We start from the raw sequence: 288,358 nt of genomic DNA on the forward strand, positions 1-288,358 counted from the left end.
TGATATATGGTTGCATTGCGTGCAATAGTTAACTCTGTTTTTGGCACCAACAGTGCAGTAACTCTTTGAAATGCAATTTGTGTGAACAGATACATTTTTTCGACATTCAAGGTGGTGATAAACAGCACTGCGTAAAACTGTAAACTGTGTTTGTCTGCAGTGAAAGTGCACATATAAGCATGTTGTGATCCTGTCAGAACAAAAAGTGACAAATCAACAAATGGCCCAAGGCGCAGCAAAGCAATGACATTGTGAATTGTGTGCTGTGATTTTGAACACACTTTATTTTAGGACACCAAACTACACTAAAATCTAAACATTAGAATTGTACTATTGGCATACGTTTTAAGGAAAAACTGAAAACATATGATATAAATGGACCCTCAATTTTGCATTGTTGGGTGATATTGACTGTTAGGTGAGGTTGAATCTGAAAGTAATACAAATTACAAGTAAAATGGTTATTATAGTAATGTTAATTGATATCATTATATCATAATGTCATCCCATGTGAAAAATACGTACTATTACATGTATTAAAAATGTACTTAAGTACTTTAGTACAATACACATATACTATAGTATAAATATACTACTTGAATTTAAATGTGCATTTTTAATACATTTAAAAGTACATCTTTTTCTGTGTGTAATTTAACCTTTTTAAATGCATTTAATGATTAATTTATCTCTGTATATTACATCTGTACAAGAAATAGATTTTGTATGACACATTTTTTTTAATAAAAACAAAACAACAAAGATACTAAACCAATTTATTTATTGTGCAGTTAATCCCCAACCATATGTGTGACATATTTAGTATTATTGATTATTGGTCAAGATTTATTTCTTTATTGTGATGCTTTACGGTTCCAAAACACTACCACACACTTTCTGGAACATATTCTATTTCATAAGACATAGCAGATGACTTGAGTTTTTATGATTACAGACTGTAAAACCACACTGTACATACGATATGTGTCTCTTGGATTTCTCTATCCAAAGGGCAAAACATCATCTGCGGGGGGCAAGAAAAGGACACCATCTAATCAAGACAGACATGTACATCTACATCTACACACTGCCTCACTAAACAACACAGAGTCAGTGAACAGAAACAGAGGACATGAGGATACTTGATGAACAGGGGTAATTACTTCTCTTTATGAAAGCTGTGATTGGTTATGTAAAGGGGCAATTAGGATTTTTCTCATGTGGTTGTCTCTGTGGCTAATGCTACTTCTTTGAAATGCAGTGAATATTATTAAATAATTATGATGAATTGTTGCTAATGAAGAAAAAAAGATTAATCTGACAAGGATTTAAAGTAAATTTACGACCATGGATTAAATTGTTGGTTATTTAAAAAAATTATATGGTTGTATTACAACAATCAGGCATAACATTGTGACCATTGACAGGTGAAGTGAATAACACTGATTATCTCTTCATCACAGCACCTGATAGTGGGTGAGATATATTAGGCAGCAAGTTAACATTTTGTCCTCAAAGTTGATGTGTTAGAAGCAGGAAAAATGGGCAAGCATAAGGATTTGAGTGAGTTTGACAAAGGCCAAATTGTGATGGCTAGATGACTGGGTCAGAGCATCTCCAAAACTGCAGCTCTTGTGGGGTGTTCCCAGTCTGCAGTGGTCAGTATCTATCAAAAGTGGTCCAGGGAAGGAATAGTGTTGAACCGGCAACAGAGTCATGGGCAGCAAAGGCTCATTGATGCACGTGGGGAGCGAAGGCTGGCCCATGTAGTCCGATCAAACAGACGAGCTACTGTAGCTCAAATTACTCAAGAAGTTAATGCTGGTTCTGATAGAAAGGTGTCTGAATACAAAGTGCATCGTAGTTTGTTGCGTATGGGGCTGCATGCTGCCCATGCTGACCCCTGTCCACCGCCGAAAGCACCAACAGTGTGCACGTGAGCATACAGAGCAAAGGAAGAAGGTGGCTTGGTCTGATGAATTATGTTTTCTTTTACATCACGTGGATGGCCGGGTGCGTGAGCGTTGCTTACCTGAGGAACACATGGCACCAGATGCACTATGGGGAGAAGGCAAGCCGGTGGCGGCAGTGTGATGCTTTGGGCAATGTTCTGCTGGGAAACCTTGGCTCCTGCCATCCATGCGGATGTTACTTTGACATGTACCTTTGACATCTGATCCATGAAGCCCCCACCTCACAACTTACAGGATATAAAGGATCTGCTGCAAACATCTTGGTGCCAGATACCACAGCACACCTTCAGGGGTCTAGTGGAGTCCATGCCTTGACGGATCAGGGCTTTTTTTGGCAGCAAAAGGGGGACCAACACAATATTAGGTCATAACATTATGCCTGATCAGTGTATATCCGAATGACAAACTAATTTAGAAATCTTTCCCACAAGCAAAATGTTATCTATATTATAATAGTTTCATTTTTATATTTTAAGTTACTTGACAACTCTGAAGATCAAAATGTAACATGGGTGTTTTTTTTTCTTCCTGTCAGACGGACAGTCACTGACCATATGAAGACATCAGGTCAGAGAAACCCACAGGGGAGCTGTCGTCCTTTCAGCCCACAAATTACCTGCGTCCATTCATCCAAAATCCATCCTGAAAAGCAGCTCATGGACACAATGTTCATTGGTAAGGGTCACTCGTCTGATATACAGTATGGTTGCATTACTTGCAATTAACTCTCTCTTTTTTTTTGCACCAACAGTGCAGTAACTCTTTTTAAATGCAATTTGTGTGAACAGATACATTCTTTCGACATTCAAGGTAGTGATAAACAGCACTGCGTAAAACTGTAAACTGAAATTTGTCTGCAGTGAAAGTGCACATATAAGCATGTTGTGATCCTGTCAGAACAAAAACCGACAAATCAACAAATGGCCCAAGGCGCAACAAAACAATGACATTGTGAATTCTGGGCTCTGATTTTGTACTCACTTTATTGTAGGATTTCAAACTACACTAGAATCTAAACATTTTGCAGGAATATAATCATGCTATTGGCATACATTTTAAGGAAAAACTGAAAACACATGATATTAATGGACCCTCAATTTACCTGCGTCCATTCATCCAAAATCCCCCATGAAAAGCAGCTCATGGACACAATGTTCATTGGTAAGGGTCACTGTAGATTAATTAAATAATACATCTGCAGAACACGAGGAACTAGGGACAGAAAACATTTTCTCATTTATTTTACATTGTGCCAATAGCCCCTGGCAAACATTCAAGCTCTGTTAATCTATCTACTGTGAAATTCAAAAGTAAGAGCGCATTGGTAATCTGTGACTTAATCAAACTCTGAAATAAACAGGATTTTGAAAATATAAGCACTAAATGTTTTGATGTAAAATGCGTAAAAAATACTGAGTATTCTGCATACTAATCAAATAAGCCATGTGTTGGAACATACTGGTCCATAATACGTCCGTTTGTTACAGTAAATTCATGATGATGTTTGCCGTCATTCACAAACATTGAGATATGAGGGGTAATGCAATGACAAAGCTGTGAGCAAATATATTTTCTGACAGAATCTTTCTCTTGGTTTTTTACAGTTGGTGGTTGGACCCCAACAGTTACGTCATGTGCTGTGGAACGATTTGATCCTGTCTATAATGAATGGAGAACAATGGCACCAATGCTGAAGCGCCGTGGAGATGTAGCTGTCTGCTCATTGGGTGGAATTATCTTTACTATAGGTGGATGTGATGATATCACCAATATGAGCAGTGTGGAGAAGTAAGAACATGATAAAATGCTGTCTTTAAATGCGCATAAAAAGCATGTGCCTAAAAATCCTAGTTATTCAGATTTTAATATACTCTTTCCTTTGATCTGGGCCCACCACCATAACCACACTGTGAAGGGTAAAATAATTATTAACACTGAGATTAGGTAAATAAAGGAGGTTAGTGCATTCCCTAAATATCTCCACTGTACATCATTTTAAAGATGGGAAAAAATGTGGGCTGGTCAGTATGCACTGCAACACAAGGTGTGAAGGTGAGGTATTTTGACTCTTTGATATATCATGACCTATTTTTGGTCAGTCTCATCATAAATCTAATAACCTACTTCAGTGTAATAGTTTGAACTCAAATCAACCTTCAGAAAGTATTGTCACAACTGCTTGGACATGATACGTTTTGTTTTACTCATATGCTGTCAGTGATATATTCCATTCACTTTCCATTAAGGAAACAGTGAAGCATTGCTAAATATGCAAGGTTCACAGTCTTTCGTGTGTGTGTGTGTGTGTGTGTGTGTGTGTGTGTGTGTGTGTGTGTGTGTGTGTGTCCATTTGATTAATATCCATGATTTAAAAATGCTGATTTCTTCAGCAAACATAGACACACAAGACAGATGAAATTTCATTTCCATTGTGCATTTGGCTTGATGAGTGCATGATCAAATTATGTGATAATGATATTGTGCACTTTTCCTTTATATAGTTCCTCTTTCTCACAGCACAGAAGCTTTGAGGACAGATTCATTTGACAGATACAGTTTCTGCTGTCCATTTGTACTATCATTCAGTCTGTATTAAGTTTTTTTTTACTTATGATAAGCTTTTGCTGATTGACCTGTAGCTACTGATATTGTTACAAAACAGTCCCTTCTTTCTTTATGCTCTCTATAGTGACTCATCTCACACTCAGCAGCACCAGAAATATGTTAAAACAGAATGATTTAACCTTCTCATAGCCTTTCAATTCTTCACCAGGTATGATCCAAACACGAATCTGTGGAGCAGCAAGGTGGCATCCCTCAGCAGCCCCCGCAGTGGTGTGTGTGTGGTGGAGATGGATGGCTGCATGTATGCCCTAGGGGGATTTGATGGAACAGTCTGTACCAACATCGTAGAGAGGTACTTTACAGATGCCACATGTAGACATTGCGTCAGGCAACAGTTGTAAATTATTGTTATACAACATAATGTAATAGGGCAGTGTATTATCCATTTTGTAGACAAAAATAAGTTTTATATAATAGCAAAACTGATAATTAGTGTTAAAAAAAAGCACTAGTAATCTATTTTGTCTCATATAATCATATGAAATATGTGACATACTGGTTTCCTCTCTTTTATCTTTTTGGACAAATCTAATTGTTTTATTCAGGTATGATCCTGTGCTGGACACTTGGACAAAAATGGCGCCAATGCTCCACTATCGCTCTGGGGCGTCTGCAGTAGTACTGGATGGGTTCTTATATGTCATGGGAGGAACTGATGGAGACATTCCATTGAATTCAGGTCAGAAGTGAGAAACGATGTTTAGTACAACCCAGGCTCATTGGAAAAACGTGCTTGTGGAGTCATTTCTGCAAAATGAAGTTATGGGCCAGATTTACTATCAGCTTGCGCCAGCGCAAATCCTTTTTTGGCGTTAAAAAAATACTGTCAGGATATACTAAAGACACACTGAACAATTTGCACTAAAAAGGCGTGGACACAGTTATTTTTGCGGCTGACTTTATTGCATGCGTTTGTAGGAGTTTCCTTTTCAGACTTTTCAGACAAATTATTGGGGGGAGAGTGTTTAAAGGGGTGGTAAAACACATTCTTTTGAAGGCTTGATTGTGTTTGTGGGGTGCACTGTAACATGTGTTCATGCTTCGTTTTAAAAAAAATGCCTTATTTTTCATATATTTGACCTTTATTCTACACTGCTTTGTCCCTCCTTGTAAAACGGTCTGATGCTTTCCGGGTTGTATGAAGCCAGTCCCTCAAAAATACGCAGTGGGCTCAGATTGGTTAGCTGGCCCAGTGTGTTGTGATTCGCTAACCGCAGTGCACGTCGGAAACGTCACGCCCCTTACCTTACCGGAGGCTGTTCAGTATTAGAAACAACGCCGTCAATAAAACCATATGAGCTCGAATCAGACCCAGAACATTTGAGTGAAGATGATCGAGCAGAACCTGTTCAGTCCTCGAGAGTAAAGACTGCGGATCTATAATGATCGCTACTGAATGGCACTGTTACTTTTGTATTTTTAGAACGATTATAGCCAAATATCTGTCGCAAGAACTAACCCAAAACAAACACTAAGCACTGGCTTTAACTAGTAAGTTAGCCAAATCACACACAGAACCATGTTTAGCATGCCTGTAGATAAACAATACATAAAAGCTCTAATCAAAGAATCATTTACACTAATGCCAGGTTCGCTGTTGAGATTTTAACGTTAGGTGTTCGTCGGATAACGTTAAGTATGAATGAGCATTTAACAGACTGGTTTGCAGAACAGCGCTGTCATCTGTTTACTTCCTTGCTACAACCTATTACAGGAAAACAAATCGATGAAAAATAAATCAGACTTACAGGTTGTGGCCCGTAAACAGCTTCTGTTTGTAAATCCAGCTTTCAGGACAAGCCGTTGTGCATATCCTGTATTGAACTCGCGAAGTTTGTGGAAGATTGTGTTGTCCTCCGTGAAATGTGCAGCGCGCGCGTCGTGCATCCACGCACCGGCAGTGTTTTTTTCACGCAGCTGACGTTGTGCAAATCTGGTATTGAAATCGCGAAGACGGTGGATGCAGGGAGCCCTGCGCGCACCTGATTCCCCGCTGACTCAAACACACGTGCATATAACATGCTGTATGTTAAACGCTCTGCAACGCACCCCCTTCCCTATGAAGGCTGAACAGAGCAAGTACCCCAGACCTGCAATCCGGATGAAAATAACAGCGTTTCTTCGGCATTGCGGCAAAAACACAGCCTACTAACGCTTCCCCGCGGCGATACAAAATTGCCTCGCCCCCCTTATTTCATATTCCCTGGAGGAGGGGTTTATGTAAATATTGGGCCTGGTGATGTCAGCAAAACCTGGGTGAATGTGTAGTCCCTAGCGGCCGTTTGCTGTAGTCCTTAGAAACTGATTTCTTTAAAAGCAAATATCTCCTTTTGCTTTAAACTTTGAACGTTGTAACTTTGCAGATGTTGTTTATGCTCAAGCAGCAACATTACACGTTAGCTAAAGTTAGAATAGTGAAATCGTGGTTTACCACCCCTTTAAATGAATCAAGGTGATTTACTAAGGTTTACGCTAGTCAATTTACTGACATTTCCGCCATTATTTACCGTCCCAAAAAAGCATGTCTTAAACCAGACGCTAATTTGCGCTCCTCTTGATAGATTGGGTTGGTCATTATGGAAATTATCCGGTTGCATCTGTGTTCTTTAATTTGTGCGTCATAGTTTTTATGGGATTGTGCTATGTTGCCCTATGTTGCTTACTTTCAAAGTGAAATCAAAGTTCAGTTTTATCCAAAACAGATGAACGTAAACCTGGCAAACATTTATTACGTTGGTTGTTGTAGCCTATGTATCACAGCAGTTTGGAAATTAAATTTCCAGTAAGTGGCTCTATAAAGTTACATCTCATTTGAAAATAATGTACCACCTACACTAAACATAACCAATAGTGTTAGCAAAAGAAATCATGAGATGAAATGCATTTTCTAAGCAACTATGCCATATTAGCTTGCTTCTACAAGTCGTAGAGCTCTTTGATCATGACTCAAGTTTCACTGTACTTGTATGCAAGGGCTCTGCATCGCAAGTGAAATGTTGTACCAGGTGAGCTATCGACCAAGTTTACTATGTGAGAAAAGTAATATACTTGTGCACACTGTAAAACCCAACAAGTTAAGCTAACTCATTTAATTTGAGGAAACTAATTACCTCAATTCAATTGAGTTTAACAAACTAACAAAAAAAAAAAACAGCAGTTATGAGTACTCTGAACTTATTTTAATTGAGTCCACTAAACCAAGGATATTTCTTAATATACAATTAAACTCTACACTGCATTCAAATACTTTTTACAGCTAAAACTTCACTATAATAAGTAAAATAACAGAAATTACAAACTTTAAATGAACTCAGAGAGCTTGCAGTTACTGCTAGCTCAAAATAGCACACATAAAGTCAAACCCACTAAGTTAAGCAAACTCATTACATTTGAGGAAACTTATTACCTCAAATAATTTGAGTTTAAAAACCAACAGTTATGAGTACTCTAAGCTCGTTTCAGTTGAGTTTACTATTAGAATTTAGTTTTAAATCATTCTTAAAATATGTTGCAGTTAAGTAATTAAGTGATTAATTAAGTGATGATTTAGCATTAATTATGAACACCTGATGATAACGAGCAGAATCACTGAATGAAAGAGAAACACAAGAACATGTGAAGCGGGTAATGTGATGCAAATGTAAAAAAGTATTAGTTTACAAATCATAGACTACGGTAAAGTTTTTTTTAAAACATAGTATTGTGAAAGGAATCGTGCAATAATAAGTCTTTATTAATTGATAATCTGCCCCTGTAATCATAATATGTGTGTAAAGGAATATAAGTTATTGGTGTTCCCTTTCGAAAGGGAACTCGCGCTGCGTCAGCTTGACGCTACGGGGAACGCCTCCAGCGTGACAGGTGTCTGAGCTACAATCGAATCACATCAGTCCTACTGACCGGCGACAGCCGATGATGTCATCAGGGTGCGACCAGGAAGTATATAAGGGCTCCTCTGCCAACATGACACCGCTTCTTCGTCTTCAGTGACTGTCTTGTCTGGTGTATACATAGAAAGAGAATCACGTTAGTTGAAAGGATGAAGTGCTCACAGAAGACGCGGCACTTTAGGAAGTGCGCGGATCCGTGTCCGAGGTATTTGACGGCTGAAGACACGCATAATCTCTGTGTGTACTGTCTGGGGGAAGAGCACGCGCGGGAGGTTCTCGAGGGAGCCTCTTGCGCGAATTGCGAGCGTTTTCCCATCCGAACGCTCCGCTCTCGCCTGGCCCTCTTCTCGAGGGAAGAGGGGCCAGCGTCTGGGGACGGTCCCGCTCACGCTGAGGCTGAGTGGCGACGTAGGTCCTGGGGTTCCCAGACGGACCTGACTCGTCGTCTGGAGGAGGGTGTGGTCCTCACAGACGATCAGCCAGGGCGCGAGGGGCGGCTGGCGGAGGAGGAGTCGGATCTCTCCTCCTCGTCAGCCGATGCTCTTCCAATCGAGCAGAGGATGGCTGGGCAGGGTGGTGATGAATCGGTTGAGGCCGAACCCTCTCAGCCATCTTGCCCCGTGTATGCGGAGTTGATGGATGTTATGGAGCGCGCCACCAACAGGCTGGAGTTACATTGGCAGCGTGCTAGGAGAGAACCCGAGCGTCCAGGTCGCCTGGATGATCGCTTTCTCTCTGGCCATAACCCATCACCTCTGGGGAGCCTTCCATTCCTCCCCGATCTGCACGGTCAGATCGTGGGGGCATGGAAGAACCCATACTCGGCCAGGTTAATTCGGCATCAGCGTGGAAACTTCGCTGATGTCGAAGGATTGGCCGAGTCTGGGTACGTGTCGATGCCTCCTATCGATGAGACGTTTGCGAACTATCTCGCATCGGGGAGGCCATCGACACTTAGAGCTCTCACCCTGCCGTCTAAAGCGATGAGAAACACCTCGCGCTTGAATGGCAGGGCATACACGTCAGCGGGTCAGGCCGCTGCAGCACTGCACACCACTGCGGTGCTGCAGGCATACCAGGCTGACTTGCTGAAGGATCTTGATCAGGGGGAGGGCCTACCCCCTGACGCGATGGCTGAGCTCCGCCTCACCACAGATCTGGCTCTCCGTGCTTCCAAACAAACGGCGGTCGCCTTTGGGCGTTCAATGGCGGCTATGGTAGCTACGGAGAGGCATCTGTGGCTGAACCTTGCGGACATCGGGGTGAAAGAGAAGGCCTTTCTCCTCGATGCCCCGGTTTCACCCTCTGAACTCTTTGGCACCTCCGTCAAGGCGGTGGTAGAAAGTTTCAGAGAGGCGAAGGCGCGCTCAGCTGCATTTAAATCATGCATTCCGCGGAGATCTGGGGCCGCACCCAGGCAGGCGGGAGGCCCTGGTCCGTCATGGCCCGAGGATCAGCGGCAGGACCAGCGAGCCAGTGTCGCCTCTCGTGCGCCCCCTCAGTGGCGGAGTAGGGCGCAAAAGAGGCGGGACTCCCGCACTAGGAGTCAGAAGGACGCCGGAGAGCAAGGTCTGTTCCAGCGAAGAAGACCACGCTGGGACAGGTCTCCTCCCCCTAGGGCGCACTGAGACTAGGGAGGCGTCCTTCTCCTAGTTCTTTCTCCCCAGGCGCTTCTACACCAGGCCGGGCGGGCCCATGATGAGCGGAGAATCCGTCAGACTCTGACGGCCTGCCTGCTTCGGTGCGTGAGTGCGCCTCCCTCAGCCCTGTGGTAGTACTACACCTAAGCATTCATATGGGAATAAAGCTTGTGGGTCGATATCATGGTGTGCCGCAGGAGAGCGGGTAAGTCCCCTATAAATGGGAAATTATTTCATATATTTCTGACTTATGCTCCCTGCTGAGGGCTTCGGGGATCGCTGGATATGTTCTAAAAGGGCCTGTAGTTCCCCTGTTAGGTTGGCTAGAACGATTACCAGTTGCTTAAGCTCTGTATAATTGAGCTAGTATTGCTAGTGGAGGCCAGCAAATATTATATATGCTACACGCTGTGTGTGCTGTACACCCCTTTGTTATTCCCAGTTCTAAAAAACCAAGAAAATGCGTTAGAATTAACGCTGGGAATGCTGCTTATTCCTGAGGGTTTGTAGCAAAAGCAAAAAAAAAAAAAAAAGAGGGGCTTGTTTTTCTGAGGAAAGGCTTGGCATTTTTTCTCCTAGTATTAAACTACTAACTGGTAGCCGCCTCAGGGTAAGGCGGTCTGTTTGTTCTCTCAGTGTAAATTTCTGGAGAGTGCAGGATCAGACTATGCTAGAACTACAGTTAGATCTAGGGCCAGATCTATGTAATGACTGGCACTTCTACTCGAGTGCCCCTTTTTGCTATGATGCAATAGTAGTGGCCCTGTTCGGGATCTCGGGTATAGATCTAGATTGGCCTAGGCTTTCTAGGGATTACGGAGTCGCGCGCCAAGAAGCGCTAGCGCTCCGGGTAGCTGTTCCTTTTTTGAACTTAGCTTTATTATTTGTCCCTAATGCAGCCTCCTCTTACGCAGAGTAGTCCGGCCAAGGCCCGCCCCCTTGCCTGCGTTCTGGGGCCTTTGCTAGTAATGCAGGTTGGTGCTGTGCAGAATTGATAGCGACTTAGCCAGTAGTCGTGGGGCAGGGTTAAGGCGTTTTTTCATGCAAGTACGAAATTTCCGTATGCATACTCAACCCGGCCCTCCAGAGCTAGTGTTTAGAGGCCGCCAGTTTTTTGGCAGGCGCTGGCCTTTCTAATGTATTTTCATGGCCAGTTGGTCGTACTCCCCTGACAAAGCAGGGTAGATTTGAGTACCTCCACATCCAGCTCTGTATCATTCTGCCTCACCCATGGCTCGGGTTGAGCAGCACTTCACAACCTTTTGGTTTATGTAGGTTTGGTCGTGAGCTCCCTTGTAGCCAGAGCATTGCCATGGCTGACGCCCTCACACGGTATGATAGGCGCTATTAAAGCTAGGACCTTCATGAGGTGGGTGGCGTATGTGGTACTCCCCCCGCTTAGGGGGTACAAGGCGTTTGGTTTGCCGAGTACCCTGCTATGGACAATGTGATTAGGTTCCAGTGTTTGTAGGCGCTGCCGATAAGATTGCACCATTGTACAGTTGGCTCCAGAAGGAATTGGAGGCCTTCGGGATGCGTCACCCAGCTAGGCTGGGATGATTTTTTGGGCTGTGGGTAGCCAGCTGGGGCAGTCTTGGCAGTAGACTCCAGGTCAGGTGGTAGGCCTCAGAGTTAGGCCTCCTTGCGAGTGAGTCCCGACGTTTGGGGAGGTTGGCAAATTACTAGCTGAACATAGGTAGTCAGCCTTGGTAGGCCTCTGCAAAGTTCGGCCCCTTGTGTATTGCTGTATATATTACTCCCCAACGATGTCGGTTTCAAGTAGCAGTTCCCAACTATAACCCTTGTCAGCAGTTGGATGTTTATTTTTGTCAGCCAGCAGAGAAGCTACTGTCAGCCCAAGGTTATAACATTGCAGTTTTTCACTCCTGTCACCAGGAAGCTGTCCCTGCAGGCCTGCTGTGAGGTGGTAGGCCCCATTAGGCCTCCCTGGAAGCAGGCTCCCATTCGCCAGTCGCTGTGTCAGCTAGCATGGGCTGCTAAGCTGTTGTTGGGTGGTAGGCCGCACCAGGCCTCCCTAAGACTGGTCGTAAGGTAGTAGGCCTCACCGGGCCTCCCTAAGGGCATGTTCCTGGGCTCCAGTCACCTGAAAAACAGCTAGCACGAGTCGCTATCAAGTAGTAGGCCTCACTAGGCCTCCCTGAGGCTTGCTATCAGGTAGTAGGCCTCACTAGGCCTCCCTGAGGGCGAGTTCCCGAGTCAGGATACTCGGCTAGCTGGTGTAGCTTGACCTTCAGGTAGTAGGCCTTCACTAGGCCTCCCTGAGAAAACGAGTTTCCGTTTTCCAGCTACTTTGACAGTCGGCTTCAACTGCTATCAGGTAGTAGGCCTCACCAGGCCTCCCTCTAAGCGAGTTCCTGAGCATGACCTCTCAGGCTTCTCTGGCATACACTGGGCCTCACTAGGCCTCCCTAATGGGTCTTTGGATCTCAGTTCAAAGACTATTGACTGGCATGATGCTGACAGCTAGTGGTCACCCTAGCGCGACTGGTGTCGCTTCTGCTACTTGGTCCCCAAGGAGGGGATTTCAGCCTGCAACCTGGTTTACCTACCGGGCAGCCCCCTTTAAGCTCCCCTCCTTTCGGAAGGGTCATATGTGAGCCAAGGCTGCCTGGGCCTGATCGGGTGGTCGTAGGCCCCTAGGGTGGCCTCCCAATTAGATCAGCTTTTAGGCCAGTCTGGCCTCCTGAGTGTTTCTATCTGATAATAGCTCAGTAGATCCTAGGATTGAGCAGATTACTCCCCTCGCTGGCAAGGGTAGAAAGCGCCAAGCTGAGTGCTGCTCTCCAGGATTCCCGTCTCTGAGATCCGGTCCGAGGAGGCCACTGCCATTCTGCAGTCCCTGGGATTGGATGCCTCCTCAGGAGGCGAGTGTCCAGAGGCTCTGTTATCGAACAGACAGGGATGGCCCGGCTGAAGTGCCCGTTGAAAAAAGGCACCAAGCTAGGCCTCCTTGGTGGCGGTAGTGGCTGGCTGGGGCGCCCTAGGGCCCCCTAGCCACATTCCCTTAAAGGAGCCCCCTTCTTTCGAATGGTTTGGATCCGGGCCTTTGAGCGGCCTGGGTAGAACTTCTCTAAGTGTTCGAAGCTTCCTACTCGGGCTTATAGCTTGGGCTATGACCGTAGGGAATGCTGTCACTGACAGCCTTATGTGACCAGAGGGGGAGTGGTTCAGGCATTTCAGTTGAATTTGTTTGTTCTGACAGTTGTCACTGCCAGTAGGCATGCACTCCCCTCGGCATGGCGGCGTTGGTATTTCGTTCCCCGTAGCGTCAAGCTGACGCAGCGCGAGTTCCCTTTCGAAAGGGAACGTCTCCGGTTACGTATGTAACCTAGGTTCCCTGAGAACAGGGAACGAGACGCTGCGTCGTTTTGCCATGCCTCAGGGTTTGCCTGCCGGACAGTCCCTGAAGACGAAGGGCGGTGTCATGTTGGCAGAGGCGCCCTTATATACTTCCTGGTCGCACCCTGATGACATCATCGGCTGTCGGCGGTCAGTAGGACTGATGTGATTCGATTGTAGCTCAGACACCTGTCACGCTGGAGGCGTTCCCCGTAGCGTCAAGCTGACGCAGCGTCTCGTTCCCTGTTCTCAGGGAACCTAGGTTACATACGTAACCGGAGACGTTTTACTGCTACTAGGTCACTGCTACTAGGTAATTTAGGCTGAAAACTGAAGTGAATTTTAGGTATGTTTTTGTAGAAATGTTGGTAGAGGCACATAGAGTTGTCAAAAACAACTGTTGTGTCCCAAATTGCGTACTAAACACTATGCACTTTTAAAATACACTATATGCTCTACCGTCTAATCGGTCCACCACAACATTTTTCTGACTGGTTTAAAAAGCATGCTATTTAATCTGATATTTAGAGGGTGGGCAGTAATTGGCAGGGAGAAGAGGCGAAAATGGAATTGTGAATATTTGAACTTCCACGACCCCCATGGGGACTCATTGTGTTAGAGTGTGTATGTTCGTCTCTAGACCACAGGTCTCACAGTTAATTATTTTCTGAAGGGCTACTTCACACCAATGTTTATAGTAAAAAGTTATTCAGAACATTTTATTTTGATGAAACAGACCGAATAATGCTGTCACTCTTCGCTAAATAATAACAGCAGAGTTTGTTGATGTTTTTAGTAGTGAACCGAATGCCTTTTCTGCCTGCTCGCAGACACACAAACTCAAAAGACTGGTCATAGCTATAAATATAAATATATTTACAGAGAACAAGGGCAAATATAAGTGCTACACTTAAATTTATTAATGCCTATTTTTGTCCGTGAGAAAGTGAGGGTCAAGAGTACTCCCACAACCTTTCTCTGGATATTTACTTATCAGTGCACTAGGAGCAATGCTTACAAGCAGTTCAATGAAGAAGAAGAAGAAGAAGAAGAAGAAGAAGAAGAAGAAGAAGAAGAAGAAGAAGAAGAAGAAGGAGGAAGAAAGAAAGAAAGAAAGAAAGAAACAGACCAGCGCATTTAAATAAAATAAAAGTAAATCCTATACAGAACAGAAATAAAGCTAACAATTTTTAGATAAATATATGGAGGGTAAACATTATGTGCTGCATTATACACTGCATTAAATATGAAGTATTACTATATGCGCCACATTGTATTATTACTAGCAAAAACTAGCAAAAAAACACTTGCTTCATGCCTGGCATCGCATTGTGCCAGGTATATGATAGGACCCATAATTTATCTGAAACATATTAAAAAATAAATGAGGCAGTTAATCCCAAAGTGAATCGGTTTGGTTATCCACCAAATATCACCGATATATATGGAAACAAGCAACTTGGACATTCTGCTAAATTCCTTTTGTTGTGTAAACAGAAAGAAAGTCATAAAGGTTTGGAATAACATGAGGGAGAGTAAAGGCCCTGATATACTTCATTCTTCGCTCTCTAAAACAAAGTTCAAAATAACTGACCAGCAGTAAACTATTATTAGCAAACATACGCTATAAAGCTTCTCTCCAGTGTGCGCATGTTTTTACTTACAGACGTCTGATTTTTTTCAAAATGATGTCATACCAGTTCATGCTATGATTTCGCTTGAAGTATATCAGAGCCTTTAATGGTGACAGAAGTTTGCTTTTTTGATTGAACTTTCCCTTTAACAGTAAAGTATTTAGCACACCTTCAAATGTCAAGTATTTATAACAGAGCAGTGTGTATTTTCCTCACCAGTTGAGCGCTTTAACCCACTGGAAGGAAAATGGATTCCGTGTCCTCCTATGCGCTCTGCCAGAGAGCAGCCAGGCTGTGTGGTATACTTAGGGCGGATCTATGTGGCAGGCGGCAGAGATGAACTACTTTTGGAGCTCAGCACGGCAGAGAACTTTGACCCTGACAACCTCAAGTGGACACCGGTCAGACACATGAGACATAAACGTTTTAAAGTAAGACTATTTTCCTGACACCATCCTGTTTTCTATTCTCCCATGCCTATTGACATTTTAGTACACACCTATTGGCGTACCTATTAACTTTTTTGACTGAAGTACACTGTAGAAAAACTGTCACTCTATTGACAATATTGACTCCTGGCTGACAGAGCTGACAGGTTATGGTTCTAAGTGTTTCATTCCATCTCTTGTCATGTTGGCGTTGTGGAGGTTTCACTGGTAGTGTTTGACGGGACGCTGCTGGCAGTTGGAGGCTCAGATGGGATATCAACTCTTACATCAGTTGAGGCTTATAACCCTGACTCAAACACTTGGAGGTGTGAACTATATTTCTGTTATGAAAACTGTATATTTCTGTAGTGTTTGGCATGGTAATGGATATGACAATGTTGATATGTTTGGTGTTGGCAGAATATATCTGCTACGCTGCTGCTGTTATTGCTGCTGATGTTGGTTATTGCTACTGCAGAGCAAGTACAGGACTTGCTACTGCCAATTACATACACAACATGCTGCTGTGAGCAAGTATTCACCCCCCAACAGAGCAAGTGACAATGAAGACTGAACAATACAAGCCAAGTGTACATCATAGAAAATCCCACAGATAAAGCAGATGACAATACAAACCAGCTGAGGGCTGTCCCTAGAGATCTACCAGTGTGGTGTTAACTACATATGTGCCTACATACCAGTGTATGCATGCCACTAAACTAAGAAGGTTTAACGCTAAAGGCTATGCTATTTGCATGGCTTAACGCTAATCGGCTATCTTATGTGTGCCTGGGCCTGCTTTGCCGAATGGTATGGCTCAAACCTACCTAATTAGAATGCATTACAAACGAAATCATGTTGCAGGCTGATAGAGATGAGAAAAGAAACCTTCGGCATCCACCTGAGTAAATAGTATGGTAATTTAGTATCATTTGAGAATTGTCATTGTCAAAACCCTATATTCGTCGTTAGGAACAATAGACGGAGCGTGACAGACACTGCGTGCAGCTGAAATGCCCATATGCGCTCCCATAAACGATGAAAACATCACTCTTCATTGAAGGTTTGAGCAAAATATGGTGAACCACGGTTGAACATTTCAACTAAATGTATTCTCACAGTAACTATAAAATGGCTTGCTGCTGTATAAATATGATACTGTAATCGCTGCTGCTTATATGCTTTGTAATTTATTACTGCACTGAATGCAAGACTGTAAAACATGATGCTTAGTTTTAACCTTGTGTATGGTTACTTCATAAAGAATTAATAAGTCAGACCATGTAATGCCTAGTGACATAGCATAAGAAAAAAACGTTCACTTAGATGTTGAATTTCAGAGGAATTCTGAAAGCGCACGGCAACTGCTACAGCAAATGCTGACCAAGTATTTGAAGACTGAGCAGTGAGCTCATTGGCTACTGATACAGCAGGAACCAATCAGATGTGCCCTATAGAGAATGATTTGATTGCAGAAAGGATCTAGAGTTTCATGACATAACTTTGTATTCTTACACATCCATCAAGTCTTCTATTCAAAACATAAAGGACTCTATCTCTTTGTTTGGTAATGTTTCTTCTCTTTCTTCTCTTGACAGACACTTTGGATGTATGAAGACTAAGCACACAGGGGCTGGGGTTGTCTTGCTAAAAAGCCACAATAGGGACTTGCTCTAAATTTGTGCTTTTTTTGCTCTCTGAGTACAAATCTATTTGACAGATCTGTAACATCAGTAATATGCGTTATCATTGAGTTTTATGATTGGTGGAGCTAATATGACAGGTTATAAAGGTGAGTAATGAAATGAGTGAGCAGAAAAATCATTTTATATCAACCATGAGAGAAACCATCAATTACATTAGATGGGTCTCTCTGGGAAGATTTTATTTACAGACATAAAGTTTGGCATGGAAAATTAGTGCACACTTATTGAAAGTGCCTTGTTATGGACACTTACTAATGGACAGTCCCTCTGAAGCAATCTGGAGTTACAAGCATCGGTCAACAACACTTTAATGAAAGGAGACATTAGTACTTCTCCATTTCAGTGTATAAACCGCAGGCCTTTGGGCTTCCATCCCAGATCACAATAGTACAATAGGTTCAACATCTCCCTCATGTCAGAACTAGCTAATAAGCTAATATAACTAGTCACAACGTTGGAAAAAGCACAAAGCTTTTAAGCATAAGATTGTGTAAAAAATATATAACGCTGTTCTATTAAAAAAAGTTATCTGACTCATGAAAGTATTTGGAAAATACGTAAGGAGGTTCATACAAATTATGTGAGAACACATTTTCTGTACACATTGTGGTAATTTTGGGATGTCAAAAACTGTATCAGAAAATGAAATTTTCAAAATTGATGCATGTAGTTTGGCATAATCTTTCCTTATTAATTCTTATAATAATAAAAGAAACAAATTAGCATGGTTATCAGTCTTATTCAAAGTCATTGTGAAGTAACTCATATATTCAGGAAGATGTTGTCATGTGACACATTCTGAACCCATTTAAACCCTAAGGAATGTGTGTCAAGGAAGAAAAAAAAAAAAAAAAGATTGGTCACTACTGTTTATACACACACTTGCATTCAAAGTCCAAGAAAGTATTTCTATACTTTTTATTTGATGGTGACACCGATCAGCATTCTTCAAATAAATTTTTGTTATAAACATTGTTCAAACTTATAAAACCAACATCGATACAAAGATTACATTTCTATGAAGTCTTTGAAACTAGATTTTTATAAGATTTCTCTGAATAGCCTTATTTCTTGAACCTTGTAAGGATGCGATTATTGGCTCCTATGTTACCTTAATAGTTTAGTTTTGAAAATAAAGGAATATTGTGTTGTCTTTGAATTTGTATTATTCGTTTTACATACGAACACATTTCCAGCAAATATCTTTTCAATTTCTGAATTAAAAGTAATTTTGATATTTTTGGGACGTCAAAAACTGTCTCAGAGGCTGAAATTCTCAAAATAGAATTCTATAAATCCTATGCAGTTTGGCATGATCTTTCCTTATTAATTTGTATAATAATAAAAGCAACACATTAGCATGGTTATCAATTCAAAGTCAGTGTGAAGTAACTAATATATTCAGGAAGACATTTTGTTGTCACGTGACACGAACCCATTTAACCTTATGACTGTGTGCCAAGGAAGTTCACTACTGTTTATACACACTACTGTTATCTGGGCCTGTCTTTGAAACTAGATTTTTAAAGGATTCCTTTGAATAGCCTTATGTCTTGAACCTTGCAAGGATGCGATTATTGGCTCATTTTTATTACCTTATCAGCTTAGTATTGAAAATAAAGAAATATTGTGTTGTCTCTTAATTACATGAATATATTCTTACTGAATGTTATGAAATGCTTAGTCTTTGGTTCTTAGGATATGGCAAGTTAAATATATTTTACTATGGTTGTTACTAAAATATGCACTTTAATTCTGCTTGAATGATTTTATGGGAAAGAGAATGATTGCCTTTGTAATTAAACCATCTAAAAGTTAATGGCCTAAGCTAGGGATGGATTTTGATTGGTTAGCAGCTCGTTGTAAGAATGCACATAGCATGAAATGATTGACGTCGATGTGAATGTTTGTGGTGCATAGTTAATTTTATTAGGATTGCACGCGCCTAGTTGTCTCTTTAGTCGTGTCTGTGTTGCCGAGGATTTCAGGTGGTCCAGGAGATGGCGATGTACGCTTTGAAGGAGAGAGAAGAGACTGTACGGATGACTTAGTGGCTTAACAGATGCAGAGGTGACAGCGTCTCAAATATTTCCCTGCTGCTCTACATCTCGCCTGACGCGCAGCAGTTGCCGTTTTCTTCTCGTGAATCAAGGCTTTGGGCTCACTGGATGCAGAGAGAATCTGAACACGTGAACTTCTGGATGGTTGTGTGATGTGGACAACATATTATCTTGCTTAAATAATAACCAACAGCATCAGCATCTCATGGACGCAAAGTTGAATCTCAAGCGACAATAAGAAACAGAGATGCTGACGGTATTGGGAATTTCGCCCAGTGGTGATCGTTTGTAAGAGGAGGGTTTAAGCAGGGTCGTTATACGCCCCTTTCATGCAAGTTTCCATGGAGGACGGATCTATCAGGAGGACATTACCATCGGAAGTCCTTCACGGACACTTCACAGTGGCGTTTGTTAAAAATGTGCGGCGTTTGGGTCGCCAGTAACACGGTACAATGATGGGACCGCGCAGCCAGTCTCAGGCAGGTGAGGACATCATGTCATGTCACGGATGACTGATTCGTGTTTTATTGCGGTGTGTTTAGTACTTTTGACATTTATCATATCGTTTTGTGAATATTGCTTTTGTGCATCATTAGTGCTTGTGAAAATAAAACATACATTGCTTTATTATTATTTTTGAAAACCTATTCTGAGGGTAAAAAAGCAGACAACACTATAAAAAGTAAACGTAGCTGTTATAGTAGCCTACAGATAATGATGATGGTGATGATTTTGTGTAGGTGTATGATATGCAAAATCGATTTGTCATTGTTTTCTGTCTTTATATGTTAGTTTAATATATGTTACCTGAAAGGTAGAATTTTTATCATAATAATTTGACCAATAATACCAGTACAGATTATTATTATTGATGATGATGATGATGATACAAATAATATTTGTTTTTGAGTTCATTTATAATTTAATGAGCTATGCCTTTCTCACTTGAGAATAAATGGCTGTTAAATAAAGGTTGAATAACTGTCCAAACAATGCATTAAATCGGTTAACTGTGAACGTCATTGTTGGGTGGTATTCTGTATAGCCCCACCAAATATTTCTAGACTTGATAGTAAACAACCTGTAACCAATTAATTGTGCATATCGCAAAAAATATTGAATTGATTATCGGTCTGTAATTGCTTTAAAGAGCTATTTCTACCTGATTTGACTTTCAAAAGTTAATATATGTGTGATTTGTTATGCACTGTATTCCATTTTTTTCAGTTATTTATTTATACAATCTATTAGTTACAATATAAGTATAAGTACATTTTTCAGTTACCTGTCAAAACTGTGTACTGTGTCTGCAAGGGCACACAGATGCATGTGTGTGTGTGTGTGTGTGTGTGTGTGTGTGTGTGTGTGTGTGTGTGTGTGTGTGTGTGTGTGTGTGTGTGTGTGTGTGTGTGTGTGTGTGTGTGTGTGATTTTTCCCCTTAGGAATACCCATCATTTATACCCTCAGCACAGTCCTTTTTATTAGCGTCTGAGCACTGTATAACCCTTGAGCAAAGGCACATTTTAGTCTGAGTTTTATGCACTGTACTTCATTGTACCCCTTGGCCAACCAAATCACCCTCCACCCACTCATCAGCGATTTGCACACTAATGCAGTCGCTCACTACTGTCATTACACACTCATGTGTGTCCCTGGGAGTGCTAATAGAAACCACACAGGGAACATTCTAGATGATAGTTTTCACAGTGTACAAAATGTGACAAGAATGACATAAAAGGTGAAAATCAGTGCACTGTAGTTCCTCAAGGGTATAATTATGGCCAGGGAGACTGGTAAACTATCTGCGAAAGATGTCTTGTTATTGAATAACTGTTCGATTGAGACTGTTAACGCATTCCAACGTAGAAGTTATTCGTACACAGGACACGTGAAGACTTAAGTAATGTATTTTTGCTGTAACCCTGCATTAGCCTACAACAGCATGGATTAAATGTGTGTGTATGCAAGTGACTATTACATTTAGCAGTAATCCTTCCCATTTCTCTCCATATTGTCAGAGCCAAGCATGACTCCGCCAAGATGCTCATCCTCTGCTGCTGACAGGTAAACATGCGAATTGTGTCCACACTCTTACAAATGCTTAGTTGTAGTCCTGACAGACACTATTATCGAATAAAACATTATGTGTATGCATAATATATGTTGTTGTATTTACAATTTATGTCTGTTTCTTCAGGTTGCCTACGGAGACTGTTCAGAGGAATAACAGCAGTAATACTGGTGTTATTCTGGACATTTCCACCCTGAAAATGGCTGATGTAGACTCTGAGGTTCCTCCTCTACCTCCACGATACCGCTTTAGAGATCTGCTGCTTGGGGATCAATCATTTCAGAATGATGACAGGTAACTTCATACTGTGTCCTCAGCGGGTCTCTCTCAGGAGGTGTACTTTGAGAGTTCATAAAGCATTCATAAGGCCCACAAATACAGTGCATTGGTATTGCTGTCCACTTATATGGTTTAAAAAATAAAATAAAAATAAAGTGAAGAATATTGCACCATTTTAAAATGCAGAACTGGCACTGTTGTTTAGATTCAGCATCACACAGAGGTAAAAGTTTTCAGATACTAATGCCATTGTAGAAATGGACTATTAACAGTCAACCATGTTTCATTTATTCTGCAAGTATGGTCATGTGATCTTAACATGTTGACCCTCATCCCAGCAGGCACAGTATGTAAATGTGACGTCAGGAAGACGTTGGACTAATCCAACGTCAGTCAGACGACATATTTTGGTTGAAAATGAAAATCAGGTTGACGTCTAAATCCAACGTTTGTTTGATGTCAAGCTCCAACGTCAGACAAACGTTTGGTTGGAATTTTGGTTGGAATAAGCACCGCCCTGTAAAAAAAAATCGTAAAAAAGGGTAAAAGATTAGATTCTGGATGGCATCAGTGAAATAGACCATGAGGATCATATCTTTATCATCAAGTAAGACAACATCATCCGGTCACATTTTCCATGGGTTCCCTTTCGAGGGAACTTGCACTGCATCGGAACGACGCTTTGGGGATGCTCCCTTAGCATCAGCGAATCTGAAACCAGAATGCCAACTAGGCCAATCCGATTGGCGTGCGTGATGACGTCATCGTGACGGCATACCCGGAAGTATAAAAGGGGAGCTGGAACGTAATGGCAGTTATTGCTCTTCAGCAAGCGCTATCTGTCAAACTGTCTGTCTATTTACTGTTGTATTGTCAGTGAAAGTGTGTGTGACTGAAAAATGGAAAATGTGAGAGTGTGAGAGAGTTTAAGCAGTGTGTGCATCCTTGCCCTCGCTACATGTCGGGCTCGGATACACACCTGCTTTGTGTGCATTACCTGGGCGTTCAGCATGCTCAAGCGGCTCTCTAGGGAGCCGCTTGTAAGCATTACAAGAAGCTGACGCTCAGGGTGCTCCGCTCTCGGCTGGCCGTGCTCGATGAGGCCGGCCAGCCTCGTGAGCCCCGTGGATCGGTCCCGCATCCGCCGAGGCGGTGCGGTGAGGCTGGTCATGGGGCTTACGGATGGACTGTCAGCGGGACTGGGACTGCTGAGGCATCTTCCCAGTCTTTATCTGACAGTTCAGATGTTCTCCTTCCCCGTGTGGAAGCCCGCGCTGCGGCTTCTTCCCCCGGGGCGGAGGACCCGATGTGTGAGCGGTCTGATTCTGAGGAATTAGACGTGCTCAGCATCGTGGCAGTCAAAGTTATAAGCACTTCTTAAATATGCAAGATTCCATCTCGCGATTGCAGAAAAAAAGGCAGCGCGCAGGTTATGGGTCTGCATTTAAAGTGAACACACGCGATCGGTGTGCATGAGATACTGGTTGGCTTAACGGCAAGTCCGTATAGTACGTTAAATCAGTATTGTCTGATATGGCGGCATTTAAGTCTGAGGATTTAAATGAGATATGATCTGACTCTGAGGAGTTAGATATTCAGTCATTCAGACCATGTTTCACCGTATTGTGTGACACTGTTTGGCTTTTTTCTCGAGGGATGAAAACCAATTGTATTATGACGGCTTGAACCACGTTGCTGAGGCAACGCGGGGTCAATGAGTCCGTATAATACAAATAAAACAGTGTTGTCTGATTAATTACGGCTACATTTAATTCTAAGGAATTAAATAAAATATAATCTGACTTTGAGGAGTTAGATATTTAGCCTATCATTCAGACTATGTTTCACCTTAATTGTGGCTGCATTTAATTCTGAGGAATTAAATTAAAATATTATCTGACTTTGAGGAGTTAGATATATTTTTTATTCAGCCTATTATTCAGATCAGGTTGCACGGGTTTGGTGATTATGATGGCATTTAATTCCGAGGAATTGAGTGTCATGTTATCCGACTTTGATAAGTTGGATACTTTAATTCTGTCACCCAAGCGTGTTTAACTTGTGAACTGGATATTCATCTAAGATGGAGCCCTCCTGAAGTTGATGTCGTTCTCGCCGCCTTGTGGCCTGCGGGACACATCAGTTTCAGGCAATTGCTAATCGCAGTGTCCGCTCTAGTGTTGTGGCCCTGTTGAGCTGCTCCCTTAGATGAGGCCCCTGCTGGCCAGCCCCCTCTCCCGGGTAGGAGCGATCGAGGTCGTCTCCCCTGTGGAGTTTTTCGGGAGTCGATGCTGTGTTCCCGCCGTCTAGTACGCTTCGGGCCACATCGTTTCCCCGTGCACGCGTGCTGCATCAGCCGCCTCTAGCAAGACTTGCGGTGGTCCAGCAAACGCGTACGCACACCGAAAATCTTCCTCGATTTCGCCCTGCCGGTTAGCCGCTTCAGGGGGTCGGGGAGGAGGCTCGGTTGACACCCGAGACCGGCCTCGAGAGGCTGGTTCCCTTAGCAGATTATCTCGGCGCATGGTTATGCCTCCGAATATATCAGCTTGGGGCCTGCGACTGTAGGAAGGGGCCTACAGACTGCAGTCCGGTTACCTTCCCCTGAAGTTCAGTGGGGTGGTCTGGACGGCAGTGGTCCCTGGGCAGGTTCGGGTAATGGAACAGGAAGTTCACTCCCTGTTGGTAAGGAGGCCACAGAATGTGCTCCTCCGCCAGACAGGGAGTCCGGGTTCTACAGCCAGTACTTCATAGTTCCTAAGAGGGATGGCGAGTTGCATCCAACTTTAGACCGGAGGTACTTGAATCGTTCTCTGAGGAGATTCAGATTCAAGATGCTTAGCATTTCCTCCATTGTGATTCAGATCCAGTCTGAGGACTGGTCTGTCACGATGGGTCTGAAGAGGACGCATACTTCCCTGTATCCATCCTTCTGTGTCACAGGAAGTTCCTGAGGTCCGCTTTTTGGGGCAAAGCGTACCAATATCGGGTTCTTCCAGGCGGCCTAGCCCTTTGAGACTCTACACGCAGTAGCGTGTTGACGCCTTCTCAGAGAACTGTGTTCCTGGGAGTCGTATGGGATTCTCTACGTTGTGGGCACAATTGTCTCCCGAACGTATCGAGTCCATACGGGCGATGGTCTCTAAAATGAAGCTAGGCCACAGCATCACTGTGAAGCAGTTTAAGGTCTGCTGGGGCTCATTGCGGCTGCGTCCAACAGAATATCTCTTGGCCTGCTGCATGAGACCCTTACAGTGGTAGCTGGGAATCAAGGGGTTTTCCTCGGGGGGAAAACCATTCTGTATGATCAGGGTAACGCGCAGATGCCTTCGTTCCCTAGTCATATGGAAGAAACCTTGGTTTCTGTCCCAGGGGCCAGTGTTGGGAGCGTTCTGTTGCCGGTAATCCGTTTCAACAGGCGCCTCCCTCACTGGCTGGGACGTGGTTATGGGAAGTAAACCAGGTGGCTTTCCTTAAGGGGAAATCCATTCTGTATGATCAGGGTAACGCGCAGTGGCCTTCGTTCCCTAGTCATATGGAAGAAACCTTGGTTTCTGTCCCAAGGGCCAGTGTTGGGAGCGTTCTGTTGCCGGGAATCCGTTTCAACAGACGCCTCCCTCACTGGCTGGGACGTGGTCATGGCGGCCGCTTTGCGAGAGGTCTGTGGGAGACCAGGCATTTCTCCTGGCACATCTACTGCCTGGAAATGCTGGCGGTCTACAAAGCTCTGAGGAGCTTTTTCCCGGACCTCCGCGGCCACCATGTCCTGATATGGAAGTAAACCAGGTGGCTTTCCTTGAGGGGAAATCCATTCTGTATGATCAGGGTAACGCGCAGTGGCCTTCGTTCCCTAGTCATATGGAAGAAACCTTGGTTTCTGTCCCATGGGCCAGTGTTGGGAGCGTCCTGTTGCCGGAAATCCGTTTCAACAGACGCCTCCCTCACTGGTTGGGGCACGGCAGGGGGGTTTGAGGTTGCGCCCTCTTTGCAGACTGGCGCATCACATCCTCCTGTGGTCCCAAGGGAAACTGTTGTCCATCAGGGCAATGTATGTCCCGGGGGTCCAAAATCAGGGAGCAGATATCCTGCTGAGGCAGGGGCTGAGGCCCGGGGAGTGGCGACTCCACCCAGAGGTGGTGGAGGCCATATGCAAGAGGTTCAGCCCAGTGGAGGTGGATCTGTTTGCGTCTCGAGAGACGTCCCACTGTCCACTGTGGTTTTCCCTCACGCATCCAGCTCCGCTGGGGCTGGATGCCATGGTTCAGACGTGGCCGAGGCTGCGTCTGTATGCATTTCCCCCGATTGCTCTGCTCCCGGGAGTCCTGGAAAGGGTCCGTCGACAGGGGGTCAGTCTACTTCTGGTAGCACCCCGTTGGCCGACTCGAGTTTGGTTCTCGGATATCATAGCTCTGCTAGCAGGTCAGCCGTGGGAGATTCCTCTGAGGAGGGATCTCCTGTCTCAGGCGGCGGGTACGATATTTTACCCCCGCCCGGAGATTTGGAACCTATGGGTCTGGCCCCTGAGGGGACCAGGTACATAGAGGCTGGCCTATCGGCGGAGGTGATAGAGACCTTACTCAGTTCCAGGGCTCCGTCTACGAGGAGACTGTACAGCCTCAAGTGGTATGTATTTTCCACTTGGTGCAGAGAGCGTGAGGTGGACACAGTTAACTGCCCAGTGGCTTCAGTGCTGGAGTTCCTCCAAGATCGCTTCTCTGCAGGGCTTACCCCGTCCACACTCAAGGTGTACGTGGCTGCCATTGCGGCTTTCCACACTCCTATGGGTGATGGGCCTCTGGGTAGGCACCAGCTGGTTGTACAATTCCTCCGTGGGGCTCGGAGGATGAGGCCTGCGGCTCGGTCCAGAGTTCCAACCTGGGACCTGGCAGTGGTTCTCGAAGGATTGGCTGAGGCCCCCTTCGAACCATTGGAGTCGGCTGGACCAAAACAAAAAAAAATCTGACCCTTAAGGTGGCTTTTCTCCTTGCCATTACCTCTCTTAGGAGAGTGGGAGATCTCCAGGCCTTGGCGGTAACGCCGACCTGCCTGGAGTTTGCCCCGGGAGGAGTAAAGGCCATCTTACACCCTAGGCCGGGCTACGTGCCTAAGGTGCCTTCCAGGGTGGTCAGGTCATCGGTCCTGCAGGCATTTCATCCTCCGCCTCATGTGACGGCGGAAGAGGGGAGGCTTCACCTACTCTGCCCGGTTAGGGCTCTGAGAGTTTATCTGGCGAAGTCTGCACAGTGGAGGAGATCACAACAACTGTTGGTGTGTTTTGGTTCACCTAAGAAGGGATTGCCTGCGTCTACCCAGACAATCAGTAACTGGATTGTCCAGGCGATTACCATGGCCTACCAGGTGCGCAGTTTGCCTTCACCTGTGGCCGTGAGGGCTCATTCCACCAGAGGCATGGCCTCTTCGGTGGCCCTTCTTTCTGGGGTCCCCTCGCAGGATATCTGCGAGGCGGCCGGGTGGGCTACCCCACACACTTTTATCAGGTTCTATAGCCTGGATCTCCCTACGACGCCTGGTGCTAGGGTGCTCCAGTCCTAGCTGTGCCCGGTCTCCGGCTTCACACTAGGGCAGGTGCTACCCTTCGGTGTGGCCTAGTGGGTACTTGTTCCCCAAAGCGTCGTTCCGATGCAGTGCGAGTTCCCTCGAAAGGGAACTGCTCGGGTTATGTATATAACCCTTGTTCCCTGAGAAGGGGAACGAGCACTGCATCCCGACGCCACACCTCGGCGCGCCTGGAGCGCATGCTTCAGAGCAATTACTACCGCCATTACGTTCCAGCTCCCCTTTTATACTTCCGGGTATGCCGTCACGATGACGTCATCACGCACGCCAATCGGATTGGCCTAGTTGGCATTCTGGTTTCAGATTCGCTGATGCTAAGGGAGCATCCCCAAAGCGTCGTTCCGATGCAGTGCTCGTTCCCCTTCTCAGGGAACAAGGGTTATATACATAACCCGAGCAGTTTTCTTGCAAATAACAAACACAGTTACAGCCACCAGAGAAAAACTAATGTTAAAAAGTCAAGTCAAACTACCCAACTAAATGAAACACTGATCACCGTAATGGTGACATCAAACTAAACTATTCTTTTCAATAAAATATCAACATCTAAACCTCTGTTAATTCTCAATAAGAGCTTCTGTAGTCGTCTGACAGAAATAAAGTCAATCTGGTTAGTAATGTGAGAAGCTGGTAATGCTGTTTGTGGAGTTGTTTAATCCTCCTCTGCTGAGATATTCAGAGATTTAATGTGCTGCCACACATTTTACCCTTTTTTACTTTTTTTTTTTTTACAGTGCAGTGCTTATTCCAACCAAAATTAAACGTCTGTCTGACGTTGGAGCTTGACGTCAAACAAACGTTGGGTTTAGACGTCAACCCAATTTTCAACCAAAATATGACGTCTGACTGACGTTGGATTAGTTGGAGTCCAACGTCTTTCTGACATCACATTGACATACTGTGCCTGCTGGGATGAGGCAACCCACATTATTTTAAACAATATTTCAAAACAATTATGTCTTTTTTATGTGTATAATGTTTTTAATGAAAGGAAAATAACTAAATGTACCTTTAAATAATAAATGTAATTAAATAATTTGTGGTTTAAATTAAACTAGTGAATGAATTCAAAATAAATACATACATACATACATACACATACATAAATAAAAATGTAGATGTTTCCACATGCAGCACATTTTTATGTTACCTGACAAAATATTTTTGTGTGTGTGTTGAAAAAGAGACTGCATTTCAGATGTTGTTTCATGATTAATTATTTCAATACCACCCAAGCAAGTGTACAATCAAACTATTGGACCGACAAGCCAATGTACTGGATTTAACTGTTATATAATATCAGACATAAAATCCATCTTACCAAATTGTTTATGTACATGTGATGTATATGTTCTATGAATGCTATATGGACTTATATATATAATGCGTGTAAACTGTGCGTTTGTGTGAGAATAACATAAAGTGTGTGTTTGCTTTATGGACTTATATATTATGCGTGTAAACTGTGCGTTTGTGTGAGAATAACATGAAGTGTGTGAGTTGGGTTCTGGGGAGCTGTTCTTCACTCTGGTGCTGAAGTTAAATATTGGCTGAAATGCAGGGCTGAAGAAACGCTGTAAATGTTTCTTCTCCGTCTTGCTCAATGACTCAACGCTTTGTGATGGATTCAAGGCCGTGACATACAGTACAGTCAAGACTGCCTGGGTATAAGAAAGCCATTGCGACTTATTGAAATAGCTGTGAGCTGTTGTTTTTGATCATGCGTACAGAAAAACGCAGAGGTGTAATTCATGGGAAACTTTATCATCCTTGGGCTTTGAGTGGGATTTCTGTTTTTTTTTTTTTTTCTTTCTTTACAATGTTATACTCAAGAAATACATTATTTATGCATAGTTTAGCAAACAACAGACATCATGGCTGCTCTGAGTCTTCTGTGGTTTTATTGGTGTATTCTTCGTTGCCACAGTATCAGTTTTCCCTCTGGTGTGTGAAATTTGTGCTCTATTATCCCGCTGTGGCGCAAGCCACAAATCATTGATCTGTTTATTCGAAATCCATCTGCTCCTGTTCTTATATTACTCCTTACTTCTGTTGCATATCTCAGCTAGTCAAAGCAGGTAGTCACGTTATAAGATTCCCTGGCTTGGTTTAATTGTCTTACAATGCTTATGGCAACAGTTGCACACTATTATTTGTGCCCTCTCTGGCAGGTTGTAAGTGGTCCATATGTCTCAGGGGAGACTGCTGATTTCAAACTTTTCCCTTTCTAAGTTTCTTTTTCAGGGCAGGCCAGGCCAGGCGAATTTAACGAGAACACTACATTATTTATCTTCACACTAAATCTTAACTTTGACTCAAGCCCTTTTAGAAATGAAGCACACAGAAAGCAATATCCTGCCATGTGAGAGCTGTAATCATTCCGCTCATTCCATCACTGATGACTGTATTCTTAGCATTTGTGAAGCGGTTTTACACTGAAAAAATATCCAGGATTGTACGATGTAATATCCTAGAGCCCAGCTGATTTATCGGTCTGCCGATTTTATCGGCGGATATGAGCCTTTCGCAGATATATCGGCATCTGCATATATATGCCGCACACATGCCACCGATATGAACGCGTGCCCACACGTCTCGCAGAACGTGAATATTCACACAAATTAAGTCAAAAGGCCGGTCTTGTCAAGTATCATCGTAAACATAGGTGGTTATGTGTTAAGTGAACCTGAGCATGAAATTTGCCAGTCACCGCCAGCGCTTTTGGTCAAGTTTCATGGCCCACAGAATATCTTGCATATCTGAACATGCAATATATATCAAAAGAAAGAAAACAGCCTCTGTTTTATTCTAGCTTCATGCATTCTTTTTTATAAACACTTGAATGTGGGTACGTTTCATGAAAAAAGCAACATATTGTGGAAAAAAAGCTGAGAAAATCACGTTTTTAACAAAGACTAACTTACATACAGATGGGATTCAAAACACAGATGGAGTAACAGATCGAGTCCATCAACACCCCCAAAGCTTTACAGTCCTGGGTCAACATTTCATTCAATTACATTAGTTTTAAATTGGTTTAATGTTGATGAACGCATTATTTTTTATTTACATATGCATCTGCTTATAAGAGATCGCTCGTTTCTGCTTCTTCGCCTCTGTTTTGATCAGGAGATTCTGTACTCGTTCAGGAGATGTGTAATAGTGCCCCTACCGTATAACAGTGAAAATATGGAAAGCTGCAAAATCTAGTCAATGGGACTTTTTTTTACTCCCTAATATCGGTATCGGCATCGGCCCATAAACAACCATATCGGTCGGTCTCTAATAATATACTATGTATATTCCAAATGTTACAGTCGGATTTAAGCTGAGATTGCTTGTAGTAAAGATCCAAAGGATGATGCGTGATGAATGTAGTAATGTAACTTAAAACATTTAATAATGACTGGCTGACTGTACATTATCCCTTCTCCCAGTCAGTTGCCATTTAATTGTTATGAACTACTATTGTAAGAGTGTTGTGTAGTTGTTCTGGTGCAACTTCACAAGATCAACAAGGTGAGTGGAAGAAAAGCAAAATAAATATTGGAACAGTACCAGCAACATTAGCGAAATGGAGAGATCAAAATGGTCACAAACTGGAGCTGAAAAAGTATCATTCTTTATTTTGCCAATGCGGCACACAGGCCTTCATCAGGGCTAAAAGATTACAGGTGTACACAAGCTCATTTAAATACAAACAAGAACAAAATTCTAATTTACAGATAACCAATGAAAAAGTCAGATGGTATGGCATCCAACAATCACTTGGCATGTCAAGTGAGTGATTCATATCAGGCCAATAGTCTCTGTTGTTATAGTGAATTTCTAAAAACATGTTCAAAAACAAAATAAAAGGTACAATAAAAAAAAAAACTATTTTTACTATAGTAAAAGTGACAGAACTTTAACTAGTAGGCAGGAGTAGGGTAAATTCACACATAAAATGTTCCACACTGTAGTTCAGTTCATGACATGCATGCTGTCTGCGCAACAGAACAGATTACAGTGTGTGTGTGTAAGAGAGAGAGAGAGCGAGAGTGCTTGAGTCAAAGGCTAATGCTTTAACGTGGTGTGAAGTCGGGAATCTCCACATGCTGCTGTCATTTCAATTATGATATTGTTTGCTGGAAAGTGTGTTTGTGTCTGTTCTGAACACAGAAATTAAGGCTGTATGTGTGAGAGTGTGTGCTTGTAAGTCCTGTGATTATCTTTAAGGTTACCCAGAGGTCCTTTCCTCTGACTATTTTGTTTCGCTCTCTTAGTTGCATTACTCGTCCCTCCATTTCAGTTTCTGTCCCTCCCAACACCCATGTATATTATATGCACCTATATATATTGTGTGGGAGTTGAAGAGAACAGAGGATTTTTTCTCATGCCAAAATGACAGTACAAAGCATCAGCAGTAGTTTGTCAGTTTCCTTTCAGACAGTCAAAGGTGACTTTGCTCCAGTCAATCACATCAATCTCCCCTTTGTGTGGTTGTATCAGTGGAAGCAATGGTATCCTTATCAACAGCAGCAATTTACCGCATCATTCTGGTCTAAACAATCTCTATACAAAATAAGGGATGGGTGTTTCTACAGAATGTCCCTGGGGTTGATAATAATAATAATAATAATAATAACAACAACAATACTACTACTACTAATAATAATAAGTCTAAAAGTTCCCGCATTTATGATAGTCACATTAAAACGGTCTTGGTAAATTAGTTTTTGCTACTTTGTGTACCACCATCAATTGTGCATTATACATTTTTTCACTGTCACTTTTGATCAATTAAATGATTAACACCAAACTTTTGAACGTTTGTGTGTTGCACGCACGTGTGTATGTGTGTGTGTGTATGTGTGTGTGGTCCTGGTAAACCCTACGTTGTGAGGACCAAATGTCCCCACATATATAGTGTTTTCTATGAGGGCTGTGTTTATAAAATATACATTTTGTACAGTATATAGCTCATTATGTCAATGTCCCTAAAAAACGTGTGTGTGTTGTTGTATATGTGGTTTATGAGGACACAAATGTGTATAATGATGGGTATTACAACGTAAACATGGTTAATGAGGCCACGTCATGTGTCCTCGTAAACCAAATGGCTTAAAGGGTTAGTTCACCCAAAAGACATTTTTTTTATTAATGACCTCATGTCGTTCCAAACCCGTAAGACCTTTGTTCATCTTCGGAACACAAGTTAATATATTTTTGATGAAATCCGAGAGGTTTCTGAACCACCCATAGGCAGCAACGTCATTGCAGCTTTCAAGGTCCAGAAAGGTAGTAAAGATATCGTTAAAATAGTCCATGTGACCACAGACTTCATAACCTTAATGCTATGAAGCGACAAGAATACTTTTTGTGCACAAAAAAAACTTAAAATAACGACTTTATTCAACAATCTCTTCTCTTCCACGGCATTCTCCTACACTATTCACATAGTAAACACAGTACAGCGCTTCCAGACACTATGTCAGAACACCGACTCATTATTGGCCGACGCCGTTCACGTGATTCAGAAACCTCTTGAATTTCATCAAAAATATCTTCATTTTTGTTTCCGAAGATGAATGAAGGTCTTACGGGTTTTGAACGACATGAGAGCGATTAATTAATGTCAAAAATTTTATTTTTGGGTGAACTAACTCTTTAAAGATCAAACCAAAAGTCCCTGTAAACCATTTATTTGTGTGTGTGTGTGTGTGTGTGTGTGTGTATTCACTTAAGAATTTATTTTCATTCACATAACTGATGTCTAATGGTCTCAACATAGGCTTTTTTGTGAGCATTCTAATGTTTGTTAGTCTAAACTGAACTTTCTGTCTAAACTAGCAGGTCGAAGTACCTTATTGTATAATATTGCATCAAACTAATTCCAAAAAGCCCATGAGCACAACAGCTACCTGTTGGATTTGTTACAATGCAGTGTCTAGGCCTATATCTGTATCAGCTAGTAAAACTGAATATCAAATTATTAAATGACGTCAATCTGACTGCATTAGTGTGGAGGTGTTTTTCCAGTGTACTAATCTGAGCCTGTGCTGGCATGAGTATAAAAGGTGAAGGTGCTTTAGGGCTGTTCTTCAGCTGTTCCTCCTATGATGCAGTCTAGACTAAAGGCCAAAGTAGCCTCTGCATCACAGTGAGTGGGCGACTGTCATTTATTGTTAGAATATCTGTCTTTCACAAAAGCCACTGGCTGCGTTGAACTGCATTCACTGAAGTTCTTCGTCATGTAAATCAACCTTGTATGCCCAGAATGTTCTTGTCAGTGTGGCAAATGTAGGTTTGTTTGCTGACAATAAGCTATGACTAAATGTCAATCTTATTTTATACTACTGCACAGCAACACCCTTGAAACCCCACAGCAACACGTTAGGAACCACTCATAACACCGTAGCAACTGCATAGCAACAACCTGGCAACCCTTGCATGGCATCAACATTTTCTTCAGATAATGCTAAAATATAACTTGTATTATTGTATTATGTTCTCCTGGATTTTGATAGTCAACAGACAAAGCCTTCTAATACTATAAAAAATAAAACACACACACAAAAAAACTTTTGTTATAAATTCAATCGTAAGTGTGTTTTCCAAAGGACACTTCTCCAAATAAACGATTGTGGTAATGCTGGAAATGAGACCTCTGGCTTGAAAATTAAATTAGCTGAAATTGTTGAAGCCCTGGCTGTCGATTGTGATAAGCTTTAATGAAGGCAGTGAAAGAGAGAGCAAAAGCGCGAGAACGTGTGTATGTGTGTGTCACACGGCTCAGCGAGTGTGAAGAGATGTCTCAGAGGTTAGCCAGAAGAGCTGTTCAGTGGAGGGGGAGACATGCTGCTTAGTGGAGGTGGAGATTTCAATCCTCTCATTAGAGCTTGAGTAATGTCCCCAAGACCAGAAAATAAAACCGCATGCATTTAATCTCAATGTTATACTGCTGTCTCATATTACACAGTGCCAACAGATGATTTTATGCTTGTATATAATCTAGTTTATGTCAAACACATTAAATTGGTTCATCAGATTATTTTTCAGTTTTGCAAGAAACAATTAAAGGGGTCATGAACTGTGTTTTTTTTATTGTTTTATGATGTTTCCTGGGGTGCACTTATAATGTAAGAATGCTTTTTACATCAAAAATTGTCATCATTTATAAATAAAATTTATTTAAGCATTTTTCCTACCCTGATTTTAGCCTTCTGCTCGGAACGCTCCATTTTAAAGTGGCGTGTCCGCTGGGAGACTTCAGTATAAACACCCACTGCTGTGATTAGCTAACATCTTTGCATTTGAAACAGTATTACTCCCTCTTTTATCTCGTTTTTACAATTACAGCTCTCATGGTTAACTAATTGTGAAAATTGTTGCATTACATTTAGATCTATGGCATTATATTTAGATCTATTTTATTAGATTAAGATCGTGGCATGAAAGGTTGCAGTGATGAGCGTTGTAGCCGATCACACACATGCTGAGCGCATAAAAAAGCAGTGATCTCGTCATTGCAACTCAGTTTCTGTACACTAACGAATGTTCATCTTCACTAACAGTGCAAACGTGATATAGTTAAGAGATTCGTTGAATAAAACGGGAGTCACTGATAAATGCGTCACTAATAAACTCTCCTGTTTAATTGACAGCTTCAGCGCGCGCTGCTCAAACGATTGCAAAGGGATCGCTTTCTTTGATCGCTTTCTTTATAGAATTTAATCACTGTTAAATAACAGATTATTTTTTAATCCTACTAAGAGAAACAACGCAAATTGATGTTTAGTCACTGGTCTGATTTATTGACACACAGACAAAGAACATCTGACTACATGAATCATTACATTTCAGATCAGGCATTAGAATTAACACCATTACTTACATGTTGCATTACTGTTGAGCCCAGGCACTGCACAATAATTGTAATCCTCAACGGCATGTTTATTGCTTTGTAGCTCCATGCCATTTTTAGCCTGGATGCCATCCGAACTTAGCCCCGCCCACAACATTTGAGGTCGGAAAGTTTGGTCTGGACTTGATCCGTTGTGGAGCAACTATGCTCGAAACAGAGCTGTTCGGACCAATCAAATTGTCAGGGCGGGCTTTATACGATGATGGACAGATGATCAACAGTAACCTCATCCATGTCACTAAAGAGTGCTTGGGTTGAATTTGTAGGCTATTGAATTCGTTTACTAAATGGAGAAGTTGTTTATATATGCATTCACCTTTACTATTTCTCTCCAAAATTATGATTGTGTTGGTAAGTACTCTGTGTATAGAAAAATTATTTTTACAACACTGACAAAGATCGTTTACACTCATCTTCTTCGTCTACTTTTTCCAGCGTGCGTTCAGTTGAGTTTTGTTGACAACTATGCTATTTTTTCTCCATTATACCACCTGTTGCTGCTCAGTTGGGGACAGTTTTCAACTAAATATCCAAATAAATTGAATTACTAAACTAAATTAAATACATCAACTAAATTACTGATCTGCCCACATTGTAACTGTATGATAATTGAAATGAGCTAGATGACATCACCGTTTTCTCCAGAGCGGCTGCATTATTTTCCTGTTTAACACTGTGAAGCTGCTTTGAAACAATCTGCATTGTAAAAAGCGCTCTATAAATAAAGTTGACTTGACTTGACTATGCCACTAGTGTTCATTTCAGCTAGAAACTGCAGTGAATTGTATGTATACTGTAGGTATACTCACAATAAAAGAAAATTCTGTATACACAACAATATATATAAAAAGATACTGTAGGTAGAGGCACGTTTTTTCCAATGAGCCTATATTGCAACCAAAACATTTCTGTGAGACATGTCCCATAGAAGAAAGAAAGTTTACAGGTTTGGTAACGACCTGGTGAGAAAATGATGACAGCATTTTTATTATTGGGTGACTGTTCCTTTAAGGGTGTTATGCACATCACATTTTATGACCTTGAATGAACAATGTTGTGGTCACTGAGTGTGTGTTGTGGCCATGACAACTTGTATCAGTGAGGACTACTATGATACCCGTTATCTCAGTTTAAACAGGCCTTCTGCCTCGTTTGCCATTTGAATTGGATTCAAAGACTGTGATCAATGCAACAGAGAGACTGAGTCCTTCTCTGATTGCGTACATGTGTTAATTTCAAATCACTGTGCAAAGACGACGGTACAATATCACCTCCCCGATTAATTATTCAATCCTCCTTACTGAAGAATGGCAGCCTATTAAGAGATTAGCCAAGAAATCTCATCTGTATTTTTGGAATATTGTGATGATATTATGATGTGCATAGCAATTACATACAGACATTTCCCTGCTAAAATAATATTCAGTCATAACACGGCTGTTTAATATTAATTTTAAAATCAGTTTGTATACATTCATTCTGATTGGTTATGGTTACGAAATTGGTTCTCTGGTTATGGAATTACACTTTTCTACCCATTTTAAATTCTAAATAGCTATAATTAGGACTGGTGTTGAAGTTTGTAAATAATATTTCCTGTTTAAAAGTAAAAAAAAATATTAACAAAATGAATGCTATCCATTTTTTTCAGTTCCTGAAGTATCTATGTCAATGTCTTTTCCTCAACATCCCTTGGCTAGCATTATGGTATACGATCAATTGCCCCACAAGAGCTTATAGATAGTGACAGAGACAGAAACATCACCAAACACACTATTTAAAAGACACAGCTAAAAGTGACATGGATTATAGTAGGGTTATGTTACATTTTTTACAATTAAAAGTTATAATATTTTTAATGTTCTATATTTGCAGTTTAGGCCTGGATTTCAAGTATACTGTAGTGTTGAATGGCTATAATTACAAATTTTATCCCCAGAAAAAAAAAAAAAATCTATTTAATAGAGGAATCAATATGACTATCTGTAATGCTGGCCTTTATTTCATAGTGCTAATTAAAATATGCCTTTAAACAATATTTGAAATATCATAGTCTTTATTTTGTTTTGCACATTAAAGGTCCTGTTCTTCGTGATCCCATTTTTCAAACTTTAGTTAGTGTGTAATGTTGCTGTTAGAGCATAAATAATACCTGTAAAATTATAAAGCTCAAAGTTCAATGCCAAGCGAGATATTTTATTTAACAGAAGTTCCCTTTCAAAGCCTACAGCGAACGGCCGGTTGGGACTATATCTCTGTACATCCTGCTTTAATTATGTCAGTAGAGCAGTTTGTCGACTAACCTCCGCCCACTAGAGTACGCGAAAAAGGGGGCGTGGTCTTGTTGCTCCCACGTGGATAAGAGGAAGTGTTGCGTTCGGTTGCGTTTGTATAGTTTGTTTGTCGCCATGTCGTCGAGACGCTGTTATTTTCATCCCGGAGTCAAGTCACCTTTGTTTGGCTTCCCCAGGGACGCTGTACTTAGAGATCATTGAGCGCATGCATCCCCGTTATGGTGAGAGGCGTGACCTTTCCGGTAACGTGCGCTCTGCGTGCGCTAAGCTGCTGTCGAATCACAACACGGGAACCGCTGGCACAATCAGAACTCGTTACGTGTTTCTGAAGGAGGGACTTCATAGAACAGGGAAATCTTTCAAGCCGTTTTGAGGACAGTGAAAACAGCAGTATACAGATAAGTAAATTGTGTGAAAAATACTGTGTTTTTTTACACGCAAAACATGAACACATGTTATATTGCACACTGTAAACACAATCAAAGCTTCAAAAAAAAAACTCGAAAAACGGGACCTTTAATTTGGTGATTCTATGTGAAAATATATCTGTGAATAATTTGAACGTTTTAATCAATTGACAGCCCTACTAATAATACATAATTTGTTCTTAGTTTCTTTCTTCTGTGAGTGTTTTTGCACATATTTTCTCGTGTTTATTATCTTCTGCACAGCTGTCAATTGTTAAAGGCGGCATGAAATCACATTTTACAATTCGTATTTTTATATTAATATTGTAGTGTTTACTATAACTGATTTATCTGTGCACTTCATTATTTTTTAAAAATTAATTTACCCTTATAATCTTTAATCAAATATGTTAACTTTCCCTCCCCCATCGAAACGACCTCTCTTCTCTCCCGGGCTGCGTCCAAATTCGCCTACTTATACTACGTCCTAAAAGTATGTACTCTTTTTGTGAAGAAAAAGTACATACTTTTGAGTGTGTAGCAGAAGAGTATGCAAGCTTTGGGACATACTACTTCGTCATCTTTAACGGAATCCCCCACTTTCAATTTAATTTCCTACCGTGTTGGAGAGAAATGTAGTCGCTCGTTGATCTGCCTTTCGTGGGTCTTTGTGCAGAGACTCCTCTCGTGTTTGCAAAGTTAATGGCCAAACGTATCATTACAAAAGTTCTCAATGCTGCTGAAGGAGAAATATAATGTGGATAATATTGAATAAATATCTTTTCGTCAGGTTAAATACTGATAATTGCTCACTCAAACCACTTTATATAATCCTCTCCACTTAACCGTCAGACTCGCGTAACTGTCATGTTTGTAGTTTTTTAAACACTTTTTATCCGCGTTCGTAGTTCTAATCGAATCCTCGTCCATCTCGCAATGGGTTGTGGGCAATATCAGCCGTTAGAGTGCGCATCGATCTGCACTTCGGATTCTGACCGGAAATAGTAAACCATCCGGGAATCTTTGGAATACTTTTTTCAACATACTAAGATTTGGGACATACTAAATCTTTTTTCGAATACTATTTAGTACGGATAGTATGCGAATTGGGACGCAGCCCCGGTCATGTGCTATGGCGCGAGGGCGGGGTTATCGTCCCGTCTCGTTTCTGCACCTCCTCTCAGAAACATGTCACTCACTGATCGTGGTTAGGTGCATTTTTCTCGGTATACACAATGCCTTCTTCAAGAAGGACTTGAGGCAAAAAGAGAGAAATATATGAGAAATTAAAGCTTTTTTTAATGTAAAAATTACTCAATATAGTCGGACGAACAGCTTATCGTGACGACGCGCACTGAGGAATGCAGCGTGTGAACGCGCTTACGGCGCGCCCCCTTATAAGGGAGAGCTGAGAAAAAAGCTTTACAGAAATAAAGCCATAAAAAGCTTAAAATAAGTAAAATCTGTAGCATAAACCAGCGAAAAGTGAGGAAATATGCTCAGTAACATTATGTAGAAAAGATTTAGAGAGAAAATACATTTATTTTAGAGATCAAGTTTTTCTCTAGCCTGACGTCGTCATACTCAATTCTAGTCAGAATATGAGTCTGATACTGCTCCGTTGGGCTGTGATTATGGGGCGTGTTTCAACCGAACCAGGAAAGACCTCAATTGGATAGACCTACAACCAATCAGAGCAACGGAGCGACGCATAACGTTAGTTATCAAATGTCAACAGAACTCAACTGCACTGTGTTGCCATGTCCGCGGGTTGAAGCGACCCCAATTATGTGATAGACCAGGAATGCGATTTTTAGCTGCCAGCCATGCCAAAATAACACATATTTTACCCCCAAAATGCCTTTTTTCCCGGAGAACCCCCCCCTGGAAAGCTATCGGGCTTGTTTTTGGCTAGTTTTGAGGAACGTTAGCAATTGGGCGGATTTTGTTGTAAAAACTTGGCAACCCTGTAACCTGCACGCACGCTGGAATAATGCTGCCTTCACGTGCTCTCGGAATTATCGTAAATACGAGTTTCCTGGGTAAACATTGCACATGAACGGCCTCACATTTTGAAACTTGAATGCAATGCGCTCGTAATCACGACTTCAGAAGTCAGAATCATCACATTTCCGATAGCACGTGAAGGCAGCATAAGTAGCCTAACGTTAGAAGAAAAATATGAGTGTAAACGATCTTTGCCGGTTTTGTAAAAAAAAGGATACACAGAGTTTACTTACCAACACGATCATCATTTCTGAGAGAAATAGTAAAGGTGAATGCATATACGAACAAGTTCTCCGTTTAGGATTAGAACAAACTCAACCCAAGCGCCTTTGATGACGTAGATGATTACGTTACTGTTGATCATCTGTCCATCATCGTCTAAAGCCCGCCCTGACAATTTCATTGGTCCGAACAGTTTCTGTTCGGGCATAATTACTTCTCTACCGATCAAGTCCAGACCGAACTGCCCGAGTAAAAATGTTGTGGGCGGGGCTAAGTTCGGCTGGCATCCAGGCTAGTTTTTCTCCACAACTGAGTGCAAACTTCAAATCTGCCTCCATTTTGTTAGCAACGCCCAACTTCCAACGATCCAATCAATTCCTGAAGGACGAAATCAAGCCTCGCCCTACATTTTTTCTAATTTCAGAAGCCGTTTCACTCGGATATACGTCACAATAAGGAGAAAAAGACGATCTCAACTTCCGTTTCATGCCGACTTTAATGCTTTTCCTTTTGTAGTGCTGCTGCCCCCCTCTAGACTGCCCAATTTCCTTGTGAAATGTGCCATGAAATCTTAGAATTACAGACAGCAATGCTTCCTCTCATTTAGATGTCTTTTGAACTGTCTCTGTCTTGGTTTTTATATCTCTGCTTCCTTTTTAATGAAGACCAGTAATGTGGAACTTGTGTAGTGCAAGTGCATAGAGCCATATTCTGAATCATCCATGTAAAATCCACCGGCTTTCTCTGCATGATTCTCCCACCAGACCCCCAGACTGGAGCATCTTACACATGCTGTATCAGGACTGGATAAGGATGTCATATTATGCCAGAAGGCATGAAGAATCCAATACTTGTTGTATATAATATCTGTAGAAGAAGAGCATTAAAAGAATTGCAGCAAGTGTTTTCTCTCACAGGCATGTTTGCTGCTGTTTTCTCTGATGCCGTGAGCTGACTGTGCCCAGTAGGGCTCTCGCACTGATTCAGGCAGCTGCTGTAGAAATCTGGAGCTCTCAGCCTTGTGCTAATGTGTAGTGACAGGAAATCATCTCTATACTCAAGACTTCCATCTGCTGTTCTGAACAGGGAAATGGTTTAGTTATTAGTGGTCTGTTCTGTCAGATGATTTGTTGTGAATTTTCTAACTTTGCTGTGCCTTTTTGAATTTGTGTAACATATGTTTGCTTGCCTTCGGATATTTTGTGATTAACAACAGAAAGGAATAATCCGGGAATAAATAGCTACATAACATATACACTCAAAAAAATTATTTGTTGAATTTACTTAAAAAAGCTGCGTCAAGTGGTTCCACACAACTATATTGAGTCATTTGTACAAATAACAATTTAGTTATATGAACAAAAGAAAGTAAAGCTGACACAATTTCTTTAAGTTAACACAAACCATTTGAATTTGTCACTGTTACATAATATGTGCAGTTTACTTGATAATGTTATGTTCAATTTATAAAAGTGTATTATGTTAGGTGAACACATTTATTGATTTAATTAACTTATTAAATTAACTACTTCCTCTACAAGTGTAAGTGGAAAAACTATTAAATATAACAAAAAGCATATTTTTGTAAACAAAATTAAAAATAACTTAATTAAGAACAGGAAGTCCATCCAATAAATGTGTGTTTGAGTGGCCACAGCCTAAACACAGGCACCACTCTTCTGCATAATGGTAACCACAAAATTACAGAAACTCCTCTAAATGTCCAACATAACTGCACATAACACTAACATAAACTAACAACATCTTTCCCTTTACTGAAAAAAGATAAAATAACACTTTAATCCCTAAATTTACTCTCCAAATGCAGTCCCTTGCAAAGCATGCTGGGAACTACAGATCCACTGCCCAGTTTGTTCGTTTCACTCAGCAATGTTAAGTTGACTGAACAAACACTTATTAAGTAAAGCTGACAATACTCATTTTTAGTAGAAACAACAATCTAAGTAAATTTAGTTACATGGGTTTTTTAAGTAATGTGAACAAGGATGATTTGAGTGCAACTAACAACAGTGAAAGTACATTTTTTTGAGTGTAGCTAATGTGTTTATAATCTACCACACTTATTAGCCAGTCATATATTTTATAATTAAATCTTCAGCATATAAGTTAAAGGAGCATTTTTTTTTTACTTTATCAGACTAGTTTATTCAGTCAAATTATTATTATAATTTTTTTATTTACAGCTTATGTGCATTTGTCAATATACATTTCCAAACCTACTTAGACAGTCAGCACAACAGCTGGACTAAATTGTGGACTAATTTATATTGTTTTATTTTAGATAAATTCAGATACCTCATACATATTCATAAAATTGTTTATACTCAAACTCGGCATTAGCAAAACTGTATCTACATCCTGTTTTTTCTGTTCGAAAACATAACAATTTCATCTTAATTATGCACCAATATGCTTTATAAATATCTAATATATAAATAAAATAAAAAACAATTTGAGCTATCACAGTTGCCAGCAGATTTGCCGTTTCGGCAAAAGACATCTAATTTTATTAATTCCATTACTGGTTTTTTTTATTAATTCCCTTATTCCATTAATTCTGAAACCTTTCTTTCTTTCTTCTTTTGTTTGTTTGTTTTTTTTTGGTTTTGTTTTTTTGGTTACCACCATTTTTCAAAATTCATTTTTGGGTGATCATGTCTTTAATATCAAGAGAATATATCACCAGAGACACACGTAGTGTGAAGTAGATGTGAAGTAGCCAAATGAAAAAGACTGCGCTGACTAGCATGATATTTCTATATGCAGTATGACAATCTCTATGTGTACAGGTAAATATTGGATGGGGAAATGTGTAGACACTTATGTTGTACAGTATTAGAGCATTAAAGGAATTGCAGCAGAGGTTAGAGGTTATTAGAGGGCTTTTATGTTGGAGTTACCATACGAAAAGGTACATAAATAAAATAAACAGTGTAAAATGTGTGATTTAGGCTATACTTTAGTAACATGTACTGCAGTGCATGAAAAACAATAAAGTACTCCATAAAGAGAGAGCCTACTTGTTTTAGTGTTTAATCATGATGTAATGTTGTAAGGTCAATGTTAATTTAAAGAAATAGTTCACCCCCCAAAAAAAGAAGAAAATTCTGTCATAATTTACACAAAAGAAGATATTTTGAAGAATGTTGGTAACCAATCAGTTGACCCCATTGACTTCCATAGTATTTTTTCCCTATATGGAAGTCAATTGGGTCCATCAACTGTTTCCGACATTCTTCACTCTATCTTCTTTTGTGTTCAGCAGAACAAAGAAATTCATACAGGTTTGGAACAACTTGAAGGTGAGTAAATGATAACAGAATTTTTCTTTTTGGGTGAACTATTCCTTTAAGGTCTTTGTACATGTTATGTTAATGGGTGAAAGTTTTCCTTTGTTATGGCAGAAAAAAAGTTAGACATAAGAGAATATATTGCGAATTACATTTTTGCACTGATGGCTAATTGATTTTGATAATTGACATAAAATCAAAAGGTTTTATTGGTGTGAGAAAAACATTTAGAAGTATTTCTGGTCCCACTTTATATTAAGTGTCTGTAACAGTCACCATCTCTGTCATCTCCTCCGCACTACATTTCCCATCATCCTTCCTGCTCACCACCTGCACTCAGTCAGCCATTACCACACCTGTTGCAGATCGTCACCAGAGTTCTATTCACCTGCACCTGCACACCCTCTTCAAGACCCCCTTTATAAACCACCGTTCCCTTCACCTCATGGTCTGGTCTCATTGTTACTACATGCAACAGACTCCAGTGGCTATACCTGCCCAAACTACTCTGTGCCCGAACTACTCTTGTAATTAATTTCTATATTTACACTGTTTACACCACCCTTAAACATACTCTTATCTTATCACCAAACCCGTCACTAATCTTATCCGCATCCCACCTCAATAGTAGCCTGGCTCCGCCCTCATACGTACTTCTGCTCAATTTTCATTTTCCTTCAGTACTCCGTCTTGGACTGCGGTATATTCTTAGGTTTTCTCTGAAAAAATTTCTACCGGTCCAATCAGCGAACCGAGGGAGTGGCTGAGAACGATGACGTTGATGTCGTGCGCTAGTTTGAGTTGTAGTTCAGTAATGGTGGCGGAGAAAGATGCGAGCGAAGCCATTCATTCCGTTCTGGCACCGCTGACGAATATCCAAGAGTTAAAGCCGGAGCAAGAACAATCTTTGCTGAGTTTTGTTGGTGGCCATGATGTAGTGGCCCTCCTCCCCACAGGGTTCAGGAAAAGTTTGATTTTCCAGCTCGCTCCGTTAGTGGTGAAGGAGTTGGCTGAAGCCCTATTCGGACGGTAATTGTTTCTCGTGGGGTCGGAAGGTATTGTCATCATTTACAGGGGCTAGTCAGTGATTTTATTGCCGTCCTAATTACCTACTGTTTTAGACAAACACCAAGGTCGTGTGGTAATTGAATTGCTGTCAGAATCCACATCTCTGAGTTTTCAAGAATATATCACTTCAAAATTCACTGTTTATATCCTTTTTGACCACTGCAGAGCACCATGCGGTTGCGCCTCGCTGTAATTTGGATGCATTTCTAGACCTGTATTTCTTTAAATGCTGGCAAGTATTTACAAGAGCAATATATTTCATCACCGCTCAAAAAATAAAAAGAAGAAAAGCACGTAAACATTTGAATTGGGATGTTATTTACGGGAGCATTTATTCTTATCATACCAAGCATATGACAGAATACAATCATGTTACGGACCACGTGAGCAGCGCGTTCCCGATCATTTTTTTACGGACTTCCATGTGAGAAACAGAGGTGAATGGCGCATGACATATGTCACGACCAAATGTTAGCGATTGGTTAAGGCAGATCCAGAGTGGCACTGGGCAGATCCAATAGTTTTAAGTACCCACCTTCAAGGAAGTAAACGCTTGTCAATGGAGAGAGGCCAGACTCTCTGTACAAATGAAATGTACGAGAGTCTGGTAAGACCAGGCTACCTCAATAGTGTTTTGCAATACAATATGAGCACAATACATTTTTGATGTAAGTAGGCTACATAGTAGTTAAATACATCTAATATAAAGCATGAGCCTATTTCTAAATACAGTAAATTATCTGAAAGGTCTATCAGATTTATCGTTGTCAGGATATTTTGATATTTTTACTGGAAAACAACTTTCTTTTCTTTTTTGCTTGTTTGGTGGTTTGGTCTAGTAGATTCAGTTTCAGTCTAGTAGAGTTCATAAAAATCAATACTTTTCAGTAACAATAAATGTCTCAGGGAGGATTGAGAAAAATGTGTATTGCTCCTTCTCTGACCACAGGGTGTCACTGTGATATTTCATTGGTGGAATCCCCTGTCTACTGTTCTCGTAATCTAGTGTTACATAATCATCATCCTCAGAGCAGAGACTGAACAAGAACAGAGACTCCCACTCAGGCAGTGGGCCGTAAACACCCTTAAAAATAAAGGTGCCAGGAAGATCCAAAAAGGGGTTTTCACGGTGATGCCATAGAAGAACCATTTTTGGTTCCCTAAAGAACCATTTTGTGAAAGGTTCTTTAAAGAACCATTCTTTTATAACCATTTTATAGTCTAAAGAACCTTTCTGCACTACAAAGAACCCTTTGTGCAATGGAAAGGTTCTTTGGATATTAAAGGTTCTTCATGGAACCATACACTCCGCCAAAGAACATTTTTTTTAAGAGTATACTCTCTATTCGTGAAGATTTCATGACTACATGTTTATGTTTGGTTTCCGGTGCATGTGCTGTTATAATTTATATAAAAGGTGTGTGGTATCTGGAGGAACAATATAGATATTTGAATATTAGTAAGCTTATAAACAGTTCCTTAAAGGAAAATGCTATTTTTAGGACAGGACACATAATGAGTGTCGTGATGACAACAAATATGCAGTTCTTCAAATCAGTGTTGAACTGTAATTGGAAAAAAAAGCATATGCTGGTTAGGTATGTTTTGAAGCATGGCAGCTGGTTTGAGCTGGTTTAAGCTGGTCAAGTGCTGTTCCTAAGAAACTAGCTCCAGCTCAGGATCAACTTAGAACCAGCTAGAACCAGCATAAACCAGCTGCCATGCTTCAAAACAACCAACATATGCTGTTTTTTTCAACAGGGTAAAAGGTTAACAACCTTTAATGCGCTACTTATCTAACATGTTTCATTGATTTGGTTTAACAGTGTGATCAGTAAACCCCACAATAATACAAATAAACATAATTTCACTTGACATGTTGAGGATGTGTGATAATTCGGTATACTTCATGGGATAAAACCCTTACAGCGTCCTAGAAACCACCTAGCCACCATAGAAACCACATAGTATCACACTAACAACCACCCAGAACACTGTAGAAACTCCATAGCAACACCCTGACAACCAACTAGAGACCGGAATATCTTGCAACTTGAGGATAGGCTCTATTAACTTTGGCAATAGCAACTGCACAGAACACCACAGCATATGCGCTAACACCATTCAAAACACATTAGCAATTGCATAGCAACACCCTGGAAATCAATAGAGACCAGAATATCTTAGACACTTGGGGATGGGCTCTTGAAGCAACTACACAAAACACCATAACAATACACTAGCATTTACGACACCCTAGCAACATAGCGGAAAGGTGAATTGTCATTTTCTTCAGAAAATTTTATTCTGTGCTCATTCTGTACCTCTTTTGTTATTATCTGAACCTTACATTAACACACAACTGTCCCATTTAAGTTAGCCTATACTTTACTGTAAATCTCAGGTTTGTTAGCCTGCACATTTATATAAAGAATAAATGCAATTTAATTTGAAAATGGCTCATTTAATTCTTCACTAATCTTTTAGTCTGTGTTGCAGTAGCAGACAGTGTAGCTTTCCTGTTTAGTTGAATGAATAGTTGAATAGTCTCACCTAAATAAATATTTCTATGCCGATTATGATGTTCTCTAAAATGCATAACTTATACAGCCCATTATCTTAACCTTTCATCTCGCCATTGGTTTCAAACCGGAAAGGGTATTATTCAGCATCATTAAAATATGTGGCTAAGCTTGATGCCTTGGTTTTGATGTGTTAATGCGATTCGGTACAGATACACTTCTGAGCCGGACCTGCGCAGTTGAGGATGCAGGCTGAAGGGAATCTTGAGACCATATTGAGCACTAAAGACTCCACGCGCCTCTTCAGTTGCCAGTGAGTGTTGCGTGATTACCCTCATCGACGTCGTGAGCGCGGTACGCGCGTCCGGCAGCAGGTGTATTTACGGATGCGACGCGCGGTAAAGTGAAGCATGAACTCGCGCTGACGGTCCCCGTCCATCTCTGCTGGTAGTAACTTGTGAGCCTGAAGAATGGCAGGTGCCAAAAGAACCGAGTCGCCGTCCGAAATCGAGCCGGACGGGAAGACCGAAGCCAGGAAATCCTTCGAGCAAATATGGCTCAATTCTGCGGTGCCGGTTCGGACGATGGGTTCTTTTGAGAGCGATGCTGGCCAAAGGTACCGCAGTCCCGTTTCAAGCAGCATGTGTGTGAACACTGTTTGATAACAAAACTGCAGCATCCTCCAGCACGCGCCACATTCACTGAGAATAATTCTAAACGAATGAGCTAATTACGATTTATGATAGATGAAACGATCAAACAATATGTATTTCGTGTTTGCATGTAAAAGGTGGCGATTTTGTTCCAGGAGTCGTGAGAGAATCACTTCAGTGCGCCTTTATTCGTTTTGATCGTCTTTTAGCCTACAGGAATGTCCTATCTGCCTGATTATGCTGTGGCAATATTAACCTTCCCCAAAGGTTACAAAAGCCACTTAAAACGTTTATAGTTTAATATGACTGGCAGGAGGGTGCTGCATCCAGTAATAGTATTAGCTATTAAGAAATGCAACTTGGAGTTGTAGATATTGATATTGTAGCCTAACAACAATTCAGAAAGCTGGAACTAGAAACCTCTACTAATTTTGTGCATCAAATACTCGTTTGACAGTCAAATGATGCTTTGTGTGAAGCGCATTGTGCCCTTATAGACAAATGATTTACCTGTGGCTTTCAAAGAGCTGGTGAACAAGCAAATGGATGTATTTTCATTGTCACATTTGCTCTGCGTGGCCTTATATTGTATTTATTTCATCAATGCACCCCATCCATTCATTTTGAATGCATGTTCTATTTTACGTCTCATTATTAAATATTTATGTGTTTAAATAATACAACTCTATGGGCATATAATGCTGATATGATTGTTGACTGAAGCTCCTACAGACACCTGTCAAGCACACTATCATTAATATGGAATAAATCAATATCTCAGTCTAGATGCAAATCCCATCTCAATGATGTTTACATTATGGTTTGGTTAAGCAGATTAATCATTCACAATGTTTTTCTTTATTCTCCACACCCAGCTCTCATCTCACTCTACAGCAGTTCTTTCAATGTGAGCTGAAGCTTGATGGACCTAATGCAGCTTTCTGCAGGGCTGGTTTCATATCTGTTCAATGATGTCCTCTAATGTAATCCACTCCAACTACCCATTCAGCCTATTGCCCTATTGTGTACTGCAATAAAGGTGCACTTGTGTTTGCAGTTGAGCTGAATATGAGAGATGGGAGAGCTGTAGGTTTTATAAGGAGCACACAGAGAGAATTTTGTCTTTTTTATGCTTCTTTGAAGTTTCCCAAGATTATTATGTTTTATTTCATGTCAACAATTATGTATATAATGACTTTAATGTAAATACATGTAATAATCACTGGCAATATTGTTTGACAAAGGTCAATTTCAAAGTATTTATGACATTTTACCTGCAGTTTAATCCTCTCTACTAGACCTCGGTTCTCTTGTAATACCTTATTAAAATTCTGTAAATAGTGGAAATTGAGAATTTTAATTTCAAACTTTTGTTGTGAAGTCTAAACTAGGGATGCAACAAAATTTCACTCGCAGAAATTTTCCGTTTTTACCCGAAAGACAAAAACAGCCGAAAAGATATGCTCAGTGCTCAGAATTTTCATTTTGGTCCATCCTAAACCCATAAAACTGTGAACCCCTAAAGGTAAACTGTCCAATGGTTTTTGGTGGTCAGCAGTTTAATTAGCATTTATTGGTTGTATAAAATAAATATGATGTTATTATAACTCCAGGGCGTGAAAAGAAGGAAATATGTCCCTCTGTCTATCTATTGATCCACTCAGTGGATGCCTTAACAACACTGTATAATAAGCAGGTCTTTCTTGGCATTAGTTGCCAAGAGCAGACTATAAATATGGCAGAATCCTACACAAGGTATACATAGCAATGTCAATTAACTGTCTTTCTTAAAAAATGTACAGAATAAAATGGGAAAAAAAGAAGTTGCCTAGTTTTGCTCATAAAATTTAACGACACATTCGAGTCATTCAGTGTCATGTACAGAGCCCCTAAAGGGACAGGGTGAAGGAAAAAAATAGAAAAGATTGTCAATGCTTTTGCGCTCTCTTTCAAATATTTTGCGTTCCCCCAAAAACTTTGAGTTTGCTCTCAAAGTGTTTGCGTTCCCTCAAGAAACTTTGCGTTTGCTCACAAAATGTTTGCGTTCCCTCAAAAAACTTTGCGTTCGCTCGTAAAATGTTTGCGTTCCCTCAAGAAACGTTGCGTTTGCTTGCAAAATGTTTGTGTTCCCTCAAGAAACGTTGCGTTCGCTTGCAAAATGTTTGGGTTCCCTCAAGAAACGGTGCGTTTGCTCGCAAAATGTTTGCGTTCCCTCAAGAAACATTGCGTTTGCTCGCAAAGGACACAAAAGTTTTGTGAGTGAACACAAAGTTTCTCGGGGAGATGCAAAAGTTTTGCGAGGGAACGCAAAGGTTTTGCAAGCGAATGCAAAGTTTCTCAGGGGAACGCATACATTTTGCAAGCGAATACAAAATCATTGAAATACTGTATATTTTTTTCCTCCTATCTCATATTTTTTTCCATTACCATGTTCTTTTAGGGAGGGGCGTAGTTATGCAGTAGTGATGCATGCTTTTTCATATTGTCATTCAAATTCCAACATCAGGGGGAAGGGTTTCACTGAGCTTTTTTTATACCACAGATGACCGCTTCTGCTTCTTCCACTCATGCGTATGTGGGGTAATGCAATGCTGTTTTATCATATTAGATACGTTATTTGTGTGTTGAAAGTTATGTTATGTTATAATGCTTCTCTGTGCATTCGCTCCACAGCTATGCGACACTTGTTGCACACTGCAGTAAGATAGATCGATATTAGGTATGGTAAAACATGGTACTCTCTGTAAATCATGTAAACGATATTTAAACAATAAGACAAACTTTGAGCTATATAACAATGATTCGTTTTCTGTCGATGAATGTATCCAAACAGTTGCTCAATTGTCTAATAAAACACATAATATATTAAAGCGTCTTTGGCGTTTCCATGGTTAGGAAATCGAGGGCATTCTTGGAAACATTTGGGATAATGCAAGTACACTCAAAAAAAAAAAAGGTTGTATATAGCACTAAAAGTGGTTCTTGACTCGTAATCATAGGGGAACCTTTTTAAGTGCTGTATAGCACCAATCTTGGTGCTTCAGTTGTTTTTCAGCGGTTCTTCATCGGTTCTTCCACTGACTAAGGTGCTATAGCACCGCTACCATATACAGAACATGTTAAAGGGGTGGTAAAACACATTCTTTCGAAGGCTTAATTGTGTTTGTGGGGTGCACTGTAACATGTGTTCATGCTTCGTTTTTAAAAAATTGCATTATTTTTCTTATATTTGACCTTTATTCTACACTGGTCTGATGGTTTCCGGGTTGTATGAAGCCAGTCCCTCAAAAATACGCAATGGGCTCAGATTGGTTAGCTGGCCCAGTGTGTTGTGATTCGCTAACCACCTAGTGCACGTTTGTCGGAAAGCCCACGCCCCTTACCTTTACCGGTAGACTGTGCTTTGGGTAGTATTAGAAACAATGGCGTCAATAAAACCATACCAATTTGAGCCCGAATCGGACTCAGACAATTTTAGTGAAGATGATCGAGCAGAACCTGTTCAACCTGTTCAGTCCTCGAGAGTAAAGACTGCAGATCTATAGTGATCGCTACTGAATGGCACTGTTACTTTTGTATTTTTAGAACGATTATAGCCAAATATCTGTCGCAAGAACTATTAACCAAAACGAACATTAAACATTGGCTTTACTATAGTAGCCAAATCAAACACAGAACCATGTTTAGCATGCCTGTAGATAAACAATACATAAAAGCTCTAAACAAAGAATAATTTACACTAATGCCAAGTTCACTGTTGAGATTTAAAAAAAGTTTGTAACATTAGGTGTTTGTCGGATAACGTTAAGTATGAATGAGCATTTAACAAACTGGTTTGCAGAGCCAAACAGCGTTGTCATCTGTGTACTTCCTTAACAATGTACAATTAACAATACGAACTATTACAGGAAAACACATCGGCGAAAAATAAATCATACTTACAGGTTGTGGCCCGTAAATAGCTTCTGTTTTTAAATCCATCTTTCAGGACATGCCGTTGTGCGAATCCTACATTGAACTCGCGAAGATTGTGGAAACTTTCTTCCGTGAAATGTGCAGCGGGAGCCGCGCGCGCCTGTTGTGCATTCACACTGGCAGTGTTTGTCTCGCGCAGCTGAACCGCGGCTCGTGTATTGCAAATACAGACGAATATTGTCCATTATGTCACATTTTCCGGTCTTCTCCTCCGACCCCTGTCTGTCTCGTGCTTTGATTTATGATGGGCAGCATATATCTGCTGCTAATGCGACCTTTTCCCCTCTGTCTCATACACACCTGCATATAACATGTTGTATGTTAAACGTACTGTAACGCACCCCCGTCTCTAGGAAGGCTGAACAAAATGGACCTGCAATCCGGATGAAAATAACAGCGTTTCGTCTGCATTGCGGAAACAACACTCCAGCCTACTAACTATACCACAACAACGCTTCCCCGCAGCGATACAAAATGGCCTTGCCCCCCCCCCCCCCTATTTAATATTCTCGGAGGAGGAGTTTATGTAAATATTGGGGCTGGTGCTGTCAGAGACCCTGGAGGAATGTCTAGTAGTCCCTACCGGCCGTTTGCAGTAGTCCTTAGAAATTGATATCTTTAACCCTCCGGGGGTCTTCGGTCATTTCTGACCCAAATTTTTGTTTTTTTTGTCTGTTTTGCACTCTTGATGTTTTAGAGATTCACCCCTTCACTGTTGAGTCCTTTTTTCTGCATCCTGGCTGATTTGTAGATTGTATGCACAAAAAAAACTCTGTATTTTCATATTTTTGCCAATTTCCCATTAATGTCCTATGGGGGTCATTTTTGACCCGAAGGTCCTGAATGTGACTATTTTTTTTTACGACCACTTTGACTTTTAAAATCCTGTGCCCAATTTTTTGGGGTGTTCATATACCAAGTACAAATAAAGTTAACAAGTTTCGGACCATTCCGATGAAGCTACGATTTTTAACATTTTTTTTATAATAATAATAATTTATAATAATTTAACATAATTATTTCATAAATATTCATTATTAATCATAAAATTATCTCAAAACATTATTATCAAAAATATTATTGAACAAAAATATATTTCATTGATTTTACTCAAACCTTTTTTTATCTTAATCCTGCCCTCTGGGTCATTTTTGACCCGAAGGCCCTAAGTGTGACCCATAAATGAAGACCCCCAGAGGGTTAAAAGCAAATATCTCCCTTTGCTTTAAACTTTGAACGTTGTAACTTTGCAGATGTTGTTTATGCTCAAACAGCAACATTACACACTAGCTAAAGTTAGAAAAGTGAAATCGTGGTTTACCACCCCTTTAAGATATGGTGCTAGATAGCACCAAAAGTGGTTCCCCTATGATTACGGCAAAGAACCACTTTTAGTGCCATATAGAACCTTTTTTTTTAGAGTTTACACAAGTCAACAAAATATATAACATTCTTCTAGTGGTTTCTGGGTATTTAAAGGGATAGTTCACCCAAAAATGAAAATTCTGTCATTTACTCACCCTTAAGTTTCTTTGTTCTGCTGAACACAAAAGAATATATTTTGAAGAATGTTTGTAACAAAGCAGCAACCATTGACTACCATAGTGTGTTTCCCTACTATGGTAGTTAATGGTAGTCATGACTCTCTTTAAAAGATCACTTGGTAGTATAGAGCAGTGTTTGCCCATTATGCTTTTTGATAACACAGATGACACATTTTTGTGCTTCAAATTGGTTTCATAAATTCCAGCAAAGGTGTCAAATGAGAGGCCTATGCTGGTAAAACTCGTTTCATTTATACAAGAACAATACCTGAGCAGTCTGCTTCATTTTAAGTTCGACAATTTGACATTTATCACATTTTTTTCATATTGATTTGTTGAGTCTTTTTTTTTTTTAATGCATGTTACATAAGTGCAGTACACATGTATTATGAGATATTTTTTCCTATGGTAGTCAATGGTTGGTTACAAACATTCTTCAAAATATTTTCTTTTGTGTTCAGCAGAACAAAGAAACTCATACAGGTTTGGAACAACTTGAGGGTGAGTAAATGATGACAGATTTTTCATTTTTGGGTGAACTATCCCTTTAAATCCAAAAATCTTACATATCGTGCCTTTTAAATAAAAATAATTTAATCATAAAATACTAATATTTATGACTTCAAACCAATGATAAACCATTAAACTTTTATTTTGACAGTAAACCGCAGGGAGCCCTTAAATCTTCTGTTTCTGATAAACACTTCTCATTACAAGTATGGGAAGATGGTTTGTGCATGTTGGATTCCCAAATGTGCATGTCACACGTTAAAGTGACCCAAACTCAGAGCAGAGATGGAGTTGGAACCAGGCTGCTCTGAGATGCAAACACCAGTTTTAGTTTGAAATGTTATGTTAGCGCCAATGGTGTCACACTAGATAGTGCTAAGAATGACACCCACATTGTCTATAATCTGACATACTGTGTACCAGAGTTCTGCCTGAATTAGACTGGTCAAAAGCTTCAATAACTGAACCTTTGATATAGTGACTAATGCAAAGTGATGTACCATGTCACAAATAGCCACCTCTAAAATCTCTAAATGACCTCTAAATGATTTAAAGTGACTTCAAAGCTACTTTTAGACCACATCATGACATGTTTTATTATACTTAAGGACATTTCTTTGCCCAGTCAGCTCTTTCCTCTTTCCAAGGAAATTGTTTGAATGACTCTCTCTTTAAAAGATCACTCAGTAGTATAGAGCAGTGTTTGCCCATTATGCTTTTTGATAACACACAGGACACATTTTTGTGCTTCAAATTGGTTTCATAAATTCCTGCCAAGCTGTCAAATGAGAGGCCTATGCTGGTAAAACTCATTTCATTTATACAAAAACAATACCTGAGCAGTCTGCTTGATTTTTAGTCCGACAATTTGACATTTATCATATTTTTTTTTTCATATTGATTTGTTTCACAGAGTCTTTTTTATTTTTAAATGAGTGTTACATAAGCACACAGTGTATTATGAGCCATAATATGAGGGGATGTATACTGGTTTTCAGATAATGACAATGTAAATGAGTCATCTCCAATTGTGCATTAATATGTCAACAACTTACATAGATCAGGTTTGTAAAAGAACTAGAGCTTCAGAGCACCTCACAGTGAGCGGATGTGTCTGAGGCTGCTGTGAAATGCTGTGGTGCAGTGCAGGGTTTGTATTTCTACTGTATGTAGGTGTGTAGCTTTAGACGAGCGTAAAATCATCCTGTCCGACAGCAGGGACTCAACAGTCTGAAACCAAGACTGAGCACACCATGTTCTATTTTATCAGCCAATACATGTTCTTTTTCTGAGTAAGTAGATATAATAAATCAGTGGTTCTTAACCTTTCTGACATGTAGACCTCCCCGTTGTCCAAAACCATATTTCCCCCATAACATTTGATGATGTAATCATAACAAAGCTGCTTCTTTTCAAATAAGTTTTATTAAAACATGAATGTAATCTTATATTAAATGGCTTAGCAGTGATTCATTTTGTGACTCCAGAAATTTCATGAACTCATTAATACACTTATTTCATTAATAAAAACAATACTTATAGAGGAGGAGAAAAGAAATATGATTTTACATTTTAATTTAGATTAGAGTTAGATTGTTTTTATTTATTAAAGTGCCCCTATTTAGCTTAATCGAATATTACTTTTCATGCATTTCAATATAACCTTTCATTTACATGTAGAGAAGACGCTTGTTTTCTGCTGTGCAAAAGCAAATTCTCTTTGTAAACACTTCCAAAGGATGAGGATGTGAAGAGTCAGTAATTAAAATTATCATAGTGAGACAACAGCAGTATAAACTTTTGACGATTGCTTCTCAAATCTCTGAGGTTTAAATAGGATTTACAAAACACTTATCTATTAAAGATGGGACAATACCCACTTTATTTGGACCAACTTCTCAGAATCACAACCTGTAAGTATGATTAATTATTGATATTTTCTACCGGGTTTTCAAAATACATAGTTTTGTGTCTTATATTATGTAGATCTGTGGCTAACTCATGTTATTACTGTCTTACTGAAATACTTCTGCTAAGCAGCTGTGGGCCACTATTACCTAAAACTGTGTCCATTATTGCAGATTGTCTGTTGTTCTTACTACTTTGAGTAATGATAAAGGATGGAACAAGATTTGTTTTACAAACGTTAATACATTAGTCATTCATGTTAGTGCTCGGCTAGCATATGCACCGTTATCGATACAGTTCCCGCATGTGCACCGCAATAAGTTAGACATATACACATCGGTTTGTTGATGGACATACACATGGTGAGGAATTACAGTTGCAACATCTCATAATGTACCTCAAATTGAGTAGCGTATCACTGAGAAAGTCATCCTTGCGATGGTGGTTTGTGTTGAATAATTAATTCATCCAATGTTTCATCATCAGACTCACGCTTGGATTGATATGGTTAAATCGACGTCTTCGTTACTGTCTTTACAGTGTGTACAATCTCTGAGATTTAGGAAGCCTCCGGAACTGAAATTCAGTTATGGTAATGAGCGTTGCATTTTCAACACGCGCTGTAAGTGGTGGACCAATCACAAAAGACTGGGCCATCTGGCCAATTAGAGCAGAGTAGTCTGGCTGAAAGGAGGGATTTAGAGAGACTGAATCTGTTGGTTGAGACGAGTCGGTTGAGAATCATTGAAAAATGTGATGTGCAATGTATATTTAGAGTAAATTTAGAGTAAAAAGTAAATGTGTTTTTTTTACCTTTGATGCGTGTATACATGTTGTAGGAGAACTCCAGAAAAAATTTGGAACCTTTAAAATAGCATAATAGGGGCACTTTAATAATTGTCATTGTACATTTTTCTGCCCGTTACCTTTTATATACTCTCTATAAATGTTGTGATGTTTTGGTTTGGGGGTAGATTTAAGGGATCTAAAATCTCAAATGGTAACTATACAAATTTACTTATCACATAAAAGATTTATAAATATTTTACATTTCTATAACTGAAAATACCTAATAATGTTTGGGGTAAATGTTCAACTAACAGGCTGCTGAGCATGCTCGGTTTGGTCACTGATGATTTACTTAATTTGTGTGAGCATTTGGATTGTGTGAGCTTATGATGACATAAATGCTTGTTATTATAGTTGTTTAGACTTATGTAGTGTTTTTATTATAATTGCTGTAAAAGTTGTTTCAAGTCATCATTAGAGTATAATTTGTGTTCTCTTTGGTGAAGTTTCTTCCATTTCAGTGAGTATATGCAAATTGTTATGGCATATAAAAATAGCTCTATGAAACCTTTTCAGTTTTTTCCACAAACTGATACAAAAATTAGTTAGTAAGTTTTATCTCTCTATTGTATAATATTAATGCTCAGCTTATTGTAAAATTAAAGCTTATTAAACTTGGATCGTCAAGTAAAATCATTATTATTTTTGAGTCGAGAGAGCTGTATGACCAACTTTAATTGTTAAAATGATACAGCAATTTTTCTTAAAAAGTTGCATTCCATTTCGAGGGAGCATCGATGCTGTGTCATGGTGTTGATTCTATGGCAACACCTTTAGCATGCACTGGTGTCTAAAGTACGTGTGAAATCCTGCCAATTCTATTGGCCGATGGAGATCAGGTGACGAAGCGTAGCACGTTATCAAGACTAGAGTTCTTCTTGGGTCCACTTGGATTCATAAACCCGAGGTTTGACCCGAGTGGGTTCAGGTTCAAAACTTTGACGAGTGCCTCGGACACGGGTTGGGTCTGATATTAGTGGCCTCGGGTCTCATTTAATTTTAAATAAATATTTACTGAATGGACCTGAGAAGACCTTTTCTCGTATGTATAAAACTACTGGAGTAACTTTCAGCAAAGTCTAAGCCTGATTCTTAAGTGCTGACTGGAGTGGCTCTTAAGTGTTGTGAACTAAGGACTCCAATGATGTCAACCAAAAATGGCCACCCTCTGAATCACCCAATAGTGAGCCTGCAAGGGTGAAGTCACAGCAACATGACACCAATAATTTAGTGTAATTATAATAAAATAATTTAATTAAGACACTGAAACTTTAATATTTTAATTCTTTTTTTTTAATGCTTTGCATTGTGCAAAATGATCACAAATTTGTATTGACTACAGCGACCTGTCACCACACATTAAAGAGCCACAAAACGGTTGTCTGGCTATCACCAGACCAAGCTCAATTTAAGATTGAACATTGGTCTGGGGAGTCTGCTATGTATTTTCTACTGCACAAGAGTTAAAGCTGCTCGTGAACCGATCATCTCTTCCTACTAGTTAATTTATAGTATCTAATAAACATGAATGAACTTCAAACTGCCGGCGAAGGGTGAATTGTGCAGACATAATTTTTGGCCAGGTTGCTATACAAAGAAATGATGAACAAAGAAAGAAAGAAGAAAGGACCAATTAAATATTAATAACAGATTATGTTGCAGTCAATGTATGCTTTTTTCCTGAGCTTTTTTGTTTTTCTAAAACCTGTAGCTGTAGTTTGCCTTTTTGTCAAATAATTTTGTCAGAAAAATACGTTCACAAAATTTTGTGTTTTGTTCTTCCCCTATATTTTAAAATATTTGAACTTGTAGGGTAATTAAAACAGCTTCCACACATCACTTTTGGCCACTACTGTATGTTTGGTGTGGTTAATGCCACAATAGTGCTTGCTTACGTAGACCCTGCTAACAGTGGACTGATGGGCCCAAGTCATCACTGGTGCACTGCTGTATTTTTCCAGTCACCAAAAATGTTATTATTTCTTTCATTTCTGCAGTTAGAGCATTGATTTGTTGAGTGGTAGAAGTCATAAAATTTCTTACTAGGTCAGTTACAAAAAGAAAACCTTGACGTTCAAGCTTTTATTGTTTTATCAACTCCCTGTCATAATATTTTCACTGTAAAGTGTGTGGTGTCTTCCTCTCTGTTTGCCATCTTGTTACTCTTAACTAGGATACCTCTCCAGCAATCTTATATAATTTAGGAGACCTAGTCTTAACACTTTGGAACCTTTATGAATCACACTTATTCTTAAAGGGCACCTATTATGCAAAATTCACGTTTTATTTTCAACATAAATGTGTGTTGGCAGTGTGTGTACACAACCACCCTATAATGGTAAAATCCACCCAATCCCCTTAATCCCAATTCCCTATAAATCATCCCATAAAGCCGTTTGGAAATTCTGGGCAATGTGACATCACATTTTACAGGCCCCACCCACGATTGTTGATGAACACTGCCGTATTAGCATAGACCCCGGCCTCAGCCAGATCATTTAACAGCAGCATTAAAGTAAGAAATGTGTTCTTAATAAAGCTACTAAAGTTCATTCAGTCAATTTTCTGTTTATCTTTTGTTGTTTGATTCATATAAACAGCATATATATAGCAGTAGGTACTGTATATTACATTGCTTTTACTTTAGTACACAGACCTAATATACACACATGATTTCTATACTTGAAAACAAAGGTGTTTTTGAATTACTGTCATCATTATCACTTTGAGGATCAAAAATCCCCGCTTGATTGGTGAATATCCCTGAAGAAAAGCTAAATACAATGAAATATTTCATTATATTAGATAATTACCTTGAATATTTAGGAAAATATACTTTATATATAGGTAAATAACAAGTATTTTTTAACATTACGCCCAGAGTCATAGGAAGTAATAAGGTTACAGTGTTGAGTGATTGACATTTAATCACTTTATGAACAGACTCAAGGACTTTAGCACATGCTTGCACGTGCGTGTGAAGTGCATTTTTGGGAAATGCACGTAGAAAAGGGTCAAACATTGGTAACCTCGCACACAGAAAACCGCCTTAAAGCTATAAAATCTATCAGGAAACAGCACAGGTCGCTGCTTTACGCTGAGTCTTCATGCAGTGTTTTTCTTTTGCGTGCATAAGCCGTTCACCAGAGATGAGGTCAATAGCGTTGCAGTCAACACTACCGGATTCATGATTTATTTGGCAATCCATTTCTTTTTCATCTAGTTTATTTTTCCAATACACTGCTCACAATTGAAAGCCGAATTCAGAAATCACTTGTGTGCATTATGGCAGGCAATAATGTAAAGTAATAATAAACAAGTAAATAAATGAACAGAGCAGCGGGGCAAATCCGTTGCCAGGCCCAAAGGTCAGTTTGGGCCTGACTGGTGTATGCAGGGCTGCAGGCTGTGCACATGTCGATGCCATTTATATTTCGGTCTAGTCGGGTTTGCATAAAATTGCAGTTGGGTCGACTTGGGTCAAATTTCATCTGGTCTGTCTCGGGTCAGTTTTTCTGTTTAAAAAATGCATTTATGCATGCTGGTTTCGGGTAAGAAGTGATTTGGGTCAATTCCGGTCAGGAACAGATCTTTGGACCCAAGAAGACCTCTAATCAAGACCTTAAAAGGGATCTACATCACAAAATCCGCAGTTTCTTTGTGTTCAGAAGCCGCATGTCTGCTTTTAGTCTGCTTTAAAATTGTACGCCCTGTTCGATTGATTTTGTTTAGATAGGAGTATTATTAGAATGCAAGTAACCATTTTAGGAGATCGTTATGTTACGGGTGATGACTCATACAGTTTCTGTGTTGAAACTCAGTCAGTTCTCGAGTCAGCCCGACTGTGTTCATTGTGAACGTTTACAATAAGGAAACAATAATTTACAATAATTTGCCTTTCAGGCCCTGTAGGATTACATCTGGTCTGGTTGTCAAAACCTATGAAGCAGTGGGTTACGCTGGTGTGTGTATCCTTGCACACTAAAGCAGTGTTACACGTGTACCAGGCTGATCTGTTGAGGGCTATTGCCTTGATGTGGGATAAGAACTTTGCTGAGCTACAGAAAAGCTCTCTTGGAAACTGTGGGTCCTGCCCCTCAGGGGGATTGGTTCATCAATTCTGGTCGTTGAGGATGTTGAGACCATTTTAAATGTTGGATCTCCCTCTACAAGGAAACTGTATGCTCTAAGGTGGCCACTTGGACCTAGTCCACTGCCTGGTTGGTTTAGTGCAGGAGTTCATACAGGAACATCTTTCAGGTCCCTGTTACACTCAAGTTTACATGGCCGCTATTTCGGCCTGCCACGTTTACATTGATGGAGAGGCATTCACATGGTATCTTGTATTTGCACAATGCTAGACGGCTGAGGCCTATCTGCAGACAGCGAGTTCCTTGCTGGGTCCAACATGTGTGTGTGTGTGTGTGTGTGTGTGGTTAGTAGGCTACTCAGCTATGCAGGAAAGTTGAGCTCCGCAGTAAGATTGAGCACCCCTACAGTAAATTATTAAACTTGATCTTGAAATATTATTCTGTTGTTTTATAGAGCTTGGGTTTTGTAAAATATGACAGAAATCATCCAGTATCTAATTTTACCTTTATCAAAGCATACATTTTGTGACACTTTGAATTGTAACAAAGTGTTAGACATGCTATTTGGATAATGGTTGTGTGAAGCTTTATAAAGATGCCCCAGATGTTGCTGGGATTTAGATGATATTGTGGTAACTTTGAACACAAGTGTTTTTAGTGCTAAAAAAAGCTTGAAAATCTGCCACCTGGCCAGACTCACAGCAGTCAGTATAATGGGAATGTATTTGTTAGGATGGGGGTGGGGTTCATCCAATCAGTTTTTGGAAGACTGTTAAAGGGTTAGTTCACCCAAAAATGAAAATTCTGTCATTAATTACTTACCCTCATGTCGTTCGACACCCGTAAGACCTCCGTTCATCTTCAGAACATAAATTAAGATATTTTAGTTGAAATCTGATGGCTCTGAAAGGCCTCCATTGGCACAATGCACGGTACACTCTCAAGACCCTTAAAAGGTACTAAAGACGTTGTTACAAAGTCCATCTCACTACAGTGGTTCTACAATAACTTTATGGAGTGACGAGAATAGTTTTTGTGCGCAAAAAAACCCTAAATAACGACTTGTATAGTGATGACGATTTCAAAACACGGCATCGTGAAGCTTCGAAGCGGTATGAATCAAGTCAAGTCAAGTCAAGTCAACTTTATTTATATAGCGCTTTTAACAATGTAGATTGTTTCAAAGCAGCTTTACAGTGTTAAACAGGAAAATAATGCAGCATAATTTTATTCAGCTGTATAGCCATTCTGGAAAAATTTCAAGTATCATACAGTGACAGTGTGGGCTTTAGATCAATAATTTGATCAGTAATTTAGTTTAAATGGTTAATTTAGTTTATTATTTAGATGTATTTCGATGTTTAGTTGAAAAATTTAGTGTCCCCAACTGAGCACGCCAAGCCAGAGGCAACAGTGGCAAGGAAACCAAAACCCCATTAGATGACCTAATGGAGAAAAATAAACCTTGGGAGAAACCAGGCTCAGTCGAGGTGCCAGTTCTCCTCTGGCCAATTAACAAACAGCGTATTATTATTATTATTCTGGCAGTTTTACAGCTCGGAGGTCATAATAGATCAGAATATTCGAGGGACCGGGGGCAACATGCTGGAGACGGGTTTATTGAGGATGATGTTGATTAAATAATTATTAAAGTGCAATATTCGAATGATCGGAGGCAACACGCTGGAGACGGGTTTATTGAGATGCCGTGTCGATGAGGCAGTTTCAGGGGGAGTCTAATCACGGTCTCCCAGACACTTCGGGGTCCTGTGTTGGTCTTCTCTGGGCGCAGGTCCACCATCTGAACTAGATACGGCCCGGATCCAGCTGACTGCAGTAAACCTCGGGATAAAACAGAGAGACTAACATTAGCGTAGATGCCATTCTTCTGATGATGTAACGAGTACATCAGGTGTTATGGGAAGTGTTCCCGGTTCCGGCTGACCTAGTTAATGCAGCCTAACAATCATTTCATTGAAAAAGTGTTTTATGTGTATGCCACAGTAAAGAGATGTGTTTTTAGTCTAGATTTAAACTGACAGACTGTGTCTGCTTCCCGAACAATGTTAGGAAGACTATTCCAGAGTTTAGGTGCTAAATAGGAAAACGATCGACCGCCTGCAGTTGATTTGGATATTCTCGGTATGATCAACTGGCCAGAATTTTGAGACCGCAGTAGACGTGATGGAGTATAATATGTTAAGAGCTCACTCAAGTATTGGGGAGCTAAACCATTTAGTGCTTTGTAAGTAATAAGTAAGATTTTAAAATTTATGCGATGTTTAATAGGCAGCCAGTGCAGTGTTGACAGAACTGGGCTAATATGGTCATACTTCCTGGTTCTAGTAAGAACTCGAGCTGCTGCGTTTTGGACCAGCTGGAGTTTATTTATTAAGCGAGCAGGGCAACCACCCAGTAGAGCATTACAATAATCTAACCTTGAGGTCATGAACGCATGAACTAACTGTTCAGCATTTTGCATTGAGAGCATGTGCCGTAATTTAGATATATTTTTAAGATGGTAGAAAGCAGTTTTACAGATGCTAGAAACGTGGCTTTCAAACGAAAGATTGGTATCAAAGAGCACACCCAGGTTCCTCACTGACGACGAGGACTTGACAGAACAGCCATCAAGTGTTAGACAGTATTCTAGGTTACTACTTGTGGAGCTTTTTTGTCCAATAATTAAAAATTCAGTTTTTTCTGAATTGAGTTGCAGGAAATTACCAGTCATCCAATGTTTTATATCAGCTATGCATTCCGTTAATCTTGTGAATTGGTAAGTTTCTTTAGGGCGTGAAGAAATATAGAGCTGAGTATCGTCAGCATAACAATGAAAACTAACGCCATGCTTCCTAATGATATCTCCCAGTGGTAGCATGTACAGGGTGAAGAGTAGCGGTCCTAGCACTGAGCCTTGTGGTACTCCATACTGAACTTGCGATCGGTGTGACATATCTTCATTTACTACTACAAACTGATAACGGTCGCATAGGTATGATTTAAACCATGATAATGCAATTCCACTAATACCTACATAATTTTCGAGTCTATTCAAAAGAATGTTGTGGTCGATAGTATCAAATGCAGCGCTAAGATCGAGTAACACTAATAGAGAGATACAGCCACGATCGGATGATAAGAGCAAATCATTTGTAACTCTGACGAGAGCAGTCTCAGTGCTATGATACGGTCTAAATCCTGACTGGAAATCCTCACAGATACCATTTCTTTCTAAAAAGGAACATAATTGTGAAGACACTGCCTTTTCAAGTATTTTTGACAGAAAGGGTAGATTTGAGATTGGTCTATAATTGACTAAATCTGTAGGATCAAGTTGCGTTTTTTTAATAAGTGGTTTAATAATAGCCAACTTAAAAGTTTTCGGTACATATCCTAATGACAAAGATGAATTAATGATATTAAGAAGAGGATCTATGACCTCTGGTAGCATCTCTTTTAATAGCCTAGTTGGTATAGGGTCGAGCATACATGTTGTCGATTTTGATGATTTAACGAGTTTAGCCAATTCTTCTTCTCCTATAGCAGTGAATGAGTGTAATTTTTCCTCAGTGACACTACAATGCTCTGTCTGATGTGATGCTGTATTAGACGGCTGCATGGTTAAAATTTTTTTCCTAATATTATCAATCTTACATGTGAAGAAGTTCATAAAGTCATTACTGCTGTGCTGTTTACAATCATCAGAAGTTGAAGCTTTATTTTTGGTTAATTTAGCCACTGTATCGAATAAATACCTTGGGTTGTGTTTGTTTTCTTCCAAGAGAGTTGAGAAATAAGCAGATCTAGCAGTTTTTACAGCCTTTCTGTATGTGATCATGTGCTCTTTCCACGAATTACGAAATACCTCTAATTTTGTTTTCTTCCAGCTGCGCTCCATTTTTCTGGCTGCTGTTTAAAGGGCCCGGGTGTGCTCGTTGTACCACGGCGTTGGACTATTTTCTTTAATCTTCTTTAAGCGCAGAGGAGCAACTGTGTCTAAAGTACTGCAAAAGAGAGAGTCAATAGTTTCTGTTGCAACATCGAGTTCTTCTATACTATCTGGGATGCTGAGCAGATGATACTGATGAGGGAGATTATTTAAAAAGCAATCTTTAGTAGCGGCAGTGATTGTCCTGCCATTTTTAAAGCGAGGGGGCGGCTTTGCAACCTTAGCTAAATTAAGTATACATGATACTAAGTAATGATCTGAGATGTCATCGCTCTGCTGCAGAATTTCAACGGTATCAACATTTATTCCATGTGACAATATTAGGTCTAAAGTATGATTATGGCGATGAGTGGCTCCTGACACGTGTTGCCTAACTCCAATAGAGTTTAGTGTGTCTTTAAATGCTAATCCCAATACGTCTTTTCCGTTGTCAACATGGATATTAAAATCACCAACAATTAGTACTTTATCTACGGCCAGTACTAACTCTGATAGAAAATCAGCAAATTCTTTGATAAAGTCTGTATTATGCCCAGGTGGCCTGTATACAGTAGCTAACACAAATGTTGAACGGGTTTTATCATGTACACTACATAGCGTTACATAAAGCACCAAAACTTCGAAGGAATTATATTTGAAACTAGACTTCTGAGTAATACTGAAGATATTATTATAAATTACAGCAACCCCTCCCCCTTTACCTTTCAGACGCGGCTCATGTTTATAACAATAATCTTGGGGGGTGGACTCATTTAAGATAATGTAGTTGTCAGGTTTTAGCCAGGTTTCTGTCAAACAGAGCACATCTAGATTATTATCTGTAATAATATCATTAACAATAAGCGCTTTTGGGGAAAGGGATCTAATATTCAGCAACCCAAGCTTTATCAATTGTTCATCTGTATTACATATTTTGTTTATTTGTTGGACGTCAATTAAATTTTTACTGTTGAATGGTTTTGATGTTTTTTTGTATTTACTAATTCGGGGAACAGACACAGTCTCTATATGATAATATCTAGGTGAAAGAGTCTCTATGTGCTGGGATTTATCTGACTCCGGTAACGTGAGACAGCTAGCAGACGGTCGGTTTAGCCAGTTTGTCTGCTTCCTGACCTGGGCCCTAGTGAGTCAAGGTTTAGCTCTAAGACTATGTGCCAGATTACTAGAGAGAAGAGCGGCACCACCCCAAGAGGGATGGATGCCATCCTTCTTCAACAGGTCAGGTCTGCCCCAAAAACTTTTCCAATTGTCTATGAACCCTATGTTATTTTGCAGACACCACTTAGACAACCAGCCATTGAGTGATGATAGTCTGCTAACTATCTCATCACTCCTTTTTGCCGGGAGCGGTCCAGAACAAAAAACAGCCTCAGACATCGTACTAGCGAGTTCACACACCTCTTTAATGTTAATTTTGGTGATCTCCGACTGGCGAAGTCGAACATCATTAGTGCCGACGTGAATAATAATCTTAGAGAATTTACGATTAGCTTTAGCCAGCACTTTTAAATTTGCTTTGATGTCAGGTGCTCTGGCTCCCGGTAAACAAGTGACTATGGTGGCTGGTGTCTCTATCTTCACGTTCCGTGTAATAGAATCGCCAATGACTAGGGCACTTTCAACAGGATACTCAGTGGGTGCTTCACTGAGAGGGGAGAACCTGTTTGATGTTCTAACCGGAACGGAAAAGCGGTTCTTTGGTCTGCGACTATGCTGCCTCACTGTTACCCAGTTTCCCTGCTGCGAGGGCCCTGCAGCCGGAACCGAAGAATGTACAGAGTTCACTAAGCTATTCGCATCCAAATCAGTGTCTAAAGCTGTTACATCCTCACTACTCTCAGATAAAGTATGGATGCGTGTTTCTAATTCTGAAATCTTCTCCGTCAGCCTAACTATCTCCTTACATTTATCACATGTGAAGCCCTGTTCGCCAGCGGAGAAGCCTACACTAAACATGCGACATGCACTGCAGGTGATAATGACAGGAGAAGACATGACTTACCGTGTTTGTTGATTAATCCAATTTACCACTTACCACAATCGTTTGCTGGACACAATTTACTAATCCAAGTTATGAACTCAGAAAAAGGGAGGCCCGGGTGCAGAGATAACAAGCTAACAGGCTAGCAAAATGCTAACGTGTGATGGTGATTTAGATTAAAAGCTAGCGATGTCAAATTTAACGTGATAGGCAATTTTTAAACAATGTATGGTGATGAGTAAGTTATATTTAGCAGTAGAAGAAAGAGGAAATATCAAAATAAAGATTCAAACGTAAGCAAGGCTCTACAGAGCTACAGACTTGAGCTACAGAGCAATAGACACAGCAGGCAGACAGGAGCAATCGATCAGGCAGGAGAGCAATCGATCAGGCAGGAGCAATCACAGACAGAATCCAGACAGGATCCAGACAGGATTCCCTGTCTGGATCCCTGTCTGAATCAGTGAGTCGAATCATGATTCGGATCGCGTGTCAAACGCCAAACTGCTGAAATTTGGCGATCCAAACTGCTGAATCGACTCACTGATTCATAACGCTTCGAAGCTTCATGAGGCCGTGTTTTGAAATCGTCATCACTATGTAAGTCGTTATTTAGGGTTTTTTTGCGCACAAAAACTATTCTCGCCGATTCATAAAGTTATTTTAGAACCACTGTTGTGAGATGGACTTTGTAACGACGTCTTTAGTACCTTTTAAGGGTCTTGAGAGTTAACCGTGCATTGTGCCAATGGAGGCCTTTCAGAGCCATCAGATTTCAACTAAAATATCTTCATTTGTGTTCCGAAGATGAACGGAGGTCTTACGGGTGTCAAACGACATGAGGGTAAGTAATTAATAACAGAATTTTCATTTTTGGGTGAACTAACCCTTTAAAATTATTCCTACACTTTTTGTTATTGTGCACAAGTCCTATTGTATGTGGCTCCCTGTGTCACTTATTTTGATTGGCCGTTTGGTTTATTCCTGATTTTCTGGGGATGTAAGTGGGAACAGTTCCCTGTAGAACAAAGTGGTCGTTTGGTTCTGACAGTTTCTTGGATGGAGCAACAGCAAAGGGTTTTCTAGCCAATTATTTGGTCTCAGGGATCCATACAGCAGAGTCTGCTGCTTTAACTGTCTTTGTTAATTTGCTGCTGTGATGTAGTATGTGAAATTGTACTTTCAGAACAGATGTTACTATGGACACCGTACACTGTAAGAAAAAAAAAAAGGTTCTGTATGGCACTAAAAGTGGTTATTGGCTCTTAATCATAGGGGAACCTTTTTAAGTGCTGTAAAGCACCAATTTTGGTGCTTCAGTGGTTCTTCACCAGTTATTTTGCTAAGGTGCTATATAGCACCTCTACCATATACAGAATTATGTTAAGATATGGTGCTATAGCACCAAAAGTGGTTCCTCTATGATTACGAGTTACGACAAAGAACCACTTTTAGTGCCATTCAGAACCTTTTTTTTTAGAGTGTATGTTTCACTCCATTTTCATCTGATTAAAGGGAGAGAGTAAAATTATCTCGTCATTTACTCACCCTCATGTTGTTCTAATCCTCAAATACTTTCTTTCTGCTGAACACAAAAGGTTACAGAATGCTTTTTTCAATGTTATGATGGGATGGTCAGACTTAAAATGGCAGAAGTCATTATGAAATGCTTGGATTGTAGCAGATAAGTTGTGTAAACCACTTATGACACTTTAATGGTGCCTTTTTCCCCCTTGTCCTTGAAGATACAGCTCTAGACCCTGCTGACTGTAATTCCATGGAAAGGAGCAATCCCAGTACATTATTAAAAAATCCTGTTGTTTTTTTACGGAAAAGAGAAAGTCATACAGGTTGATATACTATTCCACTCATGTCTGTATAAACTGCATCTGGGATTGGATGCCTGTTAATTACGTACAGCAGTTAAGCAGGCATTGTGGAAAATTGACTGATCTGGAATAACAGATTTGAACTGCAGTCACCTGTAAATTACTGTAGATGGCTCTCTGAAACACTCCATTTTAATTGGTAAATAATGGCACTGAGCCTCAAATATATTTTTGTATAAATAATAATGACAACAGTATATTTGAATTTCAGCACCATTTTCACCCTTAATAAAATGTGGGTGTTACAAGTCACCCAACTTTGAAGGGCTTACTCATTTGAAGTGAAAGATGGCAATTGATGACAGTCAATTGTTTTATTGTTTATCAGCTGGAAAAATACTTTCCTCTTTGTTGTTATTGTTATGGCTCTGGTGTAAAACTTTTCTCATTGCATTAGGACGCTTATCAAAACCTAATAGTTATCATCCTTGGTGTAGACGTGAATGACGTGAAGTGTAGAGATGCACTCCTTTTTATTTTTCTGTGAAGTTTTGATGAGTTATGCATGTAAAATCCTTTAAACCAAGATTACATAAAAACACATACAAATATACACACAATTACTTAATAACAATAAATAAATAAATTAAAAATACATAGAAATTAAAAACAATCCAATATATCTCAATGTTTTTTTTTTGTTTTTTTTTTTAAGATTTAAAACACAATTAGGCATACATTTTCAGAGAACCAGCAATGTCTGTTTCTGAAAACACTGGTTCACTCCCCAAGTATAGTTAAAAAGTCTCTAGATCTTTGACCAGGTGATAATAAGTATATTCCACCTTTAACCTTGATTTCATTAGACCCTTTAAAATTGACACTGCAGTTGACCCCACATCACTGACTTTACCTTTGCGTGATTGACAGTTTTTTGCTTGCCCAAACAAAAAATTAAGCAACACAACGATCTGCTTTCTATTTTTGTTATTCTTGGGCCCATAAATAAAACGTATGGGTGATAAAACTTTTAAAATCCTTTGCCATACATAGACAACATAACTTCAAGTCTCCCACAGTGGAAAAAAATGAGTGAAAAACATCTGAGAAAAAAGTGGTTCCTCCATTTCTATGAAGAGAAGTTCCCACAGAACTGTACGCCTCAGAAAAAAGAACTACATCTCCTCCACTCAAGTTAGTCCCATGTGTAAGAACTCACTCATTCCCCCACCACAGTTGCCATTCAACCTCATTAATCACATTACTATGAGTTTTTTGCAAGCAATTCCATCTAGATTTTTTAACCTGATAAATTCTATGACGGTATCTGCCTTCCTCTTATTCCTCATTCCATTAACGTTAAAAGATTAGTTCACTTCAAAATGAAAATTTCCTGATAATTGATTCACCCCCATCTCATCCAAGATGTTCATGTCTTTCATTCTTCAGTAGAAAAGAAATTACGTTTTTTGAGGAAAACATTCCTGGATTTTTCTTCACATAATGATGTTTTACTAACAAAGTTTGGGAGGAGCACGTTCAGATAATTAATACGAGTGGAGAGCACTCAGCAATCAACTATAAGAGGTATATATATTCAGCAGTCTTACCTCCGTTTGTTGACAGTTTATCAGCATCCCTCCACCACCCCTTCTCCACACTTATAGTTCCAACCACTTACATAATCTGGGTTCGAGCCAAATCTGATCTCGGAGCCCTCCCCCCGGACAGCACGCCAAATACGCATTGACTTTACCCCCTCTAAATTATAAGTAAGTGGGAACTCGTGAAATGCATTTCAATTGCAACCAATGGGTTGAAGGTTCAAATCAATGCTGTTTCAAAGGGCTTTGAAGGGCTTTAGAGGGATCTGCACGAGCGTGACCTTTCCGACGTGATGACGACATACGCAGTGAAGAATAACAAAACAGAAGTCACGTGTTTGAGGTTTAAAAGTATATAAATGTTTCTTTTTTTTTAGAAAATGACCAATGGTTTTGCTAGATAAGACCCTATTCCTCTGAGATCGTGCAGAGTAGGGCTGCGCAATATATAGAAATTATTGAAATATCGCAAATGTACATATTGCGATGTGCATATCGCAACGGCACGCAATATCTGAATGATTTTAATAGGCTACTTCAACATTGGGAAAAGTAAAAGTTTCAGGTCGACGCATATAGCAGAGAATAGACTGGGCACACGACTGTTACTTATGTGACTTGCTTGACATTAAAAAGAGTTATTAAATGCAATAACTTGCGAAAAACTCCTTGCAGTCTCGCGCTGTTTGCTGTCTGACACACACACCGAAACGTGCGCACAAGCCACCTCTCTGAAAGCGTGTGATCCCTTCAGTTCTGTTTCATGCCTTGTTACACACTCAAACTTTCAAATACACACACAGTTATGTCAAAATGGCTGTCTTGACGAGTATTCATGTAAACACAGTCGGTTATGCTTTAAGTGAACAATATCAGTTGGGGAAAGAAACCGAATGAGTGTAAATAGGATCCGTGCATTAGGTCTTAAAGTGACAGCCTGCTAATACAGTACTTATTTTTAATAACAAAGATAAATTAAAATAACAAAAATAATCGTCCACCCCTAGTTCAGGTGTCTTTGTTTACCTGGATGTTCTTGATGTTAAGTTTTAGGTTGATATAACTATATATTACCAAGTCAAGCAAAGAGTTTTTGGTATTTAAATATTGGCATTACGTTTTTTGTATGTTTACATTGATTTATATTGTCAGATTTGTGACATTAATTTTTGCTAAAACACTGCTGGTCACTTTCAGAAGTTGTAGCGATGCTTTCTTTTCCCAGAAAGAATGTGAAACATAAATGGTATCATTCTCAGTTTTTAAATTTTTTTTTTTAATATAATTTAAATAGATTTTACACACTTAAAGCAATATCGTATCGCATATCAAATATTGCATTATTTAACAAGGTATTGCATATCGCATTTTTCTTCAATATCGCACAGCCCTAGTGCAGAGCCCTAAGAAGCCCTTTGAAACTGCATCGATTTGGACCTTCAACCCATTGGTTGTCATTGAAAACCATTATGTGAAGAAGAATCTTGGTATGTTTTCCTCAAAAAACATAATGGGCCCTATCTTGCACCCAGCGCAATTGACTTTGTACACCGACGCATGTGTCATTCCTATTTTGCACCCGCGCAAAGCGCGCTTTTCCCTCCACAGAAGCACGTCGCTAAACTAGTGAATGAACTTGCGCTCCCTGGGCGGTTCAGCGCAAAAAAGGAGGCGTGTTCCGGCGCAAACAATCCCTGGTGCTATTTTGCTGTTCCATTAAACAATTGCGCCACTGACCAGAAAAAACCTCCTTTTAGACTTTTCTAAATGAGTGAAAAGTCTAAAGTCAGTGGCGCGTTGCGCGTTGTTCATTATGCTATTTTAAGGGCGCATGCTTGACCATAATGTATAGCGTGCACAACGCGCATACACTTTGCTCATGTAGCCTAATCTACACAGATGCAACAGTTATTTTTGCAAATCATAAATTGTTACACTAAAAAAATATTAACACATGAGATGACGGAAATCATTGTGGTGTGCCACGAAGATGTGAAAAAATAGGCATAAATCTAGCTTACAAATGATTCAGGCTAATTGTAATAATTAAGGATAAGACCTGTTTGCCCAATAGTGGCAAGACATATATGTATATAAGGACATCTGACAAATTGGTTTGTCCGTCAAGAACCAGGAAAAAAAATCGACTGAAAAACTGAAAAAACTGAAAGACTGAAAAAAAAAAAGACTGTGAAATCACCTTTACCATAATGTACAACATTACAACTTCACTTCTCTGTCTTTCACTGCTCTTACAAGAACATCAGTCTCCTCGGCTGTGAACCGCTCCTGGCGTGCGCCTGGTAAATACGCCATAATAATAGCAATCCATAATGGAATTTGCGCACCTGCTTTTAAAGGGAATGTTGGATGACGCTCGGATTGGTTTATTCACGTTACGCCCAAACCACACCTATGAATAATGAAGCTACTTCAGACCAACCCATTTTAGATTTGCGCCGGGCGCAAGAGCCATTTATCCCGCCGGGAAAATAGCAACAGCGCCGAGACCCGCCCACAAAGTTACTTGCGCTTCGCGCTTATTTGACACTTGCGTTTCAGATCGTTTAAATAGGGCCCCATTTCTTTTCGACTGAAGAAAGAAAGACATGAACATCTTGGATGAGATGGAGATGAGTAAATTATCAGGATATTTTCATTTTGAAGTGATCCCAGCCGAGGAATAGGGTCTTATCTAGCGAAACGATCTGTCATTTAAAATATTTTTTTTTAATGTATATACCTTTTAACCTAAATTGCTCATCTTGCGCTGCTCTGTGGTGCGCCAATGATTACGTAATCACGACGGAAAGGTCACGCTAGATGTAGGCAGAAGTACCCCCCCCCCCCCCGTGTTTACAAAGCGCACATGCTAGTCGAAGGCATTATTTGATTACAGATTGTGGATCTATAGTGATCGCTACTGACTGTATTGCATCGTTAGTTTTGTCTTTATAGAACGAGTGTAGCCAAATATCTGTCGCCAGAATGAGACCATTATGAAGACTAACCATGGATTTAACTTTCGAAGTTCGCTAGTGGGATTAAAAAGAACTGTGTAGGTGTTTGTCGGATAAATTTGCAATAATAATTAGCAATTAGGTAACTGGTGGAACCAAACAGCATTTCCCTTTTTTTTTTTGTCCTTGCCACAGCATAAAAATAACGATAGAAACTATTCATGGAAAACACATCAACAAAGAATAAAACACTTAAAGGTTGTGGCCCACAAACAACAGCTTCTGCTTTTAAAGTGGGAACTGCTTTGAGGACAACCCTTACAAAAAAGAAGTATACTTCAAGTTAATTTTATGAAGTATACTTATGTAAAGTTCAAGTATATTTTTGAGTATACTTTATTTAGTAAGTGTACTAATATCAATGTGTAATAGTAGTAAACTTGTAAGTGTGGTAAGTGTAAAAGTAGTAAATTTTAATTGCACAACTAGGTTTCTCATTTGTACTTAATCTGTAGTACAAAAGAACTTATAAGTACACTAGTAGTTTACTATTTCAATACAAGTAGTATTACATTTTTTTTGTTTATGAAAGTACACTTTGAAGTGTATTCTCAGTAAACTACTAGTTGAGTAGTTTAAACTGTAAGTCTACGTTTTCTTTAAGTGAGCATAACATTATACTTATAATTTACTATTTACATATTATTTTTGCACTTTTAGTATACTACTGTGTTCAAATGTAGATATACATTTTTTATACTCAACATATGCCTTTAACTGTACTCTAAACTAATTTAAAAAACATGCATCCTTTTTTTATCAACACTTGAATGTGGGTTTCATAAAGTTTCATAAAGAAAGGCAACATTTTAAACAAAAAGTTGAGGAAATCGCATTTTTGTCAACGACTACGCCTTGATCAGATTCAGAACGATGATCAAAACACAGATGGAGTAGATCGAGTCCATCAACGCCCCCAAAGCTTCACAGTATTTTCCTCTTCATGGGTTCGACATTTCATTTGGTAACATTAGACAGTTTTGATGTACATGCTGTTTAATGCTTGATGATCATGAGCAATCTTCTATCACTTGTTTCAGCTTCTTTTTCTCCTGTATTTTGATCTAGAGATTCTGTACTAGAAGATGTGTCATAGCGCTCCTTATCGTATAACAATGAAAACATGGATAGCTGGAAAATTCAGTCAATGGTAGGGAAAGAGTAAAGTAGATTTTAAGTAAATTCCTATGTACAACACCAGTTACGCAGAATTAGGAATATATCTGTTTTATATCAATATTTTAATCAATATTTTCAAACAATCTAAATTTAATAAGATTATGTAAAACTATGTAAAAAAAACTGTTGTAACTTTGCAGATATTGTTTATGCTCAAACAGCAACATTACAAACTAACTAAAGTTTAAAAAGTTAAATCATAATCAACCACCCCTTTAATACCTGCCGATTATGCATTTAAAAAAATTATAGTTTCAATGCCATGATTGGACATCATAACGCGATTGTGTCAGCTCTTTAATAATGCCGTTGTTTGCGACGAAATGCGATGCATTTGAAATTGTGACTTTAGTTGCCGGATCCGCTAAAGGAGTCACAGGAACAAATTTTTTTTTAATCCAAATTCTGCTCTCTGACAGCTGATTCACTTACTGATCCGTTTGAAAAAAACACACTATAATTGCCTTATTCATTCACGATAGTGAGAGAATGTTATCAAAGGTGACCATTTTTCCCATCCCCATGAATACATCCTCCACACTTACACTGGGCTCAGGTAGCTACATACCTGCACCCATTTTGTACAATGATTACCTGGACAAGGTCAGATGCCATACCTTCAAGCGAAAAAAGCCGCAAGCAGCTTGAAGTACACAATACTTTCTTAGTTTGTATTAAATTTAGCCAAAAGAGGGGAAAAATGAAAACAAAAACAAAAAAATATACAGTTTTTGATAGGGGTGGGAGAAGAGGTCGAAGCTTCGATGCATCGCAATTCGTTATCCAACGATTCAAAAATTCAGAATCGATTCTCAAAAATTCAATTCAGTTATCAGTTATTTAAAAACAAAATTCAGTTATCAATTCAAATGGCCACTTCGCCGCTGTGGGCGCGTGGTCACCGGCCAAACAGAAAAAAACGTTGATAGGCGAACGTTCGTATGCTGGTGAATTGGCTTCGTTAAGATAAAATGGACAAACAACGACCTAACGACCTGCTCAGGGGCATCGCACCCGTGTGGAGACTTTTCTCGGTGAGAGGGTTCAACACCCGCACGTTTTATGCAGTTTTTCCGCAGTTTTGCACAAACGCCTTACAGCAGTCGGTTCTCCGTTTCTCTGGCCGCTCTGGGTCTGCGCTCGCTGCGGCTGCCTCCCCATTTCAGGGGAGGAAGTTTTTAATTTCAAAAGCATTTCTAAATTAAGTACATATTTCCAACAAACAAAATCCTGAGCCAAAATAACGAAGTGGTGCTCAAGTAGGCTATAAGGCGCTTTCCTTGCCATTAATGCTTAACAACACTCCTATGTCTCCGATGCAGTGGCCGGGATAACCTACCAATATCCGTGGCATAATTTTTGGAATGACTTATCGAATATTGCTGAACTACTGCACAATGTTTCAAACGAATGGAAAATTCTGAACAAAGACTTCGTTTTGGTGAGTGATTCGTTAAATGTCTCTAACATGATTTGGCCTCTCAGCGAGCACTAAAGTTGTTTTTCTTCTGCTTTAGCCTATGTTTTAAAGATTTTTTTTGTGACTCTAACCAAAGTAAACTTTTTTTGGCTTGATTGTGTTTGTGGGGTGCACTGTAACATGTGTTCATGCTTCTATTTGACCTTTATTCTACACTGCTCTGTCCCTCCTTGTAAAAACGGTCTGATGGTTTCCGGGTTCTATGAAGCCAGTCCCTCAAAAATACGCAATTGGCTCATATTGGTTAGCTGGCCCAGTGTGTTGTGATTCGCTAACCGCCTAGTGCAAGTTTGTCGGAAACGTCATCCCCCTTACCTTTACCGGAGGCTGTGCTTTGGGTAGTATTAGAAACAATGGCGTCAATAAAACCATACCAATCTGAGCCCGAATCAGACCCAGACAATTTTAGTGAAGATGATCGAGCAGAACCTGTTCAGTCCTAATGAGTAAAGACTGCGGATCTATAGTGATCGCTACTGAATGCCACTGTTACTTTTGTATTTTTAGAACGATTATAGCCAAATATCTGTCGCAAGAACTATTAACCCAAAACGAACACTAAACATTGGCTTTACTTGTAGCCAAATCACACACAGAACCATGTTTAGCATGCCTGTAGATAAACAATATACAAAAGCTCTAATCAAAGAATAATTTACACTAATGCCAAGTTCGCTGTTGAGATTTTAACGTTAGGTGTTTGTAACGTTGGGTGTTCGTCGGATAACGTTAAGTATGAATGATCATTTAACAGACTGGTTTGCAGAACAGCGTTGTCATCTGTGTACTTCCTTGCTACAACGTACAATTAACCTATTACAGGAAAACACATCGATGAAAAATAAATCATACTTACAGGTTGTGGCCCGTAAACAGCGCACGCGTCGTGCATCCACGCACTGGCAGTGTTTGTCTCGCGCAGCTGACGTTGTGCAAATCCTGCATTGAACCCGCGAAGATTGTGGAAGCTTTCCTCCGTGAAATGTGCAGCAGGAGCCGCGCGCCCGTCCTGCATGATTCACACTGGCAGTGTTTGTCTTGCGCAGCTGAACCGCGGCTCATGAATTGCAAATACAGACGAATATTGTCCATTATGTCACATTTTCCAGTCTTCTCCTCCGACCCCTGTCTGTCTCGTGATTTATGATGGGCAGCATATATCTGCGACCTGTTCCCCTCTGTCTCAAACACACATGCATATAACATGTTGTATGTTAAACGCTCTGCAACGCACCCCTGTCCCTAGGAAGGCTGAACAAAGCACGTACCCCAGACCTGCAATCCGGATGAAAATAACAGCGTTTCGTCGGCATTGCAGCAACACCACTCCAGCCTACTAACCACAACAACGCAGCGATACAAAATGGCCTCACCCCCCTTATTTAATATTCTCAGAGGAGGGGTTTATGTAAATATTGGGGCTGTTGATGTCACCAACCCTGGAGGAATGTCTGTAGTCGCCTACCGGCCGTTTGCTGTAGTCCTTAGAAATTGATTTCTTTAAAAGCAAATATCTCCCTTGAGATAACGTTGTATCTTTGCAGATGTTGTTTATGCTCAAGCAGCAACATTACACACTAGCTAAAGTTAGAATAGTGAAATCGTGGTTTACCACCCCTTTAAAAACATTTTTTGTTAAAATGTTCTAAAGAAACTGAAAAATTGTCACACTTAGTTGTAAATTGAGAACTGTTTATACTTAATGATTGTTCTTTGCAATTGTATGGCTTCCTATGTTTCATTAGAGCTTTTTAATCTTGAATCCCACCCCTTGTTTTTCACGGTCCAACACGCTCCACCTGTCCCAATACTCTCTATACTCCGTATACTCAGAGAGAGAAAGAGAGACAGAGACAGAAACAGAGAGAGAACATGCTGGTAATAGAGTAATATATCTAGAGTATGTATGTAATTTCAGTGAAAGGTGTTTCGCAATGTATTTTATCTACTTAAATTTTTGCACTTACACATTATAGGGAGAGAACATAACACTGGTAATATCAGCAGATCACTTACTGTACTTCTGACTAGCCTTTACTGGAATTGAGTGAGTCCATTTATATAGACCAATGTTTGAGTAAATCATGCAGTGATGAAGATGGGTACAATCAGTAATTGAATAAATGTTATGTTAGTGACCCTAACTATGTAGTTAGGTGATAAAGAAATTATTAAGATGATACGTTTTTGAATTTGCAATTAATAAGTATGCACTGTCCCATGAGAAACACATACACATCAGTGTTTTTGAGTTTGGGTTATTTAGGGGGTTATGGCCTCCTGCCTTTGGACTCTTAATATAAATTTCTGCAGGCAAAATTGATCAGCTACACTGCATTGTTTGTGCCAGTGAGATGGTGCTACAGCGTAATGAGGCCTTCACATCCCTGTGGTTGTCCAGCTGAAATACTGCACTGCTCACCACACCACACAGAGGGAATATTTAATGTAATCCATTCACAGAGAATATTTGGCCCATAAATTCAGATGCAGTTCATATGACACGGATGTTCACTCAGCCTATTCCTTCAGGAATGCCTTTGCTTATCAGTATAAGATTTGTTTTTCCATTTTTTTTATTGTTTTGCGATTGTACCTACAGTATTTGACAATTGTACACACCAATATTTGGTGCAATGCTATTGTACATCATTCATTAAAAGCAATATCGCTCTCAATTTATGATCAAGTTGTGTGTGATAATGCAGTCATCATCTAACCTCCATGTGATCCATATCATGATCATCCATTTTTGTGTCGACTAAATAGCCACACAGAGCAACCCTGGGGCTATGACAACTCCATCCTCCTGTGGTTTTCATCCAGATTTTGGTTCCAGCTCAGTGCTCAAAACTTTCAAATGGCACTTCAAAATGTCACAAGCTGAACACATTGTGAAAATGCAGTGTGTCACAGCACAATGACACACATTTGACAAAGATGTGTGTCAGATATTCCTTTGCAGTGCTTTTCACTAAGGACTGTGGCCAACCCAGCCTTTTCCAGCATGTTTTTGCATGTTTATAATTTGCATGTGTCCTTTATTGAAAACTCTCTCTCCCCTCTCTGTGTCACCCATGTCTGCTTTATCTAGGTACACAGAGGAGTACAGTATGGATTCAACCAACGCACAGTAAGTCAGAGCGGAAACGTGGTATCCGTCTAGCCTGAAATCTTTAGTCTTTATTGATGATGTTGTCTCCTCTTTTTGGACTAGAGACTCATGACTCATTTACATTTAGCAGACACTCTTATCCAAAGCAACTTTTAGCTGAAAAAATTAGATAAAGGCAATTAAATGCTACCTGTGCATATAATGAAGTACTAACTAATACAATACTAAACAGCTAGAATAGTAAGAGTACAATAAAACCTAGTGCAGAGGATTTGCGAGCATGCAGATCTCAGCACTCCAGTGTTTTGAACCAAGGGTGTCATGCTTTTAGTATTTTTGAGGGGGCACAATTTAGGGGGGTTGTGGAAGACACTAACCCTTAGGGTTGCCACCTTCAGTGCAGCAAAATAAGGGACACCCATTCACGACACAAAGTGTCTGTGTCTGTCACCGCATGCTACTTTAATATGGAGTTGGCCCACCCTTTGCAGCTATAACAGCTTAAACTCTTCTTGGAAGGCTTTCCACAAGGTTTAGGAGTATGTTTATGGGAACATTTTTCAAGAAGCGCATTTGTGAGGTCAGGCACTGATGTTGGACGAGAAGTCAAGTTCCTCCACACCAAACTTGCTCATTCATGTCTTTATGGACCTTGCTTTGTGCACTGGTGCACAGTCATGTTGGAACAAAGTTGGGAGCATGAAATTGTCCAAAATGTCTTGGTATGCTGAAGCATTAAGAGTTAATTTCACTGGAACTAAGGGGCCAAGCCCAACCCCTGAAAAACAACCCACACCATAATCCCGCTCCACCAAACAACGCCACCACTTGGCACAATGTAGTCAGGCAAGTACCGTTCTCCTGGCAACCGCCAAACTCCTGGCAACTACCAACACTCTTCCATCGGATTGCCAGACAAAGAAGTGTGATTCGTCACTCCAGAGAACACGTCTCCACTGCTCTAGAGTTCAGTGGTGGCATGCTTTATACAACTGTATCCGACGCTTTGCATCGCACTTGGTGATGTAAGGCTTGGATTTAGCTGCTCGGCCATGGAAACCCATTCCATGAAGCTCTCTAAGCACTGTTCTTGAGCTAATATGAAGGCCACACTAAGAGTTACTGTTGTTCCCAATTGCTTCCACTTTGTTATAATACCACTTACAGTTGACTGTGGAATATAGAAGTGAGGAAATTTCATGAAGCTGAGCTCCTGAGAGTGACCCATTCTTTCACAAATGTTTGTAGAAGAGATTTTATACACCTGTGGCCATGGAAGTGATTGGAACTCATGAATTCAATGATTTTTAGGGGTGTCCCAAAACTTTTGGCAACCTTCGAGTTGTCTTAATGATGTGGTTCCTGCTAGACTGTTCAAGGAAGTGATTGGAACTATAAGTCCCATTGTACTGTCTATAGTGAATAGCTCTCTTGTCTCTGGATGTGTTCCTGAGGATCTAAAGATGGCGACAGTACAACCGCTCCTGAAGAAGCCTTCCTTAGATCCTGCAGTTGTAAATAATTATAGACCCATCTCAAAACTACCTTTTATTTCAAAAGTATTAGAAAAGGCAGTAGCCAATCAATTATTGAAGGTTGTAAATGAAAATAATATTTTTGAGAAATTCCAGTCAGGTTTTAGAGCAGGTCACAGTGCCGAAACTGCACTTTTACGAGTTACTAATGATTTATTGATGGCAGAGGATGCTGGTGAATGTTCAGTTTTAGTTCTATTAGATTTGACAGCAGCTTTTGATACAGTGGATCATTCCATTTTAATTAAAACATTAAAAACATGGGTCGGGGTTTCGGGGAGGGCATTGGATTGGTTTGTATCTTATTTGTCAAACAGGACATTTGTAGTGTCAGTAGGAGAGGAAGTTTCCCAACGCTCTGAACTTATATGTGGAGTTCCGCAGGGTTCACTTTTAGGACCAATCTTGTTCTCAATTTACATGCTGCCATTAGGTGCAGTAATCAGGAAACATAATATAAATTTTCATTGTTATGCAGATGACCTACAGTTATACTTTTCATTGAGTTCTAAGGATCTAAAGAGTCTGAATGTCCTCCAAGCTTGCTTAACTGACATAAGAAATTGGATGGCCTTACATTTTCTGCAGTTAAATACAGATAAAACTGAAGTTGTGATAATTGGTCAGAGCTTAAGGAAAAATCAGATTGAGCTTGCTCTAAATGGGGTTTTTCCAAATATTAAGCAGGTAGTTAGAAATGTGGGTGTTTATTTTGATTCTAATCTAAATTTTGAATTTCATGTTAAGAAGCTGATTCAGTCCTGTTTTTATCAAGAAACATTTCCAAGGTGAGGCAGTTTTTACATTTTAATGATACAGAGAAGCTTATTCATGCTTTTATATCCTCCCGCCTTGATTATTGCAATGTTTTGTTTTCGTCTTTGAACAATCGCACTTTATCTAGTTTACAATTGGTGCAAAATGCTGCAGCCAGATTACTGACACGAACAAAGAGATCTCAACATATTACACCTGTTTTAGCGTCTTTACATTGGTTACCTGTTTATTCAAGGGTTGAGTTTAAGATTTTATTGTTGACATACAAAGCATTAAATGGTCTGGCACCTATATATTTAACTGAGCTCCTGAGACCTTATGAAGCAGGGAGATGTCTGAGGTTGTCTGTTAAGAAGCTGCTGGATGTTCCAAGAACTAGATTTAAAACAAAAGGAGATAGAGCATTTGCCGTGAGAGCTCCAAAATTATGGAATAGTTTGCCAATGGATATAAGAACATCTGAATGTGTGTCTGTTTTTAAATGTCGTCTGAAAACTTATTTGTATAGACGTGCTTTTAGTATTCAATGATGTCCTTGTGTAGTTTGGGTTTGATACCTTATATTATATTTTGTTTCATTATGTATAGCTCTTCATTATGTGTTTAAATGATTGTTTTTATTGTTATTACTGTGTAAAGCACTTTGTGCATTGTAGCGTTAAAAGTGCTATATAAATAAAATTTTACTTACTTTACTTACTTACTTACTTAGTGTATTAATGGGAGATATAAAGAGACAACTGACTTTATATGCATTGTATGTAAGTAGTCTGCTATACTATTATAAATATCTCAATGATTTGCATTACAAGCTGTCAAATGGCCATATAAATATCAATAACTGCATCAAATTGAATATTTTTGGGCCTCTGAATAAAATTGATGTTTTTTTCCTCCTTGAGGAATTTTTTTTGTTTATATTTTATATTTATATTCTTTATATATATTCAATACACTTCCATTTAAATAAATTAAAGGGGTGGTAAAACACATTGTTTTGAAGGCTTGATTGTGTTTGTGGGGTGCACTGTAACATGTGTTCATGCTTCGTTTTAAAAAAAAAAATCATTATTTTTCGGATCTATAGTGATCGCTACTGAATGCCACTGTTACTTTTGTATTTTTAGAACGATTATAGCCAAATATCTGTCGCAAGAACTATTAACCCAAAACACTAAACACTGGCTTTACTATAGTAGCCAAATCACACACAGAACCATGTTTAGCATGCCTGTAGATAAATAATACATAAAAGCTCTAATCAAAGAATCATTTACACTAATGCCAAGTTCGCTGTTGAGATTTTAACGTTAGTGTTTGTAACGATAGGTGTTCGTCGGATAACGTTAAGAATGAATAAGCATTTAACAGACTGGTTTGCAGAACAGTGTTGTCATCTGTTTACTTCCTTGCTACAACCTATTACAGGAAAACACATCGATGAAAAATAAATCAGACTTACAGGTTGTGGCCCGTAAACAGCTTCTGTTTGTAAATCCAGCTTTCAGGTCAAGCCGTTGTGCATATCCTGTATTGAACTCGCGAACATTGTGAAAGTTTTCCTCCGTGAAATGTGCTGCGGGAGGGAGCCCCGCGCGCGTCGTGCATTCACACACTGGCCGCGTTTGTCTCACGCAGCTGACGTTGTGCAAATCCGGTGTTGAACTCGCGAACATTGTGAAAGTTTCCCTCCGTGAGATGTGCTGCGGGAGCCCCGCACGCGCCTGTTCCCTTCTGTCTCATACACACGTGCATATAACATGTTGTATGTTAAACGCTCTGCAACGCACCCCTGTCCCTATGAAGGCTGAACAAAGCAAGTACCCCAGACCTGCAATCCGGATGAATATAACAGCGTTTCCTCGGCATCGCGGCAACAACACTCCAGCCTAACTATACCACAACAGCGCCGCGATACAAAATGGCGCCCCCGACCCCCCTATTTAATATTCTCGGAGGAGGGGTTTATGTAAATATTGAGCCTGGTGATGTCACCAAGCCTGGAGGAATGTGTGTAGTCGCCTACTGGCCGTTTGCTGTAGTTCTTAGAAATGGATTTCTTTGAAAGCAAATATCTCCCTTTGCTTTAAACTTTGAACGTTGTAACTTTGCAGATGTTGTTTATGCTAAAGCAGCAACATTACACGCTAGCTAAAGTTAGAATAGTGAAATCGTGGTTTACCACCCCTTTAATAAATAATAGGAGTTGCAGTAGTGAATACTAGTGCAGAATAGCTCCTTTACCTGACTGACAGCAGCCCTGGTGAAACAATTTCTGAGGTGGCGGATGTTGTGCAACTGTATGCGTTGATTGTGGTTGGTATGTAGGCTGCAAACGTCACATTGCTGTCTAGGTTTCGACTTCCTGACTCAAATGGCTTTCAGTTTGCTCTATATTTACTTGCTGAATGTGGACATACTGAAAATTCTCTAGTGAGTGGTGAGTGCTCTTTGACCCATCAAGAGGATGTTCAAACTAGGGCACAGGAGCCCTTATAAAAAACATTTTTTACACAACACATCTTCAGCCTTTGAAAGTCATGTTAGTCTTGGAGCGTGAGTACAACATTCTTTTTTGTGGCTTTATTGTGTTTAATTACTCTTTTTAACCTTTAGCAAAACACTCTCCTTATTTTCTCATTCATGTTTTTTTCACTCTAACATTTAAACAACTTTAAGCAGTCCTGCACTGCATGTATTTACATACTGCAATATGGATGATATAGCAGAATCTCCATCAATATACACTTATATCATCGTCCCAATATATGTTTTCATACCACCCAGCCCTAGTGTACACACAAAACAGTATTTAAAATGTGCACATTGTATATCTCATGCCCATTTAAACATTTCTAAAAAAGTAAACTTGATGTAAATATGGGTACTGTCCACACATTTTACATAATCATTAATACCTATTCTCATGTGCCTTGATTCGAGTTTGAATATGCACAAGTATAATATAAATTTCAGAGTTTTGGACTATGCCTTCCTACTCAAAATGCTATGCTGATGCAGCATTCTAAAGATTTTAAATATATATGCTCACATGTGACCCTGGACCACAAAACCAGTGATAAGTCGCACAGGTATATTTGTGGCAATAGCCAACAATACATTGTATGGGTCAAAATGATCGATTTTTCTTTTATGCCAAAAATCATTAGGATATTAAGTAAAGATCATGTTCCATGAAGATATTTTGTAAATTTCCTATCATAAATATATCAAATTTATTATTAGTAGTAATATGCATTGCTAAGGATTTAATTTAAAGTTAAAAAAACTTTATGACTATTTTTTTCCAGAGGGAATTCTATATCCTTATTTCTATTGTAATATATCGTGTATTATGCTGTGGAATCAAAAGGAATGTCAACTCCTGGATTCACAGTAGCCACGTTCACCATCGGGCCAAATCGTTCTAATTTCTTAACTGTGCCGATCCGACACAGCCGGTATGGATATGGTTTCATTTTCCTCTGTGGCGCCGATAACAGAGCTCTTTGGAATGTAATACAAATGCGTCAGTCAATGTCTTGGTAACGCAAGAGTTTACAGACCATATGAGATGTAAATAGTGATCACGTTATGGATATTTCAATTTTATTATTAACTTGTGTTTACGTCACTCAAATGCACTTCGCAATCTACAGAGAAACTGGTAGCCAAGCAATAGATAAGTGGCCAATCCTGAGTGGCGACATCACTACACGCATTCTAGCTGCACGGCTCAGCGCGTTTAGCCAACCATCCTGAGAATTCCAGACTTAGAACGGTTTGTAATTGTGCCGTGCCGAACCAAGCTGGAAATAGAATGAAACCATTCCTCACCGTTCTTAGAATTGTTGGCCTGACGGTGGAAAAGCAGCTAATATGTACTTTTCTGTTTTTTATGTAGTGTATAGTGTTCAAATTCTGTTACATTTAAATATATTATTTTTATACAAAGTAACAGTCCCAAGTAATCAAGACAGTGGTGAAAGGAGGAAAACAAAACTCCCTTACAACTTACAACACCATAAATGAGAACCACAGAAGCAATGTTGAATTATGTTGTGCAACTATATCATCTACCTAGAGGAGAACAGTTGATGCTCAGTTTTTACAATTACTGTAGTTGTGTATGTCTTACTTCAATGCAGGTTTTGATTTTGTGACTCCAATGCTAAGAAAACGCTTGCTTTAGACAGTGATGTGAATGTCCACATTATAACTTTTAATGTTTGTTTCCATGGAATGCTCTGTAAAGTAGGCTGACATGAGCACACAGGCTCTGAGTCTTCAATATTTATGCTCCTTGCACTATAAATAGAGTATCTGTCTGTTGGAGAGCTAGTGTGGGTGGAGAGATGGTATATTTGGGGCTGCTCAAATCAAAAGAATAACGATTTTTACAGAGACTAAATTACTATCTGTTCAGCTATTATTGACCAGCCCTATTGTTCTATGTTGGCACAAAGTGTTATGGATTCCCTTGCAATTATAATTTCAGCCCTTTCTAATGTGAGAAACAGTTTGACAGTCAGGCAGAGCAATTATTTCTGGCACAGTGAAGACTTGCAGACAAGTTTAGAGTGTGTGTGTGTGTGTGTGTGTGTGTGTGTGTGTGTGTGTGTGTGTGTGTGTGTGTGTGTGTGTGTGTGTGTGTGTGTGTGTGTGTGTGTGTGTGTGTGTGTGTGTGTGTGTGTGTGTGTGTGTGTGTGTGTGTGTGTGTGTGTGTGTGTGTGTGTGTGTGTGTGAGTGTGATTCTGTTGGTCTGTGCTTGTTCACTCACACATATACGTGGGTGCAAATCGCTGATGCACATATCCATACACAATCTGGAAGTGAAATTCAGCCTGGGACTATTTCAAGAAGCTGGTATTGTTTGGTTTTTGCTAATGTGTCACAAAGGCCAACATTTTATGTTTGTGTTTTTTCAACAGACCTTAGTAAATATCTACTGTATATGTGTCAGCACAGCCTGTGTTAAAGGCATCACCATGGAGACAGAGCAGGGTAGGCAGGAAACAATGGCTGTTCTCTAGGATATCTCTCTCTTTCTCTGCAGATTGTGGTGCACATAATTACTGCCTGCAATATACATCATGTCATGCCCTCGACAGATATAAAGGGCTTTCGGAAGCTCTAGCCTACCATTATTATGATCCCTGTGACATCACAAATAGCAAACATACTTAGAATAATGATTCCCATAGTGAACGCATACCACAGTGATTTCAGTTTGTAAGGCCAAATGAAAGTGTTACTGTGAAAATAATGCATTATTCAAGTTTTGATATAATATGCCTTATCACCCATAAATGTAGGTGCAATTACAATAAATATATTGAGAAATACAAACGGGTGAATAGAAAACTAGATCCTATTTTGTCCCAAAATCAAAAGTAAAGGAGAAATTGATTTTAGGGTTGAGCCTGATCAGTACCTGATGGGAGACCTGGGAATACTAGGTTGCTGCTGGTAGAAGTCTTAGTGAGGCCAGCAGGGGGTGCTCACCCTGTGGTCTGTGTGGGTCCTAATGCCCCAGTATAGTGATGGGGACACTATGCTGTAACAAGCACCGTCCTTCAGATGAGATGTTAAACTGAGGTACTGACTCTGTGGTCATTAAAAATCCCAGGATGTCTCTCGGAAAAAGAGTAGGGGTGTAACCCCGGCATTCTGGCCCAATTTTCCCATTGGCCTCTGTCCACCATGGTCTCCTAATCAACCTCATATACTGATTGGCTTCATCACTCCGTCTTCTCTCCACCAATAAGCTGTTGTGTGGTGTGCGTTCTGGCGCAATATGGCTGCACTGTCACATCATCCATGTGAATGCTGTACATTGGTGGTGGTTGAGGAGATTCCCCCCTTCTATATGTAAAGCGCTTTGTGTACCCAGAAAAGCGCTATATGAATGTAACAAATTATTATTATAGTTATTATTTTTAAAATATTTTTTGTGATTATTAAAGGTGCTGTAAATTACTGTGTAAGTGTGCGTTTAACCTAAATTATGAGGACCAATTGTACCCACAAGGATAGTAAAACCGAGGGAAATGTATTAATAAAAATATAAAATTATGCCTATTTGAAAATGTAAAAATGCAAAAAGTTTTCTGTGATGGGTAGGTTTAGGGAGGGTTAGGGAATCGAAAATACAGTTTGTACAGTATAGAAATCATTTTATCTATGGAGATTCCCCAACGTGTGTGTGTGTGTGTGTGTGTGTGTGTGTGTGTGTGTGTGTGTGTGTGTGTGTGTGTGTGTGTGTGTGTGTGTGTGTGTGTGTGTGTGTGTGTGTGTGTGTGTGTGTGTGTGTGTGTGTGTGTGTGTGTGTGTGTGTGTGTGTGTGTGTGTGTGTGTGTGTGTGTGTGTGTGTGTGTGTGTGTGTATGTGTGTGTCTGTGCGTGTGAGTGTGTGTGTGTTTTTAGACCATGCATAAAATATCTCTATACCTGACATTTATCATGGATATACAGGTTAGTGTCCTGGGAAATCGCATGTCGCTGTGACAGTCGTGACTCGTGAGCACTGTATACCAGCAAGGGGAAGCGCTCTCTGCTGAATCATTAGCTGCGTCTGAAATCACATACTGTCAAATGTATAGCATTTGATGGGGAACTAACTTCGTGACCATCAATTACTCTCTATAAGTATGCATGTATGAACATGGTATGCATATTTCAGAATATCTTTAGAGATTCATTACTTTATGTTGGTTTAAAAAAAAAAAAGTATTAGTCTATCTGGACAAAATGCTTTTATTGCTGTATTACAGTAAAGAAAATTACATTTTGTGTCCTTAAATTTGGCTTCATTTTCAAAAAATGTTCTTTTGATTTTGAGTTTTCACCCAAAAGCATCTTATTTGTGATTAATCACAATTTGACAGCATTGTGTGGGTGGTGACTGCAGATTTCATGTAGCAGTGTTTGAGCTAGATTCAGGGATGCTGGATTTTAGATAATGCTTCAATATGATGATAATATATAGAAATTCAAGCATATAGACACTGAATTAATGCTTAGTGAAACATTCATGGATGGGAGAGGCTGACATCTACTGAGAGTTCATCTGAAGCACCAGCGTTGCTAATGTTTCCTGTCAGATGTCCTGATAGATTTGAAACGCTCGCATACATCTTAAAGATGGATCTGGAGATTAAAAGAAGTTGTTTACCCAATAGACAGTTTTCGCTGCTTGAAGTTTTCAGCAGTGCATTATGGGATTTCTTTGTAAATGTTGCACAATGCAGAGACATACTAAATATGTCATTCATTAAAATTATTTTGAATTTGAATCATATTAAATCAGATCATATTAAAATGATTTTGGACAATTAAAAATGTGTGAAGTGTGATTAAGTGTCCTTATATGTTTCTGTGGTAACTTTACCTTACATTTACTAATGTATGTAAACAATGAATTTAAAGAATTGTATTAAAACATCATTTTATTCCCTTTCCACAGGGTGCAGGTGGAATTTTATGTAAATGAAAACACATTCAAGGAGAGGTTGAAGCTCTTCTTCATCAAAAACCAAAGGTCAAGTAAGTAAAATCTTTTGACCCTTTGAGCCATTTACAACCACAAAGAAACCAACAAAGTAAAAATCCATTAATGCAAGCATAAACAATTTGTATGGATCTCAATATCACTATATGTATACATGTTCAAGGCTACTATATATTTGTCTTTTACTTGGCCTATCACAGGCTAAATCATCCTAATAGAGAAGGTGACTTTTAAAAGTTTGTTTGGATTTATGATGGAACTCTAAGCTTGTAGGTTTGCCAAACTGCTGAATTATTTCTAATAAAAAAAAATTCCCAGATGGGTTTTATATGGTATTAAGCGCCGTTTCATAATGTATTGTATTGCAGGTCTCAGAATACGCCTCTTCAACCTCTCCTTGAAGCTGTTAACATGCCTCCTCTATATAATCAGAGTCTCACTAGATGATCCATCCAACCAGGTCACATGTGCACGGTGAGTAAACATGAACTACTTAAAATTATAATTCACTCAAATATGATAGTTCTGTCATCATACTCACATGCGCACACTACCATTCAAATGTTAGATTTAAAAAAAAAAAAATGTTTTGAAAGGAGTCTCTTAAGCTCACCAAGCTGAATTTGTTTAATCAAAATGTCAATTGTATATGCAGTACAAATAATTAATTTTTATTTTAATATATTTAAAATATACAACCCCAAATCAGAAAAAGTTGGGACAGTATGGAAAACGCAAAAAAAAAAGAAAAAAGAAGTGATTTCTAAATTTAGTTTGACTTGTATTTCATTGCAGACAATATGAACACAAAATATTTCATGTTTTGTCTGGTCAACTTCATGTCATTTGTAAATATGCATCCTTTCCTGTCATTCAGACCTGCAATACATTTCAAAAAAAGGTTGGGACATGAAAACTTTTACCACTTTGTAATGTTGCCATTCCTTTTCACAACACTTAAAAGACGTTTAGGGACTGAAGACACAAGTGATGAAGTGTTTCAGGTGTAATTTTGTCCCATTCTTCCTGCAAACAAGTCTTAAGGTGGGCAACAGTACGGGGTCTTCGTTGTCGCATTTTGCGCTTCAAAATGCGCCACACATACTCTATTGGAGACAGGTCGGGACTGCAGGCAGGCCATGGTGCCGATGATCCCGCTTGCTCGGTCTCTGGGGGCCTGGCTAGCGCTCCCCAGCCCGTCTCGCTGGATCATCCGCACCATCAGACTCGGCTATGCGATTCAGTTCGCCCGGCGTCCCCCGAAGTTCAGGGGTGTCCACTTCACATCTATACCGAAGGAGGGCGCCCCGGTGCTTCAGGCGGAGATCGCTGTCCTATTGGCAAAGGACGCGATAGAGCCGGTCCCTCCAGCCGATATGAAGTCCGGGTTCTACAGCCCGTACTTCATTGTACCCAAGAAAGGTGGCGGGTTACGACCGATCCTGGACCTGCGTTACCTGAACCGCTCCCTCCACAGGATGCCGTTCCGAATGCTAACAAAGAAACGCATCTTCAGGTGCATCCGTCCCCAGGATTGGTTTGCAGCGATCAACCTGAAGGACGCGTACTTTCATGTCTCGATTCTCCCTCGACACAGACCGTTTCTACGCTTTGCTTTCGACGGACGGGCATACCAGTACAAAGTCCTGCCCTTCGGGCTGTCCCTGTCGCCCCGTGTCTTCACGAAAGTCGCGGAGGCGGCCATTGCTCCCATGAGAGAGCGTGGTGTTCGCATCCTCAACTATCTCGACGACTGGCTGATTCTTGCCCAGTCGCGGGAGCAGTTGTGCGAACACAGGGACATGGTGCTCCGGCACCTCAGCCAGTTGGGTCTTCGGGTCAACTGGGAGAAGAGCAAACTCTGTCCCGTACAGAGGATCTCTTTTCTCGGGATGGAGATCGACTCGGTCGCCATGACTGCGCGCCTCACAGAGGAGCGCGTTTAGTCGGTGCTGAGCTGCTTGAGTACGCTCAAACGCAGTACAGCGGTTCCACTGAAACATTTTCAGAGGCTCCTGGGGCATATGGCAGCAGCAGCCGCAGTAACGCCGCTAGGGCTGCTCCATATGAGACCGCTTCAGCACTAGCTACATGACCGAGTCCCGAGATGGGCGTGGCACAGCGGGTCCCTCCGTGTCCAAGTGACGCCGAGATGCCGCCAAACCCTCACTCCGTGGTCGGACCCTTCATTTCTACGGGCAGGAGTGCCTCTAGAACAAGTGTCCAGGCATCATGTTGTCTCCACGGATGCCTCACCCACAGGTTGGGGTGCCACGTACAACGGGCTTGCAGTTTCGGGTCTGTGGACGGGGCCCCAACTGCAATGGCGTATCAATTGCCTAGAGTTGCTGGCAGTTCGTCTTGCTCTCAGCCGCCTCAAAGGGTCGCTCAAAGACAGTCTTGCTCTCAGCCGCCTCAAAGGGTCGCTCAAAGACAAGCACGTTCTGGTCCGGACGGACAGCACGACGGCCGTTGCGTACATCAACAAACAAGGTGGTCTACGCTCCCGCCGTTTGTCCCAACTCGCCCGCCATCTCCTCCTGTGGAGTCAGAAGCATCTGAGGTCCCTTCGTGCTATTCACATTCCGGGCCTGCTCAATCGTGCGGCCGACGAGCTGTCACGGTTGCCAGTGCTCCCCGGAGAGTGGCGACTCCACCCCCAGGTGGTCCAGCTGATTTGGAGTCGCTTTGGGGCCGCACAGATCGATCTGTTTGCCGCCCACGACACGACCCACTGCCAGTTGTTCTATTCCCTGTCCGAGGGGACCCTCGGCACGGATGCACTGGCACACAGCTGGCCCCGGGCTCTGCGCAAATATGCGTTTCCCCCAGTGAGCCTTCTTGCACAGACACTGTGCAAGGTCAGGGAGGACGAGGAGCATCTCCTCTTGGTAGCTCCGTACTGGCCCAACAGGACGTGGTTCCCGGAACTAGTGCTCCTCGCGACAGCACCTCCTTGGCCCATTCCTCTGAGGCAGGACCTCCTGTCTCTGAGACGGGGCACCCTATGGCACCCGTGTCCAGACCTCTGGAAACTCCATGTCTGGTCCCTGGACGGGACGCGGAGGTTCTAGGTGACCTACCGCAAGCGGTAGTCGACACCATCGCTTCCGCCAGAGCCCCCTCTACGAGACGGCTATATGCGTTGAAGTGGAACCTGTTCGTCGACCGGGGGTCTTCTCGGCCGTGACTCTGCATGGCCGAGTCACTGGTTCGGCTCCTCAGTGAAAAACGTCAGTGCGTTGCTCTCGCTTCCTGTTTATACACGCGGCGCGGGGCGGAGCGCGAGATGCAAATCTCGCACGCCAATTGTTCATTGGCCAGTTCTTAAGTTCTCGAAGCTGATAGGGGCTCTCTGAAGTGATCCCAATTCGTCGGTATTACCGACGTACGTCTCTGTTCCCTCCTTCAGGGAACGAGGGTTACCATACGTAACCGAGACGTTTTGCATTGTCTTGTTGAAATATGCATGGACGTCCCTGGAAAAGATGTCTTCTTGAAGGCAGCATATTATGCTCCAAAATCTCTATGTACTTTTCAGAATTAATGGTGCCTTCACAGAAGTGCAAGTTACCTTTGCCAAGGGCACTGACACAACCCCATACCATGACAGACCCTGGCTTTTGGACGTGTTGCTGGTAACAGTCTGGATGATCCTTTTCTTCTTTGGTCCGGAGCACACGGCGTCCATTCCTCCCAAAAAATACCTGAAATACTGATTCATCTGACCACAGTACACGTTTCCACTGTGTGATGGTCCATCCCAGATGCCTCCGAGCCCAGAGAAGTCGACGGCGCTTCTGGACACTGTTAACAAAGGGCTTCCTTTTGGCACAGTACAGTTTTAACTGGCATTTGTGGATGTAACTACGTATTGTGGTACTTGACAAAGGTTTGCCAAAGTAGTCCTGAGCCCATGTGGTGATATCGCTTATAGATGAATGACGATTCTTGATGCAGTGCCGCCTGAGGGATCGGAGATCTCGGTTGTTCAGCTTAGGCTTGCGCCCTTGTCCTTTACGCACTGAAATTCCTCCAGATTCCTTGAATCTTTTAATTATGTTGTGCACTGTTGAATGTGAAATATCCAAATCTCTTCCTATCTTTCTTTGAGGAACATTGTTTTTAAACATTTCAATAATTTTCTCACGTATTTGTTGGCAAACTGGCGATCCTCGGCCCACCTTTGCTCCTAAAGGATTAGACCTTTCTTGGATGCTGCTTTTGTACCAAATCATAATTACAATCACCTGTTGACATCACCTGTTTCAAATCACATCATTATTTAACCATTTTACCTCATTACTAGCCCTAAATTGCTCCTGTCCCAACTTTTTTTGAAATGTGTTGCAGGTCTGAATGACAGGAAAGGATGCATATTTACAAATGACATGAAGTTGACCAGACAAAACATGAAATAATTTGTGTTCATATTGTCTGCAATGAAATACAAGTCAAAGTAAATTTAGAAATCACTTCTTTTTTTTTTTATTTGCGTTTTCCATACTGTCCCAACTTTTTCTGATTTGGGTTGTATAATGTATTCCTATGATGGCAAAATCTTGAGTCTTCACTGTCACACGGATCCTAAACAAATCATTCTGATATGCTGATTTGGTGCTCAAGAAACATACTGTCTTGTTATCAGTGTTGAAAACTGCAGCTTAATATTTTTGTGGAAACTTTGATACTTTTTTTCAGGATTCCCCGATGAATAGAAAGTATTAAGATTTTATTTGATATAGATTTTTGGTCACACTTTATATTAGGTGTCTTTAACTACTATCTACTTGCCTCAAAAAAAGTTTGCGTTCATATTGTACTGCAAAACACTTTTGCTGCTATTGAGGTGGGATATGGATATGGTTAGGGACAGGATTGGTGGGATGGGTAGGTTAGGTTTAAGGGTGGGTCAAGATTAGGGATGGAACGATTACCGGTTTCACAATAAACCATGATAAAATTTACTGAGAGTTAATAATATAGTTTAAAATTGTATTATCATTAAAACCTTGTTTGATTATCAAGATTTTGAAAACTCGCGTTAAATCCTGTCCAGCCAGCATCAGTCTGGTGCAGGCACAGCGTGCAATGTTGATTTTTGAAAGAGAAGGAATGGCAGAAGGCAGTGACAGCGCTGGGAGGTTTTTCAACCTGCCAAAATAACACATATTTTACCCCCCAAATGCCATTTTTTCCGGAAAACAAGCCTAGGTGCTGAAGGAAAGTCTTCACAGGGAAGAGATAGTGTGGGGGTGGGCTCCTTGTCATGAGCTGTGATTGGTCCACCCTTCGGACAGACATGGTGCAATTGGTGCTTCCATAGTTTATAACACCTGAGGCGTTTCCCATAGTGGGATATTGAGCAATTGTTTAAAAGAACCCACTCTGTGTGATCCTGGAGCAAGAAAAAACACAGACATTCTGACTTTTAAAAAAATGCCCTTTGTTCAATGCAAAATAAGACAACTCTGTTTCCATTCACACACTGTGGAACCTTGTTAACACAAAACAGCAGAATGATGCAAACAACTAAAATTTGTCACGCAAAATATCAGCAGTCTTTGAACACTGCATGTCTAATCATTTTAGAGAACCTGAACTAACTGTTGTATAATGATTTTTCTTCAAGTCTTCCATGAAACAACAACAGCAGCTCACTGAAACAAAACACAGTAACGTCTCAAAAGCACCGTTTAAATTCCTCTCCGGATTAACCCAGACTCCTCAGTCTGTAGTGTCCATTAGAGTCATTCTCAGAACATCAAAAACATTAAGGGACAAGAGTGAGAGCTGTGTGCTCTTGTGCACAAGCATTCTGGGAGAGGAGAGGGAGCCCTACAAGCAGCAATCAAATAAGAGAGAGACAGCTTTTCAACCCTGATGTCTTTCATTTTTATATCTGTTGTATACTAACTGCCTGTTATCATGATTATAGGAAAAACTGCACAAACATCACAGACGCCCTTTGCAGCAAAGCCTGTGCAAACTACACCACAAACCTGACCGCAGATCCCCCGCAAATAAACTGGTGAGACCTGTCTGGACTTAGATATTATGACGGATCACAATTCAACTTTACTAATTAAAGTGTGTTTGTTCTTGAATACTTTCTCTAATTTTCTCATCTTCTTGTGCTGTATTTCTTGAAGGGAGTTAATATTTTGGGTGAATAGGAGAGTTCCTTTATGGGCAATACAGGTAGATTGAGATTTTTTTTATGATCCACACTCTTAAAAATAAAGGTTACAGTTGGAACCGAAAAATGTGAATTTAAAGAACCCTTTTACATTCATTGTACAACAACCCTTTTATAATATGTTTCTTTAAAATGTGGTTTGGTGGTTTAGAATAAGAATCAAAAAAGTATTTTTGACTTTATGTTCTGTCTCAGACCGAATGCACTACTGTGAGTGTGAAATTGCTTTTATACATCAGTTTAATAAACAATAAGTTAATATTGAGTTACATTTTAGACACAATATTGCCAGGTTCTATGCTTTTGCTCCTCCAACAAAATAGTTCCAAACTAAGCCAGAACAACTGTAGACATTTTTTGATTGAATCAGTGTTTTCGAAAGCATTGTTTGAGTGAATGATTCAATAATACAGATATAAAAACAGTTATTTGTTTCATTCCTGAATGAATCAGGTGCTTTGAATGAATAAACCGAGTGAATGACTGCATAAAAAAATTTAAAATATCCATCACTGCATAGACTGACAGGCTGTCTGGAACACAGAGTGATTGAAACAGTGAAAAATCGTGCACCAATTACCCTCACAGTGGTCCTGTCTGTCCGTTGCAATCTTCTTTTGTCCTGTTTTCTGCCTGAATTAAACCAGACCGTTCTTGAGGACAGACCCCAGGAGGGTTTTGTATTGAGTAACCTTTATTTTTAAGAGTGAACATCAGTATTCATATTTCTTTATGACTATGTCTCCCACTCTGATGGTACTCAGACTCTGATAGCAGTTATTTCCTGCAATCTCTTTATACTCTGTTATTGATACTCTGCTAATAAAAATTATGATTATGTTTCTTGCACCTCAGGTGACAGTGGCCTTAATTAGCTTCTTGCAAGCAATGCTCCTGGTGTATCTCAGCTACAAGGTAATTGTCATTATTATTCTGCCCTTGCGAGCTTTCTATCCACTGATCTAAATTAAATCTGACCATTTCAGCTTCCCTTGGGTTGCTAAAGGGTCCCTTTGTTTCTTTAGTTCCCCTATAATGGGAAGTGTTCCTGACTGTTTTTCTGTTTCTTCATTGATTTATCGAGGGAAAAAAAGGCTATTTTTTTTTTTAGCCTTAAAAGTAATCTTTGTTGTAATTAAAGTCTGCATCCCATTTTGCCAACTTATATTATACTTAGGCAGTATACTCTTTTCTGGGAAGTTAATAACTGTCTGGCGACTTTTACGTAGTTGCCTCTGCACATACAGTAATATTGGGATACAAGACAACTAGTACACACTTCACCTATAAACTGACAAACTTAAAGTATGTTTAAATCCCCACGCAACAAACTATTTACAATACAAGTACATTTTACTCTATTATTACGCTATAATTTGGGATGTACAATTCCAATTTGTCAAATACTGTTTATGGGAGATATGTAGTAGATGTGAATTAGGATGCAGAGCTTTTTTGGTGTTTTTATTTTGTTAATTATTTTTTTATACATGTGCATTTTTAACTTTTTAATGCTTCTGCTGTATAACTTACATTTATTTAATTTCTAGGGGAACATTTGGGAGCAAATTTTCCAAATCTCCTTCATCATTGAGATGATCAATACAGTGCCATTCATAATTACAGTAAGTGATGAAGATTCTGGTGGACACAGAATCACGTATCCAGTTGCTGCCGTCACAAAATCTTTGTTGATAGTAATTGTACTGTTATATTGTTTTGATTGAGTGTAATTATATAAGTAGCCACTGATACATGAAAATCAATTGTGAGAAGGAATGATTATTACTGAAATGTAACAATTAGCCAAGTAACAAATAGCCGTTTTTTGACCTGCAGTCATTGGGAGCAAATTATAGGTTGTTTAACTCTTTTGTGCTAATGGCATTATAGATGTAAAAGCTATGGAGTGACACAACATTTTTTTTTGTAGGTCTTTTGGGCTCCGCTAAGAAACATATTTGTTCCTGTGTTTCTTAATTGTTGGCTTGCTAAATCAGCGCTGGAGAACATGATTGTAAGTAGATTGTGCAGCTGTATAGTGCATTTTACATGCCTACAGAAAATCGTTTTGGGTGTCTTAGCAGAATAACATCTGTGTTGTTTGATGATATTGCTGTGTTGGGAAGCTTTACTTCATTATGCACTTGACAAATGAAAATGCATCATCAATGAGCAAAATCTAAGAGGGTGCCAGCGTTCCCTTCCCTGCCAGATGGTCAGGTCAAATGGCCAGAGAAAAACTAGCAGGGGGAATGTACTTTTACAAATGCTTCAAGCTAAGATACTGGTAAAAGAGAGTGCTAACAATCACTAAAATGTGTCAATGCCTTGAAGATTACTCTTTTACCCCCCATACTTTAAAAAATATATATTTTCCTGAGAGATGATAATTAAGAAAACTAAATAAGGGAGCCATTTAAGGCCTGATCCTTTGGTCATGGGACTGTAATTAAAGGTAGGGTTGACAATTTCAGAGAGGCTAGCAATAGCCAGCTAGCTCTGAAAGTATGAGATCCCAACCTCCCTTTTCAGAGTGCTCTCCAAGGCCACGCCTCCTTCAAAACGCATGAACACAGCCAGAGCAGAGTCTGCAAAGCGCCACGAGACAAGAGAAAATTACATCATGTCTCAAAGCACATAACATCACAATAATAATGAATGTAAACTGCGGAAAGTTAATTTCGGTGTTAATAGTTTTGACATAGAAACACATAAATCTGAGTCTGAGGATGTCACGCTTCACGGATTGCCATCTCATAATTATGTTTACGATGACATGAACATAGCATAAGCCTGTTGTTTTGCTTCAGTAGGAAGTGTAAAAGGCTGTTGTTTGTTTGTTTGTGGCGCTCTGTGACTGTGTTTCTACAACTCTGCATAGCCTTAAGCTGTGTTCACACTACAATTTGGCCACGGTTTGGTCGTTTGAGACAACTTTTGAAAATCCTAAAAGATTCCTCTGATCCTAGGCTAAAATCTGTAGTCCTTGGTTGTTAGTGTGATATGTTCGCCTACAGACGATTAATGACCGCTGCGATCAAATTTTGCCTCAGGCGAAATTCTGTCAGTGTCAGAAGATTTTGAAGGTGATTTTGACTTCTCCTGCGACGACTGTTAAATTGTCTTAGTTTTTCAAAACTATGACCAAAATTAACATTTGAGATTTCTTTGTTAGCCACAATTTCAGTCTTGCGTGTAATGCAGCTCACAGTCACCGAACGTGAATGGGTTGATAATGTAAAACTCTGGACAAGTTTTCAGTCTGACAATGACAGCTGAGATCTCACAGTGTGACATGAGGATCATGTTTGTACAGTCTGACAAGCAACAATCGTAAAGGACTCTTATATATCGTACAGCGTGCGCCCGGGCTTTACGGAACACGCTGATGAATATTCACTCACCTAAAGGATTATTAGGAACACCTGTTCAATTTCTCATTAATGCAATGTTTAAATAAATGTTTTAATATTCAGACCACTTCTATGAATGATTTCTATCAGGATGTGAAGAAAGTTTCAACCAGTATAAGTGTTTATAAGAAAAATTGCCTACCCTACCTTTAACATACATGTATCTCATATATAGCTGAGCAGTACAGTTATGAAAGAGCATTCACATTTCCTCTTTTAAGGTCAGTGGAATAGAAGATTTAGTTGTGTGAAGAGCACTAGACCTTCATTGTAAAATGAATGGAAGATAATGAAGGCTATTAAGTTCTTTTTAAAGCAGGCTTTTAAGTGGGCAGACTTTTATTCAGAGCGGGGCTTTTACATTGTGTGTGTGTTATTCTTATATTCTTGTCTTGGTGTATTCTCTGACAAAAGAGATCTCTCTCACTTATCTCTGTTACTTTCTAGAATGATCTCCATCGTGCCATTCAGCGCACACACTCTGCCATGTTCAACCAGGTCCTCATTCTGATCTGTACACTGCTCTGTCTGGTCTTCACTGGGTAAAGCTCTTTCATCTCTGATATTCCTGATGGGGCTTTAGCCTTTTACAGGCTTGTATCTAATGCTGCTGATCTGAAACAGTCACACTCTGTTGAGATTAATTAACCGTCCTGATCAATAATGTACATCAGTTAATCCAAATTAACTTTTTTCCCATAGTGTCAAAACAAGATGCTACCATTTTTTAGGAATATTGAACAAAATCTACTTATATTTAATAGAGCACAACAGTCACGGCTCCCCTATTTCAGCAGTCTCAGTTCTTGAAGTATTTTCCCATTCATTTTCTCTGTAGGGATTTACAAAGAATCCTTAGTACAGAGATATAAGCCATAAGCCACCCAGCTCTGAGATGAATCACAATATCACAAACTTTGAGAAAAAGACAAAGGTACAAGACTGTGAAATGAACATCTTTTATAATACAATCTAGTTCACCAAGCACATGAAGTATATGAAAATATTTGAAGTTTACTGCAAAATAGTCAGATACAGGTATATATATTTTTAATACATATATAAAACTTGAAAAATGTTGTTGCTTTTCAACAATGTGTCTGTTACAGGTGCTTAATTAACCTCATTTTATTATCCTCATTAGTCCATGTTTTATTCTTTAAAGAATAACACATGGACTAATGAGGATAAATGATTAGCATATATTTGTATATATATTTTACCGATTTAAAGGGGTATGTATTTATATTATTATTAAACGGAGTGTCTATTCACACCAAGTGCAAATAGCGTGCCTTGTTGGCAAGTGCTATTCGCACTAGCTCCGCCTAACAATGCCTGGTTGGGCCAAACAAGATTTAAAAAAGCGCTTGAATTTCTATGTCTTCAGTGGCATAATCAGTAAAGCATATGGCTTATGGATCTTGATTTTGACGCGATTAACATGGGTTCGAATCCGCCTTTTGCAGAGTTTCTCCTTATCTCTTTTCTCATCACAAATCACACAAGAAATGCATTTTCTTTCAATAAAAATTAAGAAAATGTTCTAAATGTGAAATGTGCATAATTAATAATAATAAAAGCTTTTATTGGGTAGGGGTAGGGGTTGGTGTAGGGAGGGCTTTTATTGTCCCATTAAGGCGGCATACATTTAATAATTTTAATAAATATAATCTTTACACTCTGTTATTATTGCATCCTGTTAATGTACAACAATACTGAGGTGCAAATAGTATGTATCTGTCAAAATAAAGTATACTACTATATTACTATTTACACATATTGCAAATAACTGCTACTTTTAAATAAATAGAATATATCAACTTATTATGCTATTTCACTTAGTAAATAGCATCTACAGCTATTTACACTTAGTGTAAATCATCTATCGCTAAGAAAATGTTATTTTCACTTAGTGTAAATAGAATCTATCTCTATTTGCACTTAGTGTAAATATCATCTATCGCTAAGAAAATATGTTATTTTCACTTAGTGTAAATAGAATCTAGTTGCTATTAACACTTGGTGTAAATAGCATCTATCACTATTTGCACTTGGTGTGAATAGCATCTATTGCTATTTGCACTTAGTGTAAATGGCAATTATAATTAAGAAAATATGCAATTTTCACTGAGTGTAAATAGAATCTAGTTGCTATTAACACTTGGTGTAAATAGCATCTATCGCTATGCACTTGGTGTAAATAGCATCTATTGCCGCTGCCTTAATTAAATTAATGTTATAAAGCACACAGTGGTTTTAAAATTCCCTTTTGAGGTATGACTTTGTAATTTATTTTGTAGAACAAAATGGGAAAGTCTCTTGAAATAATGCTAACCACAGACAGACCTTATTTTACACAAATCGAAAACCGCTATTTTAAAAACCCATTCGAAATTCCTGAGGGAGCCCGAGGTGAAATGGCCTTCTGGGCAAGCCTACAAATTGACATCATGACTGAGCAGCTCTACTGAATCCTATTCAATATTATCCTTTCTAATAAAACTATAAAAATCACATGATGCTACATTTCATTTATTTTTGAAATTGTTTCCTGAAATGTTTTGTAATGCTCTTTAGGGCTTGTGGGATTCAGCACCTTGAGCGGGCAGGAAAGAGTCTCACCCTCTTCGACTCTTTATATTTCTGCATCGTCACCTTCTCGACTGTTGGTTATGGAGACGTCACACCAAAAATCTGGCCCTCGCAGCTACTGGTGGTCATCATGATCTGTGTGGCTCTGGTGGTGCTGCCATTACAGGTGTCACGATCAGCCCACAAACAGCAAAACCAGTAGTTTCCGTATTAATGTTCTCCCTATTAACTAACTATTAATTATGATTTTTGTCTAATAATAAACTCCTAATTACTGCTTATTTGTGATTTACATTTACACAGTTGAATGGATGGAGATCCAACCTCACTGAACACTTTTTGCATTTCATTTTTTGGATGATTAAAGCAGAAATGAGTGGTTCTGGTAATAATTACTGCGTTCACACAGTACTTGCTTTCTGTCTCTCATTTCAACACCAGTTTGAGGAGTTGGCGTATCTTTGGATGGAGAGGCAGAAGTCAGGTGGAAACTACAGCAGACACCGTGCTCAGACCGAGAAACATGTGGTTCTCTGTGTTACTTCACTTAAAATAGACTTGCTTATGGATTTCCTCAATGAGTTCTATGCCCACCCAAGACTACAGGTACATACATAAACCCATATAAGGGAGTGTTTATTATTGTTCTGTGTTTTTCTAATATGCTAATCTAGCTCAGTATGTAATGGTGGTATTACAATTTCTCAAATGTCTAGGATTATTATGTGGTGATACTCTGTCCCACGGAGATGGACATCCAGGTGCGACGTATACTGCAGATCCCGCTGTGGTCTCAACGGGTCATCTACCTCCAAGGCTCTGCACTGAAGGACCAAGACCTGATGAGGGCCAAGTAGGTTGTTTATTTGGTCACACTTTAGTTTAAGTTTCAATTCTCACTATTAACTAACTATTAACTATGACTTTTGCCTCAATAAACTCTTAATTACTGCTTGATAACAGTCAGAAAGGTAGTAGCTAAGTTTAATTATTGGGTAGGATTAAGGGTATGTAGAATATGGTCATGCAGAATAAGGCATTAATAAGTGCTTTATTAGCACTAATAAACAGACAATATCTTAGGCATGCTTATAAGCGACTAGTTATCTCTTCCCCCGCCATTGACAGAAATGTCGTTATTTGTAAGACAATGCTTCCGCGCCATTATATATACATATAACCCACCATTTGCGGATCGATTTCAGCAGTGGCATGTAACAGTCACTCCCACTAGCAACTTTGATGGTTTGAATTTAATTGTAGTCTTCTCAAAAGGCATCTGTTATAATAGCGCTGCGCATTATAATCAATCACGCGTGATTCTGTTGAGTTTATGGATGCAATGTCTAATAATCAGAGGCATTCACATAAGTCATCGCAGAAACCAGGGGCGCCGCTAGCAATTTTGGGCCCTATGAAAGAATATGAGGTTGCACCCCCCCCCCCCCCCCCACCCCCCCACCACACCCATTCTGCACCAAACATACAAGCCAAGCTAGCTATCAAAAATGTAATACTGACCTATTACTCGAGCTTGCTCATTCCGCTCAGCGTTGCTCGCTCATCCCAGAATGCACTTTGTGACATGTTGGTATACGAAAATATCCCCTGACTAAAGTTTTTTATACACTAGTAGTTCAGTCAGGTCCACTTAAGTCAAAAACACCATAGACAAACTTTTAGTCAACTTTTTTATTTACAAAAATTTACATTTGGCGATATGGCTCTGTTCTAAATTCCCCGTCCTTTTCATGAGCTTCATGAAAAGCCAAGACAGGGAACAGCAGCAGATTCTGGGGACAACCTCCCATTTTTTAAACTGGGAGGGCAGCGAAATCCCCCATTTAGAACAGAGTATGCATCATTGACAACAGAATGACATTGATTAAGTTAAACAGTTTAAGGAGGAGCTGGGGTGGAGGTGGGTTGCAAAGCTATATTGCTTTTTTTGTATTTTTAATAACATAAATGCAGCCTTGGTGAGCAGAAGAGACTTCTTTCAAAAACAATCAAAATAGTACAGTTTCCAAACTTATAAATACATTTATATTCCAAATATATATATATATATATATATATATATATATATATATATATATATATATATATATATATATATATATATATATATATATATATACACAGCTCAGGACAAAATTAAGAGACCGCTTAACATAGATTTCTCAATGTTAAGTGGTCTATTAATTTTTTCCAGAGTATATATACATTAGTTTAGGGCACTAAGTTAGCCAAGACCACCACTGATATCTTTTAAAAAATTAGCATGGCAAGCCTGGACTTAAAGTATACTTTTTTTTATCTAAGTCACCTTCCAGTTAGTTCAAATTGAGGTTCTGACTCTGCGTTTGAGTCTATGAGAGAGCCATTTAGGCGATACAGAGATCAGTCTAATGTATTTCATCCTTTCAAGTCCTTTTTAAATACATTAATACTATGACTAGATTACTGAGAGCATTTGAGAATTGACCTCAGAATGAGATTAATAGTGTCAGAGACCTGTCGTGCAGCCTGTCAGTGAGAGCTCTTGTGCATTCATCAGTATATTTAGAGTTACATTCGCCAACAATATTTAAGCATAGAAGATGATATTTTGTGCAGTTCTTTAATTAAGCAGTTTTATATTGAGCAAGACGACTTGCAGTCCCACTGCCTGTCAAATGTAAACATCAATCGTACAACTTGCAAGAACGGTCCTTAAAACAATAATTGTGGTGGATGATTTATGTCTCACTATAAAGTGCTCTCCTTTAAGGTTTGGCCTAATGGCAGGCTAAGTAGTTTAGCTAATTAAATTAGCATAATCTCATTATTCTCTGTGAAAGACAACTTGTGTTTCCAGCTTTTCAGAGTCTAAGAGTGAAATAGTTGTAAGTAAACTTGAGTCATAACTATGATGTCATATTTCAACAGGGCTGTGCAGTATATCAATGTGGCATTTCTGTGATTTAAACTAGCATAGGCCTACTGATTAACTGTTTCGAAATGGAAGCTTTGGACAGGCTCCCAATAAAGTAAATTAGCCTGTGTGGAAAATTGAAGAGTAAACCTGCAAGCTTCACCATCAGAGCCAAACCTGACACCAGTCTCAAGCCCATCTGTTCCTTATTAAAGCAGCCTTGAAATTTAAGGAAAATATATGTCCTTTTTCTTACAATGTAACTGCATTTATAACTACTATACTCCTTCATTAAAATGCAGCAAATCTGTCTCAATATGCCCACTTTATATTCCAGTGAATGAATAAAACTCAGTCCTTCTAAAGTTTCCTGGCCAGTTGTGTAATCTCTGTGTGTTATAATTGGAAGGTTGGAATTTAAAGGATTTTAAGGGAATTGCTTTTGTTGTTAAAAGACTCTATGCGGGGGGAAAAATGCTTTCTCATTTTTAAGATGTGTTCGTTGCTGCTGCATATTACTGGATGAATTATGCACGTTGTGAGCGCTTTAATTTTTTTTTTGCCAATAGTTATTCCTCACAGTATATCTTTCGGCTTTAAATGTTTTTGGTTTTTAACAAGCTCTATCGAAAGCGTCTGTGACATGTCAACATGTCAATGTCGATTTGTTTTCTTGCAGTAATTCACTCAATGGAAGTCTATGCAGTCAAGCATTCTCGAGGGTTTAATAGCAGAAATGTGCACTGCAGCTCATATTTTTAAATCAGTTCTATTAAAGTGCCATGAAACTTGCTGTTTCAGCACAGGTCAGTTGTCACCAAGGACTTGTGGTTTTGCTGGTTAGAACTGTATTACAGTTCGCCTCTGCTACAAGAAACTTTAACTGCTGCTTCCCAAAAAACATTTATCTGCTTAGATGGGCATTTAAAATTATATACTGTGTATACTATACCAGGGGTTTTCAAACTTTTTGTGTGTGTGGACCACTATTTGTAATCAAAACATTTTGGGGACCACCTCATAACACACATAATAAAATATGTCTACACACAGACCTACCTGAATGAATCCGCACCTCTAAATAGGCTTACTAGCACTAAAACTTTAACTAGTCATCACATCAGTACAACAGGCTTGTTAAAAGAAAGTTTACTGCACACAACGGCTGCCACATGTTTAATTTATTTATTCTGGCTCATAGATGCTCATAGAATCTGGCTCATAGATGCATCCGACTCACTGTCAATCTCTTAATTTTGTAACTTCTGCCTCTGTCTCTTTTCTCTTCAGAGAACCTGTTGCTATCCACCGATCCATAACAGCACTGAACTTGAACGTCACGGCCGAGCGCCACTAGCCTATTTTAGTAATCGCACAATAACTTGACAATTTAATATAAATGTTATGTCAATATAGGCCTACATGTTCTTTTTATTTTTTATTTTTTTATGGGAATTTCCTGGTAAAATGAAGGTAAAAAAATATTATTTTATTATATTTTGCCTTTCCACGGACCACCTGCAGTACCCTCACGGACCACTAGTGGTCCGCGGACCACAGTTTGGGAATGACTGTACTATACTATATTTAAAGCTGATTATACACCGATCAGGCATAACATTATGACCTAATATTGTGTTGGTCCCCCTTTTTACTGCCAAAACAAAACTCCTCAAACCATTCCTAAACCATTTTTGATTTGTAGCAGGGCGCATTATCCTGCTGAAAGAAGCCACAGTACATGGTTTGCGATGCACTGTGTATTCTGGCTAGCCTGGATGCCAGCCGAACTTAGCCCCGTCCACAACATTTTTACTCGGGCAGTTCGGTCTGGAATTGATTGGTAGAGAAGTAATTATGCCCGAACAGAAACTGTTCGGACCAATGAAATTGTCAGGGCGGGCTTTAGACGATGATGGACAGATGATCAACAGTAACGTAATCATCTACGTCATCAAAGGCGCTTGGGTTGAGTTTGTTCTAATCCTAAACGGAGAACTTGTTCGTATGCATTCACCTTTACTATTTCTCTCAGAAATGATGATCGTGTTGGTAAGTACTCTGTGTATCCTTAAATTATTTTTTTACAACACCGGCAAAGATCGTTTACACTAATCTTGTTCTTCTAACGTTAGGCTACTTATTCCAGCGTGCGTGCAGACAGGGTTGCCAAGCTTTTCCAACAAAACCCGCCCAATTGCTAACGTTCCTCAAAACTATCCAAAAACAAGGCCAATAGCTTTCTAGGGGGGGGGTTCTCCAGGGAAAAAAAAGGCATTTGGGGGGTAAAATATGTGTTATTTTGGCAGGGCTGGCAGCTAAAAATCGCATTCCTGGGTTTGTATATCACATAATTGGGGTCGCTTCAACCCGCGGACATGGCAACACAGTGCAGTTGAGTTCTGTTGACATTTGACAACTAACGTTATGCGTCGCTCCGTTGCTCTGATTGGTTGAAGGTCTATCCAATTGAGGTCTTTCCTGGTTCGGTTGAAACACGCCCCATAATCACAGCCCAACGGAGCGGTCTCAGACTCATATTCTGACTAGAATTGAGTATGACGACGTCAGGCTATATTCTGACACCTTTCTATCGGAACCAGCATTAATTTCTTGGGCAATTTGAGCTACTGTAGCTCGTCTGTTTGATCGGCCCACAAGGGCCAGCCTTCGCTCCCCACGTGCATCAATGAGCCTTGACCGCCCATGACCCTGTCACCGGTTCACCACTGTTCCTTCCTTGGACCACTTTTGATAGATACTGACCGGGAACACCCCACAAGAGCTGCAGTTTTGGAGATGCTCTGACCCAGTCGTCTAGCCATCACAATTTGGCCCTTGTCAAACTCAATCAAATCCTTACGCTTGCCCCTTTTTCCTGCTTCTAATGTTCACTTGCTGCCTAATATATTGCACTCACTAACAGGTGGCGTGATGAAGAGATAATCAGTGTTATTCACTTCACCTGTCATAATGTTATGCCTGATCGGTGTATATCTACACATGGTGTAAATCGCTAATATTTTTATTGAAGCATTGTAGAGTTGTCCTGTGCCTGTTATTTTTTTGTAGGGCTCTTAAATTTAGGACATGGATTTATATTTTTCCGCTCTGCTGCTTCACAATCACTGTTGTCATTATATTATTTCCCTGCAGCTCCAGAGAGATTATACACATCATAGTTTTATTTTGATTTAAAGGAGTTAACAGTATCAAAGATTCTCACAAATGCATGCTGCAATTCATGCAGAAAAATGAAAAAGACATATTTTTGTAATCTCACAATATTGGAACATTCCAAAAATACACACAGGTCATTTTGTAAGTGTAATTTAATGCACCAATAAATTCAGAGCTGTTGCATTTGCACTCTATGTGAATGTGTGATTTTGGATTTTTAATAACTTGTCAGTCTGTTAATCCACAATGTAGATTTACAAATTTAAGTGGTCTGATCTGTTTACACAGTCACAGTAAGGATAGATGGTGTTTTGTGAAGCTGGATTTAGCAGTGTTTTGTGGCTGTTCTTTAGAAGCAGTGTGTATGTTATGACATTTGTCTTATTGCAATGGTGTACACCACAGACTTCCACTGTTGGAGTATTACACACAGTTTTTGCTCATTTTTACAAACTAAGGGAGAAGTCAAAATTATTTACTGTGGTAATTGACAGTATGTCACAGATTCTGTTTACTTGGAACCTTACACACGTCCAGAAAACATTAAGAGTGGGAAAACCAGCAGAATATTAATGGAAACTTTGTCAATGAGAATAATCAACTTACTGCTATAGTGAGGCTAATACTGACCCTCAGGACTCACTGTGAGAAACATGGCAATCATTACCTGTCACCACATTCATACATGCACACATGTACAGGCCTTCTGGAGGAATTCACTTTATGGGTAGAATAGATACAAGATAGCGTAGTGATTTGCAGTAGCATAGTGAGGGATGCTGATGTGTACTGATGCTGATGTGTAATGATGTTGTGTGTTCTGCAGGATGGACGATGCGGAAGCGTGCTTCATCCTCAGCAGCAGAAATGAATTGGACCGCACCGCAGCTGTAAATACAGCCTTGTTATATAGTTCCTTGCCAAAATTAAAAAAGTTATTGCATTAGTGCTGCAACAAGTTAAAGGGGTGGTAAACCACGATTTCACTATTCTAACTTTAGCTAGCGTGTAATGTTGCTGCTTTAGCATAAACAACATCTGCAAAGTTACAACGTTCAAAGTTTAAAGCAAAGGGAGATATTTGCTTTTAAAGAAATCCATTTCTAAGAACTACAGCAAACGGCCAGTAGGCGACTACACACATTCCTCCAGGGTTGGTGACATCACCAGGCTCAATATTTACATAAAACCCTCCTCCGAGAATATTAAATAGGGGGGTCGGGGGCGCCATTTTGTATCGCGGCGCTGTTGTGGTATAGTTAGCCTGGAGTGTTGTTGCCGCGATGCCGAGGAACCGCTGTTATATTCATCCGGATTGCAGGTCTGGGGTACTTACTTTGTTCAGCCTTCATAGGGACAGGGGTGCGTTGCAGAGCGTTTAACATACAACATGTTATATGCACGTGTGTATGAGACAGAAGGGAACAGGCGCGTGCGGGGCTCCCGCAGCACATCTCACGGAGGGAAACTTTCACAATGTTCGCGTGTTCAACACCGGATATGCACAACGTCAGCTGCGTGAGACAAACGCGGCCAGTGTGTGAATCCACGACGCGCGCGGGGCTCCCTCCCGCAGCACATTTCACGGAGGAAAACTTTCACAATGTTCGCGAGTTCAATACAGGATATGCACAACGGCTTGACCTGAAAGCTGGATTTACAAACAGAAGCTGTTTACGGGCCACAACCTGTAAGTCTGATTTATTTTTCATCGATGTGTTTTCCTGTAATAGGTTGTAGCAAGGAAGTAAACAGATGACAACACTGTTCTGCAAACCAGTCTGTTAAATGCTTATTCATACTTAACGTTATCCGACGAACACCTATCGTTACAAACACTAACGTTAAAATCTCAACAGCGAACTTGGCATTAGTGTAAATGATTCTTTGATTAGAGCTTTTATGTATTATTTATCTACAGGCATGCTAAACATGGTTCTGTGTGTGATTTGGCTACTATAGTAAAGCCAGTGCTTAGTGTTTTGGGTTAATAGTTCTTGCGACAGATATTTGGCTATAATCGTTCTAAAAATACAAAAGTAACAGTGCCATTCAGTAGCGATCACTATAGATCCGCAGTCTTTACTCATTAGGACTGAACAGGTTCTGCTCGATCATCTTCACTAAAATGTTCTGGCTCTGATTCGGGCTCAGATTGGTGTGGTTTTATTGACGCCATCGTTTCTAATACTGACCAAAGCACAGTCTACCGGTAAAGGTAAGGGGCGTGACGTTTCCGACAAACGTACACTGCGGTTAGCGAATCACAACACACTGGGCCAGCTAACCAATCTGAGCCCATTGGGTATTTTTGAGGGACTGGCTTCATACAACCCGGAAAGCATCAGACCGTTTTACAAGGAGGGACAGAGCAGTGTAGAATAAATGTCAAATATATGAAAAATAATGATTTTTTTTTTTTTAAACGAAGCATGAACACATGTTACAGTGCACCCCACAAACACAATCAAGCCTTCAAAACAATGTGTTTTACCACCCCTTTAATAAAGAAATACATTTCCCCAAACACAAGATAAGAAGCTCAGTTATTTTGATCAAAACAATATTCACATTTTTTATTTTTAAATGAGCCATAATAGAAACTTGAAATCTCAAGTGGAATGCAAGTAATCTTACTGCTAGAAAGAAACTTGAAGCCTATATGTTAATGCTATTCATACTTTATTACAATTGTACTATTGTTTTCATCATTGAAACTTTGATTATTTTAGTTTTATCATGTTGTAAGCTTACCCATTATAAATTGTTTATGCACATAAATAGCATATATTATATAAACTATAAACCGCACATATTTGTTTAACCAATTACTCAAAGAAATAATCAACAGATTAATCGATTGCCAAAATAGTTGTTAGCAGCATCCTAGAAGTTATTAAAGGATTAATTCACTAAAAATTAAATGAAAATTTCCTGCTAATTTACTCACCCCCATCTCATCCAAGATGTCCATGTCTTTCTTTCTTCAGTCGAAAAGAAATTAAGTTTTTGAGGAAAACATTCCAGGATTTTTCTTCACACAATGGACCTCAATGGCAACCAAAATTTTGAAGGTCCAAATCAAGGCAGTTTTAAAGGGCTTTGAAGGGCTTCAGAGGCTCTGCACGATCCCAGCTGAGGAATATGGTCTTATCTAGCGAAACCATCTGTCATTTTCAAGAAAAAATAAACATTTATTTACTTTTTAACCTTCTTGCGCTGCTCTGCGATGTGCCACGGATTGCACGATCACATCGGAAAGGATACGCTAGACGTAGGCGAATGTGCGAAGACTAATACAAATGCCCTTTACAAAAAATCGTCCATCTCCAACTTCAAAATCGTCCGACATCATTGTTTAACCTTTTTTTGCTAAAGGATGTTTGTATTAGTCTTCGCACGAGTGCTTTGTAAACACGGGGGCGGTACTTCTGCCTACGTCTTGCGTGACCTTTCCGATGTGATTACGTAATCCGCGGCACTCTGCAGCGCAAGATGAGGTTAAAAAGTATATACATTTTAATTTTTTTTAGAAAACGACTGATGGTTTCGCTAGATAAGAACCTATTCCTCGGCTGGGATCGTGCAGAGCCTCCGAAGGCCTTCAAAGCCCTTTGAAACTGCATTTATTTGGACCTTCAACATTTTGGTTGCCATTGAAGTCCATTGTGTGGAGAAAAATCCAGAAATGTTTTCCTCAAAAAACTTAATTTATTTTCCTCTGAAGAAAGAAAGACATGAACATCTGGGGTGAGTAAATTATCTGGAAATTTTCATTTTGAAGTGAACTAATCCTTTAAGGACACTTACTGCATGAATTTCAGTCTGACTATCTACAGTGTTTTTATTGTGTTTCACAAATATACAAATACATCAACTTATTTTCCTGCACTTAATCTACTATTAATGGCAAAATTAAATAATGTAAGTTTGCATATCATAAGACTGTAAGAATGTTGTCTGTTCTTATAGGATCATCAAACCATTCTGCGAGCGTGGGCTGTGAAGGACTTTGCTCCAAACTGTCCTCTATATGTCCAGATTCTCAAACCTGAGAACAAATTCCATGTCAAATTTGCAGGTGAGTCTTTTGCCTTCCAGAGGTCAATTCATTTCATATGCAGTTAGTAAACATTCATATGTCCTTCACAATTAATTTTTATGATATATATAGTTCATTTTACTTTTTTACTTAAAAAAACCCAACTATTTTTGTCAAACATTTAAATGTATTTTGCTTTATAAACACAAAATACGTCAATAAGAGTGTGAAATATAAAGCCTGTCCTGATAATTAGACATGGGAGTATGTGTATCAGCCATCTGTTAGCAGTTGTTGTGGTATTGTAGCTTGTGTGTGTTTCCTGTATGAATAATAAACATAGATCCATCTGGATTCTACGCTTTCTCCCTCCTAAGTTATACGTCCTCATTGAAGTGTTTAATGGTTATGAGTATCCACTTTGTACGTGTAGCATGGCCTCCACCTCTCGGGTCACTGCATTTGCATTTACATGTGCTCATTTAGCAGAAGAAGAGATTAAGTATTAGAGGGATTTCGGTTATGAACACTCTTGGAGTGAATACAATTCAACCAGCATTTATTGGCATGGCGCATGAAATATACTGTCCATAGGCTTGATTTTGGCAAACGAGAGCCGCTACGCTGCTGCTGCTGAGCAAATACAATAATTTGTCCAGGTTAGTCAAAATAACAAACAAAGGAAAGGCTGCTGCAAGAAATGGTAGAACCCCGTAGCAGAAGTCTACAGGTGGTGCTGGGGAGGAGGAGGGATGTCAGAAGCTTTCATATTGTGCAGTGTGCCCATCGCAGGCTAGGGTACGATATATGGTTTTGTGGGTTTGGAAGTACTTCTGATTGGCTGGTGCCGAGGCGTTGAAAGAACCAGTGTTCGTTAGAGTTTAATGCTTAAACTATGTATTAATATGCCCCCTTTGTGTGCTATAAAATCATGTGGTAATTAAACAAAAAGTCAATTCAAATACCTTGAGAAAGGTAAGGAGAAAAAATACATTATTTTTGTGCTTTAGATGAAAATGGGCTTGACAAATTATTCAGAAGTTAGTACTGGTTGTGATATTAAGATCCTTTTACTACAGTATTTGTTAAATGTTAAATATGCTTTTAAATTATCTCTTTGGGTTTTGGATGTTATATGATCGTAATGATTGTTAGGGTTTTATATATTCTCAGCGTCACCAAAAGAAAAGTCTAGTTAACTTTGTCAATTGCTTTTTCTGCATCTAAAGCTACGAAAATGATTTGTTTTCCTAGATATATACATTACATTAAAATAACAATGTCTCTCACTTGAAGAGTGTCTGCCAGTAATGAAACCAATTTGATCTGAATAAATAAGATGACTCTTTCAAGTCTGGGTGTTAATGCTAGCTGTTTTGGTGATGTTGATGCCATGTTGATTATTGATATGGGGTGTTAATGTTGGATTTCATAATCCAACATTATGAAATTCATAATGTCTTCAATAGACGTGTTTATAGAATTCAGGAAATAGACATCATTTTACCATCTCCATCTACTATAGACCCAATATCGTTCGGCTAGCCTGAGTAACCCACTTCTAGGCAAAATAACCTTGAATTTGGTTACATGTCGTTTTTGCGAGATATTGCGAAGTATGATATTCCATCATATAAGCAAAGTCAACAGTGATTACAAGCTGTTTGGTTTCATTTCTTTGACATGTTCATGTTCTAGATGACTAGTCTATACTTGGGCTATGGTTAGACATCTATTACAATTTCACTGACAAAATTTTGCCTTGTTTTAGCCTAGACGTCAGGGCTGTGTTTAGACGTCTATTAGACATCTTTTAAACGTAAAATTGCTTGCTGTGTGTGCTTGGTGTTTTATTATTTGAGAGTTGTTTTGTTGAAATTAATCAATTTGTAATGTATGATCTGGGGTGATTTGATATTAGATTGTTGTATTATATTATATTTTATTATATTATATTTTTCTCACATAGATTATGTGTAGGTATGTTTTGTTTACTAGATCATGTGGTGTGTGAAGAGGAGTTCAAGTATGCCATGCTGGCCCTCAACTGTGTGTGTCCAGCCACCTCTACACTGGTCACACTGCTGGTGCACACGTCTCGTGGACAGTGAGTACTGATGTCTTCTTTCATTTAACACTGATGTACGAGAAGTGTTTCCTGAAATGCTGTTTACTTTATTGAAGGCTTTTTTTTATTGTATGACGTAACCTTTTCAGTTCTGTGATCCCTAACAAATAAAAGTGTCACAAATAATTAGGCAGAGCGGATTTGCCAGGAGAGCTGATCAATGCCATTAAACTTTCAGTCAAGTCAAGTCAAGTCAACTTTATTTATATAGCGCTTTTAACAATGTAGATTGTTTCAAAGCAGCTTTACAGTGTTAAACAGGAAAATAATGCAGCATAATTTTATTCAGCTGTATAGCCATTCTGGAAAAATTTCAAGTATCATACAGTGACAGTGTGGGCTTTAGATCAATAATTTGATCAGTAATTTAGTTTAAATGGTTAATTTAGTTTATTATTTAGATGTATTTCGATGTTTAGTTGAAAAATGTAGTATCCCCACTAAATCAGTCAGTGATCATTTGTCAGAGGGAGAATGAACTTGCAGTTACCTGAACTTGCTGAGGAAACCATTTCATAAAGAAAACTCAAATAATCCCAATATAAAAGTTATATCACAGTTGTTTAGAGTGTTATCTTTGTGCTTGCATTTGAACTGTCTGCTTGGGTTTTCAGGGAGGGACAGACATCTCCAGAACAGTGGCAGAGGACGTATGGCCGTTGCTCGGGGAATGAAGTTTACCACATCCGTTTGATTGACAGCAAGTTCTTTGGCGAATATGACGGGAAGAGTTTCACTTACGCCTCTTTCCATGCACATAAAAAGTGAGTGATTGTGGAACATTTATGTTTGTGAAATTATTATTTGATATCTTGATAAATGTGCTTAAAAAACGAATCTATCAATTGACTGAGCATGCTTGTATTTGACACATTTTTCAATGTTTGCATTTTATACCTTTTTGAATATTATTCATGATGTTTTTGAACTAACATTCCCTACTCACACCAAGTCGGTCGGTACGATTTTTTAATATTTTTGAAGAAGTCTCGTATGCTTCATTTATTTGATCAAAAGATAGACTGTAAAAATCTTTTTTGTTTTTATTCAACTAAAATGAATCCAAACTTAATCCGTATTTATCCAATTGATTTGGCCGATGTACAGTATTGGTCAAAAGTTTGGAATCCTTACTATTTTTAATGTTTTTGATCAAGCCTGCATTTATTTGATTTTAAAAAAAATACAGAAAAAACAGTAATATTGTGAAATATTATTACAATTTAAAATAATGGTTTTCTATTTTAATATACTTTATAATATAATTTATTTCTGTGATGCAAAGCTGTATTTTCATAAGCCATTACACCAGTTTTCAGTGTCACATGAGCCTTCAGAAATCATTCTATGCTGATTTGATACTCTGTTATTACCAGTGTTGGAAACAGTTGTACTGCTTAATTTTTTAATAACCTTTGATACTCTTTTGCAACAATATACACTACCGTTCAAAAGTTTCTTTTTTTTAAGTTTAAAAGTTAAATTTTTATCGTTCTTTTTTGTGTGTGAAATAAATGTATACTTTTATTCAGCAAGGATTTGTTAAATCGATAAAAAGTGGTAGTAAAGATTTATATTGTTAGAAAAGATTTATATTTTGAATAAATGCTGTTCTTTTTAATGCATCCTAAATAAAAGTATTAATTTCTCTAAATAAAAATCTTACAGACACAATATGCAATCTTAGGTTCATGTATGCAATCTTAGGTCCATATGCAAAAACGGTAAGCTTGTAAGCTTGTAATAATGGGTTATAATTTGAATGGTACTGGCAGCTTTCTGCTGGAAATTTGAGCATGCCGCTGTTCGTCTTTGCGTCATTACGTCACATACTCATTAGTCACACGTCACATTAGTCTCATACTCTACCTGCCGAATATCAGCACTATAATGGTCAGTTGCACTTTACTACCATGTATACTTAATTTGCCATTTGTATCGTATACTTTTATTCAAATGATATACACCGATCAGGCATAACATTATGACCTAATATTGTGTTGGTCCCCTATTTTCTGCCAAAACAGCCCTGATACGTTGAGGCATGGACTACACTAGACCCCTGAATGTGTGCTGTGGTATCTGGCACCAAGATGTTAGCAGCAGATCCTTTAAGTTGCGAGATGGGGCCTCCATGGATCGAACTTGTTTGTTTAGCACATCCCACAGATACACGATTGGACTGAACTCTGGGGAATTTGGAGGCAAAGTCAACACCTCAAACTCGTTGTTGTGCTCCTCAAACCATTCCTGAACCATTTTTGCTTTGTGGCAGGGCGCATTATCCTGCTGAAAGAGGCCACAGCCACCAGGGAATACGGTTTAACTTCTTGAGCAATTTGACCTACAGTAGCTCGTCTATTTGATCGGACCACACAGACCAGCCTTCGCTCCCTACGTGCATCACTGAGCCTTGGCTGCCCATGACCTTGTCGCCGGTTCACCACTGTTTCTTCCTAGGATCACTTTTGATAGACACTGACCACTTCAGACCCGGGAACACCCCACAAGAGCTGCAGTTTTGTAGATGCTCTGACCCAGTCGTCTAACCATCGCAATTTGGTCCTTGTCAAACTTGCTCAAACCCTTATTCTTGCCCATTTTTCCTGCTTCTACACATAAACTTTGAGGACAAAATGTTCACTTGATGCCTAATATATCCCACCCACTAACAGGTGCCATGATGAAGAGATAATCAGTGTTATTCACTTCACCTGTCAGTGATCATACTGTTATGCCTGATCGGTGTATTACTAAATGCACTTCTTTTTAGAAAAGATAAAAATCCCCAACGCAGGAACAGGATGTAGATCCTCCCAAATAAAGATGATTTAGAACTATTCTTTCCCTCTTAAATTCCATGTTAAACACACACAATTGTCTTTTCCTTAGGTATGGTGTCTGCCTAATAGGCACGAAGAGAGAAGACAATAAGAGCATACTACTGAACCCCGGCCCTCGCCACATCATGTCTGCCACAGATACCTGTTACTACATTAACATCACTAAGGAGGAGAACTCTGCGTTCATCTTCAAACAGGAGGAGAAGCACAGCAAAGGGCTGTCGGCCACCGGCGTGTATGACGCTCCCTCTCGTCTCCCAGTGCAAAGCATCATCGCAAGCATGGGTGAGGGAACCTACCTGAAAGTGATGTAACTAACAGAAGTCTTCAAACTTTCATTAATCAAACTAAGGGTTGAATTAAAAAAACTGGTTTCTTAATAGCTGCAGTGTGTAATTTCTGTGACACAAGCAGCACCAAGCAGTACTTCAAAAATTATGACTGATTAAAACATTAATGGTGTTGTTATTGTTTCATAACAGCCTTAACAAATTGAATTTGTTTACATCAGTGCAGCCGTAGGATTGGTTTAATGCAATTTCCATATGGTTGCCATAGGCCAGTTAGTGGTGTGAAAGTAGCACTCAGAAGCAGCAGTAGCAGGACATTTATCAAAATATGGAAGGATTTTCAAGTCATGCTCATGATAAAATATCCTTTCTTTTATTGTTTTTCCTTTGTTGAAGTTGATCAGTCTACTTCATATGGTAAGTCTGAGCATGTGGTTTTCATAGCACTAGTTAAATCACAGTTAAAGCTGCAGTCTTTAACTTTTTTGGTTAAAAATGATCCAGCATTTTAGTAGATACCCAACCAGTGTTCTAAACTATCTCCTTACCTTAGCCTGATTCATAACGGTAAGCTTGTAATAATGGGTTATAATTGGAATGGTACTGGCAGCTTTCTGCTGGAAATTTGAGCATGCCGCTGTTCGTCTTTGCATCATTACGTCACATCTGTATACATAAAGAAGGAGTCCGGCTAGTAGGCTATCACATGTGAGGATGATGCTGGTGGAGGATCATTTATAGCCTTTTCTCACAGTAGCTGGAATAATTAAACATTTTGATGGCGGATTGTAATCCAGAAAAGTCCAAACAACAATCATCAGTGACAACTGGAGATTCACCCATAGTCAAAAGCTAAATATTAGACTGCACAGAAATTTAAATCTATAGGTAATGCTACTACACACTAAATACACATAGTCACGCAATGCCGACGTTGTTAACATGAACAATTTGAGAACAAAGTATAACAATAATAATTTGCACAATTTGATGTAATATGAGCGAAGCGATCTTTAGATTGAATCAATGTTGGTAGCACGATTTATTGTAATTAGTGCTGGGCAAATTAGCGCGTTAATGCGGGCGATTTAATTTTTTCAGTTCAAAATATTTAACACAATTAACGCAGCGTCTGTTTTTAGCCTACACAGTACATTATCCACACCGGTGCGGTGAATGAATGACAGCCACATACTCCTCAAAACTTGATTAATTCAGATGCACAACCCATGTAAAGATGATAACACCGCAAATAACTGCAATTGCAGGTTTCAAACAGATAAGGCAAAACTTATGGACTGCAGCTTTAAATCATAAGACAGTTAAATCATAAGACATCATTATTGGATGTCTATGTAAATGTTAACATTTACAGAAACCTTTCTCTCCCGTTCATTCTCGTTAGGAATTCACAGGTCAAGTCTTTTGGTCCTGCAAGCTGTTTTACCTAGAAAAATGTAGATTTTTTATTTTATTTATTTTTTCCAATTGGGCTTAGTAACTGCACTTGCATGTGAAAAACTGTCCCAGACTACTCTCTAACATAATGAATTATATATAAGCAATTAGTCCATTACTTTTCTCTCTCCACAACTGGCCTTAACATTTTGCAGCAGAGCAATCTTCTGCATAACAACACAATTTCCCTTCAGAACATTTTCTTCCCTTCAGCATTTCTGAATTAAACCTCACAGTGCTTAACAATTTTGTTTGCAAAGCACCGATTTGAAATATGCAAATCAGTGTTTCCTCATAAAAAGCAATAAATCAGGGTTGAGGTCAACTTCAGTACGTTTAAGAAATGCATTAAACATTCATACCATCTACTTTATATGAAGGCCACTTGTCCTAGTAATTTACACACATTTTTCATGTTTTTGATCATGCGCTGGTGGAAATGAACTGGAATTGACCTACATTCTGAATCATGTCGGCAGAAATTGATCATGAATCATGTCTTTGGCCGTTTTCATTGCACTCAAATTTGCACAAAAGAAGCTGACATATCAGATCAGACAACAGATTTTAGATCGTTTGTTTCACCGGTGAAAACATCTATGAGTTTCCTCATCCTGCACCTTCCCAAAAACAAAAAAAGGAAAATATCTACTCTCATGGCTCGTTTGTATTGTATTTCAGGAACTGTGGCCATTGACCTGCAGAATCCAGATCCCCCGGCTGACAGCAGTAAATTGGCTCTGCCCACGGAGAACGGAGCTGGGAGTCGTAGACCCAGCATTGCCCCTGTGCTGGAGATCGCAGATTCCTCTGCCATCCTGCCTTGTGATCTTCTCAGTGACCCCTCAGAAGATGAGACCAACCAATCAGATGAGGAAGGAGCACCGGCCATAGAGTAAATAATGTTGTCAAAAATACAAAATGAATGAGGTCTCTCAGGGGGAAGGCTCAGAGATGAGCCTCATATCATGAGGCTTGTTGTGGAGAGCTGTGCTATTACTTACTACTGAACAATACATAAAAAAGGCAGATAAAATGGCCGATGGATGATAAAATGGCCATTCAAATCCTATACACTTACGCTTCCATTAAAAAGTTTGGGGTCGTTAAGATTTTTAAATGTTTTGAAAGAAGTCTCTTTCATTTGATTAAACATACAGTTAAAGAGTAATACTGTGAAATATTTTGTTATAAATAGGAAGTTAAAGAGAACCAAATTTAATTTAGAAATAGAGAAATCTCAATTTTTGCTAAATTTAATGCATCCTTTATTATTTATTTATTTTTAAATCGTATCCCAATTACTTACTAGTTATTTCCTAACTTTGCACTTTCTCTAGTTTGGTTGTTGAATTACATTTAATAGCTTTCAGGAAAATTAGATGAACCTTAAACATATTAGTTGCTATCAGCCTTTCAGCGGTCAAGCTGCAGAATAATTACAGCGTTTAATAATGTTAGTCAGAGCCGGAGGAGACATGTGTGCTCTTTCTCTCTCTCTCTCTCTCTCTCTCTCTCTCTCTCTCTCTCTCTCTCTCTCTCTCTCTCTCTCTCTCTCTCTCTCTCTCTCTCTCTCTCTCTCTCTCTCTCTCTCTCTCTCTCTCTCTCTCTCTCTCTCTCACATACACACACACACACACACAATGGGGACTTGCCATAGAAAACTTTCAGTTTTACATAAAAAAAAGAAAATCATTCTGTATGATTTAGAAGCTGTTTTCCTCATGGGTACCAACAAATGTCCCCACAAGGTCAAAGATTTCTGGTATTATGATTCTTCTGGGGACATTTTATCCTCATAATGTAGGGTTTATCAGGACCACACACACACAATTGATAAAGACATTGATAAATCTCTTAAAGAACAGCATTGAGACTTTCTCGCCGCAGGACTCTGTTCTGCTTCTGTGTCTCCTAATGCTTCCTCTGGTGAACAGAATGAGTTCGTGAAGATCCCTGCTGTATAGAGCTGCTGAATTTTCAGTGCACTCACAGCGCCCTCTTCTGATCATTTATACTGTTATGGTTCCAAATGGGACTAGGGGAGGAAATAGATGGTTGGTGGTAAATGAATGTGCAACAGCAGAGGAAAACTGTCTCCAGGCCCAGAATGAATAATAACCAACAACCAGTCAATTTGCAGCAAAAGAGAGTTGTTTATTAAAGTAATTCAACAAAAGAAAATAATAAAAGGGGTATCAGCTTGGGTATCAGAAGGGGCAAGGCCAAAATATAAATATTACAAAGCTAACTCCTATAATCAATCGAATATTCGAAACCACGATCAGTAAAGCAGCGATTGGCTGGCGTCAAGACAACGTAATGACATCATATCATTAAAAAAGCCACCTGACAAAAAACTTGACAAATTACACAAAAACCCCCCCACGAATTTATGGACCTTTATAAGGAAACAGCCAAACGACCAAACCAACATAAAAGTTATAATAGATAAATGATAAATGTTTTTTTTGTTTTTTTGGTTTAAACATGATTCCCAATTATTTATATTCACAATTTTATAGTATTTGTACACCCTTTACATTTTTATATTTATTTTATGTTGTAATTAGTAATCTTTGATTCAATTTGAAAGAGATTTGTTCCGTGACAGCATTAATTAAAGTTTCTTAAGATCAAGTTCTCTGCATCTCCTGCGCTGCATCAAGCCACTCCCATAATATCCTTCATCACTGAAATGAATGCACGGCTAACTGTACAGCACGTGTGTAAGACTACATTTTTATATTATTATTATTATTGTTATTACTTAAAATGATTAGTTCAGTAAGGAACTCTTGTAATAAAGTAGCAGTGGTTGGGACAAATTTTAAGTATCAACACCGCTTAAAAAATTGCAATCTAATCCTGTTTACATGAAATAAGCCTGCTCCCGAGCAGGTTTAAAGGTCCCGTTTTTCGTGTTTTTTTGAAGCTTTGATTGTGTTTACAGTGTGCAATATAACATGTGTTCATGTTTCGCGTGTAAAAAAACACAGTATTTTTCACACAATTTACTTATCTGTATACTGCTGTTTTCACTGTCCTCAAAACGGCTTGAAAGATTTCCCTGTTCTATGAAGTCCCTCCTTCAGAAACACGTAACGAGTTCTGATTGTGCCAGCGGTTCCCGTGTTGTGATTCGACAGCAGCTTAGCGCACGTTACCGGAAAGGTCACGCCTCTCACCATAACGGGGAGATGCATGTGCTCAATGATCTCTAAGTACAGCGTCCCTGGGAAAGCCAAACAAAGGTGACTTGACTCCGGGATGAAAATAACAGCGTCTCGACGACATGGCGACAAACAAACTATACAAATGCAACCAAACGCAACACTTCCTCTTCTCCACACGGGAGCAACAAGACCACGCCCCCTTTTTTGCGTACTCTAGTGGGCGGAGGTTAGTCGACAAACTGTTCTACTGACGTAATTAAAGCAGGATGTACAGAGATGTAGTCCCAACCGGCCGTTCGCTGTAGGCTTTGAAAGGGAACTTCTGTTAAATAAAATATCTCGCTTTGCATTGAACATTGAGCTTTATAATTTTACAGGTATTATATATGCTCTAACAGCAACATTACACACTAACTAAAGTTTGAAAAATGGGATCACGAAGAACAGGACCTTTAAGTTTACTGACCTGTTGCTATGACAGCAAGTCCAGGATGAGCGTCGAAGAACCAACCAATCCAAGATCATGCCAAAGTGTCAACAATCAAATGCAGCTAACACTAAGAACGGACCCCAGGACGTAACAATACATGCAATGCTTTCAAAAATAAAGCCCTTGTGGATTGATTGATCGATTGATGTCAGTCAGGGGCTTCATGTTCTGTATATTCTGTGCATTTTAAATAGAAGATTCACACTCGTTGTGACCTTTGACATTTTATATCCTTCTACTTTTTCAAGGTGTATTAAAGGCTACCCTCCAAACTCCCCTTACATTGGAAGCTCCCCAACTCTTTGCCACCTTCTGCAACAAAAGGCGCCATTTTGTTGTTTAAGACTTGACAAGGTGCGTGTGTAATTCTTAATTCACCCTGAAATACTGATGTCCCAGTTCAGTTTTACTCAATGTTATGGGGTAGTTTAATGAAAGAGGAATCACAGCAAGCAACTTTTTTTGCATTTAAATGAAGTCTAATAGCCATCCAAACACAGACTTCTAAGCTAAAACAAGGCAAAATTTGGGCTGTCAGTTAAAAAATGTAAATCGTCTAACCATAGCCCAATAATAGACTAGTCATCTAGAACATGAACATGTCAAAGAAATGAAACCAAACACCTTGTAATCACTGTTGGCTTTGCTTACATGATGGAAATATCATACATCTCGCAAGTCATTTTGGCAAAACGACATGTAACCAAATTGAATGGTTTTTTGGCTAGAAGTGAGTTAATCATAGCCAGACTATAACGGGTCTATAGTTAACCGAGACGGTGAAATGACAGCTATTGCTTGCTGGGAATGGTCCAAGTGAAGTATTTACTGACAGGTTTTTATGTGTGTGTGCGTGTGTGTGTGTGTAGTTGTGCTAATGCATTTATATGGAGGGATTTAAAAGTCTCTTTTCATTTCACATACATACATTTCACATACTATTTATTTATGTTTACTCACTTTTCATTATGGTTATATTTATTGATTGCAACATTTCATGATGTTTTCAGCTCCATATTATATTTATTTGCTTATAATGTTGTACACTACATTTTATTTAAGGTATTTCCGTTCATATTTCATTTTATTTGAAGGAATATTTCACGTTTTTTTTTACCTTTTCATTTTACATAAGAAATAAATAAATGTATTTCATGACTTGTTTATTTATTAATGCGGTAACACTTTACAATAAGGTTTCGTTAGTTAACATTAGTTAACTGCATTAGTTAACATAAACTAAGAATTAACAATACTTCTACAGCATGTATTATGCTTTGTTCGTTTTAATTTCAATTAAAACATTTGCTAATACATTAGTAAAATCAAAAGTTGTATTTGTTAACAGTATTTAATGCACTGTGAACTAACATGAACAAACCATGAACAGCTTTATTTTTATTAACTAACGTTAACAAAGATTAACAAATACAGTAACAAATGTATTGATCATGGTTAGTTCATGTTAGTTCATGTTTTCAAATGAAGCTTTATTGTAAATTGTTACCATTAATGGTTTCATTAATGGTAATGACTTTTATTTATTTACTGCAACACAATAGTTTATCAATATTCTATGTTTAAACATTAATATTTAAACCTATCAATTTCATTATATATTCATTTAATTTAGCCCGCTAAATCCCTCTATACATTTAAATCTGATATCTTATATCATCAATTATTTCAGTCCATCATGAGTTTTACTTGTGTTTGTTTCAGGGTTGTCGACACAATAGTTTTGAAGATGCCAAGGCGTATGGTTTCAAGAACAAGTTGATTATCGTTTCGGCTGAGACAGCAGGAAACGGCTTGTACAACTTCATAGTGCCGCTGCGTGCCTATTACCGACCCCGAAAGGAGCTGAATCCCATTGTGCTGCTGTTGGACAATGCGTGAGCGAGCTGCCTCATCAGTTTTCCACCACATGTTGCTGTTCATAGTGATGACTTTAGACTTTGCTAGTCAGGCATAAGCATTACTTAACCTGACTTTACCACTTAAAAATACTTACAGGCATATCTGCATAAAAACACATTTCCCACTCTAACATGCGTTATATGGAAATTATTGCAATTAGCAGTTAACTTTATATGTTATCTTGCTCTCTAATGTTATACACTTTCAGAAGTGTTACACTATTGCCAAACGTATTGGGACACTCCTCCAAATCATTGCTTTCAGGTGTCCCAATCACTTCCATGGCCACAGGTAATAAAATCAAGCACCTAGGCATGCAGACTGCTTCTACAAACATTTGTGAAAGAATGGGTCGCTCTCAGGAGCTCAGTGAATTCAAGCGTGGTGCTGTGATAGGCTGCCACCGGTGCAATAAGTCAATTCGTGAAATTTCCACACTACTAAATATTCCACGGTCAACTGTTAGTGGTATTGTAAAAAAGTAGAAGCAATTGGGAACAACAGCAACTCGACGTAAAATCACAGAGCGGGGTCAGTGCATGCTTTGGCGCACAGTGTGCAGAAGTCGCCAACTTTCTGAGTCATAGCTACAGACCTCCAAACTTCGTGTGGACTTCAGATTAGCCCAAGAACAGTGCGTAGAGAGCTTCATGAAATGGGTTTCCATGGCCGAGCAGCTGGATCCAAGCCTTACATCACCAAGTGCAATGCAAAGCGTCGGGTGCAGTGGAGACGTGTTCTCTGGAGTGACGAATCATGCTTCTCTGTCTGGCAATCCGATGGACGAGTCTGGGTTTGGCGGTTGCCAGGAGAACAGTATTTGCCTGACTGCATTGTGCCAAGTGTAAAGTTTGGTGGAGGGGGGGGTTATGGTGTGGGGTTGTTTTTCAGGGGTTGGGCTTGGCCCCTTAGTTCCAGTGAAAGGAACTCTTAAAGCTACACTATACCAGTTCCATGTTCCCAACTTTGTGGGAACAGTTTGGGGATGGCCCTGTTCCAATATGACTGCTCACCAGTGCACAAAGCAAGGTCCATAAAGACATGGATGAGCAAGTTTGGTGTGGAGGAACTTGACTGGCCTGCACAGACTCCTGACCTCCTCCCAATAGAACACTTTTGGGATGAATTAGAGTGGAGACTGCGTGCCTGACCTCACAAATGCACTTCTAGAAAAATAGTCCGAAATTCCCATAAGCACACTCCTAAACCCAGAAGAGTTGAAGCTGTTATAGCTGCAAAGGGTGGGCCGACTCCATATTAAACCCTACAGATTAAAAATGGGATATCATTAAAGTTCATGTGCAGGTAAAGGCAGACGTCCCAAAACTTTTGGCAATATAGTGTATATTCATTACGCTCCACATATTCTTCCTTTCAGTAATGCAAAACGGTCTACACATTTGTCGTCACATTGTAGATTCGTCCTCAAAGTTTTCCTGGCAATTCTGAGATGTGTCTTTTTGCAATTACCTGCTAATGCATTTTGCACAAGCTTTTACCCTGAGAATACATTTTATAAGGCTGTTTGCCAGTGCCAAACCTTTAAGAACTGAAGCTGTGAGTGGATTATCATTGTCAAACTGCTCTTCCCCTCCATTTCCAGGCCTGAAAATCATTTTCTTGAGGCCATCTGCTGTTTCCCAATGGTGTACTACATGGCTGGTACCATAGACAAGTATGTCTTTAAATATTTGAGTGAACATACACATCCTGAAATGTGATTTAGTCCTGTCTGAATGGTGGGTTTGTGCTGGTTTCTGTGGTAGTTTGGATAACCTGCTGCAGTGTGGCATAATCTACGCTGATAACCTGGTGGTGGTGGATAAGGAGAGCACTATGTGTGCAGAGGAAGACTACATGGCAGACGCTAAAACCATAGTCAATGTGCAGACCATGTTCAGGTACGAACATTAATAACTTTAGCAAATAGGTTTTCCTTTAAGCTGATGTCTTTTTTTCAGCACCAGCTGGAAACATGATGGCATTGTGTACTAATTACTTTGTTGGCTGAGTTTTCCCGCAAAACCTCATTTTTGTCTTTGTTCTGCTGTTATTGTGTCCTCTACTAGGTTGTTTCCTAGTCTCAGCATAATCACTGAGCTAACCCATCCTTCTAATATGAGATTCATGCAGTTTCGTGCCAAAGACTGCTACTCCCTGGCTCTCTCCAAACTCGAAAAGGTCTCATATCTTAACAGCCACTCCATTTGACTTGCACAGAGGTCCAAATATCTGAGGCGTGCTTTTGATTTATTTTTTATTAATATTAATTATAATATCAATAATAGTTTGAGTGAAAAGTTTAATTGAAAAGAATGATTTAATTCTGTTAGTTTGTGTTCACATGATCTAGAAATAGTGCAGAAATAATATTATTTCTAATACATATTTATTTTCAGATTTAAATTACATTTTGATTTGAGTTGTCAATTTGATCTCAGACTTTTGGACTCCACTAATAATGTATATTGTTTCTTCCTTGCCATTAGACAATTTGAACTACTCTAACCAGGCCTAACATTAACATACTGTAATACCATTTCAAACTTTTCTATCACACAAAATAACTTTGCTTGAATTCTACAAATTATGACATGTTCCATTAGGAATCTGTCAAGTGATTCATAATGATTTATTTGTGGTGACCGCATGCTTTACTGAAACTGAGATAATTCTGCATCTTAAATTGCCAGATGGTCTCAAAATCTCAGATCATCAGCAGTGAAACGTTCCATCAATCTTTTGTTGTGATTTTTTTCCCTTTTCTCCAGATAGAGAGAGATAAGGGCTCTAATCTGGCATTCATGTTCCGCCTCCCATTCGCTGCAGGCAGAGTGTTCAGTATCAGTATGCTGGACACGCTCCTTTACCAGGTGAGGAATAGAGCAGATGTCAATTCTGCTAATTCTATACAAAATGATGAAAAAGTCTTGCTCCTTCTTTTGGCAATCTAATACATTACCATTCAAAAGTGTGGGGCAGTACGAAGAAATGAATGCTTTTATTCAGCAAGGACACATTTAATTGATCAAAAGTGACAGTAAAGACATGTATAAAGTTACAAAAGATTTCTGTTTTAAATAAATTCATCAAATAATAATAAAAAAAGCAAAAAAAAAACTGTTTTCAGCATTGATAATAATAAGAAATATTTCTTGAGCAGCAAATCAGCAAGTATCATGTGACACTGTAACGGCTTCTGAAAATTTAGCATTGCCATCACAGGAATAAATTACAATTACATTCATATTTTGAAATAGTAATTTCACTTTCACAATATTACTGTATTTTTGCTCAAATAAATGCAGCCATGGTGAGCATAAGTGACTTCTTTCAAAACCATCCTACCAACCCCAAACTTTTGAACTGTAGTGTGTATACTGTATATATATATATATTGGGTCATTGATATATGTGAATAATTATTATAGATGCAGTTTTATAACCATATTATTAGAAAGACTATATTCAATATTTTTTATGTTATTGGTTGTCAACATGGGGGTTGCTATTCGTTGACCACAAACTACATTTTGTGGGGAAAAATTACAATATTTGTTAAATAAAAATATTAAGTTAAATTCAACCAATGTTAATATTGCCCCTCCCACATTAAATATATGAAGTAAAAGGTATTACATGACTCTGTTTATCGATAATGATTATTTTAATTGCTTTGCAATTTAAGCATCATAGCAAATTATATAGATTAATTAATGTGGTACTATGTGCATGTTTTGACCTTAGAGGGACAGAAAACAATTATGCACGAAACATAACTTGATGAGCAGTCAGTCATAAGTGTGATCAAAATCGCCCCCTATACCCTCATTCTCTATCCCTTATATTACTCCACTAATATAGTCCGCTTGAAGGAGTGAATGAAAACAAGAGAGTGAATTCGGACACTGGGTGAGCTGGAAGGGCTGTCGCTTTTGCATAGTTTGTGCTTGCTGTTTAATTCTCATTTAAAACGTAGCAAACTCGCAGCAACAGTAGTGATGAAACGATTTATCTTGAACTCTGTCATTGAAAGAGCATGTTTAAACCTTATTAAACCATTTAATAATATTATGCTGTACCAACAGCAGTTTGGAAAATGGATGGATAGCTGATTCAGCTGCGGGCGCCATCTTCTGGTGAGACGTGGGAATTTATTTAGCACAACCCTCAGTGCATTATGGGTACATGAGTGCACTCGATAATGTCAACTATTCAGACACCACTAAAAATGGCTGTCCTCTCAAGTAGTATCCTATTTAAGGGTATAGTGGGCGATTTTGGACACAGCCATACAGTGTTCTCCTTCCCTCTATGACGGACTGCTCATCAAATGTAATACATTTGCAGTATTGCTCCCCTCAGGCATTGAGTCTCTGTGGAGCCTTTATTGATTGTGTGAGGTCTGGAGATCATCTGTGTGCTTTCTGGAGACGGTTTCTGTATATCGTTTCTGTTTATCCTCTAGTCTTTTGTGAAGGACTACATGATTCTCATTGCAAGACTCCTGCTGGGTCTAGACACCACCCCGGGCTCTGGTTACCTGTGTGCTGTAAGTGTAACCGCAAACAAAAACATACACACACACACACACACCCTCAGCAGCCAGTACGTCTGGTATCAGTGCGTGCCATTGTATTGCATGCATTATGCAAGCCATTGTTTGAAATAAAATGCACAAAGCTGGTTATTTGAACTTAGCCACCCACAAATCTGTTGGCACTGAATTGAGACAGACGGTGTAAAAATAACATAACATGTTTTAAAGGCATATTAGTATGTGATATGATGGGTGACTCTCATGAAATCTCCCACGAAATGTTATATTTCAGCCCAAAATCAGCTTATATATATCAGCATTTATTCACCGATCAGGCATAACATTATGACCATCTTCCTAATATTGTGTTGGTCCCCCTTTTGCTGCCAAAACAGCCCTGACCCATCGAGGCATGGACTCTACTAGACCCCTGAAGGTGTGCTGTGGTGTCTAGCACCAAGATGTTAGCAGCAAATCCTTTAAGTCCTGTGAGGTGGGGCCTCTATGGATTGGACTTGTTTGGACCTGTCGCCGGTTCACCACTGTTCCTTCCTTGGACCACTCTTGATAGATACTGACCCCTGCAGGAGCACCCCACAGGAGCTGCAGTTGTGAAGATGTTCTAACATAGTCGTCAAGCCATCACAATTTGGCCCTTGTCAAACTCACTCAAATCCTTACGCTTGCCCATTTTTCCTGCTTCTAACACATCAACTTTGAGGACAAAATGTTCACTTGCTGCCTAATATATCCCACCCACTAACAGGTGCCGTGATGAAGAGATAATCTCTTTTATTCACTTCATAATGACATGACATAATGTTATGCTTGATTGGTGTATATATAGTTACTATTTTTTTAGTTTAGTTCAGTAAAATTTGACCTGCATGTTAATGAGTTTCACCCTTCACTTTTGAAACAGATGAAGGTATCTGAGGAGGACTTGTGGATCCGGACGTATGGACGACTATTCCAGAAGCTGTGTTCATCCAGTGCAGAAATTCCCATCGGGATATACCGCACTGAATCTCACATGTTTTCTTCCTCAGAGGTAAGATAAGAGGAAGATATCAGGGCATTCAGACACGGCTGAATACGCTCATTTTGTACGGTTCATGCAGCTCCAGACGCTTACACAGCAGATACGATCTGTCACTGTGCCTTTACTTTATCTTGTGCAGTGTTGAAGATTCATAGCTTTATTTTGGGCTAAATCATGGCTTTGCTGGCTGCCTTTTTAGCTGTGTTGTGACTTGAAGCTTTGTGAAATCCTTGTGTTAATCATTTCTCATTTTGATCATTCACAACATTCCAGTTTAAGGATATTTGCAAAGAGGTAAGAATACAGACTTCAACCCATTCTCATATGTTAATGGCATTATGCTATGTTTCAATTGTCTGTCCTGTGTCATTTATCTTTATATGTTACTGGTAATCCATATAATTGGTTAAAAAAAACACACACAAAAAAAACACAAAGGCTAATTTAGTGTGAATGGGGTTATCTAAAAGGGCATTAAGTAGTTTTCTTAGCTTAAAAATATAAAAGCAACTATATATTTTCATGTATAAATATACATTTATAGTCTGTGGGAAAATGATTAAGCAACATTATAATGTTGTTTCCATATTTTTTTATTATTATGACTGTACTGAAGGCAAATCAAATAATTACAATTATTATTAATTATAAACAATTATTATTATCTGGAAAATGTTTACTTTATTCTTAGCAAAAGCTATTTTTATTCTAAAACATCAAATGGACTTACACTACTGTTCAAAAGTTTGGGGTCAGAAGATTTTGTTAATGTTTCATGTAGTTATCCTTACCAAATACCAATTTGTTTTGGTTAAATAATAGCAGTATTCTGATATAACTGGAAGTGAATAATACATACAGTATATATACACTGTCTTCAGTGTCACATGATCCTTCAGAAATCATTCTAATATGCTGATCTGCTGCTCTAGAAACATTTCTTATTGTTATCAATTGTGCTGCTTAATTTATTTATTTATGTGAATATTTATATATTGGAAACCAGGATGCTTTTTATGTGGATTTTTGAGGAATTTAAAGTTCAAGCGAATAGAAAGAACAGCATTTATTTGAAATATAAATCTTTTGTAACAATATAAATGTCTTTATCATCAACTTTGATAAATTTAATGTGTCCTTGCTGTATAAAAGTATTCATTTCTTTAAAAAAAAAAAAAAACATTCTTACTGACTTACCCAAACTTTTGAACAGTACTTTACCTTAAATGCAGACAAGGCTAAAAGCATCACATCAGAAGGTGAATTAGAGGCAGCTAAAATATGTGTCATTACTTTACAGAGTAAAGTGATTCAACTGATACAAAAAAAGTACAACATGATGACTTCAGCAAATTAAATCATCAGCCCACCACTTTAAACACTGTTAACCTATTGACATCCCGTTGCCATTCTGACCAGTCTCAGGTGTCTGTGGAGGACTGCGAGGAGCCGCGGGACCGCAGGGAATCCTGGAAAGAGAAAACCGCCCACAGAAACTCCACAGGGAGCGACCAATCAGAGCACCCACTCCTGCGGAAGAAGAGCATGCAGTGGGCGAGACGGCTGAGCAGGAAAACCACTAAACCACCCAGTCGAGCTGAACGCATCAATCAACAGCGCCTGAACCTGTACCGACGCTCCGAGAGACAAGAGCTGTCAGAGCTGGTGAAGAACCGCATGAAGCACTTAGGGCTGCCCACTGTAGGATACGGTGAGTTTGACCAGGGGAAGTGAGTATTTCCATTTGTGCCTACTAAAATACTAGGTTCAGATCTCCTTGCATTGTGTCATTATAAATGTACTATGGTGGAGATCTGTTTTCACAGTGTTTCTCTTTGTAAATCATATGATCGTGTCCCCTTGTGTCCCCTGCATCAATCATTGTTCTTCTGAAACATCCTTTATCAGAGATCACAGGAAAACTACAAACAGAAAGAGAAGTGAAATATAGTTTACATGCCTTTATTATAAATGATTGCAGAAGGGAATATTGTTAATGTTCAAATTTAACTTTTTCAAGATCTACAGTGGCATCAAATGGTCGAAAGCAAGAACATCTGACCATCTGTAAAAACAAATTGTACATAATTTATTTAAGAAAAGATTTCTCACTAGTCTCAAACTGTTGGACATCACTGTATGTCATAGATGTTCCTCAGAAGAAATGTTTCCCATATTATAGCAGGTGAATATGATTTATTGTTGAAGGATAGGTCTTCTGTCAACTTCTGTCCTGCCTTGTCTTTTACTCTATATACACCTTTCTAGAAACCTCTCACTACTCACTTTCTATCCTCCATGTTGCAAAAAATCATTCTCTGATTTTCACTAGTCACTTGAGAAATACTGTTGAAAACTGAAGGTGAAGTGTGTAATTGTTTTCATGTTAAAACTACTTCTTATTAGCCTAGAAATCTAGACGCACCCTATCGGCAGCAAATGTAATTTGCAACCAGGGTGTCTAGCAACTCTCCATTGGCACGCAAGCTTGAAAAACCAAACTTTAGTCAGGCCAATCACATTGTTTATAGAGTCGGTGGGCGGGCTTAACATAATGACGGCAGAGTTGCGATGGTTCCACGTGCAACTTGAAGACAAAAAAGCTGGCGAACATTGGTCTTTCGGTCAAGCATTATATAAATAAAGTTGACTTGACTTGACTTGACTTGACTTGACTTGACTTTCGAATCGGCTTTCTGGACGACTTAATTCTTAAAAAAAGGAAGAGTTTTGCCGACCGGATACGGCAAAAGTTTAATCTATCAACTAGCTCCGCTTCACCTTTTTCGTTGCTCTGGGGTACGTTTCCCGTACAACGAACGACGTAACTCACTGCTTAACTACCATAGTACGATGCATCATTGAAGAAATCAACTAGCTACTGACTACTGTTTCCCGTAACTTTAATGAATACGTTTAATACTAGATGTTTTGCTATAAACTATGAACATGGCATCTGGGACTAATTCAAAATGTTCTCAGTTATTTTGCTTTAATTCCAGATTCAATCATAGGCTCCTCCTTACATACTAGAGCACGTACGCACATGCACACTCTTTAAAAACATTGTTTTAAATCTCTTGACGAACTAAAAAACGTAAATGACATTTGTATGCATTGTATGCACATGTCAGCTTGCTTATTTTGCTCAAGATAAGGATTTATTAAGTCCTGCAAATGTCATGCAAACAAGAAACTATGCTTCTAACCACAGGTCGAGAGCTGTCGTTCCAACCACGCAACTTTGCGATGCTGTTTGCGAACGTTCGTTGGAACTATGGTTTCGGGAAACACAGACTCGTTGAACTATGTTGATAGCGACAGAACTTGCGACCATAGTTGGCTAACAACGCTTTCGGGAAACGCACCCCTGGTTGGTTGTAGCTCTATCCTATTGCGTGCAGAGGGAATTTGAAAGACAACCGTTTATCCCGCCCCTCGGATTGAGCCCTGCCAATGGTGTGTTCCCAGACCCAACATCTTGATGTGTGTCTGGCTTGTCAGGTTAACTTCTTATCCCATTTTACACCGAAATTACACATGTCATCTTTCAAAATGAGATGTAAACCATAGTGTTCTGTTAATAATGACATTTTATAGTATTATAACTAATATAAACCTATAGTAGCCTATAAAGTAATATTCATGATATTTTGAGAATGTGTTTTTTGCAGGGTGAATGCGTCTTGCCCTTTCTCTTTAAAAAGTGCTGCTTTCTCTCATACTTGCTTGACTTTTTTCTTTCTTATCTCTTTCTACTTTGGCCTTTTCCTGCACGCTGTAGAGGACGTAGCTAATTTAACTGCAAGTGATGTGATGAACCGAGTAAATCTAGGATATTTGCAAGGTAAATCCACTCATCAACACCTCCTGTTGTTCCTGTAGAATAGGATTGTTCCAGTAGATAAAGTATTTGATTAATGAGTGGAATGAAACCTGATGTTCTGGAGACTGATGTATAGGAAACTCCACTGCTCAATTTGTCCAGTGGCATTAATTGGAACAGCATCAGCAGTCTGTATTTAACAAGGATAAGCCCTAAAAGTCATATACAGTATGCATATTTTTGAAAATGTATTTTTAAATTTTTTCCAGATGACATCATCAGCGCGCTAGTCTGTGTCCCATGAGCCTTCCTCTTATCTTATTAAAAACAGACTGCAGGAAACTGCTGGCTATTGACATTACAATGGCGCTGGACAAAACGAGACTGATTTGGAAACATGGCTGAACGACCCTTGCGCTTATCTGTAAATCCAACTGATGTTATTATATTCAAATTTGCATTCATGTATAATTATTATTACACAGCTCACTGGAATACTTGATTCTAAATGGTCAAATGCAGCATTCTCCAATCCAATATTTTTGTATAATGACCATATTTTGAGTCGTTTCAACTGAAATTAATGTTACACATCAATTTGTTTAAGTAGCCGTGTAATAAGCGGTATGATGCACAGTCAGCCAGTCATTTTTGCAAAATAAATCATTTTGCGATGATGGCTGTACCTTATTCCGTACATATACATAAATGCAAAAAGTATAGCATTTTATTATAATTAAATACAATTATAAATAAAGTCTGTAACTTCATGCTGCATAGGCGATGTGTGGATGTAATATATTTGCAGACTTAGTATTTTTCACTTGACTGTTAGCCACAATTTTTATGTGAATGCATTTTTTTTTTTACCCAAATCAGCAGTATCACTCTTAACATTCTCATTATGTTTGCAAAAACATGCTCCTGATCATCAATGTCATTTGACAGCAGTGCTGACCTGTTTATGAAATAATGAAGTCTGATTTTATAGTTAAATCAGTGATGTAGTTGTCTTTTTCTCCTCTGGTACGAACTGAAGAGGGTACTTACATGACAGAGGGTACTGCAGGTACTCACTGGCATATGAGCATTGATATAAGACATGATGAGTGAGGGCTTTTGATTCCAGGATGTTTGGACAGAGTGGAGTAGAAAGCATTCAGTCTTTGTCGGAAGGGTCCACCAAATGCAGGTATTTAGGTGCACACTTATAAGTCTGCTTGTACTGATCTACAGCATTGTTTTTTAAAGGGATAGTTCACCCAAAAATGAACAATCTGTCATCATTTACTCACCCTCAAGTTGTTCCAAACCTGTATGAGTTTCTTTGTTCTGCTGAACACAAAAGAAGATATTTAGAAGAATGTTTGTAACAAAGCAGATAGAGCAACCATTGACATTCTTCAAAATATCTTCTTTTGTGTTCAGCAGAACAAAGAAACTCATACAGGTTTGGAACAACTTGAGAGTGAGTAAATGATGACAGATTTTTCATTTTTGGGTGAACTAACCCTTTAAATTCTTTTTAACGGGGTGATACTGGGAGAAGTAAGAAGTATTTGGGTTTCCCATTGGTGTAATTATTTAATCAGCATTTGGCTATTGACTCCTCCCAATCCCACATTACTAATGTTTTTTGCTTCACTCTGACTTTGAGCCTTGGCTTGGTGGGCCTGACAGATCTTCTAAGCATGCTTATATCTGTGTGTGTCACTGTTTGCTGACTTTGGGCTGTGTGTTAGCATGGCAACCGAGCAACGTTCATGGGGTCAGCTGTGATTATGATGCAGTAAACAGATGGGTGGATGGATGGATGGATAGAAAGACTGAATGCGTGGGTGGATGCGGACCTTGTCTGCATGCGTCCGCGCATGGGGAGCGCTTGCGATTGCATGGGCGTTCCGTAAATGCAGCCATGCCCTGTCAGTAACGGTTAGCCCTTCTCTCTCTTTTACCTGGCCTGGCACTATAAGTGGCTCAAACAGGTGGGTTTGGAGAAGCAGAGACACTTTGTCCCAGTCTTGAGTCCCCTTATTTCCAGAACTGCAAAGGTTCACACTTCTCATTCATTTACAAGCAGGTAAAATACAACAAAGCCTCAGAAACCCAGCCAACAAAATCATAACACTGTGGGGTTACACAACAACTGCCTCCCTTTTTGACATTTTATTTAATACATTTCCCTACTTTTGTTGCCTATTCTGACTCAATTCAACAGTATAGAGCAGTTTCATTATTTATAATAGGGAGTAGAGACAGATAAATGTTACAGATAATTTCTCAGAACTGTCACATGAATGTTTTTGATTATTAAGAACTGATACAGATTAAGTACGACAGTGATGTTGTGTTTTGTTTCTCTTGCAGATGAAATGAATGATAATCAGAACACGTTGTCATATGTGCTGATAAACCCTCCTCCGGACACCATTTTGGAGCTTAATGACATTGTGTAAGTGTCGGATATTAAAGCTGATTTGCAATTGCAATAGGGAGAAGAATGGGAGCAAAAAAATGAGTATTCAAACTCAAGTCGGTAACGTCAGAAGCTAAATCGACTATCCTCACTCGCCAGCACGTCCTTGACGTGTTCCTGGGTCAACATATTTTGTAAATCTCGGAACAACATTCCTGTTTGAAAATTTAAGCATAACCTAACGCTACCCATATGTTATCCCTAATATCAGAGGGAAATAATAGGTAAATAACACTGATGTAGAAGCACCTAACCCTGGTTGTAAGCCTAAACTTGGCATAAACTGTAAACTCAAATCTGATTGGTTGAATGGAATGTTGATACAGGAACATGTTGCACTTGGTGTAATCAGGTTCTGCCACTCTCCATGCCACTGTTCCTGTTACCAGGTTGGTTTCTTTTTGTAATTTTGTCTGGTTTAACCAGACAGTGATGGGCGGAGTTAGTATAAAAAGAAGAAGATGATGGGATACTTGCACTTTGTGTAAAAAGACACTCTGCATTTTCCCATTTTCTGTCATCATTTATTCACCCTTGTGTCGTTCCAAACTGTTAAGACTTCCGTTCATCATCATAAAATGCATCCATGTGAATTGAGCGGTTTAGTCCAAACTTTCTGAAGAGACACAATCACTTTATATAATGAACAGATTGAATGTAGACTTTTATTCACATATAAACATTGATCAGTAAACATAGACAGAAGCTCAACCAAACCTTGACGTATGGGAATGTAAGAGAATGTGCTGCATAACACATAAGAATTAACCTCATTGGTTCTTGCAGAAGCTCAAACGTGCTGCGTAACACATGAGAATGAACCTCATTGGTTCTTGAGGAAGCTCAAACGTGCTGCGTAACACGAGAATTAACCTCATTGGTTCTTGCAGAAGCTCACACTTGCTGCGTAACACGAGAATGAACCTCATTGGTTCTTGAGGAAGCTCAAACGTGCTGCGTAACACACGAGAATGAACCTCATTGGTTCTTGAGGAAGCTCATACGTGCTGCGTGACACACGAGAATGAACCTCTTTGGTTCTTGAGGAAGCTCAAACGTGCTGCGTAACACACGAGAATGAACCTCATTGGTTCTTGAGGAAGCTCAAACGTGCTGCGTAACACACGAGAATGAACCTCATTGGTTCTTGAGGAAGCTCAAACGTGCTGCGTAACACACGAGAATGAACCTCATTGGTTCTTGAGGAAGCTCATACGTGCTGCGTAACACACGAGAATGAACCTCTTTGGTTCTTGAGGAAGCTCACACGTGCTGCGTAACACATGAGAATGAACCTCTTTGGTTCTTGCAGAAGCTCACACTTGCTGCGTAACACGAGAATGAACCTCTTTGGTTCTTGAGGAAGCTCATACGTGCTGCGTAACACACGAGAATGAACCTCATTGGTTCTTGAGGAAGCTCAAACGTGCTGCGTAACACACGAGAATGAACCTCATTGGTTCTTGAGGAAGCTCAAACGTGCTGCGTAACACACGAGAATGAACCTCATTGGTTCTTGAGGAAGCTCATACGTGCTGCGTAACACGAGAATGAACCTCTTTGGTTCTTGAGGAAGCTCAAACGTGCTGCGTAACACACGAGAATGAACCTCATTGGTTCTTGAGGAAGCTCAAACGTGCTGCGTAACACGAGAATGAACCTCTTTGGTTCTTGAGGAAGCTCAAACGTGCTGCGGAACACGAGAATTAACATCATTGGTTCTTGAGGAAGCTCATATGTGCTGCGTAACACGAGAATGAACCTCATTGGTTCTTGAGGAAGCTCAAACGTGCTGCGTAACACACAAGAATGAACCTCATTGGTTCTTGAGGAAGCTCAAACGTGCTGCGTAACACACGAGAATGAACCTCATTGGTTCTTGAGGAAGCTCATACGTGCTGCGTGACACACGAGAATGAACCTCTTTGGTTCTTGAGGAAGCTCAAACGTGCTGCATAACACGAGAATGAACCTCTTTGGTTCTTGAGGAAGCTCAAACGTGCTGCATAACACGAGAATGAACCTCTTTGGTTCTTGAGGAAGCTCAAACGTGCTGCGTAACACGAGAATGAACCTCTTTGGTTCTTGAGGAAGCTCTAACGTGCTGCGGAACACGAGAATTAACATCATTGGTTCTTGAGGAAGCTCATATGTGCTGCGTAACACGAGAATGAACCTCATTGGTTCTTGAGGAAGCTCAAACGTGCTGCGGAACACGAGAATGAACCTCTTTGGTTCTTGAGGAAGCTCAAACGTGCTGCGTAACATGAGAATTAACCTCATTGGTTCTTGAGGAAGCTCAAACGTGCTGCGTAACACACGAGAATGAACCTCATTGGTTCTTGAGGAAGCTCAAACGTGCTGCGTAACACACGAGAATGAACCTCATTGGTTCTTGAGGAAGCTCATACGTGCTGTGTAACACGAGAATGAACCTCTTTGGTTCTTGAGGAAGCTCATATGTGCTGCGTAACACGAGAATGAACCTCATTGGTTCTCGCACATCAAGCAAACATACTTGGGCTTCTGATACCACAACTGATGTGTGAGTTAATGAATGTTTATATGTGAATAAAAACCTAATTTCAATCTGTTCATCATATAAAGTGATCAAGTCTCTTCAGAATATTTTAACTAAACCACTCAATTCACATGGATTAGTTTTACGATCTCTTTATGAACTTTTGAAGTGTCAAAGTGGTAGTTGTGTAGCTGTCAACGAAGGAACAGAAATTGTTCATTTAAAAAAATCTTCAATTGTGTTCCGAAGATGAACGAAAGGCTTACGGGTTTGGAACAACATGAGGATGAGTAAATTATTTTAATTTTTTGGGTGAAATAAGTTATTTATGCTACAAAACATGAACAATATCTCAAATTGTCCAGCTATTACAGTTCAAAGCGATCAGACCACCCATAAAACCCTAGCAACCATCCAGGACCTTATCAACACATGGCAACATGCTAAAAACACTCTGAAATACTGCGATATTGAGTTTCGCATTGCTAAGCATATTTCCATTTTCTACAGAAAATGTAAAAATCTAGTTATCATTACACTTTGATGTCAGTGCTTCACTTTTCAAACTTTTTTCCAATTTTCATTATGGATCTGCGTTTGATTTTAAACAGTGTGCTGGGTCTGGCTGGCTGTTTTTTAACCCTACAACCTGATTTCCACCTCTCTGTAGCTATATCATCCGCTCTGATCCACTGGCACACGTCCCTGAGAATATCCCTGGGGCTCCAGCAGGAGCGAAGCTACGGCAAGACTATGGAGCTGAAACGAGGGACGAGACCCATCTCTAAGAACCGGAAGTTCTCGCTAACCCTACTTCCCTCACTCCTCCACCTTGAGCTGCTACAGTCTGCATGAAGTGTGTCAGGACACACAGCCAACCAACCAACCACACAGATACGACCCATGTGCCAACACACAACCCAAGCTGCCCAACCAAGCCAAACGGCTTTAACTGTACCATTGAAACTCTTTACAGATTCCTCTTTTCTACCACACAGACATGTAGAATCTCGTGGCACGTTTCAGACTTTGTCTGAATGTGGCTGGTTATTACATTTTTGTAATTAAGACTTGGCGCAGTGCGAATCACTTTGGACCAAACAGGCTGTCCAAGCACTTTGGATTTATAGGGCAGTATATATCAGAAACAGTAGGTAGAGCAGTATTGAAGAGCGCAGCTAAAGACAGCAAAAACAAACTACTATTACATCAGTCAGCTGACCTGAGTGGGCCAAACACGGGATACTGCCCTGTAATACACGTGAGGTGTTTCAGTATGATATTGAAGAGAATTAGTTTACATCAGTACTATATTTTGTACATATATAGCACATATATAGTACACATATATATCATAAGTTAGTCACTTGTTCTTTTACATGCTCAGTGACCTCTTAGTATTTTCTTGTGATTTCGTCCTCAAAGCACAGTTTTACGTTTGAAATATGAAAAGCTAATTGTCAGTTATCACTACAGGTGTGACCACACACCAAGTTTACATGTGCCGAGAACAGAACATAAAGTTCATCGCCATATGATTTCAAATTTACAGCAAAAAATGGAACCTCTTCTATGGCAAACATGAAGATTTGCAGGAACTGTACCGCACACGCCAACTGTGCTTCAGGTGCATCACAAGTATCGCATGGATATTGATTAGGTGTAATTGAAGAGATGCCAAAATGGTATAATATACACAAGATCAGTGTTGAAAAAGGTTTGATGTCAAACTTATGAATTATGTTTGGGTTATACATTAGAAAATATTAGTAGATGTACACTGTTGGTAAACATTTTTTTTCAGTGAAATTTCTCAATGCTGCCAAGTGTTTCTTTGTTCGTTTGTTTTCTCTTTACAACAGCACCTGTATTTATTATTACGTTTTATTTATTTTTGTGGGTGCAAAATGTACATTGCGACTGCTCATTTAAGACAAAAATCTATTGATTCTGATTCAAATCTTTCTAGACAGACAAACAGATATAGTATAGGGGTGAATGCAGGTTGAACGGTACACATTTTGCCATTGAAATGACTAGGAAAAAAGTGTCCCAATCAACCCGAATTCGCCCCTTCATCATTTGAAGTTGCCGATTTTATTGCACAAAGCTCTGTTGACAGAGCACATAGTAACCCTTTAAACTACATGAGAAAACATTTTAAAAATGTACATTTCACAATACATTTTACACAAAAGTAGAGTGATTTAAAAGGTGACAGAAAATGCCTCGAAAAAGTTTTATTCAGGATATTGTATTATATTTCTTTCTTTTTTTGCCTTCTGTATTAAGTGCTTCTGTACTCCATTGCCCATTGTCATTTCTAGCAGAATATGTGGAGCTGATTTTTTTTTATCTTTCATGAAAGCTTTTGCTTTCTATTCTTTCAATACAGATGTATTAATCTTTCATTGAACAAAAAAATTTAAATGCCCACTTTGCTCAAAGTAGCCAAGTTTAAATACCTCTCATATAACTCTTAAGGAAATGTCTCCATAAGGAAATGGATAGATGACAATGAAAATGACGAAACAGGGAAATCGTTGTAGCTATTATTTTTTAAATATTCATGTTTTCTGCCTTATTTTTCTTGCATTGAGCTGGAAAATCAGTTTATTTATTGCTTACAGAATAGCTCCAAGACATGTCAGAAGTATTTGGGGGTGTTTCTAAGGGTCAGGTTTTTACCGACCCTTGACGTTACACAGAATACTGTACAGTACATCAGAATATGTTCATGTTTTACTGCTTGTGTTAAAATGTTGTCACCTACGTTCTTGTCCACCAGTGACTGTTTTCTCATGCAGATTTTTTAATAGTATTGTCCCTAAATTTCCAGCCATCATTTGGAAAGGATATGCATAATGTGCATGCTAAAAATAACAGCTTGCAGATTTCGTCTATTTTTACTAGTTCCCTACTATTTAAATACGATATCTTGACCAGCTGATCACAGCTGTTGTTATTTACAACATTTCTTTGTGTTCTTTTTTGGTAGTTTTAGAAAAACATGGACCATGCATGTCCCAATCTTGCCAAATGTGTCAGAGACCCATGTTTACATTTGCTGGCTCCTGTTTTTGGATTGTACTGAACAATACATAAACTTCTAAATTTTGTACAATTTCTTAAATGAAGTCTGTACTAACATGTAAGAATGAATCAATAAATGCTGCATGCAGCCAGAGACGTGACAGTTTTTCTTACCAACGAATGTTACGACTATTGATGTATAGAATCGCAGTATAGAACAGATTTAAAACAATTTACTTCACATTTAATGATGCAGTAAAAAAACTCTAAATGTGTGTACTGGTCTGTTATAAAAAAGATACTGTAGCAGTTGAAATTGTTTACATATCAAATCAAACAAACAGTCATATTTAGCATATTTTACAGTATTTTTGGTTAGCTGGTTTTGCCTACAGAGCTAAAGTACAATATAACATGCACTTATTTTTTCTTCTTAAAATTGTGGCACTGACACCAGATCAGCTTGGGGTCTTGAGAAATCAACCATTCATTTATATATCTTATACATATTTCAAGCACCTAATGACTCTGTTTGAGCTTGTGTTTGTTTTTTTGTGTTTGTCTCCACCGGTCTCGGGTCCAGCGCCCATGATTTTCCACCACCTCGTGTAGCAGGTCTATAAAGGTGTACTCATTCCCCAGCAACAGGCTGTCATCTTTTGGAGAACCTCCCGAAGGGGGCGCTCTCGGGTTGGAGCCATGACACACCTGATCCCGCCGCTGGTCTCTATCAACTCTTGGTGCCGCTTTCTCCGCTCTCCTTGACTGCTTCTGCAATTCTGATGCAACCCGCTCACTCTGGTGACCTCGGTGTGCCTTTTTCTTCACGCTCTGCATTTTCTCCATATAATCTTGGTTTCTCATCTCCTCTCCAACAGCAGGTTTTGACTTGTTGCCACCAGATGATGGATTAAAAATGCTGAACAATTCAGAGCAGACCTCACTTTCTTCGACGGGTGAGTTTTTAGAAGATAAGTCAGAGAAGATGGTCGACTCAAGACCTGATCTCCACATTTCCTCATTTGTAAAGAATCTGCCGTCTCCCCTCAGTGATATATTAGCATTAGTAAAGCGTTCTTGTGCAGTGAAATGCTGGACTTTTTGAGTGGATGACTCAAGACTTGCCCTGTAAGTGTCCTCATCAATAGCGATTCCGACATCTTCCATTGGGGATGTGATTTCTGGCAGAAACTCCAGTGCATTGAACTGTGGGTCAGTCGGGAGGGTTGCCGGAGAAATCCTGGGATGAAATTGTCTGATTTCATGCCTGCAACCGGTTACAAATATTAGTTTGGGGAACACGTTGAGGACTTGTTGATTTTGAGCCCACTGCTTCTTCCACTGGACCGCGGTCGGAGGCCAGGTCAGTACCCGCCGAATGGGTCTTAAAGGTGCAGATGTATCTTTAGCAGTGTTGTTTTGATCGTCCACAGAGGTCTGGTTTTCTGGATCAGCACCAATCGTGAGGTAAGGCAGTTTCTCAGCAGTCTCCTCAGTCTGTGATGTCACATGCTTTACCTGAAGAATATCTTGACTGCTTCCTGCTTCAACCTGGAGAATATCTTGACTGCTTAATGGTCCAACGGTCAACTCATTCAGGTCTTCCAACATGTCAATCTCCACACCATTCTGAGGAACATCTTTGTCTACACTTGTTCCGGCTTTAACACTCTTATCAGAAACTTTATTTTTTTCTTGAACTCTTTGCATGTGTGATTCCAGAGTGTCTGTGGTGTTACCGAATTCGTCAGTGAATCCATCATTCTCTTTGTTTGCAATGTTTTTTTCGTCTTCCAACTTCTCCACCTGTTCAATATTCATATCGTCTTTTTCTGAGGTCATCCATCCATTGTAATAATCATCATTCCTCACCCCAAATTCCTCAGTGGCCGCATCTGCTTCAGTCTGTTTAGCAAACTGAATCTCTGTCCTGCAGAGGACCGGCCCGGCGGAGCTCACACGTTTAATGGGTTCTCTAGTTTCATATGTCCTAGATGAATAAATATGGTAAATCTGTGATATCTTCTCATCTCCAACCACCATCTTGTTTTTTCCCAGTAAGATCTCTCTTGTGTCAATTTGGGTTTTATTAGCAATTTCAGATTTCACTTTTCTGTTTTCCTCTCCATTGCTCTTTGTGGTTGTTTCACTGGCCTCTATAATCGCTGATCTCTTTGAAGAAGGTTTTACAGTCTGTAGATGTTTCCTTTCTTTTTTCCTGTGGTACAGCACTGAAAGAACACAAATGACAAGTACCAGGGCACACAGTACCACTGGTTAATAATAAAAGGTTAGTCATTCACAATATAACACAAGCTACTGTACATGAAAGTTACCCAACTGGGGGTGGAAGTAAGGCAATTAATCTACCTACCAATTAAAATGATTAAAGTTGAATGTCCAATTGTGAGAGGTTTGGTTAGAATTACAGTGACAGCACTTCCAGTGGTAAGGCTAGCATTGGTACGACTTGTAGTGGTAGGTCCCATGGTTATGAGGGTTTCACACTCTGGTACCTGCCATACTGGCAGATCTTTCAGTGCAGGAGGGCTGTTACAGCGCACCAACATCTCATTCTCCAGCAGAGAGGCATTCTGCAAACCTGCATGCATGTATGTATGGAAGTAATTTAAAATCCACAAAGTTTCACCCCAAAATGAAAAAGATCAATCATAAGCCTTATGTACACTATTGATGTACTGTTAGGAGTCTGTAAGACCCTGTTTTCACCTGGTATTAAGATGCGTTTTAATCGATCGGATCACAAGCAAACGAGGGAGACACATATCAGTTTACACCTGGTGTTTTAATCCATCTCTTTTGTCCACTTTCAATCATTGTCTGTCATGATTTCTTTGAGGGGAGGGTCTATGTGTTGCCCCGTTTCCAGCAAAATTACCCAGAACCAGGAACTTTTTTCCCCCCAGACCTGTTGATGTCTGCATTTCCATCACGGTCTAAAGGCCTGTACACACCGGGACGAATATCGCGCACGCTTTTCGGCAGCGTTTTTCGCCGCATCTTGAGTGTTCACACCCAAGCGATTTTCACTGGCGATGCGCCGAGTGAACATGCACATTCAGTAGATAGCGCTCCCGGTACACAAGGTGATGCTGCGGCACTTTACGCTTCTGACACTCGCTTGTCACACAGAGGAAGAAGAGAGACAGTATTTACGTGTTTGCCAAAACCATAGACATATTAGGTGCGCCTCAATCAGCTCCCTAGTTCAGTATTCAGGGCACTGGCAATAAGGACATAAGGCAATGGGCTGACTCCCTGATCAGTGGTCTGACTACTGAACTAGGGAGCTGATTGAGACGCACCCATTATGTCTATGGCCAAAACCATTCACACACTTTTTGCTAACTGGCAAGCAGCATTAGCAGCTCATCATCTTCTTTGTCTACTTTCTACTTCTTCGCCGTATCAATGTGTGCTCGGCAAGACCGCTTTGTGCTTGAGCACAAAATTACGCTTTTAAGCCTGGCGTTTTGCGCGTTGGTGTGCACACTCACATTGGCGCCCTTTGTTTAGTCACGAGGCGTTAAACATCGGCGATAAACGCGCGCGAAAATCGTCCCGGTGTGAACAGGCCTTAAAGTACTGTCAAGATTAGGGAAATTTGTCCAGTGACGTAGGACTGTGCGTGACTTTCCAGTTCCCGCTGGATTTCGTCGTATTTTTTTAAACTCCATTGTTGAATGGCAAAAAACTCTTATTGCAAGAGTACTGCAGTGCACCGCAACAGACTTTTAAAAATGGTGGTTGAAATAAAATGCTGCGTGAACCAATCAGCATGTTCAGTGCCCAAGTACCACCCCCAAAAGTTCCTGAACTTTGAAAAAGTACTACCTAAATGTGACAGCCTCACATTTACCTCATGAGCAGGGACGTTTTGAAGGGGATATTTTTACCCGGAACTTCATTTAGACCCTGGTCCCTGCGGTCAAAACACACAGAGTACCACCCCAAAGTTTCTAGTTTCTAGGAAAGGTTTTTGCGGTGGAAATATTGCCTATGTGTTTTTTCAGATCTTTCAATCTAATGGACAAAATAAGCACGCGCAATTTACATATGAAATGAAAAACATCAGCTTTCGTTACTGCTCTGACAGCCGCAAGATCACGCCAGACGCAGTGAGTGCATGTAAGAAATCAGAAATGGTGAGAACATTGTGCTTGGTTTTTTGTCTTGGGTCTCCAGCCGACAAAGTTTAAATCCCATCTGGCTAGCGTGCTTCCCATAATGTTTACACATTAAGTCAGTAGGCAGAGAGTAGGCAGTCTTTTGAGGCTGTTCAAACTAATTTGACCACATAAGCGTCTACACAACAAAAGCAATCCGGTCAAATGCGTTTTCGACTAACTCTGGAAGTGGTCGAAAGTGGACAAGCTCAAAATGTTTTAGACCCTGTTTGTTACAACTGTATTTAGCGTCGCCTACTTGTGATCCGATCGACCAAAACACATCTTAACGCTAGGTGTAAACAGGGCCTAAGGTTATTTGGTGTTTTGGAAAAGTCTCCACTCATCAAGGTGGCATTTGTTTTATGAAAAATACATGATTTATTTGATTAAATATACAGTAAAAAACACTTATATAAAATATTACAGTTCAAAAAAGGACAAAATAATGGACAGTTCCCATCCAATTTCAAATGGAATGAGGTGATTGTTTTCTTAGCTTATTATAATGTTATATTGTAAATTTCAGCAGCATTAGATAAAGTATGAGAGGGAAATGAATGTATACCTCTCAGGTATTTGGCAAAGTCCTTCACAGAACAGGAGCAGTTCCAGGGATTTCCATACAAACGGATCTTTGTGCCATTAAGTGGAAGAAACAAATCTGCACTCAAATGTGTCAGTTGATTGTTGGACAGGTCTAACTGCCTCAGTTTACTAAGACTGAGAAAACTACTCTGGGTTATAGTGTGAATCTGGTTCTGAGACAAATTTAGCATGAGCAGGTTTGACAGCCCATCAAGAGAATTGTAATCCAATGTGGTTATTTTATTATTTGACAGTCGGAGAGTCTCAAGTGCAGCGTATTGTTTAAACCAGTCTGATGAGACTTGGGAAAGAAGATTACTGTTCAAATTGAGCGTTTTGAGGTTTTGAAACTTATCAAAGGTTTGCGGTCCTATTGCTGTGACACCTTGGCTTGTCATAGTAAGACTGTTCACAGATGTCAGATTTGTGCTGTTAAACATGGACAAGTTGATTTTTCCTAAACCATTCGCAAACATAATCACAGAGGTCAAGCCAGCAGGATAATCTAGAAGAAGAAAAAAAAGACAATGCGTTAATCTGAAACTCCAGTTAAATGGATAGTTCATCTAAAAATGATTTGTCCTTTCAAGAGCTTACCAATGGTCATTTTCATAATAATTATTTGTGAATGTAAAATTTAATTAAGCATGAAATTTTGAAGTAGAAAGACTAAAATAGCATTTACTTGTTAAAAAAGGTCCTCTGATAATCTTTAATAACAACTTTGAAAACCTTGCAGTAGACAACTATCTGACCTACTTGACAAAGTAAGGTTGCCCGTACACATCAAGTAACACTATTAGTATTAGTGGACTGTCGGATTAAGCATTAAAGGGTTAGTTCACTCAAAAATTAAAATAAGCCCATGATTTACTCACCCTCAAATCATCCTAGGTGTATATGATATGGGCGTGTGTGTGTAGATGGGAGATGTGAAGTAAGTGGCTTATACTATATATGGCTATATGATTTATCCTTATAGCCTACTACTTTTCTCATGCATGTGATCTTAAAGGGATAGTTCACTGAAAAATGAAAATTGTGAGTCGACTTACGCTAAGAGTAACCCCGATGCTACGTTTTGTTTTGCTCTATCCTTTGCGCTTCTGCGTTCGTCAATACGCATGCGTCAATGGTTATTCTTTTAGCGCAAGCGTCTCGTTTACCGCTGACCGCCGGAAGCTAGTTATTTTAGTCTATAAAGCCTTAAATATGGAGCCGTGTGGAGCAGTTATATGATGGATAGATGCACTGTTATGGACTTCAAAAATGACATAACCGTTCACTGCCATTATAAAGCTTTGAAGAGCCAGGACATTTTTAATATAACTCTGATTTTATTAGTCTGAAAGAAGAATATCATAATACACCTAGGATGACTTGAAATCATGTTCTAATTTTCATTTTTGGGTGAACTAACCCTTTAAATGTATACCTTGTGTCTTTATTGACCCGGGGACGTCATTCACTACCCTCCTCATTCATTTTTTAAAGATAGACATCAACATCTAGTATTGCTCAATCAATTCATTATAAACAATATACAGTGGGGAGAACAAGTATGATACACTGACGATACACTGACGATTTTGCAGGTTTTCCTACTTACAAAGTATGTAGAGGACAAATTTGTATCATAGGTACACTTCAACTGTGAGAGACGGAATCTAAAACAAAAATCCTGAAAATCACATTGTATGATTTTTAAATAATTAATTTGCATTTTATTGCATGACATAAGTATTTGATCACCTACCGACCAGTAAGAATTCCAGCTCTCACAGACCTGTTAGTTTTTCTTTAAGAAGCCCTCCTGTTCTCCACTCATTACCTGTATTAACTGCACCTGTTTGAACTCGTTACCTGTATAAAAGACCTGTCCACACACTCAATCAAACAGACTCCAACCTCTCCACAATGGCCAAGACCAGAGAGCTGTGTAAGGACATCAGGGATAAAATTGAAGACCTGCACACGGCTGGGATGGGCAAGCAGCTTGGTGAGAAGGCAACAACTGTTGGTGCAATTATTAGAAAATGGAAGAAGTTCAAGATGACAGTCAATCTCCTTCGGTCTGGGACACCATGTAAGATCTCATCTCGTGGGGCATCAATGATCATGAGGAAGGTGAGGGATCAGCCCAGAACTACACGGCAGGACCTGGTCAATGACCTGAAGAGAGCTGGGACCACAGTCTCAAAGAAAACCATTAGTAACACACTACGCCGTCATGGATTAAAATCCTGCAGCGCACGCCAGCACATGTCCAGGCCCGTCTGAAGTTTTCCGATGACCATCTGGATGATCCAGAGGAGGAATGGGAGAAGGTCATGTGGTCTGATGAGACAAAAATAGAGCTTTTTGGTCTAAACTCCACTCGCCGTGTTTGGAGGAAGAAGAAGGATGAGTACAACCCCAAGAACACCATCCCAACCGTGAAGCATGGGGGTGGAAACATCATTCTTTGGGGATGCTTTTCTGCAAAGGGGACAGGACGACTGCACCGTATTGATGGGAGGATGGATAGGGGCATGTATCGCGAGATCTTGGCCAACAACCTCCTTCCCTCAGTAAGAGCATTGAAGATGGGTCATGGCTGGGTCTTCCAGCATGACAACGACTCGAAACACACAGCCTCGACAACTAAGGAGTGGCTCCGTAAGAAGTAGCTCAAGGTCCTGGAGTGGCCAAGCCAGTTTCCAGACCTGAACCCAATAGAAAATCTTTGTAGGGAGCTGAAAGTCCGTATTGCCCAGCGACAGCCCCGAAACCTGAATGATCTGGAGAAGGTCTGTATGGAGTGGGCAAAAATCCCTGCTAGAGTGTGTGCAAACTTAGTCAAGAACTACAGGAAATGTATGATCTCTGTAATTGCAAACAAAGGTTTCTGCACCAAATATTAAGTTCTGCTTTTCTGATGTATCAAATACTTATGTCATGCAATAAAATGCTAACTAATTACTTAAAAATCATACAATGTGATTTTCTGGATTTTTGTTTTAGATTCCGTCACTCACAGTTGAAGTGTACCTATGATAAAAATGACAGACTTCTACATGCTTTGTAAGTGGACAAACCAGCAAAACCGGCAGTGTATCAAATACTTGTTCTCCCCGCTGTAATATATTAATATAATAAATTATATAGGGTCGCTAATGACCCCCCCAAGGTGTGTAACGCTAAGTATATTTTTTCTGCAAAACAATAATTGTTATGCAATTTGACGACTGAATAAGTGCAATTAACATTTATTCCACAATATGGCAATGTCTGATATACAACAATGAAGTGATGTTTCACTCATAGTTACCGCAGGCAGAAAACAAAAGAATAGGAAGTATCATCAGCAAAACTTGAAAGGGCTCAGCGATTTGTGGCAGAGCAAGTACTGAACACAATCAAATATTAGTGTCACTGTCACTTGATGGTGGATCTGGTGAAGAAGCTGTCAGCGATCAAAATATTGATTCTGAAGAGGTTTTGATAATATGTTTGAGATTGCGAACCAGATGCTTAATGTACTGGGGAAATGAGCTCTGACGAGGACAGTGATGATGCTCAAACTGAACCCATCCAAGCTCCAAAAGGTAACAAAATTAGCTTTATTTTATTCTTCTGTAATTATCTAACTCTAATACTTCTAATATTACAGTAACAAAGATCCGGGTCGCAAAATACCCAAATATGTAATAATGATTGGCAAAACATTCATGCATTTAAGGGTTAATATCTGCTAACACTTTATTTTACTAAACCTAATCGACCCCTAACAGTCCACTACATTTACATTTAATCATAGCAGACACTTTTATCCAAAGCGACTTACAAATAGAGAGCAAAGAAGCTATCAAATCAATAGGGCAATAAAATGCAAGTGCTGTGACTAGCCCCATTTAGTCCAGCACAGTATACGTAGAAAGATATTTTTTTCTTTAAATAGATATAGAATAGTGAGTATTAATAGGTCAAGTGTTGACCGAGAAGCGTCTTTAGCAGTTTCTTGAAGACTCAGCAACTCGGGTTGAGGTCATTCCACCAGCTTGGAACAGTCAAGGTAAAGGTCTGTGAAAGTGAATTTGTGCCTTTTTGGGATGGCACCATTCTCTTGCAGAATGCAAGCTTCTGGAGAGCACGTATGTCTGAAGTAATGAGTTTAGGTATAGGGGTGCAGAACCAATGGTTGATCTGAAGGCAAACATCAGTGCCTTGAATTTGATGCGATTGACTACTAATACTCAACTAATACTCGGAGAGTTGGCTAACATGCAGATGCAAGGTTACTAGTCAACAGAATGTCTAAAAGGGACCATCAAAATAAAGTGTAACCGCACATTCTTTTTTATAAATATCACTTCAGACCATCCTACCTTTTGGTATTTCCTTGCAAACATAGTCTGTATCTGCATATATACAGGACTGAAACCATGCCTCATGTATGCACTGGAACACCGCAAAAATAAAGAGAGCTAGGCAGAAGAAAAGAAACATCCGTTAAGATCCCAATTTTGTTGATTTTGAAGCCAACATCAAATCAAAATGCAATAATACTCACCGTGCATACTGAAAAACAGCAAATAATGTCTTCAGAGTTCCTGTCTAATGACCATCCATCCACCGAATGCCTGACCTGTAAAGCCCCCCGCTGAGGATAAACTGCCAGTTGCCAGGATACAAATGTGTCATCAGTGGACTGTCAAGGATACAGTGCTTGTCGATGAAGCACGGCCTGTGGTGTTCCAGTTGGCAGAAGTTGGGACGGCAATCACGAGACCCCGAGTAATTAAATTACCAACTTTTCTTGCAATCACCCAATGAAAATGACGTTATTGATATAAAAGTATACCAACCAGTAAAAGATTACATGAAAAATCATGTAAAGTACATTTTGTACAATGTTCAACACTTGATACTAATATTAATTACTATGAGGCAACGCTCAATTACTGTATAATACAAGAGGTGTTAAAAAATAAAGTGGAAGATGAGAATGCCAACAATTAAATGGGGAAAAAAAATGAGTGATTCAAAAATGAGAATGAATGTATTGACTTTAAATATTTATTAATTCTCAAAGTCTTATTTAAAATAAATAATAGTGTGATAAAGGAAGCAAAATGACCAAGAATGAGTAGTAGTGTTTAAAAAAAAAAAAAAAAAAAAAAACAGGTGATCAACATCAATACAATATTTTAGTTAAGATATAAAAACACACATAATATACAAAACTGCAATTAAAAATTAAACAAAATGCAGTGACGTATAGACAAGTCTAACACCTATTATTTAGAAACAGTAGTTTAAGAGTCATTAAGGGTCTGTCAGTGTACTCTTTTCGGTGTTAGTGTTTCTCACTTAGATGTTTCTCAGTGTATAACAGAGTACCTTCACCTTAGCTTTAGGAGCAAAAAATGGTTTAGTAAGCCCTTTGAAATTCTACCCCAGCTATACACCTTCATGAGCAAAACAATTATAAAGTGCATGTGCAACACTCAATTGATCTTGACACCAAACAAGAGGCTTCTGTGAGTGTTCTCGAACATCTAGACACAAGGATGTCTGCAGTGTTGACCCTTTTCGCTCCGGAATGTTTTCAACCTTGGTAAATAATTAGACAGCGACTGCAAAGAAAGTAACCGATTATGAATATATTAAATACTGTCATTCAAATCGTTTACAGCGACACTCTTCATAACAGAGCATGCTGCTCTTCGCATGAGAAAAAGCTCCAGTGCCAACATCAACATGGTTACATTGCATGATAATAAAAGCACTAAAACATGATCATAAGTGCACCATAGTAAAGACTGTCCAGTGGAGAGGCCGCTACAGAGTAGAACAGAAGAGAAGAGAACTGCATCTGACACGCATCAAGATCTGTTTGATTCCCTATTGAAAGGACCATCAAGTTTTAAAAAAAAAGGCTACAGCTGAGCTGCTTTTTTAAAGCGCTGAATAAACAGACATAGTACCACAACGCATGAAGGCCAAAAGTACGTAGACCTGGGATTGTCCCAGCGACAACAAAAGAGCAGCATGTTTGCTTGATAGGCAAGTCAGCTATGTTTTGTTTTTTGTTTTTTTACATGAATTTCTAGTTCTGGCAATCCTCAGAGGCAGCAGACATGTTTTGAAGATGGTAAAAGGAAAACGCATTTCCCTTGCAAAAAAGAGGGAAACGAATCAAACAAAAACAATCATGAGGGAGAAACGCTTCATTTAAACGAGCGATTCAGTGCCAAACTAATAAATACTTCAAGTAGCAAAAAAATGAATCAGATAAAAAGACCACAAGATTGGGGTAAAGGACTACTTCAACCCAAAACACATTCAAATGAATTGCATGTTGACTCATGCCTGTTTGTTTGTCCAGCGAGCCGCTTCCATCCAAAGTCTGACGGAAAGCATACAAGTGATTACTGGCCTCGATACAAAAGTACAGATCTTATGAGTGCCATCTGATTCACTTTCCGCTCTTTTTTGGCCCTGCGGGTCTTTTGGCTTGCCACAGGTGGTTATGGATAGTCAGCGCGTCAACACTAACGGACACAGTCTTGGCGGGGATTACAGTGAACTGCTTGCGGTCCGAACTGTACTTATAGATTTTGTCGATCATCTTCTTAGTGATGCTCTTGGGCCCTGTGCCGGTGAGCTTGTGGATCTCCTCTGTGTCGGGGAAGTAGGAGTAAAGGGCTCTGAACTGGCAGCCACTGTCCCGGAAGAGAATCATCAAGTGGTTGGATTCACACTTCTCCAGCTCCTGCAGGTCAAAAAGGAGGAATTTAATTACTCTAATGCACTATCAAAGTTTATTGGCAACATCACAGAATATTATTTGCATGCCATGAACCTGGAAACTGGTCACACACCTCAAGAATGGAGTTCTTCTGCGGTTCATTTACTTTTCCAGCTAAGCAGCAATGAGAGATGGCGTTGTGGATTATCGGCTTGTTGGACTTTGCGCTTGGCTCCTTGAAAAGCTTGGGTCCTGCAATGACAAAAAATAAAATATTAAAACTACAATATAACACATAAAGCTGCAGTCCATAACTTTTTGCCCTCTAGCAGTTAATAAACAGAACTGCATGCGTCTTGTGGAAGAACATTGCAGCCGGAGCTACTTCTCTCTGTTTATGTCTATGGCGAGTCACACTTGGACTGTGCTCCTCCGCAGCGGTTCCTACCAGTCTGGTCTGAAATAGTCCCAATATAAATACTTATTATAAGTGTACCATAATGATTCAGGGTAAGACAAAAACACGGTTTGGAAAATGGATTCATGTTGTACATTCTCATTATATAATTTTTGTAAATTTTGAAGACAAAAAAAAGTTACGGACAGCAGCTTTAAGCAAAAGTATGGATGTCCTATGAGGCCACTATTGCTCAAAGTAATGGGTCGGTAAGATTTTTTTTTATGTTTTACATTTACATTTATGCATTTGGCAGACGCTTTTATCCAAAGCGACTTACATTGCATTCAAGGTCCACATTTTACATTTTGTCAGTTCTTGCTTTCCCTGGGAATCGAACCCCTAACCTTGTCGTTGCTAGCGCCACGCTCTACTGTTTGAGCTACAGGAAAGCTTTTAAATAATGATAACACTTTAGTTTAGGGTCCAATTCTCACTATTAACTAGTTGCTTATTAGCATGCATATTTATACTTATACTATAATACTATATACTTTATATAAAGTATAAAGGGCTTTATACTTTATACTTAGTACTTATAAAGCACATATTCATGCCTTATTCAGCATGACTATATTCTACATCCCTTAATCCTAACCAAAACTTAACAACTAACTTACTAACTATTAATAAGCAGTAATTAGGTAGCCTGGGTGCCATCCGAATTTAGCCCCGCCCACAACATTTGAGGTCTGGAAGTTCAGTCTGGACTTGATCCGCTGTGGAGCAACTGTGTTCAGAGCTGTTCGGACCAATCAAATTGTCAGGGTGGGCTTTATACGATGATGGACAGATGACAGTAACGTAATCATCCACGTCACCAAAGAGTGCTTAGTTTGAATTCGTTCTAATCCTAAATGGAGAACGTATATGCATTTCACCTTTACTATTTCTCTCAAAAATGATGATCGTGTTGGTAAGTACGTTTATCCTTAAATTATTTTTACAACCTCGGCAAACACTCATCATCGTCATCTTCCAGCGTTGCTCTGGTTGTAGGTCTTTCCAATTGAGTGCAGAGGAATTTTCTTTCTTGGTTCGGTTGAAACATGCACTATAATCACGTCCCAATGGAGCAGTATCAGACTCATATTCTGACTAGAATCTGAGTATGACGACATCAGGCTAGTAATTAGGCGTTTGAGGCAAAAGTCATAGTTGATTGTTAGTTAAAAGTGAGAATTGGACCCTAAACTAAAGTGAACCCGAAGTCTCTTATGATTTAAGGCTTCATATATTTGATCAAAAATACAGTAAAAATAGTAATATGGTGAAATAATTTTCAGCAGCCTTTTCCGGTCTTCAGTGTCTCGGTCCCATGATCCATAAGAAATCGAATTCTCAAATTTAATATGCTGATTTGGTGCTCAACCATTGTTAATGTTGAAAACAGTTTTGCTGCTTAATTTTTGTTTTGTTTTTGTGGAAACTGAGAAAGTTTAAAAGGTAACATTTTACAATAAGGTTTAATTTGTTAACATTAGCACAATATGGCATTTTCGCCGCTACAGGTCACTTATTCAAAGGCGTAGCTTGATGACACCGTGAATGAGCGTGGAATCATGGACACACGCAGAAATCATGTTCATGGATGAGCTATGTATTCAAGCTTTATTAAAGGAATAGTTCATCCAAAAATTCAAATTCTCTCATAATTTACTCACCCTCAAGTTGTTCCAAACGAAATACTCCAGAAGAAATACATTTCTTAAAAACAACTTAAGCTTGAGTAAACGATGACAGAATTTGTATTCCCTTTAACGGTGCAGTGGTATGAAGCACGGCGGGGCAGAGAGCCGTGGGAGCAGAGCGTCCTTGTGAGAGACAGATACCTGCACAAAACACCAGTCTCAAGGTGGCTGCAATGAGACACTTGATGCATATTGCAGTAAGCTAGATCGATATTAGAATATCATGTTAATACAAGCTGGATGACTTGTGTTGCTAAATGGCATACAATTAATTTTAAAATATACTGCATGATGGAGAAAATGCTGTTTTACTGTTACTACAAATAAAGCTCTATATGATTATGCTATGTTAGCCACTTGACAAGATTGTGTTGTCTCTGAGGTACAAACAAGTTACTCATGGTAAAATCAAGAAAACAAGAGATTTAAGCAATAAGACTAACCATGTTGAACTATATACACAATGATAATTTTACAGTTGATAAATGTATCCAAACAGTTGCTCACCATAAAACACATAATATGTGTTTCCAGTGTTTCTACGGAAATCAAGGGTAACACAGGTATGGCGTCATTGACAGGCGACGCAATGACACTGGCCATTACGTTAGTTAAAATTGCTGATTTCTCTTGATTTAAACATCTTTGGAAATATTTGGGATAGTGTAAATAAACAAGTCAACAAAATATATAACATTGTTCTAGTGGTTTTCGGATGCTTTAATCTAAAAAATCTTACATATTGTGCCTTTAACAATAACTAAGATTAATAAATGCTGTAGAAATATTGCTCATTCTTAGTTCATGTTAATCTCAACATTCACTAATACATTATAAAAATCCAAAGTTGTATCTGTTAACATTAGTTATACCACTGTGAACGAACATTATTAACTAACATTAACAAAGCTTGCTTAATAAATGCTCTGTCTCTAGAAATATATTGATCATTGTTAGTTTGTTAGTTAATGCATTACATTTAAGGTCTAATTTGTTAACATTAATTAAAGTGTTACCATTTAAAAGAACAGCATTTATTTGAAATATAAATCTTTTGAAACATCATAAATCTCCTTTGCAGTCACTTTCATTGCTGAATAAAAGTACTAATTTCCTTAAAAAATATCTTGCTGCCCATAACTTTTCAAGATGAGAAGAAAAATAAACGGTTAATTGGGATTTCTGTAGAGGACTAAAAACAATGATCCATGATCGTTACTTATATGATCAAATCTATGCAGCAGACTGCATTTTTCATAGCAACCTTAATTTATTTTTCCGACCACAGTGATAGTGAAAAAAAAAAAAAGTATTTATGACATGAGAAAAATCACCTAAACAGAACATATTTGATGTTCCTATGTGGAGCAAGATTTTGGACCAACGGGTTTTCACTGTGGAGGGGGCTACCAAGTAGAAAACAAATGACCGATAAAATGTCTCGTCATGGCTGGTTAGGGCAAAAGATTTATTTTTACTTGTGTTTGTCGCTTGTCAATTTGTTATGTCACTTGGTTAGGACATGATGTCCCTCTCTGAGCCCTATACAGCTCGCATTGATGCGAACAGTTGCTTCTCAGTCTCCATGATTAAAAACTAAACTACCTCATCCATCACTCTGACACCCAACAAATGCCACAAAACTTTCTATTCTCCTTCTAAACAATCCCTTACCTTACATACTTCAAAAGGTTCTCTGCGGTGAATGTGAAGATCAAATTCAATGATAATGTAACTATGCCATTCTGAGCATTCCCCAAATAACTGACATGAACCTACGCATTTTTGCAATGATTTTTAATACACTGGAACTATCCTGTTAAGCAATTTAAATGTATGGCGGACAAATATAAAACTTTTAATTGTGCACATACATACTTTAGCTGTAGTCAACAAACAACGACAAACAAAAAGCATGTATTTTGTCCCTGTAAAATGTGTTACTTGTCATTTTAAGTGCAAACAAGTGAAACACTTCAGGCCAAATTCATCCACCAATGTCTGCCCAAACAAAAAAATGTATGTGCGCTTATGTACTCAAGCAAAAAGACAAACATATTGGCTAATGCATGGTCGAGATTACATCAGCATGCTGCCATTTTTAACTGTATCCTGGTGCAGAGGAATCTAAAGCAGTATAAATAATTGAGTACACCAGACCAGCATGTGGTACCTACAGCTATTGAGCATCAACACAAATATACACCACTTGCTTCCTACAGAATGGAAAGTGAAAAACTCACCGGTGTATTCTGCCATGGATGTTGATGTAATGGAAGACGCGGTGGAACCGTTGTCCCAGTCTCTCTCAGTAGTCCGACTGGAGTTGCGACTGAGGCCTGGAAATGACTCTACTGATTCCCCTCTGTTCATGGAAAGAACGAACCGCAACATTAAAGTGCTCTGGAGGTCACAGTCTGAACACATTCAATTGATTCTGAAACAAATTAATGAAATGCATGCTGCACACACCCTGTAGGACAGTGGGAAGGACTTACCGTTGAGATCCCGCCCCTCCTGAGTTGACACTGTCTGGTTCAGTGGTGGCCACAGAAGCCAGTGATAGACTAGAACCAGACTGGGCATTGATGAGATTCTCATCTGGTGAGGGACATACAGTTTCATTACTTCAGTTTAAGTGCTATCAAATGTTTTAAACTTGGCAATAATGCAATATCAGAAAGCACAATTTAACACTTACTGGCAGCAGGGCACTTGGAAAGCATATTAATTGAGGGTTCTTCTTTCAGCACAGACTTCGGCCTTTGTTTTTTGGCCTTGGTGTTGGGTTTGGGTTTGGGTTTGGGTTGAGGCTGTTCTTGCTCCTCACACAGCTCTTGCTGTTTCCTTCTAAGATATTCCTGCTTTATCAACTCTCTCCTGGCCTTCTCCTCCTCTTTTCTGATTCTTTCCTCTTCAGCTTTCCTCCTGGAATTAGGAGAGAAGAGAGGATTTAAACATACAAACTCCTTAAAAAAATGCAGAGCTTCCCTCTACCATTTTTATATTCCTAGAGGATGGCACTTCAGGGGTTGTCAATACCTGGCTTCATCTCTTTTAAGCTCACTTTCAGCCTCTATCTGCTGCTTACGGAGCCGTGCCTCCTCTGCCTTCCTCTGTTGTTTCAGCAGAAACGCTGCTCGCTTTTTGGCCAATTCATCCTCTGCTTTTTGCTCATCCTGCAGACATTTAACAACAACATTTTTAGATTTTTACATCAAAAAACACTAGGGTTTTCTGGGCTGTTTCTCAAGAGTTGTTACTTAATATGGTTGCTATAGAGTTCCGTGTGTTTGTTTTTGTTTTTGCTTGGGTGTTGCTGAGTGTGGTTTGCTTACTGGTCCAGGTGAAAGTATAAGTAGGACAGATTACGTGTCATTTAATACTTTGGGTTAGGGTATGCCACTAATAAAAAGTAAGCAGTACATAAAATAAACACTTTTCCAGAACAATACAACCTATTTTCCTTCAGATAAATGCTTTTCTAATGTTTGTCCACTGCACTGACTTTACCTTGAAAAAGAAGCCCATTCCAGACTTCTTTTCCCCATCACTTCCATCAGTGGTGACATCCAATACATTGGTGCTTTCTTCATCTGGGTTGCCAGCCAAATCAGACAAGTCTACTTCAATAAGATTGACTTTTCCTCTCGAAATGTCCTCTGAGGAGAAATCCTCCCTTGCTGGCCCATCATCAAATGTAGCCTCAGTGTCCCGTAAGGCACTGGTCATAGATTCTTCGAAAGTGACACCAAGGGCAACAGAACTTGGTTCCCTTGAGACCAGCCTCAAGTTAGCTTCATCATTAAGGTGGAATGTAGTGCTTTTTGGATTCCCTTTGTCTTTGTTGAATGAGTCATATCTTGCAGAGCTTTGCACAATGTCCTCAGACTCTGCTTTGGGGGACCTGGCCCCTTGAATGAACCTGGCAGAGGGGTTGTCAGTAGGTGTAGGAGTAGAGCTCTTCTGCCCTTTGCTGTGCTCCTTAAGCAACAGCTCTGAAGGTTTGGAACGAGACCGCGTTGAACTTAGTTTGGGCGGCTTTCGTATCACAGGGCTGCCACTTGGTTCAACGAAATGTATAGACGCTCTGATTCTGGGTTCAGATACATTACTTTGGTCACTGCTAGGTGGTGAAGCAGCACATGTTGGAGACTGGAGATTCTGCTTCATGAGAACTTCTTGCTGGAGCGAAAGTTGCATCATTTTCTGCTGAATGCTTCCTATTGCCTCATTCAGCAACTCAATGGAGCGATTGCATTCATTAAGATCTATCTCTTCGTCCATATCTAAGGCACTAGGGGACATAGTTCCCCCACCTGCCCACTCAAGAGATGCCTTCTCTGGCTCTTCAGCCTCTTTCGGCCCATCTCTCAGAGAAGCAACACACGTGTCATCTTTTGATGACTTCTCTTGATTGAGTTTTTGGCCATCTCTCAAGTAGTACTCAGACTTTGTAGGCTGTGGGAGTGTGTCACTCTTCCCTTTTTTTACTATGTGCAGGAAGGCTGCTTTCCCAAGCTTAAGCCTTTGTCTTGCCGTCAAGACCTCCATCTTCTTCTTTTGGGATTCAATTGCACGTCTCTTTTCTTCAAGTTGCATGTGAAGCTGAACAAGTTCAGAGGCCAGCATGTTGGTACTTTCCTTGTTCTGCGGTGTGGGACTCTGGTCTCTTTTTATCCTCCAGGAGGTCAGAGGAAGAGGGCAACTCTCTGAGCCATCAGGTGTTGTGCGCTGTGAGCTGCTTGTGCTGGACCGGATGTCTTGGTTGCTACCAAACCTTTGCATCTTTCGTTCCGCAAAACTGGTCATACGCAAGCTGCCGCTAGCCACACTGCTGACTTGGGACTGCAGGCCAGGGCTAGAGCACCTGCTCCCACCATCCTTATCCTCATGTTCCTTTACATTCATGTCCTCTCGCAGTTTGGCCGACTCTTCATCCTCTTCACAGAACTGTTTCTTGTCTGGATGGAGCTCTTTGGTGAGCTCTGCATCTTGCTCCTCAATGGTCTCCACTGTCTCTATATCAGACCCTGGATGGATGCCCCATGCTTGGACAGGCCTCTTGTCCTCAGACACAGATGAATGAAGGTAAAACCCAGGTGACTGCTCAGTAGAAGACTGCTCAACGCTACTTGTCGCTAGTGGTTTGAAAGCTTGCATTTGCCCAGGGGCTGGAGGCACAAGTTCACTGGATTTATGCTCAATAGTTGTCTCAAACTCAGAGCTGGTGTTGGGGGTAAAGGTCCGGTTAAGAGTGTGCGGAGGTCTCCGTTTGGAAGATGAAGCGCTTTCTGCTCCTGCCACTCTTCGTGTTGACCCTCGATGCCGTCCTTCTCCTGACTCCTCTTCCTTATTCAGGCTTATAGACTTCTCTTTGGCTGGCCTGAGAACTGCAGGCATCAAAGGTTCCAAGAAGAAACTGGCTGTTCGGGAATCTGAGGATGCTTCCTCCTCTCTTCCCCCAATAACTGCTTTAGCACCAGGGATAGCATTCTCTTGCTCTGCATCATCAGAGTTTAACAGGGTGATATCGTTCTTAGATGAATCAGCCCTGGCAATGGATACCAGCTCATCCTCCTCATCCATGTTAACGTTGCCCAGTAGACCATGGCCATTGACCCGTTTAACACTGCCGTGACCTGGATGGCTCTGGTGCTTGGGTGTGACAGTGGAAGCCAGGCTGTCCTCACTGATAGAGCAAGTCAGACTAACGCTGTCGCCCGAGGCCAAGTCTGCATCGCTGTCCATGGCAGAGTGGAGAACATACCGATTCAGCTGAGACAGTGGCCTGATTATTATAAGACAAGAGTTATCAATCTAAAAATAAAATCAATGTAATATCTTAAAACATAGGATTTAAGTATTTATGTTTATCAATAGTGCTGTACCTCTGCCGTTTATCTGACCAAGCCACAGATCCTCTGGTGTGACCATCTTGCGTCAAAGAATTGGAGCGATTTCGACAGGCTAATAAGAAAAGCATAAGTCGGAGAATTTGATTACATGATTCTAAGTCACACTCTAACACAACCGCTAAAATTTCTGTGCTGACATAACAGGTGTAGATCTACTACAGCTAATGGAGCTAATAGCTGCTTGATTGTCATCTCCGTCTATACAAATCACGGTGAGCTGCACGTTTTATTATATGCATCTGTACTTTTACTCAAGTACTTGATTTGTGTACTTTGTCCACCACGGCTTAACGGTCATACAAATAATGGGAGGGGGGATCATCATGGGATTACAACCAACTTCACTTTCTTCAAGCCAAAGTGGGCAGTGGCGATATGCCAGTAGACACGATTAACCGGTAGAAAGTTTGAACTATCGTCTTTATCACGGATACGCTCACGTGACGTTGTTATGTTGCACGGTCACAAAAACGTATTGCCATTTTAAGCATTGCTTAAAATCTATAACGGCTCTTGACTGAATCCCTTTTGTAGCATTATTAAGAATAAATGTATATTTAATTTACATAGCAAAGACTACGCATTGTTTTTTTAATACATTTGATTAGTTTATACATTTTAGGTAGTTCTTATTTCTAGTGCTTGAAGTTTTTCAGGCAGGTCTATTTCATTTGTGTCTTTGTTCTATTGTAGTTTGTTTTCTTTGCTCTTTCTTTATCACTGTTTAATTGTCTCCAGTAAGCTTGAGAGGTTTTTTTAGGTTAGGATTAGCTTGTTTAAATTATATTGATAAAATAGTGATAATTATGAAATGTTATGGTATCACAAAAATAATTACCTAAATTATAAATAATTATATTAATAAATAATAAATAATAAGCAAAAATAACTATATCGTATACCCACCCCTAATATTTCATTTGTGGTTAGGAGTTTGTTCTAAATAACTAATCCCCAGTATTCTGCCTAACCGCTTCAGTTACAGATTCCTTTCAAACTTTGAAGTATTTTTTTTTAATAGCAACAGAAGCTTGACGTTTACCTGTGCTTTCCTCTCCTGGCTGAGCCTTCTTTTGTCTTTGCCTCAGTGGCAAAAGTGGATGTGAGGGGCTGAAGCTGGAACTCCCCTTATTACTGAAACAGCAAGCAGAGAACACAGTTGGCAAACCACCAGCACAAAAAATTAGGACGAATGATCTCCAGGCCCCCAGAGGTCTATCCAGCCAAAATCTAATCATAACTGACATTAAACATTTTCCATGTGGATGGACAAATATAGACAAGCAGCATTGCTCTGCTTAGGACCTTAAAAAGAATAGGAACTTAATCTAAAACAGTTTGAATGCTACAATTACAGAACAATATTATTAGCACTAGCATGAAATTAAAATGCCTTTATGTCCGAGTAGCTTGTATTTTTACTTTGCCTGTGAATAAAAGTAAGCACAGTGAACTTATTAAAGTTCATTTAAGTTAGGCAGGGCAGAGCAGTACTGTCTCAGCATGCTGAAAAAACACAGGCACAACATGACAAGGCAAAAGACATTATGAGTATGGTATGAATCATAATCATGCGAGCAAAGTTCCCTCTAAAGTGCATGCATGAATGTCTATGCACTTATGAATTGCTGGCACAATTTCCCGCAGGAATATGGAAGCTCACAGAGGTCATACATTTGTATTTATCCGTCTAGTATTGCTCACATCATGCAATATGCTTGTGCTTTAGGGGATGCAGCTACAGATGAAACTTTGTCAGCAAGTTAATTAAAGCACAAACCAACAAAAAAATATCTAAATCTAACCTTGACCTCACTAATTGACTAGTAGGGTGTTGGACCCATTCCTAATTACAACATAAAAGAATCTCAAGGTCAACTTTACTTATTTTTTTCTTTCAGGAAAACATGACAGAAAAATAAAAGCAATGTTATCTAGATAACTAAACAATGACCCTGACACAGTTAGCCGAAAATTCAATACATAATGTTTTTGCTGTTTTTAGTTACTCTATAAAATGAAAGCCCCAAAGAGGTGGCCTACTAAAATTTGAAATGTTTTTATCATTTTACTTTGTAAAGAATGTCATGAACACTTCATGGGTATGGTGCATGGTGTTTTTCTACTCTGGTAGCTGAAGTAGTAGGGATCTGCCTGGTAGAAACAGTTTTAGTTTAGCAAGAAGGGAATATTAATTATAAGACAGTTTATTTGGAAGGAAATCTGAGGCATATTTTTACAGTGTTCGACCAGATCACTGACATTTACACCCACAACTACCACAATGAATGATTACACACATGGAAGAGACAAAAACATGAAGCACTTACAGAGGCTCAGATTCTTCAGGGTGCAGGAAGTACCTGTTACAAACTTCCGGGCTGCTCTGGACAGGAAGTGCTGGATCAACCACACCGGGAGACACCAAGAAGCTCCGTTTGGTGGCGTTGGAGATAGGCACAGTAGGCCTGGCACACTTGGGCTGAATCATTGCTCTTGCTGCAATGATAATATTATTAAGTCATATTAATAGTACCGGTACAAAAGGCAAAATTTCAGGACGTTGGTTGAGGCTTCATGTAAACTTTATTGGATTAAAAAAAAAAAATTCAGAAAACACAAAACTATTTTACAAAGGGATAGTTCACCCAAAAATGAAAATTACCCCATGATTTACTCACCCTCAAGCCATTCGCTTCAGAAGCGAATTAACCTCCAGGAGCCGTATGGATTACTTTTCTAATGGATGGGCTTCAAATGTATGGTTGCCATTCACTGCCATTATAAAGCTTGGATTAGTCAGGACATTTTTTAATACAACTCCGATAGTATTTGTCTGAAAGAAGAATGTCATATACAACTAGAATGGCTTGAGGGTGAGTAAATCATGGGGTAATTTTCATTTTTGGGTGAACTATCCCTTTTAAGCACTTTGCACAATAATATGACAAATGTACAGCAAAACAAAACTCTTCACCATCTTTAAATTCCTGAACATCTCTCGGCTGGACAAACTCAGGCTTGACAATCTCAAACCACCAGAACAGCTCCGCTATAAATACCATGACGTTGTGCTGCAGAATAAAACGAACAGCGAGAAAATCAAGAACAGGTCCATAAGGAAATAAAACATCCTGTTAATGATGAGATGCATTATACATAGCTGAATAATTTACCTTAAGCACAGGAGGTGCATACAACATGTCCTCTAAGGTTAAATAGAAGCTTTTGTTAAGGTACTCATTGGCAAACTCTTTCAGCAGCTGGATATTATAAAGGCTGTCTGCTATTGAGGTCACCTCTTTCAAGCAGATATCTGCAGATAAAACACAAAGTTAGCAAACAAGCTATCCTGAGGTATGCAGGCTCTAACATTCTTGAACGCTCAACCAAGGGCTGAATTCAAACAAGGTCAACATTTGCTTGCGAGTTGAAGTATCATTTCAGAGAATTGTTACTTAATACAAGACGCAATGCGAGGTACAGCACCAAGGGAATAAATGTACAGTCAATCAACATTATGAGAAAGCAAACCAACAAAGACAAACTTCAAGATACCAACTGTATCATATTTGATATGCAACTTTCTAAGGCTTCTAAATTCAACAATCAACTAAATCAACAATTGCTGAAAAGGCTGTTGTACACAATCTACAACATGCCTTCTGTCGTCTGATTGATAGCTTTTACTTTTTTAGCAAGTAAAAGGACTTTTAGTATAATTCTAAAAATGTGCCCTTTCAGGTTGTGGGTACATTTGTCTTTTTGCCCCCCACAACAAAAACTACAGAGCTCAAATCTAAGCATTTAAATATAATCTTACTAAGACATTATTGGGAGTAAGTTATTGTAAGTAGTCTGCTATACTGTTATAAAGATCTCATTGAAGATCAGAATTTCATCTTTCTTTTTGGCCATATAAATATCAGCAATTGCACCAAATTGCATATTTTTGCTCAATTAGGGCCTCTGAATACAATACAGGTGTTTTTTTTACCCCCTTGTACTGTACGAGCCATACTGTGAGCCATAAAAGCATTTTTATTTTATTTTTAGCTTATTTTATTACTATTATCATTAAAGGGTTAGTTCACCCAAAAATGAAAATTCTGTCATTAATTACTTACCCTCATGTCGTTCGACACCCGTAAGACCTCCGTTCGTCTTCGGAACACAAATGAAGATATTTTAGTTGAAATCTGATGGCTCTGAAAGTCCTCCATTGACACAATGGCACGGTTCACTCTCAGGACCCTTAAAAGGTACTAAAGACGTTGTTACAAAGTCCATCTCACTACAGTGGTTCTAAAATAACTTTATGAATCGGCGACAATAGTTTTTGTGCGCAAAAAAAACCTAAATAACGACTTACATAGTGATGACGATTTCAAAACAAGGCATCATGAGCCGAATGATTCGGATCGCGTGTCAAACCGCCAAACTGCTGAAATTTGGCGATTCAAACCGCTGATTCGACTCGCTGATTCATAACGCTTCGAAGCTTCATGATGCCTTGTTTTGAAATCGTCATCACTAAGTAAGTCGTTATTTAGGGTTTTTTTGCGCACAAAAACTATTATCGCCGATTCATAAAGTTATTTTAGAACCACTGTAGTGAGATGGACTTTGTAACAACGTCTTTAGTACCTTTTAAGGGTCTTGAGAGTGAACCGTGCCATTGTGTCAATGGAGGCCTTTCAGAGCCATCAGATTTCAACTAAAATATCTTCATTTCTGTTCCAAAGATGAACGGAGGTCTTACGGGTGTCGAACGACATGAGGGTAAGTAATTAATGACAGAATTTTCATTTTTGGGTGAACTAACCCTTTAATATTTTGTCTAGAGGTTCAATAAACTTACATTTCAATTTTTTTTCTGCCGATTATTTAACGTCAAGATTTACAGGATTGAAATGAAGAGCAGCACCAGGCTTAAAAGGGGAAGTGTTTAAATACTTTCTCAGGTAAATGTATAGTAAATATAACTGTAAAAGTATGTTGATTTTCCAAAAAAGTAAGGTCTGTGGCGCCATCAAAACATGTTCTGGCTCAACCAATGCTGTAACTCAGGAAGGTGGTCTACTTATAATAAGCGGTTTAGGTGGGATTAGGAGGCGGGGTGGAGGAGGCACTAGGAGTGTTTGGGAAACCTGATTAAGTTTGGTGCTACTAGCAGTGAAAACATTACACACAGTCTAAAATACCTTTAGACTAGTTAACTAGTCTAGTATCCCTAGAGTTATTTCACTCTACCATCAAGCTTCATCAGGTCTGGGCAGTAGTAATGGACCACAGTCAGCAGTGCAGCACCATCACACACGTCCCTGATCAGATCCTCCAGCAGAGGGAAGTAGGGCAGCTGTCTACCTGAGGCATGATCCCGCCGATACCGTACCTAGAGGTGACATGAGAGGAAGCCAAACTGTCAAAACCATATACAATAACAGGCTTTATTCCACAAAGTAACCTTTGGTATATGGCACTGGTATTGTGCAGGCAAGAGGCACTTTTGCTATAGAAACATATTTTATCATTGAGGCTGAATATAAGTATTTGCAAGTCTAACAAAACTGGATACACACAAACAACTAGATACATTAACAGACAAGTTAAAGGATTAGTTCCTCCAAAAAAACTAAATTGTCTTTCATTTTACTAACCCTCATGTCGTTCAAAATGTATAATTTTTTTCCCCAAGAGAGACAAAAAGAGAGGTTTAGCAGAATGTCAAAGCTCCTCTTCTCCAAATTATGAGTGAATAGGGACTGAGGCCATCAAGAACAATACAAAAATTAATATAAATAAATTACTGTCAATCAACTTTATTTTTTTTATTTTTTTTTGTAATTAAATCGCACCTAACATTAAAGTTAATATATTTTTATATTGTAATGCTTTCAAACTCAATTTCCAAAACAAATGTAGAAACCACAAAAACGGTACATTTTAAATATTAGTTTAATTAGTTAATTAATATATTTATTATACTGTAGCGCAGCCAAAAGATGACAAAAAAGTATGCTGCGTTAATTGCCTTAAATATTTTAATGCTTTGACTTTAAAAAATGAAATCGCAAAATTAATCGTTTATTTATATTTTTATATATATATATATATATATATATATATATATATATATATATATATATATATATATATATATATATATATATATATATATATATATATTATATATATATATATATATATATATATATATATATATATATATATATATATATATATATATATATATATATATATATATATATATATATATACACACATATATATATATATACACACATATATATATATATACACACACATATATATATACACACATACAGTGAGGAAAATAAGTATTTGAACACCCTGCTATTTTGCAAGTTCTCCCACTTAGAAATCATGGAGGTGTCTGAAATTGTCATCGTAGGTGCATGTCCACTGTGAGAGACATAATCTATAAAAAAAAAATCCAGAAATCACAATGTATGATTTTTTAACTATTTATTTGTATGATACAGCTGCAAATAAGTATTTGAACACCTGTCTATCAGCTAGAATTCTGACCCTCAAAGACCTGTTAGTCTGCGTTTAAAATGTCCACCTCCACTCCATTTATTATGCTAAATTAGATGCACCTGTTTGAGGTTGTTAGCTGCATAAAGACACCTGTCCACCCCATACAATCAGTAAGAATCCAACTGCTAACATGACCAAGACCAAAGAGCTGTGCTAGAGACAAAACTGTACACCTCCACAAGGCTGGAAAGGGCTAAGGGAAATTGCCAAGCAGCTTGGTGAAAAAAGGTCCACTGTTGGAGCAATCATTAGAAAATGGAAGAAGCTAAACATGACTGTCAATCTCCCTCGGACTGGGGCTCCATGCAAGATCTCACCTTGTGGGGTCTCAATGATCCTAAGAAAGGTGAGAAATCAGCCCAGAACTACACGGGAGGAGCTGGTCAATTACCTGAAAAGAGCTGGGACCACCATTTCCAAGGTTACTGTTGGTAATACACTATGACGTTATGGTTTGAAATCATGCATGGCATGGAAGGTTCCCCTGCTTAAACCAGCACATGTCCAGGCCCGTCTTAAGTTTGCCAATGACCATTTGGATGATCCAGAGGAGTCATGGGAGAAAGTCATGTGGTCAGATGAGACCAAAATAGAACTTTTTGGTCATAATTCCACTAAACGTGTTTGGAGGAAGAAGAATGATGAGTACCATCCCAAGAACACCATCCCTACTGTGAAGCATGGGGGTGGTAGCATCATGCTTTGGGGGTGTTTTTCTGCACATGGGACAGGGCGACTGCACTCTATTAAGGAGAGGATGACCGGGGCCATGTATGGCGAGATTTTGGGGAACAACCTCCTTCCCTCAGTTAGAGCATTGAAGATGGGTCGAGGCTGGGTCTTCCAACATGAAAATGACCCGAAGCACACAGCCAGGATAACCAAGGAGTGGCTCTGTAAGAAGCATATCAAGGTTCTGGCGTGGCCTAGCCAGTCTCCAGACCTAAACCCAATAGAGAATCTTTGGAGGGAGCTCAAACTCCTTGTTTCTCAGCGACAGGCCAGAAACCTGACTGATCTAGAGAAGATCTGTGTGGAAGAGTGGGCCAAAATCCCTCCTGCAGTGTGTGCAAACCTGGTGAAAAACTACAGGAAACGTTTGACCTCTGTAATTGCAAACAAAGGCTACTGTACCAAATATTAACATTGATTTTCTCATGTGTTCAAATACTTATTTGCAGCTGTATCATACAAATAAATAGTTACAAAATCATACATTGTGATTTCTGGATTTTTTTTTTTTTAGATTATGTCTCTCACAGTGGACATGCACCTACGTTGACCCCTCCATGATTTCTAAGTGGGAGAACTTGCAAAATAGCAGGGTGTTCAAATACTTATTTTCCTCACTGTATATAGCATTAAAAAAATGTCAATGCAACTTATGCACTAAAACTAAATCTTCTGCTTCTCTGTAGCTCTAACATGTCCAGGTCCAGGCCTAGTTCTCATCCACTTTTGTTGTGTGGCAAAGATAGCTTGGACATTCTTCTCAACTACTCATTACTACTGATTGAATACACTATATTCCATTGATAAAGCAATACCATAAGGGGTTTGGAACAACATGAAGGTAAATAAATGATGGCTCCTTTAATTTTGGGGTAAACTGCTCCTTTATGCAACAATACAGCAGAACAGTGACTGGCCACAACATAGTTTATCACAACAAACTTAACTCAAGAACAACTAATGATATGATTCATGAGAGCAAGAAACATTGATATGCTGTTGATACATATAGGACTACAACTACACATTCTTACGAATGGTTGCATAATACACCTGTATAAACAAAAAAAACAAGAACCAAAAATACGAACAATCCGCAAATGTAGTGGTCGACTGATGTGGATTGTTTGCTGGCCGATGCCAATATCTTAGAGCAATGGTTCTCAACTTCAGTCCAGGGGACCCACCACTCTGTACATTTTGTGGGTCTTCTTTATTTAATACACCTGAGTCAGATCATCAGCTTGTTAGAAAAGAGCTCCATGAACTGAACTAAGTGTGTCAGATACAAAATGTGCAGAGCGGTGGGTCCCCAGGCTTCGAGAGCAGAGAAGCACATGGCTGATATAAAGCCTATATGCATATCACCATATTTTAAGACTGTATGATAAGAATAATGAATACTTTCTGCAATGAAATTATAATATATATGTATTTTTTTATATGTGATATATTTACTATAATAATTAAATTACGCCATGCATTGAGGTATATGTATATGGGAAAAAAGTATTATAGCGTTTAGATTTATATTAGACAGATCTGTTAAACAAAGGTAGTAAATTAATGTAGAAAGGCACGCCTCAGGTACTGGGATTCTCAGTGCTATCAAAATAAAAGTCCCTCTTCTCTGACTGTTAAAAGGATAGTTCACCCAAAAAAGAAAATTACCCCATGATTTACTCACCCTCAAGCCATCCTAGGTGTAGGGGAGTTATTTTTAAAAAAATGTCCTGGCTAATCCAAGCAAGCATCATAATGGCAGTGAATGACAGCCCAAAATTTTGAAGCTCAAAAAAGTGTATCCATCCATTATAAAAGTAATAAACACGGCTCCAGGGGGTTAATAAAGGCCTTCTGAAGCGAAGTGGGTTTTTGCTGTATATGGGTTTTTGTAAGAAAAATATCCACATATATCCTGTCTTCTGGCGGACCACCTTCCGTATACCACTTACGGAAAAACTGGCGCGCCGATGACGTTGGACGTAGCGCAAGCGTAATGAACTGTGTGAGGGTTTCTTTGTAAGTTGACTACAGAAAGCAGTCTGCCGGAAGCTAGATATTTTACTTATAGTAAAAGTTTTAGTATATAGTATTAGATAACTTATAAGTTTTAAAAAATTATATTTTTCTTACACAAAAAGGCCTTTATTAACCCCCCAGAGCCGTGTGGATCACTTTTATAATGGATGGATACACTTTTTTCGGCTTCAAATTTTAGGCTCCCATTCAATGCCATTATAAAGCTTGGATTGGCCAGGACATTTTTTTTTTATAGAACTCTGATTGTATTCGCCTGAAAGAAGAATTTCATTTACACCTAGGATGGCTTGAGGGTGAGTAAATTATGGGATAATTTTCATTTTTGGGTGAACTACCCCATTAACAACCACACAGGAAAAAGAAATGTATCAGCCAATGTCAAGAGATATCGGCTTATATATTAACCAGGGCAATATATTAGTCGACCACTACACAAAAGCATCTACACATTAAATCACAGCCAGCCATAATCGTAATCTTGTAAATGTATTCAAATGTCTAGGTTTCGGACAGGACACCGTGAAAGCTAGACAGATCTAAAGGTTAAGGCAGAAGAATGGAGACATGGAGGATCTCTGTGCCATTAATGAAACCCCCACAAGATCCAGCATGCAATGGGCAGATATAAACATAAGATCAGGCTGAAGGACAGACACAGCCGAGAGACTAGACAGAACAAGAAATAGGCAAAAAAAAGATGGAAATGACTGCAAAAGATGAGAAGACGAAAGCTGAAGTTAGAGACTCCAACACACAGACTCCCTCTCTCTCGCTCGCTCGCTCTCTCTCTCTCTCTCACACACACACACACACACACACACACACACACACACACACACACACACACACACACACACACACACACACGTACAAGTACGCTCAGCGGCATGTGTTAGCTCATAACTGCATGTGCTCAAAGGGTGAAAGGCAGATCATTTTGTGTGATTACAGTGTAAGCCACTGGAAAGCAGCGTCTCCCAGTGTGCACTGATTAGATAAAAGCGTGGCTTGAGTGGTGATGGCGTACGTCGGGACTGACACATACTATGCGTGCAGTGGAGAGGAAGCACTCACAGCCAACTTACAGGTACTAGTTTCCAATACCATTTTGAGGGAGACTATCCCAGTAGCGAGGGAGGAGGTTAGAGGGAAAGAGACGGGAAGAGGAGCAGAGAGGATGTAAAGTCAGGGAAGAAAAGAGCAGACAGATGTGACCCTGCTATGAGGTTAGAGGAGAAACAGAAGGAGTGATGCCACTGAAGATATTAGATTATTTCCACAAGGCTATTGTTGTTACATTAGTATTATCTATTCAGATGAGTCTTGCCATTTCAGTTCACACCTAAGGTCCTGTTTACACCTGGTATTAACAACCGTTGCGTTTGATCCGAACAAGTGGTCAGTTGATTGTGTCTCAAAAACATCTCAAGTGAGTGAACATTTGAAATCAGAGACAAGGGCAACATTATATGGGGAGAAAATACATTGTAATCATTTACAAAACCAAACCAAACAAAGAACACTTTCCCCCTCACATTTCCTCCAATGCAGTTTGAATAATGTTTTCTAGACACGTACAACCCTGTTTACACTTGTCTTTAACAATGTTCACTTGTGAATGGATTCCAGATGTTAAAACCAGGTCTAAACAGCGCCTGAGAATTAGAGTTTTACAATGTATGAGTGAAACACTTGTGCTGGGATGTCTGGTACCTTCTGATGACTTGGAGATTCCAGCAGATGCTGTTTTGATTTGTGCTCCATCTCTGTGATCTCCCTCATTTTTAGGTTCACCTGCAGCACAAAGAAGGGATTACTAGAATACATATAAAAGAATTCATAATAAACAGCTGAAGTTTTTACAGCCTTCTTTTAAAAGTGCTGGCAGACGTCCCCGTGCTGGCATGAATGGACATGATCTGGCCAAGCACTGAAAGGCCCCCTACAGGACTAGACAAATGCAGGTACGCTAGTAGTACATGTAACACACAATATGTCTATTCAACCATAACCTTCTCCATTTAAACTGTATTCAGTTAAAAAGCAAGTTAATCTGATATATCAAAGATAGTTCCATTACAAACATGACTTGAAAGGGCCACACCCGTCAAAAAAAAACCACACACACACCTTGTTGATCCAGAAGACCATAGCATCCTCAAGGTCAAAGGGGAGCTCCTTGGAGGCACTGAACGTGGAGAAACGCTTCACGCATGTCACAACCTTCTCAATGCTGATCATCTCCACAGTGTAGGCCATCATCAAAGCATCAATCATGGGGATGTGAGAACTCTGTGCCACAAAACAGAGGAGAAAGAAGTGTCTCACAACTGCGCTTTCATTTTGCCCTTTTTCACCATAAATTTAATGACCGCATAAAGAACATTTGTAAATGTAGTACTATTAGGAATGTTCTTTTTTTTCATTAACCAACAAACGAAGGTTGTTAACCATTAACCGACAAGATTGTTAAATTAGAATTAGATCGGGATTAGATTTAGAGCGGGAGCCCGTTGTGCTTTTACACTGCCAGCGCTTGTCGTGTGCAGCTGAACCGTGGCGTATGTATTGCAAATACAGACAAATATTTGTCCATTCTGTCACCTTTTCCGGTGTTCTCCTCCGACCCCTGTCTGTCTCGTGCTTTGATTTATGATGGGCAGCATATATCTGCTGCAAATGCGACCGTGTTCCCCTCTGTCCCAAACACATATGCATATAACACGCTGTATATAGGTTGTTTACATGATAAAAGTAACCTTGAAGTTAAGATATGCCTCTAGTTTTAATCACTTAAACGGGCCTTTGACATTTAAAAACGTTTGCATTTTCGTGTATTTTATTTTATTTTTTCACTGCGCTGGATGTCATATGGTGCTTGTGAAACACACGGAGCACTTCACTACATGATTTCATGGTGAAATTTGTTATTTTTCATGTTAATCATGTCAATTTTGATCAAGAACAATGCACTGTGGCTTTAATTCAGCGTGAGCAGCGGAGCAAAAATAGAATCAGTGGTGAAACGTTCGCGGCACTGACAGTCTGCTCTGCACCTGTAATGCGCTGCAGCACCGTCTCAGCGTGCGGTGTGAATGCTCTAATATGTTAACATGGGCGCCGGAAAAAATACGCTCTGCTAACGCATGCGGTGTGAAACCGGCCTAAGTGTCTGCAAAAATTAAAAATAACAAGTGTTTGTAAACATTTTTGCTTTATTTACCGGCATTTTACGTCATTTCTGAATGTAATGATAAAATGCGACTTGCGTACATACTCTACGTAATTTTATTTGTGTAGAGTATTTTTTAACTATTCAGCAAACATATTAACATTTCTTGAAAAAATACTTTAAAAATCACTTTTCAAACTGTTTAACTGATAGTATCAATCGGTCAACATTTTTGCCGTCCGTTAACAGTTAACCAGTTAATAACATGCATCATGAAAAAAAATTTTTTATATATAATTTATAATAAATATAATGCATATGGTAAGTAAAATTTTATATTTTTCACAGGACTTTATAACCTAGTAAAAGAAACATCCCTATACTCTTAACCCTATAATCCATATATTTAAAGGGGACCTATTATTCCCCTTTTTACAAGATTTAAAATAAGTCTCAGGAGTCCCCAGAATGTCTGTGAAGTTTCAGCTCAAAATACCCCACAGATAATTTATTATACCATGTTGTAAATGCCCATTTATGAATGGAAGGACAAACATGTTGTTTTCATGCATGTATCTTTAAATACAAATGAGCTGCTGCTTCCTGCCCCGCTTTCCAGAAGAGGGTGAAGCCTGTACATCTCGTGCCTTGGATACTCTGCCAAAAACTAACGCCGCATTCACACGGGGCGTCGGCGTCAACGCTTCTCGTTTACTTTGAATGGGTGACGTCATGCGTTGCCGAACTGAATTGTGGGTTCCGTCGCGGCGCTTCACTCGCGTTGCAAGCGGCAAAAGTTGAAGATTTCTCAACTTTTCAAGCGCCAACGCAGGCGTCATCCAATCAGATCACCCTATGCAAATATCCTAGAGCAGACGCTAGCCAATCGCGTTCGTTTAAAACACCGGTGAATGAAGAGTGAATGAAGAGTAAAGAACGATCTAAAATGGAGGAAAAGCTAATAATTGCGGTGGATAATCACCCGGTCCTTTACTACCAATCATTATTTACATACCGGGACACAAACTGGAGAGACCAGGCCTGGAAGGAGGTGGCAGAGACGGTTGGAGAATCTGGAATGTATCATGCTTGTATTCCGTCCGTGTACTCTGTTTATCATTGAATGACAGCAGCATATCATATCATGTGTGGTTCAAATAGGCGCTATCCCCCAGCCAAATGAGGAATCAAATATTAAAGTGATTAGTTTTCATACACAAAATAATCTCACAGACTAGCTGTCAAAAAAGGCGCTTTTTTGTGTTGTGTTGTGGTCCAAGCGGCAGATTAGCTGTTGTCACTATGACGGTCGCGTCAGGCACCAAGCTTCAGCCACGCCCTCCATCAAGCGTTGACGCCGAAGCCCCGTGTGAATGCGGCGTAAGGCCCAATCCCATTTCTACCCCTTAGCCCTTCTCTTTCCCCTACCCCTTCGTTTTGCGCGTTCACGTGAAGGGGTAGGGGTGTCTCGATTCTTTTTTGGCTGGAGTGGTAGGGGTAAGGGGAAGGGCCAGATAGCCCTTCAAACAAAGATTTTTCAGGACCACACTTCGAACGAAGGGGTAAGAGGAGTTTCACTCCACCGACTACCGTGCTGCATAGAATGTGTGCGTGTTGCCACTCGGGATCGATCACTTGTGTGTCGCCTGGCTGCCCGTTTCTCCGTAGCTTGCTAAACGCACTATTTGGGTGATTTGAACACATATTAATAATAGTTTAAAAATATATATCTGGTCATCCTTCATAACGCAGTCGATATTTACATCACATATCGTCTGTAAACTCTCACGTTACCAAGGCAACGACTAACTTGAAGTATAATGTATGAACATTATCGCAGCACCAAAGTAGAAAACGAAACCATATTCGTACCGGTCGGCTCGGATCAGCACGGAATGGAACGGTTAATAAACAAAGAGAACAGTTTGGTCCAATGGAAAAGCGGCTTCACTAGTCTTGTATGTTCTGTATCATTCTGTATCATCTTAGGAAACTCTGGCTCATATGTTTTTGAACTGAAAACGAGCTGCATTTTATTAAGTCCAAATACGCCGCAAAACTCTGTTGGGAGTGAGTAATTTGTTAAACGTGCTCGCGCCTGATTTCTATGAGATATAGCCTACGCACTTCATTGCTGTTCATACTGGTTAAATGTCACAGGACATTATAATAAATTAAACGGGGTATGACGTGTAATGGTATAGTAGTGGTGTCCCATTTCTTAGGGGAATATTTTCACCCCTACACCTTGGCACTCTGTTTCAAGGGGCAAGGGGAACAGGTAGGTGTAGGGGTAGGGGAAGGCGAAGGGGTATAAAATAGAATTGGGATTGGGCCTAAAACATCTGTTTGGTTTAGGGACGCACCGAATGCAGGATTCGGGTTCGGATTCGGCCGAATATTGGGTTTTTTGACAGGGTTCGGTTTCTGCCGAACCTCAGAATTTTTTTCCACAGAACCGAACCCGCTTGCACTATGCGCGCCCCGCTGGTTGAACGTAATGACGCCGCCGTTGAAAGTGAAAATGAAACTCATGAACAGAAAACGTGGCAGTAGCTACTTTAAGTCAAAAGGCGATTCAAGTCGAGCTACATGTTCAATTTGCAATGTCGATTTTGTCTCGTGGTGGCAAGGACCCTAAACAACAGCCGCTGTTAAGACATTTGCGTATGAAACATCCGAAAGAATATGAGTTGTGCATGAAGGAATCTACAGACAGCAGCCAAAATGTATTTTATTTTACCGTGCAAACAGCTAGCCTGGCTCCGCCCTCCTACGTACTTCTGCTCAATTTTCATTTTCCTTCAGTACTACGTCTGGGACTGCGGTGTATGCTTAGGTTTTCCCCCGAACAATTTTTTACCGGTCCAATCAGCGAACAGAGGGAGTGGCTGAGAGCGATGACGTTGATGTCGTGCGCTAGTTTGAGTTGTAGTTCAGTAATGGTGGCGGTGAAAGATGCGAGTGTGTGGCAGCGCTGACGAATGTCCAGAAGTTAAAACCGGAGTGTGGCGAGGTGGACGAGCGAGCGAGCGAGATCGGTGTGCGTGATTGAGACACACCGGTCTCGAGTCCTCTCATGAGGGAGCACGGAGGCATATAAGGACGAGCGACACCGGTGAAGGACGAGAGAGGACCAGGCCTGGATTTTAAGATGTGTTTTGTTATGTTTGTGCGCGGCAGTCGTCCGTGAGGGGCTGCCGCTTTTACTTTCATTTTGTGTTTATTTTTTGATTAAAAGTTGTTAAACGTTCGCCGGTTCCCGCCTCCTTCTTCCCTGAACAAACGAACTCCCGTTACACGGAGCAAGAACAATCACTGCTGTACTGCTGATGTTGTGGTCCGGGAAAAGTATTTTTCAGCTCGCTCCGTTAGTGGTGAAGGAGTTGCTGAAGCCGTCCGTCTCCCACCACCCGCGAGAAAAACCCAGGCTGAATTATCGACTGCTTTTGACAAACACCAAGGTCGTGTGGTAATGTAATTGCTGTCCGAATCCACATCTCTGAGTTTTCAAGAATATATAACTTCAAAACTCACTGTTTATATCCTTTATAGACCCTTACAGAGCACTGTAAGGTTGCGTGAGCTGTAATTTGCATTTCTAGACTTGTATTTCTTTAAATACTGGCAAGTGTTTACAAGAGCAAAATATTTCATCACCGCTCAAAAAATAAAAGAAGAAAAGCATGTAAACATTTGAATTGGGCTGTTATTCACGGCAGCATTTATTCTTATCATACCAAGCATATGACATTTTATTGACAGCATACAATCATGTTATGATTGCACGAGATATGCACCACGAGAGCAGCGCGTTCCGATCACAAAACTCTCCTCTCCACCGTGAATAAATAACAACCCGAATGCACGAGGTTTTATCACTGACACTGAGGTGGTGTACAGTAGGGCGAACGGCGCGTGACATACGTCACGACCAAACGTTAGTGATTGGTTAGGCAGATCCAGTGACTCTTGGCAGATCCAATAGTTTTAAACTTCAACAGAGTGCCCGCCTTCAAGGAAGTAAACGCTTGTCAATGGAGAGTGGCCAGACTATGTACAAATGAAATGTACGAGAGTCTGGTAAAACCAGGCTAGCAAACAGCCGCATTCAGATCAGATAAAATATAAATAAAAATAATAAAATAAATAGGCCTACACTAAATATTTTTCACTTAAAAGGTCCTGTTCTTCGTGATCCCATTTTTCAAACTTTAGTTAGTGTGTAATGTTGCTGTTAGAGCATTTATAATACCTGTAAAATTATAAAGCTCGAAGTTCAATGCCAAGCGAGATATTTTATTTAACAGAAGTTCCCTTTCAAAGCCTACAGCGAACGGCTGGTTAGGACTACATCCTGGTATTTCCTGCTTTAATTACGTCAGTAGAGCAGACTAACCTAGAGCCGACTAACCTCCGCCCACAAGAACACGCGAAAAAGGGGGCGTGGTCTAGTTGCTCCCGCGTGGAGAATAGGAAGTGTTGCGTTCGTATAGTTTGTTTGTTGCCATGTCGTCGAGACGCTGTTATTTTCATCCCGGAGTCAAGTCACCTTTGTTTGGCTTTCCCAGGGACGCTGTACTTAGAGATCATTGAGCGCATGCATCCCCGTTATGGTAAGAGGCGTGACCTTTCCGGTAACGTGCGCTCTGCATGCGCTAAGCTGCTGTTGAAATAAAACGCGGGAACCGCTGGCACAATCAGAACTCGTTACGTGTTTCTGAAGGAGGGACTTCATAGAACAGGGAAATCTTTCAAGCCATTTTGAGGACAGTGAAAACAGCAGTATACAGATAAGTAAATTGTGTGAAAAATACTTTGTTTTTTTACACGCGAAACATGAACACATGTTATATTGCACACTGTAAACACAATCAAAGCTTCAAAAAAACACGAAAAACGGGACCTTTAAATAATTACCAAATTAAGATGACAAAACGAAAATACACTGAATCCGTTTGAAGCTTTGAAGAACCGGAATTCGTTTTTTTTTTTTTGTCAAATAAAAATAGGAGGCCTAGGCTACCTCAATCCACACCTTGTATGTTTTTAGTTTTTTTTTTAAGAAACATGTCTAAGTGATGTGGGTTAGTCTGGAGTGCAGCCTGTTGACAGTTAAACCCGCGGCAGAAAACAACCTCTCAATCCTTCTATCTCCACAGCGCGCACGCCTCCTGCGCTCTCCGTTGTGCGGTTCTTTGAAACGACAGACGACGACTTTTTTTTTTATACAAAATTTTTCTATAAACCATCAGGAAACAGCGGTGAGAAGAACATACGCGACAATGTTTACTTTATTAAAATCTTGACCAAAACCACACTATTAAAAGCCTTAAACAAGGCTTCAGATGGTACTGATGTCCTGGGAATACAGAGAGAACGCCTCGCTAGAGTGGCCAGCCTCGGGAAGCCCCTTTCATTTGCTTTCCACCAGTCAGGAGCTTGTACCACTGCTGTATTTTTCTGTCAAATGGTCCCACACAGTAAGCTTTTCCATTGCTTGGTTTGTGGTTGCACATGTCGACGCGCTCCGTGAGTGAACAAATAACGCTATACAGCATATTTCTTATGCATCAAAAAAGCCAAACAAAAAAGCGTTAAAAACATTTAAACCATTTAACTGATAGTATTAATCGGTCAAAGTTCTTACTTTTGGTTAACGGTTAAACGGTCAATAGCATCCCTACACTGCTGTGGACGTTGTTTACTTCATTAATGTGTTTACTGTGATAATGGACTGAGGACGGCAGTAGGATTCGGTATTCGGTTTCGGATTCAGCCGAATCTTAACCAGTGGATTCGGTATTCGGCCGAACCCCAAAAATCTGGATGCGGTGCATCCCTAGTCTGGTTTTGATTATCATCTCTATCGCGGTCACACTCTCGTAACATTGCAGTTCTTCATCATCATGAAAGTTTATAATCTGCATGCGTTTTAAAGCCATATCAGTCTAAACTTCTGATATATGGTTTTCTGAGCACACACATCCGAAGCATGCACACATAAAGCTGGCTGTTGACAGCGTGTCCCGTGAGTATTAAACCAAGTTCTCGTCACATCTTATTGCGCTTTAACTGTAAAATACACACATGGTCATGTCAAAAGCACACAAAGTTCACATAAACACAGTCGGTTATGTCTGTGAACGCAAACAGTAAGTAAAGAAATTGCATGTGTATATTAGATCGGTGTAGTAAAGTGAAAACAGTGCAATATACAGTACCAAGTGCGAAGTATGCTTGTTAATATGAATCAAACAACAAAAGAAAAACAGAAAATCACTCACTGCTCTTGATAAATAACTTTAGTAGCTTTAATAAGAATACATTGTCAGCCTCGTGGGCAGCGTGCCGTCATAGCATAGTTGCGCTTTGGGCGTCCCGAGTTTGAGTCCCGGCTCGTGGACCTTTCCAGAGCCCGCCCTCCTCTCTCTCTCGCTCTCTCTCTCCGCTTCCTGTCAACTAACTGTCCTGTCATAATAAAGGCAAAACTCCCCCAAAAATAAGATAAGAATACATTTCTTGTATGCTGCTGTTAAATGCTCCGTCTATGCTAATAGGGCAGTCAACAGTCGTGGGCGGGGCCTGTGCAATGTGACATCACATTACATAGAAACTACAAAAGGCTTATTACGAGACACTGCTTATGATTTATGGAGATTAATTGAAAATAAGGAGTGGGTGGATTTTTACCATTATAAGGTGGTTGTGTACACACACTGCCAACACACATGTATGTTCAAACACCATTTAAAAGTGAATGTTTAAAATGGTCCCCTTTAAGGGTTGCTGCTTTTCCACAGACTAAGAAAAAGATGTGCACAAAGCTTTGTGGATATAATCTCTTATTTAGCCCAAAGAAGGTCATACTTCTCTTGCTAACAAAAACAGAGCCCAGATAATCTGCCAAAATAAAGTACAGTCAAGATGAAGTAGGTAACATAATATTTCGCATTTGTCATGAAATGTAAATATGTAACATTCCTCATGCTGCAACAACTTTGTACACTACCTCGTGATTTGAATAACGCATTACAAAATACACCAAGCACTTGAACATTCAGTCTTAGTTTGAGACTATGAACAAAGCCCATCCAGTTACCATGGCAACCCCAACAGCAGTCAACCACTGACTTGTTCATACGGGCTCGCAGCACACGTCAGCACAATCTCAGCAGACTGATCCGTGACTCAAGCCAATAGTGTCAGCGAGTCTTTTTCTCAGATACTCATGTCAGACGGCTGACAAGTATAAACCAGTAGATTGGCGTGTGATGGGCTTTGGATAAACGTTGTACTAAACCAGAAAAGCACCCATCACACTACTTGTACCATCTACATTATGCAATTTGCATGACATACCAAGATGACCAACTACATTTGCCAATATGTGCCGTATAACCAGAGCACACTGTGTCCCACAATGAAATACTGTCAAATTGACTGAATCAGCCGTGATTTTTTAAATCTCATTATTTGATCAGACAACCAAGAGTTAAAGGGTTAGTTCACCCAAAAATGAAAATTATGTCATTAATGACTCACCCTCATGTTGTTCCACACCCGTAAGATCTCCGTTCATCTTCGGAACACAGTTTAAGATATTTTAGATTTAGTCCGAGAGCTTTCTGTCCCTCCATTGCAAATGTATGTACGGTATACTGTCCATGTCCAGAAAGGGAACAAAAACATCATCAAAGTAGTCCATGTGACATCAGTGGGTTAGTTAGAATTTTTTGAAGCATCGAAAATACTCCGCAGTGACGCTGCTGACGTGTGTCTGAGGAAGCTCGGGCGCACCAGATAACACGTCAGCAGCGTCACTGCGGAGTCGTGAACGCGGATTGACAACAGACCGGAAGAGAAGACAATGCTGAATAAAGTTGTAGTTTTTGTTATTTTTGGACCAAAATGTATTTTCGATGCTTCAAAATATTCTAACTAACCCACTGATGGACTACTTTGATTATGTTTTTGTTCCCTTTCTGGACATGGACAGTATACCGTACATACATTTTCAATGGAGGGACAGAAAGCTCTCTGACTAAATCTAAAATATCTCAAACTGTGTTCCGAAGATGAACGGAGATCTTACGGGTGTGGAACGACATGAGGGTGATCCATTAATGACATAATTTTCATTTTTGGGTGAACTAACCCTTTAAGATATTTGACAGCAATTAAAAATGCTAAATAACAGCAATAATTAAAACATACACTACTGGAGTCTGTAACATTATTTAATGTGTTTGAAAGAAGTATCGTATGCTCACCAATGCTGCATTTATTTGATCAAAAATGTATTGCATTTATTTGCTGCTCCAAGTTGAAAATAGTTTTGCTGCTTAATATTTTTTGGAAACCATGATACTTTTTTACAGGAATCTTTGATAAATAGTTAAGTTAAAAAACAACATTTATTTGAAATAGAATTTTGTAACACTTTAAAAGTCTTTACTCTCCCTTTGGATCAATTTAATGCATTGCTTAAAGAATAAAAGTGTGAATTTCTTTCAAATAAAAATAAAAACTTACTGACCCTCAAACTTTGAAATGTAATGTATAGTGCAGTAGTGCAGTAAGCAAGACATTAGTATCCCATTCCAATAGAGATGCACCGATACCAATAATCAGTATCGGACAATAAAAGCAATTATTTTCACTATCGTCTATAGGCCGATTGTTTAAAAACAGCCGATGATCAGGGCAGATTATATTCTGTTAATCAAAAGGGTGCGGAAAAACGTGTCCGACTGCAACTCATACCGCGTGTGAAGAAAATCTCCTGTGTTGAATTTAGGGCAAGTTAACGTGACAATTAACGCATTAAGAGTACAAAATAGCTACATAAAAGCAGGCTCTATATAACCCTATGAATCACCCATAGTTCATGCCAGGGTTGCACTAAACATTGTTTGTAGTGCGCCTCTCATCCAATAATCGCAAATAGCTCTGTGCTTTGTTACTTAATTTTATCACGAAATTCAAACAATAAATTCTGTCTTGCGCTCTTAAATGTGACGTGACAGATCGCTGTAGCGCCTCAGTTCAAGCGGCAGCACGGAGTCTTTTCTTCCACTAGTAAAGTTACACCTCGAAAAAACATGCATGAACATCAGAAGGTATGTTTAAAGATACAGTACAACTTACCGAAATATCATGTCTCATGTAATCACTCAGTTTCAACCGCGAAAAGACATCAATAAATAATCCGATGTTCACAGTTTGTTAGTTAGCTATAACTACAATAGAAGAGCTAATTTACTGTTAATTGTATGTTTGAATACATTTGCCATGAAGTGCTTATGAAAACTACCTTATTTGTGCAACTGAGTTGTATACAATACCTATTTTGTTAATTCCACCCAATATTATAGTGTACCAAATGAGAGGGTTATCTGTATAGTTTGCAGCATTATTTGAGAGAGATTTTTTTTCCCCCATAAGATAAACCAAAGTACCAGTATCGGCCGATATCATTCTGAATAATCAGCTATCGTATAGGCTGAGAAATTTAGTATTGGTGCAATCTTTGCCAATGTGTCAAGTTATGCAACAGGATTTAGTGGTCAACCAAATTTAGTGGTCAGGCAGAAATCCACTAAACCTTCATGTCACGAGATGTAGAAGAGCATAAAGAGGCTGCTCTGGGACTTCGAAACAGTTGTATTTATGCCAGGTGTCAACTAAATATAATAGTAAACATGTTTTTTTAGTAGTATATACACAAATCATTCACATGGCGCATAGTAAATTAAACCAGATTAAAAATAGCACTTCGTATCAAGAAGTTTGTAAATCCCTGTTGTGACTTTTACTAGTTATGGTACTTCACTCTGACAACTTGATGCCACGTATGTACCACTGATGCTATAACACCGGTTCAAAGCAAACCAATGACACCTACACCTCTTGAAGTCATCAAGCTGTGCCTACACAGTACACACCTCACAAAGCCATTCTGTTTAGTCTAACAGGTTTGTGTGGATCAGACTGTATTAGGCTCTGTACAGGGTGTGGGCTCTACCACAAAGATTTGAATTTGAAGTGATAAAAGCACGGTTGAGTGTACAATGCTGATTCACCAACATCAGTGATTGCCCTTGACTGGAGAAAGCACATCACTGGCAAAAAAAAAAAAAATACAGCTGTGAATCAATGAAATCCACTCCGCTCTGTGTAACTTTAGCTTAAGCACTGATCGCACTAATTGTTTGGACAGGCGATTGTAGTGGTTATACATGAAGGGAAAAACCCACTGGATATGCCAACAATAGCAGCTTTCTCCTGTCAGTGCAGAGATATCTACAACAGGAAGATCTCTACAAACCACAGTTTCCATATCACATTTGTTTTTTCTTTGTCTGGTCCTGGACTGTAATTAGTGCTTGCCAAGGCAACCATCATGATTATCGTTCCTTCATCCAGACAAAATGCTGGTGTGTGTGCTATGGATGCGAATAATGCTTCAAATCATGCTTTTACTTCTTTATAAGAATTATAAATCAAAACAGGGTAGGGCTGCAACGACGCGTCGACGTCGTAGTCGACAGGCACATTATTTACGTTCTAGAATGGAACAGAAGATCTAGAATAATGGCAGCTTCTGCTCCCGGGCATAGTGAAAATGATCATTTATCATATAAAGCCAGACCGCGACATTCAAAAGTGTGGGAGTACTTTAAACAGAAGCCGAATAAAACTGTGCTAATGCCGGTTTCACACTGCGCGCGGTGGCAGAGCAGGAGCTGTGCGCGTGGAGAGCGGGAGCTTTCACATTGCCAATCAGTGTTGCCAAGTCCCGTTTTTTTCCGCGGAATTGGGCTACTTCTACACTGTTGCCGCGGGCTGTCTCTCATGTCCGCGGGTTGAAGCGATCCCAACTATGTGATATTTAGCCCCGGGAATGAGAATTTTAGCAGGCAGCCCCGCAAAAAAAACACACATATTTAACCCCCCGAACGCGATGTTTACCAGAGAACCTCCCCAAAACGCGATTGGGCTTGTTTAGGGCTAGTTTTGAGTAACGAATGGGTGGGTTTTGTTGTGAAAACCTGGCAACCCTGCTGCCAGTGTTCTCTCCATGGTTCTCTCGCGCAGCTGAACCGTGGCGCGTGTATTGCAACAGACGGTCACATTTTCCGGGGTTCTTCTCCGACCCCAGTACGTCTCGTGCTTTTATTTATTATGGGCTGCATATATCTCCTGTTAATGCGACCTGGTTCCCCTCTGTCCCAAACACATATGCATAATAACATGCTGTATATAGGTAGTTTGCATGATTAAAGTAACATTAAAGTTAAGATATGCCTCTAGCTTTAATCATTTAAATGTGTCTTTGAAGTTTGGGCAAAAACTTCTGGCAGCTTTAGTCGTTGTTTATGCACATGTATCTTCAAAATACACGACTAGTTTTGACGACTATGCTGAAAGCTCCTGTATGTGAACCTTTTGCAGACAAGTGCATTTTCGTTTACTATTGACACAAATCAATAAGTAAATCATACTCAACTACTATAGTAAACAACTTTTCCTAATTAGGCCTACTCTAGTATCATTATATATTATGTTTAAAAAGCTTCTTGTGTTCATATATTTCATTATAAAATGGCATACTATGTACACTACCCATGTTAAAATAATATACAAATTCACTACCCTCTTTGAAATACAATAATCAGTAAAAAAATAATTATAAGATTAATCCGGAAAAATAATCGTTAGATTAGTCGACTAATCGAAAAAATAATCGTTAGATTAGTCGTCAGAAAAAATAATCGTTAGTTGCAGCTCTAAAACAGGGTAATATGGGTCTTTTCTTTCTCTTCTACATATAAACCACCTAAACACCCTAGCAAACCCCAAGTAATATTACCGAGCCACATATTGGCAGCAGAATACAATGGAGAGCTGGGGATGGGCTCTTTTGACCTGGGGCTGAGTACAGAGGTCCATACGGGACCCCTGCCATATATTGGCAGCAGAATATCAGAAATATGGGGGTAGGGCTCTTTTGACTAACAAAATCAAACACCCTGGCTGTGACTTTTGCACACACAGATGGGGGAAATTGCACTGTGCACACACTACACAGAAACATTTAATAGCACAGAAAGTTGTTGTCAACACAACTTTTATTAATAAATGAACCTTGCTACTGAATCGTTACATTATCTTGCACAGCAACAAGGCATAACTTTGCTGTTTTTGAGGTGATTAAACCAAGGGCATAGTTATGGTTTTAACATGGGGAGGGTTGAAGTGTGAACCGGTTAAGCGGGGTCCCACGGCATGCACCTTCGTGAGGTTTATTTATTTAAATGCTCTTTTGTGGTATCATCCACACAGGCATAGTTATTTGATAACATAACTGCACTAAAATAATAGCCTGGTTAACAATTACTTGTTTACATATGATATACGATGCATTTTATTTATATTATATAAGCACCTGGAACCTTATCATTTTGACAAAGTTCCATTTCAAAGTGCCATGGAAGGTCAAACTAACTTCACTTAACATTTTATTATGTTGCAATTGTTTATTTCTACTCCTCATCAGTTCATTAGACTCTTAATGATTCTGACTGTGTCATCTTTTGGAATATCTGAATGTCTTAAAGTGACAGCAGCCTATAAATACCCGCTGCTGTCCATGTCATTAATATGAATCAAACAACAAAACAGCCTTAAAGATTAATCTATTTTTAATTTATACAGTGAACCAGAGTGTTATTTTACATGTAATTATTACATTTCTTTAGCTGAATACTACTGTTAGAGCTTACTTTATTTGTAACTTTGCTCTATTGTATTTATCAGTGTATTTGTTCTTATTTTATTAATGATTGTTCACTTGTCTTTAATGGCCAAATATGTTTGAACTTTATTAATTAGGTAAGTAGATTTTGCTGTGGTATTGAAGTACTTAAAGTGAGCTTCGAGTAATAAATGGAAAGCAAAGTGACATTTTCCCACCCACCAAGTTATATTTATTGTTTGTTTTTTGCTGATCTGAAAAATGATCTGATCTGTGACTCAAAAACTGTATCATTATCTGAAGTTGTGTGATCCATTGCACCACTAGAATATTTGACTATTTATTATAGACAGGCAGCATTTCTACCAGGGAACACACTATAATCTTTTTTCAAATATGTATATATTTGATGTACATTAATGAATATACATTTTAATGTAACATTTATATTATATTCATTTATAAATGTACATCATGTATATAAAATATACACAAACACATATACACACACATACACACACACACACACACTCACAAGTTGTACATTCAACATGCTGCAAAAATTGTATTAGTACAATATTCAAATGCATCCAAAGATACAAAATGACCTAATACATTTTGAATGCAACGCACCATTTTGATTGGTTGGCAGGTCAGATCTGAGTCTGTGACAGGCGTGTCATCGGCCTCCATGACATAGATGCCTTTGCGAGACAAGGCCTGGATGACTGACTGGTGGGACTGCAGAGAGGCCACCTGGTCTCCTTTGAGAATGAGGGCGCACACGCGACAGTACAGCTCACAGGACAGCAGTAACCGGATCACTGGGGGCTTAATGTGTTCCTGGTCATACTGATCTGTGTAGAAAGGGTCTTGCAGGTCCTCTGGGATGTGATCTGACAGGAAGAGAAACAATAAATTAGGAAATAAACAAATTAAACTTCTGATGAAATACTCTGGACGGTTATTGTCACTACAGTTTCTATGTTTCTATCAGATGCAATCTGCCAGCGAACCCCTTGCTTTGTTGCCATCTACGGCACTATGTGCCAGTTAATAGCGTGATGGTGTGAAAAGCAAGTCATAGGGCCCTACTCTCATCACGCGATCTCCTGTGCAGACACAGATGTGCTGTGGCAGCTGGGGTCCGGCTCCAACCATGAGGTTCAAACACAGGCAAGAAAAGACATGTCTGGCCTAAGTCTGGGCAGCCATTTCTCCATCCACACCAACCAAAAATACTTCCACGCCCTCTGCACCGGTATCCCCCAGGAGAACCATATCATTAAATGTGAAAGCAATGGGTCCAATCATCCATCATGCATTTATGCACACACACCTGCCCCCTCTGATGAACCACGTGGAGCGGTCTGCTTTGTTCCAGACCAGTCCGTCTGCCACATGCAAGGGTTGTTTAAAGACTGGTAAATAACAGTGAGCATGTCTTGTGTTTTAATACAACACAAGACATGTATATTATGGCAGGAGAATGATCTTAGCATTGCATTAATGTGCACAGTGATACCTACTTACAATTTGTTAGGCTTTTTTATTTTGTTAGGCTTTTTTACGAATGTATAGTGTAAAGAGTCTACCCTAGGCCCTGTAACATTAATTTAAAAATTATTGACCATATTAATAGAGATGCACCAATGTATCAGGCCGATATTTATCAGCCAATTTTTGATCAATTTACAACCATCGGCATATCGGCTTTTGTTAATCATTTCGGTTTATTAATTAACTGGGTGAAGGCACTGAGCTGTATGTCTGTTGCAAAATCCAAGATTACAATGTCATATTCCTGCAGCGCTGCTGTCTGCGTTTTAATGTCAATCAAACAACAAAATAATAATAATTTGCTCACTACTCTTGACTACATAACTTTCATAATGATTCATGTGGAAAACGCAGACGGAATCCAGTCATACGGAATTTACTGCATAACGCAGAATGCCACGGAATTTGTCAAAGTTTTGATGAATAAATAAAACGTAGGTCAGTACACTTAAATCAAGTCATGATATATACTAGCGTCTGTGAATATTAAGCCACAAAAAGACATTTAAATATGACAAATATGAATCCTGCTTGTCTCTGTATGTCTCTGTGTGAATGAATGGCGCAGACGTGCGGGTTTCATTTACCTCACACACACACACACACACACACACACTGAAACTTGCAGTGTTTTTCAGCCTCTGCCGGCTCAATATACGAGGACATGAATGCATGAACCTCATCTCGTCACTTCATGAGCATTTTACCGTTTAATTCCACAAAATCTATCGTCATATCTTAAACACACACAGAAACTCAAAGGTCTTCACGGCAACCTGTCAAAATAAAAGTTCAGTTTAACAAAGTAATTGTGACAGAAATATTAATGTTGTACAGTAGAATTTAGCTACGTCTCAATGTAATAATAATATATGCATTTCATTTATACAGTGCAGAATATGCAGTGTTATTTAACATTTGTTTATTTCTGTACCTGGAAACTGTTAAACCTACCTAAAGTATATTTGTTCTGTTGTATTTATGTATTCATGTAGGCTGTATAAATTATTATCGGACAATAATTTTTTGTTAAAAACGGTATCAGTCCCAAAAAATCCTATCGGTGCATCCCTAATTATTAAAACACATTGTGCCTTTACTAGTTGCAGTGCTCATATGTAACAGTGACAAATGAATGGAGTGTGTGTTTGTGAACATATCCTGTACACAAAATAAATTAAAATTATTTAAAAGAATTTAAGAAGTAATGCACTTAAAATTTCAGACATATTCTACACCAAAGAGCGGAATACGACAGCCTTAAATAAGGGTCCCAAATTTTGCAAGCATTTGTACTTATCCTGCAGTATTCAAAGTTTTTTTTTTTTTTTTAAATCTCAGAATAAAAGAAACTGAACAGGACATTCAAAGTGGTAATTATCAGAATGCAAAGAAACCCTCCAAATCTGGGCCACTTCTGACAGTAAAGAGGCACATGGCCTTCATCTCCATTTAGGCCAATTACTGGGCTGAACCAACTCCGCTTTAACCACAGCTTTACTGAAGGGAATATCCTGAATAACAGAGGAGCCAGGGTGGGGGGCAAAGAACGCCACAATAATGGTGGGATAACAAACTGTATTTGAACCTCAAACCACAGACAAGCACATATCCGACCCCCTGAGTAACTCCCATATTAACATAATAACTGACAGCCATGTTATTATTATTACCCATCACTATAATGGCAAACTGACACACCCTGCAACGACAGTTCAGATAATTAAACATTCAACAGCAGAGAGACAGTTTCTTCAGCTTTAAAACGAGGTCAGGAGTCTTACACACTTTTTCTGTTTCAGCCACCGATGATGGCTGACTGGGGTGCCTTTTTGTTTAAAGGGGGTACAGGCTACATATCAAAGCATGCTTGAGTACATCCTCCAATAGGATCCCTTTCCACTGTGCCAGTCTTATTAGATGATCTAATAGGAGCCATATGCTCAAGATAGATCTTGTGTGCAACTCTCCTGGTACCACTATGAATCAATACGAAATCCGTCCAACAAATGAAATAAATGAATACATGTCTTTTAACAAAAAGTGAAAAAAGTCCACCCCATTAGAAGTTTGATCCCATTTGTCCACACACTGCAGTGCTCATATGTAAAAGCCATTAGTTACCGATACTAGAGCAGAGGCTAAAAATATGTCTGTTGGTCATTGCTTTTTCCATTTGCAGGTACTTGTTAACCCTGACTGACTACAGACATTAATAATAATGCCTCATTATCAAAGATTGCAACTCAAATACATTTTAAACAGTGGTAATGTGTATATTTGTTTCTATGCACACTTCAAAGAAATAGGAACGTTTTATTTTTATGAATAAAATGCGCATCAAGATGCATTGCACTTACACCAGGTTTGATGTCAATGAGTCTATTGAAAGCGATCATATGGCTTCAGAAGTATTGTAATGCAGTGCACTGAACAGGACAACTTTTATGATACTCATGATTCTTTTCAACCATTTTTTCAAAACTTGACAGCTTCTCTCCCATTCCCTTTTACATGCATAATGGCAGCCTGGACGTTCTGCTTCATGTGTGTTCCAAAGAAGAGAGAAATTCTGGATCAAGGGCGAGTAAATCATTCTCACTTTTGGGGGGAATTATTAATTTAACAGATGTCTGAAAGCTTTAATTTTTTTGAAACTTAACATAGATAACACACATAAAATACAAAACTCTTGGTGCCCTACATACAGCCTGCACTCTATATCTGCTGACAGGGAGTCAGTGGCATTAGGAAAACCCTTCCTGTTCATCCACATTTCAATTGTGCAAGCACTGCAGATGGGACAAATGCTTTTGATTCTGACTGTCAAATACCACTGCCCTCCCAGCCAAAACACTTGAAGGCCATATATAAGTGAAGAGCTGCATGATTCTGGATATATTGAGAATAAAATTTTTGGGGGGGTTTAAAATAGAGATCATGAATCTCCCACGATTCTGATTGGACAACTAAACATTTTCTAAACAATATATGACATTTACTAGAGGTTCTGACTAGGGATGGGGCCGATCCGATCCAGTATCGGTATCGGGACCGATACCAGCGTAATTCACGTATCGGATTTTCCCGATCCAACCTGCGGAGATATCCGATATCCATGAGCCATGTCTGCGTTTTAACGTTGTCTGCTGAAATGACTCCAAAAGTGATTCCCGCCGGCTTGTCTGCAGGCTGGCTGCAAACTATGGAATGGATTTCCTGAACGGAGGCGCGGCTCAATGAGACACAGAGTTATGAGACACACCCCCCACTCAGGAAATCCATTCTGCAGTTTGCAGCCAGATAGCAGGATAGCATTGAGCAGCATTGTGTTAGTAGCCATGTCCGCTGTGTGGAAATACTTCACACTGGAAACACCGTAGAGCAAGACAATGTTTGCAAAGCCGTAATTCAGAAAGGTGGAAGCTCCCTCGCGTCGTACAACACAACGAACGCAATCAAACATTTAAAAAAGCAGACAAGTTCAGACAAGACTAGGGAGACATTTAAGAGATAATAATCAGGGCTTGACATTAACAACCGCCATATGCGGGTGTATTTCGGCTGTGGCGTGTGACACAGTCACTCCCACTAGCCACTTTGGCGGTTGACCTTATTATGGTCTCCTCAAAAGCCACTTGTTATAATCGCGTTGCGCATTATAACCAATAACACGTGTTTCTATTGAGTTTATGAATGCAATGTCTAATAATAATCAGAGGCATTCGGATTAGCAGAGTTTTGTTAAGAGCGCGGGCCGCTCTCACTCACTGAAATCTACACTCAAAGCAGAGATGAACGTGCGCTGTACACAGGAGATTCATTCATCATACCGTGGTTGACTGTTTTTGTTCTATTTCAGCACCGAAAATAGTTTCAAACAAACACTGCAGAACCATAGCGCTTCTGATATGACTTTTCTAACTTCAATAGCATTTGAAGAGAATGACTTAGTCATAAAACTGACTGTGTTCATCTAGGTGTCAGGTATGATGCACACCTTTTGGATTTTTGACATTTAATCAAATAAACTGTCAAATCATTTGAAAATATATGCTTTATTTCACTAGGAAAATATGCTAGATTTAAATGCGTCATAGCTGATAGAACACTGAGAATATTGCTTGAGAATATACATTTACAGAGATAATATTAGAGATTATATATTAGAGATATAATATTAGAGATTTATGCATTATGCATTGCCATTGACGCCGGTCATTATACGGAAGGAAATCCCACAGAATCTAGCTTTAAAAAAGGGCTTAGAGCTGCTTGCTTTATTTGTTGTTTGTTGATTTTCAAATATAAAACTTGTTGAAATATTTTAAGTGTGTGCATATGTTCTTTTTGAACACTTTCATCTTATTTGAACAAAACCGTGATAATATTGATAACCGTGATAATTATGTACATATCATACTTGCCTGTTGAGAGCAGTTTATTTCCACATCCCAAAAAAAAAAAAACAATAATAATATTAAAGCAAAAACAGCTCTGGTATCGGAATATATCGGCCGATATCCAAATTCAGGGATCGGATTGGAAGTGAAAAAATGTGGATCGGTGCATCCCTAGTTCTGACAAAAAGTTGATTGCTGATGCTGAAGTCTAGGCTATTTAAAAATTATTATTATTTTGAAAATCAGTTTGAATGAATGAATCAAGTAATCACTCATTTAATTGTGCACCTCAAAGTGTGCACCTCAACATGCAAGGTTTCTGCGGTCATTTGCTTTCAGTTATTTTACCGGTCCAAAAACAGTCCATTATGCTGCTTGATATTGCAAACTGGTATTTGTTTTGTATAATGTTCACGTATTATCATAACCAAAGACTGGTTTGTAGCTTTTAGAGCCCTTTGTGATTCTTCTAGTTATTTACTCATAGCAGAAAATGAATTGGAAGTCTGGAATCAAATAAATCCAGGTGGATGCTGCACATTGGTGGTGGTTGAGGAGATTCCCCCCTTCTATGTAAAGCGCTTTGAGTGTCTAGAAGAGCACTATATAAATGTAACAAATTATTATTAATTATAAATTACTTGCGCATTTCAAAAGAAGGTGTATACTGTTATCGTGAAATAAGACTTGGGTCTAATCACCCACCTCTAGCTCTTGCTAAAAAAAGTCCATAAGTACCATATGTCGCTATTATGGTTTTTCAGACATATACCATGAATTCTTGGAAATACCTTGGCTTGGCGTACTGTGTAAATACCCTGGTACATGAATTTCAGTAGCATCCATCAAAGTACCAAAGTATTATCATCTGTATCAGCTGTGGTACATAGCATTGAATCATTTTATGTACGTTAGTGTGTAAAGACCATCGTATTGTGTTCAAGTAGTATAGAAATATGTACCACGACAACGCCTATAAAATATGGTAGGTTTATCGTTATCATAATCATTACATTAATACCCAGTATCAAGGTACAGTGATCGTGTCAGGTGGTAACGTTACTATCACAGTAAGGGGAGCAGCACACATTTTCTGGCTGTCTAAACAACTGTCTTTGATTACATATCACAGAGTTTGTTAATAAATAAACAAGTCTTGCACTTCAGTCCTGTTTTCATTCATAAACACGGTTAAATCAACTCACCGATACCGAAGGCTTTGGCGAACAGCCATCGTAGATTAGCTGCTATTTTGGCTCGGGCTGAATCATACATCTCCAGCGGCACGATCTCCAGCGCCTCGCCCGCCGCCTCCATCTTTCTGCGGGCGCTGTCAGCACCCAGCTCCGCGTCCATCCTGCGACCACCGTCTGCAAACACACAAACAAAAGCACTTTCAAACAACCTTAACGGCTCTCTTACGAGGGCATGTGGTGTTTCCTACGCTGCATGTCAATGTGTCAGGAGCTTTAGAGCAGTAATTCAGTTCTTTAGCGTCCAAGCTAGCTAGCACACGAGTAGCTTTAATAACATTCCTCTCAAATATGTAAAACTATTAATCCCAGACATAAACTACATACGCATTTGTAACAAACAGCTACTGAACAAAACAAACCTAACCGCCTGGATCCTGACAAAACAAGATAAGCTAATTTAGTGTGTGATTAGTTTATATGCAAAGTAACTAGCCCTCGCCCAGGTAGCTAATAAACACCAACATAATTTATGAAATGTTCAAACACTCACACGGAGAGGTAGATTTAACCATCTGTCCAGACCGTAAACTGGTTTGCATGTTTTGACTGAAACACAGTTAACGTTACCAGCGGCTAACAGCTAATGCTGTTTAATGAGATGAGGACTATAGCAACTAGCTAACTTGCCCCTTTGTCAGCAATTAGTAATGAAAACAACCACATGTACAGCAACGTACCTTCCATATAATGTACTATCAATAATCCACTGTGACAAATCTGTGGGTGAGAAATGAAAGAAAAGGGTAAAAGGCTCCGGTGGGAATCATGAGGCCACGTTTAGTCCGAGCAGATACGAGTGTCGGTGGATGAATGACAAACCCCTGTGAGTGTGTAACTGCCTTCATTACTAATACACTTCAAAATAACAGCAACAAACAGTCTAAATACCGTTTAAAATGCTGATTACTGTTGTGGATGAGAGTTATGTTGATAGATATTGTTATTAAGCACACAAATATTTTATATTCTGTTAAATCTGTGTTTAAAAGATAGCTAAACTAGGATAAGGCTAAATTCTTATGGAAGTGAGCTGAACTGATTGTTAATCTTTCTTAATTATATATGTGTCAAGTTTAAATGGGCATTCCCGCTATGTACACGTAGCCACAGTGAAATGGCATGAAACAGCAGATTAATGAGATATGATTATGATATTCGTTTATGGGTCATTATTGTCCTGTCTGTAGGTTGTGGTAAAGACAATTAATAATGTATTATTTATGCCTAGTGAATTTATGAAGTTATAGGAATATACAAAGCAGAGTCGGCAGAGACAAGTGGGAGTTGTTTTGCTCCATGATATTAAACACTACTGCTATTTTGTCCATCAAGAACATTAAAAAATGCAGTCTTGTTTTCATCTTCGTGCAGTCTTTGCAATAAATAAACACATGTATAAACTTTGCTCAGCATGCTGGGTTGATTACTTAAACTGTAATCTATACAAATTACATGATGAAAATTGTAGTTAGTGATACAATCTATTATACAATTTAGGTAATTTAATCTAATTACTTTTTAATAATTTTTTTTTACTTATTTATCACATTTATTTGAATAATCTCGAAGCATATATTGATATAAAAATTAAAAGAGAAAGAAAAATATTTTGCAATAAAAAATAATCAAAATAAAACTCTTACTAAAAATAATGTAATTGTTTATTAAATGTGCCTATCAATTTCCCATGTAATTATAAGTGGCCGTTCTTAAGTATGCTATCTATCTATCTATCTATCTATCTATCTATCTATCTATCTATCTATCTATCTATCTATCTATCTATCTATCTATCTATCTATCTATCTATCTATCTATCTATCTATCTATCTATCTATCTATCTATCTATCTATCTATCTATCTATCTGTCTGCCTATCTATCTATCTCTTCAGCTAATCCATCATTATCCGTGTGTGTGTGTGTGTGTGTGTGTGTGTGTGTGTGTGTGTGTGTGTGTGTGTGTGTGTGTGTGTGTGTGTGTGTGTGTGTGTGTACAGTATTTTTTTTTTATCTGGAGTGATCTTCATTTAGAAAAGTCACACCTGAACACTGATTCATCTAGAAAAGACTTTCATTGAGCAGACATTCACCTCCCTGCTCTGCCTTGCTCTGAGTCTTTCAGGCAAGGCAATAACAAACACTACACAACACTGTCTTTGACTTTTTTATTGATTTGAAGACATAAATCTTTGCCCAAAGTATATACTCTTTGTAAAAACATGCCGCAGACACAGAGGTGTGGTCATTGTGGAATGGATTATGTAACTTCATGCTGGTCTGACTCAAGCAACTGATGCAAAGTCTTTAGATTAATGCTAAGAACTCCATCCCCTGGTTCCCTAAAAGAGTGAGTTCCCCAAAAGAGCATTACATTGGTGTGTTTTGCGTCTTTTTAAAGATGACATTCCACCCGTGTGTTTCTGGATGCGGTCGTTACCTGTCGCCGGCAGATGGTCCCGATCGTTGCCTCACGTGTCTGGGTGTTAAGCACGCTGACGTAGCTTTCGTGGATGAGTCATGCACCCACTGCGGAAAGATGACCATTTCGGAGCTGCGGTTGAGACTTCAATACTTGAAAAGTGGTGGGGTCTCCTCGCCTATTTCCCGATCTGATGCCCTCCCTGGCCACCAGGAGAGGTCCACTTCGGGGAGTGGTTTGGGTGACTTGAGGATTACAGTGATGGCTTCTCCTTCGAGGAACCAACCCCCTAGGAACCCACACCCCTCTTGCGCTCCGCAGCCACTGGAGCTTCCCGGGGAACACACTGAACTATCTCAAAGATGTGTACCAGCCATATCCTTCTGCGCTCCCCCCAACGACCAGATGTCAATCCCTGCATCGGAGGGGGAGTCGGGTCTATCTGGGGATGATGATTCGGCTGCATTGCCTCCTTTGGGAACGGTAGGGTTGTCCGAGTCAGACCCAGAGATGATTGCTATGCTTGCCCGGGGCAAGCTTGTGTGGAATCCTCCACTGTGTCCCGAGCCCTCGAGGTGGGATGATTGGTTTCTTGGGGTAGCACGCACTGGTTCTCAGCGTCCTGCCCTGGTGCCCTTCTTCCCGGAGGTGCATGAATAGCTTACTAGGTCCTGGACGGCACCCGAAACAGGCTTAGTAGCTCTTTGTGGCCGGTGGGGCACGCAGGGGTACACACAGATCTCCCCAGTGGAACGGGCAACTGCGATGCAACTGTGCCCTAACTCCACCTGGCGGGGGGACTGGTGTCTCCTCTCCCGGGCCTGTAAGCACTCGTCTGAGTGGCAGGGCTTACCAGGCCTGTAGAGAAGCTGCCTCCGCCTTACACGCTATGACGTTACTGCAGGTCCATCAAGCCAAAGTGCTCAAGGACCTGCACGAGGTTGGTCATGACCCAGAAGTTCTGCAAGAGCTTCATATCGCAATGGACCTCATGCTAGGAGCAACAAAGTTAACTGTGTGGTCTATGGGTCGAGCGATGTCCACACTTGTGATCCAGGAACGGCATCTCTGGCTGTGTCTGGCGGATATGCAGGATGCCGACAAGATCTGCATGGGATGTCTCCCAGAACGGCCTTTTTGGCGACGCAGTCGAGAGCTTCGCCCAGCAGTTCTCGGCTGCCCAGAAGTAGACAAAGGCAATCAAATACATCCTGCCCTGGCGGACAGCGGCTGCCTTCACCTAGAAGCTGCTGGCTGTAGCACCTCCATCTACTTGTCGCTGAGGGTGCCCTCCTGCATCCACCCCTGCTCCCCCGCAGCAGCGGCCTCCATCCAAGCAGTGTTGAAGAGCCAGTCGCGGGCAGGGCACCCAGCTCATCCAGGCCCCTGCCAAGTAAGGTGGCAAGTGTAAGATTAAAAGGCCCTGAGAAGGGCAACCCAGAGATGGAGGGTACAGCTCTTCGAGAGATGATGACTGCACCAATCCCTCCCCCGGAGGAAGGCCAGGTGGACAATCTTTTGTTTTGTTCTGTTTTTGTTCCGCCACTGGCCCTACAGCCAGCGGTAACCAAATTCTCCTTAGAAGAGCAGTCTCTATCTCTGGTTCCCAAGAGGGCATGTGGACGGTGCAGAACTAGACCACTCTCATCCTCCTCTTCCATTGCCAGTAGGCAGCAGCTGTTCGGGAACGCAACCAAGTCTTCTCACGCACCCTCTGCCCATTCGTGGAACCAGGTAAGTGTTGCATTGCACACTCAGACCCCAATGCAGGTCACCTTGAAAAAAGAGCCCCCCCAGCACGGTCCCTGCATTCCACCTCACTGCCCCACTGCAGGTATGCCTGTGGTCTCTTTGGTCCCGCTTGCACAGTCTTTGGGAGCCTGGCTAGCGCTCCCCGGCCCATCTCACTGGCTCATTCGGATCATCAGGCTCGGCTCTGTTATTCAGTTCCCCCAAGTTCAAGGGCATCCTGTTCACTTCTGTCAAATCTGTCGATGCCCATGTCTTGTGAGCGGAAATCGAGCCGGTCCCTCCAGCCGATATGAAGACAGGGTTCTACAGCCCCTACTTCATTGTACCCAAGAAAAGCGGTGTGTTACGACCAATCTTGAACCTGAGAGTGTTGAACCGGGCCCTTCACAGGTTACCGTTCAAAATATTCATGGAGAAAGGCATCCTCGAGTGCGTCCCCGAGATTGGTTTGCAGCAATCAACCTGAATGCCGCGTACTTACATGTCTTGATTCTCCCTCGACCCAGGCCATTCCTGCGCTTTGTGTTTGAGACAAAGTGTGTCTTCACGAAAGTTGTGAAGGGGGCCCTTGTTCCCCTGAGATAAGGTGGCATTCACATCCTCAGCTATCTGATACTTGCACAGTCTCGAGACAAGTTGTGCGAACACAGGGATATGGTGCTCAGTCACCTCAGCCAGCTGGGGCTTTGGGTCAACTGGGAGAAGAGCAAACTCTCCCCCATGCAGAGGATCCCTTTTCTCTGTATGGAACTGGACTTGGTCGCCCAGACAGCATGTCTCACAGAGGAATGTGTTCGGTCATTGTTGAACTGCTTGAATTCATTCACAGACAGCAGGACTGAAATGGTTTCAGAGGCTCCTGGGGCATATGATGAGGCTGGAGTCACCCCAGAGTCATTCCATATGTAGTTCGGCCTAAGGGGTTAGTCCATATGTAAATCTCCATATAACTCCCTGTGGGTAGGATAAAGATGCGTTGCACCTGCTGCTCATTATACACTTGCACTGCGAGGCAGAGCAGCTGATGCAAATATCACATGTCAATGTGCATTGGCTTGTTTAGTTACACTCGAAGTAGATTGGCCTCTCTAGCGAGATTCCTATTTGTCAGTCACCAATGCCACGTCTCCGTTCCCTCCCTCATATGTAACCGAGACGTTTCACAGACCAGGCTTAAGCCTAGTCCCAAACTAAAATGCATTCTTGATGTCAGTGCAATTGTTTTGTCTCAAGATGCACAGCAGTAATGTTTTTTATTTTATTTTTTTAAGGCATGTTTATAAAAGCTACTTAAATGTCCTAATTGAACTAAGGCCTAAACTTCTGGCTTACTCCTTAAGCCCTGTCTGTGAAATGAGGCCCAAATCTCTCAAGGCTGAGATTTGACAGGGAGTTCACAAAATGATGGTTAATAAATTAAAGTAGCATTAAGTCAAGTCAAGTTTATTTATACAGCGCTTTTTACAATTGCAGATTGTTTCAAAGCAGCTTCACAGTGTTAAACAGGAAAATAATGCAACAGAATTTGATTCGGCTGTACAGTCGCTCTGAAGAAAACGGTGATGTCATCTAGCTCTTTTCAATTATCATACAGTGACAATGTGGGCAGATCAGTAATTTAGTTGATGTTTTTAATTTAGTAATTCAATTTATTTGGATATTTAGTTGAAAATCTAGTGTCCCCAACTGAGCAAGCCAAGCCGACCACTGTGAAGGTGTTGAGGCCTGTTGGGCAGGTTATAATGACACACAGATTCCAGCTGCACTCTTAAAAATAAAGGTTTATTGACATTGATGGTTACATGAAGAACCTTCAATGTCCATATAACCTTTCCATTTGGCAACAAATCTTTATAGTGGTAATAATACGTTCATTATTATTATTATTATTAAAATTATTAAAATGTTATTCACAAAACTGTTCACTGAAATATTACCTAAAATATTTGTTGTATTGCATTGCTATAAAAAACTAACTTGTGACCTTTATTTTTAAGAGTGTACTCAGGAAGGGGATTTATGCCTAATGTTTCTATACTGATGGTTGTTTTATTGTTTTATACATATACTGATATTTTATAGCTTTATATTTTTATAGCTTACATGAATTTCATGCCTCTGGTTGAGTGAAGAGGATCCTGTACATGTCCTGTACATGTTCCTCGTCCTTAAACCAGGGAGTGGCAATTACACCCATTCAGAGTTATTCAGCTGGAAACATTAACCATTGCCAACATTTTTTGGGGTATTCTGGTTGTGGAGGGTCCAGTCCTCAGAAATCAATCAATGTTTACTCATTGGCACAGGATTTATTAGACCGATGATGGCTGAGATTCCCAAAGAGAGACCAGACTGTCATTAATGTACACAAAAGGAAAATCAAGACCTTTCAACAGGCCATCAGCCTTAAACTTTTATTGGTCCAAATTGTGTAGGAAAGACAGAATTGAAAGCATTTAGATAATTGCTTAATATTTATCACCAGTTTGTGCAGGTATTGACAGCTCATTATGGCACTAATTCAATTCAAGTTTATTTGTATAGCGCCTTTAACAATAGACATTGTTTCAGTGTTACAGAAAATGCTTGTTTCAATGTTACAATTTAGGAAGTGTTCTGTTATCAATCAGAGATAAGTGTGTTAAAGTAATGTCCATATGGCAGTAATATGTTACAGGCCCCGTGCAGAGGGCTGTGTTGGCAGATTAGAAAACTCCTGTGAAAACAGGAAGAGAAATGAGGAGACAGGAGCGAATGCGTGTATGTCGCACATAATCCCCAGCAATTGTTTATTCAATGTTTTTTTTCACATTGTAAACCAGTAAAGCTTTTTCAATCAAATATATTTCCTTTCTTTTTTCCTTAATGCACAAATGTCATTATTTTTTTCCTCTGTCAAAACAATGCACATTTCACATTTACCTTTTTTTTTCTACAAACATACTTTTGAGCTTTTCACTTTGCTTCTTTAAAGGTCCTGTTCTTCGTGATCCCATTTTTCAAACTTTAGTTAGTGTGTAATGTTGCTGTTAGAGCATTTATAATACCTGTAAAATTATAAAGCTCAAAGTTCAATGCCAAGCGAGATATTTTATTTAACAGAAGTTCCCTTTCAAAGCCTACAGCGAACGGCTGGTTAGGACTACATCCTGGTATTTCCTGCTTTAATTACGTCAGTAGAGCAGTATGTCGACTAACCTCCGCCCACAAGAACGCGCGAAAAAGGGGGCGTGGTCTTGTTACTCCCGCGTGGAGAATAGGAAGTGTTGCGTTCGGTTGCGTCTGTATAGTTTGTTTGTTGCCATGTCGTCGAGACGCTGTTATTTTCATCCCGGGGTCAAGTCACCTTTGTTTGGCTTTCCCAGGGACGCTGTACTTAGAGATCATTGAGCGCATGCATCCCCGTTATGGTGAGAGGCGTGACCTTTCCGGTAACGTGCGCTCTGCGTGCCCTAAGCTGCTGTCGAATCACAACACGGGAACCGCTGGCACAATCAGAACTCGTTACCTGTTTCTGAAGGAGGGACTTCATAGAACAGGGAAATCTTTCAAGCCGTTTTGAGGACAGTGAAAACAGCAGTATACAGATAAGTAAATTGTGTGAAAAATACTGTGTTTTTTTACACGCGAAACATGAACACATGTTATATTGCACACTGTAAACACAATCAAAGCTTAAAAAAAACACGAAAAACGGGACCTTTAAATCTACTCAAACAATTCAAGAGGCATTTTATGCATAAACAATCATCACATGACTGGAAATGTAAGTAAATGTATGTAATCCAAACATGTTTAACATCTGAGTTACTGATTTTGATAATCACATTTGCTACCATGTTACTGTAACATTAATTTTCCTTTCTGCATTAGCAGGAGATATTTGTATAACATTTGTTTGCACTGAAATGTCTGTTTAAAACATTTAACTGGAGAATTGCATTGACATTTGTGTCACACATGAACTCTAATTAACCAAACACAAATATAATAGGGATAAACAAATAATGAACATATAAACCTGGTAACTGGAGCCTGTAAATTAACATTTCACGAGCACATGCGAGCTTTCACAAAATGGCGGATGATCTACGCACTTTAAATATATTCACACATCAGAGCACTTGCATACAATATATTTGCAACATAAGCATACACATAGCAGGGTCATTCTCTAATTTAGGGTAGCCTACATTTCATGTCAGCAAAAAAGCACAAGAGCACTGTCCTTTCTCAGTGGAACATTAAGTGTCTCAATATAGTCTATTAATTCAGTGTTACATATCTGTTATCTGCAGAGCTTAAACATGAACGGTTTTTAATTTTTTTTAATTAAAAACATGTTTTTACTTCAGAGTTTGTCAACTATGTTACGGACAAACAGGGTGTTATAAACACCATTAAATTCAGTCTTGCACTTGAAATTAAATGCAGTTTAGAAGAGTATTGAGTCTATTTCTGCCACACATACAGGGCTCTACATAGCGACCATTTTAGGCGCATTTGCGCCTGAAAATTACTGCGTGCGACTGCGAAAAAATATTTAGGCGCACCGGTGCGAGTGACCCGATCGCTTCTCATGAATAGATGTATAAATCGGAATAAAAACTACAAACACTGACTGACTGAGCAACTGTTACATTTCGTGCTGCAATCAACTGCTTTTCATGCCTTCTGTCAGCGGAGCATGTGCAAAAAACGTGTGCGACGGACTACACTTCACAGATTAAATGGTGAAACCACGGTCTATGAATGAAACGGGTGTGTGACGCGGCCAGGCACTTAGCAGACGCCTCGCGCTGATGTTTCTTTGCAGCCAAACTTAACTAGAAATACCACATTTGGATTATCATAAACAAGGTCGGAAATTAACAGGGGCTTGGGGCAAAAATGCCACCAAAAATGAATTAATAAAAAATAATTTAAAAACGCTCCTGTATGAGTTCTTGATTTAATCTTTATCAGCTGCAGTCCATAACATTTATTGTGTTTAAAAATGACTAGATGCATATGAGTGAGTACATCATGAATCCATTTTCCAAACCGTGTTTTTATCTTACCCTGAATCACTACGGTACACATATAATAAGTGTTTATATTCTGACTATTCCAGTTTGGTTCGCAGCGCTGTGGAGGAGCACAGTCCCTGCGTGACTCGCCAATCGCCATAGACACACACAGAGAAAAGTAGATCCGGCTGCAGTGTTCTTCCGCAAGACGCACGCAGTTCTGTTTAAGCGCCAGAGCGCCAAAAGTTACGGACTGCTATTGCGCCGAGTATTGGCATGATTGCAAATGTGATACTGATCTTGTACAAAAGTCCAATAGACAAGTTGATATTAAGTAACAACGTTTTAGCCACAATACTGTTTATTTCGTGAAAATCAAAACAACACCAGTTGAGCATCTCCAAGCGGTTCGATCGAAATGAATCTGCGTTTGAACGATTGAATGAATCACTCCCACATAGACTTGACGCCCCCTACTGGCTGTTTTATTTTCATATTTATACTTTGCATGGACTTTTTATTTAAAATACAAATATTTTAACAAAGTTTAAGTTTAACTTGTACATAGCCTATTTCTAAATTCAAAAACTTATATTTAAATTTTGATGCTGATTTAATATGATTTGTAACAGTCTGGTTGTGTCTTATTGCTCTAACTGAATTTATTGTTTAAATTAACATCCATCCATCCATCCATCTTCTTCCGCTTTATCCAGGGCCGGGTAGCGGGGGCAGCAGTCTAAGCAGAGATGCCCAGACTTCCCTCTCCCTAGACACTTCCTCCAGCTCTTCCGGGGGGACACCGAGGCGTTCCCAGGCCAGCCGGAAGACATAGTCCCTCCAGCGTGTCCTAGGTCTTCCCCGGGGCCTCCTCCCGATTGGACATGCCCGAAACACCTTCCCGGGAAGGCGCTCAGGAGGCATCCGGAACAGATGCCCGAGCCACCTCAACTGACCCCTCTCGATGTGGAGGAGCAGCGGCTCTACTCCGAGTTCCTCCCGAGTGACTGAGCTCCTCACCCTATCTCTAAGGGAGCGCCTAGCCACCCTGCGGAGAAAACTCATTTCGGCCGCGTGTATCCGGGATCTTGTCCTTTCGGTCATGACCCAAAGCTCATGACCATAGGTGAGAGTAGGAACGTAGATTGACCGGTAAATCGAGAGCTTCGCCTTACGGCTTAGCTCTTTCTTCACCACAACAGACCGGTACATCGACCGCATTACTGCAGAAGCTGCACCGATCCGTTTGTCAATCTCCCGTTCCATCCTCCCCTCACTCGTGAACAAGACCCCTAGATACTTGAACTCCTCCACTTGAGGCAGAAACTCTCCACCAACCTGAAGAGGGCAAACCACCCTTTTCCGACTGAGGACCATGGCCTCGGATTTGGAGGTGCTGATCCTCATCCCAGCCGCTTCACACTCGGCTGCAAACCGTCCCAGTGCATGCTGAAGGTCCTGGTTAGAAGGGGCCAACACGACAACGTCATCCGCAAAGAGCAGAGACGAAACCGCGTGGTCCCCAAACCTGACACCCTCCGGCCCCTGGCTGCTCCTAGAAATTCTGTCCATAAAAATTATGAACAGAACCGGCGACAAAGGGCAGCCCTGCCGGAGTCCAACATGCACCGGGAACAAGTCTGACTTACTGCCGGCAATGCGGACCAAACTCCTGCTTTGGTCGTACAGGGACCGGACAGCCCTTAGCAAAGTACCCCGGACCCCATACTCCCCGAGCACCCTCCACAGGATGCCGCGAGGGACACAGTCGAATGCCTTCTCCAAATCCACAAAACACATGTGGACTGGTTGGGCAAACTCCCATGAACCCTCCAGCACCCTGTAGAGGGTATAGAGCTGGTCCAGTGTACCACGGCCCGGACGAAAACCAGACTGTTCCTCCTGAATCCGAGGTTCTACTATCGGCCGTATTCTCCTCTCCAGTACCCTGGCATAGACTTTCCCGGGGAGGCTGAGAAGTGTGATCCCCCTGTAGTTGGAACACACCCTCCGGTCCCCCTTCTTAAAAAGAGGGACCACCACCCCGGTCTGCCATCCCAGAGGCACTGTCCCCGACCGCCACGCGATGTTGCAGAGGCGTGTCAGCCAAGACAGCCCCACAACATCCAGAGACTTGAGGTACTCAGGGCGGATCTCATCCACCCCCGGTGCCTTGCCACCGAGGAGTTTCTTGACCACCTCGGTGACTTCAGCCCGGGTGATGGACGAGTCCTCCTCTGAGCCCTCAGCCTCTGCTTCCTCAATGGAAGGCGTGATAGTGGGATTGAGGAGATCCTCAAAGTATTCCTTCCACCGTCCGACGATATCCCCAGTTGAGGTCAACAGCCGCCCATCGCCACTGTAAACAGCGTTGGTAGGGCACTGCTTCCCCCTCCTGAGGCGCCGGACGGTTTGCCAGAATCTCTTCGAGGCCAGCCGATAGTCCTTTTCCATGGCCTCACGAACTCCTCCCAGGCCCGAGTTTTTGCCTCCACAACCACCCGGGCTGCAGTCCGCTTAGCCTGCCGGTACATGTCAGCTGCCTCAGGAGTCCCACAAGCCAACCAGGCCCGATAGGACTCCTTCTTCAGCTTGACGGCATCCCTTACTTCCGGTGTCCACCACCGAGTTCGGGGATTGCTGCCTCGACATGCACCGGAGACCTTATGGCCACAGCTCCGAGCGGCAGCTTTGACAATGGAGGTGGAGAACATGGTCCATTCGGACTCAATATCTCCAGCCTCCCTCGGGATCCGGTTGAAGTTCTGCCGGAGGTGGGAGTTGAAGATCTCTCTGACAGGGGGCTCGGCCAAACGTTCCCAGCAGACCCTTATAGTACGCTTGGGTCTACCGGGTCTGTCCAGCTTCCTCCCCCGCCATCGGATCCAACTCACCACCAGGTGGTGATCAGTTGACAGCTCCGCCCCTCTCTTCACCCGAGTGTCCAAGACATACGGCCGCAGGTCAGATGAAACGACCACAAAATCGATCATTGACCTACGACCTAGAGTGTCCTGGTGCCATGTGCACTGATGGACACTCTTATGCCTGAACATGGTGTTCGTTATGGACAAACTGTGACTAGCACAGAAGTCCAATAACTGAACACCACTCGGGTTCAGATCAGGGGGGCCGTTCCTCCCAATCACGCCCCTCCAGGTGTCACTGTCATTGCCCACGTGGGCGTTGAAGTCCCCCAGTAGAACGACGGAGTCCCCAGTCGGAGCACTTTCCAGCACCCCTCCCAGGGACACCAAAAAGGCCGGGTACTCTGCACTGCCGTTCGGCCCGTAGGCACAAACAACAGTGAGAGACCTATCCCTGAGCCGAAGCCGCAGGGAAACGACCCTCTCGTTCACCGGGGTAAACTCCAACACATGGCGGCAGAGCTGGGGGGCTATAAGCAAACCCACACCAGCCCGCCGCCTCTCACCATGGGCAACTCCAGAGTGGTGAAGAGTCCATCCTCTCTCGAGGAGTGTGGTTCCAGAGCCCAAGCCGTGCGTAGAGGTGATTCCGACTATCTCTAGTCGGAACCTCTCAACCTCACGCACAATCTCAGGCTCCTTCCCCGCCAGTGAGGTGACATTCCATGTCCCAAGAGCCAGTTTCCATGTCCAGGGATCGGGTTGTCTAGGCTCCTGCCTTCGACTGCTGCCCGATCTTCTCCGCACCGGCCCCTTACGGTCCCTCCTGTGAGTGGTGGGCCCACGGGAAGGTGTCCCCACGTCGCTCCTTCGGGCTGAGCCCGGCCGGACCCCGTGGGGGAAGGCCCGGCCACCAGGCGCTCGCATACGAGCCCCAATCCCAGGCCTGGCTCCAGGGTGGGGCCCCGGCTGCGCCGTACCGGGCGACGTCACGGTCCTCGTTTTCCTTGTCGTCATAAGGGGTTGTTGAACATTAATTTAATTGTTAAATTAACATTTAAAAAAAAAAACTTTTCTATTTTAAATGAAGAAATTGACCAAAGATGGTGCATACATTTAGTAAAAGATTAGAAAATATTGCTCTTATAATGGTAAAAATGCCCCTGGACATTAATTTAAAGGGACAAAGATCATCCTGTAATGGGAAAGTTATAATTGGAATACGTGTTATTGATCAGAAAGTGCTCCTAAATTTTTGACTGTGCTCCTAATTTTTTTTAATTAAGAGCACAAATGCTCCTCAAGAAAAAAGTTAGCGTAGAGCCCTGACATACAATTGTTATTTAAAATTATTTTCATAATCAACCTTTTTTTAAAGATGAACATGCAATGCATTTATAACTGTCCTGATGGACAAGGATGTTTTTGATCATAAATCTCCATTAAAGTTATTTTTGATCATTAAAAAAGATGTTATAGTAAACTCCAACCTATGCAAATAAGTAGAATGCTTAAAGGGGTGGTAAACCACGATTTCACTATTCTAACTTTAGCTAGCGTGTAATGTTGCTGCTTGAGCATAAACAACATCTGCAAAGTTACAACGTTCAAAGTTTAAAGCAAAGGGAGATATTTGCTTTTAAAGAAATCAGTTTCTAAGAACTACAGCAAACGGCCAGTAGGCGACTACACACATTCCTCCAGGGCTTGCTGACATCACCAGGCTCAATATTTACATAAACCCCTCCTCCGAGAATATTAAATCAGGCGCGCGCAGGGCTCCCTGCAGAGGAGATCTAACATCTAAGCACATCTAACAGAGGAAAACATCCACCGTCTTCGCGATTTCAATGCCAGATTTGCACAACGTCAGCTGCGTGACAAAAACACTGCCGGTGCGTGGATGCATGACGCGCGCGCTGCACATTTCACGGAGGACAACACAAACTTCCACAAACTTCGCGAGTTCAATACAGGATATGCACCACGGCTTGTCCTGAAAGCTGGATTTACAAACAGAAGCTGTTTACGGGCCACAACCTGTAAGTCTGATTTATTTTTCATCGATGTGTTTTCCTGTAATAGGTTGTAGCAAGGAAGTAAACAGATGACAGCGCTGTTCTGCAAACCAGTCTGTTAAATGCTCATTCATACTTAACGATATCCGACGAACATCTTACGTTACAAACATTAACGTTAAAATCTCAACAGCGAACCTGGCATTAGTGTAAATGATTCTTTGATTAGAGCTTTTATGTATTGTTTATCTTCAGGCTTGCTAAACATGGTTCTGTGTGTGATTTGGCTAACTTACTAAAGTCAGTGCTTAGTGTTCGTTTTGGGTTAACGTTAGTTCTTGCGACAGATATTTGGCTATAATCGTTCTAAAAATACAAAAGTTAAAGTGCCATTCAGTAGCAATCATTATAGATCCGCAGTCTTTACTCTCGAGGACTGAACAGGTTCTGCTCGATCATCTTCACTCAAATGTTCTGGGTCTGATTCGAGCTCGTATGGTTTTATTGACGCCGTTGTTTCTAATACTGAACAGCCTCCGGTAAGGGGCGTGACGTTTCCGACGTGCACTGCGGTTAGCGAATCACAACACACTGGGCCAGCTAACCAATCTGAGCCCACTGCGTATTTTTGAGGGACTGGCTTCATACAACCCGGAAAGCATCAGACCGTTTTACAAGGAGGGACAGAGCAGTGTAGAATAAAGGTCAAATATATGACAAATAAGGCAATTTTTTTTAAAACGAAGCATGAACACATGTTACAGTGCACCCCACAAACACAGCCAAGCCTTCAAAAGAATGTGTTTTACCACCCCTTTAAAAATGTCATCAACATCAATATTGGCTATTTTAACTTTAAAAATCTAAGTGTAACCTAGTTGACGATGAAAATCACACGGTTGACACTAGTAACCTAGTTGACTGGACATATTGTTAACCATGGACAATATTTTATTCATGAGACAGAATTTAATTAGCAAAGTTGCTTTTGGTGAAAACCTTTTATTTTAAATGTAGAATTATTAAACAGTACAGAAATGCACATAATTCCACAGAGAATACATTGAAATGCACACTAACAAAACTTTCAATTCACAAATACAGTGACGTAAAATCATCCTTTATGCATTCAAAAATCTGAAATGATCAAACACTACCACATAAATTCATGTCTTCAACTTTCCTTGTGACCTGAGCCTGTGCCATGCCTCTCTCTGCTTCTCCAAATATGCTGCCCTTCTTTCAGGATCTGCATCACAACAAGCCCTGTATCTCCGCTGTCTCTCAGCTGCAGAGACATATTTAAATGTATAATTTTTAAAAGTAAAATAATATATATATATAAATGTATATATATATACACATGTTCAGGATATAAATAACATTGGAACAATTAATGATCATGATATGCCATAGAGCACTGATGTAACTTAGTTGAAAGATAGTTGAGCACTGGTGTAACTTAGTTGACTGTAACTTAGTTGACCATAACTTAGTTGACAATTTCCATATTTCTTCCCCATAACAGAAATGGTGGACCTAGCCCAGCTAACCACATGTCATTTTTTTGAGCAGGTTAATGTAAGAATTCAACACAAAATTGCATTATAGTAAATAAAACTTTTTAGTCATGACAATGTACATAACATAGTTGATGGTTAATAATACGGCCGTGGACAATATGCTTTTCTATATCAAATATTGAAAAAACTGAGAGGAGACTCACCATGGTGTGTTTGAAATGGCCGCCAAAGAGGAAATTGACATCACATGGTGCGGGTCACATGGTCTTGGGACAAACCATTTTTGAGTTGCTGGGGGAGGTTTTGTTTGTAACATAGTTGACCAACATTTTGTGGACACAAATAAATTAATATATTTTAAGTATTTAAATAAATAACTTATATTTGAAACTATTATTTTCCTTTAATATTAAGACTTTTGTAAAAGATTGCAAAAATAATTAATTTATTTTAATGATTTTAATTGATGTTTTTGGGCCCTCAACTTTCTCACATTGAAATCGGACATGGACAAAACTGTACATTTAGGGTCATAATGACACATTTTAAGCAAAATGAAGAATATATTACTCATATTGTCTGTGTGATGTTATTTCATGAAGCAAGTTTACACATAAAATGCTATTTGTTTGAAAAAATTTGATTGTATAAGTATAATTAACATCAGTGGACATGCAATGTACCCTAAATTATAGAATCACCCAGCAATTAAGTGACTTGTACATATTGTTTCGTTGTAATGAAAGTAATACCTGTGAAAACAGGAAGAGAAATGAGGAGACAGGAGCGAATGCGTGTATGTCGCACATAATCCCCAGCAATTGTGAGGGCGCCGCGCGCAATGCTCCTCTGTGCGAGTCCTCCGTTCACTTTCAAAATAAGAGTCCCGATCTCATTTAGCAAAAAAATATGAGTTATACTTGACAGTTTACATAAAATATAAACAAAAATGTAAAATAGTATATGGAAAATAAACTGTTTCTTCCAAAATCACAATACCCAAAATGTGTACATACTTTAGGGTGTCACATCCTCCCTGACAAAATGAAACAGGCTCCAGTTACAAAAACTCACAAATCCTTTTTATTTAACACATCACTTTTCACTTTTCAATATACTGGAATTGTAGATTATGTCAGTGAAAGGTGTAATCTGAAAGGAATGTGGTGCAGGATAAGGTGTTGCCCACACAGGTAAGTATGGTAGTGTATAAGCTGCTACACTGTTGAGTGTGGTTTGGGGTTGTATTGAGGGTTGACCCAGTGACTCATATGTGAACATTCTCTTAGGTAGTCTTTCTCGTGCAGATCGTCTTAGTATAACCGGATCTCCTTCCTCAGGGTATTCTCTTGCATCACTCATCCGAAGACTCTCGATTTCACAGTCTTCTTCACTCATTGGTGAGGATATGGAGCAGTGAACAGGTTCGTACACTGACTGATAACTGCTTTGGGTATCTCTCCCTTGTAGTGACTAGGGCTGTCAAAATTGCTCAAAAATGACGTTCGAATATTCCCTCTAAAAAAAGCACGAATATTCGAACTATTCGAACATCTGGTTGCGCATTTTATCAATGACGCGCATTACGTCAATAACAGGACAAATGAATACAAAGACACATAACTACTTATATAGGTAGTCTATTTAAGTTTAAACATATTTGACAACGTATAACCTACACAAAAACAAGTAAATCACTAATGGTTAAAGACCGCAGACCTCAATCTCTCTCTCGCCCTCACCCTCTCTGCGCATAACGGTTTAAATGAACACACACACATTTTGAGACTGATCAAGAGTTTTGTGCAAGCAATTTAAGGTCGCGACTCTTGTCCCAAATATAGCAGGCTTCATTCAGTGATTGAAACAAATATTAATATAAGTTTTACAGCATATTATTGAACGCTCCGAGCGAGCTGTGCTGTGGTAAACATGGAACTTTTCCTTGACATGAAACGGTAAATAATCAAACCAGTGGAAGCAGTGCATTTATCCTTCATTCATGCAATATCTATTCAGTCAGTACCTCGGTTCCATTGCTTGACAGAACTCCCTGAAGCCTGCCCCATCCACAACACTGATCGCTCTCATGTCCTTACAAATGAACAAAATTAATTTCTCCGTTATGGCCTCTTGTCGTGTTGCAGACAGAGAGCTTGTGGCGGGCGATGCAAAGTAATGCTGGTCCAGTTTGCACATACAAATTAGTTGCTTATATTTACAAAACGAGCCTACAAAAGCATAAAAAAGCCCGTTTAATAAAGAAAAGTTCACGAAACTAAGTGAAAACTCACTAAAGTGTTTAGTGAAATTAGTAAACATTTAGATATCATACATTGAGTTGTATAAGTTAACGTTACATTTCTACATACATTTTGTTCTCATGTCACAAGTAATATCAAGGTTTATTTTGATCTGTTTTACATGATTCTTTTGTAGTGTGGTTTTCGGTGAAGTGTACTAAAATAAATATCGTCACCTGTGTACATTAGCCCACTTCTTCTCGACGCTTTTCCTGATAGTTTATAGAACAATTACTCCGAGTCGCCATCTGTCGTTTCAAAGAAAAGCACAACAGCGAGCGTGTCAAGTATAAACGCCTCGTCCGTTTGGGGAGGAGCGCGCGCAGTCAGCGTGGGCTCGCGCTCTGGAGACGGGCCAAAGTACACAAGGCTTCAGGCGCGCTAGCGCCCACTCGCAAAGCAGACAGCCACGCCTCTACTACCGCGGGCGTTTTTTTCCCCACATTTTTTTATTTATTCGAATATTAATTTTCACCTTCGAAATTCGTTTTTTTAAAAACTACTCGAATATATATTCGAATTTAGAATATTCGTTGACAGCCCTAGTAGTGACACGCGTCTTTGATCTTGCTCTCCACTTGCAGGTGCCACATCTACCAGAGGATTCTCCTGACTTGGTTCTGAACTTGACAGGTAAGTATTCTCTCTTCTAGGTTCGGCCCAACTTGAAGGGATCCTCAGCCAATACTCTCCAGTGTCATCCTCATCCGAATCAGCCTCTTCTCCTCCGTGGTAAGCAAGCTCCTTGATCTGTGTCTCTCTGTCCCTTTGTCCGTTTTGCTTCTGTTTCACAGGTTTCCCAGGATCCGATGGAGTTTCCACAGGTAAGTCATTTACCAACAACAGCAGGTTTCGATGTAGAGTGCGTGTTCCCTTCTTACCTCCGTTCTCAGGGCTCACCCTATACACCGGGTTGTCAGCCACTTGCTCTTTGACCACATAGATGCTTTTCTCCCAGTATGGTCTGAGTTTTCCTGGACCTCCACGTTCACTGAGATTTCTGACTAATACCCTGTCTCCAGGTCTTAGCACTACACCTTTGACTTTAAGGTCGTACTGGGCTTTGCCTCGTGCACTTGCCTGCTTGCTGTTCTCACTCGCTATTTGGTATGCCTCACCCATTCTCCTAGCCCACTGTTCAGCAAATCCTCTGGGCGTTTGCCCCTCGTCTTCTTCAACTAGTCTGAATATCAAGTCAATAGGAAGGTGAGGATGTCGTCCAAACAGCAGGTAGAATGGGGAATACCCAGTTGACTCGTGACGGGTGCAATTGTAGGCGTGTACAATCTGGGGCAGATGATCTTTCCACTTTGCTTTTTCTTTCTCAGCCATTGTTCGGAGCATCTGCAGGAGAGTCCGGTTAAATTTCTCAGCTGGGTTCCCTTGAGGGTGGTATGGAGATGTTCTCGAGTGACGCACTCCAGCCAGTTGTCGAAGATTTCGGAAAAGCTCATTCTCAAACTCTCTGCCCTGGTCATGATGTAGCTTTCCTGGGTAGCCAAAGCGAGGGATGTAGACGTTGAACAACCGCTCAGCCGCTGTCCGTCCGGACTTGTTTCTCGTAGGGTAAGCTTGAGCGAATCGTGTGAAATGATCAATGACAACTAGTATGTACTCATATCCTCCCTGACTCTGCTCCAGGTGCAGATAATCGATGCAGACAAGTTCCAATGGCAAGCTGGAAGTTATACTCCCCATGGGTGCTCGGACATGAGTAGGGTTGGGAATCGTGAGAAATTTTCCGGTTCCGGTTCCGGTTCCGCCTAACGATTCCGGTTCCGATTCCGGTTCCATTAAAATTATTAAACAAATAGTGGTAAAGGAAAAAGGCACAATACGCAACTCAAACAATCCATTTTGTGTTTATTACTTGCTCTAAAATTTATTTACAGGTTGGCAATGTCAAAAAAGTCCTGTACTGTACATATATTACAGTATTAATTAAGCCATTCTTGCAACACATTTTTTTTCAAATGAACACCTCTGAAATTGTCTTATTACATTTTATCTCTCTGTCTCTGAATAAAACCAAGTTATAAATTATATTTATTAGTTATATTTATTAATTAGTTATATATTAATTTAATAGTAATTCAGTTATTCAGTGAACATGTAAATAATAAATTGCAATTCAGCATTACAAAGGTAATTGTGCCTAAACGCTTACCTAAACCATGGTGACTCAACGGTTGACAAATATATATATATAATATATATATATAGGCCTTTCACTATAAATCTGGTATAAGCCCTGTGGCACTCTGTGCTGTAGCAAATGTTTTGTCAAATTGCTAGTGCAGCCTCCTTTGCATGTTATTAACTTTTCACGTGTTACATTTTGCTTCATTATCATTCATTCTTTGGAAATGAATCCATACTTGTGACTTTCTCTTCGCTATGCTGGTGGTCAACGAGAAAATATCTGACGCAAAACCGTAAATGTGTAGCGCGAGGGCTTTCAGTGCTGAACTGCGTTGCCCTCCTGGAAGCGGCAGGCAACGTAATTAATATTCATGATGAGGTGAGTCAGGGTTGCCAGGTTTTCACAACAAAACCCGCACAATTGCACAATCGTTTCAACCCGCGGACATGAAACACAGCCCGCGGCAACAGTGGAAAACGGGAAAGCGGGAAAATCACGGAGTTGGCAACACTGGCTGTCACTCGCTATGAAAGGATACGCTTCCAGCGCTTCGCACACACATTGCACCAGAACCGTTTTCGGAACCGAAACTTAGGAATTTCGCGCGGTTCTGGTATTTTTCAAAAATCAGTTTCGGTTCTGCATAAGAACCGGTTCTCGGTTCCCAACCCTAGACATGAGTCACTGTTTTTTTTGCTTTGATGCAAGGGCACCTTCTGGTGATGTATTCCTCTACTTCTCTCTTCATATGCAGCCAGTAGAACCTCTCCCTCATTAAGTGGATTACTCTATCTTGGCCTACATGTCCCATCCTATCATGCAGTTGCTCCAGAGCAAGTTGTCTATACTTGGTTGGCAGGACCAGCTGTTTCCTTCCAGCCACGCGCCTATACAGGCATCCATCTTCCATAGACAGCTTGCTCCACTCTCGCAAGAGTTTCCTGGATGGACCAATCACTCTTCTCCTACTGTCTTCATCAGGCACCTCATTGATCTCTTTCATCTCCATTATCTTAGAGGTCACTGGATCATCCCTTTGAGCTTTAGCGAGTTCGACCTTGCTTACGGGTGGCAACAAGGGGGCAGAAGAGGATTGGTTTATGTCTGCGTTGGTCATTCTGAGTGCTGCAACCCAAGCCACATCCTTCTTCCTGGCGGCATGAGTCCCGTCCCAGACCGCTCGTACCACCTCTGGTGACAGGTCCTCTGTGCACTCTTTGACATATTTCCCCATGTCAAGAGGAAGGCGTGATAACGTGTCTGCATCAATGTTTGCTTTGCCAGGTCGATGCTTAATATCAAAGCGAAAATCTGACAGTTCTCCCACCCAACGATGGCCTACCGCATTCAGTTTTGCAGTGCTCATAACATAGGTCAAGGGATTATTGTCAGTGTAAATGGTAAAGTGAGGGGCGTAGAACAAATAGTCTCTAAACTTCTCGCATACCGCCCACTTTAATGCCAGAAACTCCAGCTTTCCACTATGCAGTCGGTAGTTCTTTTCAGCTGGAGAAAGGGTCCTGGAGCCGTATGCAATGACCCGTAAACCTCCATCCTGGTGCTGATAAAGGATAGCCCTGAGGCCCTTTTCTGATGCATCAGTGTGTAGCACGAATGGGAGGTTGAAGTCTGGGTAAGCCAAGACCGGGGGATTCACCAGCATGTCAATCAGCAGGTCGAGTGTTTTCTGGTGCTCACTGGTCCATTCCACTGGTGTTCGAGAGGGCATCTGGGGCCCTTTTCTCTTCCTTTGACTGTGCTGATTCGTTGTTGCCCCTGGCTGAGTCTGGAGTAATTCATAAATTGGTTTAGCCACACATGAAAAATCTTGTAAGAATGGGCGATAGTACCCGAGGAATCCAAGGAGTCTCCGCACCTCCCCTACTGTCTGGGGTCTGTTACTCTTGAGTGCCATCACAGCTTCAAGATCGTGAGGATCTATTCTCACTCCTTTGGCCGACACTAGGCGACCCACATACCGGACTTCTTGGCGGAAGAGTTCACACTTCTCAGGCCTAAGTTTTCCTCCATAGCGTCTAAGGGTCTGAAGAACTTTTCGGATTACTCCTACATGTTCCTCAAATGACCGAGCATAACACAACACATCATCAAGATATGGGGCACAGCACTCATCTCTAAGGTCATCCAGCATCTCCTCCATGCTGCGCTGGAACGCCACAGGTGCATTGGACAGGCCGAAGGGAATCCTCACCCACTCATATAGCCCCCACGGAGTGATAAAGGCGGTCATGTGTCTCGACCCCTCGGCTATGAAGCCCTGGTGGTAAGCTTTTCCCTGGTCGAGGATGCTAAACCAAGAATACCCTCCCAGGGTGTCAATCAGGTCTTGAATCCTCGGCAAGGGGTGCCTGTCTGGTACAGTCTTCCGATTGAGGAGACGATAGTCCACACACAAGCGCAGTGAGCCATCCTTCTTCCGAACACAGACTACTGGGGCAGAGTAAGGGGACTTAGATTTTACAATCCACCCTTTTGCCAGAAGGTCTTGGATATAGTCTTTGACCTCTTTGAACAATGGCTTGGGTATTGAGGAATAGGCACGTTTTACTGGTATGTCATCTTTAAGATTGATGGACATTTGGAGACTCGGGATGCAGCCAACATCATTTCCATCCCGGGCAAAGGATGTAGACTCCTCGTACAGCATTTGCCTCACCACTGCTTGCTGATCCTCCTTCAGATGGTTGAGACTGACAGGTGGGTGCCACAAGGTTGGGCTTTCATCCATTGCTGCCACAGACGCACCATGAACCTTCCAACTGGCTGTTGTTTCCTTAGACCTATTCACTTCCAACACCGTTTCAACAGGATGGACGTACCCTAGGATTGTGTTACGAGGCAGGGTAATGTTGCATGTCGTGATTGCCGATAGGGACACCAATATAGGAGCCCTTTAATTCCAAAACTCCTTCACCTATATCAAACTGCTCCAGCTGCACATTGTCCTCATCTGGCTTAAACAGAGCTACTTTGCAAGACTGATCCATTTTTGGAGGTACCTTGCACTTTACCCATGCTACCTGACCTGCCGGTATCAAAACACTGTCTCGGTTTACCCTCAAACGCCCCCACTGTCCACTGTGCTCGGGAGTCTGTACAAAACTAACCAGGGTCTGGGCTTCCTCACTTGATACTGCTATTGTACTGGAGAGCAATGAAACTAAGGTTGGAACTAAACGCTCTGGTTGGCCCTGAATTAGCTCTTCCACCACATTAAAACAGAGCAGTGGCCTCTCGATTGGTATGTGGCTTACCAGAAAAGGAACATTAATTGAGAGGTCGGGGTTGTCGTTTCCTTGCAAGTTGACGGTAATGACAGCCCACCCATCAAAGGGTATTAGATTTCCATTGATGGCATAAACTTCTAACTTTTCTGTCATTCCCATTAGTTGCACAAGAGGCCTTACTTCTATAGTGGGTAAGTATTTGTCTTTCCAGACTCGATCGATCATGCTTACTTGAGCCCCGGTATCAAGTAAAGCTGTCACCACAAGGCCATTGAGATTACACTGAGCCAGTGCTTTCTTCCCTATCAATTTAACAATAGTTTCTTTTTTTGTTCCGGGTGGCGATGGGCTGTCAATTTGCTGATACATTCCTGTGTCACTGTGGGTCTGGTTGTTACAGCGAGAAGGTGCTCTTGTGGATTTATAGCTCACGAAATCAGATTTGACCGCCAAAATGGAGTCCTCAGAGTTTTGGGACATAGGAGACTCAGTCACTGGTTGTCCCTTGGCAGTGGCTGTTTTCCATTTTCCGTTTCCCTGCGGTCTTTGCCTCCGGAGACATCCTTGAGCCCGGTGCCCCTCTTCACCACAGAGAAAACAATGAGTGCAGTTCTGATGTCCGGCTTTGACACACTTGGGGCAACCCCGGAGTTTTGCTCCTCGCTGTGGAGGGTGACCTCTCACGAAACATTGACAGGTATGTTCAGGTTGTGGCCTTAGTGTTGACTGGCGCATGGAATCTACCATACTGGCAAGTGCGTCGATGCGAGCAGTGAGTTGTAATATTGGGTCGTTTTTAATTTTCTGACCAGGCACCTCTTTTACTCCTCTGTCAGGTTCACTTTCAAGTTGGGCAGAACTTGCATTGCTTTGCTTGGGACGAGTTACTGGACCCAACCTCATCATTAGTGATTTTCATCACATTTCTCACGATTGCTTCATCTGTGATACTGTGGTCAGCCAGCAGAGGTTTAAGCTCACTTCTGACATCTTTATACTTGTGCCCCAGGCCCTGATATACAGTATGAAGGAACACGTCTTGGATTGTGGCTGGGCTGTACCTCACATCTGTGTTAGACTGTTTAATAGCAAAGAGTATTTTCTGCTTAAGGCCTATTACCCTGTACAGGAACTTTTGAGGAGTTTCAGTCTCCATCTGTTTTGCACACATTAGTTCCTGGAATAACTCTGTGCTGCTTTTGTCTCCTAGGTGTGACTGAAGGAATCTCTTTAGCTCTTCCACGGTCATATCTTCCTTATTCATAATCATTTCTTTGAAGTGACCTGGTTTGATTGCACGTAATATGCCCCTGACCAGTTCAGCTTCACTGAAATTCTCTTTGACTCTGTCGTCAATCTGTCGGCACACATTGGCGTATGTGATGTCAGATGCATAGTCACCAATCTGTCCCCCTTGTATCTTAAATTCACGACGTTGCAGGCAGGAGAGGTCTCGTAACGAGACAAATTTTTCAGTGGTTCCCTGTGAGGTATGTTCCACATTATTACTATTCAATGGTGTGTCACTGTTGTGTATCATGGGTGGGCTAGTGGTGGAGTACTGTGTATGTGGTGTAAGGTACTGAATGAGTTTCCTGCTCAGCTCTTCGAAATCTGAATATCTGTCAGTAGGACTGATGCTGGGATCTGTATCTAACCCTCTAGCTTTACCCAAGTCAGTTGCAGTTTTGAGTGATTCTACATGTACAGTGTCTGTAGTGATCATGTGACCTGTAGAGGTGCGTGTATATGAAGTAGGAACAGGGCATACATCAACAGCAACATCAACATTATTCTCAATCTCACCATGACGATGACAAGGTGCTGCAGCACCATCCACTTGTACGACAGCCTCCACAGTCCCTTGTAAAACCAAAAGTTCAGTCATACCTCTGTCCTCTGATTCTAGCAGGTGAGTGCTGTACATGAAAGCATTGATGTATTCAAGACAGCCCTCTTGGTCTTCACCGTCAAGTTCAGAGAAGTCCCTCTCTGGTATTGGACCGATGCTTTTGGCGACTTGGAACAGTTCAACAGCGGACAGGTTGAGAAGCCTTTTCCTGATGTCCCAGACCAGGCTTTTGCGAACTCGATCAGCCATGATGACCTCTTTTCCACAGTCCCTCGAGCCACTCGCGCAGTCACCAGCTTTCTGGACCCCTCTCCTCACTGACGTTCTTGCCTAATGGATCACTGCATCAGCGTCCACACTCTGTTGGTCCTCAGGATCAGTTTTATGGATCAACTTCCGTTGGCATCAGGAGCCGATCCCGGACGAGCCCCCACAAATCTGTTACAGGCCCCGTGCAGAGGGCTGTGTTGGCAGATTAGAAAACTCCTGTGAAAACAGGAAGAGAAATGAGGAGACAGGAGCGAATGCGTGTATGTCGCACATAATCCCCAGCAATTGTTTATTCAATGTTTTTTTTTCACATTGTAAACCAGTAAAGCTTTTTCAATCAAATATATTTCCTTTCTTTTTTCCTTAATGCACAAATGTCATTATTTTTTTCCTCTGTCAAAACAATGCACATTTCACATTTACCTTTTTTTTTCTACAAACATACTTTTGAGCTTTTCACTTTGCTTCTTTAAATCTACTCAAACAATTCAAGAGGCATTTTATGCATAAACAATCATCACATGACTGGAAATGTAAGTAAATGTATGTAATCCAAACATGTTTAACATCTGAGTTACTGATTTTGATAATCACATTTGCTACCATGTTACTGTAACATTAATTTTCTGAAATGTCTGTTTAAAACATTTAAAGGGTTAGTTCACCCAAAAATGAAAATTCTGTCATTAATTACTCACCCTTATGTCGTTCGAGACCCGTAAGACCTCCGTTCATATTCGGAACACAAATGAAGATATTTTTGTTGAAAGCTGATGGCTGAGAAAGGCTTCATATAGGCCTCCATTGGCATTCAGTACACTTATACTCCCAAGACGGATAAAAGGCTCTCAAAACATCGTTACAAAGTCCATCTCACCACAGTGACTCTACAATAATCTTACGATGCGACGACAATAGTTTTTGTGCGCAAAAAAAAATCAAAATAACACCTTTATCCAGCTTGTTATTGCCTTCCGCGTGTGCCTCCACGACGCATGCCCGAGAATATGACGCAGATCCAGATTAGAAAACTCCTGTGAAAACAGGAAGAGAAATGAGGAGACAGGAGCGAATGCGTGTATGTCGCACATAATCCCCAGCAATTGTTTATTCAATGTTTTTTTTCACATTGTAAACCAGTAAAGCTTTTTCAATCAAATATATTTCCTTTCTTTTTTCCTTAATGCACAAATGTCATTATTTTTTTCCTCTGTCAAAACAATGCACATTTCACATTTACCTTTTTTTTTCTACAAACATACTTTTGAGCTTTTCACTTTGCTTCTTTAAATCTACTCAAACAATTCAAGAGGCTCTCAAAACATCGTTACAAAGTCCATCTCACCACAGTGACTCTACAATAATCTTACGATGCGACGACAATAGTTTTTGTGCGCAAAAAAAATCAAAATAACACCTTTATCCAGCTTGTTATTGCCTTCCGCGTGTGCCTCCACGACGCATGCGCGAGAATATGACGTAGCGCCGGGGTTCGGGAATCCATGAAATGCCACTCTAACCCCATTTTGAGCTCTACGCCGAGACCTAAAGCACGATCAATGTAGAATCCAACAGCTGAGACACGCGCGTCTTCCTCTGATAGTAAACAAATCACTTCTGGGTCATCTGTCCGAACGCCGGATCTGCGTCATATTCTCGGGCATGCGTCGTGGAGGCACACGCGGAAGGCAATAACAAGCTGGATAAAGGTGTTATTTTGATTTTTTTTTGCGCACAAAAACTATTGTCGTCGCATCGTAAGATTATTGTAGAGTCACTGTGGTGAGATGGACTTTGTAACGATGTTTTGAGAGCCTTTTATCCGTCTTGGGAGTATAAGTGTACTGAATGCCAATGGAGGCCTATATGAAGCCTTTCTCAGCCATCAGCTTTCAACAAAAATATCTTCATTTGTGTTCCGAATATGAACGGAGGTCTTACGGGTCTCGAACGACATAAGGGTGAGTAATTAATGACAGAATTTTCATTTTTGGGTGAACTAACCCTTTAACTGGAGAATTGCATTGACATTTGTGTCACACATGAACTCTAATTAACCAAACACAAATATAATAGGGATAAACAAATAATGAACATATAAACCTGGTAACTGGAGCCTGTAAATTAAATACATTTCACGAGCACATGCGAGCTTTCACAAAATGGCGGATGATCTACGCACTTTAAATATATTCACACATCAGAACACTTACATACAATATATTTGCAACATAAGCATACACATAGCAATTAAGTGACTTGTGCATATAGTTTCGTTGTAATGAAAGTAATACCTGTGAAAACAGGAAGAGAAATGAGGAGACAGGAGCGAATGCGTGTATGTCGCACATAATCCCCAGCAATTGGCTTTATGCACAGCTGCACTACTTCCTGAACTTCAGCCAGCTCCTTTGTTTCCTGTCTGCCATTATTGGACAAACTGATTAATCCAGGTGTGCCTGACCTCTGTAGTAACAACAACAATAATCAGACACGCCTGGATTAATCAGTTTGTCCAATAATGGCAGACAGGAAACAAAGGAGCTGGCTGAAGTTCAGGAAGTAGTGCAGCTGTGCATAAAGCCCATTGTGAGGGCGCTGCGCGCAATGCTCCTCTGTGCGAGTCCTCCGTTCACTTTCAAAATAAGAGTCCCGATCTCATTTAGCAAAAAAATATGAGTTATACTTGACAGTTTACATATAAAATATAAACAAAAATGTAAAATAGTATATGGAAAATAAACTTTTTCTTCCAAAATCACAATACCCAAAATGTGTACATACTTCAGGGTGTCACAAATACACAGCTAATATGATATGCTATGTGCTTGCTTAACACACAAAAAATGTTAGGCAGCATTTACAACTTGTGCTCGTCTATCCAAAGTTGGCGTCATCTGAAATCCTCGCAATTGCCGCCGTCGACTGAAATCATTGCATTATAACTGTATAGGATACGCAGGACATTTTGACAGAGGCTGTATAGCACAAATGAAAGCACATGACAGTATGCTCAGTATAAATACAAATACCATTCAAAATATTGTTTGTGAACAAATCAATGCTTTTATTCAGTGCATTAAATTGATTAAAAGAAGTAAAGACTTTTATTTTATTACAAAAAATGCTTTTCTTTTTATCAAAGATTTCTTACAAATTTAACGAAGTTTCCATAACAATATTAAGCAGCACAACCATTTTCAACATTGATAATAATAAGAAATGTTTTGACATTTGATATTTGCTTTTGACGCCTACATTCTATAACATGTCATGCACAAATCGGTGGGCGGGGCTACAGAATCAGGCGTTCCTCTTCTTAAGGCAGTGTTTCACCACACTCTGACATCACAGCTTGGCACATTCCCAGATCAAGTGTTTGCTGAGCCAGCTGTCAATAAAAGCTTTTCTTTGCATAAGGATATTCTTATATTACCATGACCTTTTATAAATAAAAAAGCTCAAGGGAAAGTTGATTTCTCAATTCATGAAATTCATCCCTTTAATGAAATTCTAGCAGCCTATTTGTGAAGAGTTGCCTCAAGAATATTAAGAATGGTCCCAAAAAGTTATAGAAGCATCAGTATAAACTAGATAAAAAAGTTTGTAGACAAACTTTAAATTGGCTTGAAAAAGCCTAGTCTGAATGTTTGTTTTTCGATTTGAAATAGTTTTAGTTTAGTAATTTTAAAAGCCAGATAGATGCGTAGATAGGTAGGCTACTATAGATAGATAGATAGATAGATAGATAGATAGATAGATAGATAGATAGATAGATAGATAGATAGATAGATAGATAGATAGATAGATAGATAGATAGATAGATAGATAGATAGATAGATAGATAGATAGATAGATAGATAGAGTGAGGAAAATAAGTATTTGAACACCCTGCTATTTTGCAAGTTCTCCCCCTTAGAAATCATGGAGGGGTCTGAAATTGTCATCGTAGGTGCATGTCCACTGCGAGAGACATAATCTAAAAACATTTTTTTTAAAAATCCAGAAATCACAATGTATGATTTTTTTAACTATTTATTTGTATGATACAGCTGCAAATAAGTATTTGAACACCTGTCTATCAGCTAGAATTCTGACCCTCAAAGACCTGTTAGTCTGCCTTTAAAATGTCCACCTCCACTCCATTTATTATGCTAAATTAGATGCACCTGTTTGAGGTTGTTAGCTGCATAAAGACACCTGTCCACCCCATACAATCAGTAAGAATCCAACTACTAACAGGGCCAAGACCAAAGAGCTGTCCAAAGACACTAGAGACAAAATTGTACACCTCCACGAGGCTGGAAAGGGCAACAGGGAAATTGCCAAGCAGCTTGGTGAAAAAAGGTCCACTGTTGGAGCAATCATTAGAAAATGGAAGAAGCTAAACATGACTGTCAATCTCCCTCGGACTGGGGCTCCTTGCAAGATCTCACCTCGTGGGGTCTCAATGATCCTAAGAAAGGTGAGAAATCAGCCCAGACCTACATGGGAGGAGCCGGTCAATTACCTGAAAAGAGCTGGGACCACCGTTTCCAAGGTTACTGTTGGTAACCTTGTCAGACGTCATGGTTTGAAATCATGCATGGCACGGAAGGTTCCCATGCTTAAACCAGCACATGTCCAGGCCCGTCTTAAGTTTGCCAATGACCATTTGGATGATCCAGAGGAGTCATGGGAGAAAGTCATGTGGTCAGATGAGACCAAAATAGAACTTTTTGTCATGATTCCACTAAACGTGTTTGGAGGAAGAAGAATGATGAGTACCATCCCAAGAACACCATCCCTACTGTGAAGCATGGGGGTGGTAGCATCATGCTTTGGGGGTGTTTTTCTGCACATGGGACAGGGCGACTGCACTGTATTAAGGAGAGGATGACCGGGGCCATGTATTGCGAGATTTTGGGGAACAACCTCCTTCCCTCAGTTAGAGCATTGAAAATGGGTCGAGGCTGGGTCTTCCAACATGACAATGACCCAAAGCACACAGCCAGGACAACCAAGGAGTGGCTCTGTAAGAAGCATATCAAGGTTCTGGCGTGGCCTAGCCAGTCTCCAGATCGAAACCCAATAGAGAATCTTTGGAGGGAGCTCAAACTCTGTGTTTCTCATTGACAGGCCAGAAACCTGACTGATCTAGAGAAGATCTGTGTGGAGGAGTGGGCCAAAATCCCTCCTGCAGTGTGTGCAAACCTGGTGAAAAACTACAGGAAACGTTTGACCTCTGTAATTGCAAACAAAGGCTACTGTACCAAATATTAACATTGATTTTCTCAGGTGTTCAAATACTTATTTGCAGCTGTATCATACAAATAAATAGTTACAAAATCATACATTGTGATTTCTGGATTTTTTTTTTTAGATTATGTCTCTCACAGTGGACATGCACCTACGATGACCCCTCCATGATTTCTAAGTGGGAGAACTTGCAAAATAGCAGGGTGTTCAAATACTTATTTTCCTCACTGTAGATATAGCACACTAAGTCAGAACAGTCTGAAGGTCTAGTCTGAGTTTGGTGGATGTATCTTGAAAAGTCTAGGAGTAGCATTTAGAAATTTTAGTCTCAGAAGAATAATAAAAAGCTTAAGTAAATCAGTAAGTTTTTCAAGCCAACTTAATTACTATCAGTATCAATTCATTAATATTCTGCTAATTTTCTTCATCTTAATTTTTCTTCTCATGACATCACAACAAGCTTGCATAAACTTGTGTGATCCCTCATTAGATGTATTCTGAATAATTCAGTGCATAAAGAAAACAATGTAAATGTACAAATAAATTAATTAATACATTAAATTAAAAGAGCCTCACAAAAGAAGTACTTACTTAAAGTAGATCTCTGACGTCTGGTTGGCAACAACAGCCCCGCTTTAGTTCAAATATGGTTCAAATACGGCATTACATGCATTTGTCCTCTCAGCAGCAGATGGCGCTGTTGATAGTCATTGCACTTCAGCAGATGGCGCTGCAGGCCAACGAAATAAAACGATCAGCCCCTGATATGCCCTAAATAATCATTGTAATACAAGAAAGAAAGAAAACTTTTTCTTTGATATTCAAACCCTGCGTTGTATTGCAATGTTAGCTTCGTCGTCTGTTTTGAGTTGCTGTCTGTAAGGGCTTTAACCTTTGATGTAAATCAAGCTAAAGTGTGGTAGAAATACCCTTTATAAGCTATAGGCCATAAAAGAAAGTGTTAGAGAAGAAAGATATAAATACAACAAAGGAGACTAAAATCTGAATACACATTGGTATCTTTTATTATTCAAAGAAACTTGTACAGACAATAGAACTGACAGAAAATACTCCGCATGTAAACTACACGTTTGCAGATAGGTAACATTTACAGATATTGTGCTGTATACTCAGTGCTGTTCAAATCTGATGGCTTAAAGAGGATATATGACAACAGCCCGCTAAGGGGACCTTTTAACTATTGGTGGTCAATAGTCATAAATCATCTATTTTGTTATTTTATATGGCCTCTAGTCATTTGTGTCTATACATTTATTATATTTGTCTCTACCCCAGTGATACTGAGAAAAAAATATACGTTCTGGGTATATGATAGAAAACATAACTACGTAGCATTAAAATATTTCAAATTTCCATGGCACACTTAAGATTTCTGAAACAAAATCCTGTTTACATGACAAACGCATACAATATATCTATTTACATTAGCCATAGGCTCAAACGAAGATACAAAACTGGAAGTACAGTAAAGAGAAGTTCAATTTGAAACACCTCCATAAAACCCCAGACACTTTTGGCCACGTGACCAGTTCTACAAAATTGGAGGAAAGATACAGAGCACTTGATACTGGCACCTGTTTCATACAAGTCAATATCAAGTATTTCCTGTAAGTAGCTCAGATCCTCACTTTCACATCCACATTCACAGTGGACATTAAGAAATCTGCTTTTTGCAGGGATTTAATATACAAGAAAGAGAGAAAGAAAGAGAACAAAAGAGCAAAATCACTTTGAACTATACAAATGTTCAATTATAAAACCACTACTTATTTGTAGTATAAACCTTGTAACGCACGCACACAAATGAGAACCTAACCAAAACAAAAGTCAGACAAAATAACGCGTAACAAATTCAATCATTCATCTTCTAATAACGGAAAAGCAGCTTGTTTCAGACAACATAAATCTACTTTAACACTGAAGTTTGTTGTATAAAATCGTGCTTCCTAAAATGCCCGTACAAGAACTTTGCATTTTTACAAATTTATACAATATAGGTGTGATAAAAAAAAAAAAAAAAAGACAGATCAACTGAAAAAAAAAAAAAAAAAAAAACAGGCATATTTTAATACCAATAAATACCCAGTGTGTACATTTGAGTACAGTGTAATGCGGTTAATAGCATTATAAAAATTTTACTTCTTCAAGATCATTTCTTTAGCCCAAATTTAAAAATAAATGGTTATAAATAACAAAATATCAATAAATTAAAAAAAAATATATGGTTAGTACAAGAGGCATTTTAATGACCCTTCAGTAAGCAGGCTTACGGAGTGTGCCTTTAATTTATTGTTCTATTTGAATTGCTCCGGTATGTGTCCGATTTGCGACTGCATGCTGGTGGGAGGACTGGAAATGCCCTCCGACCAGTCAGACATGTTGGAATGGGGTGAAGAGCTGGACCACTGGTCCGGTGAACCTGGAGACGGCGTGAGGAAAGGGTGGTCAGGCACTTGGAGTTGGTGGCTGGGGGTGTTGGCTTCCATGGCGGCTGAGTAACTGTGCTGGGAAGGTGGCGTCAGGAACTGCGTTCCCGCCATGCTGGGGCCCAAAGAGGACGGGTTCAGCAACTGGGTCTCCTGGGGCATAATCGTGTGGATGGGCATGCTGTTCCCTGCGCTCTGCTGGAGCTCCGGGCCACCCAGCTCACTGGTGATGAAGTTCTGGCTCACGCCGATGGGTGGATTCGAGCTCTGGTGCTGCAGCTGGACGCCCGTCTGCTGCGGTCTCTGTTGCATGTTCTGCTGCATCTGCTGTATAAGATGCGACTGCGTGGTGATGTGCGTGTTCTGCAGGCTTTGATAGTTCATCATCTGTGACAGGGTCGTGGGGCGGCCATTGTGGAGAGACGTTAGCAGGCCGGCTTGGTGAAGGTTGGCCTGACCCGAGGAGTTCCTCATGGCTCCGAATTGATTTTGCGGACCCATACTACCATGTATCCGTCCAAGCCATTCGCATTGGCCGTTCATGACGTTTGAGCCGTTAGACCCGGCCACTGGCAGATGGGTGAGACGTGGGGGTAGCGGATCGAACTGTATGTGGGCCAGGTCCTGCTTGTTGCCCATGCCCAGATGGTTGATGCCCATGTGGGTATCTGATATGCCTTGTAAGTGATTAAGCGACATGGAGGGCGATTGCTGGAAGGGTGATGTCATTAGGGGTGGGGAGGCGACATCAGATATGTACCCGTGGGGCGACTCCAAGGAATCCACAGGCGAGAGCACGGCCGAGCTGTCTAGCAAATTTCCCTTTCCATCTTGTGCCTTCTTCTTCTTGACTTTCATATCTTTGCCATCCTTGCAACCAATGCCTTTTGCGCTCGGCTTGCGGGGCTTCTTACTTTGTACGGATGGCTTCATGCTGCCCATGAAGGCATTGGGAGAGCAGAGAGGTGGTGAGAGGGTGGTGCAGAGGGGAGCGCTGTGCAGAGGAGGGCTGCGGACCAGGTTATATTCGTCGATGAGCCGTACAATGTCGTGATGCATTCTGTCCTGAGCAATATCCCGCGGGAGCCGATCCATATGGTCAGTGATCTCCCGGTTAGCAAAATGCTCGAGCAAAACTTTAGCAGTCTCATAACTTCCTTCTCTTGCTGCCAAGAATAGAGGCGTCTCCTCCTGAACATGGGGAAATAATTGGTAAGCCAAAAGCACAATGGTTTTGTACTGTAATGTGAATGTCTACAATAACACAAAGTATTATTTGTGATTAAAAAAAAATAAAGTGCTGCTTACCTTATTGTTCTGCATATCTTTATTTGCTCCGTTTTTAAGCAACACCATCGCCGCATCTACATTGTTCACAGCTGCTGCCCAGTGAAGAGCAGATTTACCTGTAGCACAAATAGAAATTGCTTCAGAATGTGCTCAGTTACATTCACTGATAAAAACAATATACAATAGTAATAAATCTGACATTTATCTTGCCATAGTACATTAACAGTCAAATGTATGGATTCAACCATTATTCTTAAATGTGGAAAAAGACAATAATTCAAGTTTTTTAAATAATTAATTAATTTCATTTAAAATAATTAATTAATATCATCAAAAATAATAGACAAAACAAAACGTAAATAAAATAAAAGCAGTAATATTGTGAAATATTACTACAATTTAAAATGATTTTCTCTTCTTTTTTTAATGTATTTTAACATGTCATTTATTGCTGAATTTTCAGCATCATTACTCCAGTCTTCAGTGTCAGATGATCTTTCAGAAACCATTCTAATATGCTGATTTGGTGCTCAATAAACATTTCTTATTAATATCAATGTTGAAAACAGTTGTGCTTCAATAATATTTTTTGTGGAACCCATGAACTCAGGATTCTTTAGAATATAGAAAGTTCAAAAGAACAGCGTTTATTTGAAATATTTTTTTAAACTACAAATTACTTTACAGTCACTTTTGATCAATTTAATGCAGTCAAAAAGTAAAAAAAAAAAAACATTAATGACTCTTTTTTCAACGGTATATTTTACCGTTCATGAGGCCACCTGGCCTTTGCTGTACACTTTTTTTTTATCTGGGCTGTTTTCTGATTTAATACATTAAGAAATAATAATAATAATTTATGATGTATTTATTCATTACCACCATTTTTTTATTTGCCAGCAAAATGTTTTTCAAGCATTTAAAAATGAACCTTTAGATTTAGAAAGATTTTTAAGATAAGAAGCATAATTAAAAAGCATTTCCAAACTTCTGACTGGTAGTGTATGCCACAAACAAGTGAATGATTAAAGTAAGTCAGTGTAATATTCATACCAAAATCATCAATGGCATTGACATCAGCATGGCAGTTGATGAGTTCCTCCACCATGCCTTCAACCGCCAGTCTTGCTGCCAGTATCAGAGGTGTGGTGCCATCATGCATGCGGGCATCTAAGTCTGTGGCACGGTTTCGTATCAAAATCTGCATAAGGGACAAAGGTTAACATGCTTAGGAAAACCGAGATAATCATCAGTCGATGGAAATACAAAACATTAAACCTCCTTAATTGATCCTGTATTTCCTTATGTAGTCCTGGTTCACATACCTGGAAGACGCCTTGTGCATCTGCAGCCACAGCAGCATGTAATGGAGTCCGCCCCATATTGTCCTGGATGTTGGCATCTGCACTGGCCTCTAGGAGCCTTTTGGCAGCATCTGAGCGGGCATAGCGGGCAGCCAAGTGTAGAGCCGTCTCACCTGTGCGGTCTGTCTGGTTGTGAAGGTTGGCACCTTGGTAGATGAAGTCATTGATGACGTTTGCTGAAGCATCCTCCTCTTCCTCGCTGTTCCCTGTTTCTAGCCCTCCTCCACTACAGGATGCAATCATGAGAGGAGTAAAGCCATCTAGAGAGGAAAAAGAGAGTGAAGGTCTGTTACCTTTACATTTATTTACAATAGCCAATGCTTTATACTAAGGAGACTTTCGTTTTTCAAATTCTAAATTCCATGAAGACCATCTTCAGAATTCATTGTATAAACAATCCCCCCCTATGAAACAGTTTGAAGAGAAAACCCTGAGACAAATGAACCTCCATTGAAGGACCCAAATCTTTCCTTTGAGTAGGACTAGTCTAACGGCAATCTAAAGAAATTTCTTCCTTAAAGTGATGGACCAAAGCAACGGCAAAGAAACAAACAAATCGAAGTTGGATTTGACGCGCTGCCTTTCTCAATCACCCCAGAACGCTTCGATAACGGATTGTAATCAAGCATGGCGCTTTGGTAAAGCTCAGGGATGCGGGCCACACTTTGAAATTTCAACCGCTGGTAAAACTGAGTATTATCACCTCTGAGAAGCTGCTTTCTTTGCTGACTTCGACAGGGGCTTCTCAGCTTCAAAAGAATAGCTATTCCCAAATCAGGCCTGATTTGGTCGATTTAAAAACATCAATCCACACAAAGAGGAAAAAAGGAAAAAAACGCTTGCAAAGAGACACCAAAAGAATGTTGCCTTTGATTATCTTAATGTGTTGTCAGGGGTATATTGGTGCTTATAGAAAAAGAAGAGCATTTCATAAAGAGTTTTAATTAACAAAACACATGTAAGCAGAATATCACAGGATGAATCGTTAAGATGTAAAAAAAAAAAAAAAAAAAAAAAGTCCCCGGGGTGTACAGCTTTCAGTCAGAGCCTTTGAAGTGGATTCTTTTTCCCACAGGGCCTTGAGCATTAACTCCTACTTAGAGCTCAATTCAGTTCCTCATCTCAGCACTCGACAGCACGCACAAACTATGTGCAAACTGAGGAACAGGTGTAATCTAAAAAGCAAAAAATGCCTTTTACGCAGAAGGAGTTCTCATTAAAAAAAATTGAATATCTCCATCTGTGTTAGCTAAATAAGTAAAATGATTTCCCTGCATAGATCTGTGGTAGTAAAAATGTACAAAAATCTCTCTCTCTCTCTCTCTCTCTCTCTCTCTCTCTCTCTCTCTCTCTCTCTCTCTCTCTCTCTCTCTCTCTCTCTCTCTCTCTCTCTCTCTCTCTCTCTCTCTCTCTCTCTCTCTCTCTCTCTCTCTATATATATATATATATATATATATATACACACACTATAATATAATATAAAAGTATAATTTAAAAATGAATAAATTTAAATTAAAACAAATTTATTTAATAACAAGTTTTAATATATTTAAACATGAATTCTAATTCAATTCACATTATAATTATTCTTCTCTTGTTATTGAAAAATCAGCAATATCCAATAATAAAATCATTATTATATGGGGGGAAAATTATAAAAAAAAGAAAAAAAAAACAATGCCTAACCTGGTCCTCGGGCATTGACGTCCATGCAGTCGCTCTCTATTTCGCCCTGAGGGGGTGTGGGAGCGATGGATGGGATGCGCAGATCGGCTGCGTCCAAGTGCTGCTGCGTCCACTGCCGGTGATCTGGCTGATCATCTAAATCAAGAATCGCCTGCTCCTCAGACTAAAAGAGGAGAATGAGACATTAACAAATTGAAAAAAAAATCCTTTAATTAATTGTATTAATTAAAGCAAGATTATTAATTGTAAGAGTAAGATTAATTGTAACTTTCTAAATTCACTTCTATGTGAATTTGATGTTAGTGCTTTCTGTTTTATCTCGTCAGTGAGAAATGTGAAGTGTTGCTCTGCTCACCCTGAAGCGTTTGGTGTCTGATGGTTCCTCATCTCCCCATTCATTCTGGTTGTCATCCATTAATGAAATGTCTGAACAGTTCTTAAGTGGCCTGTTTTCAGAGAAATAACCCATTAGACATGCTGAAATAACTTTACTACATCTTTAAAGACTGTGCTCTAACACTGTGCCCTAAAGCCATCACTGATTATGAGCCTCCACATTTTTTTCCTATAACTAGTCAATTAAATTAATCTCAACAAATAAAAACTCAAAGTTTTCCTCCATCATAATTCATCCCTTCAAACTTGACATCCAAAGATGACGCAGCGAACTTACCTCAGACCAACAGAGTCTTCACCGACTGGCTCCCTCCTCTTCTTCTTGCTGGGCTCGCTGGTCTTGAAACCCTCCGGAAACCAGAGTTGACCATGTTCACGGCGGCGTTTACGGGAAGCAACCATTCCCACGGCGACAAAGGCCAGCAGCGCCAGTCCTGCCAGAACCACGTAGACCGGATAGAGCTCTATGGGCGACGGTCCATCAATCTTACCTGCCACAGGAAGCACAGTTGACATGTCAAACCCACAGAAGAGACAAGAATATGTTCCTCACGCAACGATGAGGCACAAATTACTGGAGATGGACGGACAAACTAGAGCGAGGCACGCGTTTGTGGTAATCAGAATTGCTAACCGCTTCTCATCAAAAAGAAGGAGCTGGCAAATAAGAAAAGGAGGAGGACAGAAAAAAGAGAAAAGAAAGAACACCTCCTCTCCCCTTTCTCAGCCCAGGGTACCAGGAGACAACTTTACCCGTTCTTCTTTAAGGGAAAAAAAGCGAGGGATTAATGAACTTCAAATTACCGCGCACACTTTAAGCTGTAAAGACGAAGGATTTATTAGGATTTTCGAGATAACAAAGACTCCCAACTTCTAGCACACTCCCGATCAATTTTTCTCCTCTCTTTTTTCAAGCTCTCTCCACTAACGATTTTGAAATGATAAACTCTGCTCACCTAAACCCTTGGAGATGCATTAAGTCCTGGTACATTCAAAAAGGTTAAGGTTGCAGCAGCCCCTATCATTTAAGATTCATGCCATGTATGGGTTATATGCATGTATGTGAGAGTGTCTTGCTGGGCCAAATGAGTTGACATGATTTGCATCAATTAGCTATTTTCGGTGCCTGGAGCCAGTGGATCTGCCCTCAGACTGCCGCATTGATTGTTTAGTCTGTCTAATGCACAAAGAACATTTGCTTCATTGTTATAAGGAAGAAACACAAACTTCAAAGTGATCCCTGTAATCCGCGGTAGGAGGTGGTGGGGTTAAAGGTTGGGGAGGGGGGTTGCTACTGAATACATGCAGTAAGATGGGAGGCCTAGTTTTGATTAAGGGCATTATGGGAAGACGTGAGGCACACGACAATACTCGTGCCAAACACTCACTTGTGACGGCCTCGATGACGTAAGGCATATTCAGATTGCCGCTGGAAGCCAGGGCTCCGAGGAAAGCTGCCACATCGTTTGCATTTTGGAAGCACTCGGAGGTTTGCTGGTAGCACTGGCGGTTGTCTATCTCCAAGTATACCACCGATCTGATGGAAATCAAAAGCATGATTTTTATTCAAATGTACTTTTAAAGCTGATGAGGGCATTGATTAAGAGAGGGCAGTTGTAACATACGTACCCTTTGATCTGCATCTCGTCCAGTTCTCTGCGTTTTCTCCCTCCTTCCACTACTATATTGTAAATACTGCTTTTTACCGAGCTCATGACGTTGCTAGAAACATCGTTCCAGCCATCTAGTGATCGTTTGATGTTGTGCTTCCTCAGCTCCTGCTCATTGCCATAATATGGGTAGATCATTTCCTCTCCCTTGCTGTCGCATCGGAAAACGACGTTGGTGTGGAGCACTCTGCTGAGTTCCCGCAGAAATCCAAAGGAGTTGTTTCTGAGCTGGTCGGGCATAATGTGGACCACCACAACCAGGAGTCCAGCAGCTAACTTCTCGGGTATGTTGTTGGCACAGTCCAGCCCGTCCCATTCGCACTCTGCATTATTGCAGCCCTGGTCACAGTGGCCATCCGCATAGTGGTCTTTGCAATACTGGTCGTAGAGTGGACTAAGAGAGGAGAGAAGAGTTTAGAAATGGCATTCAAGCTGGAAAACAGAGAGAAAAAGCTTCTGATTCTGCTTTTACAAAGTTTCTAGATGGCCATTTATGGCTATTAGTTTTCCAAATTTGGTCTTGAAGGCTAGACTACAAGGTTGTGCCTTTATTTAGATAGTATAGCTAGAGAGAGAGAGAATTATTTATAATAAATTAAAATGTCATCATTTTAAATAGCCATTTAAAAAAACAAAAAAACAAAGGCCTGTTCACACCGGCACGATTTTCACGTGCGTTTATCGCCGACGTTTGATGCCTCGTGACTAGACAAAGGGCGCCAATGTGAGTGTGCACACTGAGTGTGCAAAACGGCAGGTGTAAAAGCGTCATTTAAATAAAAAAAAAACGCCTCAGGTTCGTTTTTTTATTTTGATGCGGCGCGTTAAAAACCGGCTGACCAATGAGATCAGCGCTTTTCTTCACGTTCCTGGAGCTGCTGAAGTGACAGTAAAACACGACTTGGTGGCGCTCAAGCACAAAACGGTCTTGCCGAGCACACATTGATACGATGAAGAAGTAGTAAGTAGACAAAGAAGAAGATGAGCTGCTAATGCTGCTTGCCAGTTAGCAAAAAGTGTGTGAATGGTTTTGGCCATAGACATATGTCTATGGTTTTGGCAAGCACGTAAATACTGTCTCTCTTCTTTTTCTGTGTGACAAACGAGTGTCAGAGGTGTAAAGTGCCGCAGCACCACCTTGTGTACCGGGAGCGCTATCTACTGAATTTGCACGTTCACTCGGCGCATCGCCAGTGAAAATCGCTTGGGTGTGAACACTCAAGACGCGCCGAAAAACGTCACAAAAAACGTCACAAAAAACGCTGCCGATAAGCGCGCGCGATATTCGTCCCGGTGTGTACAGGCCTTAAGACTGGATTTAAAAAAACAATTTTATAAAAATGTAAACTTAGAAAAAAACATTTATTAGACAATTCTAGTGAAAAAAAATGGTCTAATATATATAAAAAAATATTATATAGCTGAGCTTAACAAGATTTGTTTACACCTGCAATCACAATTTTAAAACTTCCAGACAAATTCTCTTCAGCAATGATCCTTTTAGCTTCAAATTGTTTGCCTAAATTGAAGTTTAAACAAGAAACCCACTGATTACAAATGTGCAACTTAGACCTTACACTGAAACTTCTTGATAATCAAATTCTTAGATACCACTCACTTGCACTGGCCCTCCAGTCTCTGGCAGTCAAATCCGTCATAGAGGCATCTAGCGTTGTGACATTGTTCATCACACTTCCCGTTATTAAAATAGCGCCAGCATTGCAGTGCAGCCGAACAGTTCTGCCACGGGTCATTGAAGTTCAGTGAGCAGTCCCCACCATCCCAATCACAGGCATAATTATTACAAGCGCTGTCACAGATCTTATTGCCTTTCTTGTTTTCACACTCTGCTATCTCGCAGCTCGTCGTCACTTCTGGAGCAGGTGTGATGTCTCGACCAGAGCCACCTGGGAAGCTGTAGTCCAAGATGTGGCAGAAGAGGCCATTGAAGCCAGTAGGACAGACGCAGTGGTAGTATGGGGCCTCTGAGATATACTCGCACGTGCCTCCGTTGTAGCAGGGATTGGTGGTGCAGTGACCCTCAGTGGGGTATTGGCACTCAGGACCAGTGAAGGCAGGGGTGCACAGACATTTGGGGCTCTTGTGACCAGAAACGCATGTACCGCCATTTTTGCAGTTGAGGCTCCCACAAGCATGAGCGTCGTACTCGCAGGTTGAGCCTGTAAAACCCTAAACGAGATATACACAAGTTTCAAAATGAATTAAAGTTTAGTGACAGTTTTTTAGCAAAGCTATGGTAAAATCCAGGCTATCGTACCATTCAAACGTTTGGGCTCTGTAAGACTTTTTAAATGTTTATGCTCATAAAACTGGATTTATTAAAAAAAAAAAATACAGTAAAACAGTAATATTGTGAAATATTATTACAATTTAAAATATAATATAAACAACTGTTTTCTATTTGAATATATTTTAAAATGTATTTTATCCGTTTGATGGCAAAGTTGAATCATTACTCCAGTCTTCAGTGTCACATGATCCCATAACATTCTAATATGCTGATTTGGTGTTCAAGAAACATTTATTATTATCAATTTCATTTTAATTAAAAATATATTTTTTTTGTGGAAACTATGTACTATAATAAAAAAAATTATTATTTGATTAATAGAAAGTCTAAAAGGCTTTTTTTTATTATTGGCCTTGCTCAATTTAAATGAAGAAAAAATCTTACTGGCCCTTTTTAATGAGTTTATGTTAAGCATGAAAATTACTTTAGAAAATTATATTAGAATGAATCTGCGGGGAAAAGCAACTGAAAAAGTTTATTGTTACATTTAATGCATTATTTGTATTTTATGCCACATTTATGTAAATTATGTATATAGGATCTGCACAATTAGTTCATATCCTATGTAATGGATATTTAATAATAAGGCAAAAGTGGTGAGAACAATATTGAATGACGCAAAGAAGTCAAAGAGGCTAATTTTATCAGAGAATGTGACCAACCGGTGGACATTTGCAGATGAAGCCATGAGGAGTGTTGCTAGCCACAGCGCAGGTGCCTCCATTACGACAAGGTTTCCCCTTACAGCCATCAAACACTTTATCACAGCGCTGGCCTGTAGGGATACACAAACAAGGTTATTACACATTTTTACATCATGATCAGAGAGTAGCACTACTCTCTAAATCAAAGAAGAAATGGTCCACGGTAGCCTGTGCTGTACCTGTGTATCCTGTGCGACACTCGCAGCGGTAGTTGTTCGTGAGCTGGATGCAGCTGTGCGTGCCACGGGGGTCACAAGGGTTGGACAAGCATTCATTGACGTCACCCTCACAGCGTTCCCCCACATATCCGGCCAGGCAGATGCAGTGGTACCCGCCCACACGGTCCACACAGCGGCCCTGGTTAAAGCATTTGGGCTCATGGGTGACGGGGTCAGTGAAGGGTGTGCAGTCGTCAATGTTGATCTCGCAGTGCACACCTGAGAGAGGAGCGGAGGAGAAAGGTGTGATAAAGCTGCTCTTACACACTTTAGCAGAGATGTAAATATAGGCTCTGTTTCCAAACCTAATGAGCTGCTTTGCTGTATACTGCCTAAATAGTCAGCTGTCTTCTAAGGCAGCATAATAGTAATTATTGACTGATTTGGAATTCAGAAACAGTGCAACAGTCGGGTTCTGGAAGTCAAAATCCCATTAATTTTCTCCATAAGGATATGGAGATTATTGTTATCTATATAGATAATCAACATCTTTAAAACTATAGGTCTACATTTATATATAATTTTGATTTTGTTGTCATTCGCAATGCTTCATGGGATTGTATACTTTCTCTCTCATTAAACCTGTTATGTACACAGTCTTTTTCAAATACTTTTTTACTTAAGTTTGTAATGTTGTGATTAACCCTGGAGTTATCTGTTGAATTTGATGTTAGCATGTTCTAAGCAAACAATGTGATACTCTAAGCATAAAAATAAAACTGTAAATTGTAAAACTTTAAATTAAACTGATTTTAGAACATTTTAAAATAATTATTGGGGAAATATGTCTATTTATAATATGATAGAAAATTAAATATAATTAACTTAATTAAAATATTTATATAGTTTCATACATTTTATAAGTTATTAGTATTATTATGTTAATATAAAGAAATAAATTAAATTAAAAATAAAGAAATTAAGATCAATGTATATATATATATATATATAAAATATTGACGTTTCTCTCGTTTTGAGTGTTCTGTAAAATTACAGAGCTACAGACAAAGAGACAGGACAGTTAACTTTAATACAACTGGGTAATATACACACCGTTTGAAAGTTTCTGTCCATTTTATGAAATGAAACTCCATCTATGAGATGTAATTAAGCATGACTACATCAATCAAATAGAAACATCTAAGCCTGCTAATAACAGTTAAGACCTAATTAATGAAGTGTGGAATGGGCAAAAAGAGCAAAACAGAGGAAGTGATATCCGACCTTGTGTTCCCCGGGGACAGGAGCATTTGTAGGTATTGATCAGGTCGATGCATGTGCCCCCGTTCTGGCAGGGCTGAGACAGACACTCATTGATCTCATCAGAGCAGTTCACTCCATGATAACCTGGCACACACTTCAAGAAACCAGAGAAAGAGTGAGGCGAATTAATGGCAAACATAAATCAAGCCTGTTTCTGTTTACTTGGCGATTTCTTCTTTCTTTGCCAAACAAGCAATTCTTTTACAAAGAAGGGAGATTTAGCGGGCATTAACCTAAAGTGTCTTCTACAGTCATTCTTCTCCCTAACCACCAGCTTTTCTTTACTTACTTCGCAGGAATAGCCACCCAGGTAGTCAGTGCAGGTTGCTCCATTCTGGCAGGGATTGGGAATGCATTCATCCACCTGCTCCTCACAGTAGCTGCCTGTGTATCCGGCCTGACAGTGACAGTAGTGTGTGTTTCCAGCATCCAGACACTGGCCAGAGTTACGGCACAGCCGCACAACCTCAACACCTAAAAGTGGGAGAAGCAAACATGACAGCAGATTGGTTAAATGCTGAACAGCCTTGCCAAAATGTGTGGTAATATTTTATTTTATACAAACAAACCTACCTTGCTGTTTGGCGGCCACCTCGCAAGAAACGCTGGGGACGTCACAGTATAAACCAGTCCAGCCTGTCTGACACTGGCAGCTGTACCTAGTGCCGCTCTGTCTGCAGATCCCTCCATTCTTACAGGGAGACGGCTTACACCAGTTAACCAGCTCCTGCAAGACAAGAATTCATGTGTCCGCATTTTAACTTGTGCATCCTTGAGTTAAAATATTTTATTTTATTACTTTTTTTATAGATTTTTTTATCTGTTCTGATATGAATCATTAGTTAATGCATTAACATACATGAACTAAAATGAACAATATAGTTTTACAGCATTTATAAACCTTTGTTAATGTGAGTTAATAATTTTCATGTTCATGTTAGTTCACAGTGCATTAATTCATGTTAACAGATACAACTATTTTGTTAACTAGTTAACTAGATGCCTTAGACAAGTTGTTAGTCATTAGTTAACTAGTTAACTTGTCTTAACAAATGAAACCTTATTGTAAAGTGTTACAGATAGTTTATTATTATTATTATTTCATTAGTTTGAATTGCATATTGCAATCGCATCACTTAAAATTACATATTTTAGAGAATATTGTGTAAAATAAATGTTAATTTAATTTGAGCAATTTTCAGCCATTTTTACAGTTATATTACTAAATATATATTATTTCAATATAACTAAACAACAGTAGCTACGTTTACATAGACACCTTTTGTTTAATTTGACCATTCCGAACATAGTGGATCAGAATTGATCTTTTGACATGCACAGTTGCGCACACTGCATGGATATACATTTTCCAACAGTAATTTTTGAAACTATTCAACAGCAACGACAGCTTGTTCCATGCGTTATACATCATTGCTCTACTTCACTGCATATGTGCAGAACATTCCAGTTTTGATTTTCAGTCAGATCAAGTGTTTACATGTCCTATCGAACGGATTTAAAAAAGGTTTGAAATACCCATCACAATCCAAATTAAGTTTAAATTGTATTTGCCAATTTGTTCCAATGAACGTGGTTACATGTGACTTTTGTATTCCAACTGTGCTACTAATCTGATTACAATCGATTAGGTAAATGCAGCTAGTGTAACAGTGTGAAAGCAATGAATGTAAGATGGATGCATGCTACATTTTTGTCCATATATGTGATTTGTTACCTGGCAGTTGAGGCCATGGTATCCCTGAGGGCAGGTGCACTTGTATGTGCCATAGCTGTCCTGACAGGTGCCTCCATTCATGCAGGGTCTGGAGTCGCACTCGTTGATGTCATGCTGGCAGTAGTTACCAGTGAACCCCGCTGGGCAAAGGCAAGTGAAGCTATTGATGCCATCCACGCATGTGCCACCGTTAAAACAAGAGCTGTTTGAAAAAAACAAAAAACAAAACATGATTATCAGTCATATTTACTACATTGATTTAACATCATTTAGTTTCTCAGGTCATTTATAATGGACAGTGATGCTGCTCTGATTGCATTGTTATTTGTTCACCCGAGGGGGCACTAATGGAACAGAGGAAGAAGGAGTGCTAGAGCCTTTTTCTGACACTTTTTATCATGAGGCAGATTGACTTTTAAAAAATCAGGTTCTGAAAACTGAGCTGAGATCAGTGGTTTCATGATAGCCATGTATGGAGGCATAATATAGATTTTTTTATAATGACATAATGTCATACATAATACTGTCAATGTACACTACCCCTAAATGTTAGGGGTCCATAAGATTTTGTTTAAAAGCTGTATCTTATGCTCACTAAGGATGCATTTATTTGATCAAAAAATACAGCAAAGCCAGTAACATTTGTGAAATATTATTACAATTTAAAATAATTGTTTTCTATTTTAATATATTTGAAAATGTAATTTATTCCCATGATGGCAAAGCTGAATTTTCAGCATCATTACTCCAGTCTTCAGTGTCACATGACCCTTCAGAAATCATTCTAATATGCTGATTTGGTGCTCAATAAACATTTATTATTATTATCAATGTTGAAAAACGTTTTGCTGCTTAATATATCTGTGAAGAATGTTTTGTAACATTATAAATATATTTCCTGTCACTTTTGATAAATTTAACATCCTTGCTGAATAAAACTAATTTCTTTAAAAAAAATGTATTAATGAATAAGTTTTTATGAATGTTAGTATTTTCATTTTGTGATATATGTTGTGTTGGTCACTATGGTCAGGTATTTTGCCATGTTGCAGTCTACAATATATTTAGGGAGAATTAGCTTCTCTCCAATTAATTTAGTATTTTTATTATGCATTTTGTATGAAACATTTTAGGTTTTTATATAGTTTTAGTTAAAGTAGGATAAATACATACTGTATGTTTTAGTTAGTTATTAGTCGAGTACTAATTATGTTCTACATGTGAGTTTTTCTGTGTTCTCTTTTAAAGTCACCCATGTTTTTCAGCCAGTTCTTGTTTTGTGAGTTTTGAGACATCACATTGACACTTATATTGCTGTGCAGAAATGCCGTATAGGGTTTGCATTTTAGATTGTTCTTTGGTGTGTATCTACTACTGGTTTGTTGATATGTTTCTAAGAGAGTGGAGATGGTTTTGACTTTGGATAGGTTGTAAAAATTGTCTAATGTAGCCCAAACAGTGACTTGTTGGCAAAGGTCAGTATTTACACTTGACAACTTATACAAATGCCACAAATAAGAGTGCAGTTGATACCTCTCAGTACAGTCAGGTGTGTTGTTCTCACAGTGAATCCCACTAAATCCAGGTGGACAGGTACATGTGTAACTGTTCACACAATCAGTGCAGTTGGCACCGTTTTTACATGGGTTACTATCACATTCATTAATGTCCTCTTCACATCTGCTGCCCCGGAAACCTGGTAGGCAGGTGCAAGTGAAGGCATTCACAGCGTCTTTGCAGAAGCCACCGTTACTGCAAGGGTCTAGAGAAAAAGGACAAGGTTAGAAATCAAGACAAGATACACTAGATCACGTGTCAAACTGGAGGGCCACTTTCCAAAACACCTGCCTGGAAGTTTCTAGCATAGATTATCTTATAGGGCGATGAGAGGGTCTGTATGGCTTACCATTGGAGAAGGCGTAAAGGCTAACTTGGATCATGCAAGGCATCTCAGCCTATCGTGTCATTGCAGTGACGTCAGTGCCTGCTGTTCAAAGTTTTATGACAATCAGTTACAGTTTACGTTAATCAGTTTTTTGTTGATTAGCGCATTGGTCTTGTGAATAAATGTTCTATATTTGGTGTTATACCGCTAGTAAGCGTACATTAGGACAGCATTATTTGTGGACTGCAGGGCGCATAAAACTACATTTAAGATTACACTAAAACTTAATTGTAATTTAATACATATTTAATTCATTAAAATTATATATGCTTTTTTTTACCTTCATTCATTAAAAAGTGTTCTAACATCATCATTAGGCACACAGCAGTTATAAATCATTACAATAAAAGTCTAACCTGGCAGCGATAGAAAGAACACTTCATCTTTTATTCATTATACAATATAACACAATATTTATAATTAAATTATACATTTTCGCTTTATTCATTAAAATGCATAATATCAGCGCCATAAATGCAGCTATAATAGTCATTACAATTCAAGTCTTATCATAACTTGTAAAACCTGAAAGCCAAAAAAAATTGCTTTTTTTTTATTACTTTCTTTAGACAATATACAATATCGCTTAATAATAAATTAATAGTAAATACTATGGTAATGCTGTAAAGGAGTCCTACCTGTTGCAAAATTCCCTTCTCTGCCTTTTCTTATAAAATAAAAAAATATGTTGTTTAGCGTAAACCATGTTGAAGATTAGACAGGCAGTCGATTCATTAAATGATTAGCTATTTCCTCACAAAAGCAGTTTATTCAGTGTAGTGAAGCCTCTCACCCATTGACATCCATTTAAAAACAATGGCCTCTGGTCTCCTTCTCTGCATACTAGCGCTAGCATTAGCTGTTATGCTTTTTGGCTAAAGGTTGCAGGTTTGCCTTCCAGTGGCTTTGTTTCTAGTAATCCTGAAGACCTTGATTAGCTGGTGTTTAGGGTTAGGGTTGGAGCAGTGGCCCTCCAGGAATCTGAGCTTGACACCCCTGCACTAGATCGAAATAAGGATGAAACAGGTCACTAACTGGGCTTGCAGTCATCAATGTCCATCTCACAGTTGCGGCCAGTGTAGCCCGATTTGCAACTGCATTTGTAGCTGCCAATAGAGTTTTGACAGACGGCGTCATTTCGACAAGGGTCTTTGACACATTCGTTAATGTCCACCTCACACGTTTGGCCTACAAGACGGAGAGCACAAAATATGAATACAGTTATGCATTATATTGATGCTAGGACAGAATTTCCTATTAGGTTTGTGAAGTTTGTACCTTGCCATCCTGCAGGGCACACACAAGAGAAGCTCTCGTAGTCTTCAGACTCCTTACATACACCTCCATTCTTGCAAGGTTTAGGACTGCACGGGGCCAACAGGGTCTCACAGTTCTCGCCTGGAAGATAAAATATCAAAATACAAAGCATTAAAAAACCTTCTATACATTTGTCTTTCAAAGAGAAGACGTGCTGAGGCCTAAATTTAGAAGGTGACACTATGTTTCAGCACAGGTTCTGTCTCGACTCCTCTTTTTCTCAGTTGGAGATTAACCTGTCAGTCCTAGCAAAGCAAAGCACATTTGGCCTATCTGTTTCCACGACGGCCGGACCCTGCAGGAAGCCAACAGGTTTTCCTGCCATTGTCTGGCCATTTGTGTTTCTGTGAGAGAGGAAGTAGGGCAAACAGGAAACATGACAGGCTACTGTTCCCACCCTGGTACGAACAGATTCTTGTTATTCTTGATATGATGCTGTGTGGATTTTTCCAAAAAGAAAGTCACTGGGAATTAATATCATTTCTGTTCCAGAGGCAGAACATCATTAGAACATATAATTCTGTTTTGTCAAATAACACAGTGAGAGGAAAGAATGTATCGTCTGCTGAAATAACATTTTCCTGTATTGTCAACAGAGATACTTGCAGGGCTCATTGAGGGGCCACTGTCAACAAACAGGGACTAGATTGATGGAGGGGGGTCTCTTGTTCCTGACATTGAAATTGTATCTTCACAAGCTACAAACTACACATGATTTAGAGTGGTTTAAAAATGGTAAAACTAACTTTTAGCTTTGAGGTCTTAAAATGTGACTTTTAGCAGTAAACATTCTTCAAGAAAATGGATTAAAAAAAGTGCACACTCAGGTGTATCTCAAATTGTGTTTAATAAAATGCTTCTAGAATAAAATAAACCTGTCCCCTTCTCACTAGCGAATCATTGTTCACAGCTGTGTCTTAAACTAAAGGGTATTGGCTGTTTAGAAGCAATAGCCCACCCCAACTTCCTGTTTCAAAAGGAAATAAATTAGCACAGAAAAAAAAAAAAAAAAGCTAATTGTCAAGATATGGGTTTTTTAAGGGGTAATATCTTTTTAAATATATAACAACCAGAATCTTTATTTTTGCAATATTTTTTATATCTATGCATTTATCTTTATAAGACTTTTATTTTTTTATTTAAAATGATTTATTTTCATTTCAAAAATAAATAAATAAAACGTAATTAATTATTAGTTAAATATTAATGAACTTAATTAATTATTAGCTTTTCATCAACTGCTGAACCCCTCAGGGGTTCGCAAAACACCCTGGTTTAAATAGCTAAACAGTCACAGCTACAGTACATACTGGTAAAATTGTCATGAATAAAGCTAAACTCATACCAGTGTAAGGCAGCAAACAGTTGCATTTATATCCGGCCACGTCATCAATACAGGTTCCTTGATTCAAGCAAGGGTTGGAGGCGCATTCATTGATGTTAGTTTGGCAGTTGGGACCTATAATCAAATGTTAGAAAGACGCAATGAGTTTGATATGGGGGTCAAATGGCATTTCATATAGTTATAGTACATTAGCAGAATGAATGATACTAACCACTGAAGCCAGCGCGGCATGTGCAGACGTAGCCGCTGGTCATGTCCTTACAGGTACCTCCATTCATACAGGGGTTGGACTCACACTCGTTGTTATTGATGTCACAGTTGACACCACTCCATCCAGAGTCACAAATACAGTTATATCTGTAAGGAACAAGATCTGAATTTTAAAGGGATTTTTTTGGACAATCCAGCAGTTAAAGCCAGCTTAAAGTGATTTTATAGTACATGGTTTCTGGCTGGTCCTAGCTGGTCATAGGCTGATCTAGACCAGCTGATGAAACTGCTAAACAAAACATCACATCTTAAACTGAGTTGAGCTGGTTTGTTTGTCTTAACTGGTGTAAACTAAGTCTCACAGCAAGATGGTTTGCAGCTGGTTTAGCTGGCTAGCAAGCTGGTCTCCCAGACTAACCAGCTGGAAAGTGCCAAATCCACTCTAAAACCACAGTTTTTTGTCTGTTTGTTTGACCCAGTAACTCATCTTGGTCATAATGCAAAAAACAACAGTGTCATCTTAAACTGGTATGACTAGGTTTTTCAGGCAATGTTGTGAGACATTATTTAGTAGGTTTAATAAAAAAAAACTATTATTTGTACAACTTTTAGCTGCTTTTAAAATGTTTTTAAAAGAAGTATCTTGTGCTCACCAAGACTGCATTTATTTGATCAAAAATATAGTAAAACATTAATATACATTTTAATATATTTTAAAATGTAATTTATTCCTGCAATGTCAAAGCTGAATTTTTAGCATCATTACTCCAATCTTCAGTGCCACATGACCCTTCAGAAATCATTCCAATATGCTGATTTGCTGCTCGAGAAACAAAAACATAATCTATTAAAAATCTTTTATAACATGATAAATGTCTCTACTGTCACTTTTGATCAATTTAATGCATCCTTGTAGCCTAGAAATCCAGACGCACCCTAGCGGCAGCAAATGTAATTTGGGTCGTCTAGCAACTCTCCGTTGGCTTGCGAGCTGGAAAAACCAAAATCTGGTCAGGCCAATCACATCGTGTATAGCAGGGGTGGGCAATTCCAGTCCTCGAGGGCCACTGCCCTGCAGAGTTTAGCTCCAACCCTAATCAAACACACCTGAACCAGCTAATCAATGTCTTCAGGATTACTAGAAGGCTACAGGCAGGTGAGTTTTATCATGGTTGGAGCTAAACTCTGCAGGGCAGTGGCCCTCGAGGACTGGAATTGCCCACCCCTGGTGTATAGAGTAAGTGGGCGGGCTTAACATAATGACGGCTCTGCGCGCTACTTGTAAACAAAGAAGCTGGCGAACAGCGGTCTTTCGAAACGGCTTTGGCCGCAACTCTGGAAGACTTGGAGTTAAGCTTTTCTTTGAGAAAAGAACAAAGAACAGCACTGAAGTCATTCTTAAAAAAGGAAGATGTGTTCTGAGTTTTGCCGACCGGATATGGAGAAAGTTTAATCTATCAACTAGCTCCGCTTCACCTTCTGCGTTGCTCTGGTTGGTTTTAGCGTTATCCTATTGCGTGTAGAGGGAATTTGAAAGACAACCTTTTATCCCGCCCCTCGGATTGAGCCCTGCCAATGGTGTGTTCCCAGACCCAACATCTTGATGTGGGTCTGGCTTGTCAGGCTAGCATCCTTGCTGAATAAAAGTATTAATTTCTTTCAACAACAACAACAAAAAATACTGACCCAAAACTTTTGAACAGTAATGTGTGTAAACAATACACACCCATTGACTTTGTCTTCACAGTGTCCATGGATACAGGGGTTGCTAAGGCATTCGTTGAGCTGTGATTGGCAGGTAGTGTCATGATACCCCTCTCTGCACAGACATGTAAAGCCATTGACTCCATCAACGCAGGTTCCACCATTGTGACAGGGGTTGATGGCACATTCATCAATATTGATGTTACACATTTTCCCTACAAAACAAGAAAGAATTATGAAAATGGTTAGTGCCACATGTCATATTGTAGTCAAAATAACTTCTAAATCAACAGCATTCATTAGGCCATTCCTTGTTTTTCTTGAAATCCTAGGCTTAAGGTCCAGCTTTTAGACTCCACTTCAGGCAGCACCACTATTCAGCAAACGCAATGCCCAGCATAAAGGCAGAGGTTTCATTTGTCACTTGTCTTTAAAGCACTGGCCAACTTCCCCCTTTTAAAAGATCGACTTTCACAAATCTTTTGCAAATCTTTTCTCCTTTCAAACTCCCAGATGTCCTGGATATCTCTGGCTGAATGGGGGAGCGGGCTGGCTTGCGTGTTTGCTCAGCAGGCGGTGGATTGGGCGAGACTGTAAGCCAACACCGCGGCCCAGGCCGAGTGTCTGCTCGGTGGCCAGCTGTCTCTCCCCACCCTGCTTTGTTGCCTGTCTCACCTGTTGAACTCTTTGTTGACTCCCCATCTCTTCTACACTGATAAAGACCTGGGCTCAGTATACCACCTAGCCTGCTTTTTCACCACATACACAGTGGCTTTTCCAAAGCTCAGAAGACTTAGTAGAGTATGTTTCATTTAAGTATCAACAGTATTTGTCCAAGATTTATCTACTAAAAGACAAAAATAAGACATATGTTGACATGCAGTTTAAAGTTATGCAATAGATGCTAATAGCTAATAGCTCAGATAATTGGGTCTTGGGAGAATTTGATGTTTGAGTTAATACTGAAATCTCTTTGGTAACTTGGCAAATCAGAGCACAGTTTGAGACATTGTTTAGATCTCTTATGAAATTCTAGAGGGGACACGTGGGAGTACAATCAAACAAAATAAAAAATTAGAGTACAAAAGACTAAATTTGCTTTTTCATTTGCTATCTTTTGCTTGACCACACACCCTCCCTCCAGAGCCCTGCCCTCCCAAGACATGTCAGCCAATCAGTTGTCAGCAAACCCAAACATGTAAAAAGGCATTGATGGTTGACTGAAAAACTGTGGGCAGCCACCCTGACTTTTTTTCTTCTTTTGCTTCTTATTCTAGTGGTTTAAATGTTTTTTTTTGTTACCCAGTTAAGCACATACCCCACCTGATTCTAAAGATTTCACTGCTCATGTTGATTGCTTACATAACACTGAAACAAATACTAACCCTTAACCCTAACATTAACCTTAGTATCACTCTAAAAAATAGGGCACAATGTACTGTATTAATTATGTTAGGGTTAACGAAACTATCCGTAAAATTACTGGATAATGTCCAGGTAATAAGCTGCCAGTACTTTTTCCGTTATTTTACAGATTTATTTTTTTATAGTGTAGTGTTAGTAGTTGGTATAGTGTCTGAATCCATAAAGTCTAAACTTTTCTGGACAGGTGAATGAGTGATTCAGGTGACTGCACCTAACCTGGGGGTGATATCTACCTGGTAATAGGAATAATTGATGTGTTTTACAATACATCAAATAGAACACAAACACACACACACACACACACACACACACACACACACAAAACATCCCGTAAGTGATGCTAAAAGGTTAAAGCTCTATTGGTTTAAAAACAAAGTATCATCTACACTAAACCCTACACTAAACCTAAACGTTAGTTAACAGAATCAAAAGTTAGATAAAAATGCATTTGCTGAAGAAACCATGCCATTTTAGCTTGCTTCTCCAAGTCTTTGAAATCTTTTAGAGCTGCAGTTGACGTGATAATTATCATTGAATAATTTCAAATAATTTCAGTCACACTTGACTTTATATTTTATAGTCCTTTCTGAAGTTTGACAGGCCATGGCCACTATGAGCTATTGTTGTATAGAAGATACCGTTTATGTTTCAAAGATAAATAACAGAATACAGGTTTGGAATGAGTAAATAATGAACGCATTTTCAAAGTTTGGTAACTATTCGATTAAAATCTCATTTTACATGTTATTACTATTTTTATATTTTAGCACAGTTGCCATTTATTTGTGTACATGATCTGTGACCACTCACCTGTGTATCCTGGTTCACAGGCACACTCGTAACCATTTATCTTGTCGATGCACCTTCCATAATCACAGGGATTGCTCTGACAGTCATCTAAGTTAACCTCGCAGTTAGCACCTGTTAAAAACACAATATAATTAAAGTAAATGACCAGAAGAGCATTTCACAGGCAGGAATTTACTCATTTTTGGCCGTTACAGTAAAAAGTGGCACCTGCGGTTCCTTTTGGGCAGATGCACAAGTAGGCATTCTCACGGTCCTGGCAGGTGCCTCCATTTTGGCATGGCTGACTGAGACACTCATTAATGTTGATCTCACACAGACGACCCGTGAAACCTGTGCGGCAGGAACAGGTGAAGGAAGCCAAGCCATCTTTACAGGTGCCATAGTGACATGGGTTGGATAGACACTCATCTACATCTGTCTCACAGTGCTGCCCTGTGTAACCTAAAAAGAAAACAGATTAATTTATTAAATGTATTATAACACAGTGTTTTCTCATATTCTGGCCCTGGAGCTTCCAAGTTTTCCAGATTTTCAGAAGAAAAAAAAAAGATACAGAAGCTGTCACTGGGATGGTACCTTTTAAAAAGGCACATCTTTATACCATGTTAAACCTTAAAAGGTGCATATTAGTACCGTAAAGGTACATTTTAGAACATATTAGTACCTAAATATTATATATTGGTACTGCTCCAGTGACAGCTTTCATGACTTTTAGAGCCATTTATAGCCAAATAAATATTTTAGAGCAGAAATGCAACTCTTCCATGATGTATTTAATATTTTTCATGACTTTTTCAGGCTTTAAAAACTGAAACAAGCAGATTGTGTCTTCATACCTTCAGAGCACTGGCAGGTGTACATGTTGGGCCCATCAATACACTTGGCCCCATTTTTACAGGGGGTGCTAGCGCACTCGTCGATGTCAAACTGGCATTGGCTACCCGAGAATCCTGAGAGGGAGGTAAGAGGAAAGAGTAGGGGGTCATTAAAATCATTCCTCTGGGTTGGACTCATTCCTCATTGGACTTCATTCCTCCACACTTGTCTATACAACTAAGCCAGTGTTCATTAATGCACGGCAGCAAGCTTTACCCCTCTCTCTCTTTCTCTCGTGTTTTCAAGCTGCTTTTCAACAAACCATCACGATGAGAGGGGGAGAAGGGGGTAAAATGGCGGTAAAAACCTTCCAAGGCCTCCTGACCAAGGGCACCAGACAAAGAGGAACTGTCTATTCAGTGAAACGCCAAGCCATGCCGGTTGCCTCCTTTGTCCCATAGAAGTTTTCCATCACAATGTGCATTCTCCCATCCAGCCCTTGCCCCCTCTCTGAGTCTGTCTCACCAAAAGAGCCCCACGCAACCCCTGACCTCATGCTATTCAGCAACCCTGCCGCTCAGGAACCCCCAACATTTGTGCTTTCTCCCTCAGTTATTTTAATCCCTCGCTAAAGACGTCTGCTGTTCAAATATACAGTCTGAACACATTAAGGGCTACAAATCCATCAGTGCAGAGACTTATGGGACATACATCACAGTTTGAGACTAAAGTTCTTCAACAATAACACTTTTTTTAAAAGCAAATTGTTGCAATGCAGTTCTTAAGGTTCTTATTTTTTAGGCTTCTTTATGGTATGCCTGGTTAAAATCATAAATCTGATCACATTTAGAAATGTAATTACACATCTTGGTTTAATAATAGTGATAATGCTGATAACAAATTCTTAACTTGCTCATGCCATTTCCAGAGACCCCCTGGCATCTGTAATCAAGGTCTTTCTCATGCATCTTCAGAAAAACAGGAATTTCTTCTAAACCGCTAAAATGCCACATTACAAAAAGCACCCATTGTAGTTGCTATGGATTCAGTGTGTAAACTACTGAAAGGGATCCCTGCGCCGCATGCTGAAAAGGAGTTCTGATTTCCATCTGAAACAGAAAAGAGGCCTAGCTTCCACTTCTTCAGTTTACTGCCTTCCAAACTCCTCTACACCACTCTTGATGGTTATAGTCCCCTTAGGGCCCTTTCCTTACACAACCTCATCATGTACCTCCGCTCTACCCTCTTTTATTTATTCATGAATTCCTCAGCATCCTAAATGTACTGTTTTCCTACAAGAAAAGCCTTTTTCACAAACCTTAGATTTTTAACTAAATTAATTTCACATCATCGGAGCTGGACAAAGGATCAAAGTAAAGTATAATAATAATAAAAGTTAGATATCTACAGTGAACACCTTTCAAAACATTTTAATATGTAGTCATGGAATAATTAATTAAATTGAATCATTAATTTAAAGAAAACATTAAAATATTTAGAATTTTTAAATTAATTAAATTAAAATTAAATTAAATTTTAATTTTAAGAGTTTAATAAACATTTTAAATATTTTTTTCCAAATTGTATATTTAAAATTAAATTAACATAAAAATATAAATGTATAAATATTTATATTAAAATTTTTACATAACAAATATATTTTATATTCACAGTTTTATATCTGACTCCATTAATTTCAGGACAATTAAAATTTTAAACTGACAGACTTATGAACACCATAAATGCCAAGTATTTTTGCAATGCATATATTAAATGCAGTACTGTGCAAAAGTCTTAGGCACGTTAGTATTAGTTATTATAGGAGCAAAAAATATATTTTTCTGTAGTGTGTCAGTAGGAAATATCAGTTTACATTTCCAAACATTCCTTTTACCATTAATTGTAATAATCCAGTGAGATTTGTGTATGCACAATGAGTCTGACAACAGCAAGTATGCTCCACACAGAGATCTGATCTCATCGTCAAAAAACTGAGACAGACTAAATACAGAAGAACTGCAGCAACTTCTCCAAGATGGTTGAAGAAACCTGCCTGCAAAGCTACAGTACTGTGAAAAGTTTTAAGCACTTAAAATGCTGTGAGTATGCTTTCAAACATAGTGTGATAAATAGATTTTATCTTTCAATTAACTTATTAACTAAATCAAATCAATATTTGGAATGACCACCCTTTGCATTTAAAACAGTTTTTTTTGTACTAGGTACACTTGCACATAGTATTTCAGGTAGCTTTGCAGGTAGGTTACTTCCATAGACTGTAAACAAATAGGAACGTAGTGTCCTTGACTCCCTTTTGGAGCCTGTCTCTAGCGGCCAGTCGATGAATTGCAGTTTAAATCACTTCCATGTTGGCATCAAGAGAGACACCGGAAGGTTGACGCTCGCTTGTAAATACATGTAATTTGTTCTTCTGGATTTAGTCTGTCTCAGTTTTTTCTGTTTCTTCATGTAATCCCAGATGGACTCGATGATGGTGAGATCAGATCTCTGTGTGGAGCATACAGGCTGTTGTCAGACTCCTTGGGCATAAAAAATCTCACTGGATTATAACAATTAATGGCAAAAGGAATGTTTGGCAATGTACAGTAAACTGATATTTCCTACTAACACACTACAGAAAAAGATAAAAAAAATACTGTGCCTAAGACAGTGCACAGTACTGTACATCAACTTATTCAAGCAAAAACTGTCTAAAAATTCTAACTTTCTAGAAGCTTTCTTATGGATTATTTGGAGCATTTTAGCCCTGGCTGTGTAAGCCTGCCTCAGGGCAGGGATTAGTGTTCTCCTCTCTGTTCTGTCCTGGGAGGTGATTGACCCCTGCATGCTCACCTGTGGGGCACTCGCATTGGTAGTTGTTGATCTTGTCGATGCACTTCCCATTGTTGAGGCAGGGCATGCTGGCGCACTCATCAGTATTGATCTGGCAGAAGACTCCCTCGTACCCTGCCAATTAGCATAGGGGAATAAGCTTCAGATTTAGCAAGAGAATTCAGCCTGTCTTAGCGATGCTATTAGTGTTTATTTTGTCTATAATTAACAGAATATATCAGCTTTATGTAGACAGGCATCAGTATCATTAGAGCTACAGCCAAAATAAGCTATTTATTGGATCACAGGTTGGTCATGTGAGGTAATGACATCACCATTATGAGGTAATATATAGTGAGCATTTAAATATACTGTAGGCTGTGTCCTAAACCAAATGCAGCAGGTCTTTTGGGTTACCTGGCATACAGATGCAATGGAAGCCTCCAATTTGATCCAAACAGGTAGCATCATTCTGGCATGGGTTGGACATGCACTCGTTTATGTCCAGCTCACATCGAGCTCCCACATATCCCTGCAGGCATTTACACTGGAAGGAACCTTTTGTGTTTATACACTTTCCAGCATGTTCACAAGGGTTTGCACCTAAAAGAGAGACACAGAATGTACATCATTCCATCTCTAATACATTCAGGTTGTCAGGGTGTTCAAAGTGCATCATAGCATGTTGCTATGTGTTTGCTAGGGTGTTCTGGGTGGTTGTTGTGTTGTTCAAGTGTTAATTTTATTCAAGTGCATTTTTTAAAGAAGCCATTACTCACCCAGTGCGCATTCGTCAACATCTTGATCACAGGCTGGGCCAACGTAACCCAGAGGACAGGTACAGATGGCCTTGCCGTTAACTGGATTGGTGTCACAGTTGGAGCCTTTCTGACATGGGTTACTAATGCAAGCATCATCCAGGTGACACAGCAGACCTGAGACATTGAGAATTAGCTTGTACAGGAATTTATGACAATACAAATTAGTGAATGTCTCCTATTTAAACAGCATGACAGGTTTTAACAATGTTTTGCCACATAGTCCATGGCTGTTAACTTTTTCATCATCTTTGTGCAAGTGTGCAGACTGACTAACTGACTACTTTAGCAGTTTAAAAAAGAAACAGATTGATATGTCCCATCTTAACTTCCTGTTTCAATGGAAAATAAGTGGTTAATTAAACTAAAAATGGGGTCTTTAAAAGGATAGTTCACCCAAAAATGATGATTGAAAATTGTTCCAAACCTGTATGAATTTCTATGAACATATTTTGAAGAATGTCTGTAACCTAAGAGTTATGGGGCACCATCGACTTCCATAGTATTGTTTTTTTTTCCCATACTATGGAAATCAATGGAGCCAATGGTTTGATTATCCATACTCTACAAAATATCTATTCTTATGTGAAGAAAGAAATTCATACAGGTTTGTAACAATTTGAGGGTGAGTAAATGATGACAGAATTTTCATTTTTGGGTAAACTATCCCTTTAAATAATCTTCAGTGTTTTTTCTCAAAGCATTCACAAAGCTAATGCTCTAATATAAGAAATGAGTGCCTCAAACCATGATTCAGTTGCATGTGAAAAAAAACTATGCACACCTGTGCGCCCATGAGGACATTCACAGAGGAAAGAGGCCACCCGATCATGACATGTGGCTCCTGCGTGGCAGGCAGCATCTGCACAGTCATCGATGTTCTCGCTGCAGTCATCCCCTGTCCAGCCGTTCACACACACACAGTTGTATCCACCCTGCGTGTTCAAGCATGTACCACCGTTCTGGCAGGAATTGGGCATCAAATCACACTCGTTGACGTCTTCGGTACAGAACTGACCTGAGAAATGATAGCTGTTAAATTCACTGCAAAATACAACCAAAAGCCAATAAAAAGAGATTTTACCCAATGAAGCCTTGTTAGCCTTGTTTATTAAAAAATGTTTTTGTGTGTAACTGTAATTGAAGTGTAGGTTTGAGTTGGCTGTTGGTACCTGTCCACTCTGGCTTGCATTGGCAATTGTAGGTGTTCACTCCATCCACACAGGTTCCTCCGTTAAGGCAGCGATGGTCTGGACAGTCATCAATGTTCTCCTCGCAGTTCTGACCACTAAAGCCTGGAAAGAAAGAAGCGATTTCATCAAAAAATTTCTTAAAAATCTAGTTTCAAATGCCAGAAGGGACAAGACTGTTTACATGCCCATATTTTTGAGCAGCAAATCAGCATATTACAATGATTTCTGAAGGATCATGTGACACTGAAGACTGGAGTATTTGATGCTGAAAATTCAGCTTTGCCATCACAAGAATAAATTCCATTTTAAAATACATTGTAATATTAAACAGTGGTAACACTTTATTTTACAGTGTCCTTGTTACATGTTACATGTACTTACTGTCGTAATAACAGTAATAAATGCATAATTACATGAAACTAACCCTAAACCAAACCCTATTCTTATTGTAATATACTAAATGTATAATTCAGGACACCTTAAAATGAAGTCATTCACCCCAAAACAGAAATAATATTTCACAATATTACTTTTTTTTTTTTTTTATAAATACTGTTTTTTTATTAAATAAATGCAGCCTTGCTGAGCATAAGAGGCTTCTTTCAAAAACATTTTAAAAATCTTACCGAACGATTTTTTTTCACATATGAAAGTCCAGATTTGAATTTTTCAGAATGTCACTGATTTTTGCTGTTCACAGTATAATCCAAAACACGTGAAAAAATCCGCACTGAACACATAACCTACAAATTCAAATATACTAGACATGGATAAATATTTGAGCAACTGTTTGCTGACAGAATTCACTTTGCCTCGCAAAGAACTAAATATTTATATCAGATTGCACAGCACAGATCCTTTAACACAAACATGAAAATTTGATTGTTTCCCAGTATAAACAGAGGGATAAAATGTTGTGAAACTCCCTATTACATTCGAAAACAGTCGTTACTGTTGTTGCGGTCAACAGTCTTCCTTTTCGGAGAAAACTGGCAGTACCAGGGTTCTGTTAGAGGCACCAACGACAATGACTTAACCGACTCTTAACCACAATTTCCTACGATTTAACTCCAAAATGTTCAGTTAGGATATATTTCATAACTGATCACATTATATCAAATTAATTCTTCCTTCAAAGCCCATGAATACATGGAATAAAAAAGGAAGAAATGACTTTAGTGATGTTTCCCCACTGCTGAGGTTTAGGTTATGTTGTCTGACATGATACGAGTTCCAAAGTAGTAACAGGAGACGAGCACACACACACATACTCATTCTCCCAACGCTGACTCTAACCTAGGGACACCAGCATAAGGATGTTGTCGTTCAGACATTTCCTCACGATAAGCGCAAATATTTTCCTGCCGGCCTATTCACACACACTCACACACACAGAGCTGCAGTGGGAGTGCAGATACTATGACTAGACTGGGTTTAAATGGCTGAGAGAAGGGCATGCTGGAAAATGTAGCCTATCCCATGTTCCAAAGTTGTGGGAAACACAGATACTGCGTTGTTATTGTAAACTCACTGAGCTCATCCAAAATCTCTACCTTCAATGTTGACCCAGATAAAAGGCCGATATCATTTGTCTTGACTCTGGAACAGATGTTGTCAACAGGACACTTGTGAGTCAAAATAAGCTGAGTGGATTTCCTCTGAGTGATCAAAGTTAAGAGGCTGCCATTGATTCGTGGTTTAATGAACTAATTTGTTATGTAACTAATGTCAGTTAAAGCCCTCATCATGATTAAAAAGATTCAAGATTCAAGCCATATAGCCCATAATCATGAGGGGTATTTAAGACATCATGTCTTTGGATTGTTAGCATGGTAAACAGATGTTAAGCCAGGATAGGGTATATGTTAGAACAAGTCCGGTAAATACATAATCACATAAGCATTAGACCCAGGCAATATATCAAATAGTCAAAATATATTAATGGTGATTCATGGTGTTGTTAATTGAGGAAATAATATCGAGGAATTTCAACTTGTGGGCTAGTTATCTATGCACTTCTTATTCAATGTAGAACCCCTGAAGCGCGCCTACGGTGTGTCGCAGATAGCGCGCAAATATTGAGTTCTCTTTCAAATCTTGCACTTGAATGGAAAAATTCACACACAAAAAATTGTAGTTTGATTATTTTTTCTTATTTTCTTTATTTTTATTTGCCAATTTCCATGAACATAGCACATACCGAACCGTATCGAAACCATGACTAAAACCGTGATAAAAACGAACTGTGAGTAATTTGAACCGTTACACCCCAAATATATACAGTATATATATTTATATGAGCTGAGGTACAGACGAAAAGAAAATATTAGTTAAAAAAAATGTGGTGACATATCCCCAGTGTTAAGAGGCCCGCAGCAGAGTCAGCATCTTACTCTTGCTGCTCACTTTTCATAATCAACATATGAAATTAAAAAAATAATATTATAGGCTAATATTTAAACAGCCTAACTATGAAATTAAATAGGCTATGGTTTCTTTAACCCTCTGTCCGACGGAGGTGCCGACGCATTCTGATGGATTCTTTCCTTTATGGCAGTGGAAACAACTCACAATAGCTACTCTATAATTTTTAAGCATACAGATAAGTTCAAGAAATAATTATAAACAGTAAACTGTCTTCTTTTATTTGTGTACACTCACAATACCAACAAAGTTCGTGGACTCCATGCATGCACTCCACTCCAAACGCTGTCTTCATTTCAAAAATGTATTTTGTTTATTAAACGCAAAGTATTACATTTTAAACGCATTTCTAAATTCAGTTCATATTTCCAACAAACGAAATAACGCAATGGTAAAAAAAAAAACTCAGTTACTACCATGCAAATTCAAACATTTCGCTCTTTTCATTTTAATTAATGCTTGAATAACATGCCTATATCTCCTTCCATTTAAAATAATGGCTAGTGCGGTGGCTGGGATATACATAAACCTAACAACATACGTGGCATAATTTTTGGAATGACTTATCACGAGTTTTAGTCACATAACATTGGTTAATGGAAACACTGTCATTTCTCAATTGTTTATCGACATTTAGAAAATATAAAGTTTTGGGCAAATCTGTAGGCTAATGGAAACGCGACTACTGTTGAACCTACGCGTCGTCAGAAAATGCAAACAATTTGTTCGTTAGAGGAACAACTAACCTTAAATTAGAGGCAATAAAAGACCACGAGTCATCCAAGTCTCATATCAAGTGCACTGCCATACAGCCAGTGCTGGGCAGTAGCGAGATACAAGTTGCGACACTAGCTCAACTACATTTTTCAGTAGCTCAGTTACTTTTAAAACAGTGTAGCTTTTCCAGTAGCTAACTACTTTATCCAGAAAGTAGCTGTATAGCATGACCAAAAGCTACATGTCGTTTTGGGTTCTGAAGAGAACGAGTCTGTAATGAATGGAGCAGAGCGGTGTGACGCTCAGCTCAATAATCCGCTCTATGTCAGCGCTCGTGAAGTTGTTTCATCAAAGCTCAGCACTGGATAGCCGAAAGTACGACATTGAAGCTCTCCACAGTTTAGTTCTAATCTAGTTCTTCACAGATTAGTTTGCTTGCTAGTATGTAAATAAACTCGGTCTCAATGATAAGATTCAGCCTTTTTTTTCTTAGTCAAACTGATCAAATTATAGCCTGTAATGCTACTGTCATGACTGTCACTAGAACATGCCTCACTCATACTGCGATCACCGCTTGCCAGAGGCTGAGAATGTCCAGCACGTATTCCTCTGTCAATATGAAACGCGACTTGGCCATTCTAATTAATGATCGGAAGAACGCGCATCGACCACCGTTACTGTAAAATATGCACGTATGTCCATTTAAACTCAATTTTGGTCAAATGTGGATTATATCATTACACTGGCAAGAATATGGTTACATGTAAAGATGCCGTACCAAGTATGACAACGCTACATTCAACTGCTTTTGAAATAGTGTTTTTTTTCACTTCCTGAAAAGTAAGCGTTTTGGACATACGTGAGTTTCATTGGGCAGCGACGATATGTAGCATGATTAGTTCAATACTGACACTTGTAACTAATGGTAATGGTTATGAAAGAATGAAGGATGCCTACCTGGCAAACAGGAGCACTCGTAGCTCGTCTCTCCCTTCTGTACGCAGGTGCCCCCGTGGTAGCATGGTGAGGGGTTACAGGGCTGATAGAGGGTCTCGCAGTGTTTTCCGGTGTACTCAGCAGGGCAGTTGCAGCGATACGTGCCGACCTCATTCTCACACACACCACCGTTCTTGCAAGGAGAGGGACTCTGGGCGCATTCGTTGACGTCTTGTTTGCAGGTTTGTCCTGAGAAGAAGGGTGTGCAGTGGCAGAGGTAGTCAAAATCAAAGGGACTACACTGACCGCCGTTGGCACAAGGATTTGAGGCACAAGGATCCGCTTGCTGGCAGATTTTACCTAGTGAATAAGAGTGTTTTAAAGTCAGAAAATGCTCTGCATGGCTTTGAGATTTTAGTTCATACTTCTCAAATGCCACATTTTAAACTGGATTGTGGTCTTACCTGACCAGCCTGGTGGGCATTTACACTTGTAATTGTAGATGCTGGTGAGTTCACACGTGCCTCCGTTTCGGCACGGGGCGCTAAGGCACACATTATTGGTGGGAGTGAGGCACAGTCGGTCCGTGTAGCCCAGGCTGCAGTTGCAGACAAAGTCCACCTTGTTGGCAGAAGTAATCAAATGGCACACGCCGCCATTTCTGCATGGGGAGTGGAAGCAAGGGTTGCGTAACTGGCACGCTGAGCCAGCATACGGATCTTGACACCTGCACAGTGGAAAGCAATAATTAATTAACAATTAGTTTGAAATGCACTCAGTATATGATTTGAGCTTCTTGGTCATGAGGCTACTTTCATAGGTCATAGGGCTGTATTGCAAATCCTTTTAGACTACCTAGAAACAGCTTGCTAATTGTTGCATAGTAAGCTGGGATAACATTTTAACATCAAAATTATTACACAAAACAGCTTAAAGGGGCCATTCAAACAGAGTATGTTTTTGCATGAAAAAACTTGAAACACAGGGTAGAGGGATGGAAAAAACTAGAGACGTGTTTAAAAGCTGAACTTCTTTTAGAGTGCAACATTCAAACATGTCCATCTAGCGCATGTTTATATAGAAAAACAATGGAAAAGCAGCACAGTGTAATGCATAAACAGGACCTCTAAGGAATTCAGTTTTGCTGGCTTTTAATTACTTAGTGCACCCCTGAACTGTCATATAATTACTGGAATTGGACATTTTAGTTGTTGTTTTAAATCAGACAGTGTTGAATATTTAATTGTGCTTGCTCATTATTACTGTATACATTCACTTGTAGTATTAATAATGATTGATGTTAGTTTTAGCAGTAAGTGTAAGAAATACATATTTATTTTATTGTAATTTGCATTGAATTCAGATCAAACATCTGGCTGTTTAAAAGAAAGGAAAATGATAGTGCTTTTCTGAATGATTAAAGTTCTCTCACAGATTTGGATTCTGGTTCACAAGTCTAATCTTGTTTCAAATGGATTTATGAAAGTCAGCCATCCATCAGCGGCTCTTAGGAGAAAATCGAGCACCTCAGCCTTTCTGAATGAATCTGAATTCATTCACTCCAAAGACAAGGCAGTGACTATACAAGGGTCTTTGAACCCAGGGCTAACATTATCAGGACTTCAAAGCTGTCTTCCTCCACCTCAATGCCTGCTATTCTTCTACAGTAGAGAGTCTCCACAGCATCAATCAGGACCTTGGGAATACGGAGACGGCACAACGAAAACGTTGTAAAAGAACCGTACAGACTTCATAACAGGTTTTTCCTGGGTTGGCTTGAAAGTAATCTTTGGCAATTTTACTCAGCGACACAAAAGGGGCCCTCCCTTGACATGACTATGCTGAAATAACCTTTTGCGAAAATCTAAACCCATCCAGAGCCTCTGGAATACCTAGGCCATGTTTTTGGCCTCGGGGGGCAGCCGGAATATCTCAACACATTCCCAATGCACTGTTCTCTGATCCAAACAGGGCCCCCCTCGGTGGGGTGAGTGTTTTTACTGTGTCTCTCCCAGGATTAGGATGGCCAATAACTTCAACCAAGAAAAGAAAACACAGGGGACTGAGAACCAGGCAGGACAAAACCATTAAGTGCGTGGTGGGAACTGCACTGCTGCCCACAATGCTACCTTTCCTCTCATTGTCCCATGGTCATTCTGGAGGTTTGTTTTTTGTTTAGGTTTTACACGATATTACAATTATATGTAAAGGGTCATACATTTGCATCTGTATTGCAGTCCATTTATTAAGCTGGTCAAAAGTTTTTGGGCAAAAAAGTTACTATTTTCGACCCTCTCTCTGACCCTGAGAATGAACCGGTCTGTTTTTTGTTGCTGTGCCCTTAAAGTTGTAATGAAATGGAAGTAGCAACAGATCTTCCATATTCCATATTTTCCTCCATATAATCAACAAAAAAGAACTCTACTCAACCAATGGTTGTTGATTGGATGGAGGCAGATCTGAATGTGAGATTGACTGACTAAATGATTGGAGAAGTCCTGCATACGTCAGCAGTTTGTTCACTACGTCAGTAGTTGGTTCACTGAAAGATAAGAGTTAAGACATGTTGATTGAAAAAAATTAAAAATAAATAAACATATCCATGCATGGATGAATCATTCACAATAAAATGAATAACATGCATTTAGAAAATATAGTTGGACTTCCCCATCCTTCCTAACAGCATCTTGGCAAAACAAAATAATGGCAAAATGACCGATTCGTAAAATAGTGCACTGAAGAATTTGAGATCTAATACAGAAAAATGTGGCTGATTTAACCCAGACAACACATCGCTGTGTGCAGTTATGATCTGTACTGAGCTGGAATAATGCAACGAGGGCCTGTGTCGGCCTTCCAAAAAGGCCTCAGGGAGCAGGTGCGCATGCTAATGAGGGAGCGGCAGCTGCTGGTCACAGCGCACCCGACTCCCTACTCATAAACTCCCCCCACACTTTCCCAAAGAGAATAAGAGGGCCAAGGCAGCAGGCAGTTGAATGGTTTGCCCACCACAGAGCAGAGCAGACAGGCTCCATGAGAAGGCCCATTGTTCCTGCCGCCTTTCAGAGCGGAGTTGACCGCAGTCTGGATGCCTCTAACCCTTCTGAGTGAGCATTCAGCTGTTAAACCTCCTCTTCTTTCCCCTCCCTTCCATCCCATCCCTTGCCTTGGTCACCTCTCTATTCCTCTTGTTCTCATCATGGCCTCCCTTTTTAATCTTCCAGCCTCCTCTTCACTTCCTTCCTACTTGGCTGGGCTAGAGCTGCTGTAGTCGCACTCCTCCACGTATGCCTTTCACTACCTCCTGCCTTCGCCTCCAATCTCCAGCAGTTCCTGGTATATCTGGATGATGAGGTCATTATTGAATCACACACCTCAGCGCTGGGCTTTAAGTTTCTAAAAGTTTCTAAGCTTTATGGGTTCTTCAATGGCCAGTGTCAATATCTATTTGCACACTACATTATTATATTTTTATATTATGTAAAATATATACTCTACTGTTCAAAAGTTTGCAGGGTAAGATTTTTTCCAGTTTTTTTAAAGTCTCTTATGCTCACTGAGGCTGCATTTATTTGAATTCAAATACAGAAAAAACAGTAATATTGTAAAATATTATTACTATTTAAAATAACTGTTGTCTATTTTAATATATTTTAAAATGTATTTATTTATGTGTTATTGCCAACAAAAAAGCTGAATTTTCAGCATAATTTCTCCAGTCTTCAGTCACATGATCCTTCAGAAATCATTCTAATATGATGATTTGTGCTCAAGAAACATCGATTATTATCAATGTTGACAAAGTTTACAGTTGATTTTTGTGGAACCGTGATACATTTCTTCAGGATTCATTGATAAATATTGAATATTACACAAAATAGATACAAATTTTAATAGTGGATATTTTTCATCCATAATCCAGAAAATAATTATTGGTATCGACCAGAATGTCAATATCAGTGCATCCCTAATATTTACTAAAATTAAATGCAAATTATTTGAGAAAAAAAAGTGTTTTATCCACTGACAAAGTTATCAGTAGATACTGGCACTGTCAAAAGGGGTTACTATCACATAACCATTAATCATCTGATGCTGGTAAGTTCAAAATAACCAATTATCTGCAAAATATTTGGGATGGACCATATAACAACCTGTAATTATTTATTGCACAATATAACTTGATACAGTAGAGGAACTTGATTTGTACATTGCCTAAAGAAAGTGCAAGTTGCGGCCATGCTAAAGTCACTTCCATGTTGCTAGGGTGTTGCCGGGGCACTGTTCTGTGTTTTTTTTTTGTGTGTGTTGCTATGCAGTTTCTAGCAGTTTATCTTCATTTATCACATTATTTATCATTATGTTTGATGAAAATCATAATTTTATAATAGCCACACTATTTAAGGTGTTCAGACAGGAGTTGTTGATTGCCTTACGTATGGTAATTAATACTAAGTATGGAAATGAATAGTTAAATACACTTTTTCTCAGAATTAAAAACTTAGCACATACAATATTTTCTGTTGTGTGGAATAAAGACAACTCTCCATAGTACACATCAGTCTGACTAGCTCACTAAAAGCCCAAATTTGTCTGTTCTTCAGTTGTATTTCCCAAAACAAGTCTAGTAGGATTCCATGATGGATAGACCTTTGACTCACAAGCTTTCTGAAAGAAAGAATATGAACCTGGTTTAAAGGATTTTTGCATTGCCTGAGGGGAGGAGTCTGTGGCCTTGCTGGAATGTAACCGTTTACATAAAAAATTCTGCCCCATTCTGTGTCCCCATCCCTGACAGCACTCCTCAATGGAGAGTCCTGGCAGCCGCACTTAACGGCACCCTGCGGAAAATCACACCACCTTTGAAAGTCTACTAGACCTGCCCGTCCTGGCAAACAGTCTCGCTTCTGGAGGGGTAAATACATAGGGCACTTAGTCAGTGCTGGCTCCTGCTAGTAAAGCACACATTAGGGAATTACGTGAGTACACTGAGGACCTCAGTAGGAAACCCTGCCAGTTTGCTCTTTAACTTGGCAAAGGCTTGTCACATTAGCAATCAAGCTACTTAAAGTAACATAAGGCCACAAAAGAGTAGCCTACTAAGATAAATACATTACAGAGGACAAAAACTCTGAGGCCGGTCTGTTTGGCCCTTATTTACTAGTTTTGAAAACTTTTAAAGCAATTTTTTTTGCTCCATAGACGTTCCTCCACTGAATAATTTTCACGTTCGTTTTAACAAACTGACACATCCAAATGATTTTCATTGGTAATCAACAGCATATAGTTGTGTATGATGTATGATTGCTAAAAATATAACATGTGGTGATTAAAAGTGTACATTCTCAAATCTCTTCCCCAAACAGGACATTTGTTTTGTTTTTAGTTGTTGTTTTGCTTGTTTTCTATAAAACACAATCAGTGCATTTTGATGAAAATAAGGTTTACAATTATGCATATTAAAACTTTAAAACCTAGGTGAAAATCTCTCTGTTTACAAATCTCCATCCAACTCAGACAGAAAAAGCCCATCAAAATAAATCACAGGTTCTGTAAACAGCCCTAATTCGTGTATGATTCTGTGACCAGAGAATGACCCCATACTGTTATTCTACCTTCACTATGATGGGATTCATTCTGTGGCCACCGGTAGCCCATGACAACAGTGTTTTACAAGTGCTGCAATGCTCGACCAGGCCAGAGCAGATGTTTTGTTGACACCTGACCCTCGGCCAGATGAAACACAGGGGGTTTCCACCCACTGCGCTCCAATCTGCCATCTGCCATTGAAAGGTCACAAAGTAAAGGGGGTTGTCTCTCACAACAAAAAGTTAAAGTCTAACTTGTAAGCCCTTTCATGGTTGAACTCCAGGAAAGAAACAAGAACACTGTAAATATTGGCTATAAAGACAATGAATGAATGTCTAAAACAGCATTGTGTTGTTTGAACATCATGTTCCAGGTTTAATACAAGTTAAGTTCTAGTGATTACCTCAGAAATTAATTATTAATTAAATGCATATTTTGACATACAGTATCAGATTGTGTTGACCCATCTGTTGCTATGGTTACATCACTGTGAATCCATTTCGGATTCAATCGCACAATAAAATATAGTTGTAAATCCAGAAATTTGCTGTGTACTGAGCTGCGTGAAAAACTAACTTTTATTCAAATTGTAACAGAAAGCGAGCAAAGAGTGCTCCCTTTAATCACCGAAGCTGTCAAGCGCTTAGGCTACGTTCAGCGCCTGCTCACTGAGATCTCCACACCTGCAAAAACTCAGATTGGCCATTGCATTCACACGCTCAACAGATATTTCTGATATTGGCTGCACTGACCAGCGCTTCAAAAATATGTTGTACATACATAGAGACCTTTGAAGTTTTTGAAAGCAGTGCCTATAAGAGGTAGGGAATAGGGATGTTGAAATTAACCGTTGCAGAAATGTCCACGTTCCCAATAATAGACCATAAGCGATTATAGCCTCTGACATAATTCGTCACATACGCGCTTCTCACACTATTGAAAATGGCGGAGGGAGGTGAAACACAAAAGCGAGTAATAAAAATGCATTCACTATTTAAACATTTACAGCGTGTGTGTGCGTGAGCACGTGTTTGTGTGTGCGAGGCTGCATGCGTGTGTGTGTGTGTGTGAGACGCTGCATGTGCGTGCATGAAGAGTACTTTCTTGGAGCAGATAAAATAATTCATGTATGACTTCTGACTTGCTGTGCTGTTTGGAAACGTCAGAAGTTGAAGCTTTATATCTTGATAATTTAGCCACTGTATCAAATAAATACGAATCGAAAATCGAAAAATAAGCAGATCTAGCCGTTTTCAAGGCCTTTCTGTACGCAATCATGCTCTCTTTCCACAAAATGCGGAAAACCTTTTGTTTTCTTCCAGCTCATTGAGAAAAATACATGTGCAGTCATATTGCAGAATAATGCAGAAAAATGGAGCGCAGCTCGAAGAAAACAAATGGTTTTCCGCATTTTGTGGAAAGAGAGCATGATTGCGTACAGAGAGGCCTTAAAAACGGCTAGATCTGCTTATTTTTCGACTCTCTTAGATGAAAACAGACACAACCATAGGTATTTATTTGATACAGTGGCTAAATTAACAAGAAATAAAGCTTCAACTTCTGACGTTTCCAAACAGCACAGCAGTAATGACTTTATGAACTTCTTTGTGCAAAATTGATAATATTAGTGTGAAAATTATAACTATGCAGCCGTCTACTACAATACTGCATCAGACAGTGTCACTGAGGAAAAATTCCACTCATTCCACTGGTCTTCAACCAGATGGAACTGGACAACTTTTCTGAATGTTCCGAATGACTTCTGACTTGTAATGTTTGCCTGAATCATAATCATACACTGTTTGTTCGTTGGCCAGAGAAGAACTGGCATCCCGACTGAGCCTGGTTTCTCCCAAGGTTTTTTCCTTCAATATGTCACCTGATGGAGTTTTGGTTCCTTGTAGGGATGAAACGGTATGGAAATTTAACATCACGATTATAGTGACCCAAATTATCACGGTTATCGATATTATCAGATATTATTATTAGATTCTATTCTGTGGGATTTCCTTCCTTATAATGGCCGTCTTCAATAGCAACGCATAAATAATAATTATTTGTCGTAAATATAATCTCTAATATTATCTCTGTAAATATATTCTCAAGCAATATTCTCATCAGTGTTCAGCAATGATGCATTTAAATCTAGCCTATTTTGTGTAAGAGCCCAAACAGTATCCTAGTGAAATAATGCATATCCATATTTCCATATGATTTGACAGTTTATTTTATTAAATATCAAAATGTGTGCATCATACACCTAGATGAACACTTTACAGTCAGTTTTATGACTGTCATTCTCTTCAAATACTAGTGAAGTTTGAAACGTGTATAACGTTACCAATGTTGTATGTAACATTTAGTCCCTAAATTCGCCAGCGTTATGCCAGTCATATCAGATGCGCTGTGGTTCTGCTGTGTTTGTTTAAAACCATTTTCACTGCTGAAATAGAACAAAAACAGTCAACCACTGTATGATGAATGAATCTCCTGCATACATCGCACGTTTATCTCCGCTTTGAGTGCAGATTTCAGCGAGTGAGAGCGCGCTCTGAACAAAACTCTGGCTAATCTGAACGCCTCTGATTATAAGACATGGCGGTTGTTAATGTCACGCCCTGATTATTATCCCTAAAATGTCACCCTAGTGTTGTCTGAATGTGTTGGTTCACTTCACGTTATTTCCCAGACGTGGTTTTGGTATTGAGGTCAAAGTCCACTTGCCTTGCGTTCGTAGTTTTGAAGTGTTCCCCCTTTTACAACGGCTTTCTTCTGGCATGTTCTGCAGACAGGGTGACCATCTTCGAGTAAGTTTCCCTCAGGACTTTTGTAAAAGCCAAAATATGACAACGCCTCAGATTTGGTCCTTTTAGAAGTCTGAAAAATCTCCCGGCGCTGTCTGCCATCTGCCATTTCTTCTCATTCAAAAAACAGCGGTGCGTTGTGCCAGACTGACGCTGACTGGACAAGATTTACCGCGAGTTTTCACAATCATGATAATCACACACGGTTTTAATGATAATACAATTTTATACGATATTACTAACCGTCACTTAATTTTATCGTGGTTTATCGTGAAACCGGTAATCGTTTCATCCCTAGTTCCTTGCCACCGTCGCCTCTTTTGCCTTTGGCTTTTGGCTCGCTTAGTTGGGTACACTAAATATTCAACTATATTACTGATCTGCCCGCATTGACACTATATGAGAACTGAACTGAGCTGGATGACATCACTGTTTTCTCCAGAGCGGTTGTACAGCAGAATCAAAATCTGTTGCATTATTTTCCTGTTTAACACTGTGAAGCTGCTTCGAAACAATCTGCATTGTAAAAAAGCGCTATATAAATAAAGGTGACTTGACTAATGAAAATTGAGAATGCAACACATCGCCATGCATCGGGATATCGAATCGAATTGAATCGTTAATGTGATAATCGTAATCGAATTGAATCGGAGACCAGGGACGATTCACACCCCTATTAAGAGAGTACCGAATATACTTGGTACTACCAGTACAGCAAAAATTTATCATCACATATTTAAGGTTACACCATATTAGTATTCATTTAATTACATTTACAAATTTATTAGCATTTAAAAATAATATTAAATAATTCTTATAATTTGTAGTACTTAATTTGTGCTAAAGTACTGGTACTTTTGACAACTCTAAATGGATCAAAACAAGGCCTGAGGGTACAAAATTAAAAGCATTTACATGAATTCTTGGTTAAATGTTTTTTATTTGAGGCAATTTTTGTAGTGGGAATACTCCAATGTTAGGATTATTCTCTATAAAGTCATTTTCTTTTATCCAAAAAGGACACAAAAGCACCTTACTGTAAATGCATATTTTATAACATAAAATATTGATCCATATTACTCCCGTATGATTCCGTATGAAGTTGATAAGATTTTTGCACACTTTTACAAAAACTCCATCGTTTATTGACAGAAAATCTTGATGTCTGCCCTAGCTCTTGATGAGAGATGCAGCCATGATCCAGTTCACAAAACTGGTCTAAACTATTCTTTCATCTATCGGACAGATCCGGTTGCAGAGCTTCTCATGTTAACAGCTCACTGGAGGGGAAGATCATCAGTAACAATTAAAATTTTGGTCAGTTTGTTACAGAAAGCTATCATATGACTTCAGAAGACTTGGAATATAGAACACGGTTTGTATGGACAATCTTTGTGATACTTTTATGGTGCTTTTGTTTAATTTTTTAACCTGTACTTTATTTAAAAATATTTTTACATTTATTTCAACTTTATTTTGGTGTGACGTGATACGACGTGCATATTTTTGTGTCCAAGTGCATTATTTACTTTTAAAATAATTTGATAAATTCATGACATATATCACTTTATTCTATAAAACCTATTTAGTTTGAATTAATTTTTATTACATTTAAATAATACATATTATTTTATGTTTTGTTATCTTAAACCCCCAAAATGTCAGGTGGTGCAACTGTCCGAACAAATGAACAGACTGAGAAAACTATTTAAAATGGGGTCTTAATAATACAAATTTTAAAACTTTTTGTATTTTTTCAAATGTCAGCTGCCAACTGCAAACATGGTTATTTTATTACGAGTTGACAAAGTAATAACAGTAGACATGATAATGCATCATCCAAAGGACCCAAACTGATCCTTGTGGCAGAGTGAAAAGGTTTGTAGATCTCTCTCAAATACTGGTAAAAACTGCTCATTTCAAATATGGGTAGGTTGGTACACTTTCCATGTCAGGTGGTACAATACAGTATATACATTACATAAAAACTATTTGGTTGTACCGTCTGACATAAAAACAGTCCAAAAATGAATTGACACACTTTGAAAAGTTTTTTAACAACCAAAAACACTGCTTTCACTGCATCACTTTTGAAAAGCACCTCTTTAAGGCTTTGTCCATTTACAGATTTGTTAAATATTTAAGACATGTTTTAAATGTATGTTTATTTTAATGTTTAGTGCCCTCTTTAATTCTATTGTACTAAAAGAAACTGATAAAAGAATGGAAATGACTTACTGTGGTTGTCGAATTTATGCCTCAAATACCTTCAATAGAGCTTCAATTGTAATGAACCCAGAACATTCCAACAGACAATTAGCTAGCATTAGGGGTTTGTGTGATGAGTCTACCTGTATGTTTTGTTAGGGAGGTGGCTGCACCAGTGGCCTGTTTTGTCCCCTTAAGGCATACAACAATAACACAAAATCTACTCTCTTTTAAACCCTAATTTCCTGTAGTGGGGAGTTTAACTCTGAGGAGTCTTTGAGTCTTGTCTGTTCTTTATGAAACAATGGCCCGAGGCTCTTCGCACTCTCTCTGTAATCACTGGAGGAGACCTGATCCTCCAGGCCCACATCTGTTAGTGTTCATTACGCCTGTGTTTATTTGTCCCTTGTACTGAGGGACCCTATGGGAAAGACAGTGAGGGACAGGGAGCAGCCATTAACGAACCCAATACTTTTCTAATGAGTGCTGCTCCTGGTGGTTTTATGAGGCTAGGGACAAGGGACTGTTTTCAGATGTCCTTCATGACACTAGTAGTCATTTTGAGTGGAATGATGCCGGACATTTAACAGGAAGAGGATTTATTTATTAGAATGTACTCGTCAACCCCTCTGACAGTGTAACAATGTGAGAAACTTTCAAACATCTGCCACTGCCAGGGATGAATGGCAAAACCACAGGCATTAGCGGCTATTATGCTGTAAGTAGCAGCCATTGTACACGGTGAATTATTTACCTTGATACTGATCACTTGTAATGCAATGCAGTGTTCTGTAGACAGATGGCTCAGGTCAAAAGCATCAAACAAAAACAACACACGCCTGGTGTGTTTTGCTGCTTTTTTTTTTTGTACTTGGCCAGCTGTACATACAGAACACAATCTAGCAATAACAGAATGTACAATCAAAGTTTGCTGAATTCCTGATAGAAATTAGGAAGAATTCGATTTCAACTTGCCAACACAAGCCACTTTGGTCAGTCGAGACATTATGCTGTGCCACAAAGCTCATGCCAGGAATGGGACACCCAGCATCTTCATGAAGACATTAGGCCTCTGTAGTGGCATGATAAGAGACTACAACTTCACTTTCTGTGGCACTGGTGTCCATTTCCTGTATCTAAATGCAGTGAGGAACTCAGAGGAACTCATCTCTAGAAAGCAAACAGAGCTTGTATTGAAACTGTCCTGCACAAACAAGTGGCCATTCTGGCTTAGTTCCTTAGACAAACCACACATGGCCCAGGGTGTAAATTACAATGATTTTGGCAACTTACAACTTACAAACTTCTTTTTTTGTTGATGAAAAATAATACTTTTATCCAGCAAGGAGACATTAAATTGATCAAATTTGACAGTAATTCATAAAAAAATCCTGATGTATCACAGTTTCCACAAAAAAATATTAAGCAATATTAAGCATTTTCAACATTGATAGTAAAAATGTCTAAATATATTCAAATAGAAAACTTTTAATACATATAGCTACTGCCTGGCAACCATTAAGAAACAGACCCACTTTAGCGACCATATTGACAATTCTGGAAATTTTGAAAGCAAAAATGACTTGAAACGTCTAGTTGAAAAAAAAATCAGGATGTCAGAAACAATTTTCCATGCTTAGCAACAGCTGACTTCTATAGTATACATTTTTCAGGGCAAAGGGCTTAATCCTGCAACACAAGATGCCAAAATACAATAGAACTAAACTACAATTATGTAACTAAGCCTCGAGTGTGAGATTAATGATTAGATAATATGTAAGCGATGAGTTAAACAATGTGTATCCCACCTATATCAGTCACTTTAGCTCTGTATTCAAATTTTTATGACTCTATGGGGACCCAATCGGAAGACAGTGAGCTCTTTTTGCACATTAAATCAACAGCCGCCCCATCAAAGACTCAGTCGGAAGGTCTGAAGTCCGCATGTGAACTTTTACTCATCTCCCTCCAGTCTTGCATCTCTCATCTCCTTGTCGAACACTAATCCTTTTGATTCGAATCTGCCGTCCCTCATACAGACAAGGAATTCAGATGTGGAAGCTGGTTTGTATTACTGTCAGTTGGACTTCTGGCCTTGCCAGAGCGTCAAAGATAACGGCTCACTCACTCCTTTACGAGCCTGTCAGGGTGCCAGATATGAGTGTTTGGTATTCCTGGCATGGAATGTCAAGTAGAACCAACATGTTTTTCCAAAACAATATAAGACTTGATTTAATGATGTGCCTGCAGTTACATTTTACTCTTGATGTGACACGTTAAACAACTGCACTGTAATAACATTTTTGTCAGGTAATAATATGTACAAATTTTAACGAAGTAAAAAAAAAAATCATATTACTGACTAAATGAAACCAATGGAAGTCATTTTTTATGTCAGATAAAAAATTTAAAAAAAGGAAATAAACCTGTGTATTTTCACCTTTTACAGCTTGTGTAATTTGTTTTTACTTATTAAAACTGCATGAACTAATAAACAATTTTCACAATAAAAACAAGTGTGTGTCAGGAGGCCATGTAAATAAACATATTTGGTCAGGTAACATAAATAGTCTCTTATGTGACAATTAACTAGTTTTATGTAGGTCAATATCATTTAATATGTAAATATTATTAATATTATTATATTAATATTATTTAGGAATGGTAATTAATATGACTGAATCAACATGACTACATTCAGTAATTTTTAAGAAAATATTTTGAAGAATAACAACAGTTTTTGTTCAACTTTTGGCCCCAATGACTTTCATTTATGGACCAAAAAATTTTCAAATGTTCTACAGAAGAAAAGAATAAAGTCATACAGGTTTGGAGCGACATTGTGAATAAATGTTGACCGAATTTTTATTTTGGGGTTAAGTAACTATACCCCTTTAAGGGAACCTCTACACATTTTCACTATTTACAGTGCGGCTACTTAAAGCGCAAAGTATGTGACAAAGCATTTTTAGGGCATTCACTATGGATCCATTTGATTGGTCCAGTGTGGCCAAAACTGACCTACAAACTCCCTTTTTACCGAAGTTTGTCAGACATGTTGCAGGACCCAAGTGGTCTGTCCACCAGTTGCATTCGAACAATAGATAAAAGGTACTAGACATAGTAACGTGCCATCCTGAGCGGGAGAGCGGCCTTCGTTTGTATCTCCATGTTTAATTAGAGGAGTCTGAGTATGATAGGGCACAATGGTGGCTTTGTGGCCCGACTGAGGCAGGGAGGCTGCCAGACAGAATTAAGATGTGGCCCACCGCCAGCGCGGCTCCATGTGCTCGCAGTCCACTCAGGGAGGTCAAAAACAGAGCCGCCGCCATCCCATTTCAAATAAGCCCTGCCAGTGTGCTCCTGCATAGCCACCCTGATAAACTCATTGATAGCTGGAGAAAGACAATGCTACCCTGGCCAAATGCTTGCAACCCAATCCTGCATTCACATCACTGCTGAATGCAAGTAAAAAAAGTACAGAGGACCAAAGAGAAGTTAACCCTATTAGAAAACCAACCAATACAATCAGAAGAAAGTAGCAGTCAACCATCGCGTTTGTGTGCGAGTGAACATTTGAGTGCAGAAAGGAGAGTTATGTGATGCTATGCGCGCTGAGGCAACCTGTTTGCTCATGAATTTCCACTGGTGCAATGCTACCAATTATGAAAACATCCAGTCCAATTACACTCTACTGCCATCTGTCCTTCTAATGTAAATCACAGAGAGTGAATGGGCATTCAAAATACGACAAAACACCCGAGCAGGGGCAGGACACGCAGGGGGGTGGTGGGGTAGAGGGGACACGGGCATTCTGGGAAGCCTCAAACAGATTAGTCACACAGAATTAATCTAGACTGGAGAACAATGATTGCCGGGCTTCTGGCAAACCCCAGCTGTCGTTCCATAAAAGAAAAGCGAAATAAGATTTAGGGCTCCGGGTGTCTCCGAGACTTGGGCTGGAGAAGTGGCCCGTACTCACAACCAGCCGGAGGGGGTGGGTGGGTGGGGGGGGGGGGGGTATGGGTGATGCCCTAGACTCTCTTCATCAGAGGTTGGGTATGTCGTTCATTAGCTGAGGCCATGTTTTCAAGGAGAGAAGCACACTTTGCTTTTGTTTGCAAGGCTGGAATTCAAATTGATCGCATGTGTTCTGGTATGCAATTGTTTGTATACAGCATTCAAAACTTTTGGAACCGGATCAAAAGGAAATCTCCTATTAGTGTTGTGTGCAATTCAAAAACATTGTATTAAATTCCTCCAGGGTATCAATATGGTTCAGACACAGCAATTTTCTGTAATTGAGTTCTAATTACTCACTTGCATTCTCCTCTCCCGTCTGCAGTAGGCTCACATGTACCATCATTTTGGCATTTTTCCGAACATTCCAGGCCTGGAAACAAAGAAACGGGGTAATATATTTATACTGAGTGTTGCATGATTTGATATCATCTCAGTTTATTACATATTTTCCAAAATGTATATTTAATTACACAAATAATAATATTACGTATTCTTGAATTGTCATTTTGGTTCCCAACTGTGCAAAAGTGAGTAAGATACTGGGTAGAATCCAGAAAGAAAGTGTGACTCCTAACACCTTAAAGTGATGTTTGTGGACAGAGGGACTGGGCAGCACACTGCTGTGAGCATTCTTCATTCTGCAGCTGTTCTAGGGAATGTCTTAAGCTGTTTTAATATTTATTACTCAAAACCAACTAATATAAATGTAATGTTACTTGTACCTTTTGCCTAACCAAGTAGGCTACTTGTTTTTACTTTTAAGCAATCTAAAAGTGACTGGTATCATTTTTATTTCACTAATAACATTAGATACTATACTACTTTTTCTAGTAGTTGGTTCAATTACCTACTCATACTATTTATTTTGTTTGTTTGTTTGTTTGTTTGTTTTTGTCATATACAGGATTAGGACAGTGACTTAAATCAATGGAATAAGTATTAGTAGGCTATAATGAATAGTAAGCTACTAGTGAGCAACTGAATTGATAGCCTACTTTTCACAACTGGAATAAGTATGGAGGAAATAGTTACCAATGAAATCGAAAAGGATACTCACTAATGGATTATTTAGTAGGCCTACTTAAAAATAAGACGGATACTAACATAATATTCTAGTCCTTGCTAGTTGCCATAAATTGCACGTTAGGTAGCATCTAACTGCAAAAGTGTTGAAACTTCAATCAAACTGCACTAGATCAATATTTGCCCCGCTTACTACTTAAGAACCGCCACGCGGAGTGATATTCAAAAACATCTTTTGATGCGTTCAAGTCTATTACGTGAGACGTAAGAACAATATCAATATCCAGTTTAAAAAGATGAATATGTATAGTTTGCCTCATAGTTACACTAGTTCCAAGTAAGCAGCCGTAGTCCAGCATATTTTGATATCCCACATAATTTTTGATACAGTTAGGTAACAAAGTTAAACTTTAGTCCACAGAATATCAAACGATTTATCATGCCTGCTCTTTCTGTGCTTTGAAATAAGTGAGTAGGCTTGCGTACTGACATCAGAGCGCAACAAGTGACTAATTTCACAATAAATGTCAGAAATAAACGTAGGCTATTGATTTGTAATCATGTTAATCATAATGTTAGATCGAGTAGAAATTTTGAACGAAGGAAGCATCTTCCAATGAAACGTAGCCTACCTTGCGTCAAAGTAATGAGTGATATCAGAAGAATTAGTTTCACGAGGAAAAGATGCATTCCTTCTTATGGATAGTTGTGGGATTCCACGCAGGCTTAACATATATCCAACATTGGTCTGTTCAAGAAAAGGAAATAAACCACGTAAGTATAAAGAATAGATCCAAAAAATGGCACTTGTGGCTTGTCCGCGCGAACTCCGGTGCTGCTCGTGCAGTCTCAGCTGAGTGAATGAGATCATGTATTCAAGGCTTCATTCTCCTGCTCTCATCCAGAGGCTCCTTCCGCCACACCACTTCACGAGCTGTAGCCTTGGCTATTCATTTACTTGACAAACTTTCTGAAATGGCAGTGGGAAAAACACGCCCTCCCTTTAAACTCGGTTGGGGATTTCAAAACATGTAAGCGGGAAAATCTCAGCACCACAATTTGAATGAGCTACTCAGTGCTGTTGTTTAAATTAGCTACAGTAAGATTTCAGTCACCATTGAAAGATAACTAATTAAATGGCGACTATTTTTTATATATCTAAAGCCTACACTGCACCTTTGACATTTTGCCCAAATAAATATATATATATTATTAATATTTAGCATTAAACTAAACATTATTATTATTATTATTATTATTATGGGAGATTTTGTCATCCATATAGGCTACACAATTTTCTTTCTGTTTTATTGATGAGAAAATGACTTTTAGTATAGAAACTCTTCTGTAGTAACACAGACTTATCCATCTCTTGTAGAAACAGATTTATCTCAATTTGATTTGCATACTGACTGATGGTGGTTATTGATAGTGAAGTGGGCATAGCGGTTGAAAATATTTACATATAGCCCTGGGGTTTTCAAACTGGGGTCCTTCAGATAGTTCTAAGGGGTCCCCCAAAAAGTTCAGAGAATAAAAAGACAAAGCAAAAATGGATACGGTCTACCGAACATTCTAACTGTTTCATTTCTAAATGTTTCTCTCCTTTCTTGCCATATACATATACTTTCCAGAATGGTGTATATTTGCTTTGTATCTTTCTAGTGAGTTTTTCTCACTATTGTCCCCTTTATCTTGCTTGCTGGGTTGTAAAGTAGTATTCTTCAACGCGGCACGTAAGCCGCTTATATACATTTTAGGGCTGTCAAAAGATTAATCGCAATTAATCGCATCCAAAATAAAAGTTTGTGTTTACATAATAAATGTGTGTGTACTCTGTTAATTATTATTTATATATAAAATACACACACAAGCATGTATATATTTAAGAAAATTTTTTTATTTTTATATATAAAACATTTATATATATTATAGATTATATAAATGTATATACAGTATATACATGCAAATATTTCTTACATTTATACATGAATGTGTGTGTATTATATATAAATAATAATTAACAGAGTACACACACATATATATTATGTAAACTTTTATTTTGGATGCGATTAATCGCGATTAATCTTTTGACAGCCCTAATACATTTATTGTGAAAGTTGCTTATATAAATTATTTTTAATTGAAAATGATCTTCTTTAGGTTTAACAAATAACATTAATATAGCCAATTTAAGTTTGGAAACAATATGTTGTATTTATAATGTCACAATGTCATATATCTAAAAGTTTTAATGTTTTTTTTTCATACATAAAAAAATATAGATGGATTTTAGGAAGGGGGTCCCTCATAAAATGTTCACCATTTTTGGGGGTCCTTGGCATCATAAAGTTTGAAAACCCCTGATATAGCCTACAAGAATGCTGTCACTGAGGTTTGGATTTTTTTTATATGTCAATTTTATTTGTCAATCCGTACATTTTAATTGTTCTGAGCCAGACTTTTATGTTCAGAAAGCTATCAGCCAATGTTAGGGTCAAAAAAATATGCAAGCTTATAGGACAAAAATGCTTCAAACACTTGCAATTTTGGAGCAAAAATGCCCCCATATGTTATTATTTTCCTACACTACTACTTGACACTAGTTTGCCTGTAGTGTTCAACCAGGTGACTGTTGTTAAACAGAGAAACAGAGAGATGTATTTAATGTCATCAGTAACATCATACGTTTTAATTAACGCTTTTATAAATAAAAGTTGACTAATTAACTGATTCAGTTAAAGTATTTAAAATAAATGCAGGATGTGCTGTTTTATATGCTCAAGTTAAGCATGCCTTAAAAAAAACATGGTTTAAATATTGTCCCTAAATTTAAACAAAAAGTTTATTTGACACTGGCCAATATTATAAGCATGAAAATAACAACAAAGCTCAAAAGGGAAATGGTCTTAATTTCATTAAGAGGTGAGAACTCTAGTCAGGTCCTAATTGCATCTCTGTGGACTTACAAAATTAAGCTGCTGCTATCTGTCTAATTTTTTTTTATAGAATTGTGCAATACAAAGCCAGAACATGCAGTAATGAATCACAGCACACAAAGGTTATTCACTTTCTCACTTTCTCTGAACACAAATGGAAAGTCCCTGTGCACCATATAGCTGTGAACCACAGGAGGAATATAGCAGATCTATGGAGTGACGGGGAGAAAAAATGGACATGCTTTGCAGTTATGCTCCAATGTATGTGACAGAATCAACTCCAGACTCTGAGATTGTGTATGATCTAGGCTTGTAGTAAGCCTGCTCGAGTACATCTGAGTGAACTAAATTTCATCTCGACCAATGAGTGCTCAGCTTATGACAGGCTAGGAAAAGATAGACGGTGTATAAGTAGCAGTTATGATGGAAGGACTCATTTACAGTGTCCTTTCAGCATGCATTTACATTGATTTATACTTTTTATAATTTTTTTTAGAATACTTTTTTATTTTTTCAGAATACCTCCTAACATGTGATTCTTCCAAAGAGAAATACCTGATAATTAATATAGCTATTGTTATTAAAGGGGTAGATGGACCTATCATATAAAAAAGAATGGGGGAAGAATGGGGACTGGTCCTAATTTTGATAAACGTATTTAGAGATTTCAGTATTTCCCCACTCAAGTATGAGATGGCCACTGTCTGGCTTGCCTTTAAAAGGGACTTTCATTATTATAATTGTGTAAGGTGTGATGAAGCCTTTCAATGTGAGTAATCGTCATTCTCCTTAAGAGAAAACACTGAATCATCATTGCTGGCCTAGATTTAAAGTTTGTGGATTGCGCACTTTCTTTAGCAATGATAACTGGGACAGAGATTCAAATTGGAAAAATAATGCCTTGTTGTTTTAGAAACTTCCTGTAGCCACTGGATCCAAAAAACTAAAGGTCCTACAATATAATAAGCTAAAAAACTAGCTTGTGTGCAAGTGTAAAAGCATCGTCCCCTGGTGTCCAAGAGCCATTTCTAAAGCAAAAAGCAGTGAAAATAAACATTATTAATGATCATTATCATTAATGATTGGTTTACTTGCTAGAACAGTAGGATTTTATTCGTACGGATTCATATGAATTCACCCACAAAACATAAATAGTTCCGTGTTCAAATGAGATTGGGTTGAATAAGCCACATTCCAATATCTTTGTCCTGTTTAGCATTAACACAACAGCTAAAATATTGAATCTTCTGGAAATTATGGTTAAAAATGTTATTTTTGAGAAAGAAATTTTGAAAAATAATTCCCCATTCAATGGCTTTTAATGGTAACCAAAACTGTTTGGTTAGAACACATCTTCTTTTGTGTTCTGCAGAAGAAAGAACGACATGAGGGTGAGTAAATGATGAGCATTTTCATTTTAATTCTGTTTAACATAACGCATAAGAAGACGTATTTGTAGAGTTAGTAAGCAAAGGGTGTGACTTGCATATTTTAGCACCCGCAGGCAGTTTTGTATTTCAAATCCTTGTGGTATTCTATAAACCTTTGTATGTGTGTGTTTGCGTATTTGTGTCTGTATGTCAAAAGGCCTCAGGTAAGGTGAGGGTGTGTGGGAAATGTCTCAAGATGTAGTGTGACCTGAGGACCAGGGAAAACTAAGAGGCTGTAGAGGAGGTGCTCACGATAAGGAGATAATTGGAGTTTTGTGTGGACATGCAAAAACACTTCCCACACTAAAAGCTGGCATCAGAAGCGTGAGAACTGACATCCTATCTGGCACCTGCATGTGCTTGCAGTGTTTGACTTTTGTTTGCGTTTCGATTTGTGTATTTCATTTTGTCAAGTAAGCAGTTTGTCTTAATTCCAAGAGTTTCTAAATGACTCCTACACACCACCCAGCTCAGTTTTAGTGCTCACACCTGTAGTTCGGTCCCCCAAACATTTAGCACTGAACCGTCACCGAACCTAAAGACATACATATTGCCAAAATTTTAGGGATGCATGCCTTTACATGCACAGGAACTTTAATGACATACCATTCTTAATTCATAGGGTTTAATATGGAGTTGGCCCACCCTTTGCAACTATAACAGCTTCAACTCTTCTGGGAAGGCTTTCCACAAGGTTTAGGAGTGTGTTTATGGGAATTTTTGACCATTCTTCTAGAAGCGCATTTGTGAGGTCAGGTACTGATGTTGAACGAGAAGGCCTGGCTCGCAGTCTCCTCTCTAATTCATCCCAAAGGTGTTCTATCGGTTGAGGGCAGGACTCTGTGCAGGCCAGTCAAGTTCCTCCACACAAACATCGCTCATCCATGTCTCTATGGACCTTGCTTTGTGCACTGGTGTGCAGTTATGTTGGAACGGCAAGGGGCCATCCCCAAACTGTTCCCACAAAGTTGGGAGCATGAAATTGTCCAAAATGTCTTGGTAGGCTGAAGCATTAAGATTTCCTTTCACTGGAACTAAGGGGCCAAGCCCAACCCCTGAAAAACAACCCCACAACATAATCCCCACTCCACCAAACTTTAAACTTAGCACAATGCAGTCAGGCAAGTACCGTTCTCCAGGCAACTGCCAAACCCAGACTCGTCCATCGGATTGCCAGACAGAGAAGCGTGATTTGTCACTCCAGAGAACACGTCTCAACTGCTCTAGAGTCCAGTGACGGCGTGCTTTACACCACAGCATCCGACGCTTTGCATTGCTCTTGGTAATGTAAGGCTTGGATGCAGCTGCTCGGTCATGGAAACCCATTACATGAAGCTCTCTACGCACTGTTCTTGAGCTAATATGAAGGCCACACAAAGGTTGGAGGTCTGTAGCTATGACTCTGCAGAAAGTTGGTGACTTCTGTGCACTGTGCGCCTCTACATGCGCTGACCCCACTCTGTGATTTTACGTGGCCTACCACTTCATGGCTGAGTTGCTGTTGTTCCCAAATTCAATGATTTGGAAGGGTGTCCCAGTACTTTTGGCAATATAGTGTATGTTCACAACCAGATTGGTTGGCTTTTGTTTTGTATATTTTGCGACGGAACTATCAAACATCCAAATCAGTGCCCAAATGCAGCACGAACGATTTAATAACAAACAACATCAAAAGTAAATACAAGAACAAGGGCATCCAAAAACAGGCAGGGGCGTTGCAACGACAGGAACACACATACAGGAGCAACGACCAACACCCAAAAACTGAAGCACAGAGGTGTAAATACACAGGGGCAAACAATTAAGGTTAACAATTAACAAGACACAGCTGGGGAGACTAATCAACATGAAAAACTACAAAAAACTACAAAACATGGGACAAAACAGGAAATAACAAAAGTCCTCACACAAGACAGGGGAACACAGGCTGGGATCATGACAACGTGACAATCAGTGTGTTTGTCCTCGACATTCCCTCCACACAACAGGATTTATGATCATAAATATTCAACATGTTGGATACTTACGATTTAAGTTCAGTGCGGTCCCAACGTTCTGAGCAGATTCAATCACTCTTAACCAAGTGTTTGTTTTATAAATAAGTTTGGTTTTAGTTAGTTATTTGATGCTATAAAAATGTGACGTCATGATTGACAGCTTCTCTGACCGAAGTAGTCACTGAGGCACCAATGGACTTTTTCTGGATTTTCGGGAGGAGATTGGAAGCCTGGCTCCGCCCTCCTACGTACTTCCGCTCAATTTTCATTTTCCTTCTGTACTCCGTCTGGGATTGCGGTATATTCTCTGGTTTTCTCAGATCAAATTTTAACCGGTCCAATCAGCGAACAGAGGGAGTGGCTGAGAACGATGACGTTGATGTCGTGCACTAGTTTGAGTTGTAGTTCAGTAATGGCGGTGGATAAAGATGTGAGCGAAGCCATTCATTCCATTGTGGTACCGCTGCCGAATTTCCAGAAGCCGGAGCAAGAACAATCTTTGCTGAGAGTTGTTGGTGGCCATGATGTTGTGGCCCTCCTCCCCATGCGGTTTAGGAAAAGTTTGATTTTCCAGCTCGCTCCGTTAGCGGTGAAGGAGTTAGCTAAAACCCATTCGGACGGTAATTGTTTCTCGTGGGGTCGTAAGGTATTGTCATCATTTACAAGGGCTAGTCAGTGATTTTATTGCCATCCGTCTCCCACCACCTACGTAAATATCTATCGACTTACCTACTGTTTTTAGACAAACACCAAGGTCGTGTGGTAATTTAATTGCTGTCCGAATCCACATCTCTGAGTTTTCAAGAATATATGACTTAAAAATTCAGTGTTTATATCCTTTTTGACCACTTCAGAGCACCGTGCGGTTGTGCTTCGCTGTAATTTGGATGCATTTTAATCTAGATCTGATCTAGACTTTTATTTCTTGAAATGCTGGCAAGTATTTACAAGAGCAATATATTTCATCACCGCTCAAAAAATAAAAAGAAGAAAAGCACGTAAACATTTGAAATGGGCCGTTATTTACATGTATTCTATATTCATATATACAGCATTTATTCTTATCATACCAAGCATATGACATTTTATTTACAGCATACAATCATGTTATTGACCACGTGTGCAGTGCGTTCCCGATCACAAAACTCGCCCCTCCACTGTGACTAAATCACCATCCGAATGCACAAGTTTTAGGTTTTATCACTGAGGTGGCGTGCACATTTATTTTTAATGACTTTCACGTGAGAAACAGAGGCAAACTCTGTTAAAAACAGAGGCAAACGTTAGCGATTGGTTATGGCAAATCCAGAGTGGCTCTGGGCAGGTCCAATAGTTTTAAACTTCAACAGAGTCCCCGCCTTAAAGTAAGTGAACACTTGTCAATGGAGGGTGCCAGACTCTCTGTACAAATGAAATGTACGAGAGTCTGGTTGAACCAGCCTAGGAGATTGGAGTTTTAACTTTAATTTCTACATTTCCAAAACTGTTTATCTCACACCGACATACAGTGCATCCGGAAAGTATTCACAGCGCTTCACTTTTTCCACATTTTGTTATGTTACAGCCTAAATGCATTATTTTTTTCCCTCAATTCTACAAACCATGCACCATAATGACAACATGAAAGAAGTTTGTTTGAAATCTTGCAAATGCAAATGTATAAAAAATAAATCACATGTACATAAGTATTCACAGCCTTTGCCATGACACTTAAAATTAAGCTCATGTGCCTCATGTTTCCACTGATCATCTTTGAGATGTTTCTACAACTTGATTGGAGTCCACCTGTGGTAAAGTCAGTTGATTGGACATGATTTGGAAAGGCACACACCTGTCTATATAAGTTCCCACAGTTAACAGTGCATGTCAGAACACAAACCAAGCCATGAAGTCCAAGGAATTATCTGTAGACTTCAGAGACAGGATTGTATCAATGCACAGATCTGGGGAAGGGTACAGAAACATTTCTGCAGAATTGAAGGTCCCAATGAGCACAGTGGCCTCCATCATCTATAAATGGAAGAAGTTTGGAACCACAAGGACTCTTCCTAGAGCTGGCCAAACTGAGTGATCGGGGGAGAAGGGCCTTAGTCAGAGAAGTGACCAAGAACCCAATGGTCACTCTGACAGAGCTCCAGCATTTCTCTGTGGAGAGAGGAGAAACTTCCAGGAGAACAACCATCTCTGCAGCACTCCACCAATCAGGCCTGTATGGTAGAGTGCCCAGACGGAAGCCACTTCTCAGTAAAAGGCCGTCTGGAGTTTGCCAAAAAGCACTTGAAGGACTCTCAGACCACGAGAAACAAAATTATCTGGTCTGATGAAACAAAGATTGAACTCTTTGGCCTGAATGGCAAGTTTCATGTTTAGAGGAAACCAGGCACCGCTCATCACCTGGCCAATACCATCCCTACAGTGAAGCATGGTGGTGGCAGCATCATGCTGTGGGGACAACTCTGTGAATGTTCTTGAGTGGTACAGCCAGAGCCTATACTTGAACCCGATTGAACATCTCTGGAGAGATCTGAAAATGGGTGTGCACGACGCTCCCCATCCAACCCGATGACTTGAGAGGTCCTGCATAGAAGAATGGGAGAAACTGCCCAGAAATAGTTTTTCAAGCTTGTAACATCATACTCAAAAAGACTTGAGGCTGTAATTGGTGCCAAAGGTGCTTCAACAAAGTATTGAGCAAAGGCTGTGAATACTTTATTTTTTATTTTTAATACATTTGCAAAGATTTCAAACAAACTTCTTTCACGTTGTCATTATGGGGTATTGTTTGTAGAATGGAGGGAAAAAATATGAACTTAATCAAGTTTGGAATAAGGCTGTAACATAACAAAATATGGAAATAGTGAAGTGCTGTGAATACTTTCCGGATGCACTGTAATGAGTTGCTCCGCAGTAAACTGTACAGATACTGCGGGAGTGTGGGCGGGGCCTTGATACCGTGGCTCCACTTCACGCTCACTACTGCGTAGAATCATACCGTTTCTAAAAACCAAGTATGCAAACTATAGACTTGCGTCCTTGTTAGTTCAGACTTGCCAAGTTCGACTCAGGAGAACGAACTCCCAAGGAAGTCTGGTAATTCTGCAAACGGAACAGCAGCGTTCTTGATAGCGTCACTCAGCTCGCTCTGGATACTCCAGTTTTCTCTGTATATTTGAGGCTATGGGGAACGCTTGCGTGATGAAGTCATGAAGCACATGTGAAATCAGTCCAATAGTGTGAGGGAACGTCAGAGGCGGATGACGTCATGAACCAGGAAGTATAAAGCCTGCCAAAACAAAGCCGCGCTAGCTTCGAAAGTCTGAAGTAGTCGCTTTGACAGGCATGTAGGAGATATGGCAGGACGATGCAACGCTCGTTCCCTCTTCAGGGAACCGAGGTTACAGTCGTAACCGAGGCATTCCCTTTCAAGGGAACTCCCGTTGCATCGAATGACGCTATGGGGAACGTTAATACCAACGCCACCATAGCGAGACATGCCCGTCCAGTGTGAAAAAGCAGCACTAGGACGATAAAACCCCAGACCCTGGTGTAGAGTCCAAGTCCAAAGAGTAGAACCTGACGAATGTATGCGGTGAGGACCAACCCGCCGCATCACAAACGTCCTGCAGAGCCACTCCTGAAATAAGGGCCTTAGAGGCCGCCATACTCCTAGTAGAGTGGGACCGGACGGCCAAGGGAGAAGGCCGTCCGACCGACTCATAAGCCAGTGAGATAGTCTCAACCACTCACTTGCTCATTCTTTGCTTAGATGCTGGGGACCCCTTGTTGGGGGGCCCGAAGCACACGAACAGTTGTTCTGTTTTACGCCACAGGGCAGCTCTGTGGACATACGCATCTAAAGCCCTCACAGGGCAAAGCAAATTATTTTTCTCCTGGTCCGGATTGAGGAAAGGTGGAGGACAGAAGGCCTGAAGAATAATAGATCTAGCTACGTTAGTAGGGACCTTAGAAATATAACCTGGCCTAGGATGAAGGAAAGCCTTGACCATGCCAGGTGCAAACTCCAAGCACGAGGGTGCAACAGAAAGAGCCTGAAGATCTCCTATCCTCTTAAGAGATGAAATAGCAAGGAGGAACAGAGTTTTTAACGTCAGAAACTTAGCCTGAACCTCTTCCAGCAGCTCAAAGGGAGCCTGGGACAGGCCCTGGAGGACCGTAGCCAGGTCCCACGCCGGCACCCTGGTGCGAACTACAGGCCTCGCCTCAAAGTACCACGAAGGAAACGAGACACCAACGGATCTTTACCCACAGATAACCCACCCAGAAGAGTGTGGTAAGCACCAATGGCCGCCACATACACTTTCAATGTGGAGGGGGATAGACCTGCATTAAACCGTTCCTGCAGGAACTCCAGCACTGTACCAACCAGGCAGTTAACTGGGTCCTGGTGACGGCTACTACACCAAGAAATGAACACTGTCCATTTCAGAGCGTAAAGCTTCCTCGTGGATGGAGCTCCGGAGTGAATAATGGTATCTACAACCTCGGTTGAAAGACCCGACCTTATGAGCTGGGCCCCCTCAGAGGCCACGCCCATAGATTCCATAGTTCTGGACGGGGGTGGAATATTGACCCCTCTGCTTGGGACAGAAGGTCCCTCCTGACCGGCAACTGGAGTGGATGCCCGTCGAGGAGCGACACTACATTGGGAAACCATACCCTGCCCGGCCAACGCGGGGCTATCAGAATAAGGCGCACTTAGTCCCTGCGAACTATCTCCAGAACTTCCGGGAGCAGAGCGATCGGGGGGAAAGCATACAGGCGCAGCCTCGGCCACGCCTGTACCATAGCATCCAGCCCCAGTGGAGCTGGATGCGTGAGGGAGAACCAGAGTGGACAGTGAGACGTCTCTCGAGACGCAAACAGATCCACTTGAGCCCGGCCGAACACCCTCCAAATCTGCTCCACCACCTTGGGGTGGAGCCTCCATTCCCCGGGCCTCACCCCCTGCCTCGACAGGACGTCTGCTCCTATATTCTGGGCCCCAGGGATATAAGCCGCTCTGAGGGAGAGGAACTTCCCCTGAGACCACAGGAGGATCTGGCGTGCCAACTTGCATAGCGGACGTGAACGCAGACCCCCCTGGTGATTTATATAGGCGACCACCGATGTATTGTCCGCACGAACCAGCACATGCTGGCCCCTGAGGTCTGTGAGGAAATTCTTGAGGGCAAGAAACACCGCCAACATCTCCAGGCGATTGATGTGCCACGAGAGATGGTGGTCTCCCCACAGACCCTGAGTTGAGCGACCCTCCAGGACCGCTCCCCAGCCTGTGAGAGAAGCATCTGTCGTTAGCATCTTGCGACGACCAGAAGCTCCCAAAACAGGACCCTGGGACAGGAACCAAGGTTTCTTCCACATAACCAGGGTACGTAAGCAGCGCCGCGTGACCCTGATCATGCGAAAGGGGTTGCCCCTCGGGGAAAACCCTTTGGTTCTGAGCCACCACTGTAGGGGTCTCATGTACAGCAGTCCAAAAGGTATCACGTTGGATGCTGCTGCCATCAGACCCAGAATTCTTTGAAACTGTTTTATAGTGAGTGACTGGCCTAGTTTTACTCTCTTTACTGCTGACAGTATAGACTCTATCCGTGCCGGTGACAGGCGCGCCTGCATCGACACTGAATCCCATACCACGCCTAGAAAAGTGGTCCTCTGAAGTGGAGAAAGCACACTCTTTTTGGCGTTCAGCCGTAACCCCAACTCCTTCATGTGAGCGAGAACGACATCTCGATGCCGAACCGCTACCTGATGCGAATGAGCTAGAATCAACCAATCGTCGATGTAATTCATAATACGAATCCCCTGCAGGCGCATAGGCGCCAGGGCTGCATCTACGCATTTCGTGAAAGTGCGGGGTGAGAGTGCTAGACCGAATGGAAGAACTCTGTATTGGTATGCTTTCCCCCCGAAAGCAAACCTCAGGAACTTCCTGTGATATGGAAGGATGGAAATGTGGAAGTATGCGTCCTTGAGATCTATCGTGACAAACCAGTCCTCGGACCTGATCTGTGGCACGATTTGTCTCAAGGTTAACATCTTGAACTTGAGTTGCATGACCGCCTCGTTCAGCACCCGAAGATCTAAAATGGGACGCAGACCCCCATCCTTCTTTGGAACTATGAAGTACCGGCTGTAAAACCCGGCTTCCCTGTCTGAGTGAGGTACATATTCTATGGCCCCTTTCTCTAACAGGGCTTTTACTTCTTGTTCCATTACCAGAACCTGCTCGGGGCCCACCACTGTGGGTAGGACCCCCATAAACCTGGGCGGGCGAGACCCGAACTGTATTTTAAACCCTTTTCCTATAGTGTGCAGGACCCAACGAGAAACATTTGGCAGTAGCTTCCACGCTGCCAAGAAGTTTTCTAGAGGTACCATCCTCTCGAGAATGGCTTCTGGTTTTTGTTGAACTGTCAGACAGTGCCCTGTAACGGCGAACCGGCAGGGAACACCTGAACTGACTGCTCTAGGACCCTCCTTGGAGGGGGCATGCAGCCCAGGACCACTACATTTCTGGGTGGACCCTGAGATACACACTCTTGGGAGACCGCTGCGCCCTGTAACACCAGAGGTGGCAGGGTTGGCAGACCGACCTCCAGAGGGCGCCGAAGGGAGACAGGCACCGTATAATGAGGTGTACACTGCTTCCCTTTGGGGAGGAACGCCCCCATAATCCTGACCCCTCGGGCGTCAGGACCTTTTCCCCGCAGCCTTCTTGGAAGTAATGACGGTCCGCAGATCCGTCTTACCCCTCGAAGGCTGCGGCAGATTGCGCTTCCCGTGTCCCCAATCTTTCTGAGGGGGAGCACGGGAAGCCACACTCTGTTTCTGAGTGGCACGGTGTGAAGAGCTGGCTTTTGATGTTTGGGGCTGCTCTCTGTGATCGGCAGCCCCAGTGAAATGTGAGCGGCGGGGGAGGAGCTTCTGGAACGCGACTGTCTGTTTGGCTGCCTCCTGGAACCTCTCAACAACAGCATTAACTGTGTTGCCGAAGAGGCCCGAAGGAGACACGGGCGCGTCCATCAGAAAGTTCTTATCTTTCTCCTTAATCGAACTGAGATTTAACCAGAGATGTCTCTCAGTAGCCACCAAGGCTGCCATAGAGCGGCCGATTGATTTAGCCGTCTCCTTGGTAGGCCTAAGAGACAAATCTGTGGCCCGACGTAGCTCACACACTACTTCGGGCCCAATTCCCCCACCCTCATCAATATCACTTAATAATTCAGCTTGGTAGGCCTGCAACAGCGACATGGTGTGTAAGCATGCTGCAGCCCGACCAGAAGCTGAATAAGCCTTACCCACTAGAGCAGATGTTGTGCGAACTGGCTTAGTGGGTAATGCCGGGGCCTTTAGGGAAGATGCCGAATCAGGGGATAAATAGCTCGCTAAATTATCTTCTATTTTGGGCATCTCCCCATAACCGTGCTCTTTATAGTTTAATATGGTGGAATAGTTTGATGTTTGTGCACTATACACCCTATATGAAACTGGTTTCTCCCATGATCTCGACACCTCAGTGTGGAGATCAGGGAAAAACGGCAGACCCCGGCGTTGAGGTTGTGATCGAGTCGGCAGATAACGTTCGTCTAACTTGCTTTTTGAACGAACGTCCTGCTTATCAGCGGGCCAATCAATGTTTAATCGCTCTACCGCCCGTGTCACAACCTCAACTAGCTCTTCAAATGCTTGTGACTGAGGTGGCGAATCCTCTATTTCTCTGACACTAACACTTTCCAGATCCTCAGAACTGGAAAGCTGCATCAGAGGTGCCTCAATCGGGGCGGAAGAAACCGCAGCACGTGCTTCCAAACCCAGAGAGAAGGCACTGGATCTATCAGGTGAAGGAAGAGATAAGGCTGGGCCCGTCTCTATCCTCGCTGATACATCCATTTGCGAACCCCAGGACTGTGATCGCCGCTGTGCCTCAGCAGCAGCGGGACCAGAGCCCTGAGGAACGCGAGCCTGAACGTCCTCGCGAAAGAACGCCAGGCGGGATCGGAGTGTCCGTAAAGGAAGCACCTTGCAGTGCTCACAGCCAGCGCCCTCGAGCGCTGACCGTGCATGCTCCTCTCCCAAACAAGCAACACAAAGAATGTGTGTGTCCCCACCCGTAATGAAACGAGGGCAAGGGTGAACACACACTCTAAACTGCTGCTTATCCGCCATAGTGTTGTTTAAAGTTATTTTACTGAACTAGAAAAACACTGAATCACTGATCACACAAAGCGCTACTGAAGACAACAGAAGCTAGCGCGGCTTTGTTTTGGCAGGCTTTATACTTCCTGGTTCATGACGTCATCCGCCTCTGACGTTCCCTCACACTATTGGACTGATTTCACATGTGCTTCATGAATTCATCACGCAAGCGTTCCCCATAGCGTCATTCGATGCAACGGGAGTTCCCTTGAAAGGGAACTAAATATGTTATAAAACACAACCCTGCCTCTTTTCGTTTTACATTAAAAACATTTTTTAAACATATTTATATGTGGTTCACGCAATAAGTGTGCATATATGATTATCTTCACTGTAATAAAATTAAATATGACATAAAACACAACCCGATCTCTTTTTGTTAAATGTCAGTTTTAATGATCAAAGAAATAAATGAAACTTCACTTTGCCTTCAGCCAAAACGAATAGCCAGGGAACAAATTATAGATTCATGAGACCAAAGATCGCCCGTTAGATATACACAAAACTAATTAAATCTCATGTTTAACCACTACAGAGACATCAGAGTCAGCGGCAAACATCAGAAGGTCTAGCCGAGGAAAGGCTGCTCTCGGCGGGTTAACGAGCGATAAGTGCCGGGTGGTCGACTGGATCTCACAACTCCGAAAACGGCAGATCAAAATTTCAAATAGGCGCTCTCTTTATAAATAAACCACAGATTTGAGTTTTAAACAAGTACATTCTCGCCTGAAAAAGTCTTAAAACTACATTTTGTGACACAATAACAGTAGTATTGTTAAATTATGTGGGTTTTCTCATCCACTATTGACGCTTGTTGGTTGGTGCGAGATGCATTCTGGGATACCAGTCTGTCTGAAGTCCACACAAGTCTCCTCTCGATGCATCCTCGATAAAAAGGGCGGATCAAGGACACATCCGGGGATTTGAACTGTATTTGGCTAGATGTGAACTTTGAATTGGAACAGTTCTTGGGCAGCGACTGATGACGATTCACAAGTCATGAGAACACAAGTACGGACAAGAACGCATTTTGAGAAAATGGCTTCAGATCCTGAATCATCAGCACATGTCAGCGCCATATTGGGACATTGGCGGCTACAATGGAAGAGAGTGAAGTTGCGTCTTCCATATTTTTTTTACAGTCTATGCTTTTAACACACCTCACATCACAGGAAAATCTGATAAAATAATCAGTAGAGCCATAAAGATAATCTGAACTTTACCTAGGATTGTT

At 40.0% G+C, this 288,358-nt stretch overlaps 3 protein-coding genes across 13 annotated transcripts; 1 reads left to right on the forward strand and 2 right to left on the reverse strand.

Moving 5' to 3' along the window:
* Positions 1-19,320: 19,320 nt before the first annotated feature.
* On the forward strand, positions 19,321-140,757 carry kcnt1b (potassium sodium-activated channel subfamily T member 1b). Of its 11 annotated transcripts, none has more exons than XM_079814025.1 (32): positions 19,321-19,799; positions 21,335-21,380; positions 21,514-21,681; positions 88,450-88,529; positions 88,863-88,968; positions 94,433-94,525; positions 94,647-94,695; positions 95,549-95,608; positions 96,244-96,318; positions 96,627-96,710; positions 98,557-98,651; positions 100,690-100,870; positions 101,146-101,310; positions 101,421-101,557; positions 107,628-107,691; positions 110,774-110,882; positions 112,842-112,950; positions 113,586-113,735; positions 115,864-116,099; positions 118,244-118,457; positions 121,477-121,582; positions 122,951-123,123; positions 124,752-124,823; positions 124,915-125,049; positions 125,218-125,329; positions 125,920-126,021; positions 127,617-127,700; positions 128,611-128,739; positions 129,004-129,024; positions 130,150-130,441; positions 134,924-135,008; positions 138,224-140,757. In XM_079814025.1, exons 1-32 carry the CDS (start codon positions 19,769-19,771, stop codon positions 138,339-138,341), a joined length of 3,681 nt encoding a protein of 1,226 aa, XP_079670151.1. In that variant the 5' UTR covers positions 19,321-19,768; the 3' UTR covers positions 138,342-140,757. The 11 variants fall into 11 exon arrangements, 9 of the variants coding, with proteins under 9 accessions (XP_079670151.1, XP_079670153.1, XP_079670150.1 ...); XR_013816286.1 differs by having other exon boundaries at positions 19,667-19,799; positions 112,824-112,950; positions 125,924-126,021; positions 138,224-140,737; XM_079814024.1 differs by having other exon boundaries at positions 19,667-19,799; positions 112,824-112,950.
* Positions 140,758-150,398: 9,641 nt separating this feature from the next.
* camsap1b (calmodulin regulated spectrin-associated protein 1b) lies at positions 150,399-193,504 on the reverse strand. The gene is made up of 18 exons (XM_079814794.1): positions 193,349-193,504; positions 192,621-192,785; positions 186,086-186,348; positions 171,651-171,812; positions 171,234-171,314; positions 165,414-165,555; positions 163,337-163,476; positions 163,138-163,234; positions 162,491-162,659; positions 161,203-161,294; positions 160,134-160,212; positions 157,756-160,033; positions 157,285-157,421; positions 156,944-157,170; positions 156,741-156,843; positions 156,486-156,607; positions 152,228-152,346; positions 150,399-152,118 (listed from the first exon to the last, which is right to left on the reverse strand). The coding sequence occupies exons 1-18, from the start codon at positions 193,353-193,355 to the stop codon at positions 151,822-151,824; spliced, it is 4,680 nt and encodes a 1,559-aa protein (XP_079670920.1). The 5' UTR covers positions 193,356-193,504; the 3' UTR covers positions 150,399-151,821.
* Positions 193,505-224,322: 30,818 nt separating this feature from the next.
* On the reverse strand, positions 224,323-273,459 carry notch1b (notch receptor 1b). Its single transcript, XM_079814793.1, has 34 exons — positions 273,171-273,459; positions 271,813-271,885; positions 257,356-257,618; positions 256,913-257,251; positions 252,794-252,916; positions 252,406-252,639; positions 251,583-251,738; positions 251,221-251,406; positions 250,825-250,938; positions 247,992-248,105; positions 247,363-247,596; positions 247,156-247,266; positions 244,943-245,135; positions 243,218-243,363; positions 243,007-243,120; positions 241,623-241,742; positions 241,380-241,532; positions 239,933-240,161; positions 238,400-238,601; positions 237,238-237,391; positions 236,954-237,138; positions 236,626-236,758; positions 235,363-235,620; positions 235,142-235,254; positions 233,787-234,358; positions 232,128-232,562; positions 231,887-232,035; positions 230,776-230,989; positions 230,458-230,548; positions 230,103-230,265; positions 228,378-228,676; positions 228,106-228,253; positions 227,071-227,168; positions 224,323-226,953 (listed from the first exon to the last, which is right to left on the reverse strand). The coding sequence occupies exons 1-34, from the start codon at positions 273,226-273,228 to the stop codon at positions 225,631-225,633; spliced, it is 7,497 nt and encodes a 2,498-aa protein (XP_079670919.1). The 5' UTR covers positions 273,229-273,459; the 3' UTR covers positions 224,323-225,630.
* Between the last annotated feature and the right edge of the window lie 14,899 nt (positions 273,460-288,358).

This window comes from Gobio gobio, assembly GCF_949357685.1.
Source record: "Gobio gobio genome assembly, chromosome: 4".
In the NCBI taxonomy this organism is placed as follows: domain Eukaryota; kingdom Metazoa; phylum Chordata; class Actinopteri; order Cypriniformes; family Gobionidae; genus Gobio; species Gobio gobio.

Excerpts from the sequence above, each read along its gene's own strand:
- kcnt1b (XM_079814024.1), top strand. The coding sequence starts at position 19,769 with ATGATGGGACCGCGCAGCCAGTCTCAGGCAG. Across the intron at positions 88,530-88,862 it reads CATCAAAAACCAAAGGTCAA|GTCTCAGAATACGCCTCTTC; the intron begins GTAAGTAAAATC and ends ATTGTATTGCAG. Across the intron at positions 129,025-130,149 it reads TTAAGGATATTTGCAAAGAG|TCTCAGGTGTCTGTGGAGGA; the intron begins GTAAGAATACAG and ends CATTCTGACCAG.
- notch1b (XM_079814793.1), bottom strand. The coding sequence starts at position 273,228 with ATGCATCTTTTCCTCGTGAAACTAATTCTTCTGATATCACTCATTACT. Across the intron at positions 237,392-238,399 it reads ACCATGGCCTCAACTGCCAG|GAGCTGGTTAACTGGTGTAA; the intron begins GTAACAAATCAC and ends CTTGTCTTGCAG. Across the intron at positions 227,169-228,105 it reads CAATGCCATTGATGATTTTG|GTAAATCTGCTCTTCACTGG; the intron begins GTATGAATATTA and ends TTTGTGCTACAG.
- camsap1b (XM_079814794.1), bottom strand. Across the intron at positions 160,213-161,202 it reads GCCAGGAGAGGAAAGCACAG|CCTGTCGAAATCGCTCCAAT; the intron begins GTAAACGTCAAG and ends TTTTCTTATTAG. Across the intron at positions 156,608-156,740 it reads GGAGGGGCGGGATCTCAACG|AGGGGAATCAGTAGAGTCAT; the intron begins GTAAGTCCTTCC and ends TTCCATGAACAG.